Source organism: Helicoverpa zea, chromosome 14, assembly GCF_022581195.2.
Source record: "Helicoverpa zea isolate HzStark_Cry1AcR chromosome 14, ilHelZeax1.1, whole genome shotgun sequence".
NCBI classification, from domain to species: Eukaryota; Metazoa; Arthropoda; class Insecta; order Lepidoptera; family Noctuidae; genus Helicoverpa; species Helicoverpa zea.
In genome coordinates, this window is record NC_061465.1 from 648,560 (window position 1) to 936,917 (window position 288,358).

The window sequence follows — 288,358 nt, forward strand, 5'->3', positions numbered from 1 at the left end:
GTAATTAATCATAGTTTTATTAAATGGGTTTAGGGTACCTTTGATTTACAAAATACGAACAAATTACAAAGTATTCACAATTTTCTTTAAGATAAAAAAGTAATTGAACTTTTACCGAAGCTTTCAAGCGCTAAAGCAGCTTAAAGCTGTCTTACCGGAGGACCAGTTGTGCCGTTAGCTGGCGGGTCAGCGCCAGTCAGGTACTGGGTCGCGTCACCCACTTCATCACCTGTACTCAAGATATCTGCATACAGACGAGTGGATAGATGCATATTGCACTTCTTGATTCAAAGCAAAGTGTTCAATATTCTAAAGAGAGCTACAATTTAAATTGCCTTCGTCTTTGAAGAGTCAGTAATTGCAAACAAAATGCAGGTTATAACGTAAACGACACATTATAGAGAAAGAGAACTCAAAGATTTTCTCATTATGCATGACTAGCTTCTGCCCGCGACTTCGTACGCGGATCCTGTCCCTTATGCCAGCGACTACGGGGTCAGCAAAATCAAAGATCTGAATAGTCGCAATAGACGTGAACATAGGGATAAAAGTAGTGATTCTAATTAGTCCGCATTTAAGTTGTGTGTGGCAAAAATATTACGTAAAAAAACATTAAATAGATGACAAAGTCGTGGTGACTTAGTGGAATTCGTGGTGGTTTAGTGGGTAGAGAACCAATCTCTTAAGTATGAGCGTGCGTCTTTGATTCCAGGTCTGGCAAGTGCCTGCCAATGCAACTTTTCTAAGTTCGTATGTACTTTCTACGTATATTTTGGATACCAATGACCGTTATTTGGAGGGGATGTTAAACTGTAGGTTCCGACTGTCATTGAACATTCCATTCTTGGCAGTCGTTATGGGTAGTCAGAAGCCAGTAAGTCTTACCAAGGGGTGTTGGGTTGAGCGGGTAACCGGGTTGTGGAGGTCAGATAGGCAGTCGCTCCTTGTAAAACACTGGTACTCAGTTGCATCGTGACTGGAAGTCGACCCTAACATAATTGGGACAAAGGCTCTTGAGATAATAACGACAATAATAATGAGATATAGGCACCGCAGGACATCTGAGGCTGATGACGGGGAGTAGCGACCCCGCGGGGCTATATATACTGAGTTCTCCAGGGAGTGTATACTGTCCCCCATCTCCGGCCGGTGGGAGTGAACCATGACGGGGGTAGGTCTCACGCCTCTCGCTTGGCTTGGCCATCCAGAGTGGAGTCGCTAGAGCAGGATTAGGAGCCCTGCTCGGAGGGTAGGTGCCTCATGGTAAGCACAGGGAGCGCGTAATCTGCATTTAAAGTCCGCCGAGGTATCCTCACCCTTCAGCCGCTCATGTCCCTGTTGCCCTCTTGTTGCTATTCAGTGACTGGTTCCCGGGGGCCCAGTAAGTGAGGTGGCGAGTCTCCACCTGCCGTTTTTACATGTACCTAATACATTGTCATCCACTAACATCCCATCACAATAGCCCAAGTAGTTTTCCTCCATAGTTAGCAATAGTTTAGCACAGAACCGGGGATTGTCTTTTTTTTAACGACGTCCACCGGGGATTGTCCTTGGATTCATTTCTATAGTGTATAAAGGGATAATCGTCGGTTTTGTGTCACCATTTCATTAAAGTTGTCTCAAAAGGACTTCAGCGTGTTGGCTTCGGCCCCACGTTTGCCTCCCAAAAATTCGGAACTCTGTAGTCCCGAGGTCTGGAAGAGACATACAAAATAATAATGAGATATAACGCAACAAAGTTAGAGAGTGGGGGCTCGTGACGCCACGTCTAGGTATGTAAAATTTGTACTAAGCAGTGACTTAACACGAAATTCAAGCGTTGTTGTATCTTCGTTATTATTTGTTTGTGTGAGAGAGAAAAGAAAAATGCGTCAATAGAGAGTGCTTATCAGATTGAACCACTTTTGCTAAAACGTCATATCTTCATATGCTTCATATAGTCTAGCAGGGCTCCTGGAGTTCCACATCAGGTGTTTTACATCTTCAATTTTTATAAGTCAACTGAGAGTGCTTATCAGATTGAACAACTTTTGCTAAAACGTCATACCTCTATATGCTTTAGTCTAGCTGGGCCCCTGGAGTTCCACATCAGATGTTTTAGATCTTCAATTTGTATAAGTCAATAGAAAGTGCTTATCAAATTGAACAACTTTTGCTAAAACGTCATACCTGTATATGGTACAGAGAAGCTGGGCTCTTGGGGTTCCACATCAGGTGTTCCAGATCTTAAAATTTATTATCTCAGCTGAAAATGCTCATCAAATGAAACAATTTTTGCTATGGCACCATATTTGTATCTCTTATAGTTTTATTGGTCTGTTGGAGTTCTGCATCAGGTCTTCAAGTTTCGAAGATAAATTATAGCCTATATGTTGACCAGGCTTAATACTGATACAACAAAGAAAAAATCATTGAAATCCGTTCAGTAGTTCGGAAGATTAGCGTGTACAAACAAACAGACATACAGACAGAATTTTTTTTTGGATTTGTGCTCCATTACTGTTTCTAAACCCCACCCAATTATTATTTTTTTAATATATTCAATGTACAGACACAGTTTTTTTACAGATTTATTATATGTATAAATAAGCTTATTATACAATGTGAAGCTTGCCAAGTATTGCATTCATAATAGAGTTATAAGTGTGGTTTTGACAGTGTATCTGAAGAAAGAGTTTATTTAACCATCCCTGTGAGTACGCATAGTAATTATTCAGTCAAAAGTACAACACAGTAGTATACATAGGACTTCGTATTTACAACTTTCAAGTTAAGACAGCTCTTACTTCGCTCAAAGAACGGTACATCGAACTTGTCATTACACATACTTCCTACAAGCGAGAGATTATTGTAAATACTCCGCGTTAAACAGATTAACACTTGGCTAAACCATAACCATCCTCTGTAAGGTTATGTAAGCACTTTCTCTGAAAAACTTTCTTTCAGTCATTATCACTGTTATGCGGTACCTTTGAAAGGTGAGTTCACTTTAACTTTAATGTCATATGTTACTTAGTCATAATGTAAGCGTTTGTGGTAATGGTATTGCCTTTACGTATGTAACCGACCAGGCGGGATATTTTAAAAGAGTCACCAAGGAATATTAAAAACAAAAACTGGAGACGCAGTTTGATATTAAATTACTTCAGGGAGAGGTGTTTTTTCCATTCCTCAGTCAGACGTCGTACTAACATCCATTCCCTTCTTATTCGTGTCCTCTTGCAGATGATAATCATGGTATACCAATTTTAACACTCCAACAGGAGCAAAAATGAAACCCTTAACATGCCATGTAGCAAACTAATTTAATATAGTAAATAATACAACTAGGTGTAAACTTAACAATAAGGTGGTATAGGTAATGTAATGTTATGTGTTATGGTGTTTAGTAATGCGCTCTCCTGCTCTTGTTTCTCACGGTGTTCGCCAGGCACAACCCGAAGACTGCAGCCACCAGCTGAAACAGATGAACATACAGTTAGGATTTTGGAAGACGTGAGGTTTCATGCTCAGGTCTGCACTAGAAACAGCACAGCTGCTAATATACCTGCTGCGTGCACTAATAATATAATCTTACTAATACTTTAAATGCTAGCTACTACGCCAAAACGGGTTAGGGGGAAACTCGCCCCTGGATCGCATCCCAGATTACACGGTATAACAACAGTCGGGAAAACTGGTCCGACTGTGCGGGCCAGATTACTATGTGAAGAAAGTGACGTAGGTAAATCGACCCATTGGCTTAATTTCTTAATTTCATATAATCCGGTAGTTGTGTTTCCACAGCTCAAAATCGTCAAGATGCAAAAAAACTTATAACTTTTTCGTAACTTTCATCGAGAATATGAATGTCAACATATTATGTCATGTCTCCAATGTCAGTTGAAGTTGCACACAAATCTATTTAATGTAAATTGTTATCTACGGGAAAGAACAATAAGAAAACAGACTGAATTTAATTGCTAACATACCAAAATACGACAATATAAAAAAAAACTTTAACACATCACCATCTGGAGACTTCAAAAACACGTTCTTAAAAAAATTAAAGACAGTGATTGTACCTGGCAAGTTTACGCAGTTCTTATTAGCGGAATTCGCAGAAAAAGGATGTCGTATATTATTATTAGCATCACCTGAAGCCAAACAAACATTACAACTGGCTAAACATGTATTCTGTGACGGTACATTCAAGTGTGCAACACCACCGTTTCTTCTAGTTTATTGTATACATACAGGTTGACATAGGCAGTACAACCGAAAAAAAGTCCATTATCCCAGTGTGCTATGCTTTACTTCCTGACAAAAAACAATATAACATACACAATTCTATTTGAACTAATCAAAAGCCAAATTCCAGAATTTTTGCCTAAATCGTTTACTACAGATTATGAAATTAGTGATATGATGGTCATAAAACTGTATTTCCCAATGTTAAGTTACTGGGATCTTTCTTTCATTTTGTAAGAGCGTTGTGGAGGAAAGCAGATAACTTGGGTATAAAAATATCTAAGATCATGCGACCACGTAAAGCGGTGCATTGCGTTAGCTTTTCTATCTAAGGAATATGTACAGGACGGCTGGCTTTATGTCCGCGAAGAATGCGATAAGAAGAGTGCATACTCTTATTTAACGACTGTTTTTATAGTACATGGTTAGAAGAAACTTCTTTCTTTTCTGATAAATTGTGTTTTTTTAATGTTCATCACAGATCATATAACGCAAATGAATCCTAGAATGGACGATTCAGTCCAAGCCGAACTTGGTACTGTTATTAGAAAGGCTCTACAAGGACGCGAATTATTATTTTGGACTGTATAAAAATCAAGGATTTATTAGCCAAGCAAAAATGGACACTATAAGAATTCAAGAAAAAAGAACAAAGAGCGTTCGTGAAATGATGGAGAACAGAATATTACTCTTGGGCATTGCATTGAAAAATTGTTAAGTTGTTAACGTCGACTTATAATTTTTTGTTACTGATAATATTTTCGATAAAAGTTATGAAAAAGTTCTAAGTTTTTTTGCCTCTTGACGATTTTGAGCTGTGAAAAATTTCACAACTACCGGATTTTATGGAATTAAGTCCCAATGGGTAGATTTACCTACGTCACTTTTTTCATACAGTAATCTGGCCCGCACATTCGGACCAGTTTTCCCGACTGTTATTATACCGTGCCGTGGGCTGCGGCCCAGGGGCGAGTTTCCCCCTAACCGCAAAATACTGCATGCATAATATAAATAATAATGTCAAGCCAATAAAGTTATCGGCACGGATATTGAGCCCTGACCTTCACCTGCGCAGAAGCGATTTATTGGTTTATTGCCTTATGCGTACAGTGCGCAAAGCGATCCCCACTCTTCCGCCGAGAGCTCAATATCCGTGCCGATAACTATATCTAGTACAGGTAATAAGTAGGTTATCAAACAGATTACTTAATAAACAAAATTGATTGCAAGTACGTGTTGTACGAAAACTTGGCTACTCCGCTGTTTGGCATATTATGAAGAATCGGTAGACATTTATCAACTTCTGCGTGATATTTGTATCTAATAAACTAATATTTGAGAGGATACACATACTACAAACACACACAATACAAATAATACCGTATCACTGAGTAGTTATCTAAATTGACTTTGAAAAGTTCTAACGAGTTCTTACTATCGTCAATATCAGTTTGCTGCTTCATTGTCATTTTTTTTAATTTATTAAAAATATATAAAATGATTCCTATGTACAAGTAACAGTTGCATTGACAATATTTTTTTTGGAATTTTAGAATACACCCAATTTTTCACCAATCAAGCACTTCCAGTGCCTATTTGCACGTATTTTGTACACACAAAGATGCGCTCTTATAAAAACTTTTCACCACTCACCTCAATAGACACAATAACGATCATAATGGATCCGATAGCGACGCCGAAGGTCTGGAAGAACTCCTGGACGTTCTGGGTGCAGCTGGGGTAAGGGTTCACCGGGGTGCAGGGGGGAGTGGCGCAGCAGGTGTCGGGCAGGAGGGGGCTCATGTAGGAGAGCGCTCCGTCCGGACCACAGCACGTGAACTGGAAATTAAAAAGATGATTGTTAATACAGACATCATAGTCATAATAGACATGCAGGCAAAAAACGCTGGCCATTCAACATTTCGAAGAAGTGGCGTAATAGGTAAACTCCTTAATAACTGGGTTGGAAGGGGAGAGCTGAAGATTTTGCACAAGTTTATATATAAGACTGAAACAGGCAAAATATTAAGTGAAAAGGCCCTCCATATAAAAATCCAGTACAATAAAAGAAAGAACTCTCTCATTTGGAAATTGAAATAGTCTCATATAAGTAGCGTTATTTTCATGTATGTAGTTACAGAAGTATAACTTACCGTCCTTTCAATGGCCTGGAATTCAGTCCTATCCTTGTTGAAGGCCTCCTTGAGCCACTTGGGCACCTCGTTCACCACGTCGTCCAACTTCACGAAGATCAGGATGGCAAGTGTCAGCTTCACAATCATCAGCAACAGCATGAAGATCGAGTACTGGAAACATACATTTAGTTTCTTACTTTTTGATTTCTATAACGTAACTATCCGTTGTTTAACGATTAGAAAACGAAAACTGACTAATGTCAGTATTTATTCTCTACTTTAGCTTCTATGTTGTAGTTTTATTTATTATAATGTTTCATTTAGATTGATAAGAGGAGATAATAATGGTTGTTTAGTTCTTCTTTTGTCTTGTCATCCACTGCGTTCCACTTCACAAAAGGTTCATGGGCACCTTTCGCATTTTCAACAATTATAATAGCGGTTACGTTTGAAAAAAGTTATATTTGTCAGTAATAAGCAGTTTGATAAACCTATAGGCTACCTCACATGTTATTTATTATATAAGTATTTAGGAACTTTAATTTTTGAATCAGACTCGGTTTAGATTTTGAAACAACTCCCCACACTTCATTTACTATTAACTCGACAAAGACTCTCATTAAAAAATATCCCATTAAATAGGTAAGTACTTACAGTGACAAGCATGCAGTTGCTCTCGCGGATAGCCCCACAGCAGCCGAAGAATGCGATGAAGAAGACGATGCCTCCCACCACCATGGAGGTGATGGGAGCAACCTCGAAGTTGAAGTCAGCTATCTGCACGATGTCTGAGGACTGCAGCTGGACTGCCACGCCGAGACCTAGCAGCGTCAGACCGGCCAACTGAAACATACAGCATCGTTATTAGTACTTCACAATTTACTGGCTTACTCTTTCATCATCTTCCGTACCTTTTCCCATGTTGGGGTCGGCTTCCAATCTAACCGTATGCGGCTGAGTGCCCTTTAGCCATAACTATTTAGAAATAAGTGCTTTAGCACCTACTCGCCATTAGATTATTGTCTGATGGCTGTAGTTCCGATGTTATTTAGACTATTGGTTTGGCCATATTCAGACGAACAAATCATTCAGCTCTAATTGAAATTAGTCAAAAATAAGTAGGTACCTAAATGAAATGACCTAATGCTTCGAGTAATTTTATATGTTTTCCTCATGCGATATGTACTTAGATACCTATCAGTTTTATGATCGGAGTATTTTTTGAAACTTATCTTACTTAACCTTTCCATTATTTTATCTTTTTGTGCAGTTTAGTGAGATTATATTTATTCCTATTTTTCCTTTGTAAATATTTGAGGTGAGTCAAGGGGATTAATTTCCCTGACAAAATTGCTGGTTAATCATAATTATCAACCGTATTTTAGAGTTATGTGTACTTAATTTCATTCATAGATTTTCAAATAATTTGATAACAATATGCCAATCGTACCAATACAGCATTTAGGTGAAGGCAATAAAACTTAGTCTACATAGATTAGATTTCAATTGATGCAGGTAAAATATTGCAATTTGCTGAATGATCTTTACGAGAGAGGATTGTAGTTTATCAATGGATTTAAGCCCGAAATAAAATGTTATAGGTAAATGATAAAAGTAGGTAGTATTACATAGGAGTACGCCATTACCATGAGTTATGTATTTGTTATTGTGATGGTCATGCATGGTGACATCAGCCGAAATATACAGTTTAAACGATTTTTCAGACGCTGATGTACAATAGATAGTATATCAAATTCTTTATAGCGTTTTTAAATGACGATAACACGATGTTCAGAAAACTAAGTGCAAGAAAACTAACTAAGCGCCTATGGTCAGTGTGACTGTAAAACCCGCCCAGAGTAAGTGGAGCTCCCTTCAAATAATTTTGTAATTACTTCAGAGGAGCTAACTTACACATAGGCAAGACTTCGTTTTTACGTTAAGCCTTAAAATAAATTATTATTAATACTACGGCAATTAATAAACCATAAAAAAAAACTCTTCATAATATTTGTTTATATTGGCTATAGTTTTTTCCGTTTTTTCCTGTACCTAAACTTTATCACGAAGGATTTGGTTCAGAGAATTTAAGCAAAGCCTGTGTGCAATCAATATATCTGTAATTGTGGCGTTATCTCCACCCTATGGCTAACAGGCAACATTATCTTATCTGATAACCTATCGCTGCGTTTGCTACGCGACGCACCTAAATCGTTACAGACTTGTTTTTTTACACTCATGCGATATTAGTACAGCAGGACATCATTATAAAGTACTAGCCGTTTTCCCGCGGTTTCACCCGCGTCCCGTGGGAGCTACTGCCCGCACCGGGATAAAATACAGCCTATGTTACTCGCAGATAATATAGCTTTACTATGGTGAAAGAATATTTAAAATCGGTCCAGTAGTTTTTGAGTTTATCCATTACAACCAAACAAACAAACAAAGTTTTCCTCTTTATAATATTAGTATAGATGAATTATGTTATGCTTTTACTAAAATATCCTCCAACAAAGGATATTAATACTGCTGATATACATATCTAATGTTAAAAATAACAATTCCTATAGTGCATTAAGTGCATTAGGGATGCACTTTATCTTAGTATAAATTAGTCAAGTATAATTTGTCATCCTAATGACGCCTTTAGTTACTTTTACTAGAGATTAACTTACAGTTAAATATCTTTATCTGAATGTACAACTATGTGTCACATATAATATAATTCTACAGACAGAGGTGACATCATGCGAATAAAAAAGCGTAATTATAGAAAGTACTTTGTTTCAAGCACTAACATTGTACTGGCCAGCCCTGACCGACTTGCATTTATCGATCAAACAAAGCAAACAGGGCTTTCAGGCTATTTTCACTACATGAAATAATATATTCACGTTCTATAGCAATGCATTTGATTGATTTAAAATTTTACCAAGTGCCCCATCATAGCCTCTGGTAAGCAAAAGACTAAGATTTTTGAGCCCTAATATTTACTAAGTTAACTTTGGATGATTATTTATGCATGTATGTGGGTAAATCGAAACTTAGTTTCAACTCGTTGAATAACTTTAGCTATTCAGAAAAGCTAGTTCACTTCCTGTTTAACTACACACGTACTTAGCTAGTGAGTAATTAGGGTGTGTCTGAAAACAAAACCTACTTTACTACGTCACGAAAGTTTTCAAGTTCTCAGTAACACTAACGACTTAGAAGCGAACTACCCACGTATTTCTTAAAAGTAACATTTTATTCTAGGCAATTGCGCATTGTTCCTAATTTTATATCTATCAGCGGTTTGGGCCCAACATCATCTCGAAACAAACCGATTTGCTTCAAATTAAAAAATCAAACAAAATGATCTTCGTAGCGGGGTTGGAGAGGTGTGAGTAAAAAGTAAAAATCCCGCTTATTGTTTAAAGAGATTACGAAACCAAGTCATACTGACCTTTGTCCTTATCATATGTACTTAATCACAACAATAGACACAAAATAAAGCAGTTAAAAAACTCAAAACTGTAGCAAAAATATCACTTCCAACCTATCGCAAAAAGGCCGGCTTCTCAACACCATGTGGAAAGAATTTGATTTTTAAACACTTACCGCAAACACCAAATTGGCGAAGAACAGAATATATTTGACCAGAAATTCACCGCAGCCCATCTTGATTGTTTTCTATGTATTAATTATTATAAAAATAAAGTACAATTAAGTACGTGCGCGCGCCCACGACGTTGTCCCACAACTGTGCAGGATCGGTGCGGGTGCGATAGAAAAACTTATCGACTGATAACAAACTATACCGAGCATTGAAGTTTTATAATCTAAAGTAATGTAAGTACATTTCGGGATTTTTATAGAAGTATGATTCATTGATGAGTTTGTGTGAGGATTTCTTAGGAAAGTACTGGTCGTACCTACTGCAATTGACATTATTGATTCATCATAAATGAAGACAATACCAAAGTTGTGATGTCATTGCCCGAACGCTTCATGAAACATATTATACAACCAGTTTTCCGTAGTAGATAAATGGAAATAAAGAAAGTAGACTTCATTGGCTATCGTTTTAAACAAAGTTAGTCAAGGGAATAGTTTATTTTGGAAAAACATTTGTTAAAATTCATTCGTACAATTAGGTACCTTTGATATTGATTGAGGTTTATAAAAGCAAAGGCTTCATAAATGGGAAGTTTTCAACCGGCTGCCAAGAAGGGTTATATTTTCGCGCGTATTTGTACGAGGGTTGTTTGAAGGTTTTATATGTCGGAGACTGTCATTAGTACGGACACTAAACGTCAAGCAAGCGCGCCCTCTGGTGGCGTTTCCGGTGAAACAACATTTTGGCGCGCTTGGCATAGTCGTGGTGGTCGGCGTGGCGTCCGCGGAGCTCAGTCTTGGTCGAGGCTTCGTCGAGTCTTCGTGGAGTTGTCGCGTTACTGCCTTTCGTTACGTGTAGTGTACCTGGTGTTATTGCCTAGCGTTGTATTACCTAAACTAGTTGTAGTGTCTTATGATTTTTGTATTGTAATGGTTCTTCTAACCTAACAGACAGACATGTGTTGCTGGGGAGTTTGTTCCGCCACTTCTTCTCCCCAGCCAAAACACATAGGAAGTGGCGAAGGGCGGGCGTTTTGGCGGCTGTCTTTTGTTCTGACTAATTTGAATAAACGTTTGAGTTTTTAGTTTGTTTGAGTTTTGAGTTTCTTTGAGTTATCTCTTTGCTTGATTACCCTAACTGATGTCGGACGATAGTCCCATCCTGATGACGCCTCCGACATATATTTTTATTTTTTCTGCTTGTATTGTGTTAGACACGTCTGACGTAACTTAGTTATAAGTTATGGTTAGCTATTTGGGTGCGCGATTAAAATAGCGGTTTTCCGCTGGCAACTATTGGCTTTTCAACAGGTACTTAACAGTGACAGATTTTTTCAAATCGTTTCAGTAGTTTCGGAGCCTTAAGCCTTAAGCTTTCCACTTGAAAATCATTCGTTAATTTTACTCATTAGTACTTCCACATTACCGACAAAGTATCGACAGATAACATTTTTAGGAAGAACTCAGCTAAACCATTTCCTCTGACGTGAGTGGTGTTTCACTCGCTGAAACAAATGAATGTTCACTATCGTATGAAAGTGATGATGAGTAAGTATTATCAACACTCAACGTATCTTATCTCGTGAGGGCAAGTTGTTTGCGGTATTGTTGTCTATTGGCCAGTGTGTAAATAGATGTGTGTAAATGATAATTAACGTATTATAGGATAGAATTTCTGCTTCTTTTCGTTTGGTTGTTTTATTTAGTTAGCGGATGAGATCCTGACGTACGTGAGCGAGAGTCGCATCCATAATAGCATAAGTTGTAAGTTGTATGTTCTGTACATGTAATGTTGTTTTGAATAAATTAAATGAAAGAACAAACAAAAATGAATGAACACATAGGCCTTAGGTAAAGCTGTTAAGGTCTGAAGATGAGTCTTATCACCCAACTGCTAAAAAGGCTTATGTTTTATTCATGAAAGACTTCCTAAAAGATCTCGAGATCTACCAAAGGCGCGATAATCTCTGAAACAATGCATATTTCTGAAGTTTTCTAGAAAAGATGAGCACAACAAGATAACTATCTTAAGACATAGATAATAAGATGTTTGAAGGGTTATAAAAAAGTAAACTTATTGTAAAGTTAAGCTTTGATATGATCTTTATTTAAGATTAAGGTATTACATTTAAAGACACTTTGTTTGTTTTATTGCCTACAGAAAGTTACCTATTGATAGAGAATTTAGAATCGAACGATATCAGAAAGATAATAGGTATCTGTAGGTATATCTATCTATACTTATTTTAATATTATACAGCTGAAGAGTTTGTTTGTTTGTTTGCTTGAACGCGCTAATTTCAAGAACAACTGGTCCGGTTTGAAAAATTCTTTCAGATAGCCCATGTCGGGTCGTTTAGACCGGAAGCCGACCCCAACATAGTTGGGAAAATGGGCAATGTTGTATAGCCCATGTATCGAGGAAGGCTATTTATCCGCGTTCGTGCAGAGATTCGGGATGCGGATGAAACCGCTGACAATAACAGTGGTGATGTTCCCATAAAGCCTCCAGTGTAAATAGGTATCTTTTTTTCTCTTCTTTTCTTCAAAGCTCAGTAATGTCTGAAGACTGTGCGATAGTTGATACCGCTGAAGTAATTCCAGCCAATCATGTAGGTACCTGTGTGTGATTCTTTCTATATACTTTCCTAATTGCATCTTCGCCCAGCTACTTAGGTACTAAAAACGTAAACCACCTGGTGTTGCCTCCAATCACCATTGACCAATAATATCGCTAGATTTAGCGCCTATCTATATAATAACGTAGACACTAACTAGACATGAGGAGTTACATAGGAAGGTACTTTATTAATGGGAATCAAGGCACATATGTAGATAAATTCTTGTCTATCTATCCTCTCCTATGGGCTTAAAACGATGAATGACTTGTTCTATGAATAGCTGGTGACAGTAAATGTATTTTATAGGAAGAACGAAAGTACATTTTAAAGGAGAAGTTAATTAGGGAATAAATATTTCATTACATACAATGAAATATTTACATTATACATGATATATAATGCAATGCTACGGTACCTATTTTTGTACGTAAATTGTGGTTAATTTACAACTTAGGTATCAACTACACAGTTTTGTCACAACCGCAGCCTGCTATCACGATTCCGCCAGGCGTCACTAGGCGTACGGAGTTAGGTAGGTATCACCTATCGTATAAAAGTAGGTTAGACATATTCATATATACCTATTTTCGAAAAACGGTTAGTTAGAGAGACATTCAAAGTAAAAAATACGAAAAATCCATGCAAAACATTAAGGTGACTAGTATGTTATGCTGGACGATATTTCTATAGAAATAGGTAAATTATAAGTTATTTGTAACCTTTTAGTTACATTCGTACCTATATACACATATTCATATATACCTATTTTCGAAAAACGGTTAGTTAGAGAGACATTCAAAGTAAAAAATACGAAAAATCCATGCAAAACATTAAGGTGACTAGTATGTTATGCTGGACGATATTTCTATAGAAATAGGTAAATTATAAGTTATTTGTAACCTTTTAGTTACATTCGTACCTATATACATGTATTGTTATCATGTCACCCTATAGCCGTCCTCTGGTTGAACCTAAAATTAACAATAAATCTTTTAACAATGATAAAGGCAATGCCTTGTTTGGCGTAACTTAGTTACTGCTATGATTTTAAGTGTAGGCGCTTAAAAAAACTTATTAGTAACTCGTACTATAATAATCATAACGAGCTTCTTTTTGTTTAAGAGTTATTACAATACTATAATTAAAACTATTTTCTTAAGTCTGGCATGAATGGCTTGTTAAGTTATTATGTGCATGCATGAGCTAAAAGTTTCTTGAGTCTTGTTTCACTACAACGTTAGTTAATATTGCAAAGAATATTTGAAAGTATTTAAAATAATATTAGGTATTTTCTTTTAAGAAGTTATAAGGCTTGGTAGTAGGTACGTCCTTTCCCAATGATAAGAAGCTAGAGAATCTACTAATCCTATCAAAATACCTGATAAAAATGACTAGCTTTTAATTTATTGGATTTCAAAGAACCTGATATAAATTAACTTCATTGTTGCACAGGGTAAATACTTTGCGTACAAGATAAAATAAGGCGAAGCGCAATAATACAACTTTGGAGTTCACGAATACGGTCAACAGATGGCGTTAGCCATTGCATCTGTTTTAAGCTTTCAAATAAATATTAATATATGATGCTTACAGGTATGTATGTAACTGTCATATGTCAACTCACCAGTTGTTTAGCGGGTAAGCCAGAAGCCAGTTAGGCACTAGCTCCATGTAAGACACTGCCAGATATTTGCACTGGTATTCAGCTGCATCAGGTCAGACTGGAAGCCGACCTCAACATTGATGAGAAATGCATAGGCAGACGATGATTGTATGACAGATGTAGTTTTCACTAAGTAGGTACTTACGTACCCACACATATAAATGTTAACCATATACCTAAATGATTACTTGTCGAATAGAAACTAGTAAAACATATTAATATTTTAAATATGACAATTACCGGCCAATACATAGCCGACCATAAAAGGTAGACTTCACACCCAATCACAGGTGTCTCAGAAAGGGTGACTGATATTAAAACTAAATTGATTAGTCACCCTCAAATAACTAGAAGAAACTGATGAAAAATTGAACATTTTACTCCCACTTTCGAACCTTCTTAGGTTGCATTGCGGTTGACCTACCTACTTTCAGTAAGAAAAGGAAATACTTCCAATTAAGTAATCAATTAATCATATCAAATTAGTGTGTGCTAAATGATATCGTAAATTATGTCCCCAAAAGTAGTAGGTACTTACTTAATACTTAGAACTTTCGACAAATTTTTTTCTTCCACTTAATTGGTGTTGCGGGTGAATAAAGTTCTAGTCCTGATGTGAGGAAAGTTATGGGCATGAATGAAGATGGATATAGTGGAAGATGAGAGGTGTAGCTTGATATAGCTAGAAACAATAATACTTGTGAGATATAGGCTGATAAAAGAGTATGGAATGTAAAACATGCTGCGCTGACCACAAATAAAATTGGGATAAGTGGTGGTGAAGTGTAATAGTGTGGATAGATGCGGGCTTCCCAAGACCGGGATGGTTAGCGTTTATTGGGGGTGGCCTAAGGTCAGCAGCGAACGGCAATATGACGATAAATTTTCTTCACTACCTGAGCTTTTAAATGCGAAAGTTATGTAATGTTATACTATTCATAAATTGTTAAGATTCCGTGATGTCATCATAACACACTGATGATTTGATATTGCGTAATATCCTCGCGTTTCTTGCACGCCTCCCACATATATAAAATTAGGTCTAAGAAAGAAGGCTTGTTAGGTACTTAAGTTACTAGGTACTTAATTTAGTTTCAAAAACCAAAACAGATAAATAAGGGGATAATTGCCTGCGGATAGGATATAATATCTGAGGTAAAAATGAATGGGTATACAAGACTTACATCATAACTGGTGAATGCGTTCAGAAGAATTAAGTTCAATGACATGTCGAAGGTAAACAATAGTTCACAATTCTCTGCAATTCTAAAAAAAAAACTGGTCCAAAGATCACTCTGGTAACTTCGTTTATAGGGTGTAAAAATCTCGTAGGACTTAAATATCAACTAATAGTACCTACCTACCTAAATTAAGTCAATCTTAGCTTCCTCTTTCAAACATATTATACGAGTATTGCGTTACCAGGGTGTAGCTTCCAAATGGATTTTGCAAATCAGTTCATTAATTTTGGAGCCTTCAAAAAACCAAACAAACGTTTCCTTTTTGTAATACGCATTAGTATGATATCGATTACAATGAAAAGAGAGTACTTAGTTATATCGTCAACGGTTCATCAATTAAAATGACCGCAAACCCTATATGCACATAACTACGTTTATCAATGAAAACCATCAATACCGTCACAGTGACGGGTTTTTCATTTAAAATTCCTACGACAGCTGAATTGTTACTACCTACAGCAAAAAAGAGCTAGTATATAATCCTAACTTCAACAGCCAGACGTTCAGTTAAAATCAGTCGTGTAATAGTTTGTTATTTTTAGAGATCAAGTCATTAAGTCACACGTTTGAACAATCTTGCAGTCTGCGCCTGACCGCTGCGATCGACGACCGTGTTCGCGCGCTAATTTAAACAAACGTGCGAACAAACACAACTTTATCTAAGAAAACTTTTGTTAATAAACCTTTGTAGTGCAGTTTTTTCCATTGGTGTAAAAATGGCTAAAGATAACGTGAAATTGGACATTGTGAACGAGAAGAACGACGTACTTCTTAATGATATTATCGAAATTTTTGGCCGTCCAGTGGCGCCGGTCAAACCACCTGTTACGAACAATGTGCGCCCAATGGACCTCGAACGAGGACTCGATACACAATTTGTAAGTTTTAATTAAGATCTAAATAATTGTAGTAATAAACATTACTTACAGGTTAGATATTATACTATATTACTCTATATTTACTGGGATAAATATCCTGACCAAATAAGGAAGTTACAAATATTTAAATGAAACAGCGATAAATCAGCAATAGACCGATTCGAAACACATCTAGTAGAGGTCACTGACCTATCATTTAACGTGCCCAAAATTTCGAATCATGCTGACAGCCATGGGTTTTCCCAGAAGGTAATAACAGAAATAGACAAACCAAACTAAAACACGCCAAAAACTAAATGCTTGTCTTTTAAAATGTTTTACTTATTGTTGTTGTAGTCATATGGATAGATTGATATGAAACAAAAAATAAGTATTTTCAAGAGATTCAGCGAGGTCTTAGTTTAACCTAAGTCTGAGATCATTCGGGATCATATAATGGCTTGGTAACATAAGATTCAATATTTTATCTTTATCTATAAGGAATAATATGTCTGATTCTCTAATGCAGTTGTATTCGTGACCAGCGTTTATGTTTCCGGATGCCTTTACGCTGAATGCAGTTTAATTATCCCTTTATGGCAGTTCAAATAATGCAGCTATACTGCTGGTTGTCTGTGCATTGTGCACTTTAATGCATTATTATGTGACATCATGGACTGTTCATGTACTAGCCTTTAGATTTCCGAGATTATCATCACAAAGGAAGATTGTTAAAAGTGACCGAAAAGAATAAGAGACAGAATAATTTATTGATATTTCTTATTTTTTAATATCAAGTTCCAAAAATGTTTTGCTAAACCTGTTGATTAAATCTCTATCAATTTTCATCAGCTCCGAAACACCAACAGTTTTTCCACTCTTTGGTCCTCTATGACTTGCTTACCATTTGGCATTCCATACCGTACCTTTAATGTCCAAACTTCTTATTATTTTCCTTTTAATCATAAATCAAACCCAACACTTCTCTGTGATTCTGATTTATTTATTTTCTCTCTCATGAATCTATGCATCACACGCAGTTGACCTATGTAGCTGCTTTGGCAACCATTCACCATGATTCATTTAGGGCCTGAACTAAACTGCTATATACTATATACATGTCATTTACACTTTACTAATAGCATAAAGCTGATTTTTTAAAATAAATTTAATAAATTAATTCGCTTCAAATATGGTGTTACATGAGGTGTTAACATTATGTAAGTAGTGAACAGAACATAAATTTCACCCTTGTGTATGCAAGTTACGGTTATTTAAAATTTAAAACTAACAAGACGGCATTTGTGGGATTCAGGTTAAAAAATTATAATAATAATCTTAGAAATAGGACCAGGTTAAATCCGATTTGAAAAATCTTTTCAGCCTTAGATATATTTAATAGTTCATTCATAGAAAATATAATGCTAATCTTTATTGAGTGCGCAAAGTGGTTTTCATAAGACGTGAGTAAAACCACTGGAGGAAGCTAGTTTAATATATTAAAGAGTAAATGTGACAGGGAATGCCGAAGGGATTGTATGCAAAATGCTATAGGAGTCATAGCATTTGTTTTAAATGGTTAACAAAGCGTCTATTTATCCTGAATGGATCAGTATGGCCATAATTATGAGGTTTCCGTTCATCAGGGGTTTTCCTGTTGTGTTATGCAATACGTAACGAATTATTATAAAAAATAATGACTTCCTCTTCCTAATGAATTATTTATGTGTAGTATAAGTGAGTTTAGCACTCATTCTTGGTTTTTCGTAAGGACACTATCCGACGCCTTCTGCTGAAAACTCCTCTAATGAAATCAAGTCTTCTTCATGTTGCGACAAAAATAAAAAAAGTAAATAATGACTTCATCATTTACTTCTTTACACAGATTAGTAAACCTCTCACATACATGTGTGTATTGTATTGCACAGTTTTCAGAAAAGTTTACAAACATTAGTACAACTAACATCAGTCGGATGATTGCATCATTACGCAATAACGAGATAATAATAAGTTATTGTAATCTAGATAAGAAAAATAATCAGCGCAGTGCAAAAATGGTGAATCTTTTTCTGTTTCTGTTATTGTATAGCTGTTTTAAGATTTAACATTCAATATTTTAACATAGATGTTCATTTATTAAAAGTCCGCCTTTTAACAATTTCTTTTGGTTATATAAAAAGTAATTTATTCAAAGTAGGCTGAAAATTAGCACTTTTTGAAGGTCCAATTTACAAAAGACAGCTATTTGTTTTTGCTGCGAAGAAGTGGTGGAACAAACCCCCCGGACGATATCTTTGCCGATCATGGTTATCTACAAATGCTCATAAAGCTGGATAATTAAAGTCTTCATCTCACGCTAATCAGAGTATCGTTGATGAACTCAGCAGCCAGGAATGTTGTTTCTTCAATAATGAGGTCTTAATGACGAATATATACTGTCGTTAAATAATTCTTATATTATCCTCTTAATTTACGTAATATGCAAACTCTGTAAACGAGAAGCCGGCTGCAAGCTTTCCTTGTTTTTGTTATTGTACACGTTCATTTGTATCTAGCTACTGGTAATTCACGTCCAGCACCATGACGTCTGCTGCATGTTAGTCAGTCATTTAGAACTCAGCTTAAGTTTACAGTAACATGCACTGAAATCCTTTGTTCATTCACTTCATCAAGTTTGATTTATATTCTTGCCTTGAAAGCCTTTTAAATAGTTTTTCCCTTCACTTTATTGCTTTGTTCATCAGTTAAAAGTAATTTGCTACGGCTTCATAATTGTCAGATATACGAGTGTAGATAAAACATCTCTGTACTCCTTCTCATTTCTTATGATAGGTATTCATCTAACATGGTAGGTATCTCTTAAGTGTGACCCTGTGACCACAATAAACAATGATCTGAAAAACCCTTTCTAAGATTTAATTAACTACCTACGTCTAGCAACTAACCAACTACAGCATCATTTGTTATTAAGCCTTCAGTCGGACATTCACAGACGGAAAAACTCGTTGTTATTTAATGCTAATCTTTTTACACTGAATACGTCAAAGTTTTAATTTTCCTGCACTTAGAGTGCATAATTAACAGGAAGATTTGTTCGATATTTCCCTTAGGTATAAATATACATAATATCTGAAACTAGGCCTATTAAGAACTTGGCTACCAGTCCCTCCTGAGTTAAACCTCAGAATAGTATCTAACATGGTTTTATGTCCTCTGTTCTGTAATTAACAGTTAAAGTATAATGGTTTTCGTTTGTATCGAAACTCATAATAATGTTTAGACAAACATTTAATAATTTTCAAATATTGCTTCACAATTATAAAATATTACTTACATACGCAAAGCAAGTATTCATTGTGTCTAATGAGATATAAATAGCTCACCTATATTTGGGGGTCCAGTTGAATCACTCACACAATATTAAGACGTTACACAACATAGGCTCATAGAGTAAAATAATGATTGACTACAAATTCTAAGAAATTGCGCAATACAATCTGACTGAAAAAATATTGAAATGAGTGTCGAAAATTATGAAACCCTCATGTTTTTCGTAAGGTGAAAAATCAAACAAAAACTAGCAACAGAAAAAACTTAGCCACCGGGTACTTGCTTGACTACACTAAATATAATTTCCTCATTGAAAACGAGCTTTTGTCTATGGATATAATGAATGGTAGAAAAAAGGCGCTTGCGTTTGGAAAAAAAAACTTGTACCTATTAATTTCGTTCTCAATAGCTGTACTTAGAATCCTTAGGCAAAAAACACTTCTTCAATCAGGAAGCCCCAACGTATAGTTTGCTATGGAATACATACGTCACTATATTTCATATAACTCAGTCAGCTGGGAAGATGAGGATGTATGTAATCAGGCACACCACTGTCTATGCATTGTAAGGGGAATTCCAATACGGCGGCGGCGTCCGGTTTTTTTCATGTCGATGAAAGTTGTATTTTTTCTCCTTGTCGTTCTTGTCTTGTCGTCGAACGCGAATTGCCAATGACGTATGTTTTGTGAACGTGATCGACGAAATACGTTTTTGGTTTTCCGTTATCGTGTCATAGAGCTAATTGGTGACGTCGATGTTTAAAAAAACTGCTGCCGTAACGAAATTATATTACTTTTCCTAGCTGAATTACTAGGTAGGCACATAAAATTGTTACAGTCAAATATTATGATAGAATTTAATTTCCTAATTATGTAACGACGACAGAGGAAAATTAGTTTTCCTCTATTTTAATTCGTTGTCTTTAGTATTAAAACTATAAGCTCACATTAATCAATTTAGAAGCCATTTTGTTTATTTAATTAAGTTAGTCCTAGATGGCAGTTAGTTATTAAAAGCGAATTCTAATGTCAAATTAATTACTAATGTAAAATTATTGTCAATATAAAGTAATGCCCAAATTATGAATATTACAAAAATTATGTGTTCTTTATCTATCAAAATATTAATATACCCAATTAAAAAAGATTTTAGTTGTTAGTATCACTGTATCAGTCCCGTCGATAATTCTAGAGAGTAGTAGTTATTAGAATCCGTTATTTGAGGTATTTTATAGCCTTTTATCCTTTTCGCGAATATTTTAGCCATTCATCGCTTAGCAGTATTATCAGAAGCACAATATCTCTTATAGTCGAATAGTTCCGTAGCATTGAGAAGAGGTCAATGCCCCTTACCCACATACGTTGACTCATTATATTAACGCAGACTTCGTTTATTATTACAGCCTTCATGACGTACCTAAACACAAAAAAAATTATGAGTTCATTTTGTTACAAGTTTTCCTTGAAGATGATGACATATTTTCATATATCAATCTTGGTTCTAAGTACTGGGTAAGACTGGTTGTCAGAATTCCAGGCTTCTAAGCTACGACTGGTAGTTATACTTGGTAGTGGCAGGTAGCCTGACTGAAAATTCTACTTTAAAAGTGAATCAACTACCAATTCATGTTCTTTAGGCCTTTGATTTGATGAATCAGGTAATAAATAAAATTAACTAAATATTAATGACTTTATTATTTATTTTATCCAGTGACACATTATTGAAGGCTGGATAGCAAGAAACGCCACTCACGTCATAACAATTACTGCCTATCATTTGTACTTATTTTGTCCTATTTTATTTGAGTACTTACGCACTTGCTCTACTGATAGGTTACTGAAAACTACATATATTTGTCGCATTAAAGAATTCTGAGAGACACGAATGCTACAGGTGTTAAAAGTACTGTTTACATAGACAAAACATCTGTACTACGAATTTCAGACGAAGTAAATAAACGTCTAGTGAGTTATCGTAAGAGCTTTCACGTTTTCCTCATACGAAAAATTGCACGAAGATTTTCCATCTCGAAATTACGCGTGCGTAAATAAGATTTATTAGATGTAGTATTATTATTAAACAAGAATGTGACTTTCTTTGACACCGTTAAAAAATAAACAGATTTTGATGAGAGAGCAATATGAAAAACCCGGAGACGATCATTATCATCATATTTTTTTGGTTGGCGTGATAGGTATTTTTCCTTTACAACACAGAGGAAATACATATGAACTACATAGATTTATTAAGAAAACAGATGAAATGTCGTATTCCATACTTCATGCGACAAAATATCTATTTAACAAAACAGACGTTGATTATTTCGCACAATTAGTGAGGAGTCTTTGTATTTGAAACCTGCGTGGGCGCAGCGCTGCCAAAAGCGGCGTCTTGAGGTCATTGTCAAGGGCACGCCATTGCGTTAGCGTCGTATTTATGATGAACTGAATATTTTATGGGTTTAGAATGCGATAACACCTGCAGGCTTTGAAGGAAAATAATATGTACAGTATTTCAGTGGGTATTTACCTTTTATAGGTACTCTACAGACATGGGCGTTTGTCTCTCCGAGGCACCATGCGAGGCTAAACAGGTTAAAACAATTTGCTAATAATAATAATTTGTCGAGTATACCTACATTAAATTATGCATGGGCATCATCTAAGTATATTCTATAGCCTTGTCTATGTTTTGATACAATTAAAATTAAATGCACTGGCCACAATATTTTAAAATGCAATTATTTATCTTCACAATTGGGACGCACTCCGATGACCCGTTGGCCTCGTTTATCTGGGGCCCGATTCTCCTAATTTTACTTAAGCAACATACGATTCACGTTCGACTCGATTCGACTGCGATCCGATCCCGACTCGATTACGATTGAAGCGTATGTGGCATTCCGCTATTTTTTCTTTGAAATAAACGTTTTTATCCTTTTCTGTCATTCAATAATGAATCATTTTGTCTGCAAATGATTTACGATTGCAAAATGATTGTACAGCAAACTACCGTATAGACCAAAATTACCAAAATAGCAGACCAATCGCACACCAATCAAATGTCAATCGAATACGATTGGTCTTTTATTAGTAGCAGAATGTCCGATATGGTTAAAACTGCTATTGCGATCATATTGCGATTCGATTTCTATTCGATTTTGACATTATTAACTTAGGAGAATCGGGCCCCTGCTATACTATAAGATTTGCACCAATACGTCTCAAGAACAAACTGATAAATATTTATCATAAAGTTCACACGTTTGTTGGAGGTAATTAAAACTAAATTATTGATATTTCGTATACCTAGTTAGTAACAATAACAAATAACTAATTGACGTGTCCGATGTTTATTTATGGACTTTTGGGGACTCGGTCAAGTTTAAATGTCCAATTAGTGACCCAATGCAATTAACTGATGTCCTACATAGCTACATTGCATTAATGTCCCGTTTTGTGACAAAGCAAGAATGTTCCATGTGTGACTCCTATATGGAGCTTCAAGGACATGATAAATCTCTGACGGTATACAGGACAATTTCAATTTTAGAAGATGAAGATACGGAAAGCGGACCCCGTCACAAGACGGGATAAACGCTAAGAAGAAGAACAAGAAAAGGTATAGGTATATAGGACGATTTCCTTTCGTTACTATACAATTTCGTCGTCTGCTTGTTATTACCTGAAATAAATCCAGGGCTTTTAGGCCGCTGCCTCGAATTTTGCGGGCAGCGGGGCGGCAGCGGCGGCGGCGCGGGAGCGGCAGGATCTTACGCGTATAATCAAATGGACCGGCCCTCGAATACAGCGGCGCGGGAGCGGGCAACGAGCGGTGAGCTCCATTCAAAACGGTGACCGAACGCGCCGCCGCCGCTGCCGCCCCGCTGCCCGCAAAATTCGAGGCAGCGGCCTTACTCGTAGTATACAGTAAGGAATAGAGATACCTGCTATCCATCAAATGTGTTTTGTATACCAAATAGAATTAATGAAAGCCAATAATCGTCACGGGACAGTGGAATACCCGCTAGATAAAACGCGTTGATAAATTCACATCACGCTTGCCAAAAATTTATAGGTATAAATTGTAGTCAAGAAGTTGCATTTAGGTATATCAGAAAAATATTTTCTTTTACGACAGTTTATTTTTAACGTTTATTTTCATGTTTTCCTCAGAGATGTTATAAATATAGTCTCTTGTTTGTCTTCTGCACTTATTTTCACGTAGAGGTAACAGGAAAGTGAATGTTGATATTTCAAAGTGTCAAAGCATATGTATTGTTTATATTTCGTTGCCAATGGCTAGATTATTGACCTTTGCATATTTTTAATCAACTTCCTGATACGAAAGAGGTTGTTAATAAAGGGAACAATTTTAATTACTTCAAACTCATATCATTTCTGGGCATACGTAATTGAGGAAAACTTATTTTTAATTTAAATACGTTAGGCCTTATATAACTTCAGGAACAAATTACTAGCGATACAATCCATCAGAAAAATCGAACATTTGAAACGAAGTGTTTGTTTTAAGAGGTAGTTTTCTGTACTGATAAATTAGGAATTCCCTGATTTCAAGTCCCTTACAAGTACATATCCCCACAGGATGTGATGAGATGACAAAGAATTCTAGCTTGTCGATGCAGTTTGCAGAACTGTAATTGCAATGAATCATGAAAACCTTGGGGTTCCTTGTGGTACTTGGTTGGTTTTCCCCGCGTTATATCGATTAGTGGTCACTAAGTAAATAGCTTGGTCTCCCGAATTCTTGGTAGATGAATCCTATCCAAGGTTCAGGCTTGACGCAATTGATAGAACCTCGATGTAGGTCTTGTTTGTAGAGATCATATCGGAATTCTTTTTGTAATTGCAACGATTGCATAGTGAGCATAGATTTTTATTTAGTGGTAGAGCTTTTCGAGCATCTGTTGGTTTGACCTAAATGTGTTGAGATGAAGTGTGTGTATAATAGGCAGACTACAGTCTGTGTTTATTTGGAGTTTATAAAAACAGACTGACTCCCGCGTAGCGAAGTTTCGTAGTTTGTCTGTCTGCTTCTATTCTTAGGTGCATTTAGCTGTAAACTGTATTGTAATTAATCCAGAACAGTTATGAATACCTGCTTGGAATCTCTGAGCTGTTGATTCTAAATTATGAACACCAGTGTGTATAGGTAAAAGAAAGACGATACCTATTTGCTTTGTAATAGTTATTTTGTTTTTATTATTCAGCAGTTAGTTATAGTAACGTCACACAAGATCAACAAGTCAAAAGGAAAAAGGTTAATTATGATGCATTCTGTTACTTAGCAATATAAATTACATTTCAAGCATATAAAGCATTCCGCAGACTCCAAAACACTGATTCAATGTATATTAGTCTTTGTGGCACATAACTATAATTCGTCAAAATGCTGAAATTTCGCGATGCATGACTATAAAGGGGCCTCAAAGTAACACAGAACCGTTTACTGTAGTACAGAAACTTCGGTGAGATTACCGAAAATTGATGTAAATAAATATGTTTTTGTTATCTTCCACAGAGCAACAACAACTTGGGTGAGAGCGACTCGACTCCGACGCAGCCGCTGCTGGAGCCGCCCAGGGACCGACAGCTGCCTCCTTTAGCCGGTCAGTATACTATCATGTAACTGCAAAAATCAAACAAAGCCGTTGCTATGAAAAGTTTACACTATCATCATTCGGAAAAGGGGGGGAAAACAATTTTTTTTCAATGATCTTTGCAATGTGAGCATTAAATGCGTAGGTATGTAATTTATCATAGATAGGTACGAGGAACCTAGGTTCTTCAAGCTAGACTATTAGAGGAAGCATAAAGCTACTTGTACCTAGCATGCACGGTAAAAGCTCTAAAACTGTGTGACAACAGTATATTTTATGTGCCATGGAGCAAAGGACAGACTATACTGAAGTACCTAACTTAACTACGTCACTAACGTCACCACAACAAGAAGGCACCACTTATTTAGGTATTTGATTTATTAATTATATTATTAATTGTGGTTAAGAACTGCTAAGTCAATAACATTTACGCAAGCAGTTAATCAGTTTCCTCTCGCTGAAGTTTCAGATACATACGCATCCATTTGACACCACTTTTAAAATAATTCTGTAGTGATGGTAGTTTGGTATTTGGTGCTGTGGCAGCAGAAATTTATAGACAACTCTTAAGGATTTGAAGAGTTGTTGAAACTCCGTGTTGTTGTTGTGCGAAACTCCGGTTGACAGCTGGGTTAAATACTACCCTAAGCTTAACCGTAGCTCAAAAACCACACCATATTATTCCCCTAATAAAAGAACTGATTAATCTTCCAGGACCTGAGATCGACGACCTGGATGGCGACCCTCCGAAGGACGCGACTCCGTACCCTGGCATCGACGACGGACTGTTCGAGCCCATTGACAAGAACCCTGAGAATCACGACCATGACCACGGTATTAAATATTGAGAGTTATGTCAAAGTACCTAAATGTATGTTAGGTTAGGTTAGCCTCTGAAAGCACGGGAGTGCCCCAGCCAAGTTTCGATATGTTAGATATTTTTAGCACAGCTCGTTTATAGAAGTTGAGCAAGTTTGTTGCAAACTTGCTCGAGCTTAAAGTTAGCATATTACTTTGAAAGAGATAAAAGTCCAGCAAACTGACGGCCATTGTCACAGCCAAAAAGATAACAATTGTTCTTGTTAAGGCGACGAATTGGTCAACAATAATTCCATAACCGACACGCGCATCTAAGGCGCCAAAAGGGGTCGGAGCGTCTGAGCGGGGCGAGGATAACAATACGCGCGCTAGCTTATAACTAAAAGTCGTAAGCGCCAAATGGTTTTGTAATTTTATTATTTAGAAATGATAATTTAATAAAAATTCCTTCTACAATTTTAAAGAGTATGTATATACTCAACTACTAAAAAAGTTAAGAGGCTTAAATCGGTCCCGTTTGCCCATAATATGTGAATCTCTTTTTAAAAAGAGGTATGTTTGATATATTTTTCTCTGTTATAAAAGTTACCTAATCATGTTTTGACGTCTAACAAAATAAGGTTTATATCATGAACTTTCAGGTAACCAAGTTGTATTTTGATCCGTTTTGTATTTACTGAGAAAAATTGAGATCCTTGGCGCCAAAAATTCCAATTCGTCCTCTTAATTTATAAATACAATGTTATCAAACACCTCTTTGTATGTTCTCGAAAATAAGGCTAAAAGTATCCAATGTAACTCAATGCAATGATAAGAAATAATGAACCGCAGTATGTATAATATAATATAATTAGTGGGTCACTTATCATTGACCGCTGTTTCACAAAAGGATGTGGTCTTGCGATATCACATTCGTAAATATTGCTACATTGCACGCTGATAACGCGAAGATAGAAGGTATGCGTGTGAGCATATAAATAAAATGCAGTTACTAGCGAATGAATCCTTACTGAATTTGGTATTTCAGTCTATCTCGTAGCAAAGGACTACGCGCTACAAGCTACGTGTTGCGAACCTTTGTAGCGTGTGGTCCTAAGGGATTTTTATCTAAACCCGTAGTATAACTGTTTGAACTCTGATTTGTATCTTGTTTAGAAACAAATGAAAAGGTTTGATTGAAGTATTCATCATTGCAAACCAAAGTTAGTTGACTTGTGGCGTCAGGAATGATTACATTCTATTAGGTGTAAAAATGTACGAATACAGAAGAAAATAATAAGCAAAACTAATAAATCACTTAAACAAACCTTTAAAACACGTAGGTGTTACTAAAACGATTATTTTAATAAATGTTTTCCTTATTCGTTTGGTGGAATGTGCACCAGTGTTACCTACTTATAGAGGTATTAAAAGGTTTGAAGAACAACATAATTAATCTTATATTTAAACTAGACACAGCTGAAGGTCAAGAACGCGAGACAAAGCTATGCACATTATGTATATATACTGTACTATGTACTCAACATTTACGTCATTTATGCTAATTCACGGGTACAACGTTCCTAGACGGCCAACATTGCTATCTATCTAATATTTACTATGTTATTATTTTGTGCATAGGTATCTTGTTAATCGAGGACAAAGCAAAGATGTTAATACTTAAATATCGTTATGTCATAAATAAACCTGGGAGCCTATATTTTCAGTACCTACAGTTCGGTTCGGATTTGGCGACTGATACTTATAACGTCTGCTTTGTACCATTGTCCACTTAATATTTGTATTGCCAATCAATAACTTAAAACGATCTTCTATTATAATATTTATAATAATATAGTGCATGCGAGAACTCCATGTATAATACTGGTATAAAGACGCATTCTCCAACATAGTTCATCATGATTGGGAAAAGGCTAGGCAAATGATGATTGTGCAGGCTCGCTTTATATTTTTCATTCAGTGTTTAATCAACATTAGCCCTTTTTAATTCCCTATTATTCTGTGTATTAGATGGCAGCGAGCACCCAACGGAACTGGACCCAAGTGACAAACATTCAGAGCCTCACGACGGAGACGACGGTGGCGCCACTGACGGTAAATTGCCGTGGGAGCATGACGAACCAGACTACCCTTACGGTGATTGGAACACGACACATTTTATACAAAATTTCTCTTTTGAGAATTTTCATGTAAACTTGCGGGCAATGTAACTTGGCAAGAGTGGCCTTAGTCAATAGACTGCGTGGTACACAGTTTTTAAAGTGGCAGCCAAAAGGAACTTCAAATTAGCCAAATTACGTTGTGCGTGTACCTATTAAATAAACATTGGATATGCAAAAGCGGTTTAGACGTAACTTGGTATTTAAAAATATCCTGCAACAGTTTCGGAATACTTAGGCATTGGTATTCAAATACCACTTCTACGTTGTCCCGATCACATAACAGGGTTATGGTGTAAAACTAATGAGTAACACTCAAGTACACTAAGTTTTTGAGTTTTTAACAACGAAGCTTTTAAGTTAGACTTTGATTATAACCAGTAACAAAAAAAAATAACATATTAGGGACAGAGCCAGAGCTTCACAGAATACACAAACCCATAACATTTAACGAAGATATTAGAAAATGTGCTTAAAGCATGTCAGTCAGATTTGAGCTAACAAAGACTTTAATTACATAAAATAACTAGATACTAAAACAAAAACATTCGTCATTTAGCACATGGATCAGCTGAAGCTTCTATTTGTACGAGTTTTAAAATCGGTGTGGATAAAACATTCCTAGCGATGCTTTTACCTCCGTCTGCTGACAGATTCATGTTACTGTTTGTACCCCCACGAAACATCGATAGGTATCTTACCCTGGTATATTTAGGTAAAAGCCTAGTCCACATTTATACCAGGACGAAAACAGAAATTCGATGTTCATTGTTCAGGCTTAACACCATTAACGACAGCTTTTAACTGGTTTCAGTTAAACAAGTAATTTTTCCTGACGAACTGGACCCGTACACTTTACGTGAGTTTCAGTAAACAATCACTCAATTGGGCAACCATTCACTATTCGTGTGTTCATATGTGTTATAAGATGTTATGACGAGATTCCTCAAAATAAAAAAGTGTCACACCGATGGAATTTCGTCCATACAGCCAAAGTAATGTTGAATGTAACGTCCTTAATTTGTTAGTACACTTCAGTAATGAAAATCTTTGCACTTTTAGTTTACCTACCTACATTTGTTTTGTTTCATAGTAGTTCATAGTTTTAGTTTCTCCTGGGACCCCATCGCTCCATAGTTGCACAAATAGGACACGTAGATTCAGTCACCCCACAAACTCTGCACGATTTTACCGCATGTATTTTGGAAAGTCATTAATTATTTAAAGACTCTCTCGTAACATGTTCTTTTTAATTTTCAGATGTAAACGGCCTCGGGACGAGATTCGGTGACTCACGGCCTGGGTCTCCTATGCCTGGGGTAAGTTTTGTCATTTAGTTTACTTTCTGAGAACCATAGTGGTCAAATGTAAATGTATCGTGTATGGCTGTTTAGAACTGGTTTCCTTCAATTCGGTTTTTAAGGCATTCCGTTTTGCCGGGGACTTTTTGCCCATATAAGTTCTTTAGGGTATGAGTCATGGTGGAAGTTACTGATATTAACCGCTGAAATGATTCATTAACTAGCCTGAAGATAATTTCTTTCTTTAATTAGGTACTCAAGTTTAGTGAATAAAAGTTTCACGTAACTACGCACGTGCGTAGGTTCCTGTCTAAGTAAAAGTTACTGCATAGATAAATGTTTCCATGTTTCTATTTTGCTGAGGCGTAAACATATGAATTTGGCGAATGAAAATGAATATAAGCTCAATAAATGCGAATCAAACTAAATCCACTATCTGGAAACAGATGGAATCTTCTAGAGCCCTAAGCACTTCCTAACATAATACCAATTGCAGTCGATTCCCGACGTGAACACATACCAGCAGAAGAAGAACTTGGCACAGGGCATGATGGACCTCGCGCTCCTGTCCGCCAACGCCAACCAGCTGCGATACGTGCTGGAGTCCTCCACCGAGCACAGCTACTACTATCCTAGTCTCATCTTTATCTCACTCAGTATCATTTTTCAAGTAAGTCACACTACCTCTAGTATTCGTTAACCCTTTGAACGCTAAGCTAGTAAAAAACTCCAAATAATTTTGCAACAAGAACGAGACAGGACACGTAATAGGCAGTGTTTACATTCTTATTTGCCTGTGGTTTCTTGGGTCGATGATTAATTCGAATGAGCTAATTTAGCGATGTAAAGGTTCTAAGCAAAAGATTTATGATTTTAATCTCCCCGCACAAAACTACGTAATCAACCGTGTGAATATTTTTTTAAAATGTATATAGCGCTTACCTGACATAATTGTTTTCCCAGGTGATGGTTGGTATTGGTCTCATCATGAACAGCCGGTACGACGTGAACGACCACAAGGAGCGCTGCAAGGCCGACAAGATCAACAACCTGACAGTCCTGGGCATCTTCCTCATCACTATCGTCAACGTGTTCATCACCTCATTCAGTGTCAACACTCCCATGGTCACCAAGACGGTTGTCGCGACGCCTCCCTCCGTATAGCAGGCCTAGGGGCATAGGTCTGAACCATAGCATAAGTTCTCCGCCTACTCTAACGTTTCTTCCAAGAATTCTATTCGTTGAAAGAACTTTTCTCAAGCCAGCGTTAGATGGCCGCTGTGACGATTTTAATACAACCTCATCGGACACGGTTCGTCTCTTTCGGCCGTTTTTCCGACAAAGCGCTTTGCGTGATATTTTTGTCATAATCTTAAAGTTAATTGCATTTAAATAATAGACCAATAAGTGTAATTTAAATGCTCCAATGTTTAATTTTGAGCCTTTTACCTAGATATCTATGTATTTTTGCTCAAACTGACTCTGCTAGATTTGTATATACCTACCTAGTGTTAAGATAAAGATTTGTATAAAACTTAAATAGGTATTTAAGAAAAATATGCCGACATCTACATTTACATTGAAAAATAATAATCTGTGAAATGAAAATCTTTTAACTTCACATTTAGTTCGCTCATCAGTTTTTGTGTTCTTAGCAATAAAATAATTTGAATTCGAATGTCTATGTCATGTATGTGTATGTATGATCTTATTTCAAAAGACTGAGTATTTTTATCATACACTACACTTTTTTGTACTTAGTCGTAATGTATGTACATTAATTAATTCAAAACCAGCTAATCTCATAATATTTAATCTAATAATTTAGTTTTACATGGTTCGCTAGATACCAGCTTTCTCGCGATAGATAATTAGGTTTACTATTTATATTGCTTTTATTTTGTACATAAAATAAACATTTATATAAGTTACAAAAAACATTTATTTTATTCAATGTACAGTCATCCAACTTGAGCTACCTACTTTTGAATTTTCAGAATGTATACTGAACTCTGGCATCTATGGTGTCAAGCAATTTAGTGACTTCAGTTGTCTGTACCTTTCTTCGATGAAGATAGTATTTGTTTGGTATGGAGTGTAAACTGGCCTGCCAGGCCATGTGAGTGAGTATGTGGGTGTCACTTTCGTGGATCAATAAATAAAACCCAAAAAGTCAGAATCCAAAATGTATTGAATACAAAACAATCTAATAAAATTGTCAGATGGCAATTTCAAAATATTCTATTTTAATAATAGTTAATAGTAAGAGGAAACATTGCCCGTCTGTCGCAGCGGCGATCGGCCGATCGTATCCCTATATATTACATGAGAACTGCGCGCGTCTGTGGGCCTCATCACAAATAAACTAACCTAAATTACATACACATATAAAATACGCAGAGCCGAGCGACCCGCTCCATGCTGTGGCGTTGCCGCCGCTATTTCATCGCCGGAGGCTCAGCCCGAACGTTCGCCAATTTTATAATTGTAATACTAAAATCCATCAATTGCTATGACATGTTAAACCTCGTACAAACTCTAGTTGTCAGAGCTGCAGCACGGCGTGACATCTCCAGTTTGTGACAGTCGTACAGACATGAGGACTCGCTAGCACTAGCGACACTCTGTCTCCTCATTCTAATACCGCCTGATGTACACCAATGTATATAAAACTGCGTCCCAAAATATATATCGGAATAAATTGATTAAAAACAATAATAAAAAAATCAATATATAGGAACATAGTGTTGGAAATAAGAAAAAAAAATAGTTTCCTATAAACAGTCACCCTAGTATTAAGCTTTGAATATAGTGATTTGAGAAGCGCCGATCGTTCAGTCCGTACTACAAAGATTGTAAATGTTCGGTCAACGTTTTCCATCCACGATGCTATAATTAAAAGTCGCGCTATCCTTACGCTAAACAAACATCGATAGGTATATAATTGAATTAGACATGATTAGTTTAAAACATCTGTATCTGCACCGTGGCACGGCGCTATTTTAAGATGTATTTTCTAGATGACTTATACATAATCAGTAAATATTACATTAACGCGGGCAGGCGACCACGGTAACATCGCCACTCGTTGATCGACATAGCAGAAACTAAATGAACGACGCTTCAATATTATTCCGAAATAATTTGGATTACATCTAGTGGAGTAAAGAAACTTTACACCTCCCGTAAGGGACAAAGGGATTCATCTATACCTATTCTAATTACTTTGGAAGGGTACTTTAGATAGGGTGAACTACATATTAAATGTCTGCGTTATGTTACGGGGCCCGAGTTTGTTTCGCGACAAGATGACGATTTCTATGTAAATAATTCGAGACATAGTGTGACTACAAAAATCAAGGTAGTAAAGGCAGTAAAGTCCAATAAATGCATAGATTTATAACAGCGACTAAAAAAAACGTTGCATAACTATCCAAATGGAAAAGTAAGATAAAAGTTTAGCTATATGGTCAAATTAAAGTATGGCCTTGATGACGACAAATGTTAAAACATTGTGCACGAATTTAAAAGAATTTAGTATAAATTCAGTGTGAAATAAAAGGAATAGGAAGCTGGATCGTCATCTTGTGTGCGGAACATCTCACGAGGCGAGCAGCCGTCGCGCGGTGACGCGTGACGCGACGTGGCGGGGCGTGACGTGACGTGACGCGACGTGAGGGCGTGACGCGACGTCTAGATGGCGTCGATGTCGACGTCGACGTCGTCATCGTCCTGCGGCTTGGGCTTGGCGGGCGCGGCCGACACCGCCTTGATTGGTGTCGCCTTGGCGCGGTCGTCGTACTCGATCTGTAAGAATACACAAGTCGTTTATTTTGTTGTTTTTGCTAAGGAGTGAATGTATTGTCTACTGAGTATTATACACCAGATAACTATATTACCACTTAATTGTTGCTTTTTGATGCAAATGCAGCTATTTTATTTTAATGAAACTAGTACTAGTAGCATCGCAATCACAACAAAGACCACGTTTTATCCGGTTTCCCGCAGTTCCGTCGTACGTGCACGTACCTCGATGTCGTCGTGCTCGGAGTCTGTGCCGCTGGAGTCCTCCTCGGCGTGCTGCAGCCACTCGAGGAAGGGCGCAGCACGGCGCCGCACGTCGGCGATCACCTCCTTGCTGGCGTACTTGCGCGACGGCTTGGCAGACCACTCCAGGATCGCCTTCTCCTCCACGATGTCCTCGTCGTACAGCAGCTGCAAATTAAACAACATAGTTAAAAAAAAATCGTAATGTTTTTGTTTGTGAACAGAGTGCTGATTCCGAATTTTGTAAGTTTACGCGCTCGATACGTAATTATAACTTGGCTGAAGTAAAGAGTCGTATGCTACATGACATGATTAGAATATAGCACGTTCATTCGTTTTTCCGGATAATGATGTTTACTAGATCGCAAGTGAGCGCGTTTATAGTACGACCAAGTGCCGATGACAGCCTTTATGAAATAAACATGTCAAAAATGAATACTACGTAATTAAGTTGTATGATAATTTACGCATCGAGAAAGTTAACTTGTAAAACTCGCACTAGGCACTCTGTCGTAAACATGAATGACCGGAATGTTTATATTTTGATACTAGCCGTTTTCCTGCGGTTTTACCCGAGTCACGTGGTAACTACTGCCCGTAACGGGATAAAATATAGCCTATGTTACTCGTGGATAATGTAGCTTTCGAATGGAGAAAGAATTTTTAAAAACGGTCCAGTAGTTTTTGAGCCTATTCATTATAACCGAACAAACAAACAAACAAAGTTTTCCTCTTTATAATATTAGTATAGATTGAAAGTGTAGACAAGTTTGGTCTGGAAGGTGTCAGACCGCACAGTCACCTTGAGTATGGCGGGCACTTTGGGGCGCAGCGCGGCGTGGTGCTCGCACAGCGCGGTGAGCGCGTGCAGCACGGCGCGCTGGGCGCGCGGCTCGGCGCGCGTGCAGCGCAGCAGCAGCGCGCGGTGGCGCCGCACGTCGCCCGCCAGCGCGCCCGGCCGCACCAGCACCTCCAGCATCACCAGCGGCGCCTTCGACTTCACCTCCAAGCTACACACGCACATGCAATACGGCACACTAGCTCGATGGGCTCTCGAAAACTAATATCGAAATGACATGATACTTCCACAAAAACGTCAAAAAAAAAATGCGGGCAATGTGGCCCTATGCCTTTACTTGTGATTACAGACACACTTCGGTCTATTGACAAATCTACAAATTAATAATCCATCTACTCGTTAAATAAGGACAAATGAAAAGGAGAATGTGAAGACTATTCATGTTCATGTTGGACTCTTTCTCACTTATGTACTCTCACTCTCGATCTCACACTAGATCGAAAACTTGATTAAATTTTTAACTATATCAGATGGATGTGTCCGCTAGTCACTGGATCTTGCTCTATCAATTTAATTGAATTGAAACAATCAAATAATAAACTACAAAGTTTAGATAGCTAACGTTGACTGAACGGATAACAGAAAGCGAGAGTGAGTACCACATTTTCATGTAGAATATATATTCAGTAATGGCTACATACCGTTCAGCCTCGTGCAGTATCTCGGTGACGGCCTTTGGAGAGTCGACGTCGCCGGCGGCGGCTCGCTGCTTGAGGTAGGCGTAGAACAGGTCCATGCGCTGCTTCTCGTTCTTCTCGCTGTCCTCCGATACCGTCATACTCTTGGCGCCCTCCGTCAAGTCTGACATCCAAATATAAATTATAATTATTTATTTTTCTTTACAGCACTATAGAGCTAGAAATATAAGTAATATGACTCTCACATCTAACTTATCATCCCGAATAAACACAACAGCAACATGTTACATGCAACATGTTGCTTACATGTTACATGTAACATGCAACATGTTGCTTACATGTTACATGTAACATGCAACATGTTGCTTACATGTTACATGTAAGAATAGTGATATAGTTTATGTATTGTGTCCAACGTAATGGCGGCTCAGAACATAGCCCTAGTGACTGCGCAGAAACCCTTTTTTTCAATAACAGCTGCGTACGCGTAACTGCACGAGAGATAGTAAGATTAAGGCTGCCCCCGCCCATGTCCATGTTCCTATAATCGGTGACCGATTTTTTGTAGGAGAAAAATAAAACACACTGATAACTATAGTGTAACGCACACGACCTACAAAAAGTGGGTCAAATTATATCTGTTCTACAGAGTAGGTGGGCAATCCGTATCTGCGAGTATGTATAGTTATCGGCACGGATATTGAGCTCTCGGCGGAAAAATGGGGATCACTTTGCGCACTGTACACATAAGGCAATAAACCAATAAATCGCAGGTGAAGGTCAGGGCTCAATATCCGTGCCGAGAACTATAAATTGTGTGTAACATGTATGTAGTACCCTGCATGCGAGCTCGCACGGCGGCCTCGCTGACGTCGACGGTCCAGCAGTCATCGTCGTCATCATCCGCTGCCTTTTCCTTCTCCTTCTTGCTGCTCTTGGGATTGGGCGTCGTCGGCGTCACCGGGGCCTCGCCCTCCTGCATGGAACACAATTCAAAATTACATTATATGTTCAAAATTAAAATTTAAAGTAGGTTAGTTTTTATCGAATTTTCGACTAGATCACAAACTTTTTGACGGTTCTATGTATTTGTTACTCTATTAATTAATAATTCAATAAAAATACTACGAGTGGGGAAGTTGAGATATGGCGTCAATCGAAAATCACACAAGTCACTTTTTTTTTTATTTGCAAATAGGCTTCCAAGGTTTTTGCTTATACAGTATTTTTTTTTGTTATTATGACTATACTAATATTATAAAGTTGAAGAGTTTGTTTGTTTGAACGCGCTAATCTCAGGAACTACTGGTTCGATTTAAAAATTTATTTCAGTGTTAGATAGCCCATTTATCGAGGAAGGCTATATAGGCTACTTTTTATCCCGGGGTACGGGAAGTAGTTCCCACGGGATGCGGGTGAAACCGCTGGCAGAAGCTAGTTATGACTATAACGGTATAAAATAGAGTAATAATTATAAATTAAGTAGTGCGTACGTACATGCTTGGCGTCGTCCTGTCCGTCGTGGTTGCCGTTGGCGGCGCCGGGGCCGGAGCGCTTCGAGCGCTTGCCGCGGTTGCCCTCCGTCAGAGACGAGCCCTGCAACACATCACCGTTACACCGTTATCCACTGAATATATCTGTTTTTGATATACAAGCTGGTTCCAAATGAGATATATTTATTTATATCACTGCCGGGCGAATAGCTCTCCCCATAATAGAAGGCTTGAGTAATGATTACCACACTTCTAGAAGATGTATACCTTCAGTAACATAACATGGCAAATATTGGTGGTACACCGAGCATGTATGTGCGTTAGGCCTAGTGCATACAAATGAGCGCTTCAGAAAATCAACTTTAATCCAATTGATGTAAAGTACATATACATGTTCTAATGTTCAAGCGTCGTCGAGGGCACAGAAATCTCGCGTGGCCTTGTTTTCGTTATTTTATACTCGATTTTCTTCTTACAAAAAATCTTCTCTGCTGCGCTCTTCTCTGCCTACGCTGGACCTTGGTGCTGGACCTAAACTTTTGAAGCTTAGCATGCTATATGGAACATGATATATTGTAAGCATGCTATGTTAGTCGCGAGTATACCTGGTGGTATACCTGCATGCTGGGGTCGAGCGCGGGCGGGTTCTTGAGGATGAAGGTGTTGAGCTTGTGGTTGAAGTCCAGGGTGCCGTGGTAGCCGCAGGCCTTGCAGCCCTGCGAGATGGTGTTGCGCTTGGTGGACACGATCAGCTCCGTCTCCGGGTTGTCGCACTCCGGACACAACACGAACTTGCGGATGAACCTGTAACAGACAATGCAATGATCTGATGATTCCTAGTTTTCCTATAGCTAGGGGTATTGAAATTCCCTGCCAGAGTCAGTGTTTCTGGGTCAAGATTGAATAGGTTATTCCTAGGCAATCGCCTAAGATATAAAACGGTGTGTTATGGATAACTAACTAACAAAGGAAATCTGACCCAAAAACAAATTCTAACATTTTTTACTAGCAATAATTTCTTACAGGTAAATATGAAAATACCAGAAGTAAGATATAAAGTAGAGTCTTACCCGTCCAGCAGGTCCTGCAGCTTGGCGGAGTCATGGCTGCCGTTCACGATGAACCGCTCGTTCTTGAAGTCAAACTGCGTCTGCGCGCCTAACTCGCAACCGAAGTATTTCGTAGGATCTGAAAAACAACATTTTTTGATTAATTTTGGAAGAAAGCCTCTTGACTAGTGCATTCTTTCTGGACGCGATATAACTTTGAAATGATTGTGTTATGTATAAATGAGGATGGAAGGAAAATGCTAAGTAAACCAAAGATTGGAAGGATGGAATTCCTGAAATATGACAAGAAAGGGCTGAATGCTAGAAATGCAGCTTACAGAGAAGAGTGAGACTGTAAAACACATTGAGTCGCCACTATACAGGGTTATTGGTAACACACTAGCAACCTTGCAGGACTGTATTACTAACATCATAAACTACAACTTTTGTGCTATGACTTTTTATTAAACATTATCCGTCTTACCACAAAAACTTTTTAACGTCAGTTTAAGACTTGTCTAAAAAAATGTCAAATTATGACGTTGACATATGGTTCATTTTGGAGCCACATTTTTTTTAGACAAGTGTAAAACAGTTGTTAAAGTTTTTGTAGTAAGGCCAAATACATTTGCCAAAAACAAACCTACAAGATTTCATTGTTCTGTCTAACACATTTCAACTCTATTTTGCTGTAGTGATAAAATTTGCACGCCCCCACCATTTCTTCACCAACTAATGGCCCGATCGAAACCAGTCGAGCGATTAGTCGACCTTAGAGTGTGTGGACGAGTCGAGATTATCACATATTACAATGAATTCGTTTGGCGTAGAGGGTTTGTTTGCACTTTTAGAATGAATGCAAGATCTTTACCTACCCACGCCTCCCGCGCACTATTCTCGAACCTAGTCATACTTTATATAAAAAAAAATATCGTCTTCTTCACGTACTGTGTGCCTCGGTGGACGACCACTATCCCTGATGGCATGGCGGAATTGCCCGTAATCTCGTAACCGTTGTGTGGCGGCTAGCATTGTTACTCAGCGAGGTGTAGGGATGTTTGGGAATCGTATGGCGTATTGGCGACAGGCTTCCTAAACATTGTCATCACACCTAGCAAGCATTTGCACCATTTCTGTGTACTCGACATTTGAATATCGATACGCCATACTGTAAAGATAATTTACGTTCGCACAACCGAATTTCGCTACAAGAACACGTATGACGCGACGCGGGCGCATAAAAACGACTGACGGCCGCTCGTAAATAGGTCAAGTTCAAACGCTCTCCCGCCGCCGCCCGAGCCCCGCTCCACTCCGCTGTCTTTTGTACTACTGTTTACCTAACTAGCGCTTTCTTTTGCTTCCCATAGGCTAGCCGCACACACTCAATAATATTGTCAATGCAAGATTGTCAAAATCTTCATCAATAAAATGATCCCCGCACACTACACAATATTATTGTCAATTTTTCATGGTACAATCTGACTCAGTCGCTCCGCAGCTAGATTCATGTGCGCACGTTGAACATAATGGAAAGAAAGAAAAAAGTCGTTGCATTGAGTATTGCATTAATTTTACTAACTAAAAAAAGGCAATCAAGAAAGAAACGATGGATTAAGGACTGGATGAGAAAAAAGCTGAGTTAAATCACTTTAATTTAATAAATGAACTACGTTTTTCCGTAAGGGTACTATCATCAACAGTATCAATACTATTTTCGCTTTGGATACTGTTTTCGTCTTCCATTTTGAACAAGTAACACGAACGTCCACCTGCCTTGAAATCTTTTCCTCAACTAAAATATTGCCGCGCGGCCGCACACGTCAATATGATTGACAATACCCCTGCCTCCCCCCGATATTGACGTGAAAAAATCTGAATTTCTGGATAATCTACAATATTATTGAACAATACCGCAATACAGGCCGCACACACACAATATTATTGACAATACGTACTTTATTGACAATATTATTGAGTGTGTGCGGCTAGCCATAGACTTCGTAAATTTTAGAGCGTACACTTGAAACATTTTAATTTTTGTGTGAAAATTTTGACGAACTAAAATCTGAGGATTATTAAAAGTCGTAGAACAAAAGTTTTAGTTTATGATATTAGTGATACGGTCCCGAGAGGTTGCCAGTGTGTTACCTATAACCCTGTATAAATTGGGAACTGTTCAAGAAGACAAGAGAGTAACATATAAGGTTGTACTCACAAGTGGCAGGTCTGCCAAGCGCCTTGGCCACCTCAGGCATGTTGACGATGACGGTCTTGATGCCGTTGCCCTTGCCCTCGACCTTGGCACAGATGCGCGGCATCTTGTACCGGTAGAAGGCGTCCGCCACATTGCGGTTGACGTTCACCGACCCCATGGCGACGGCTGGCTATGCCTCGGGCTTGCTATGGACAAATGTTCTGCGTGGTATCTTCTGGAAAACAAAATCATGGTCAAATATAACAGCAGTTCATTTTTTTTCAGACCGATTTCGATGCAGGACGACATGTCCGTAAGCGAAAGTGAAAAAATGGTTACTGGTTTTTGTAATACACATAGGTAGTTGTTTCTTCCCCTGTGTCCTACTAAAGGATGTCTTTTATACAATAGGGGCAATGAGCAAATGAGTTGACGGGTCCCTGCTGGCATACGATCATCATCGCACATGGGTGTTCATGTACCAGGATCACCCTCTTCAGATAATATGGCATATAGAATGAGATGGGTCGTACTAAAGGTTAGACAGGCGTTCGTCATGTGTTTAAAATGAGAAAATTTTGTATGTAGAATTTTCTCAAACTTTTTTGTAGTAAGACCAGATATGTTTAAGTGGCAATATCTCACCGTATAATGTAAATAAGCGGTCCTGTATGCGATGTGCTAGGTCTAAGAGATGCGGTGCGGGCTCGACGATGTGTCAGCGGGGCGGCATGGGCCGGGCCGGCGCTCCCGCGCGGCGCGCCAGTCACGTCTGCCGCAGCGGCAGCAGCTTCCGGTGCCTGTTACTGCAAAATTTTGATGGTCTGCAACACAGAGCGGCAGTGATACGCTGACTTACTACTACACATTGCTACATTGCTACGTTATTATATCCATTGTGAATTAGGTAATAATGTGTTTCGGTCGATTGAAATAGGTCTCTCTTCTTGACGGCAGTCGTGGGCAACAGGGCTTGAACACAATAGAGTTCGCTGACAATTCTTCAGGAAACTGATACTATGATTCCGAGCATGATGCTGATCATTACAGGCATTATAAAAAAGGCTTATGAAAGGTTTTAAGGCTTATAGGCGATAAGTCTCTTTATATCGTATTCGGCTGTATCTTGTTCTTCGAATACTATTGTATATCGTGAGCAATGCATCCTCATCATCCTCCGAGCCTTTTTCCCAACTATGTTGGGGTCGGCTTCCAGTCTAACCGGATTCAGCTGAGTACCAGTGCTTTACAAGAAGCGACTGCCTATCTGACCTCCTCAACCCAGTTACCCGGGCAACCCTATCGTGAGCAATGCGTAAACATCTTATTGGCATCACGAAGTTTAGGTTTGAGGTTTTTATTAAATTTTCATGATAGAAGTCTTTATAAGGAGATGCCGAAATTACGCAAATTCATCTAAGAAAGACTACAAAAGTTTTCCAAAACTCAATCTTCTGGTATCGGGTTTAAAGGCAAACTTTGAATATCATTTATCTGATTTCTAAATAAAGATATTCTCGTGATTTTACGTAAGATCTGAACCTTAGCATTTGGGACGAAATTTATTTACCAGCATTATTTATCCGCATTACTCCCTCAATCAGATTTGATCATTGAGAGATGGTGAGGACTTTCATTCTTAGATTGGGATTTCTTATGGATCGTTTCCCAGCTAAAGTCTCTACAGTTTGTGCATTATGTGTTATGTGAGTTTTTCAGTTACCTGCGGGCAGTATATCTGGGTGTATGCGTCATGCACGCTCGACGGCTGCGGGCCGGCCTCTTGGTCGCGACACAACGACTACTCTCCTCGCACTGTACTGATGTCTCTGCAATGCAATATTACAATACGTTAATATTGATTGATGATAGACTTTGAGGAATGACTCGTTGACATAGCCCGATGACTGGCTTAAACTGCGCAGACTACTACGGCTGCTGCGGCAGGCTATACATAGTGGCAATGGTAAATTTAAAGTCATATAATTTGTGAAGAATATTCTATGTTTTAAATAACATACTTAGTGCGTACGACGCTGCTATCTCCAACAGAATAAAAGGTTGATCCATATAAAACCAATACGTGTACATTTACACACGCCTGCCAAACGTACTCGCAATTTTAGCCATCCTACGACGCGATTAAGAGCAAAAGGAAAAAAAATACAATTATTGCGTCACTTCAAAGCCATAAAATCCTTTTATGTTTAAGATACGCGAGGCGAATTTATTGGCGAACCGAGCCGTGAAGCGCACCGCGATAGAATGGGAATAAAATTACGAGCACTGAACGAATCGGCTACATTCAATAAGACATCTGTTACTTTCCTATTTATTGTAGGAAATTGTGTACCTACCGGAGACATTTTTACTTATTTTTCATAGGAATACAAAACCTTGAGTGGTTATTGGTTTATTGCTCAGGGAAACAAAGTGGCACTTAGTGGAGTTTTATGGAGACTTATAATCGTCGCTTGTTAAGTCAACGGGGAATATTATTTTCTAGAGTGGCACTTTTCCTAATGTACTGTACTGTAAATTATAGCATATTTAATAAAGATAAAATACTACAGCTCTAGATGCACATAGGTAGATAATAATATTTTCAAATGAAAAGTACTTGTTTACGTTGAATAGGCGTGGTTTATATTAATTCCCAAGTTTACATTTTTATTATGTTATTTCATCATGACATATGCCGATACGCAGTACTACAGTTCATAGTAGCAGATAGTATATTTTTCTGTAGGAGGCAAGTTGGACAAACAATACTACTACGATAACAATACATAAATACACCGCAAACGAATCAATTTATCACTTAATTATGTTTCATTAAGAATAATGCCAGTAAGTAGGCAAACGTTGACACATCCGATTAATGTACCAAGTGGCATAGATAAAAAATCCATTTTGACGTCAGGAGACAGATAAACAAACTCACTTTATCATGAGCTATCTCCATTCCCCGCCGTGGTCCGTGAAGCTAGAGGTACAAGGTGATCCTATTATAACTGCAATGTTGACACGTCGCGGATTCAAAACAATACGCACACGCTCGCATTCGCATGCAACTTGTGAACGTCCTTGAAACGGTGCATCGTGATTGGTGCAAGTGTTGGCGACACGCACACTGCCATCAAGCTAGGCAAAGGTTTTAGTAATATTTTCGGTGTCGCGTACATCGATGGTGAGGTTGGCCGCCATGTCGCGGCTCGTGGTGCAGGAGAGAAATGTACGCAGCTCAATGTTATTGAATACGATAGTGTGCGGTCACGGCAATCGCTCGCCAATCATTCTCGATTCGCCACGGTTGCTCGCTCTACCATCGTGTTGTGTGTTTAATGTGGTTTCGGATGTGGCCACTTTATTGCTACAATGTGATAAGCAATCTGATATTGAAAGTTTTACAGCGACGACATTGAATTCTTCGATATTTGTATGAAAGGCCGGAATACGACAAATTAATGACTGGGTGACTAATAGCTGAACCCTAGTCTTGTTTATCAGCCATTCATAGCAAAGCAAATAAACAACGTGCGCGATGCACATAAACCAATAAATGGCCAAGTTAGTTCGTAACAAAGTTAGATTGAAAACAAGCCAGACTTTCATTAAACGGAGAACTGGAGTAATTAAACTAGTGTACGTTCGATACTAGATGCAATTAATTAAAGAGTTCCGAAGACTGGAGGCAGCCACTTCAGTGGGGCGACTGAGACAACATATTTGCCGAGCATGAGCACACAGTCACGAAGCGAAACTTTGAGGAGAATGAACTACTTTTTAATGAATCTTTCACTTCTAGTATTGTCTTTTATTAGAATAGATTCGAATCGAATCAAATAGACGATGACTGTATAGTTTGAGGCACTCGAATGGCGAGCGAGAACTACTGAGTTCCCTAACTAACATAAAAAAAATATTTTATTTACCCTCAAATACTGGACATTCAACGTAATTTCATTTCTGACCGACTCAAACAGTTTGAAAAAAAAAACTCAACAAGCGTTTTCATTTGTCCCACTGCTGTAACTGGGCTGTGTACAAAGTCGCGGGCGTCCTCCAATTACACCGTAGGGGTCGGGCCGCAATGCGCCACGCTGGCCGCGCCTCACACCACACTAGACGGGCCATTCTTTAAATGGCAGTTCCAAATGGAGCTACAATGCTTTATAATGCGGTTTTATACAATGACGGCCAAATTGTGGGGTTGGGTTCCGCTAAAGTGACATTTGCCCTGTTCGTGTCGAAATTGCTTGGAGGCTTGATTCAAAGGCTACCCAGGAACTTTGATTATATATATGTCTAGATGTAGCGTCGAGTGCGCGCAAGCGTGGAAAAAAATGTCAATGAACTGCTCATCGACAGGAGCTTTCCTGTCAATCAGAACAGATCGTGCCGCTTAACTGTCAAAACGTATTACGCGCGCTAACTAAAATACAAATAACAGAGATAAAATGACGACATGTGCAATTAGTCTGCCGGAATTATAAAGGAAGGCTAAAAAGTTCCAATAACATCACCTATCATCGGTAACTGACCCAGAAAATAAATATTTGTTCTTTGTAATTATGTTTACTAAATCACGCCATATTGTATCAGTGTTGCCAGTTTCTGTTTTTCATTTTCCCAACTTCACGTGTTTATGTTATGTATAAAGGATATTTTTTTAAGCATTGCGCAAAAAAATAATAGATATAATTTCTATTTTTATTGCTCGCATAGACATTTTCTGATTCTCCAAAATATTATCTACTATTAATTGATTAGTAAATTATGGTCATCAACGTAACATCATTTTTTAATAGAATTCCAAGTAATCCTATTGTTAGGAGTCAGTGGATAGACTGCATTAAAAAAAGCCGCGGAGATGCGATGTGGACACCAACAAAAAATACCGTAGTGTGTTCCGATCACTTCCGCAGCAAGGACATGAGTACCGTCGACAAGATGAGGCGCCGAAGACTTACAAAAGGAGCAGTGCCAAGCAAGGTTCAATTTTCTATAAAGTTATAGTTAAACCGAATAACACTATGTATACAAACTTATTTAATTAGTCTATTTTTTTTTTATTATTTATGGGAGAATCGTAGAAGCTGGTATCATTATTTACGTCAACGCGCAGTGCAAAATGACATCTACACGCACACATGCATAACAATTTTGTTTCTGCTTCTTTGTTGGGATTGTATGGTGACACTCCATCTAGACATATATATAATCAAAGCCCAGGAAAAGGATTTCTAAAGATTTTTTTTTTTTTTTACCATTTATTTCATTTTATTTCATTATACCTAATTATAGTGTAATGGCGTTGCATAAAGGATCTAAAATGTTATTTATAACATAGCTAACTCTGATTGGTATTCCGACTACATATTTTACACAGAAATAACTAGGTATATTTTCGTATGCGACGCATACTTTCCATGCATTCTAGTCAGCGATATGGGTGAATTTCAACAGGTCCAATAAAATCTTCATTTCCGTGGATTTTTTATACTTCAACTTTAGAACAAGAAAAAATAGTGTTTACTAAAGTTTTTGATAAGATATGTATTCTTCCTTAATATCTAGTAGATAGCTTAAAAAACTAACGAGATATACAAGACTAAAATTTTCATGCCACGGCGGTGAAACATGCATGCACGGCAATGAAACATGCGTCCATGGCAATGAAAACTATTCCTGCAGCCATCGTTTTGACATATCTTTCTCTTTCTTTTCTTAAATACTCCTCTAGTAAAACAACCTAAGTGAACCTGAACCTGAAGTGGTGTGTGTAAGTTTATCATTTAGTGAGGTGAACGTGGAAATATCTTTTTGTAGTTGACTATATAGTACAAATTGTTTTTTTTTCTTAATGATGCCGTGGCGATGAAAACATAAGTCACGGTAATGAAACATGCGGCCACGGCAATGAAACGAAATTGTTTTACAAGGCATGGCAATGAAAATTTTTTCATTGCTGTGTATTTTTTTTCATTTCCATAGCAAATTTTGACCACGGAAACCACGGAAATGAGAGCACGGCAATGAATATCAAGGCAAAAACATCAAAAAACTAAAAATCTGTTAATAATTCACAGTAATTAACACGTCACAAATAAACATAAGATAGATGGCATTGTACCGAATGATCAATTAAGAGGACAAACTTATTCAAACAGAAGTAAGACCTATCCACGGCGATGATAGAAAAAATGTCCAGTGATAAAAAAATTGCATACTTGCATTTATGACGCGAAAACGCAGGCACGTGCACACGTCATTCCACGTCGAACACTTGATGTCCACTAATATGCAACATTTAGCGCACAGCGGGAGGGACGCAAACCGTTAGAAAAAGGAATATTCTTAAATATGTTTAGGACATGGCGATGAATGGTGGTTCTGGGACAAACTATTTTTTATTTACCATTTGTTGTATTGTTTAAATATTTCAACAAATGTAGTCCGTAATAATACTTTAACTAGATTCTCGCCACAGAGTGTCTTTGGTTAGCACGTGTGCCTAGAATTTTCAGCCGTTTTAAGTGTTTTGGTGATCTTTTGTGACTTAGTTTTGTGTTTGTGTGTTGTCCTTGTGTTTGTCTCCAGTGGTGTACTGTTATTTCGGTAACTTACTAGTTGTTTATAAGCATAATGGATCAAAATAAACCTCCCGATCCCGATCCTCCCGACATCTCTGCATATGCTCCTCTTTCCCCCAACTATCCGCTATCCCAACTCGCTGATGTTGCTTGCAGCATCGCGGACTCCCAGACCCCATCAACCTCGTATACCAGGAAACGCTCCGAAGATGATGCTAACATTAGCGTGTCAACCCCGCCATCCAAACAACAAAGGAACCTAGTTGGCCGCAGCAGGTACTCAGCTACTGATAAGGCACCTTTTATCGTTCATGTCTCTCGATTGGAGCCCCAGCCTAACGCCGGTACCTCTCTACACCCTGTTACTTTCGGAATATTCCTACAAAAACATAATATTACTAACGTTGTCCGTGATGGTGTTAAAAAAGTTGGTAGGAACCGTGTGTCTGTAGAGTTTAAATCCCCTCAGGATGCAAACTCATTTATTATCAACAGCATTTTACATAAGAACTGCTATGTTGCCTCAATCCCCACTTTTAATATAACTAGGATGGGAGTTGTGACTGGTGTTCCCACAGATTTAAATGAAGAGGAAGCCCAAAAATACTTACAGGTCCCTTCAGGTTGTGGTGAAATCCTGAAAGTTCGTCGCATAAGCAGGAAAGTAGTTATAGATGGAGTAACTGAATTCAAGGCAACAGAGACATGTGTACTTACCTTTGATGGCCAAGTATTGCCTCAAAGAGTTTTTTGCTGTTACACTTCCCTTCCAGTTCAGCAATATGTTTATCCCACCATCCAGTGCCGTAAGTGCTGCAGGTTTGGTCATGTGGAACTAGTGTGTCGGTCCAAGCCTCGCTGCAGCAAGTGCGGCCATGATCACCCTGGTGATGGTTGCAGCACTTCTGAGGCGGAGGCATTCTGTGTGCTCTGCTCAGGGAATCATTTTGCAAATAGCAAGTCATGCCCGGAGTTGGGTAGACAGAAGGCCATTAAGACGGTTATGGCTGAGAAGTCCCTTTCATATGCTGAAGCTAGCAAATCTGTCCCACTTGCTTCTCGCAATTATGCGAATGCTGCAAAAGCAGTTCCCGCCCCCACTCAGTCATACCGCAAAACTGTTTTCCTTAAGCCAAGGACCCATGCCCCTCTATCTCCCTCTTATGATAAAGCTGCCCATCAGCAGATTATTAACTCCCCTGCACCTTCACAGCCTGATGGCTGCGCTCTGAATAACCCATTCATTGATAGTAATGTTTCCTCAATAATAGATATACTTATTAAACTTCTATCTACAATCCTATCCACCAATAATACCCAATTACCGTCCAACGTTGCCTACCAATTAACTAACCTTTTATCAAATATTAGAAATGGCGCCTCGCCAAGTATTCCTTCAATGGAATGTGAGGAGCGTGTGGCATAAAAAGCACGACCTCATATTCCTCCTCAACAAATTCAAGCCTCTGGCTTGCTCTGTAGCTGAGACTTGGCTCACCCCGAGTCTCAGTTTTAATATACCACTATTTAATATTCTCAGATGTGACAGATCTGATGGCTATGGAGGGTCGGCTCTCCTTGTTAATAATCGTGTCCCCCTCTCCACCTTGTCCCTTCCGGTTCTGGATGGTGATATGAATATAGTTGCGTGTAGAATTGAGGGTATCACTGTTTTATCGGTGTATATTTCCCATCCTCAGCGTAGGTTTTTAACCACCATTAGGGACATTTTGAATAGCATAGTAGGACCTGTGCTCGTCATGGGTGACTTCAACTGTCACCACTTTAGATGGGGCTCCAATCGTTGTGATTCGTTTGGGGAAGGTTTAGTAGAAATCTTGGATGATTTAGACCTTTGCATCTTAAATGATGGTAGCCCTACTCGTAGATCCCTTCCAGGACAGCAAAAGAGTTGTGTAGACCTCACATTCTGTTCAGTTGAGTTGGCGGCATCAATTCATTGGGAATGTACTACTCTGACGCATGGTAGCGACCATTTCCCCATTGTTGTAACTTTAATTAATAAAACTTATTTAGAGAAAACTTCTCCTCCACTATTGAAGTACAACTTGTCCAAACCTGATTGGTCGAAGTTTGCATCTTTACTGGAGGGGAAAATTAGTACGCTTCCAAATTTAAATTCAAGTTTCCAAGATTCTTCTGGTCACTGCCATGCTAAGAGCTGCTACGATGGCTTTATCTCGGCCATTACCTCAAGCGCAGACTCTACCTTTCCGTTGCGCAACTGTGCCAGAAATAAAATCCCGTCACCCCCGTGGTGGGATCAAGAATGCACATCGGTTATTAAAGAAAGAAAAGAGGCCGAAAAACAGTACAATGATGCGATGAATAGCGTCAATCTTATACGGTACAGACGAGTGTTAGCTCAATCTCGACGGCTTCTTCGCAAGAAGAAACGTCGCGGTTGGGTTAAGTTTTGCACTTCTCTATCCCCTTCCACTCCTATTTCAGCAGTTTGGAAGAGCATTAATCGTTTCAGGCGAGGCTGCTCCCCATCTATCTCTTCTCCTATCTCGAGACAAACTGCTGAATCCTTTTTCGACAAAATTGCTCCAGCCTATGTTCCTTCTTCCTCAGAACTTCTGCTCCCGTCTGTAAATATTTTGGACGATCCTATGAATGAACCATTTTCGTTGGAGGAACTTGATGCGGTGTTACGTCATGTTAGGGATTCCGCCCCAGGCATAGACGGCATACCGTACTCATTTGCAGTTCATTTTGGTTTTGAAGCAAAAAAGTATTTTTTAGGAATATTAAATTATTGTTATCAATTTGGTTGGGTTCCCGAACAGTGGAAAGCTCAGATAGTAATTCCCCTTTTGAAGCCCGGCAAGACTGCTGATGATCCGAATGGCCTTAGACCAATTGCTTTGTCCTCAGTGTTGGCCAAGATATTGGAACATTTAATTAAAAATAGACTTGAGTGGTTGGTGGAGTCTAGGGATTTACTGCCGAGCCATCAGTTTGGCTTTAGAAAGGGGCTTAGCACCATGGACAGTGTGGCAATTTTGGTTACTGATATCCGTACAGCCTTTTCCAAAAATGAATCTGCTGTAGCCACTTTCCTTGACATCTCTTCCGCATACGACAGCGTCCTTCTTCCAGTTCTCAGGCAAAAATTGCAACAGCTGAGGATTCCGGGTAAGATGGTACAATGTATATGCGCACTCCTCATGTCTCGCTCTTTGATGCTCAGAGTGCAGGGGGAGGTATTTGAGGTGAGACAGACGTGGAAGGGCCTTCCCCAAGGCTCAGTTCTGAGCCCACTACTATACAACCTGTATACAGCAGACATTGGCTCCTGCCTTAATTGTGACTGCCACCTTCTACAATACGCGGACGACCTAGTGTTGTATGTAGTAAATTCATCTATTGCGGACGCTGCCTCATCTCTCTGTCTCTCCCTGGACTCTCTGCACACATGGCTTTTGAACCATGGTCTCACGTTATCCGCCCCAAAAAGCTCGGTAGTGATTTTTTCCCGAAAACTACTGATCCCTCAGGTCTCAGTTAACATTCAAGGACAAGATATTCCCATAAATAATAAAACAAAATTTTTAGGCGTTTTCTTAGATTCAAAATTATCCGGGATTCACCACTTTAACTATTTGATCCAAAGATGCGAAAGAGCAATCTCCATCTTAAAAGCTCTCGCTGGTGTCTGGTGGGGGGCCCATCCCTTCACTATGAAACTGGTCTACAATGCCTTAGTCCGCAGTATCCTGGACTATGGGTCACACTTGGTGATTCCAAGCAACAAAGGTGCCTTGGCCGGTTTAGATAGGATTCAATCTCAATGCCTTCGAATCATCTCAGGTTGCATGAAGTCGTCGCCTATTAACGCCTTGCAGGTCGAATGCGCGGAACCTCCTCTAGCCCTGAGACGTCAGTACCTTGCTTCCCGTTTCCTATCCAGGGTTATTCCCAAGTCGTCCCACCCCCTCATCCCAAAACTCAGAGAGCTTGACACTCTTTGTCACAGCTCCAAATATTGGGAACACAAAGAAATCCCCCTATTCCTAAAAGCATACCGGTTTTTTCAAAATTTAGAATCCCCCATTGCTCCATATCCCAGACTTCCTCTATTTAATTACCCCTATGAAGTACTTTGCTTCACCCCTAAAATATTCTATAACATTGGCATATCCAAAAACTCCCCATCGGCAAATTCGGCCTTTAATGCGGTTTTGGGTGAACGATGGATTGGGTTTCAAAAGTTCTTCACGGATGCTTCCAAATCAAATGGTGGCTGTACTGGAGCCGCGGTTTACTATCAGAACTCTAAAATAATTTTGAAATTCAAATGTCCGAAGGAGTCTTCTGTATTTACAGGCGAGTGTGTGGCACTATTGGAAGCTTGTCGTTTTATAGAGTCCCATGAGATTAGCTATGGAGTTATATTTACTGACTCCCTTAGCTGTCTCCAAGCCCTATCCCAGAATCCCTTTAGAACTAAACTCCACTGTCCTATTGTCCTGGATATTAAAAAGTCCCTTTTCTCCTGCACTAGGCAAGAGAAAGAAGTACACTTAGTCTGGATCCCTAGCCACTGCGGTATAGCGGGCAATGAATGTGCCGATGCATTGGCCAAAGATGCGTGTTCATCTGAGTCCGCTGACCTTGCACACTTCTCCCTTCAAGGGCATGACCTGCTAAACCTCCCCAAATTGAGTCTTGAGACCTCGTGGCAGGAATGGTGGAACATCTCAGGCAAAAAGAAGGGTAGCTCTTATTTCGCCATTCAACCGGTTGTAAAACCAAAACCGTGGTTTTCCAATTTCAAAAAATACCCTAAACGGGTAATCTCAGTCCTGTGCAGAATACGGTTAGGTCACTGCTGTACACCGGTCTTTCTGCGCAAAATTCGGGTGCAGGATTCATCCCTCTGCGAGTGTGGTCTGGATGAAGGTACCCTGGACCATATATTTTTTGACTGTCCTATCAACTCATCCTTTGATTTATATGGTCGTCTCCAAAAACTTAAAATCCCTCTCCCGACTAATTTCCGTTCCCTCCTATCCCACTCCTGTCCAGAACTGCTCCAGATGCTGTTGATGTTTATTAATCAAAACAATATTAAATTATAAACTGTGGCCTATATTTAGGCCACAGTTTGTATGGTTGTGGTATATATTTTATGTTATGTGTTACTAACATTTTGTTGTTGTTTTTATATATGTAAATGTATTTCTGTTTGTTTCAGTGTCGTCCTACTAACACATTAAGTTACACAAGATCGGCCACAGCACCATCTTAAATCAATATATATATATATTTTTTTATTTATTTTTTTAATTGTAAGCACTTCTTGCTTCTCATTTCACTTGTCATTGGCAGAATCGTCGAAGTTGACATCGACACGGATTGCCATATACAAAAATAGAATAGAATAGAATACTTTAACTATTCACGAATCAAATAAAAGTAGGTTTTAATATAAATAACTAATACATTTTTATCAATATGGTCTAGTACACATCAAGGTGACGTGTGGACAAACACGGCAATGAAAGATTTTGAGGTTTTTTTTTTTTTTTTGGAGAACCAATTAATCCTATTAACAAAATATTTAGTGCTACACATAGATTACTATTTCACCTACTTAGAAAAAAATATTAGAATATTATAACAATGATTTTTAGTACCGATTTCATCGATGCCACGCAATTTTTGGTCCCGGGAAATTCACCCATATCGGAATGCCAAATTCATGCTCGTTTCGCTTAAGCCGATTTCTCGTTAACTTATAATAATAAGAAGTAGGTAGCCGATATACTTCTCCACAGCAAAGCGTGCAACTCATACAGAAAACATCTTTAAACTACACTTTCCGGCAACTGTGCCCATAAAGAATGGTAATTTTCTCGAGGCTATTCGATAAACTTGGTGAAGAAAAAGAACGACATGACGAAATTAAAATCACCATTAGTTACTAGCTATATTTTGTACTTTGCTGATACGCCTAGCCCATAACCTTGATAAATTCTAAGACAATTGCATCAAAAGCATTACACTAACACTTCAGCTGCAACTGAAGCAATCTCTACACACGCAGAAGTACCTACATATATCAATTCCTTAGAAAGACCCTACTAATGCAAAAGAGCGATTATCATTGCGAAAGGCGTTGGTACGGCCATGTTTACACCCGTGGTTCTCGTGTTACGCGCATGTCAGTCAAACTGCGACAATAACAGGAAGCATAGCTTGCATCGCGCGGCGAGGGGAATTCGCACAGCGGCCGGACACCGCAGACGGATACCATAGTACACGAGGTATTCAAAACATCAGACAATGCTGTTTGTACGACCATCGACACACATTCATTGACGAGTCTAGATTACTTGCAGGCTAGTTGAGAGGCGATAGCGATTGATACAAGCAGATAAATATGAGCATAAGACACTAATCAGTGTGATTGCAACAAGGGATTATTGACATGCAGTTTTCATCAATTGTGGTAAATTACAAAAACAAAAATTGCAACTTTCTTTCGAGGAAATCATTCAATACCTTTTCATTATTAAAGCGTCATTTCCATGATATCAACTATTTTCAATGGGAAATTATAAGTGTAGCCACAAAATTATTTATTGGACACATGATTAAGCTTCTAATTTTATAACTTAGCAACGGGGAAATGACATAGCCTCTAATAAACTAATACTAACTCGGCCTCGTTTTTAGTATATTGCTATTTATAACCTTCAATTAAAACACATTGTATTAAAAATTGAAGTTAGTGACGAAAACGAATCGCTGCAAAACCGACTCCACGTAGTCTTGTCTGCCCTACCCCTAGAGTGCAATTCAAAACCGCGTAGGCGCGGAGGGGCGAGGCGGCCTGTGAGTTGAGGCGCAGGTAGTTTTAACGCTCGTCGACGCGGCTGAGGCTGGCCGGCCGAGCCGGCCAGCATACATTTTTGGGGGCGAATAATGATATTAAAAAGAAGCCTGTTTAATTAGCACCCATTTTCAATTAACATTATGAGAATTCTGGGCCATTCAAAGGTTAGGTACCATTTCACGATCGATAAACAACGTCATTCATGTTGTAATTAAAATGAACATAATGCAATATGCTGCAGACTATGACTTGCACCACAGCCAGTTGATATCAAATGAGGGCAGATCCGATGCTGTAAGGCGATACACGCGCGGACGCAACCCGATCGCTATTCAACTACTGACGTTAAGGCCTGCATTTACAACCAGCTACATGCATATCTACATATATTAAAACTATACGAATACCTGCTGTTAGGTGAAGATGATGGAAAGATGTAAGAACATGGTCATGTAACGTCACCTGAAAACTGGCTATTGCTAGACATAGACATTTCTAGACTCCGACGATAACACGTGGATTCGACGGGGGCATTAAGAGTAGATCGAACTATACATGTTCTAGTTGGAAAGTCAATGCTACAACATTGTTTACTATCAAAACTATTTGAAACGTCTGCAATGGTGATACATGTATGTAATCAAAATCACAATGCAGACGAAGCGTCCCCGGTCGCATCAATGTAGCAAGCACCGGGTGTCTGCGATGTATAGACAATGCTCACATTACGCGACATCCGGCGGTGCACGCCATAGATAGCTACATATCGATGAGGCGGCATGGCGGCTTCCGGCGAACCCCGTGGCTGCCACCCCAGCGCACACCAGACGTGCACATATATTTACATTCACATATTCTAAACACAACTATTAAACAGTCTGAAGAATATTGATTTAACACTAATAAGCTGTTAATCTGAAAACTTTACACAATTAGAAAGTAACCTAGTAACACGACATGTGGAATTCTTGGCAAAACACTGCAATTTGAGGAATTCATGATCGGTATTATGTAGACCACGTCATTTGCTGAAACAAGCCATTTAATTTAAATAAAGCTATTCATGATAATGATAACATTATTTATTGCATGTAGAGTGAATCGTTACTGAACATTAGAACAATGGTTTATAGTACATATTCAAATGGCATATTTGCACAAATTGCAAATCACGAAGATTGGTAGCTATCATAAATTGCAAAGTAGGAGTCCATTAGTGGACATTATTAAAGGCAGAATATGTACGAAGTTGAATAAGACAGTTGTACCGTTTTGAATGAGGCTATAAAGCCTGGGAGTTACAGCAAAGGCCCATAAATGAGGCGTCGTGACCGCAGCACGGACGGGAGGGCCGAGGGTTGGAGGGACGGGGGCGAGCGTGATAACGACCGGCGACGCTTCATGGGAGCATGCGAGGGACACATTTCACCCTTCCACGACCGACTGTAAATATTTTGATTGCCACTAGTTGGGTCTCGAGCGAAATATCACTAGTCTGCTGTCAAAGGTCTCTTTCCAAACAAGCGGGAACATGAAACGAATATCGATTGATATTTAATTGTTATGAAATTATGTAGGGCATATTTCTTACCTTGCATAAATCGATCAAAGATATATCAATAGATGACCTCCGAGTTCGATGAACCTATTGCTTCATTAATCGATTGCTAAAGAATGAATGAGAATAGCTAGAAAAACGACTGATGAAAAGAGAGGCAACTGAAGAAATAATTGCATAAGAAAATTAAGGCTGCTATCGGTAAAAGTCAGATCTCCTGATTTGCAGTTCAGTCATTGCTTTTGAGTGCACACGGACTTTACCACTTTACGACTAGTAAATTCAGTAGACTGGCACATGAGATATACCTACAATAATAGCGCTGAATCACGAGCCCGTGACGTCACCCAACTTGTTACAATTTAAATACAAATGTTCCAAGAGGGTGGAAAATAATTGTCGCGAAGGACACGTTCTAATAGGCGAAAAATCTCGAACGAGACACGAGACTCATTTCGAAATATGAAAACTTGAATTTATATTAGATTCGTTATCTTCGGAAATAAGTTTTCAAGTTTCGGAAACATCAATGACTAAGTTATTTTGACAAATCTGATTTATTCACACTTTATAGTGTAGCAGTTTCTTGTCTGCTTTACATTGGTTGCAAACAGCACATTCTGTAACTTGTACAAGGTGGTGAAATGAGTATAATTTGCAAAGTTTACACATTCATATCAACGGTATCAGGCGCTACCAGAATGTCTGGCACTTCGTAACGTATGTGACACAAAAGTCAAGGTTGAATTCATTCGTCAGGTGCGAACGACCAAGTCTGGTTGAGGTTGGCCGACCTGTTAAAATTTAACTGCCTGTTGAGCACAATGACAGACAGAATTTCATCATTTCATGTAATTCCATAAAGGATACAAGATTAAGAAACTATGACCGACATCTGGAGATAGACAGTGATGATTAATGACAGAGTGTTTTAGCACTTCAGTCGGTGACTTTTTATAAATTTTTAAGAGAAAATTTGAGATAGCCCATATAAAATGCAAGAAACAGTACATAAATGTTATTCTCCGGACTCATGTCCATAGATGGGTACATGCTGCATTATAGCAATTTCTATTTCAGCATAGCTACTTATAGAATCTGATTTCATCACTAATTCAGTGTAATCGATATTACAGTCACATTCGTCATCATTACACTACATACATTACGAGTCCTGAAATACTCGAGAGATGTAGCAGAAGGCCCATTTCTCTAGTACGAATCTGAAAGCACCCACACTGCAGTGTTATTTATTACATACGGGCAATATTCGTGCTGTTATCTCAATGTATGTAAAATGTAGTGTGGAACTTCTGTAGCTATTTACGATTTGCCCGCAGGCTTTGCAGGACGCAGCTAGGCCCGGGCGTTGGGCCGCGGAGAGGGGATGAAACGCATGCGCTGCGCCTCCCTATCGATTACGAACCCAGCCGCCTCCAGTTTCTAGTCTAAACTTGTTAAAAAAATTGCATCAATGTAATAACATTTGATTTAATCCATTTAGGACAGTTTTGTGTCGGACTTTTCCGATAAGCTGAGACTAGAGCAGAGAGAATAGCAAGGTGCAAGGGGCAAATCATTTTATTTGGATTTTATAAACTAAAGGTTTACAAAATTAGGTCAAGTCTCGAAAGTTCTGAATAACAAATCTATGTAGAACTTCTATGACACGTACGTTTTATTCCGTCGAACTAGACTAACAAAGTAAGGCTATGGGTGTCGACTTTTTGCGACACGTGTTTTTACCATCTGTAATATGGACATATTAACCCGATAGGCGTTTTGAGCACCTGGTTATTATATTGATAGACTTAACCTAAGTAGGTATATCGAGTTCTTTAGCTGTTGTTCTTCGCCCAGAGTTCAGCTACAAACTTCATGAAGCCGTCAAATATCTAATTACTTTATAGCCAGTTAGTGGGCGAAGTGGACCTGTCGACTTGTCGTAAATGAGCCAGAATAGAAAAGGTAATTTGCAGGCAAGTGCTAAAGTATTCTGAAACGAAGGCGGGTCAATGACCTCCGCCTGAAATATCGAGAAGCAAAGCGATGTTCGGCTAAGAGGTCTTAAATGTTTTGAAAGCTTTCAGTCCAAAGTTTTAAGCGTTTATATTAATTTTCCATTGTTCTGCAAAGTGTTTGGGCCCCTAATTTTGTTGCGAGGTCAAGGGAAACCGGTGTCGGCCCGCTGGGATCTTTTGCGTTTAGTGCACTCTATACATTTTCGGGCAAATGATTAACGAAACATGACGTGTGCGTGTTGGCATGGGTCCAAAATAGTTAACAAAGCCTTGTTATTTCACGGACTGCTTGTTCTAGAATGAATTGTGGTAAATAATTTTTACCTGGCAGATAAGCGAACGAAAAGGTTTTTGAACTCAAAAAGGGATCGTAATTTTTCGTGTACATTATTTTGCATTTAAACAATATCACAAATCGGAAAGAATTACTGCGTCAGCCGAAATATATTGAACATTAACTGGTTCTACTCACGATTCGAAGTTCCCATAAACTTTTCTGGTAGTAAGTAGGTCGTTTATCTCTATTTATTATAGAAACTGTCAATTTCTGTTTACGGCTGTATCGACACTGATTGCAAACGGCATCTGTTTTGTAATAACATCTAGTGCTCCAGTGCTTCAACACTGTTTTATCGACTATTCCCTCGGGAGAGACAAGGACATAGTTATTTAATATTCATGAATATTTCAGGCTTGCGAGAATGAGAAAGTGTTCAATATTTCGTTATTTAAATATGCCGTATTACGGGTCTCATGTAGTACTTATATATTTTTTTTTTGGAATGACATTTACGATAAAAAATAAAGGGATACTATGTTCTTCCTTTAATTTATTTATTTTTTCTACTCGACACAAATTGAAGAGGGTCTTCTTTCAACAATGTTTTTAGATAGTAAGCAATTTTTTACTGAGAAGCAATCTGATAACGAGAGGGAAATAAATGCTAATAGTATACAAAAAGAAAGTGGATTTTATTTTGTGATAATGAGGGCGAGGGAGGGTGTTTTTCTAATTATAGCCGAGAAAAGTGAGTACTGAAATATTGAGTGGGGCCAGTTTTTGGAGGATCTAAAAATTCAAATTTCGCTTTCTTCATCTTTTTATGAATTTATATAGGTACAGATGAATATGCCCAAGAGTGATACAGTTCTTATTTACATGTCTCACGCCGGCGAAAACTAGTTTCAGCAAAACCGAAGGTAAAATCCTCGAGTAAAAGGCATACATACAATAAATCTCGAATGAGGCGAGGCTGAGCAGGTCCTGTTATCTCAGCTGTCAGCATAGCCTACTGTGACGTAGATAAGGCCTAATGTAACGCCCACGCGTCATACATACTGAGAGCACGAGCGTCACTGCTTACCCAAATGTTTTGCAGACGTTACGTAAGCAGCGGTGTACTGAGAACAACGCTTAGATAATTTACCAACTGGAGCCGCCTTATGCTCTAACAAAGGAGCATGAACGCCGCTCATACTCGTATAAGTACAAAAAATCATGATGGGAGCCCATTCACATTCGCCAAAAGTCTAGAACGTGGTTAACAAGCTTTTTGAACTAGATATTTGTGGTCATGGCGGTTCCGGTAGGTTAAATGCTCTAAGACACAACGCGATGTGGACCGTTCAGATAAGATAAAAGAATCGTGCAGATTGTTGCCGGGCAACAACTGCTACTTGACAATTTTCCACGGCTATTCCATGTGATAGCACGGTAGTTCGCACCGGTTGAAATGGGTTCAGAACTACCGTATCTGGATCATGAAAATTTGAAGAACTTTTAGCACAATTTAAATAAACTTGAGAGAAATTTCGCCAGTCTGCAATGTAAGTTTAAGATATGTTCACTTCTGCATCAATATAAATGTTTGGTAGCACATCGTGAAACTTCTAAATTATTTTATATTTTTTGGAGTTCAAGTGTGGTCAGCTTTTCGTATTAAATTCAGGAATTTTTGTAGGACCTCATTAATAGTAGAAACATGATACGTGGAGAATTTCGGTGTTGATGAACGCTTAGGTTTTGTCGACCAGAGACAATGCTTACTATCTGGACCGTGAAGTCTGGATACAAAGGAGGAACAAAAATGTGATCTGCTTTGCTGACCACACGTTTTAGTTGAAACGTTGGCAAGTATTGCGGATTAACAATGGTGATAAAGAATATTAAATTCATTCGTACATACAGGCTATGGCCGAAATACATACTCTTATTGGCAGTCTGGTAAATACAACAATAAAACCAATCGATATTCTACTTTATACAATCAACTTAAAAAGTAATAAAATAGAAAGCTTCTCAAACAAACCGCATTACCAAAAGAAATGATGACTGAGGGACGAGGAGAATAAAATAAATTGGGAGATAAAATGATCCTCTTTATAGCTTTGTATTATTCATGTCAGCACATAAAAAGTCAAATGAACCATTGCAAACACAAAGAGAAGATTCCCCAACAAACAGCGAATATAATCCTGCAAGTGGACCTTTTTATAATTTGATAGGATTTACCTGCGCTGCAAAATTTTCCCACATCAGTCGAAGAAGCAATTGTCAAAGATCGCATCAAGTGGATTGTCGATAAGATCGATTGAATTATCGATGCAAAGACCGTCGCCTGCGCAGTAATAGTTGCAAGATCTTGGTGCGACGAACTGTGTGAAACGGTCTTAGCTTTGTGCGCATTTGTATCTTGTTTTGTTGCCTCTAATTTGGTGGGTCATTGGGTTTTGAGGTCACAAGTTTACGACAAAAGTCAACGTAACCAGAAGACGAAATTATATTTTGGACGTTAAACATAGATTCAGATACTAATTGGTATTGTTTAATATGTACCAGCTTGTTTGCGATGTCATGTCCGCACGTAAACTATTGTAACGCGAGCAAACAGCGAGCTGTGTCCACAACCCATATTGGCCAAACGAGTATATCACATTGTTTGTCATCAGATACCAATATGTTTACTGTATGTCTATACGTCTGCTATTCAAGATGGGTAAACTCCAGACTAAGGTACATTAGCTTGACAGTGACGACTTAATAAAGAAAGCAGGTACGTAATTTCAAAAATCATAATCTGATCGGAATGATGGTCACCCATTACAATAATTACTATGAAGAGGACCCTATAAAGGTGTTAATGGGTGTCATGTTCAAGGGCCGTATATCACGGAATGTTGATTAGTCTACCATCATGTAACACGCACCTTTAGGTCATCCGACTGGTGACAGGCGACATTAACGTCTGTGGGTAAACATGGAAACCTTGAATGCACTAATTGTTTTGATTGAATGCAGATAAACAGAGTGCCTGGGGAAGCTGGCGTGCCACTATTGTTTACAGTTTTCGAATCAATGCTCTTGATTTTAGATTACCTTCCAACTATAGAATGCTCGTATATATTCAATAGCTACTAGAATACCAAACGCCATATGCGAAAATATTCTTTTTTTCTATTTTCAGAAGGCTCGCTAACAAGAAAAAACATAATTCCTTTAAGCATATTTGGGTCTTCCATCAAAAGTGTTAAAGCAGAAATAGTCGTGTTGTACCAGCTGACGTGAATCGCTCTGGTACATGGCACTCGAGCTAAGAGGGAAGGTCACTTCCGTCCCGGTCGAGCACTGTCGATCATGTGTGTCAAGGGTTCCGGGTTACATATCGATGGACCGACACGCCGTTATGTCACATGCCTCTACCTATTGGCAGGGTTGGCTGAATCACTTGTCATTTCTCGCTTCAATTTCTTTTTAGAAGCAATGTAATGAAAAAGGTCGAAATATCCTTTTCACTTCACAACATCTATCGAATTAGGACTGGTGGTGATAACTACGTAGTGCAATATTATTATGGGAAATATGTTATCGTCACACAGTTTAGTAGGCAGTCAATTTATCATCAAAAACAGTTTACGAAAATGTAACAGTAGTGACCGATACTAAAAGACCATTGTCAAAGAACGTCAAACACAAAGACGCCGTATTTTATTGACCTAGTCCAATTATTTCACGTACTTATTAGTCACTCCAGCATCCTACCCGATTCAGTCATATCCTGAGCAATTTTATTCCGATACTAGTTCATATCAGTTTGGTTAAATTATTTCAGCGAGGCGCCCGCATCCAGAAGCTACCAGTTACTCGATTACAGATCAGAGTATTTCGCCATGAGACGGTATTTTTAAAATTGAGTGCAACTGGTTTAAATCTAGATTTCTAGCGCAAATTAAACGATCGGTTTAGCCGTGACTCAACATTTCGATCGGTCACGGAGTTTTACTATTTTTGGCGTGACGTCAGTATTTGATCTTGTATAATAAGATTTTATAATTACTCTCTTCAATTTGCCAATACAGCACAAGACGACAATACTTCTGACATTAATTACAAGAAGAAAGTTCAAGCAATTTTGCCAGACGACGAAAAGCGAACGGATAAAATGTGAATTCTCCGATTCAGTCTTCTTAGGAAACAATAACATCTTCAGCTCGCAGACAAAAGGATTGAAGCAGCAGCGAGAACAAACGCAGAAAAGCTGAGATAAGTCAATGAGATCGCGTCGAGCACACTGCATAGTTCGACGATCCTATTGGTGGATTACACTGCACTCCTTTGTTCAAACTTTGATGAAGACGTTGGTCGAAGCAGAATTCTCCAGAAAGAGAATTATGCAGAAAGAGAATTATGCTTTTCAAAGTAAATTGCATATTTTGTTGTTCTTATGTCATCAGAAAAATCGTCTTGATTTAGGAATTTCGAATTGGTAGAACAAATTACAAAAAAAGAATTTTAACCTGCTGGTGGATCTAGTTTTTGGAACTACTTATGTATTTACTTAACGTCGTCTTATATCTAAATAAAGAATCAGCTACTCCTAGCTGGTGTGCTAAATGAGCATCATGTACCAACACCATCCATCATAAAGACCTACTTCCAAACAAAGGTCACAGGCAGTATTTCGCGCAAAAGTACGAAAGTACAGCGGCCGTATCCCGCTAGACGCAGAGCCGACATCGCGTAACAAGCGTGAAAGGCGGCCGTTGACCCCGCGTGACATAACCACGTTTCGGCAACACTCGTAACATTCGCTAAGGGATCCGCTAGCGCACTAGTGCCATTAAAAGGAAAGTGCTCAACTGCTCATGCATCCCGCTCACGAGTTTACGATTATTCGGATATGTTTATTTGGACGTGCTTGAAATTTTACTGTAACCAATGAAATACATTCCATGTTACTGTAAGAAGGTATCCTTAATGATTATCACTGGTTCAAATAGAAGATTCCTTGTCCAATTTGTCTCTCGTTCTATATAATAATAGTATTAAAACTCTGGTAGATACGAATGTGGGAGAAAGGTGACTTATTAGCACGAAGACTAGAAAAAAAACCCATTATTTTTCAACCGTCATTGACTCAGGAAACAAGTTATACTATTATGTAATAGAAAAAACTACAGTAGGAACTACGCATATTTAGAGACCTTAATTATAAAGTCCGGTGCATATGTAACAAACGACATATTATTACCATAGCAGCAGTGTGATTTGAAACCGCATGAGGCTTTGTCTGTTCAAATCGTGACAAAAAATATTTTTTTCTCAGGAAATCCAGGACTTTGTCCACTAGAGGACAACAAATTCAGGGAATATTTAAAAGACCCTTTCACTTGGACTCACCCACTCAATTGCAATTATTGCCATTTAACTGATACAGAATGTTTGGAAGAATAAAGGACGTGGCACATTACAGCAGCACCGCAACAGCACGGCTCCACACCAGCATTTAAGTTGTCATTCAATTTAGAGCATTAAATCGTGTATATTATAATATATTTCGTAATGTCAATATGAAAAAGCCAACGGCGAGCAGTCAGCGTGCTTGCCGCTTCCACACAACTCGACTCGCCGCCCGCGTGCTGCAAGCGAGCGGTCCTCATGCGTACAGCGCGCCGACGGCGTGCTAATTGCCCGCCGACTCCGAGCCGGCAGCGAAACAACGTCATTACGTCGTGTTCAATCATAACATCAATCATAATCGTCTTAAAATAATATTGAGTTTGCGGTGACAGCAAGCTTACACCTCGCGGCCGGCGCGCGGACGGCGCGCCGACGGCGAGCGGACGGCGCGCCGACGGCGAGCGGACAGCGCGTGGTTGGCGCGCTGTCCGCTCGCCGTAGTCTTAATTCGAGGCGACGCCGTGCTGCAGCCGTGCTGTTGCCGTGCTGCTATAATGTGCCACAAGCTTAAGTCTCAAGGATATCACCACGAGTGTAGCAGAATATGCGAGGAATTAACATGTCTCCGAAAAACATGTGTACGTAGGTATATGACGGATACAGGAAGTAGAAAATATTATACGAAAACATAGTCGTAATGTTATTCATGAATGTGTACATAGGCTGCGTGTATGTGCGTAAAGGCGTCAAAAGGATTGTAAAGGAAATTTCATCCGGGGTAGGTACAATACGGTAGTAAGTGGGGATAGGGCTTGGTGATCCCGTATATGTCTTTAGGTCACAAGACTAAATAACACCGGTATTAATCCATATGTATACGGAATTAGTATGCATGCCACAAAAAGTGAATGTGGTCGTAAGAAGGAAATGAGGGCACACATCTAGCGTGGCCATAGATGACAGATAAGTAATTTGTCACTGGTTACGTAAACGAGATGTTTTAAATAACGCGCCACTGATACTTAGTTGCTTTACTCATTTCACGAGCCGGGGACGTAACTTTGAGAAGTAGATTTTTCAAGCTTAACATTACTGCAAGCCGACAAGAGGATTCTTCTATAGAGTTGAATAAACCCAAACCTACGCATGTTTAAGTAAAACCTTTGGAAATTATAATCAGAATTCGCCTTATCTATCACTTGTAGGTCGTGACTTGTGGCTTAGACAATCGCACTTGAAGACAACGGTTTTAATCGTGATTCACAGCAAAAAACCCTGATGTACAGGCCTCACTATGTTTAATAAAAATATTCTCTAGAAGCAGAGTGTCTTCAAAAACAGTAAACATGAAAACAATAAAAAAATATTTAGAACTTTCCAACGTGAAGGCTTTCAATGGCTTCTGGCCCTTTCCATTCCTCACATTCAAGGCTGGTGACGAACGATGTTTATTTAAACTGCGTTGTATAATTAAAACACTCCTTTTCATAAGTTCGCAGTTACGTCACGACACCATAGAAAAAATATATAAGCAAACATTTTCTTGTGCGAATTCAGAGGCCTAAGCAAGGTAAACACGAGGGTTCGCGACGTTTCGCCGACCTTGTCTTATTCGTATGAATTCGGACCTTGTCAACGGCTTCCCTATTCATGAGCCCATAAATAATGCGCAGGGCGACATATGATGAATGGTAGCATTTAGACCGTTGCTGAATTAACATATCTGGAGCCGAACATGCATGAATTTCCAGACTGTAGGGCTGGGATAAGAGGGTTCTCCACTGTCGCTCTGAGAATATTTGAATGTTAAGTGGAGTGGAGCCACTTTACTTAAATTGCGAAGCCCTGGTCTACACCTATAAACGGAACAGTCAGTATCTAGAACATGGAAGACTTATGATCCGAAAACTGGACATGCGCGTAGCTCAAACTGCAAACGCAATAAAAAAGGAATGCAAGAGCTACTTTCTCGCATGCACAAACTGTACATAATTGAAAACAGCGATAACGGTAGGCTTGATTGTTACACCAATTTGACGCAGGACTCTTACGAAAAAAGTAACAAATTAATCGTAGTATGAGCCTTAGGGAAAGTAGGCAGCATCGAAACCATCCTAGATCTGGCGTAGAAGCCGTACCAGAACGAATGCCTTGATGACATTATTATGAAAAAAGGCTCAATTGCTGCATAGGATACATGCAGAACAATTAACCTGAATCAGCCATATTATAACAGGCTTCAGTATAAGATCTTCAAAGAAAATGAAGAAATAAGTTGATCCTTCGATCTAAATGTCAACTTCTACACAGCTGTGATCGCAGCTAATCAGTATTCAAGCGATGACGCTGGTGTCAAATAGGGCATTTCTTTGAATTCTGCATTTTCAACTAGAATCTGAATACAGTAGTGCAGGCGTCCCATATTCTCAATACCTAGCTGCGAGTGAAAAGCCAGCCATGCGGGAAATCAAATGCAACTGTGCAACGCACATCTGCATTCAACTAACTTTAATATTTTACGTCTCGTTGCCTTCAGGATATGACAGATTTATATTCGTCAGCAGATCCAAATAGACAGGTTTTACGTTATGAGTGTTCTTTAATAATTTCGAGATTGACGAAAAAGGTGCATTAATAAGATTAAGGGCTAAGGGTAAATGTGCCTTATCTCAAGCACCACAGAAATTCAGGGCGACCATTTTATAATGGAGATTTATTATGAGTCGACGGATATTCCATCATATTTTCCAATCAAGCTTGAAGACTGAAAACCCACGCAGTCTATTATAGGACGTAATATCGAGTTTCCAGTAGATGAGGTACTCGCAGGCCGTAATAATGGTATATGTAACCCAATATAATTCTGTGCAAAATGTGTATCGATCGAGTGCGAGGCACAGGGCGGGAGGGGGTGCACCGTGTTGGCACGTGGTGCGCCACGCTTAGATTGGAGTTTTAAATTCTAGTCAATAAATCTTTGGTGCGTTACACATGAGCTAGTTTTAGTGCGCACTCAATTTACTTTTGTGGGTGGACTAATCTGTGGTTTATAGGTTTCCGACGCCGATTTTGAACAATTGGAATGGCCTTTATTTCGTAGGCTGGATTATTTTCAATAGATACATGGCTACTGAACTGTTTGATAGTCATTTTAGTCTAGACACAGAATGCGGGTACAATTTACATGTGTATAAGGCCCTGTCGTGCGGGACACACATGTAAATCGTTATTGGATCTCACTCAATCTCTCAGCATTTGCATGAAAATCACGCTGCTAGGATTTACATCAGAATGGCGTAGTATTCAGAATACACACTTTGACAAGTAAGGATTTGCTATAGATAGCGAGCAGGATTCTGAGTTGAGAATTTGTATTCTGATACCATACAACAAAGTATACAAATACATTTTAAGTTGTACTTTATGTATCTAAAAATCTCATGTAAAACTTTAAGGTAGTTAACACAATATAGATGTGTCAAAATGCAAAAATATTAGGTAATACCTATATTTCACCTTTAATGACAATTTAAGGCAATACCGCTTGTACTGTCGGGATTTAACAGCATGGGCTTAAGACGGATCTGCTTCATAGAGATACCGATCTAATGTCAGAGTTTATCGAAAGAGTCTATGAATAAATAAACAGGAAAATGACTGTGCATCTTTATAATAAACAAAATGGCACGTTGATGTTAATTTTCTGTGATTGCATCTGTTATCGAAAGAGCTTCAGAACAGATAATATACTGCAGAAATAAAGGAAATAAATCCAGCTTTGCTTTGAAAAAGATATACAGGAACGCCATGCTGGTGAAGTGGAACTTTTGAACCCTTCATTGGATCATGAAATCTCCACCGCTACATACCATATTATGCCATATACCATATACTCCTCCAACAGTAGCCAACGATAACAAAACTTGACAGTTTTGAAATTCCATCCAGTGTTAATGACAGTCCGATAATGGCGGCAATTAAAGCAGCCATGTTGATAACAAGTGACACGTTTGATGCGGCTATCGGGCCCAGAGCAACGGCGATCGATATTCACAAGACGTACATGCGGAAACTTTAGAAAGTACCGAAGGTTTCAAGTCACGTGCTAGATGATGATAAGGTGGAAGGTGCAAGTTGGTTCATCCGACACCAACATATTTTATGGCGAGCCGAGGATCTATGGATGAAGTAAAACCTATGCAGCAGTTTCATAAGTCTGGCTAGCTGGGGTTTGAACAGTTTCAAAATCCAACTGGATAGTCATCTATAGCTTGTCAACCAACCAATAATGGAGAGTTAGAAAATTAGTAGAAAGTCTTGTTACTTATATCAGTCATGGTAGTAGTATACCTAAAAGCATTTTAGATCCTTGTTAAAATCCAAAACTTCTTACAAATCAAATGCAATCGAACATATACTTAGTTCTATTTTATTTATTTTTTAAAGTTTGATGATATTATGTACATTTAAATTGTAAGAACTTTTGGAGTAAAACAAACACATTAAGGTATATTATCGCTCGGATTGATAAGATCACAAAGCATTCGTTAAGGTACTACAACTTAGGTATACAGTTAAAAAAAAACCTTTTATTTTGAATTTTCTGCTATGAGTTGAAGCATTCACCTATTCTATTTATATCCCATTGATTTTATACCAACCCTAGTTCAAGCTAATATTTAAAACTACTTAACCCAAATTGATGTTCAAAGCATGACTTAACAAAAGCCTCATCTAATCCATTTTTATCTCATGTGTAAAAAGAGTTTACAATGTTGCAATCAGGAGTAAAGGTGGATAACATAGATAAACAGTAATAAATAAAAAGTTGAAAGTAACAATAATTTTGCTAGAAATAATCAGTGTTCTCACAATGTTATTTGTAGCGTTTACGACAGGCAAAGTTAATTAACATTAAGATAAGGCACTATAAATAATTGACATCATCATTTATTTCACATTACCTCTTATTATTAATGACTATCTTAGAAATGGCTAGCTACTAGAAAGTTATAATATTTCTAATGCTCTCTTTCAACAAATGTTTTATTGTTTAGATTTTCTTCTTGTTCGATTATGAAGATAATGAATAGAGTAGAACATAAAATAAGCGTTTTCTTCTACACATGTGGCTTAAATTATTGAATATGTTTGAGTATAGATTGTACAAGTCATGATGAAAACCGGTGTTTTATTGCAATCTATTAAAGATAATACTGTGGTTAACCAATTTGTAACTTTTGTAATGCATTATATATTTTTGTTATATATGTATGTCTTTTTTGGAATAGAATAATCTTATGCATTTGGAGAAATTGTCTAATAACTTAGTTCTGTCAAAAAGATTGCTAGGAATTTAAATAATTATACATTTGGAATAAAAATTTCATTGGATTAATTAGTAATCTCCAGTACAATGGTACATAAAGTGTTTTAATATATTTGTACAAATTGGTGATTGTGGAATCTAATTTAATCCATATTCCCAATATTAAATGACAGCGCAGAATATTAATTTTTAATGCGGTCACTGAAATGCTTCAAACCAGTTGTACATTTTGTTTAGAATGACAGAAAGCGGTAAACCTACATAAACATTATCTCATTTGACTATGTGTGATGATTCTCTGTCATTAACCAATTCTTTTTATTTTTGCCACAAGTACATCCAGATTTTTTTGCATAAAATGACCATGCAAGCTAAGTATCCATTATCAGAATCAAAGTTTAATTGTTTCAGAGGATCCCAAAGGTTAGATGATGTATTTCAGCAAATCTGATAAGGGTTGATTCCACTTTGTGGTAAAAAGGTCCATACAGATTGAATGTCCACGCGGGCGCGTCGTGGTTATAGTAACTCGTTAAGAAATACAATATTACTCACCTTTATATCTTGCTAAAGTCATATAAAACGGTAACGCCCCAATGGACGAGAGCTGACGAACGGGATCAATTGTTGATACTGGCTTCCAGGAAGCTGACTTCAGATGAACTGCCTCGCACACGCCGGGCGTACTACCTGCCGCAATCAGTAACACCACAATCAGCTAAAAATACACACACACTATCCCAACGCAACATTTCCAACTATTCTAACCAATTTCTACTGCAGCAATGTACGCACCAGCTGGCGAAAACGTGGTAACCACGGTCCGCGATACCTACTATACTATACGTAAATATGGACTAAAGATATTCGATATTACGTCGCTAGCTACCTTCCACTGTCTATGACGAAGCACCTCGCTATTCCACCCTCGCCGTGCACTAGTAGTAACGCGTAATATAACAAGGATCACGATCGACTACTAACGAACATAAAATAAATGAGATTTCATCAAACGCAACACGTTTCCGTGTCTAAATATGACGACAGAAAATAAATGAAAATTGTACACTTTCTTATGTTTCTTGAACTGCCTTCACACCGGAAACGAGCATTTTTTTAAAACTTGAAACAACAACTATCTCATAATTTAGAATGTACGATTTAATGCTGGAAAAATATTTCATTTCTAGTTCTTTGGACGCTGAGTAGTAACAGAAAATTTTATAATTGATTAATTGCTTAAAACAAGCGAAAAATTCACTCCGAAATAAAATTGGCAACAGGAAACACAAAAACTTTTAAACTTTCTTGTGTCTATGCTCTAAGTATGACAAATTGTTTTCAGGTGCAGATTTTAATTATTTCAATTTCATAATTTTCTCTATTTAGGTAACTACTAAAATTACAATCAAAATACTTGATTTAATCAAGTCCTTAAAGTTAACCCAAATAAAAAGATATTTTTGGTTTTGAAAAGGATTTTGTTTGCTTTTTATTCCTTTAATTTTATTTGTTTATGGCCAAACGTAAATGGAAAAGTGTCGTTCTCTCTTACCTTGTTATTAAATGAATCGATTTGATTCGCTACTGATGGTTTACGTAGCTTGTTATTGGCTAGAAAACGTATTCATTTTTGTGAATAGACAAAATCCATATTTAAGTGTAGCGAAAACTAACTTTGAGTCCTTTTGACAGAAGTTTGCACGGATTATGAATAAGTTTTCGTCGAAGTCTTAAAATTCGACTCTTTTATTTTACATATCAGGATTTTGAATATATTAGTATAGTTGAAAAACAGTTATTCTGTAATCCCTGTGCGATTTCTTAGGGTATTTACAAAAATGGTGAGATGATGATGGATGCTTTTTAGGTTAGGTTATGATCAAGGTCTTTGGTTCATGCAACTATTTTCATTCTTTTTATTTTATTTTTTAGCATACATGTCGACAGTTATTAAATAGTCCGGCACGGTGGAAATCTGCACTACCTTTCAATTTCAAACAAACAATACTCTACAACAAATCAGATCAGGTAAGCTAAAATATACAATTTGCGTATTTAAATGACGAAATTGTGCTATAAATATTGAAACAATCAGATGTCATATAAAGCTTGACTTTGTCAAGTCTCAGGTTCCTGAGATACTTCAAAGTCAATGATGTTTCAGTCATAAAAACTGTAAAGATGAATAAATTGATATATAAACCAACTAGAACCTTGTCGGGAACCTAATCACCAACTAAAGGTGATAGTAATCTTAGTGGGTAGATAGATAAACAGTCTAATAAGTAATTTGAGGGCTATTTATTTCAGTACACCGTGCAAGAATGTCGTCAATACTCAGCACGGAAGGGGTTCTTCTCGTCCATCATCGAGAACATCAAGGAGGACATAGCAAAGAACAAGGAGATGAAGGACAACATCAAGAAGTTCCGCGAGGAGGCACAGAAGCTAGAGAACTCAGAAGCATTGCTGGTAACTATCTGTTTAGGCAAACATATAAAAAAATATATATGATGGGGCATACTTACAAATCTTGGAAAAAAGCACTAGTGTTGTTGGTAAGCAAATATAATATTTGAACAGAATATTTGGTTTGTATTTTGTGAGAGAAAGATTTTCTGTTTTGGGTCCCCACATAAACTGTAATTTGTGAGATAAATTATAAAAAACTGCTGGCACTACTAACCTCCATTTGTATACTACCTCTATATACTACTAACCTCCATTTGTATACTACCCACATATACTCCCTTATGTATTCCCTTGTAATCTTATGTATGTTGATGCTCAAGTACCTGAATTGAATAAATGTGAATGTATGTGAACATTTAGCCAAATTGAATAGATTGCTTAAATCTTTTTTATGTTCTGGATGCGCCAGTGTTTAAAAATGTACAGTTTGTTTCAAGAAATAAAATATTTAATCAAGCCCTTTCTTTATTCTTAACGCTTTTCTGATGTCACTTCCAGGCTGCGAGAAGAAAGTTCCATGCTGTTGAATCAGAAGCTTCCAAGAGCTCGGAAGTACTGAAGGAGACGCTAGAAGGCATCAAGGGCAAGATGGAGCATGTCATTGAAGAAGCTAGCAAAACTGAGATTGCCAAGAAAGCTGGTAAGAATTATTATTTGCTGTAAATATTGCAAATTTAATTACATATGAGATGAGCGGTCAGGGTCAGACTGAGGAAAACTTCAAATAATTAGCTAGTCACGTCACTGCTGGTTTTACTTATAATTTACAAAGCACTTAATGAATGAAACCACAGACATAGACACTATGTCATACTGGATTAAAATAATGCTGCTTGCTTTTCAAAGCACTTGGCTTTACAGACCAAGATATACTATTAATTTTAAAATTGGCAATAAAATTACTGCAGTGTATAATGTGTACATAATCTGTTATATTTCAGGACAAATAAAAGAAGACTTATCGAAGACTGCAAAGGGTGCAGCTGAGAGCATAGCAGACACGGGCTCCAAGCTGGGTCAGACTACTGCTTTCAGGACCATTTCACAAGTAAGATGAGACATAGTGTTTAAGCTCTACTTCCTTATTTTTTTAATTGCATTTTTACAACTTATTCAGACAACTCCATGGCAAAAAAAATACAATTAGGGGAGACCATATTGCTTTCTGCTGATTAATATTAAATTGAAATAGTTGTCTTCATAGCCTCCCTGCACTGTGGGGAATCTACCCATACTCACCATGCTAGGCATGCTTGTTGGTGAACAGTGTGGGATAGTTTTTAGCTCCAGAGATGTTCCTTCCCATCTCTAAATAAAACAATTAATATCCCTCTTGGTGCTCTGTGGTGATTATATACAAACAATGCTACCAGTCGGTCGCCAGAACTGTGCGTTTTCAGCAGGATGCACAGTGCACCACAGGCAGATAGGTTTGGCAATTGGGTTATAGTAGTAGTAGCTTTAATGAGATATTGTATTACGTTTGCAGGCGACGGCGGTAGTGAAGGACGAGATATCACCGCGCGGGCTGGAGGGCCGCGTGTACATGGCGCCCGCCGCGCTACGGAAACGTGTCGAGGTCTCTATCATTTACATGCTACTTTATTAATGCTTTGCCAGAGAAGGTAAGGCCTTCCTTTGTGTAAAATCTCATAAAAAGATATAAAAGTATGGTAGCAAATGTAACCATCTGATCTTGATACATTTTCATTTGTTCAAAAGACTTGAATATTATTATAAACACCTCGCTTTTGATATTTTATAATAATCCGTAGTATGAGCAAGCGTGAGCAGGCGTATTTACTTAAAAATTTGCATAATTTTACGTCATAGTAATATCTGGTATAAAGCAGTTTTCCTATACATAGGTTGCTTCGGACGAGCGAACATTCGCCCCGGACACAGAGACTGTAGGCGTGGAGCTACACAAGGACTCCAAGTTCTACCAGCAGTGGGAGAACTTCAAGAACAACAACCAGTATTTCAATAAGGTAAATATTATCAGCTTATTCTCTTTACCAGTCGCCTTTTGAATTAATCCTTTCCTCTCTAAATTGTATCCATGTAACACCATATTATTTTATTTGGTTACAGGTACTAGATTGGAAAATTAAATACGAAGAATCCGACAATCCTGTGGTAAAAGCGTCTCGGTTCGTCACGGAGAAGGTAGGCAGCTTGTTCGGCAACATATTCGAAAAGACGGAACTGTCCAAGACGCTCACCGAAATCTGCAAGATCGACCCCAACTTTACGGCACAGAAGTTCCTCGAGGACTGCGCGAACGATATCATACCGAATATTCTCGAAGCCATGGTACGTGGAGACTTAGATATACTTAAGGATTGGTGCTACGAGGGAGTGTTCAACATTCTGGCGACGCCCATCAAACAGTGCAAACACCTCGGCTATCACCTGGACTCAAAGATCCTGGACATCGAACAGATAGAGCTGGTCATGGGTAAGATGATGGACCAGGGACCAGTGCTCGTGATCACATTCCAGTCGCAGCAGATCATGTGCGTCAGGGACAGCAAGAACAAAGTGATAGAGGGCGACCCCGACAAGGTGATGCGCGTCAACTACGTGTGGGTGCTCTGCCGCGACCCGCAGGAGCTCAACCCCAAGGCGGCCTGGCGGCTGCTCGAGCTCTCCGCCAGCAGCGTCGAGCAGTTAATATAGGAGAACTATTGTAGACTTGAATTAAATCGTTGACATTTTATTATATGGTTTTTATAAACCTGTTCAAGATTTCCTGCGAGGCCCCGACATTAGACCAAACGTTCCGGACTTGTGCCGCGTAAATATCGTACCTGTGTTGCGGGCCTGCACTAGACTGTTATGTGAAACTATAGCGAGTTAATTAATTAGTTACGACTTAAATGATAATAGAAAGTCTATGAAATATTATATGTCTCTAATATTGTATATGTATCGCTTATGTAAACAGTCATGTGTAAAATATTGCCAAAGCGGTATCTACCAGCCAATGTAAATAATGTACCATGTTTAAGTTATCCCAGAAGTTACAAATAGTTTCGTTTGCAATCGGATTAGAGCTGTGTTCAATCGGGAATTTACTTTTAAGTTTTTTAATACTCTGAAACCTGGTCATACATGGGTACAAAGTTTGTACCTAACAATGTCATGTATTTTCTGTTTATCTTTAACTACTGAATATTGGTGAAATATGTTCCTATCCAATGAAATAGCGTAGTCCGTTGTTAGTAATGATGAAACAAACGTATCATAAGATGCAATAGTGGTACCAGCGCGTTGAACGTGTAAGGAAAGGTTTTAGAGTAACATTATGTTTTGAGTAATAATTTATGTTTATTTTGTATCACTATTAGTTCGTTTCGAACGATTTATTATTTATTTTAATAAATTGTTTTTATTTTTTTGGTGCTTTTTATTTTGTTTTTGCAACAAAAAAAAAAATATGTGTGGATAATAAACAAATCATGCTCTTCGCTGCATTTACCCCACAGTAGGCCGATATTTGGTGACCGATTTTTTGTAGGAGAAAAATAGAACACACATAGCAAAAGTGCAACGCACATTCGTCCTACAAAAATGTTTTGGTCAGAAATTCCTACAACAAACTGCTCAATTATCTCCCGGTGATCGGATTGGGAAAATGATACATGTCTGGACCCGGCGTAACCTAAGCCTTATCTTTGTCGACACGAACAGGACCCAATGTTCAAAGGGTGCAAAAACAATATGTGATCTTGGCTTGATTCTTAACAGGGTTTGTTAAGCTGTTACGACGAGAGGCGGGTAATATCGCTGGCAACAGCTAGTACAGGTCTAAAAGGAATAAAGAAAACACTAATATTTTAAATACTCAATTTATTTGGAGGCACAATGAAGACGGCGTACCGTCGTACAATATATTTACAAAATACAATAACATTAGTGCTACATTCGTGAGATATTACACCGATGCGGATGACGCAGTGACTAGGCTACTAAACCTTACGATCCTACTGAAATACTTAAATAAAACTATGTTAGGCTTGCTCCTGGAATGTTTTACTGGAATTATTTAATGTTTCGAATATTAGTGTCAAGAAATATTAGCTTACTGTATCAGAGCAAGAGTTAAGCTTTTCTTTGTACTGTAAGCTGCATTAACATAACGTTTGTATCGTTAAAACTAAACAAAAATAAAACCGTTTTCATTAAAACATAAAAAATAGCCGTCGATCACAAAATTGTCGCTCATTTATTAAAATATTCAAACAGCTTGATATTGATTAAAAAAAAACGCAGATCTTAAAATAAAAATAAATCTAATTAGTATTAATTTGCTTATCATAACTTAAAATTATGTAAAATATGTGTACATAATTATATTATGCCTAAAATATTAAAATTACGCGCCAAAAAGCTCAATCACATAATAATAAACTACACAGTGCTGCAAGTGTGTAAAACGTCATACACGCTACATTTACTGTTTTAAAATCGACGGATTCATAATATTTTATTTATGAGTAAACATTTATTCTCCTTGTTTATTTGAATAAATGTTTACAAATGAAATAACCTTTCTCTAATTAGCTCGTTTTGATCACAACCGTGCACCTATGCAACGCTAGTAAGTGTATAACATTCATTTAAAATAATTATAAATATTAGATTACAGCACAAATTGTATCTCAACTGAACATTATATTAATCAATAGGCGTATGATGTAGGCATCGCAGTTCACAAAGTGTTAAAACAGTGTAAAAATCTGTGACTTTTGCAATAAAATCGATTATAAAATGACAAGATTAATTATTTATTAACTGATTGATTTTACTAAACATTGGTTTTAGTAAAACCAATCTTTTACATTGTGATAATTAAAAACAAAGCAATGTGAATGATTTTTGATAAAATATTTAGTGCGAATACAATAATTTTTGTTTCAATCACAAAATTGGTCTTAAAATCTTCCTCGTGATTAAGCAGTAATTTATACACAGGAGGCGTTGAAGAAACTTACATTCATATACTTTACATACATATACCATTTACTTTGGAAATAGACATGTAATTATTTCCTAATTGTCATTATATTCCAAAGGTTCAAATTGTTGTGATGTAGGCTTTTCTAAAACCATGTCATTTAGGCCTACGAAAGATCTGTTTCAAAATTGCCTTTATTCCTTCCAGCTAAACCACCCATTTTCCTCAATTAATTCTTTTCTGTTGTTGAACATTATTTACTCATATTACGCCTCCCATGTATATAATATAAAGCAGTGGCGTTTAATCAACACACCACTGCAGTACAGCAGTGTCGAGTCCGCCAGTAGAGATGAGACGCGAGTCATCAGCCAGGAACCGAACGCACGTCACGTGGGACGAGTGACCGCCGTATTGGTGGCAGAGCGACTGTGGAGTAAGTAAAACATGTTAGGAATTTACGAGCTTCTCAAATAGATTTATTTTAGTATAATAAATTGGTAGGTGAAATGTCAGTAGTCTAAATTAGTGCTAAAATTTTAAAGAAAAAGTTACTATGCTTATATGGATATTCATATTGGATAGACTATAAACTCACCTTAGGCTGTGTGACGGGATATGCGTACAGCTTCACTTTACCGAAATCGTCACCGGTGGCCACCAGGCGACTGTCGTTAGACCTGCAAACATTAAATGACGATATAGAATAAAGTGGCAATTAAGATAAGCATCTACACTCATATAAAACTGAAGAAGAAGATCTCAGGACTACTAGACCAACTTGTAATAACCAGATTCTTTAAAGTTCAGTGTTAGCCCATATATCGAGGAAGACATTTAGACTATGGAGTATTTCCCACTGAAGTAGACGTAAAGGCCACTGGCAGAAGTAAGTTAGGGAATAAAGTTCCTGATTTCTATTGAAATTGGCCGCCATTTATACATTTGCGGGCCTCAACTAGATGATGGATGATGTGTACCTGGTGCAGGAGTTGATGTCAGTGCCGTCAGCAGTCTCGGGCCAGACGCCGACGGTGGTGAAGGTGATAGGGCAGGTGTTGGTGGACCACACCACGTCGCGCATCGACGTCGCCTGCGGGATCTGACGGCACGTTGTCGCGTTCCCTGGGAACAGGTGGTAAAGTTAATATTGTAGGCATATAACGCGACCTTAGAGTACGAAGTGGAAGAATGATGAAATAAGAGAGATACGTACATTAATTCTCATCCATCTCCATACCAAATAAAAAAAAAATCTGAGGAAAGGACAGTGGTATAATTTCTACTTTTTTCAGCATGATGGTTTCAACTTAACACGTTTTATATAGTTCATAATTTCTTTTTCACGGCATATACTTACAGTAAAGTAGTTCATAATCTCCCGAATTGCTCCTTATATACTGGCTGTCTTCAGACCAATCCAAGTGCGTTATATAGCTCGAGTGACCCTGAAAGTAGTGAAAGAATATGTTTATACCAAGCATGGTTAAACTTATTACACTTAGCAACAATGAATCCTGGTCGTACTTAATAAAGTTTAAAGAGCATATATACTAAACAAAAACCCCAATGGGTGGTTTTGTAATATCAATGATGAAACAACAAAAAACAATTTTTCATTAGTTTAGCATTATATAGGTACTTTTATGAATTGGTAGACTTAAACATGTTTTTTTTATTACTGACCAGATTTTATTGCTCTTCAGTGTACACAAGGATATTGCAATAGCACTACCTGCAATTGGCTACTTATATACAATCTAAATATTATTTTGTGTAGAGATTTGCCAGTGTTCGTATAAGTTACAGCAGGACTAAAAATAAATATTTAAATACAATATAATAGTCAACAGCGGCGGCCCTAGCCATTGCGAGGCTACGTGCGGCAGGTCTATGCGAGGCCCTTTGTCCTATGTGAAAAGTATGTATTGCGAGAGTAAGCTGGTGTTTTGATTTACCTAAACGTCATGTTTGAGTAGAAATGGTCAAGTTACACAAATTAATAAAATTTTATTTTTACTACAGTTTATATTTAAAGAATCACAAAATTAACAAATATTAAAATGATCTGATGCTTGCGACTTTTCTTAAGACTAAAATCTTTAATCAAAGCAGAATAATCGAATGAATGAGCAACGTCATTTTCAATCGAAAGATTAGCAAGGGCTGAAAGTCGATCTTGTGTCATCGAATTCCTTAAACATGTTTTAATAATTTTAAGCCTCGAAAAACTGCTTTTTCGATATTATTATTTTATTATTCGAATTCTCAAAACTATTTCGGTAGTGGGATAAATTTCAGTTAAATTATTTTCTAATATATATTTCAGCACCGAGATAATATTCAGCTCTTCGTATAACTGATTCAGGGCCGTCTCTAGCTCATGTAGCGCCCGGGTGCGATCACGACCGTGCAATCACATTCATACGGAAACTATGAGTTATTTTCTTGTAAATAAAAGGACTTAAAAGCGGCGCTACCTTCTAGGTTCGGCTAAAAAAGGATGAAAAAAATAAAACCAGTGGAAAGTAAAGCACCCGCGAGCATAGCGAGCCCAAAATTTTTTGGCGAAAATTTTTGAGTTTTGGGACATAAAATTTCTCTAATCAATTTATAAGGAAAGGTACTGTCAAGTGCACAGCCGCGAGCGTAGCGAGCGCGAATTTTTTAAAATTGTTTGTTTAAGGACTCTCAAATTAAACTCGGAATTAAGCAAAAATAAAAAAAACCGTGACTGGATTGAGAGCCAGTTGTGGGTTGTAGCGCGAGGCCCCCCCAAGCGCGAGGCCCTGTGCGAGGGCACAGTTCGCACACCCCTAGGGCCGCCACTGATAGTCAAGCTTTACAGTTTATAATATGGATACAATATTATTAGGTATATAGGCTGACAAACACATTTTCAGAGCACAGGTAGAATAGATTACATAGGTATATTTTCAAAGTTAGTTAAGGGTTATAAGTTTATAAGGGGGTCTACATAGGGTTACATTCCCGGCAAGCGATCTAGGGCTGCTTATAGTAAACATGCGATTTATATGAATGTAATGTTACCCTTCTACGTTTTTTCTCCGTGCACTAAGTCGCGTGAAATATTACAAGGGTAATTATGATTAATTCATGGTTATTATGGGGTAAAAGTCTAAGTACACCAAAATGTTTTCTTTTTGGTTGAATTGGAATCTAAAACATGGGCACAAGATAATTATAATTACCTATTCAATTAACTAAGAAGAGGGTATTTATGGATATTCTGATGCTCTAATACCAAAATGTTTTTTTTGTTGGTTTCAGTAACACTGATCAAAGGTAAATACTACGTTAACTTACATAAATTAAATCCTACCTATGGCACGTTCAGGACATACCTTCTTTTAGGGTCGAAAACTAGCTACACTTAGAATTTGTAATGAAATAAAATTATGAAAATTTATCTAATATAAGACAGATTTTGTACCATAAATCCCAAAGGATTACCATTATAGATGTAATATACTAAACAAGATTGCGCACGCTCAAAATATATATTTACGAAAATGAACTCTATTCCAACGCAATAAGGTACTAAATTGGTTGCATAATACACAGAGGCAAATCCGAGCCGAGAGGGATAGTTATAACGGAGGCCGTTTGTCTCTTTCTAACACCTTGCCAGCATAATAAATGTTGTGATCAACAGTTTTGTCTTCCCAAAAAAACAATTGAATCACTTATATTTTTATCTTATTTTAACAATTGTAAGTCAACAAATTAATAACAATCACATTAATTTATTCGTATTTATTCTTAAAACATAAACAACATAAATTTTTATTTTGCTTTTTTTATTTTCTTGCGGTAACCCTGAACATTCTTGGCGCGTAATCAGCATTAAAAATTGTGTTTATATTTTTTGTATTTAATCAATTTAAACTATTAAAATGGTGAAAAAGTGTTGCGTTTATACTTGTAAAAGTGAATCCTATGGTGGTTGCAATATTTCGTTCCACAGGTTAGCTAATAATAACATTTTCGTAAATCAAACAACTAGGGTACCCATGAATTCTTGTAATGAGTCAAAATATGGGTGGTGGATTTTAAAACTGTTGTACTATTGTTATAGCTTCCCAAAAAATGAAGAAAGGCGACATAAACGGCTCAGCAGTCTATATGTGAAGCAAAAATACAAGAAAAAAGCAGTCTTCACTTCGAATCTTCCTGCTTTTATACTGCTAATTCCCGCTAATTATTAAAAGCCTTTATTAGTATTTTAAGGTCACAAACTGCGTAAGTTAAAATTTCAATACCAATCTGTGTTTAATAATCTTAGCAAATTCGAATTTGTCTCACATAGCTTAATCTCATAGTCACCCTATTAGAAAGGGACAAACGGCCTCCGTACTAACTGTTTCACTCGGCTCGTTTTTTGGGTAAGAGTGCGCAGTCCTGTTTACTATATTATGTCTATGATTACCATATACCTACTGCTAGAAAATAATACTCTATTATCCACATCTCGAATAGTTACCAACTGAACAATAGTCTTTATAAAAAATCTCTAGTAAGTAAGTTGAATAAAGTAATTACAACTTACCAAGCACTTCCCTAGCCGGCTGTACCGGGCGCCGTTGTCCTCGACGCGGTACACGTAGATGAAGTTGTCCCGGGAGCCCAGCGCCAGCAGAGAGTTGTCCGGGGAGTACTGGATCGTTTGGATGGGCTCACATCTAAGGAGAAAGTAAAAAAAATATTTGAATAATAGGAGAAAGTAGTTTTAGTAAGTACAAGCTTGTGTTAGAAGTTTCTGAGGGAACTATTTAGGTACTGCACCTGGATAAAAAGTAGCCCATGTCTCATTTTGATGTGTAAACTACATAGTTGATTTTCTGCAGTTTCAGTCACGTCCATTCTACTTTTTCTTGTTTTTTGATGGGAAATCGCCAAATGGTATAGCTGTAGCGTGTAGGAATCACTCTTACTGATTAAAACTCAGTATGTTCCTTATAAGTCCGTAGCGTCTTCACGATTATTTTGCACCCTGGGCTTTTCTACTTCGCCTTACAAGTTCCTACAGTTTTGAAAGCAGAAGATGTAGTTACCCGTCCTGATGGTCGGCGAGCAGGTCGCGCGAGTGCGGCTCGTACACGCGCCAGCGCCCCGACAGGCAGCCCACGCACAGCACAGCGCCGTCGCGCGACCAGGCCACGCACTGCGCACGCTCCTGAGATACAGGTACTACTAGTTACAGATAGGTAATACTAGCGGCCCGACTGCAAGTATGAAATGCACCCGATAGCTGGCCGATTAGCTACGAGAGCTGACAGCTTCGAGTCATTCAAAAACGCTTCCTAGAAGTTCATATATCTCAGATAAAGATTGATGATAAAGTCGGCGTAACACTAAACCAACCTCAACTTACTTTTTTATGAGACTGTTATGCCTTTAGACATAAAACTGACGGTACTTTCAAAGGCATGTGTATATGTTATGACCACAAGGCGTCTTTATAGATGGCAGACATTGTTTCGATGCAGTAACGTACAGCCAACACCAGCGCAACACCTGCATATTATCCCCCACACTCAGAGTCATTTAATGGTTACGTAAGCCATTCCTTCGTGAAAGATTTCTTTGACAATCGGTCACTAAGGAGAGACTTAAGTTGAGGATCATTAAATGTCTTTGGGTGCAGGATAAGTAGTGGATATGAGTATGTACCTCGATGTCCTTGCTCCAGACGGTGCAGTGGGAGAGGCCGTCCCACAGCTGCAGCAGCTTGTCCCAGCCCGCCGTCGCGAACTGCGCCAGCGTCGGGTGTGCTGCCAGCCCCCACAGCTCGTCCACGTGGCCTAAGAGGACATAGGCGTTGGTCAGGAATATTCATCACCTCAGACGTAAGATGTGCATGGATTTCCAAAAAGACCGGTCCAAAAGTTACTCCAACTGTTTATAGCCCGAATTTTTCGTTCGAAGCTCTCTTTGTGACCAAGGATACAATAGAAGACCTCGTATCAATGCCATGAGTCATCGACATCACATAACTGTAGATCAAAAATTTTCCCTTATTCCTTTTTCTTTTTCAAGCAAAACTGACTTCTTCGGGATCGGGAGTAGTTAAATCAGTAAATCAATTATGCGTCTTACCAAGCACAGCAGGCGAAAAGCCAAGTTGCAGGTCTCCGTGCAGTATGCAGTTCCTGGTGGTGCCCACGAACAGCTGGTCTCCGCGACCCTCCGCCACCACTCGCACGCCGCCGTAGTGACCTTCAATCTGTAATTTACATCAGTATTTATTATTCTGAACACAAATACTAGGCGAAAAATTTACTACCTATATTTTTACCACGTGTTCTGGGGACTGTTCGTGTTCGTGAGTACAGGCTGTCGTTTAAACGTCTTTAACCATCGTTATGGGTAGTCACATCGTCTGATTAGTCTTACCATGAGGTATCGGGTTGCCCGGGTAAACTGGGTTGAGAATGTCAGGTTGGAAGTCGCTTCATGTAAGAAATTGTTTTGGTTGGGCATAGACCAGGCAGATATAATAGGGTTCATAAATTAATGAATCAAAATTAAAAAAAAAAAACATTTAAATAAGAATATTTATCCGACTGCGCTAAAAGGAGAGTCACATTTTTTTACATAAAATGCTACTTACAACATTCTCAACACCCGTAGCGTTCATATCAGGATCAAACAGTACGATTCTGCCATCTTTTCCTCCGGCAGTGACGACCTGTCCGTCCTTCCGCACACACAGCGAGAACACAGCGCCGTCGTGTACGCCGCGGACTAACTTCTGTACCGTGTTAGTGCCGCGACCCCATACTATTATGTTGCCGTTTGAATCGCCGGAGAGGACGTCGCCTGGGGGAAAGAGTAAGATGTGAGTATGCTTATAAATAATCTAGTTACCACGCAAACAAAGGCAAAAACTCGGAAGATGATGAGTTACCACGAATTCAAGTGAAGAATACCATTGAAGGGGAGGCAATATGTAGATCAAACATTCTAAAATACTTGAAGTTAAAGAATATATTTTTCGTCAGGGCAGTTTAGTGTTAGTTATGTTTAAAATTAACTTCTAAATTAGGGAACTTTTCCCTTTCTAATATGGAAACTTAGATCTTAAGAGAACAAAATATTTCTCAAAAGGATGGAACATGCGGGAAACAAGTTGATTCAGAACGATAATCGATCGATCAATCAATCATTTATTTATTCAAGTACACTTCAAAGTAAAATTTACTTAGTTTCAATACCACCAAAAAATTAATGTACTCACCATTATGATTGAACGCGAGGCAGGTGACGTACTTAGGCTTGTCCCGGGTCTCGAAGACGCCCATGCGCTTGTACAGCACGTTGGTCTGGTCTAGCGTCCAGAACGCGATGTGGTTCTTGCCGCACGTCACTATCTGGTTGCGCTCTAGGGGATGAAACTCCGCAGCTACCACTGTGTCTACTGAGCACTGGAAGAGGAGTGGTGGTTTGGAAAATAATTTCAAAGGAAATGTGGTCGATCTTAACTTAACATTGGGTGAAATAGTAGACAACATATAAAATATTTTTTAAAAAAGGATGAGGTATTGTTTTTTTCTTTACGTAGACATTATATAACCTCGATTCTAAATACATTATGTTCTTTAGATCTCAGTATCAGAGAAATGAAAAGTGGCACAGAAACCGATAAACTCCATGTTTGTCCGTCTAATTCTTCAAAATGTCTCCCGGATGAGCCCTGATCTATTCTTATATACATCTTTAGTTAAGATATATTTCAGGAATTTCTCTTCCTTGGGCCAGGGCTGATGTCACTATACACCCTTAGTTCAAAGTTACAATAGAAATCTCAATAATTCCTAACATACCTTAGTCTCAGCAAGACAATGTCCCTTATCAGGTCGCTGCCACTCCCACACAGAGATCGTGTGGTCTGGGCCATCGTCTACTGCGGCCAGTAGGGCTCCACCATCAGCCCGAGAGAAGGAGATGCAGGCCACTGCGCGCTCCATGTGACCGGCGCCCAGGACGGCCAGTGTGGCCAGGGATACGGAGTTCCAGACGCGGACGTGGGGCTGGGTATGGAGAATTATAATTTTAGGCATTTTTAATAATTTTTCAATAAAATATTTTTGAGCTGATGACCGAAAACAAGATGATGGAAAATCGAGAGACATTATTATCCAGTAACGGCTGCTTTTGAAAGGGTCTTTTTATGTAAGTCAACGGCACATCAGCGACTTCTATAGCGTTGTAAAAATGTTAGCAAATAAAGATATTTTTATCATATTCCTAAGTTTTTGGTATAAGTTCTTTCATAAAAAATTCAAGTATTTCTAGTTTTTATTACCTTTTGCGACGATTGCAGAAGTTGGTAATAATCACTGAATATTTAATTTAACGATCCTATTAAAGAATGTCCATCTGAAACATTTTCACCACGATCCCCAACTCACCCTGGCATCAAGTCGGTCGTGTCCAGCACACTGGCCGCTAGCTATCACCAGCTTGTTAGGATGTATAGCGATGCACTTGACGTCGTCCGTGTGCCCCGTGTAGTGGCGCTGGCACTGCTCCTCCACGTTGAAGAGTACCACTACAGCAGCCACGAAGTACACGATCTCACCGGTTGGTAGGAGGTAGAGGTTGCTGCGGCAGTCCTTGCCTCTGCAAGAGAATGTAGGTGTTGAGACTTATATGTATAGTATGATTGAAACAATACTCAGGTTTGTGGGTCAATTTATTAGGTAGGTCATGGCAGAGTATTTTCGTAAACTTTTGAGGATTCCGAATGTCCGCAGTAGAATAGACCACCATTTATTTGTAGGGCCTATAACATCATACATTTAGATCCATTTTTGGGTTATTCCATCTTCTCAATTTAAGTGCAAGGTATTTGTTGTATCTATGTTTTCAAACCACTTGCTGTTCCGAGTAGGTACATAGATACGAGATCGATATCAAGATTGCATCAAGTGCATTATTTACTTGTTATCTAACGAAATACAATGTCGTACCGATATGCCATACGATAAATTATGTTTAAGCCAATTGATATGACTGTTATAAGTATAAAATGAACACATTAAAGTTAAGAACTTAGTCATTATAATAGCTTTAGATGGGGTTACAGTCCAAAATTCCCAATTAGCTGTCAGCTCAGGGCCGTCTCGGTTGAGTGGTCAACAGTAACGGATGAGTCACAGACAATAACCCAATACCCGCAAGTAATGGTCACGGTTGAAAGTAAACGCGCCTTGATCAATCATTCAATAGTATTGACTGGTTTTCAAGGACTATCGATCGGTAAATGACGAAGACCTAGGTATATGGTTAAGAATGTCTAGAAATTCCTCATAAAATATTGATGTCTATGAGTAGGTATTAACATGAGTAGAACTTAGGCTATGTCTTTTCTAGCTAGAAAAAGATCGGGTGTCTACCATTCAGAAGAATTGTAGGAAAAAGAGGGTTTCCTCCTACCGTTCTCTGAGGGGATGTTACTTTGAGCACAACTTCATGATATTTAAACTGTAACTATATTTTAGGTTAGTCTGTCTGTAAGCCCGTCCGGTTATCACGGCAAAACTGTTAAGCTGATTTAAATTTTCGTAGGAATATATGTAGATAGTCTAGACCTGAGAAAGAAATCCGGCTGTGGAACAAACATAAACAATGAAAATAACAACTAAGTACAAGCAATAGCATTTGCTCCAAAAAAACTAATGACTCAGTAACTCTACACTGGTAATTAACAATAAACACTGTAATGTCTGTTTTTGTTGTTGCTGTGATTGTTGCGAGTTCAAGTCCTTGAGAACTGGCCTGCGGTCAGTGGCGGAACTGAACCAGTTGAGTAACACAATACCACAGGTTTGTAAACAAAACTGAGATGATTTCTATAGCGTCTTACGTGAAGTTCTTTATAACTGCTATTTAAAGAAATCTTGGTAAGGCATTTTCGCTTTTATTGTTTGTAGTTGAAGATTGAATGAAAATGGTCGATTGTGTGATTAATAACATAGTAAGAAGTGGGTAACTGCGTTAAGTGAATTTTTTTACACCTTCGTGTATATTTCTTGCTTTTGAAACAAGCGACAGCCTGGACTGTGTTTACCTACTTTTAAGTATTTTTGGTTAATTTGAGACTAAATAAAATACGTTTATTTTTAATGTAAGTAAGTAGTTTTCCTTGAATTAAATTGCGTATCTGATAATCTCATATTTTTCCGGCACGGTCCAGTTTCGAAAAAGGTTTTTGTTCCGATCCTACAGTACCGATTGCAGAGCCTTGTGCCCAATCTGGAACACGTTTAATGCCGTGTGTTAAGCCAGACTGTCCTACATTAAGTTGCGTGTTTCATAAGTAGTCTAATAGAGGTGCGTATTTCATATTTATAAAGATTTTTTTGATACGTGAGTGTTACTTGTAGTAAAGAGTGCAAAGTCCCTATTTTGAAATGTACCGGAAATGGCCTTTTTGTGTCGAAGTCTAGACGATAGTTAGACTAATACCGTCTTACCACAAAAACTTTTTAACGTCAGTTTAAGACCTGTCTAAAAAATGTCAAATTATGACGTTGACATAAGGTTCATTTTGGAGACACATTTTTTTTAGACAAGTGTAAAACAGTTGTTAAAGTTTTTGTAGTAAGACCAATAAAGTTGAAGGTTTTTTGGATCAAAGCAATTCTATGAATAATACTCTAAGTGTGGCATGCGGTCGACAGCAATTGGGAGACAGCTATCAATTGCAACGAACTCGTTAACTAATAAATTCGGATGACCAAATGAAAAGTAAAAATGACTAGACAAAGTCCAAGGTCAAAAGTTGTGGTGACTGGTGACACGGAAGACATTGCTTAATATCTTAAGCTTGGGTGACCAAGCGTTAGCCACTTTAAAGCGTAAAGTTCTTAAAGCCTGAAATGTTGCTAAGACAAAGGCTCAATTTTCTGCTGACCGAGCTCGGTAATCGTGGAACAAGTTACTTTAAATAGGAAGTGCATATAAAGGTCCTCAATTAAACATGGCGTTATACGATAAAAATGTTTAAACAACATAGCATCAAAAATTTTATCGCCTCAGTTGGAAAATAAAATGCTTTCTCTTTCCATTAACATTTTCTCATTTGCTTTTGTGTGAACATTATTGGAAAGCTTGAATTTTCCGATATGCGGGTATGTAACACTAACAAGGTTACCGTATTACTTATTATGGTGTCAAAGTATTCCTAATAGGACCCCTATTAAATCAAATTACATAAACGTAGTTACGTTCAAATTACGCGACACACAATAATTACTAACATTAAAAGGGATGATTACGGAACTGTGTCGTGTTTCGGAGTAATTCCACGTTTGGACTGTGTAGGCGCAAATTACTACTGGATAGATAACAATTGGTTAAGTGAGCAATGAATTTCAATCTGAATAGCTTATAATAGCTATTGGAATTCTATTAAAGCAGTGGCTGGTATTGTGCGCAGAAATCTATTAGCTATTCAGTTTTGAATTAACTTTGATATTGTTTTTTAGATCAACCAGCTCGGCTTTTTATAAAGGCACAATATCAAATAAATATATGGATAGAAAATGGTAATGGAAGATACCTATGTATTTAGATGTATTTGCCATTTACCATCCATATTTTTATGGCACAGCAAGAAGTTGGGACAGTCTTTACATGGAGAACCTTCAGATTATTAATTTTTTCAATACCGTACCATCTGGTACCCCATTTTTGCAAGCATTACCATTTTGGGAATGATTGCCAAATATGTATGTCTTCAAACTTAAACGAGTTCTGGTCATCCTATATGTTTATTATTGTTTATTTACATTTTATCCTGTACTTATATGTATTTTCGTTAAACATGGTATGGAATATTTCGAAAATACGAAATAGCAGGTACTCATAAGGATTTTCTTCCGTTTCTTTTTGTCAGCCGGACTCATTTCTCTAGGAACGAGAGGTTTCCGTTAACTACTTACAACCTATTTGAGTAACCTTCTGTATTAGTACATAATGAAAGTGGTAAAGTAAACATAATACGATTAAGTAATGAAGTGTCAAAAGAAAATAAATGACGACACTTTTCCATAGTACCGAAACAACAACAAAAAGCGATGACGGCATTAATTCCCCAAAGTAACCCTTTATTAAAGTGTTTGTGAATAAATTATGTAACATTATATCTACGTTATAACATTATATTATCATTGTTGTTTTTATGCGTAGTAGGATCCTATTTTTTAGTATTAAGTGATTAGGTTATTTTACTTTTTTTATAATTTAAAGAGAGCGATTACGAATAAGCGTTTAACCTATGTATATACCTAATTTAGGTTTTTTTTGTAATTAAATGATTACTATGTGAGCTATCAATATTAATTTTCTGTCAAAGTAAAAGTAAGAGAATTAATTAAGATGCTTCCTTTTACATACTCCCAACTCTTATAACAGCTTTCTTTTCTTCATACTGAGATCTACATAATTGTCTAGAGTTGCAAGTTGTCAGGCTTGGCTAACCATCCGTTGATATCAAGATTACATATTTCCGCTCAATTTGCGATTACTATCGTGATTTCTCCGATACAAACGAAGTCGAAGACTGCATACTTAAATTCAATGTCTATAACCCTCATTGAATAACAGACGTGACCGTAATTATGGAATCAAAGATTTTTATATCCGAAAATCTCAAAACTCAAAACTTATTAATAAATAATATGTGTTTAGAAAGTATTTACTTACAATACAAATAACATTAACAAAAATGAAAGCAACTGAACAAATACTTAAATGTCAATCCTGTTACCAACAGTCACAAAGGTACACATACATATGGAAATATGTATGTGACTCAGTTTATCTACAGAAATATTGACTTACCTATCGATAACATTGTAAAAACATCGATATTTCCCCAACCTTAACATTTATGTCAGACTATCTATATTCTTTCTAAATGACTCAATGTTTACATAATTTATTCAGTCTGGAACCTTGACTGAAGGGTGTGTCCCTATGTCCTGTCCATTACGTGTATAACTTAATTAGAATAAATAAATAAATGGTGGTCTTATCGTCATGTTTATCTGTGACCTTGGTTGTAGTTGATAACGTCTGGGTTCGTTTATTATTCAACAGGAAAGCGGTTTCAGGAATATTTTCCGTTTAATGCGTATGCGTGGATTGTAGATAACTGTTTAAAATGTTAGGATATCTCAACTATTCATTCTGGGATTAGAATTATTATGATGAAATGTATCGAATTAAAGGACAATTTCAGGCAAACAATTTTAAGGACTTTCTGTAAGTATTTCTTATTGGCTTGACTATAAATTAAGTTTTTTTTTTGTATTTGTACAGTTTAACAGTTTAGGTACCTACTCTTTTCTTTACCTAGAATATATTGACCTAAAAGAGTGTCAAACTTCGAGTAGGTACCTACTCGGTGGTAGGTATATTTTAACCGACTCTCCCAAAAGGAGGAAGTTCTCAATTCTGATGAATATATGAAAACTTATTCTAAAAACCAACCTGTATCCATAAGCCCACTCCAGTTTGAGTTTGCTCTGCGGCGGCGGGGCCACCTTCGCAGGGTCCAGACCCTCATGCTCGCTGGGCCCATACAGCACCACCGGTCTACCTCGCAGGTACATCCGCATGGACCCATCTTCCTCGTTGTATTGACATGTGTGGGTACTGAAATGGAGATTGAAAAGTGAGATGCGGAACCATGGCAGTTTTTTGGGAGTGATTGTTGAACCCGAATTTTGCTATTATAATTTTGTTGTTTCAATTCAAATTGGGAATGAATCTAAATAATTTGAGGCGGAAGGGACGGATAATGGGAAGGAAAAATAAAAGTCAAGTTTCACTTGTATTTCTTAGAATGAAGTAAGTAAAATGTATGACTGGGAATCTTGGAAACCAATTTATCTAATTTCCTCTTAAAAGTAAGACGTTAACTCGGATGATTAATTAGTTATGCAATTGTAGTTTGTCAACAAATAGCAACAGTTAGTACATGTTAGTATTAGTATGTATACGAGAACACATGCAGACCCACATTAGATTACCTTCTTACATGAAAAATTAGATACCATCACCAAAGTCAAAGTCAAAGTATTTATTATTTGCAAAAACATAGGTGTAAAATAAAATGAAGATCTTAAAGTTAAAATAGTGCGCTATGTTTTGTCTATGGTGAGACGTACAAATATGGTTTAAACTACTTACTAGAATTAAAATAATAAATTTTTACAATTAAAACTAGAATTAAATATCTAAATTAGTCGTTTAAGAACTCATCAACCGTATAAAAACATTTCTCAATTAGAATTTTTTGTAATGTTTTCTTAAACTTATGAAGAGGTAGTATTTTAACCTCCGGGTTTACCCTAGTATAATTGATTTGCAATATTCACCTAACTTTTTCTAAATGAGTATATTTTTCCTAGTATCCTTATTGCATGTATGTAATTAAGGTAAATGCGTAACTTTTAGTTGTGTAAGTACTAATTTTGTAATTTTTAATGAATTACCCTGAATGTTAACTAATTACCCTCAGGAAACCCGTTAATTTATTTAATCAAATTGATTGCATCAAACCAACCTAAAGTAAGTGTTTTGTACATTTTGAGAAAACCTATCACTCCCAAAATATAAGGAGGACTAAGTACAGAGGCATTACGTACTATAATAACAGATAAAAGGAGAATAGGCAAATTAAAGCAACAAAACAAAGCATTACGTAAGCGTATTAAAAAAGCATGACAATGACCAAGGCCATATTAATCCAAAAGCCGAGATTTTCAATTTATAAGTGTCAAGCGACTTACATCGGGGTGAATGACATTGTTACCGCCAAGATGCGTTTAGCATCTGCCCACTACGAAAAAAAATTATAGCGAACCGCGCAGTAAGCCACCAAATGTCCAGCTACGCGATAGAAATAAATCTAAAATAAAATATACAATGTGTTATGCTTTTATACAGAGTATAATGATCACTGATAAAATCTGAATATATATGTATGTAGATTCCTATTTTACACGCAGTGAATGTGCGGCATTTCAACAGTTAACAACAAACTTCTGTCACTTTTTCATAACACGTTATTTTATTGTTGATCATTAACAATAGCACGGCGATTTCATGTAAGATAATGCCTTGTCAAACAATTGTAATTGTAACTCATTTTACGATTGATAGAATTATTGTGGTTGGCTAAACGTACCGGTGATTCTAAGGCAACAAAACTTTCATAACGGCATCAACTGATAATAATCACGGAAAATATTATTTAAAAAACTTTACCCTTCTTCCATGGCGCCAAAAATTTAAATAAAGAACTTTCAATTCTTCCGAATAAGGCAAAGATTTTAAAACACTGACACGAACTTTTTTAAGAACCGGTATTTCGAGGCACGGGCGCGAATCGTATACAGCCGGCTACCGAGAATACTTTAGCCAGACTGCGTGCGTCGAGGACTAAACCGAACATGGAGTTTGTTTCAGGTATAAGACGCGAATCTTTTGAATTGGGACGATTCCATTACCGTTTTTGATTAGACTTTAATAGGGAACGCAGTGGAAAAACTGCAATGTAGTGTGTGTAACGATTATTAGTCTTAATGACTGCAGCATCGTTGTACGAGTTTTGCAAGCTAAGTGAGTCATCGGTATGATTTTAATGCGCTGCGGTGACGTTACGAGAGTTGAAGGAAATTATCATTTTACAGGTGTTCATTGTTGACTAGATAATGCAATTTACCGCGGTCAGATCAAGGACAAGTATCTTTACTTAGTAAGTATACATATGGATAGAATATATGCAATCTCCTTCATCTCCCAGTACATCGGCCTACGTAGTGGCTGAAAAAGAATTTCTTTCTGATATTGAATTCCATACACGTTAAAATACACGTTAAAATGTCCAGGTAAATATCACAATGTATAATGACATAACATTAAATAGAATGCAGAAAGTCACTAACCAGCCGAGTACCTGTCACAATAGTTTTACAATGCTACAGATTTTTTTTTATTAGATTTCAATTTTGGTTAATTGATTATTCTGTTTATGTTATATACAAATTCATAAAGGAATATAAATGTAATAGATAAACATTAATCTTAGGATCTAGAAGTACATAAGAAGTAGTTTCATATGACAAAAAGTTATTTTATTTTGTTCCACCTACGAGTAGCTATTATTCTATAAGATCTATTCAATAAATACTTATTTAAATTGACACTAGTATTGTGCATATTTTCTGAAACCAATACTTGATCGATGTTTTAGGCCGAAATTGAAATATTTTAGCTTGAGTAAATTGACCTTATTACTACTGACACTCTTGTTACAAATTTTAAAACAACGTTTATTATTATTTAGACGACGAAGAATCAAATCGGAGATTTAGTCTCAAGAAGTCAAAAAATAACTGAGCCCTAATAAACTATCAATAGATGACTTATTTTGTTGTAAGCTTAACTGTTAAGCTGTTCTTAGTTCAGTGCAAGACCTATATAATTTTATCTAATGCCGAATATTTCGCCGAAGCCGAAACCGATTTCCCACACTATCCGCCCGAGTGATGGCCGTTCGTCCGCTTCATGTAATTATAATCAGATGCGCCAGCGCGTGGGCAAGTTACACAATACACGGTTTTTGTCCTGTACGGCCATAAAAATTGCCATGCGAAACGGATGCCAATGGTTGCTATTAGGTGGAAGATGTAATTACTTTGATGTATTGGTGCTTTTAATCAATTTCACAATGGAAAATAAATAAATTACAGGTTTTAGAAATTTAGAACATGATAGTGGTAATATAATTAAGATTAATTATTTTTTAAATCAATAAAGGCTCCGAAACTACTGAACCGGTGTAAAAATTATAACTTGCGGACTTGCGGAACCGCGGGAAACCATTAAGTGTGGAATATTATTAATTGTTAATGTTGCATTTTATTAGTTAAGTTATTTATGTAAATGAAGTCCTTAGTGTTTCTATGCTCTTTACATAAGCTTTTGGAGTGTCATATGAGTGGATCTGCATTATGCTGGTGTAGATAAAATGTTAGATATATTTACAGTGAAGTACCTAATCATCTATTAATTTATATGTACCTGTTTCCGATTTTAGTTTTCGTCTACAAAAGCAAGATTACAGAACTGAAAATCTCGAAGGTTAAAAAGGACTTGACAATAGTATTCACGACACACTCCACATTGTCCATATTGAGCTAACCATATGTAGTTAAAGCCAATTGCAGTGAAGGTCAAACCAGATCATTTATCTCTTGAAGTGAATCTTCCGACTACTGACTTGCCGTGTTGCGTCAACTCTAAATAACAAATAATTACTGGTTTTTACGACCTAAATACACGAGGTTTTATGTATATTTGATTGGATGAAGTTTAGATAACCGTTGTTTTTTGCTAAATTTTGTGATGATGTTCCTAAATTGCTATACATATTTGATCGAGAGTCAAACAAACATTTTTATATACCAAACGTAATTGCTAATCGTTACCAATATTTTGTAGCCTTAAGCAGAAGTAGGAAGAAATTAGCTTGATGGTAATTTGGGTAGATTACCCACGCCATTTCTTGCTTGCTTACCCTTCTAACTATCATGATACTTAGGTATTTGCAATATTCAAATTATTATTAGATAAAGTTGCAAACTATTATATAGTACCATCACCTTACTACAAATTAAAACCCAAACTTCAATCCGCATTCAATATTAGTCCCCAAACTGTTAGGTCCCATATCCCTTCACCAACAAATGCCAACGTTTGTGCCAACTTACCCATGTTTCAAAATCGGTCCATTTTGTGACGGCTTAGAATATAAGTTTAGCAACGACTTTGTGGTTGTAAATCTAGAGGAAAGTACAAAAAACAATTAGACATTACAGGAAAATAAAAGAAATTGATGTTTTAGCAAAGAAATCACATAATGAAGCTGTGTTGCTATTGCAAAGTGCTTAATTTTTAGCGCATGTGTGTGCGAAGTGAAGGAAAGTGTAAATAATAGAAGCTAGTTAGCGGTGCTGATAATATGAATATTTTACCACTTTTCCCTTTTGCTATATTCATGTGTTAGTTGATTGATATCGTGATCAAAAAGTTTTACTAAACTCAGCACTAGTGTTACGTTTCTATAGTGAGTGTTTATTTAGAATATTAGATCATGTTTTGATAAAATAACTGTTAATCGATTACTGACAGTAAAATAAAGAGGAACATTATAAACATTGTTTAATCTGTCCAATTAATGCAATAAACATTTTGATTTCCAAAATAACAAATTCAGTTTATTCAGTGCTGCTATCTGTTGCAACAACACCAAAACAGTTTACACAACAGTTCTCACATCCACCAACAGATGTCGCTAGTTCCTTCACAAACTACTAGCCAATATAGCACCGCTAACGTTGTATGGTGTTCCACATACCTGGAGTTTGGCAGGAGGCCTTGCGCGTTGAAGTCGCCCGTGGAGTTCCACCGCTTGGTGAGGCTGTTGACCCCGGGCGAGACGCTCTGGTTGCTGGACGTAGAGTTGTTTCGTGATCTAGATGCCAACGATATCACTACGATACTGGCTGCTTAGCTAGCTAGTACTACAATGGCTTTGAAGCAAGCGGATAATCATAAATAATTGGTCGTAACTAGCAGGGAATTGGGATTCAGCCCTTATTTTGAATATGCTTTATAAAGATAACATAACATATAAAAATGACATCTAAGGACCTTCTTATGATAACTTGGAGGGAAATCTAATGGAATTCGTAATAGAGATGTTTTATACTCCCGGTTATCCTGTCACACATTCAGCGTTTATCACAGAACATAATAACTAGAATACCCACCACCATTTCAAAATCTGCTAATACTACTACATGTTCGATAAGACTACACTATGCTCTTTCTTATATTTATGAACAGTAAATTCCTACAAAGAATTCTTTCTTATATTTAACTGCATTAAACATCATTTCTTTATAGCGTTTGGGTAGGTACAGTTAAAATTGTAAATTCTTACAAAAATATATCGACCTTTGCTTTGCCCTGTAAAAACCCAAAACGCATTTATTCTCTTTTTTGTGGATACAGTTTGATGACTTTTTGCAACATTCATTGCAAAAAGTTGCAAAAGGAACTTAGTCACAAAGGCATATTGCACAAAGCTAAATTTTAAATATTCCTATTCTCTTTTCATTATCGTGCCGTGCAGATTTTTCATAAATAAAAATATTCTCCATGCGACTACAGGCACCTCTAATCCTTCTAGAAACTTTGCTATTCATTTTTTCTGCCATTTTTAAGTCAACATCAGTGGCATATCATGAACCTCTAGAAAAATTCGTAACGAAACGATTTTCGAATGGCATGCAGTAGGCAGTTACTACCGAAATAACTTGGAGACTGAAGCTAGGCCCGAGACACACCGGAATGGCAACAGCCGGCAGCGACGCGGCGATTATTTCAGTGAGCCGCTACCATTGCGGTTTGACTCGGGCCTTAGCACGTCATATGAACTCCTGCGTCATACGTAATACTCTTAAACAGACACGTATCATAAGCTATATTCACCATTCAAAAATCGATTCCATTACGAACGCTTCTAATTAATCATCCTTGGTACCATCCCCACAGGTCTACCTAACTTCATATAATACCTGTAAGGCTGTGGCGGGTGCGGCACATGGTGCGGGGCGGGCGTGGCGCGCGGGGAGGGCGACGGCGCCGGCGACAGCGACGACGATGATGCCGGCGAGTCCGACTGCAGCGACCCTGTGGACTGGTGCTGAGGACCGCGTCTGGAACGAAGGACAAACGGGTTAAAAAATTATTATAAAACTAGCGACCCGCCCTGACTTCGCACGGAACAACAGTATTTCAAGATTTGAAGATTTAAGAGTAACTATTATAGTAATCTGTGATTTAAGCGTACAAAGAGACATTGAGACCGAAAAAGCGACTTTGTTTTATACTATATAGTGAAGTGTGAACTTAATGTTATAAATGTTTCATTTCACGATAGTGTCAAGTCTTTGTGTGACATAGCGACTAGGGACACTCGTGAAATAAAACATCGATATAAAAGAACAAGACCTACTGTTAACAGCATGCAGAGCTCTCAGAATGAGAATGAGTACCTATAATTATTCTCTTTCAGGAAAATCCAAAAGAAGATCAATTAATTACTATTCCATTATTTTATGAATATATTAACATAAATAAATAATGACATACCTTTGTGGTAATGAGGATGTGCTGGAGCCGTAGCTGGACGTCCGTTTGGCAGTCTCTCTGTATGAAGGCTGCCTCAGTCGGAGCTCCCGAGTCGGCGTGCCTGTAGAACCTGAAGAAGAAGTATGTCTTATTAGTTTTATGTATTTTAGTAGGTACTATGTACTACGTATGTGAATTTCCTAGATGTAAAGGTAGGCAATTTCATTTATTGATCATCACCAATTTTATGTCAAGAAATCATGTTTTTTGTAGTTAAAGAGTGCGGTTTAGGGTTGGTAAAGATTCATATAAATAATCGAAAATCTATTAATGCAGTACAACTGTCAATAAAAAAATTGCTCTTAGATTTTCATAATTATAGGGCAATTACATCATACATAGTTTAATCTTTGGATGTAAAGCACGTTATGCATGGCTTACATTAGCTTTCGCGCATAAAGTAAATGACCTTTAATCTGCATTTAAGTAAAGGAAATTAACTTCATCATAATTTCCCATTCGTAATAAACATGAACAAATCATAGAAATGGATTGCTTCCGTGGGATAGAGAAGTGCATTGCTCATTAACAATTGATCTTCGATCGTCCGTAACCTGTTTGGACTCATTTCAATACGTTATCCAATCGCCTGCATGCATTGCAATATTAAAAACCCTATAAACCAATAAATTATTGAAACTTATCTGCTCTATGCACCTAATGAAAAATGAAAGGCCAATACGAACTGGGCCAGGTATGTTGTGCTAGGCTCATATTTATTACATTTATATAATAAAAACTGTACCAAACAGTGAAAGGATATAGTTTCGTAAATATTGATTTAGTTCGGTAATCAGCGGTGTATAAATATTTTTTTAGGTTTATTACTGCTTGATTGGCAATCGAAAAATCTTTTGATGGAACTAAAATCTATTAATGGCCAATTAATTTATTGCTTTATGGCGAAAGTTTTTAAATTTTGTTAGAACAATTATTTTAGGTCTATACAATCCGACGATATGGCTTTACTTTCTTTCTAGGCCCCAAGAAAAAACCCAAAATAGGGATTCTCATCTTCACTAAAATGAATCAAGGTTTCCTATTCTTTTGCTGCCCTGTAAGTAACAACCTGGCAAAATGTCTTCCCATCCAGATGCTTAAACTAGTTCCTTCAGGAATCAGCTAAAATACACACCAGTATAAGCACCATTCCTTTGCCCCGTGGTAGGCGCTGTGGGTGCTCTGCCCTCCAAGGCGTTGAGCCTCCGCAGCGCATCAGCCAGGGTCGACCGGAGACACAGCAACTCCTCGGCCTGGCGCGCGCATCGCACTTCCAGCTCAGCCACGCGCGCCGCCAGACCCGCGCCTTCACCTTCTAGCATTTCATCTGGAAATAAGATAAAAATCCTGGTTAATAAGGGCTTTAGAAATAATAAATAGTAGGGTACCTTATTACCTATGAAGACATAATAAAGAACTTTGAATTTGAATAACTTTAGTTGCGTAATCAAGATTCGCAGGAGTTTCTTTTGTATGAAGACAGATAGTTGACCAAGATTGATAAAGGTCAACGAAAATCCTCTTTTTAAAGAGTTAAAACTGTTCTTATGTATTGTAATGGTTTGTAGTCAAATAATAGCGTAGCAAAGGTTTGCGGACTTTGGATAATACGAAGCAGCAGGGAACCAGTTGTAAGACCAGCCCGGTCTGGACTGCGGGTTGTTCGAAAGAGACACCGCGGCCCCTGGTACATAAAAGGCCTACGACGGAACACGACGGTTTTTAGTCAGTAAGAGTCTGACACTCCCTCACCGCTGCTAACCCACAGCGGGAGGGGTCATTTGATGATTTTTAACGTCACTAAAAAAAAAAGACCAGCCCGGTCTTACCAAAGATCCAATCATTACCGATTAACAAATCACCGAGATTAATGACGCCTAATATTGCAATAATCATAAAAGCGTCGATGTTAAATTAATTAACGGACAGCCATTGGCAATTAACTTTTGCTTTCACGCATTGCCGTAACTCATATTATTCGTGATGTTTCCTAATGCTGATTACAGCGAAGCCACGGCTTATGAATGATCTTACATCAACTAGAAGTATTGGATAAGATATTTGCAAAGCATCGATGGGTTAACTTAAAATTAATGATAGCAATATAAGGAAATAAGACAGTCCTAAAGTTGTAAAAACAGGTTACGAAGTTGAAGTCCACAAGATGACCGTCGAAGATATAAAGGCCGTGGAAGACATTACGCAAATCACCGAACAGATAAGTGTTGATGACTTTATCATTACTCCTGATTGTTAAGCAAGCGGACCAATTACGACATGTCCTAATGCGACACTCGGACGACTTAGAACAGAATTGGTTTGCAAATTCAGCTCCTTCGTTGACAAACCATTGTGTCCCAAACAATAGTACAAACGAGTGAGCAAGCAAAAAAATTGCATAATCACGTGTAAAGGAATTTGGACTTTATGTTTTAGGTGGAAAGGTTAATTAGAGAAGAGTAAATAGTGTCGTGTGTGATTGTATGAATGCTACGGTAGAGAGCTATCGGTTTGTTGAAGGACATGTTTTGTTTACTTTATTTATTTATAGCTGGCTCGTTTTCAGTGTATTCAATTGTAATGCAAGTGTTATTTTCCATCCGTTATATAACATATACGAGCATAGTAAGAAATGTATGTAGGTCTAGGTCGTAATAGGACTTATAGAAGTCCAGGATCGTTAAATCATCAGAGTAGACCTGTTGGTTTAATTAATTTTTAATTCTTTGACATCCAAATTCTTCAATCATTCGTTAGTGCTAGTTAAAAATGTATAAGACATCCATTTGATTACAACTTGCAGTTTTAACTTTGGGGTTGTTGGAGAAAATAGGTAAACTACTACATTTTACACAAAACCAGGATATAAGCCAACAGAACACACGATAGCAAAACCAAAAATAAGACAGCATCCAAAATAGTGTGCTCAAACTAAAACATTATCTACGGTGCCATTAAAGAGTTTCAATCCATGGGACTCACGCCACGCTGCGTAGACATCATTCATGGTATCCCCTGGGGAGTCACTTGCCCTGGAGCTCCTCGAATCCCGGTCCCCGTGGCTGTCCATCTTCAGTGGCACTTAGTGGACGATTTGGCACATATTAGCTTACGATACAGTTCAATCAGTTCATAATTGGGGTTAGGAAACTTCTGTTTAATAGTGGAATTGATATTGTCTGCACTTGTTTTGCTGTTATTGAAACTATTTGGTAACTTTTTTAATACATTTCGGAACTAGTTTTGTTACAGTTAACAAATTTTGTGATTGGTTTATATTGTTTAGTTGCAGATAAAGAAATATGTGTTTTTTTGCTTCCAAGAGAATGATTCTGCAATTTTAGAGAGACTATCTAAAATTCTTATCTCGGCAGTATTTGAGTCATGTTCCAATTCCCACATACTACAAATTGGGTTACTTTTTATATTGAGATGTTTAGCATTGATAAACAAACTCGCTAGTTTGGACATTTCGCAGATAGATACATGCAAACTTACGACGGAATAATTGCAAAAATGCGTGTCAAAAGCTCACTTTCCCACAAATTGAGGAATTCGGATAACGGTGAATACACAGGTGTGGTCGTTTGCATAAACATGTGCATTCTATCGGTAACTGTACTGCTCATCTCTTGGCCATGTGCTGACCTTTTTGTTTTTATTGACACTACGTGAATAACGGAGGAAAACTACCATTTTTATTACTCGAGTGAACGATTCTCTGCAACCTTTGTAATGAAGTTATGACATTTGTAACCGCAGACAGAGTTACTATTGACAACTAGTCGTAATTGCGCTAAACTTTAAAACCACATCAAAATAAAATCTAAAAGTTTACGCTTTTGCAACAATTGCAACGTTTAATCCCCAAAACTTTAACCGTTGCGTAATAATCAGATAATCCCGTTAGGAAGTAGTGAATTCTTACAAACAAATGTGATTCCGATTACCTATAGTTTGTTTTGTATTAATTATAGGGCAATGCTCTGAGCACACAGTTTACATAATACACGATAGATCACGAAAGTAGGAAGTCACCGTTTATTGGACTACAATCACATTGAAATGTTAGAGCCTCTATACACGAGCTTGCATTATGTGCCGACTGCTGAGAAGTCCATAAGGAAATCAACATTATTATTGCATCGAGAATTGTAAAATGTTATTTTATTACAGATGCTTAGTTGCCTAAGATTGCTTATATTATTTGAGTTATTATTTTCGATTAACCCGAAGACATAATGTTTTTATTATAAAACACTAACTAACCCATTGTTTTCAGCTGTATAACTACGCAAGACATTTATTTGCAATAAATAACCTATCAATCTCGAATTCGCTAATGGGCAAGTTTCGCAAGCTAATATAGGAAGTGACTGCAGACTGCAGTAAATGTACCGTGTATGTGCACACTAACATTTTCACACAACAACAAACTGCTGATATTTCTCACGACTGAGAAAGTTACGTGAGAAGATCCGCAGAAGAAAAAAAAACAAAAGTGAACAATGTTTCACGGCTCATTACGATCTTAATTGCCTTGAAATAAGGTCGAATTTACAGCTATAGATTTAAATTGCTCTATCAAACATAAGTGGCACGTTAGAATTAATACTGTATCATTTCTAATGGTGTTTAGATTGAATGAACAATAGTAGTGATTCGTTTTTAGGGTTCCGTAGCCAAAATGGCAAAAACGGAACCCTTATAGTTTCGTCATGTCCGTCTGTCCGTCTGTCACAGCCGATTTACTCGGAAACTATAAGTACTACAGTGATGAAATTTGATGGGAATATGTGTTGTATGAACCGCTACAAAAATATGACACTAAATAGTAAAAAAAAGAATTGGGGGTGGGGCCCCCCATACATGTAACTGAGGGATGAAATTTTTTTTTTCGATGTACATACCCGTGTGGGGTATCAATGGAAAGGTCTTTTAAAATGATATAAAGTTTTCTAAAAAACATTTTTCTTAAAGTGAACGGTTTTTGAGATATCAGCTCTCAAAGTCGTAAAAAGTATGTCCCCCCCCCTCTATTTTTATAACTACGGGGTATAAAATTCTAAAAAAAAATAGAGGTGATGCATGCTAATTAACTCTTTCAACGATTTTTGGTTTGATCAAAGTATCTCTTATAGTTTTTGAGATAGGTTGATTTAACTGTAATTTACGGAACCCTTCGTGCACGAGTCCGACTCGCACTTGGCCGGTTTTTAATGTTCAGAGTAATCAAAAGGTTTCGTTTTGTTTTAATAGTAAGGTGTAGCTAATTGGGCTGTGGTTTCAATTTATGTCATCAATTGTGAAAATATGTATAGTAAAGTGCATATTTATCGGCTTTTAGTCATGAAGGTGGAAGATGATTATTTACTTATATGCAATACATTAAAGAAATAAAAGGAACTTAGTAATTCTAGTTTCCATTTCCAATTACTAGTTAATACGAGTCTATTCTCAACCTGCCTAACTACAATGATAGAATTTCTGCGGGGACCAATTTCCATCATGTAACTTGAATATAAATAAGCGAATTGTCGTCAAAGGTAACGGGATTATTCCCGTTGAGTACTAAACATTTATCTGATAGTTAAATGTTATCTTGAAGGCGTCTCCGAGTCTACGACTTATAGTACGCTTTATTGCTTGGCACGAATATCGTGGCGCCTTCCAACTGTGTACGGAAAGAATTGTGTTTACTACGTCTGGGGTAAGGAAACTTCGTTTTATGTGTATCGTAGGTTGAATGACCAGCAACGGCGTATAACCCTAAAAAAATGGTATTGACGAGGATAACAAGGTCAGAAGACGAACTGTAGAAAAACAAAAGAATTACTACGTTCTAAATTGTCATGATTAATGAGGATGGGATCTTGACAAAAATACACCCAAAATCTTGCAATGATATGTACTGTTTATGTTCATAATGGGAAAATTTATAAAATATCTAAAACAGTTGATCTACTTCTATACACTCCAGTCAAAACAACATCAAATTAAATACAACTTAATATTTCACATTTAAAGTTAGCAACTTTACGTTAAACCCAACACGAAATGCGCCACTACTAAAATCGCAGCTAATAAACTTAGCAGTTTGGCTTGTAAACTTAATACTTTACGACTGTAAGCGGCTTTTAATCATAATAAAGAACCGTTTGTTGTGTATTTTAGTATTCTCTTCAATTCAGAATGGAAAATCCAGTCTGAAAGTACTTAAGGTAATCGTACATCCGTAGAAGGTAGTAACTCAAGGGGTATGGTGACATTGCCAATCAAATCACGCCATGACAGTAATCCCATGGTTGACGATGAGCAACCGGATATGACGGTAACAGGCCATAGAGACCACTCATAGAGGTTAGGACACACCGGTGAACACACACAAACAAACACAAACCATGTTATTATCATGGATGAATTTCGAAAGATAGATACATTTGAGAGGATAGGAATAAGTTAATGACAGAAAGTACTAAAGCGTATTTGAAATAGCAAACTCGTTATAACAAGTATCATTAGAGGACGGAAACTTCATACCTGATTATTAAAAAACAAGATTCTATTACAGAGCAGTTTATTATAGGGAGTATCATCCGCAGGAAGTCTTAATAGTCCTTCTGTAGTTAGTTTTAATAACAAGATGATCAGATTAGATAGAGATTGAAAAACAAGCTAGAAAAACTTTCAAATGTCCCAAAGAGAAGGGAGTAAATATCGCTTAGTTAAATAAGAAGAGTGGAAAAGAAGAAAAATGTATGGGTAAAGTCCAGGAATGCGATTGAGGTTTAACCAGTTTTCGAATCCTAGGAGCAAGAAATGTTCCTATGACGTTTCGCAGATGAGACCCCGTCCTAACATCGTCTACTATCGGATATCTCATTGTAATGCTGCGCGTGCGACCGCTACATGCATGCTGAACGCGCCATGAATTTTAATACGGAACGAAATGATGTAAATGAACAGAATCGCTGTAATTCTGCCAGCCTGTCGTTTGTGACGACTTTATAATGTTTCGATTTGTTTTGGAACAATTGAGGTTTTTATCGAGGAACTGTATGGAACTGTAATGTAGGAACTGTAGGAAATGTAGGAACTGTAGGATTTTGTATGTCATTTTCAATACATGTTATTATTTCTGGCAGATTCCGATTAATAAACAAAATAACATCATCTCCAGTTTCTCTTAACAAACCCAGTTCTGTTGACAAGAATGCATTAACAGATACTACAAAACAAACGACATCTGAAAACAATTCTAACAACAACAATAAATCTACGTGAACAGACATGTAACTTGTAATACATGACAGTAAACCAGTGGATGATGAATGCAAGCTATTCACTATTCAGCCGAGTGAACCCAACACACCGTCTCGCTCCGCTGGTATTGAAACCGATGCTTGTCAATGAGATACGGACGCTTCTCGAACGTGACAGTTCAGAAATGTGGACTCCTGATCAAAGATAAATAATAGTTTGTAAACAGAGTCGTTTTTGCTAATAGTTTGCTTTGAGCTCGGTTGTGACCGTGATTTTGTTGGTTTGATTGATAGAGTGACATCATGTTGCCTTGAAAAAAGTTGTGGTTCTTAGGTAATCAGGCAAAAGCTTGTAAACCTCACGTGGACGTTCAATCAAGATGCATACAATCCAAAAGCAGTCAAAAACAATATCTGTTTTGCAAAAATTGCTTTTCAAATTGTTGTTTTCAATCCGCCTGCAGTGACGTACATAGAAATGTATTGGGATTAAGTAATAAGTTACTGTATATGGAGACTGGATCAATATTCCCCCATCGAGAACAACATCACTGACTGGAAATAACTTAGATTGCAATTCATTTCAATGTGAAAAACATCAATAATTTTATCGTCCGGAGGAAGGCTAAATGGTTTATCTCATGTAATCTCTTCACCATTTCCTACTTTTAATTACACTCACACATTTAAAACACTGTTTTAAAAATAAAACTTTGAATAAAAGATGTCCGCATTACGACAAAAAAGGAAGTGAAGATTTTTCTCAGACATCATATTATTTTAACGTAGCCTAAGTTATTTGTTAATCACGACTTGAGGATTGAAAATAGAAATGCAAATAAGTGTGATGCAATTACAGTAGACATCATTAACATATTTATATTATATTAACTGACTCAAATATTTAGCGAATGAAAATAAAGCATCAGAGTTTTTGCTTTAGATTTATAAATCTAGCTAGATTGAGACAATAAGGAAAAATAAAGTATTGAATGGCATTTTCTAGAAGTCAAACATAAACTGAAAATTATAAACATCAAAACAGTAGATATGGTTATATTTGCTCACTTAATGAAATGTCACGGATTACTTTTCTGGAAAAGAGAACCCAGTAACTTAAATTGACCGTATCCGAGTAAGGGGTACCAATTTCGTGAAGTGGAGAAATCCACGATATGGCTACGATATAAACTTGCACCGAGAAATAAGAAACATGAGGAAGAACCTAAAAAAACAAAAAGCAAAACGTGGACGGTGTAGAGCAATTTCAAGGACTAGGATGTTATCATCTTACCTCAGCCACTAAAACGTGAACTAGAGTCACGTACAAACATTATTCTAATCTAACACATCAGCCATCAGTGTTTACCCTTCCCTGACGTCACGCAGGCCGACTAGCCACAATATTTGATTTAAATATTTGCAAGTTTGTTAAACAACCTCACGATGTAGTAGAAATGGTTTACAATAGCTTAGGATTCTGCTACTGTTATAATAAACTATTCTTCATCATCGACAATATTGTCGTATGGAATTCCTGATGGATTATCTATTTTATTAAATAAAGGGGCATTGGCATCTCCATTACTACCTCTAATGTTAACAATTGTCTAGAATACGTTCGTAATGGTATAAACATTCCCACCGCTTTCCTTTTACTAGTCATATAAAATTGTTTTGGGTTTTACCAGTGCAGTATCGACATCATCTTTAGTACGAACTTCGTTAGCCGATTCCAATTTTAAGTTCGGTATTTTTATCACTTTTCCGGAATCCTAATTAAGCCGAAAACACATTTAAACCAAAGCTATTAGAAAAGTAATTGTTCCCATAAATAAGGGACCTTGACCAAAAAGAGGTGTATTGAGGTAACCCATAAATCTGTGAACCCAACACAAGTTGAGGTTGACATTAGTGAATATGGTCGAAACCAAGCCAAGCCTCGCATCACGTAAATTGAGGCCACATTATTATAATTACACAAGAATCGTGGAGCTGAATGACCAGTCGTTTAGCAGCTGTAATTATTTGAGATGTCTCTTTTGCACAGAATGGTTAACCAAACATATGGACAAGATTTACTGCGTTCTATGGTATTGTTTGGTATTATATATGTATATTGCTTGAATCTCAGAAAATGGTCTACTTTTCATCAAAATTGCCCTAATTCACTCGGTACATTGATTCGATGCTCAAATAAAAGCCGAAACCCTATTATCTTATCCATGTTCACCGGTCACGGAGCACACAAATTGGATTAGTGATTGGAACACGCAAAAAATGGCTTCCATTAGACAGTACCAATTTCCTATTTAATAATATATGAATCTAAAAATACATATATTCGAACATATCAATACGTTTAGCAAAACAAATGCAGGCAAAAAATGCACATTGCCAAATTATGGCGACGCGATTATAACCTATGTTTTTTCTTATAACCTCACAAATAGCAGTCCTGTTTAAAGCACAATCACAGACAATAGCACCAATTTCACACTGCACTTTTTAATTTTGTTTTTAAAAGAAAACCCTGGCCCAGGTTTTGAGCCGGCAGCTTCAGCACTAACTGAATTATCAATTGGGGACACACAGCTGATTAAACACAAGACGACACGGTTCTAAATGAAACGAGATCTGAAATAGAACCTTATCATCATAGAGGAAAAGTAGAAACTGGTGGAAATGGAAATACTGGGAACCCTGTCGTAGTAAGCGGGGTAGGTCGACGCGCATGCGTGTGGTATCACAATGAACCATCAAAATGTATGCAGGTTGTTTGGATTTGAGTCCTATCTCAGGGAGAGAAGGTTGATACTCGAGAAGATGTGAAGCCGCGCGTGCGTGGAGGTGTTGTAAAGAAGTAAATATTTGAAATATTTTGTTTGATGATTTACAAACAGTAACCAAGGAAATGTAAGGCAGTTGTGTACATAATACTTGTTTGATTTACTTAGACGTTATGTGTAAAGTGGAGAATCATGTAGGGACAGGTTAAAAGGTACAACATGACAACATTTCTCGAAGTTTAAGAATCCGGTTTCTTTTTTAATCCAAAACAGATTCTTAGAAGATCCTAGAGAGAAGAAGAATAGAAAGCTAACTAAATATTAGGGGTTCAAGAGCTGCGACTTGGATTAGTCCCAATTCATAACACTCGGAGGTTTATTTGTTTCCTCTGTTTATTCTCCAAGATGTTTTTCCGTTCAATATGTAATCTGTTTACTTCCATTCAGGACTTGTTCATTATTCTGATGTCTGCAGTATTCGTTATTTTTATCTTTTAATGGTGACCCACTGAACAGCTAAGCAAGTAAATAATACCCTAAACCAGTATTCTTCGGTCAACAAGGTTACTGATGATGTAATATTGACATCATTCAATTCAATGGATGGCAAATGTATAGTGTACGGGTCTAACATGACCTTCGATGTCGCATTCATTAGATGAACGACTGCTGATTTTATTGTCTGGCTTTGAACTAAAAATATCCTGGCTGAAGAATAGACTATAGGTATTGATGATCTCCCTTAAGTTATTGTTATGGTTTATTACGCTCCTGCTGATGTTACATCACATAAAGATTTTAAACTCCAAGCAAAGTTAACTTCTCTAGAAGATGACTTTGCCAAAACTTTAAAGTAAATAATTTTTTTTCTACAGTTGTCAAGATCACGTCGTGTATGAGGTTATGCATAATTATTGGGGAATTCCACAAGCCACAGAATTTAAATGATTTGCTTAATTACATACTAAGGACATTCCATTCAGAATCAAGCTGTGTGTGATTGACAAATATTGGAAATGGAATGTTTGTCTCTGCGAATAATCTAAATCTAAATCTCTTTCAATAACCACTGTTTCCAAAAAACCTTTACCATTATACAAGCATGTCGTGTTTTTGATCCTTAAACCAGTTTAAGACATAAGGGCCAGGATTTTTGTTATTTTCACTTTCAATATTATTTATAGCTGTCATTAAGGCTTTATGTTATGATTATCATACGAGTATAACGCACCCATGTTCCCAAATCATGAACCACAGCCAATCAAAATTCAATACCGTCCCAAACATTTCAATGCTGTCTTTACGACTACCATACTTGTCATACAAGCGTCAATCCATTGTCACAGGCCATTACATTTGACAATATTCCATTCTTTACAGTCCAACCATCTTTATGTTATCTCACCATCGGCTCACGACAATGAACTCTTATTACAACTTATCTATGTAGGCGAATATTTATGATGTTAATAACGTTATATCGTGTACCCACTTTCTAGATAATTATCAAGAATTCTGAGAATGATATAAAGAAACTTCTGTTTGTTGTAATGACGTCCTGTCGAGCCATCCATGTGGAATGCAAGAACATGTATCCCATAGTCAATGGTTCATAACTAAGAACAGTTATGGTTATGGCTAGCCATTATGCCTGGTTTATAATAGACACACTAATAGATGAATATATTATGTAAGTGATAGCTTCGGATGGCACGTTAAACTGTAGGTCCCGGCTGTCATTGAACATCCTTGGCAGTCGTTACGGGTAGTCAGAAGCCAGTAAGTCTGACACCAGTCTAACCAAGGGGTATCGGGTTGCCCGGGTAACTGGGTTGAGGAGGTCAGATAGGCAGTCGCTTCTTGTAAAGCACTGGTACTCAGCTGAATCCGATTAGACTGGAAGCCGACCCCAACATAGTTGGGAAAAGGCTCGGAGGATGAGGATGATTATGTAAGTGATTGCGATGTGAAAGGGCTATGCTGAATCCAATCATTAGTTTTAAACCAAAACTACTTGTCAGATGCAATTAGACTTACAAAATCATGTCTAGTAGTCGATCTATGTATGTATAGTATAGTTTGGTATAACTATAAACAGTACTATTGCTTCATCATTGGCTTGCATGCACTTGACAGCATATTAAAACGCTATTTACCGTATTAGCATGCAAATGAACCATGCATTTGTCTGTTTACTACCTTATGCATCGTATAAGAATCGAGGTATTTTCTGCATGCAAAGTGATGGGACATTACAGCTTTAAATGGTATCTTTGAAGAGTTGTGTTGCAATAGGTCTTACAATAACCATATTTCTTTCCTAAAGAATCTCTTGCGAAGTCAGATCACGAAGTTGGAGGCTCAAACATAACTCTAGAACGTGCAAGCATACAGCAGCTGATAAGAATTGTAAATGGCCTACTAAAGTATTGAATTGAGTTGTGTTACCCTTCTTTCTTTGGCCTCCTCACTAAAATCACTAATTCCTATCATTAGACTCGTCGACTTGAAAGTAACGACGACCAATCATTTGGCGAAGAAGAGGAAGAGAAATTTTGGGAATACTCGACTTTTCATACGGAGAAAGGTTCCGCAATGATCAAAATAAAACAGCATTACAAATCTTAACAGGATCACGAATTCCAGGGCAATCGTAACAACCTCTCTGCTGCATAATGCATGCCACTAATCAAGGTTTTTAGAACAGCGTCCGGCATTCTACACATTGTGTGTTCCTAGACTGGTTCTTAGGAAGGAAACTGCACTATGTAAGCAACGTTACGCTGAGATCGTGCTGCGCATTCTTAGCACATCCGTGAGTGATCGACATTGTAGACAACTTGCATAACGTTATTTCTTCTCTTGACATGGCTTTAGGAGTCATTGGCAAAATAAATACAGTCAACAGTTATCGACTTGTAGAGCCATGTGAAAAGTTTTTTTTTGTTCGTTTCAGTATTTTGCGAAGTCATTTCAATTTATTCATTTTTTGTGAAAAAGTTCATCACTTTGAATGTAAACATCTATTTACTCTCATTCTACCATATAATAGACTAAAATGTGCGCAAAATTAATCAGCGCTTTTTTCGCTGCAAGATTACAATTGAGGCACAATTACCCGCTTTTTGCAGCGATTGCAGTCATCAACTAATCGGATAGCGCTAATTGAAGTATAATCAGATCCACTCGGCCTTGACCGTACTGACGTCATTGAAATGTTGGTTTTACGCAGAGGTTTGTTTGTTCACAGCTTTTACTTTGTTGCAATTGTTATTACCTGCAAGGATTTCTTCATTGTCTTTGATGGTTATGTGTTGTCCAATGACAACAGTAGTAGGTAAGTTACCATCTATTTAAGCGTTATCAGCATCTGCATTTAATTCATTGTAGTATTCAAGGGAAATGCATAGTATCAACAATGCAACGCTATCGCATGATTAGCTATCATATGGATTATTTAATGCGATTACAGCTTTTCAAACAGTAGTTCTATCTTTAACAAGTTTCATATTGCTCTTTGATTTGCTGAAAGGTTGAAGAATTGCACCAAAGTTGTAATGTCTATCACCAACGTACGTACATGTACCATTATTATGTTTACATCCTCCAACTAATTACACAGATAACTTTAACTGGCACCTATCCATATAATCATTAAAATAACGATTAGTTTTATGCAAATTATAATTGCATTATTATCTTTAAATGATTCAACAAGTCAATGATCTACATGGTCATCCTACGCAAATATAAAAACATCTTTATAAATCTTAATAACTGCTATTGTTAAATGATCCTTATCCTCAATAGCGAAAGGTTAACAATTGAAGATCAGACGAAAGAATTCGGTGGTGCAATTAAAGTAAAGGTAGATAAAATGTGCGCAATAATTAAATTAGCATAGTAAACAATAGCATGGTGGGTTAACGCCGGCGCTGCCGCAGAGCATAGATCAGAGATGAATAAGTAATTACACGATCAGTCACGCACGCACGCTTTGTGCCGCTTCAATAAACACCTAGCTCGGTGTAGCTCGAGGAACCGCCGGCAGACGTCAAAAGATCTAACGAAGTGTTCTGACCTGGTCAGAATAATTTTCTGCATTTATCTTCACTGATTGAAGGGAACCGGTTTCGGAGCAACTGATGCAACCGCCTTTTCTTAGACGAAGTTCAATAACCGAGGATCAAATATCCTCACTTCTAAAGGTTTCTTGAATAAACAACGACATAAGTTTTATATAAAATTGCCCAGGTCTGTGCATTTGAAAGATTCTGGTTTCAAGATTCTTCAGCAACAACTGTTTGAATTCGCCTATCACATATAGTTCCCATAGCATTGTTTCAAAGCCTAACGGTATCCAATGTCTTGGAAATCAACACCCAGGTTACGCAAAGTTCAAAGTGGTAAAAAGGTGCAATTTTAGCAGTAGGTGCAATTACATCGTTATGTCATCGAGAAATCTGATAGGTGTTACCATGGTTACCTGTTGACATGTTCTCTACGTTTACAGATCATTATATCTTGCATAACCTGAGTGTCTGGTGTCTTCAGGAAATCATTATGGTTGATTGCGCGTTTATCTTCATTCACATGCGTTTTTGTGAGCGCTTCTTTCCGGATGGGATGGTGAACTTTATGATGTTCGGTAATGAACCTGGTAGACTTTCTACTACAATTACTTGTTAAGCCGGCTTTACTGACGATTAGGTTATCAATATCGAGCTTGCTTACCTAATATGATAAGTGCTATACTTATCTGTCTTTCAGTAAACAGTTTTAATGGATTAGTGATGTGCACATTGCACATGCAGGTAATATTCTTACATAATGTAAGAAACATGAATGAGGATTTATTATTTGAGAAGCAGCGTGTTTTAAGCATGCTTGTAGAGACAAAACAATTGAATTGCCGTATCTGATCTAGAATGTATGTGCGGATCAAAGGCACACGCGTCTCGTGGGCGGCCATATTGGCAACATGGCTACCGGGCCAGGGTCGCCAATCATAATTACACGACAGTATCCGATGACAACCAGTTGCTCAATCACAATGAGCTGTTAATTCAATTGTTGGAGCTTTCAAATTGTGCCACAGTTGCATTGTTGGGTGGTGTGGAACTGGGGCAAAAACCTGCGGTAACCTGCGCACGATTGGATGCAGTGGAAAGGTCAATGGTCACTGGATTAGATAGTTGTGATGGTAGTATTGAAAGGACTGGCTGGTCAACAACCAGATTGTCAAGCAAATTGTGACCTTTTTGGAGCAGTCTGCAATTACGGGTTGTTTGAATGTATTTCGTAAATTGCATACTCTGATTTGATTACCTATGTGGGAACTTCAGGATTTTGTTTTGCAATGTAAGGTCATAAGTCAGTTTGATATCGAGAAGAAAATACATATAAACTAATACTTTATCAACGCTTAATGGAAAATTGATTATGAGTCATCTAATTATTTACAAACATCTTGCTTGACTAGCTTCTAACATCACCCCTGACTAAAGGGGAAAGTTCCCCTTCAGAAAAATAGTAAAGATAAAATCGATGGTTCTCATTAGTAGAGTGGTTGAAGCCGACCACGCGGAACGTAACAGGTTCGCTTCCTGTGCACAAAACGCAGGAAACCGCCAGCCGGAAGCGAGGCGTGGCGTATGCAGGGTCATTGTCAGCCCTAACCCTAATTGTTTAAGTTAATCATGTTATTGCATTTACGTAGATAAATTAAACTTGTGTTTTGTGGGCGTGGATGTTATGAAGATATTGAATTTCGGTAGGAGTCTGGTACCGGTATAAAACCTAATAATCCAAGCAATAGGTTTTCAATTGACAAAACCATTATAGTTTTCGATTCAACTTTTACAAGCAGTTCTTGTCTTCGAGGAAAATAATTTTCATAAGAATAGTGAACGTGCCGACAGCCGTGGTTCACTCGATTGACTAGCGAACTCAACGAATGGTAATTATGTTTCTCTCACGTGTAAACAGCTACAACTATTTATAAAACATAATGCTTTGTTTCTTGAGGAAAACTTGTGAAAATCTCCATTCAAGCATAATAAAATGTCTATTGAAAGACGAGTAGCGTTAGCACATTATTATTACTGAATTATGTTTACGTTATAGTGGCTAATTGAACCGTAAACTGGGATAGATGGAGTATTATAAGAGAGTATAGAAAAGCAAGAAAATTACAACAATAACAAACTTTTTACATGGTGAATTCCTAACATCTCATTTTTCTTTGCCTACACATAAAACAATTCCAGTATTTGCATGAAGTATCACAATTCTTCTCATATTCAAATTTCGCACAAGCATCAGATAGTCACATTGTTCCCACGTACAAGCGTTTGCCGCTGGTTCCCTCGCCCTAAGATATTGTGTTAACTTTATGTACAGTCTCCAATAACGGCAATAACATGTTAGGAGTTATAATAGAAAATAAATTATAAGAAGTTATTATCATAGAATTGAATAATGGATCTTGAACTCAAGCAAGGTAAAGCAGGTAATTAATTATACTTGAGAATTAATATCCATACTACACAAACACCATTAAATACTGGGTAAGTAATGAATTTAAAAATCGTAAAATAAAACACAATAAAAATAAAGTCGAATGAGTTAAGTCTGAAATCAAGATGCAAAATTAGAGTCAAGTGTAAATTCTAAAGTGCAAGGCCGAAAAAACCTCATGCACTTTATAAAAACGTTTTATGTCACAAATATAAAGTGTTCTACTTAAGTTCACTGAATAATTGCGGTATTATCGTATTACGTTTATAATAAAAATAATTTTAACATATAAATATATGTAATGAGGTGCAATTAACTTTTGATAAAAACAAAAAGATAATAATTGCTGAATATCAAGTTCATGTTTACTCTGGTTTTTTGGCCAATTATAACAGTTCTTTTAATGGATAATAAATAAAAACTACTAAGTAGCTACTGCCTATGCGGCATCGTTCATATTTTATGCAAAATAGCACTCAATGATTATGTATGTGCTTTCAATAGTATCTTTTGTCCTCTTATGTGTGGTAAGGAACCAAAGATTTATTATCAGAAAATAAATATTCGTAGAAAAATAAACAACTAACTGTAGTTGCCGACAGTACATAGTAGCATGCAAAGCTAATTACTCGAGCAGCCATGGGAAAAGAGAACAATTAAATATGATTTTTATATCTTCATGACAATACGAGACCTTTGCGTTTTGCCTGATAAGCTGTAACGGGTAACTAGTGGTTGGAATAACAAAGGTTATGAGATTGTCAACGCTATGTAATTTATATCATGAGTGCTTTTTGTGGAGTAAATAGAGTGGAAGTGCAATTATGTCTAAGAGGAACTTGAAGAAATAAGCATCTGGGATTGTAAAGAGAAGTAAGGTACGATAGAAAAAGAGTACACTATCCAAAGTATTTATTTTGGATACACGCAAAAATTTTTACACAGTTTTGGGTCTTATCAAAATATGATAAAATCGACTAAGTACATATTTAAGCTTTGCAGTTTTAGTTCTCTTAATACAGATAATAATATATTTGAGAGGTGTGAATTTCATATGAAGTACTGTTATTTGACACTGAAATGAGATTTCACTTTTGGACGAGAAAAACAAAAGGAACGTAACACTTTTGCAGTGGTTCGTGCGAAAATTCATACGTGTTTACACTATACGAATAAATTATGTTTTGAAAACAACTGGAACCAAAACATCGTACTTAATCATCATCGGTGGAAACCTGGTATGTATAGAGTTTAGTCAATAGTCACTGGTGCACTCAGATGCTCATGCTTTCTCTGTGTGACAAGTGGTTTTTGTTCAGCAGTTGAGACAATACATAGAGCTCCGAAGAATGCATAAATAAAAGGTGTCATGGCATGGAATATATGGAGGTAATGGCGTGCCAAACTGGACTTCTACCTGAAGGAATAGGTCCAAGTGACAATAGACAGAAAAAAATCGAAGGAAGAAGGCCGCGTCAAATTGCACTGACCTGAAGGAACTTTTTTGATTCCTACAGAGAAAAGTTTGAAGGAAGGAAGACTTTTTGCATTTTTGTGAGATCTTACAATACAGTAGGAAACTTTAAGCTACAAGAACAATAAATCATAAGGGTATTGTGGTTGGTACTTACTGGCATGGTCGTCGTGCAACAGATTGTGGTATCTGTGCTGCTTCTCGGGCGCGTCGAGCCTCATCATCACGCCGTTGTCACCACGACATAGTCATTATACTGGAACAAACGAGATTTTTTATTAGATAAGGAAGAAGATTAGATTTAGGATTTGTGCCTTATTTGTAGAGCACCTATCTTTGTGATTTGTAATCATAAGGTCCAGAGCTCAAAGTTCAAGAATGCAGATTGATGACATGACTAGCTTCCATGGGAAAATCGAGTTTTAGATTAAAGTTGTTGTAGGATTTTTCTGAAGGAACTAAACATTAGGGCCGACTCAAGAAAACAAAACTGTTAGTTTTATTAGGTAAACTCTCCGAATTATCAGGTAACAAACTCTACGGACACATTGTCCATTTTTATTGCAGGTACATTCTGTATGTCAAGGCTACTCAAACACTCATATGAAACAGTAAACACTAATTTCGCATCGTCATACAAAACCCAAACATGGCAATGTTGTCTCAACTATCGTAATATCACAGCAATAAATGTCAGCAGCTACTTAAACCACTAGAAACAAAATAAATAAAACCAAGGAGATTGAATTTTCAAGTTTATTAATTGAATTAGGTACACGCCTACAATGATAAGGATTTGTAAATAATTTCATAACGATAAGTTTGTAAGAGATTGCGAAAAAAACAGTTGCCTAACGTTCTGTAGGGTTGTTGACCGCATGTAATTGGGCAATTCAATTGATGTCATTGTTGATTGTGATTTTATTGTCTGCTTTTAGTATCGTAACGACACTGTGGTTTATGACTTTTGGTCTTACTCATGCAGATTTGCGTACAGTCTCCTTATAGTGTTTACTGTTGAGTAAGAAAGACACGACTCACAGACTCTATCCTAAAAGAGCTTGTTTGTATGTTTTGTTTACTTGGACGCGATTATCTCAAGTTACAGGCCTGATCTTATGTATCGAGGAAGATTCTAATTCTCACGGGACTAGGGAAGCTAGCATCTATGTGAACAGAGTAAGAAATCATAATTACTTAGCATAAATTAATTATATTGCTTGTTTTGTGGGTAATCTTCGAGTTAATGAGACCTACATTTAGCTTCATAAAAAGGTAAAGTAGGCAAAAACGTGAGTAAAATAAACATATTTAGATCATTATTCTAGCTTAGCATCGCTTCTCGCGTGATGCTTTTAATTAATAACGAAAGTGTTACATTCGCAAAAAATATGATTAATTAATTATGTATAAAAATAATATTTAGAAAGTAGCACAACATAAAAAAAAACTAGGTAAGTACTGGCAGATTGACAAATTAATAGAAATTAAGCCTAAATTATTTAAGAACTTTAACTTTCAATTTAAGGTTAATATCCCAGATAATATTTTTGAATGCAAAAGTCCAAAAAAAAGTCCGACCTAAATTATGCTACATTCATCAAAAAAAAAAAAGTTTAATCTAATTTTAGGTTCGCAATCAGAGTCAACCCAGATTCCGTAATGAAATTGGTAAAAACAATACTGTTTTGATAGCCACAATGAATTCAAATGACCATTACTACGGTAGGTGGTCTCATAACCGTAATTGGAGCATTGTACCGAGATGAAACCAACCTCGTTTTTATGCGCGTACGCCACAATGTAGGTACCTATTTTGTGAAATTTATGAGAAAAGTGTTTTTATTGTTTTCGGATGTGGTGGTGTATTGTTGGCATGTACGCAGTGATCTATCAGAGTAATAAAAAGTGTTACTGGCTGTGGTTTGCGAGTTCTCACACGTCTTGTGGGAACTCTTTCATAATGATGTCTCGTTCGCATAATTTTATTCAAATTGATGTTAAAGCATATACTGATTGACAAACACCCTACATAACTTAATCAAATTGCACCACAACCCAGCATTCTTTAGGTAACACGTAGGTATTTCGCAAAATTGCCTGTAGCCTACAATCAAGCTAGATTGTTACCTCATACGTGCGTAACCTTGACAGTGAGGAACATAATGAATTGGATGTAATTGGCTAAATTCACCAATCAAAGGATCTGTTACTCTACTAATTGAAAAATTGGACTTGGCCTTCCATCGTAGAAATTATGGAAGCAGAATTCTCACAATGGAGTATTACTTATGTAGAGTTATGTTGGTTTGTTTGTCTATACTCCTGTCAATATTAAAGTACTAATAAATTACCACTATAAATGCAGAGTAACTCGTGATGTTGTAGTCAAACGTCATCAACTAGCAAAGGTTACATAAGACATAGCATATCATACTTTTGCGTTAGTTACTTCAAAAAATCTACGAAGACAACCACGGAAGACAACTGACTATTCGTAAGGAGGTAAAGGAAATGTCTTGGTGTATCAGCTTATGGATTCTGATTTCCTTACATGATTTTAGAACAAGTAGCCATACCTACATCACAGAATGACTTCCTAATTTCCAAAACAATTTGAAATACCGCAAATTATAAGATGTAATTAATATAAGTTTTTGCGCGTACAAATTAGGCTTGCAACAAAAACCATGGCGCCATCATTGTTTGCTTTTTTCTAATTCCTGGCTCAATGCACTGCGCCAACGCACGCCTACGTCTACCTGTGCTGGAACAGGGTTGTCACCAATGCAAAATAAAATAATATTTACTTGAAAGGGAGCTACAAATGGTACTTTGCATTATTTAAGGTTACACTGAGAACATACAGGAATACCTGAAAATTTCCGGCACGAACCGAACGATTTTAAAGTAACAAATATAATTTTGAAATAAGAGTTCTCGGTTCTGTAAATAATATTAAAAACAATATTCTAGAAGAAACAATCATTCGGAACAAAGCAGAAAATCTAAAATAAGTCGTATGACATAACACGCGCAGTAAATCGTGCAAGATTGATAAAACAAATCGTGTTCAATGTCAATGCGTTGATAAGCCGCCATTTTGCAGTTCCTGATATCACACGTCCCTGTAAATGAACGAAATCAATGAAAACTGTTCAATTATGGAATTACATCCTGGTTTATTTCTATAACAAAATGAAAGTAAATTTTCTAAACCTTGATAGAAACCTAACTTCGAGACTTTGACTCATTTGAATCATCAAATTTTTGAAAAAAAAAGAGTTGTATGGCGCAAGTGGAAAAACCCCTGTTAATTTCTTTATAGCTTTGGAGTGTCGACGTCGGTGCCAGGAAGCAGTCAGTAACACAAAACGAGAACTACAAAACCTCGAACATTCGAATAAAACAGGAACTGAACGATTATTGTAGGGCAATATTACAGTGTGATAAAGATAAATATTATAATTTATCAATCGATAACACGAAAAATCAATATTCAAAATAGACTTTAATAATGGTATTGTACGCTCTTATCAATAATTTTAACTTTAGCGGGGAATCATTCGCATTATCAGCATTTTATCAGCGTAACTTTTTATCTACTAATAACAGGTCTATAAACAATATTAATATTATACGTGAAAACCTAAAAACAAGACACGTCACCACAACAACTGAGCATCATTTCAAGAGTTTTTCCGACGTTAACGTTAATATACCAACTCCGACATTAATGAAGGGAAAAAAGGTAGATGGACCTGGAAATCCATACATTACTTTAAGTTGATACCTATACCTATGTAAACAAATAAAATTGATTTGATTTGAAAAATCCGTGACGTAAATCGTAGCAGCCCTAAGCTTCGCGTGTCGTCACCGCGTCACCGGTCGCAGGCGCACGCTTTCGGGGGCGGTCGTGACGCAACCGTGTTTAGTGTTCCGTTCCTAGCTCCCAGTTCATAAGCACTAGGAACTTACTAGTAAAACAGGAAGCCTTAGAGAACATTGAACTGGGACTTAGTAAATATTTTGTTAAGGAAGCCGGGGAATGGAAATGGATGTTTGTCAAGATGCTAGTGTAATTTTAGAACGTATGTACGTGATAGAATGTTTTGTAAATTTTCCATCTACCTAATATAATAGGATGACATCAACTAGTTAATAGTAAGTGCAGTTCTTACGTGGTTAGGTAGGTAATTAAATACGTACATCGTCGTGTGTATGTGTGGATGTATGTACCTGCGTCGATGTGATCAAAGTGTGCTTAAATATGATAAAAATAAAAGTTACCTGTATGTGGTCATTTTCATCATTACTTTTGTTTGAGATTATTTGTATTTAATGAAGCTGAATAAAGCAGCATAAACAACTGAGGGCAAGAAATATCTTCTGACACAAATATCGCTTTCTAGAATTCAGACATAAATAAAGACGTGACGTCTACAGGATAATATTAATATTCTAAAGGTCGATTAGTATCTAAAGGACGATAAGATGATAACGGAATCGATAGTAAATAATAATATATGGAACTCCATCCAAGGAAGATAAGTACAAGTAACTAGATACTGTTTATGAGCAAATACAGGATTAAGTATGGGGTAGGTATAAGGATAATTAGGAATCTAGATTTTATCAAAATGAAGCTCCTTTCATATAATTACTTTATCCAAAGGCTAATTGTGTGTAAACTCAAATGATACCTGTGGAACTGTCTTTCGTTCTCCCCAACGTTTACTGATAACTGAGTAGATAACTATGGTCATCGTCCGGTAGGCAGTAATATGTGGGTACTTCTGAAATTGCCCTGTGTAATGGGCTAACATTTTATGGTTGCTAAATGCCACTATTGTCATTGAAATCCCACACACTTGAATGAAGTTGGAGTAAATGCCATAGAACGATGGTTTTAGGAAGAGTGTTATTTTGCCTTTTTTATTGCTTTTCAAAGTTTATTTCGACGATTCAAAGCTAAATTGGTATCTTTAGCATCTTCAGCAGCTTTAGCATCAATAATAATTTAGAAAATAAATGAATCATAAATCGTTTAGGAATTAGATAATGCTATTGCGGTGTAAGGAACAAGATTCGGCTTCAGAAAGCCTATACAATAGCGAACATTATCATCAAATGATCCTAATCAAAGAATTGAAATAATTCATTATTGGCAAAGCCTATAAAACTTCAAGCTAGTAGTACAGAAACCTTAACCAACAAGATCAATTGGCCAATCTAATCGTCACAAATCGAAGGTCCGTCCATCAGACTATCAGATGGCTCCAATTGGCCACAATTAATCAATCGGCTGATCTCCATTCACAACCTGCTGTGAATGGAAGTTACATCTATCGATGGCACAGTTTCTCTGCTATGTGAAACGTTATGAGGTTGTGTGCCAACTAAATCAGAGGGAGCGGAATCTTAAAGTACAATAATAGGACCTTTTTTTTAAGGGTAATTGTATCATCGATCATCTGACAACAACATTTAGAATGCTGAAAGTCTGTATCATTATAATAAGCTTAGTAACAGCCTTCTCAGTCTTCCAAATAACTCGTAACAAAATAATCATATCATAAATTATGTAGTACACTAAACAGCTGTAATTTCCAGTCACGGTTTGATAAAAAATAACAACAAACGATGAACTTGTTACCACTTCAAGTGACTATAATTGTGCGCCCATTATTGTCGTATTTCTAGTGCAATTAACATGAAGCAATAGAAACAAACAATAGTCAAATGGACACTTAACGAAATAATAGGCACCTTCGTAGTGCTATTACAGTTACTAGCAATTGTTATATTAGGAAAACACTCAAACAATTTAACAATAAGAACCTAAACCAATTGATTTTTATGTAATTTCTGTTCGGTTGGAACTTTATATAGAAGTAGTTACAAGTCTTCAAGGCTGTTCGAATCGCGGTTTTCATGGCTCGACCGAAATATAGTCGCTCATTGTATGCAGATGTGACAGATGGCGAAAGTAGATCCCCTCGGCGTGCCGACGCGGACGCGGGAATCGAACCGGCAAGCCTTTCATTTCGGTACCGTGTGGCAACTAACGACCCTACTTGCATACGAAAACGTTTTACATAAAGCAAGTGACGGTTTGCGAATTTTGATCACATTCTCGTGTGAAACTTGTACGTTATGTATTTTGTTTCGTAAGAACATTTCTTCGAAAATTATGAGGAACAGGTGGAGTTTTGCAAAATGCTGTGATATTGCGTCAATTGCATACCAATATACAGTTTAATGGACCGCTTATTGCGCAGTTCTGGGATAATTTTGAACGGATTACCCATTGCGAAGCATAGAAGAGTGTCTGCTTCGCACTGAAAACCTTGGTTCACGTTTCATCAGGTTGATGAAAGACGACTTTTGTTAATGGAATGTACTTATTCTTTTACCAATGGAGCAAGGTGCAAGCAATAAATAAAGTTATTTAGTAACGTGAAAGGGCTTTAGATTATGACAGAGATTAATTTCCAAACAAGTCCACTTAGTCACGCGTGACATATCTACAGTCAACTTGCGTTACATAATAGTAACTTAAGTTCTATAGGTCACTTAAACTAAGTGATTGTTACACATAACTTCTAACCGCTTTACCCACAAACAAAGCGATCAATCTTTATATAATTAATGATGTTGAAAGTGAAATGAAAGTGAGTTGACATACGAAACGTAACTGTTTTGTTTATGTAACTGTTAATGTAATAACATATTGTAAACCGTTACATATGTTACATGAATAATTTTCAGCATTACACTTTGTCGTGAAATTAGAAATAGCCAAGCCTTAATACAGAAAGGTATAGTCAAACCGAACGTATGTATTGATAATAACCCACACAGAACTACATATGTATTTGTCCTTTATGGGAATCTAACCCATGACAAGCAGGACTGCAATCATCGTGGCTTCTTCCGTAGATTGCTGCTCCCTAAGCAACTTCAAGTCGTTTTGCCAAAAGAGCTCAAGTTCTAAGACCTTGAGTTTCATACCTAGACCCTGGCCTACAAATCCCAGACACAGTCAAAATAATATCCTGTAGCAGCTCCATCTAGATTTGTAATTTCCTTGGTTTGTGCCCAATTCGTTCTTCTCTATTTAAGGCAATTTAGGAAATACGCCAAAGATAAGGTTACCACAGCTATGGTGCAAATTTCCTTCCTCTATTCCATTTTAAGGTTTGCTAATCACTTATTGTAATCTATTGCGGTGTACGGCCTTCTTGGACTTACCAAAAGACTGGACGATTAAGCCTACGCTGTCGCCTATTCTGTCCTTTGTTACAATGAAGATGAGGCTAATTCTTTGCGTAAACCTACGCAATGTGTGTTTTAGGTTGTAAATATGTCGTTAATTAAGTTTGCTTTTGTAGTTGAAGCGAATATTGCGCTTGATTTGATTTTGCGCGTATAGTGAATCTGATGAAAATTCTGGGTTAAGCCCGCCGTTGTACATAAACTGTCTTGATTCTTTGTATAAAGGTATTTATGTTAAGTGTGCAAAAATAATAAACAAATAAATAAAATAAAATCCAACTACGGACGAACTGATACGATTCGATGGAAGGTTTGCAATTCTTACGTCTGATGTTATACAATAGGACGTTCCTCATTTTTTGGAAAATAAGGCTCATAAGTAAATAGGGAGTCGTTTACATAAACGACTCCCTATTGAGCAGGTGGTGTCTCTTTAACTTAATTGCATACTAGACGAGACCGGGCCTTTTGCCCTTTTCACTGCCTGACAACAACATTTCGTGCCATAAATTCCCGTCACCTAACTACATGGTATACACCGTCGTCTAACTACACAGTATGCAGCAGACAGGTTTAATTTTGTTAATTAACACGTGCTCTTTACCGTTCACATCTAACCTCGTTTGACCGACAGCACGGCACTTTCATTACGCTGACATAATGTAGATATTTAAACCGGAGCAATGAAACAAAAACAAGACCAATAGTATAAAGTTCTTCCTTTTTCAAATCAATCTTGATTAGTTCTTCTGAATTAAAAACCATAAAAAATAATGGATGATAGTTATAAATGTAGCAGCAATAAATGTAGAAAGATATCCCTGTAATGTTTCCACATCCTGCAATTAATGATATTTCATCCCGGGAACTGGTCGTTCTTGCAGCTGAACTGGCATTAAACCTAGCTTGCACCGAGTTAAAGGATATTATAAGCCGACGGTGACTGACCGGTTTTTTCGCCGACAAACGCAGTCAGATGCATTGCGTGGCGACCTTGTGAGTGAACGGCTCTTACTTAACTGCCGAACGTATCAATATTGCCATCTAGATTTGCCTAGATAGCTTAGGAATTTCATACAATTTTGGTTTAATTTTATTTGGCATAAAAAATGAGGCATTGTTTGTGAAAATGTGACCAACTCTTTTTATTAATCGGATTATTTCCCTTGGGATGAAAGCACTGAAAAGGTGTAAAAGGATGCAATGTAACATGACCTAAGTGCATACTCCATTAAATACTGACAGCACTTAAAATAATTGTCACAGCTTTGCAGTCGGTCCATATAACCTTGAGGTGCAACTTGTTGATATCGAGTATTGAAACAAGTTTTTGATCAATTCAGGAAATGACATCCAAACAGTTTGGGCTCATTGAACAAAAAACCTGTGTAAGAATACCTTAGTTGGCTGAAATTAAGTAAAGTAGGTGACCTGTCGCCTTAGCACTTAACTAAAAAAAATCGCAAAATGAATACGATTTTGCCCATTCAATTGCCGAAAGTCGATTGAAATTGAAAATGTAACAAGAAGTTTTTGTGTGGCATAGTATATGTTTTATTGAATATCTTTAGTTTAGGCCAAGTCACACCATAACCGTTACCTGGAGAGGTCAAAAAACAGTACTTACACACTCACAAAGGCATCATGGACTCATAAAAGACCTGATTTACTCAGCCATATTAGTAGCACATGTCCTATTATCATTAAGGATATTTCTGCAGAGTCGAGGAAGCCAAACACGGCTTGGTGTCTGCCTACGCCAGCTGCAGATTGAGCTCGGCATTACCCATTAAGTCTACCTGTTAAACAGGCAGTCCTTAATCGTCTACCTGTACGGGAGGATCTTGTTTTTGCGAAGACCAGTCTTAACAAAAGAATTTTAAGTAGCAAAGTAAGCTTGCGACATTTTGGCGTGACCCTGCTATGGTTAAAGCGCACGATTTAAAACGATGAGATGCACGAGTATTAAGATGCATTTAACTGGGTCGTCAATAGGTACTAGAATAGTCGTACATGAATAGTATGTACTAAGATGTTCTTACAATACAAGCCCTACTTTTAGTGAATTTGAACTTACAGCAAAGATACAGATCGTATCGAATCTAATGCAATAATACTTTGTAGGGTTAGGCAATGCTGAAAAGGAGAAGTAGAAGTATTAAGATTTTTATAGCTTAAGATCTAGACACACGGCAGTGTGTCCGCCAAGTTCGAGCAAAAAAAAAGAGACACACCGGCCGCCGCCTTGGCAAGTTTTAATAGAAAATTAAATACTTGATTCATTGCGTTTAGTAGGTTTATAACAAGGTATGTGAAAACTTGCCAGGTAACATCATTAAAAAGTAACTATTTTTAACTGAGGTATGTGTATGGAACTTGGTACTTATTCAGATCTCACTTCTTTTATAGGCGAAGCATTCCCATATTATCGAACTTGGCAGTCTTTCACATTTTTGTTTTGGGTGGGATTAAATACTCTACCATCCATCATAATAATGTCAATGGCTATTGCAGCCTCCGCGACCTTTAATAAACCAGGTTTTTGCAATAAGTCTATTTTTAGCCTTAAGTACGCCATTGCTAACGTAATATGTCTTGATGCAGGATATAATACTGAGAGAGTTGATAAATTAGAAACGGAATAAATTAAATGTTTTACATCTTAGGTCTTCACATGTTGCCTGTGCAGAATGAAAGTGTGCAATGCAACCTACCGCCGAATTTCTGTATCCTCAAAATAATTATTTCTACGAAATGTTTGCACTTGTTTCAACGATACATTTTGGTTTCCTCCGTTTATATTTGATCAATAAAGTACCTATACTTCAGCTGTTATGATTTACCCAAGCTGAGTACTTGTATCGACAAGATAAGATCACTTGGCAAAGATAACACCGTATGTTTATGTGCGTCACTTCCTAGTTAAAAATAAACGCTTTTATCAGCTTGATAAGGATGTGAATTAAAAATTAAGTCATCGAAGAATTTTAATAGCTTCCATAATTTTTATAGATATTTTTAAGGCCAAAGTACACTAAGCAATAAATAAACCAGGTACCTAAGAGGTACCATGAAGGTACTCATGCATTAATTATATTATTTCACTTATTTATTTTTATTCTTCATTAGAACTTACGATCTTTGGTATCTCTCAAATGTAACTTTAATTTTCTAGTTTGGTACCACATTTTAGACAGATTGCAACTGTTTATAGTCAAGAAAAACAAATGTCGTAGTACTCATCCTATGGTTTACTGCTCGATTTATCTTAAATATTATTTTAACCCAATAGGCATCGGACATTTCACAAAGTTCTCACGATACATAGCACTATGAACAATACATGGTACAATATGGAATTCTGAACATTGGCGTAAATCAGGTTGTCCTTTCAATACTTTCAGGTTACGCTAACCATGCGAAGGAGAGCGGTCAGCAACCTCGGTCCTATTCGCGCGTCTGCGTTTGCGCATGCAAACTTACTAGCGTGAGAATTTGTGATCGCTCGATTTGCTATCACTAGAGAATGTGGACAGACTTTGGCAATAGGTGGGTGAGATCGATTTACGTATTTACTTTGCTTTAGATCTTTGAGGAGAATTAAGTCATAAAATTGCGAAAAAAGAGTTACTCCTTAGAGAAAAAATATATCGTCCACTATTTCTTACCTACATTACTTGATTGTCATGTCAAATAAACTACATTATTTAAGTTCCTAAAGATGTATTGAAACAAGCTTTATGGTATGAGTTCAAAGAATGTCACTACGGAATAAATAAAGTGAAAACCTTAACGGCAACAGGTTTTCATGGCGATCGCAGATTTCCTAGTCCGACGAACATTCCTGCAGCTAGCCGACTAGCTCAGCTATTAAACAGAGCATAGATAAAGGTTTAGTAATTCAAACTGGATCTATCACTTTCTTATGTGTTAGCACGAAGGCAGTGTAAAAAGAGGTTTGAGCAACTATATGCAAATTGGCTAGGAAGAAAAAGTATGATTTACTTATGCATAGTCCAGGAAACTATGTTACAGGCTGAACTTGTGAAAACTCTTCGATTTGCAATGAGGAATACATCAGTGTTCTTTTTACTAACTTATATTTGTTTGTAGTTTTGGTGAATCAAATTCAAAGAATGACACAAAAATATTTTCAAATCAGGAACTAGTTTTTATATTGTCCATGTGTAATAAATAGTAACACGTATCTTCTGTTGTTTGTTACCCACAAACAGGTGAAACAAAAATACCAGTAGTAGTTTACAATTATTTTGTCTCGCCTGCTTTCTCAGGAATTTCGTTGTTTATTCATCATCATCTGGACTTTTCCCAACTGTGTTGGCGTTGGCTTCCAGTTTGCCAGGCAACATGATACCCCTTGGGATTGGTCGTAATTTTTTAGCTCCTGACTACCCGAGACAAAGAAGTTCAGACAATGACAGTCCACCAACTTATCGTGCCTGATCTTTATTCATCAATACGTTTTATCCGTACCGGACTGTAAAAAACATGATCAAAATCTGTTTATTTAAACTTGGTTGCAAAACAGGACTTTTCGAACGTCAGAAGTTTACAAGATCGACTTCGTTTATTTACGTTTTAATTAAGGTTCAGTTGCCTCATAGTTGAGATATTGCAACACAATGATTAATTATCCTAGTTTTATAAGATAACGGGGTAGCTAAACATTGTTATCTTCATTTACTTAATTTAAAGTTTTTATCTGGGCTCGGCCGGTAACCTCCGCCAAACAGGTATGGTTAGTGATACCGATAATACTCGATTCATAGTACATAATACAGGTTTTTTATTGTTATTTAAATAGATAAAAATAACTTTATAGCTTAATATTATTAAATTGTAGAATTTGCCATTTTTTTCCTCTTGCCATAAGCCATTATACTCGACGTCAATACTCTGCGATGACTTTGTGACTTTTTTATTATGTTATCTTTGTACACTAATTTTCCTTATTTTGGCAAGAACTAGGTTTGTGATTAGGTTAAATGATTAGGCATTATTAGATAGGACAAACATCGATAGAAAACTGTAAAGAGGGACATAAAGAGGCACGTTTTGAGTATAAAGAACACAGTTTACTTTTTCAATTTAAGTTAGTTTTTGTCCAAATTACACTGAAGCACGTGGGTGATCCATTTAGCTTGACTTTTGTGTAATAATGAGGCGTAACGTCACAATTCGGATCTATTAGTCGATAAGTAAGTAGGTAAGTACCTATGCATTCAATTTCTTTCACAGGTAGGTAAGTAGATCTCATTCACTGACTAACCAACAATTATTTGCATGTGATGCGATGCCAGATAGCCAGCATTCTGATAAACTTACATTACTTTACACCTGTCTAACTTATAGTTATTTACAGACAAGCTACAATTTATTATCTTCAAAAAACGGTAAAAGGTGAAGGTACAATCTAATTATATAATTAGTAGGTAATTAATACTGAGAATAGATTGCTTTCAAATCGGCACGACAACCTTTCTTATCGATGTCGTCATAGACTATGAATGAATCATTCGAGTACTTTCGTGAGGTCCCATCACTAGACGACCTACTTGGTTAGGTATACTACGTACTTACCTAATACGTGAGCATTTCATACAAAACAATATATTTTAATTATTGTTTACGTAGGCAGATGTCAATTTGTGTCAGTTAGAATTGATTGATGATGCAGAAAGTCTGAATGAAGATAATAATTTGAAGGTAGGTACATAGCCAAGCTATTCTATTGTTTTGCGTATTATGTTACAAACCTAGTAGGAAATAAGATGATATTATGAACTAGGTACCTACGTAGAGTTTAGCCAGTGTTAAATAGCTAGGAGTGTAAAGGTATTTCTCGGATAAACGAAAGCTAATCTACAATAGTGCATACTTACTAAAATAATAAAAAATACTGATTCATAGGTTTGAGTATCTCACAGCATAAAGAACAATTTTATTCAAAGGACCTAAAGCCTAAACCCCGCCACGGAATAAAAAAAAATGACGTCAATGACCAATATGGATACAAAACCGGATTTTTCTGATTCTGAACGTAAGGGCGCACTCCCCCTCCTGCCGGGGCTGCGGGTCCTGCCGGGGCTGCGGGTCCTGCCGGGGCTGCGGGTTGTTCCTGCCGGGGCTGCGGGTTGTTCGAAAGAGATACCGCGGCCCTGGTACATAAAAGGCCTATGACGGAACACGACGATTTTAGTCAGTAAGAGTCTGACACTCCCTCACCGCTGCTAACCCACAGCGGGAGGGGTCATTTGATGATTTTACGTCGATAAAAAAAAAAAAAAAAAAGGGCGCACTCCCCGCGCATCTAGTTTACCTTGGAACTTTCCACAGCCTTTTGACCTTCACTTGCTTAGAAAGATCCTAGCCTGTTTCATATTGTGAGTAAAATGAATAATGGAATGGAACCGCTTATCCTAGACCTCTTTGCATTTAAATGTTTAGGTCGAATACCTTCTTGTCTATGGTTTGTGCTTGTTGTTATCGGATGCTGGCTGTTATCAGAGTCTGACAAATTATTAGGTAAGTAGGTATTCCAAATGAAAAAGTACCTGAGTATGTATTTATTATCCTAGAGAAACTTTAACAAGTAATTTTAATAAACTAATGAAAAACATTACTTACCTACCTAGGACAATGTAAACATCTGCCTGATAAACGTTTGTCGGCAAACTAGATAATTTATCGATGTATGGAATGTCACCTGCCCGCCTAGGTTAATGTTTAACGCAATCAATATTATCATTAAATGTACATAATTATAGTAAAGTAGATACCGGTTATTCTCATGAGCAAAGTAATTTGTACTTGACTTTATACTTATATTATTTTAAATTTTCTAATAAGTATTGCTAATTAACCAGCATCAAGGCCAGATAAAACGAATTCGTAATTCAAAACTTTATTGTCATCTGCCATAGACAAAACTTTAACGGCGCCCAATCAGAGTTTATTTAAAACAAAACCTACTATTCTGCTGAGTGCCTACGGATTTAAAACCGTAGGATTACCGTTATTTCACCATGAAACATTAAACACCATAACAAAACGCTACTCACCGAATACTATCAGCAGAAAAATCCGACACGATTCAGTTCCGTTAATACAAAGTTTTGCCCGCGATTTTCTTTTAAAAATCACGAGAAAACTAAACAATTCGCACTGTTAATTGTTGATACACTATTTTGTTGCACTTGTACACAGTTTGCACTATCACGGATTACGTGTGGGGCGTATTTTAGTCAAAAACATCGATACTTTTACGTAAAGAGTTTTGAACTGATAAGGCACGCGACGCGTCTTTCCACGGCGGTGACACTGTTACTACTAGCGCTAGGCGAGCGCGGGAGGCAGGCGGCGGTGTTGGGAACTACGCTCTCGACAACTTGACGCTACGCGACGTCGACAGGTGAGGTAGCGAAGCGATAGCTAGCTGGGAGATTTTCAAATTGTTGCTAGATAAAGTTTATGGTGGTACAGTTCGTGACTAGCAATGGGCAAGGGACTCCAAATATTTATACTTTTAAATGTTACCTTCGGTTAGAACTAGGAGTAGGTAGCCTGTATCATAGTCATAGCAGCTTCAACTAGGGTTACACTTTGGGTTTCGATTCACAATTAATACGATTCAAATCTTACCTTCTCTCCCGTTCTCTCTGGGTTGATATTGAAAAAAAAATGAAACACAAGAATATCGAATGGGTATTGTTTTTACTCAATCAAAGCTAAATGTTTACCTACCTTACAATAACTGTTATGTTATTAGTGAAAATTGCAAGCTCTAATGGAAGTGTTTGACCTAAAATCGCGAATAGCAATTTCTGTAATGGTCAGGCCTTGATCTAATATTGGTCACTCATTGTTGCATGCCATTTCTATGTATCTACTGACTATGTATTTTGAGCCCTATGGGCTAACACATAAAGGGTAAGTGATGTTGATGAAAAAAGCAAGGTGAGGTCAGATGTCAGTCTAACATCAATTTTAATAGAAGAGTTTCCTCCGCTAATCTATAGCGAAACTGCTTTAGGTAAACCTATCACGCTAAGCTTTTACCAAAATTATGACTGCTATCGTGTCTGCTGATTTGGCTTCCTAGATAAATAGGCCATCTATCGTTGAAATATTTTTGCAAATAAGCCTAATTGATCCTGGGAAACAAACTCTTCTTCTTTAAAATAGGTAATACAACTTCTAAAAATATGTATCTACCTAACCGGTTTGGATCCCAAAAAACATCGATAAAAATGTACAGTCTATATAGCACCATAAACAAAAATACTGTGGACATCAGGTGCATTTTGATCCCTCAAAAAAAACTCGCAGCTGTTATTCCATTACCTTGATAATAATAAAAACAGCAGACTAACAGCTGATAGACATATGGCGAATACAACAAAAACCACCAATCGACTTATCCTTCTCTCCCATTTTCCATCGCTGGGTTAACATTTTACATTTCGTTGTGTACAGGTGATTTAAACCAGCAATGTATACCGTAAGGATTCTTATATTCGTGCAGTGAAATGCAGGTAAAACATCCGTAGGGCAGGTGTTGTTACCTGCTTTCGACAAAAACGCAATCTTCATTAACGATCTATCTTGGGTGGCAAATGGATGGCAAGGTGTTTTATGGTACTTAAAAACTATAAATAGGGTTTAGATTAATATTATGCGCCTACAAGAATAATTTTAAATATAACCATTTTCGGAAATTTGAGATTATCGTAACGTCCCTTTCAACCTTATTTCTGATGGAAAATAAGTCATCCATTATAAATTGCCTCATAGACACTCATTTGCCAAAGTTTTCTCTCCAATGCGATACCCTTCAGAGAATGCGTTTGCCTTTCAATATTATGTTATCTCATAATTAAATAAGACTGGGACTATTGAGTATATAAGACATAAATAAGACTGGGACATTGTGTAGCAGGCTCAAGATTATACCTATTCAGCAACCAAAATCTTTGAAGACCATGACGAAAATTGCACTATAAGCATTTTCTCCAAGCAATCCAGCCATAGTCATTTCAAAAGACAAGACACAAGCTTATAAAACAATAATAAAGCCATCATCACGTTGCAAAAGTGAAACGAATGGCCAGCAATGACGATCACGACACGAGTGATGGCCAAGCGTGCACGATCGTTCGTGACCGGGTTGCGTATGCGCCTTGTGCCTTGCAGATATGGATAAGGTATTGTTCGCACTTGACACTGTATGCTGAGGTGGCCAGGTTGAGGGGTTTAATGGAGGATTAGTTTTTGACGATTAAAGGCGGTGTTAATGAGTGCAGGATACAAAAATTGAAGGTACAAAGCCCATGTTTTGTAGACACAGTTGTAATTAATTGACTATATGCATGAAAAAAAAAACACATTGACAGTGGATCAAAGGATTTTTTCTTTAATATTTCTCTTTTGACCCATGCATTTTGTTTGCCATTACCTAAGTTGGGAAACGCTTCAGCAATTTGGAAGCAATTCCAAGTCTTGATTATGTATGAACATCAACAGGTAACCTAAATAATAAAGTAATTTCCTTTATTGTTATCTTGTAGCTCCTACATATGAGTTATTGTTAAGGTGTACTTATGTAAAAATTTTAGCTTTGTTTAAGTCGGATGTTCATTTATCTTTTTCACGCTATTTAAAGGCTGGAAGGTTGTTTTTTTAGTAATTTTTGGAGGCATCGAACAGTGACATACGGTCTTAAATATAAATACGTAGTAAACCCATACAAGGAACCATATTGTAATATTATAAAGATTTTTTTGAATTCATCTTTATTCATCTTTGTTTTGATTTGGTTTTGTTATCCAAAATTTTGTCATGCTAAAATGGAAGTAGGTTCTAGCCTATGAAATCTGGACTTTGTCAATCAAATTATACCGCCAATGATTCCAATAATTCTATAGCAACAATAAACTGCAATATAACATAGTTTTTCATACCGGATGAAAATAATTACGATAGAAATCAGCCTATAACAACATTTCACAGAATGTTCAGCGTTGAACCGCAACTATGTTACATGTCATATCCCATTGTGTCCATACATTGTGGTAGCATCACCATTATACTTTCTATGACTCAAAGGAAAGCCGAACACCTGATTTGTTCTGTAGAAAACAGACGTGACAGTATAGCTATAGTTTTTCTAATGATCCATTGGCATTGCTGCCAAAATTTCACCACTTCAAAGGCGTGGTTGGTGTACAAATTCGGATAAGTATGATGTCATTGATTTCTATTCAGTATTGAATGTTGAAGTTGAAGTTATTGAAACGTGTGCAAAAATTCAATTTTACCTTTACATACTAATAAAATTTTCTTTGAATCTATTTGGAATCAATACACGAAACGAAGGCGTAATAAGTATTTGTAGTTACGATAGTATATTTATTTAGATGAGTTTGCGTTTTGGTCCGACAATAGGAATAAGCTTGTGGCACATTATAGCAGCACGGCAACAGCACGGCTGCAGCACGGCGTCGCCTCGAATTAAGACTACGGCGAGCGGACAGCGCGCCAACCACGCGCTGTCCGCTCGCCGTCGGCGCGCCGTCCGCTCGCCGTCGGCGCGCCGTCCGCGCGCCGGCCGCGAGGTGTAAGCTTGCTGTCACCGCAAACTCAATATTATTTTAAGACGATTATGATTGATGTTATGATTGAACACGACGTAATGACGTTGTTTCGCTGCCGGCTCGGAGTCGGCGGGCAATTAGCACGCCGTCGGCGCGCTGTACGCATGAGGACCGCTCGCTTGCAGCACGCGGGCGGCGAGTCGAGTTGTGTGGAAGCGGCAAGCACGCTGACTGCTCGCCGTTGGCTTTTTCATATTGACATTACGAAATATATTATAATATACACGATTTAATGCTCTAAATTGAATGACAACTTAAATGCTGGTGTGGAGCCGTGCTGTTGCGGTGCTGCTGTAATGTGCCACGTCCTTAAGTATGGCCGCAGGGCTAAGAAAGCTGTCGTTTAGTGAACGTAACAACATAACGTAGAGATTTTGATAAAGTTTGTAATTATATAACTTGTAGAGGAATTAGTTCTCTAAAATAAGCAAATGCGCTGAAACAATTGATAAACAAGAAAAACAAGAAACAGGTAAGTTAGTTTTATGTATCGAAAATACATTTTCGGTAAGAATACCAACGGAAAGGTGAATGAATTTAAGAGGATATAAATATCGGTCTAACATTGTCTCGGCCAGGCTTCACAGAAGTAAGGACCAGTTTTTGGTTACCTAAACACAATATGGAATGACATCACAAGCAAAGTATTTAAGTCGATGACCATAAACCTCAGGTCAATCTTGCACAAATGTTTATAAAATAAAAGATAATGGCATCGGTCGTTGCCTCTTGCTCCTCACCGATATTTACTGAGGTGCCTGCGCCATCTTACTTTCCAAATGATTACCACAATTACTGTTTCTTCAATCTTTGAAGAGTATTCATATTTGCGTCAAGAGATCGTGTTTTATTTCCCTGCCGACTGAGGATAATGGTCGATCAGGTGATGAGGTTTCTTTGAATGTTTCGAATAAAAACGAGAAGATACTAAACTTACTACTTACTAATAAAGCTAATCTTGAACGAGGGATACGCTGAAATGACATTTCTTAGATTTAAATGTGACATAAACATTAAATAATAAAACGCACAGATAAAATATAAGATGCAAAGGTTAAGAAACCACTGGCTACATATTTTATGACAGACATTAATTTAGAATGAAAGTTTTAAGTTTGAAGTAAAGAAATGAGTAATAACATCAGAAATATTTTTTTAATCTCCCTAGCCCCGCTTTTAATAATTTAGAAAAAGGAAAGTATTAGACCGTAATTGATAGATGGTAATTGATGACAAATTAAAAGTATCAATCAAAGCAAGTATTAAAAAAAGTATGTTGTGAATAAGCTTAAGATGAAAGCAGGAAACAGGTCGAAATTGGTGCTTGTAGGCTGTATGGTAAGAACCTGTTGCAAGCCATCGTGATCTTTGACCATTCATTATCATTTACTCTTTAAAGTTAAACGTCTCGTTTAAGTAGCTGACCTTTTCGTTAGGGATGGTACAGATGAGAGTAATTTTGCTTGCAAAAAAGTTTATTGTGCCAAGATGTTTATGACTTGTGTAATTTTAGGCTTCTTCCAACTCACTTTCACCATCAGCTTATTTATTAGGTGTGAAGCTGGATCATCTCATTCTTTGACTAGACCATAGAATAAAAAACTTAAGGAATAGAAACATTCCAGATTGGTGCCCCTGATTCATCGAATCGACATAGGTTCTATTTATTTGTTTTGCCATCTTGCTCTTAACATGATTATGAAACATATTTAGGTAACTGATTAGTTGACTTTTGACTTTCAGAAAGTCTTTATAGTTCAGGCATTATCTTATGCAGTATTACTTATCGTGTGGAAAGTTGTTCCGTGCAAATCCATAACATTACATGCATACTTCGACTGTTCTGTTATCTTGAACCGAAATAGAGTTATTGCATATCTTCAACTTTATGCCTTAGGAATGCTTGCAAATGACTTCGTGCCACATTTGTAGCTTTCTAACATGCATAGTTATTATTAGTTATTTTCTTAAATCCTAGATTTCGCAGAATTATTTAAATTCCGTACAGAAATAATCGTTGAACAAGCTACAGCTGTGATCTTCTACATAAAATTGCTTTTAATTCAATTATTTCAACGTTCGTATTCTATCGTATCGTACCTATCGTAGATAGGCAATCGGTATCTATATTTCCCTGGTTTTATAACAAACATTTGGATGTCATGAAAACATTTCTTTATTTTACTTAATCACAACTATTTTAGTCAAAACATTGCCACTATCACGAAAGCTCACCGTCATCCAACCATGACTTCAAACAGTCTCCTTACTGGATGTACATCGTTACACCACCAGGTCGCAGAGGGTAACATACAATGGTCATGTGCGCCATATGGCGCGGCGTGGCGACCCTGGCGGCTAGGTCGTGACACCAAAACTGGATCGGCTGGCGTGATGCCGGTGAAATTCATGTTTCATATCGTATGTGTTGTGTGGTTGTATGTTATGTGACATGGTATTGTGTAGATATTGGTCATGTGTGTCGCAGGCAAGTAAATATGTAAAACTACTAATAAAAATACCCACCTGCTGCTTTATGTAAAAGTACTATGTACTTTGGCTAACAGGTCTAACTAAGTTTTGAGGAAAAGATTCTGAGATTTTTGTAAGTTTTCTCAGGGTGAAAAGGATTATCACGAAAATGGTTTGTACTTTCTAAATATTATTTTTAGTCAGAGGATCCATTCAGCGTTCGATTTCAACGCTTGTCTAGGCTCAAATCCTCAGGACCTTTAAAGTCATAATCAATTTTAAAAGTCGTCATTTAGCTTAATATACTGCAACAAGTTTCTTTATTTGTACATTCGCTAAGATATCGCAGAACCACTTCATTAAAACATCCACAAAACACATTATGATTGGCACCAATCATTTAATCCATTACAATCCAGTTTGACAAAGTGAATGAAAAATGCCATCTAAGTTTACTAGACGGCCTTTGTGAGCCGAGTATAGAGAATTTAATGCACCCACTAACCTAAAGAGGAATGCTGGGGCTGACTCATTGTAACCGCTTTTGTTTCATAAGAACATGTTTCTATCTGAACTAGTCAGACAAACGGATACTGATCGATTTAGATCTACAGCTAATGTGGTTGAGATGACTCGGCGGTAAATGAATTTTGCAAACTTGATGCATATCTGGAAAGTAACGTCGACAGTTTAGCTGTTGGAGGTAGCATTGTTTGTGAATAAATCTTAGGAAATGTCAATCAAATGTTATTACGATTGTGGGAACTAAAAAACTGTGTTAGAGTTTATAATTTTTTTTTCATTAAAGTTGACATACAAAAGGTAAAAAAAAAACGAAAGCAATGACACAACGGAAGTACAGGTTAAAAATGAATGGGAGCTGTGATTCAAACAGGAAATCCAATAAACCGTCATTCGACCAATCATATCCTGACACATTCAGGAATTCCTATAAACAGCAATGATGCATCATCAAAACTTGCACAACATCAACAGTTCATTGATAAAAAAAATAATTGAATTAAACTCAGACGATTTTAATAGACGTAGAACAGCAAACAATTCACATCGCTCATACAAACACCTGTTAGAAAGTTCAATCATCAGTTAATCGGATACTCATTCGAGCAATCGTCGGATCGATGGGCCATTACGAATTGTATCGATTGACGCCCGTAATGGTCCTAATTGGGAGTATTGGCGCACGATCGGACGATCATCGAGGCGAAGAAAGATCGTCATTTGTTTGAGAGGCTCAGCGATCTCGTTTTGTGGCGTTTGTTTTTTGAAATGCACGAGAGAATTGATCGGTGTTTGGTTGTAATAGGTGCTCTGGTAATCATATAAGCTTTTATGTACCTAGATTTGCTCCCCAGGAAATAGTTTCCGAATCGTTTATAGAATTGTTTTAGCGGGTGATGAAAGACGCCTCGAATCCTGTACACCTAAGAATGAATTGCATTCTCTCTCTAACAATACTCATAAATTATTTAGGTACTTCATGCCAGTTTCAAAAGAATGCTGTCCAAAGTAAAAGTCGATCCTATTAAATTTAAAGTCTAGAATTAATTTTAGCTAAACATTTAAAACTTAACGCAAAAAGAAAGTGATTTACCGTCACCAACCCAAGATCCTCTCACAAAATAATTTTCAAATTATGATCACATAATAAATTATTCAAAGTATGAAATTGTTCAAAATTTAGAAATGTCTGCCTCCCACGATACGGTCAGTGTAACACGATATGTAATTTGAATCAGCGAGAGTGAGAAGAATTGTCTAACAAACAGACGGCCATGTGGGAAAGTGATATGGTTCATGTAACTGTCTGCAAACAGCTCGAATTAGATACGATATCTAGTGGCAATTGTTTACTTGTTTGTGCGGAACTAAAACTAAAATGCTTTGGAAATGCTGTGCGGTTATTGAGCTATTTTGATTTCACTAAGATTGATCTACGCGTGACGGATTCTTAAATCCCGGATCTGGAGCAGGGTAGATGTGCAATGACTCTCAGAATGCGTTGAGATTAACTAAAAGAACAAAGCACTAAAGCTAGACTAATACCATTCTTTCCCTACATCCTGAGCGATGATAGTTTGGTTTAAAAGGTATCTTTGTAGATTTAAGACTAAAGAGACTGCTTATTCTCTAAATGATGTTGCACATTCAGAGAAACACGGTGACAGTAGCAAACATTTTAAAAGTTTAATTCTAAACGAATCTAATTAATGTGGGAAAGCATAAGCCAGAAATCCGTTGTATAACCAACAGTCAAGCAAATAAACACATTCTCTACAATAGAATCCAAAAAACCGTGGTCACCGAGCATGAACAAAAAACAGTGTAAAGTCAATTAATAGAAAAGAAAGTTCCGCTACGTATAATAATGTCCGTCTGTCTGTGGGAGATCGCTGGAGGGCAACTTTTAGAAATAAATAATAATAACTTAGAGGTACTTGAACTCTTTACAAGTGGGCAGTCAGCACTTGCGATTTCATCTTGAGATCATTACGCTCCCAAAATTGTATTTAGAGAATGATTTATTTGTTGTAGTACGTAGGTCGCTTCGGGCTATATATTTAGTAGAATCTTTCTTAACAATTTAAATTCCAGTGCCATCTAGATATGGAGCTACTTGTCCTAAACGACCACTATCTATTGTGTGGTGGATCCAATCTTCTATCACTGCTATAGCTGGATTGTCCATTGTACCCGACTATTTTCCATAATGCCTCAATAGGGTTATAGTACTTACCTTCTAGGGTAGGTCATCACTTACATCAGAATCCATAAAGTCAGTCACTTTATTGAAAATACTGGAAGCCGACCACCAATATACTTACTTAATTGAGAACAGGCTAGGTAGATCACGTTTAAGAACCAATGTTTATTTTTTTCCTGATCATGTAACCTAATGTCCCTTTTCCTTTAATTCCGCAAAGAAAAGGGATGTCTCACATTACAGATACGTGTTACGCCAATAAATGTTTGATTAAACATGAGCAATGGAAGGAAGTACTTATGGTATAACAGAATCTAGATAATCGGCTGCCATTAGATATTTCCTTTGCACCTGAACCGGTAGTAACTCAAGTTAGATTAAAAAGCGTGTCTTGTATTTTTAAGCACCCGGTAATTGATATCCGCTTGTTAGCATTTGTATGGAATTTGAAAACCTGATAGGATGCCTTCCTCCAAAAGCTTAAATTAATTAGATCTTTAAATATTAGCAGCTGTTATCATGGGCGTAGCCAGCTTTGGGCTCAGGGTGGGGCAGCAGTCAACCTATCAACCGGGGGAGGGCGGGGGCCCTCCGATTTTTTGTATCTTGAGCCGTTAATCTCAAACTTGTTAATCTCTTAATTTGAGAGGTTTATATTTTCAGGTACAGAAAAAAAAAACGATGACACACAGGACAAAAGCCAAAAGCAAGGGCATATAGTTTCTGAATACGCGAGCGAAGCGAGCCCGAAATTTTTATCGGACTTAAACGAAATATTACGTAAAATTTTGCCCAAACGTACTTAACTTTTTGTTTGCTGACAAATGCCAAAATAAGGGTATACAAACAGTTTCTGAATACGCGAGCGAAGCGAGCGTGAAATTTTTATCGGACTTAAACAAAATATTACGTATAATTTAGCCCAAACGTACTTAACTTTTTGTTTGTTGACAAATGCAAAAATAAGGGCATACAGTTTCTGAATACGCGAGCGAAGCGAGCGCGAAATTTTTATCGGACTTAAACCAAATATTACGTAAAATTTTGCCCAAACGTACTTAACTTTTTGTTTGCTGACAAATGCAAAAATAGGGGCATATAGTTTCCGAATACGCGAGCGAAGCGAGCGTGAAATTTTTATCGGCCTTAACCAAATATTACGTACAATTTAGCCCAAACGTACTTAACTTTTTGTTTCTTGACAAATACAAACATACAATAGTTCCTGAATACGCGAGCGAAGCGAGCGCGAAATTTTTATTATTTTTTAAGACTCAAACCAAAAACTATGTAAAATGTCGCCCAAATATAAATTTTCATGAATGAGGGGACTAGGTACGACACACCCGATTTACGTCCCTACGAAAACCCTCGCTTGCATAGATAAGTTGATAAAAATAAAGTTAGATAACGTATAGCAACGTCGCGCAGCTAAGCTTCGCGGACCACTCGGAATGCCTCCAGGGACCAACAGTGGTCCGCGGACCACCGGTTAAGAACCACTGTGCTAAACGATCGTTCTATTGTACAGGTCGTACATGGCTGGGCAAGCAAAATAGCGAGCGCGGTTTTTACACTAGGATAAAATTGCATTTCCGAAATTTTGATCACATCTACCAGTTCCGTCTCCTTCAATGCATTATTTTTTGGATTAGATGGACGGCTCGGCTCGCTACGCCACATAGCAACTATTCTTTTAGGGAATACGGCTCGCTTTCAAATGACGCGCGCACCGCGCACGTTCGGGAACTCGAGCGTGCATTTTGTTTTGATCGCGCTCTTTTCAAAGTCGACAATTTTTTTGTGCAATAACTTACGTATAGTACCTACATATGTTGTTGATGTTGTTAGTTAGAGTTAGTAAAAAAAACATTGTTTAATCAGACACCTTATAGGTCAGAGCCAGGGCCCAGGGTGGGGCAAGTGCCCCAGCTTGCCCCAGTGTGGCTACGCCCATGGCTGTTATGGTTCTTTATAGGTAAATGGATAAAGGGGAAACAAATAAACGGTAGATGGATTATGTGAAAGACGATATGGCTGGAAATAATATTACTAGTGCGATGATGTCAGAGAGAGAAGTATGAAGGAAGAAGATAAATCAAAATAGGGATTAGTACAGACGGGCAATGTTGGTCTACTGGTCTACATAGTACATTTTTGAAGTCATTGGGACTTAAATGAGAATTATTTAAAATACCCCTTTACTAGTGTTCGGTTAAGTACTGCAATAACGGTATTTAGTAATAGACTCAGACCACAAGGTTTAAGGGCAAACGTGACCACACATACTTACGGGTCTGATGGCATGTCTTGACTAACATTATGTTTGTTCACATAGGCTAATGATTCTAGGTGAAGGTAATTGAGGTTCTAGTTCTAACCAAGTGCTATGAAAATAAAATGAAAATAATGCTGGATAAACTCTACTATAGTCAATCACCTCGATAATAGTTGCAAGCAAAGTTATTATTGTGTTTTATTATGGCAAGATTTTTTTAATAGCTAGAGCCTTTGACTTATCTTTCTGGATTCTTTTGTGGATTTAGTAGAAGACAATTATGCAAAACAATAGTTTCACATAGAAAACATACAAACGTGCTTTAGATAAGTAATTTGAGCATGTTCCAGCCAAATAATTGCTGAAGATTAGTCTTAATTCCAATTGAATCGACAGAACTGTTTATACCTCATTATTCTGTGTCCTTGACAATCAAAACAAGACTTTTATACAAACAAATAAAGCCCATAATTACATAAATTAAACCATTTACATACAAAATTACATATTTAGGTACACCTTCATGAGTCACGAAGATTTATGCTAAAACTTGTAAAATATGCTATTTGTGAGACAGGCAAATATTCCTTAAACACGCGAATACAGTTGCACGGTCAATTAAACAAACTACAAGATATCAAAATGTAGTTAACTCAGTAAAACACTTAATTGCATGTTGTTTGTGACAGATGTTTGTAGTAAACATGTGTTGTCACCTGACTTTGTTTGCTGTTATTTTTTTATCATTATTCGAGTGAGGAAAATTGACTAATAAAGTGTTGAGGTATCAATAAGAGGTTTAGTATTTGTTAGTTTTATGTCCTGGCGTCCAAAGACAACTAAGTAACTTAATAAAAGCTACTTTATCATCCAATGGTCTATAGAATGGTTTGACAGGCAGACATTTATCCCTGAAAACTATAAAACTACAGTGAACACAAACTAATGTGAAATCCATCCTATCTATTGAATCTGACAACCCATCATTCTAAGTTCAAATTCTTCAAACTCAATCACTGACATCTTGGTTTGCACCAGTAATTCAAAAAACATAGCATACAATTCTCAAACGTACCCCATCTTTTCAATACCTACCAAGCTAACTGGAACCCGCTAACCATACTACCTGTGCTAAGCTAAGAGTGGACCAGACCGGCCCAAGATATCCCCGGAATGCGGCGACTCAGGCTAACGACCGCGGCTGCCCTGCGACCACTAGGGCTTTCACATTTCTCTCGCCAAATATTCAAGAACAACCTTCAAAGGTTTGCTAATAAGTCAGGATTTTACCAAAGCCTCCATAGGCACATGGGTCTTTTAATATTAGCGGTACAAAATTGGAAGCTTGCGGCATTTTTGCAGTTTTAAATCGGTCTCGATTTCGACAGGCTTTTGTTTTCGTTTGGGTTCCAAAACTGGTTGCACATAAATAACCTGAAGGTATGATGATACTTCATTAGTGTTCGTACTCTGTAGCATATAAAGGCACTCAGAAAATCGCTGATAATTTAACAATGCGGAATCTTAGTGCGTCTATCCCAACTGACTACTTTTATATCGTAAATTCTCAATTAACAAAAACTTTAGGAGAATTTGCACACATCTCTCTACAATCAACAAGGAAGTCCTTAATGGATTCATAAAATATCGATAAACACACATTAAGATAAAGAAACCTAATCGATTATTTAATGAGAATGCAATAAGGAAGCGAGAGGCGATGCCACAAGCAATCAATTACAAGTAACAACGGTAAGAGACATTGATTAAGCTTTAAATACATATCTTTTAAAGATGTTGGTCTGTGTGTGGTCCTAGGCTAGAGTCAACCGGTTCATCCTAATTATACTTGTCCCTGGAGCGATTAAACTGGCCAGACAGGATAGCAATTACTTCTCTGCAATAAAAATGGTCCTTGATGGAAACTGCTGATGAGAAAACTTTACGAGCAAGACACGGACAAAATAGATTCTAATGTGTGTAAAAGAAATGAGCAATGGGAGACCAGTGGATTAACTTAAAGTTATAGCTAAGCCCAGTTGCTTATCGCTGGTACCATATCTGTAAAATAATTTGTTCTCAATACTTAAACCGTTTATAAGCGTTACCTATAAATAAGCCAACCTTGCTTAGAAAATGTATCTAAGTTTAACAGTAATTTTCACTCCGATATAATAATAAAGATAACGGTTAATAAAAACGCCAATTTCCAAAGAAAAACGATTATATTTCTCAGTAAAGCCATGTAGAGGTGTAACGTTTTAGTTGATAAGGGCCTGGCAATGTTTGCCGACGCAAAAACTGCAGCCTGTAACCGCATCCGGAGATACCGTAGGATGCCAATGTATTACGACAAAAGCTTTTAATAACTGTTTATTTACTTGGACTGTGAATGGGAAATTAATTCTAAGTAGGTATGTATGCCTGCTGCTAATCGTTCTCTCGATAATCTCTCTTACATCATCAGATATTTTTTTAGGAAGGATTGATACTTTGAAGAGAGGGGGGCTTATGATATGTTTGAGCATGTTTCCTCAATTTGGGTTGAGAAGATAATATGCAAGGGTTGCCAAGGTAACTGTGTAGCTAGGCAGTCGCTCCGTGTAAAACACTAGAACTCAGCTGCATCCAGTGAGACTGAAAGTCAAACCCAACATAGATGGATAAAGGCAGATGATGAAACTTTTGCAGATCGCCACTCCTTGTCAGAGATCGCCAACACGTTAACTTCACCAGGGTTTTGATATCTCATTTCATCAAGGACCTTTTTCCCCATGTCATTAGTCAATGGGAACAGTACCCCTGTGGTCAAGAGCTCTGCTGTTTGCAGTCGGCAGTCAACGGCCGCCGCGCCCCACACCTGTCGCATACAGCTTGAACTTACAAGTTATTAATAATATGTAGCTGTCTAGAAAGTTAAAACTATTACTTATATACTTACTCATATTAATTTCAGATAAATAAATACCTAAGTAAATGTTTTTTTATCGTATTGATATTTTCTTATCGAGTGAACTTCACTCAACAAGCCTCTGCGGTTTTTCAAAAACAGCATAGATTTTGGTTCATCTGTTTAAGAGCTACGGTGCACTGATGGACATAGACACATACATATTTATGAAGATTTGCGAATACACACATTTCAAATTGAATCTACACCATCACATCCAATGTCTACAGGCTAAAACACAGACAGAAAAAAGGAATTATGACAACAACTTTGCTGCAAACAATACTTGAATCAGACTGATGAAATATTAAAGATATACAACTAGACTCACCCTTCAAGAAATGCAGTCACTATCAAGTTTATGTTATTAAGACCTTTCACACTCCATGTTACTGCGACAGTGTGTTCTCACCTTGTCGACATTACAAACAGTTGATAAGCGATAGTCTATTGAACATGAACACCGCATTGTTACAGATCTAACAGAAATGAAAGTTCAACAATAATATCTGATTCTCATAAAAAACTATTAGATTTCCTATCTCTATGATATTTGAATGAAGAGCCGCTTTCTCTGTTGTTTGATTTGAAAGGTGATCAGAATTTGATGGAAATCGTGGTAAGTATAAGGCTCAGGCATAATAGTGGCTAATGTACTACATGATATAAAGGCTTCTTAACACTTACTAGTTTTTAAAAGAAAAGAACATTACGAAAAGTCCTTTAATGGTAAATAGTCAGTTATCGTCAAGCAGAGGACAACATCAAAAGAAACTTTATCATCTGCGCACACTAGACGGTTGCTCTCAATTGTAGGTAACATGATCCGCTCTGTAAAGGCTAGTTCGCATTAGGCTAGTAGTTTAGTCGAGTGCCGAGTAATTTAGTAGCTAAACTACTCGCTACTGCACAGAAATCGTTCGCATTATGGTCCAGTACAGTACACAAGTGTGTGGTGTTTTGCAAGATGAACGCGCTGCAACGTAATGAAGTTAATAAAGTAATTAAGCTAATCGCAATGGCTATTGTAGAAGAGGTGGAAGAGGAAATTTTAGAGACAAAGAAAAAAAAAATATGGGTGCGAAAATGGATTGATAGAAGAGACAAACTAGGTGCTACTAATTGTCTTCTGAAGGAATTAGCATTGGAAGATCCCAAAGAATACTTCAATACTTTGAGAATGTCCGAAAGTTGTGTAAATTTTCTGTTAACGAAAATACACTCTCAAATTCAGCGTAAAGATTCAGCGAAATGTCATTTTCGCGCCCACTCACTAATGAACTCGACTAAACCAACAGGTTCAGATTTGTTTAGCCGATAAGCCAGTGAGCACGGAGGAGTAGTGGGGGACGCTACTCGCCCGATAGAAATAGAACAAAATGGATTGGCTCGACTAAATGACTTACCATCCTACTTGACTAAATTTTTGGTGTTCAGACACATTTAGCTACTAAATTATTCGGCACTCGACTAAACTACTAGCCTAATGCGAACTAGCCTTTATACAAAGACAAAGATATCACCTGTCAAGCTTTCGTAACTCAGTCGACACCTTACGTTACAAAGCTTACTTAAAAGAACTTCAACGGTTCTAATCTCTAAACTTTTAAATATTGACGCTTCTTGAGGCATTTGTTTTGCTAACGGCCAGTTTCTTCATCAAAAGTTAAAGTTAAATTGAATTTGACCGTTACTTTTACTTTAGACATTACTTTGACTTTTACTTTTGCTTTAACTTTTGATGAAGAAACTGGCTGTAAGTATATATGAATAGTAAGAATATATGAAGTATTCAATCGGAAGATTCTATAATTTCTGAAAATTTTCTAGAAAATTTAGTAAATAACGTTCGACACGAGAGGATCTCACGGTCCCCGGCAGCTGGCATATCTAATAAGAATGAACCTTATTGTGTGGGTGCGTTCACCTCGATACCGTGACCCCTGAGAAAGTAAAAAGGTAAATCTGTGACCACCTCCCTGTTACCTTTGACTTGTAAGCATTCGAAAGTACAGCTATTTTTACAAAAAATGATGTAAAATATTTAGGAAGTTTTAGCGGTCTTTGGAAAGTACTGCTATTCTAATTCAAAGTCATATTAGAAATTGTAGATCCAGCAACCAGCACAGTAAATGAGGGTTTCGCTTTGAAACATTTTATCTTCACCAATATCGTAAGACTAGAAAAATAGATACAAAGTTCATCCGAGTACCTTGCCTTTTACAGTCCAAAAAAGTACTCAGAAACAGGCCACATGTATGTTCACTTTTCGATAGCCATTGGTCCATAATTTCTTTGACGCTCTCTGGGACTATTGATAAATCAGGACCTATTTTGCATAAACATCCGTTAGTGGTAGATAATAATCAATTACGTAATAAGATGCTTAACTACAATACAAAAGCCAAAGACCAGAAAGTAGGATCGTGAGAGAGTGCAGGCCATCATCAAGATCAAATCTTTAGTAATTTGATCAATATCTGCGGGAAAGCATGGACATTTCCGTCACCCTGAGTAAGTACGGAAGTTACGTGAGACATTTCTTTAATGGCCTGTAGTCTCGTGATCAGATGCGAATGATAACGCCAGGTCATCATTATTCCAAAGGAAGTATAGCATTTAGCAATGGACGCCTGATAAAATGTATAAAGCAACACAACTCTGAGACACTGTTTTTCAATTTTGCAATACACTGAGAAGGAAAAAAAAACTGATACAATTTTGTCTTATTTATTATGAAATGGAGACAGATCAAGTGTTCAAACATCATCTTATGTACGTGTATAAATCTATTTAACTTTAACATTGAAAGTGACGCAGCAAGCCTGGGAGGAGTTCTCTTCGTTCCACAACTTTATCTTCACTGGGAATTTTCCCTGAAAGAAACATAAACGTTTGCCAATTCATAAACACGTAACTTAATATATGAATTAGTGGCCGTCACCTGATGACAAAAGAATAACGGCTCGTGTAAAATTGAGTGTACTTTATACAGTCGGAGTGCAGTTCGTCGCAAGTTCACAACACTTAAAGAAAGCACTCTTTACGATCTCATCTCTACGTATAGATGCTATTTTTTACCCAACTATCAAACAGGTTACGTCTTCCCAATAACTTACCGAAGCCCTTTTATCCATCACTAGGTCTACATCGAAGATCCTTCTCTGTTCAGCTTCGAGGGGACAAGACAGAAGTCTGCACGCGTCGCCAGGGGACTTGATCACCGTCGAGAAGTCGCCACTGCCATCTACGTCGCTCGTGATGGACAGCCTCAGACTTTCCGCTGAGAAATCTGGAAAATATTTGAATTTAGTTTGATTGTCTTACTGTGGAAAGATATGGGACTACTAAGGGCAATAATGGGGCTAAGATAGTATGTTTATGGGATCTGTAGAAGTTTAAATAAAGAACATTACACAAAAGAACCTAAAGTTAAGGTTGATTGAACTTTGTCCAGAAAGCGAATCTTCTTGAGAACTCATGTATATAATTTATGTCTTCAAATATTTTCTTAAGATAATTCTCGAGGTTTAGGAAGGTTCTGCATCAAATTATGTTGATTTCATTTAACTTACGTGGTGTCATATCGAGTGTGATGCCATAGGTCTTGTCTCTCTTCATGGTGCAGAACGCTGGACCCTGGGGACACGGGTCCACCACCACACTTTGTACGCTGCACTGAGTCACGTCCACTAGAAATAGACAATGGTTTTATATCGATGTACACTTTAATGTTAACTTGGACACTAATATCTGAGTAAAGGTGAAGGAAAACATGATGACGAGACTTGTACCTTAAAGCCTAAAATCACCAATCCACTTTTTCTCTGTATAAGAAGAGGTCTGTGCCCGGCAGTGGGAGAACGAAAAGGTTGATGATGGATGACGATGACGATATTACATTGGTCGTCGCAGAAGACAGACTAGTGGTTGTTGTGAACCGATATTTTATAGAAAAAGGTATCTTGCGAAAACCAATGAGTATTACAAACAAAGAACGAAATGTCCTTTACCGCCGTCTAACAGCTAAATACACAAGTGCAGTAATTTATACTTTAGGAATTTCCACACCTTAACTACCCATTTAATTCTAGATCATTGAGGTTCTAAATTCCTTAAAGCCACAACACTAAATTTAGGTATTTAATGTTCAAAATACTTACCATCCTTACAAAGTTTTCTAGTCACAAAATCAGATTCTGCAGCTACGAAGCCCAAATATGCAGCTAAAATCACAAAAGCCCGCATGTTCGTAACTTGTCTTCGCTATCACTCGCGGTACACTAAGTTATTATTGTGATAATATAATGGTCCTATTGACCGCAAAATAGATTGGAGTAGAAGGACAACTTCATACAATACAATGAACTAAACAAGTTGACGATCTCAGGCGGGGTACGACGCTTTCTGGGTCGAGAGCCGAGATAATTCCGAGAGGTCGACTTCTCTACATTTGATTACAGGTTTTATTGTATAAGTGTTTTATTTTAGACTTGTGCTTTTTATTTTAGATGGTTTATCAATTATAGAATGTGTGGTTTGGAAACCTTACTGTTTAAAGACATCGCTATTGCAATACTGTAACTGTTTAGATCTGTTTAGAATTATCAAAATGTCTTTATTTTTTCGCGGTTAGGAAAATTACACAAGGATAGACCTTACTGATCTTCCTTACACCTGGGAAGTTAGAAACAATTTTGGATTACATAGGAGGAGCTCGTGAGATAACGTTAACGGCATAACGTCCGTGGATTGGTGATCATCTTCTCATGAAGATAGACCTAACTGCATCCGGAGAGATGGAAGCAGATCCGAACATTTTTAATTAGGTTTATATCAGGTTTTAATTAGATCTCTATATAGTTGTAATACTGCTGTTTCTTCTAATATCCGTAACTAGATAACAAATGAGAATGGTCTTTTGTGCTTAATGGTCTGTTTGTTCATTACAGCGCGTGTTTGTAAGTACAAGTGTTTCAAATAAATGCTAATACGCCTTGATTAAATATGTGCGATGTTTGTACGTAAAAGAAAAGTATTATAATAGGCTACATAAAAGAAGAGACATCCAGGGCGATTGTCGGTCACGCTAACTGGGGCCCGATTCTCCTTAGTTAATAATGTCAAAATCGAATAGAAATCGAATCGCAATATGATCGCAATAGCAGTTTTAACCATATCGGGCATTCTGCTACTAATATAAGACCAATCGTATTCCAACGACATTCGATTGGTTTGCGATTGGTCTGCTATTTTGGTGATTTTGGTCCATACGGTAGTTTGCTCTACAATTATATTCCAATCGTAAATCATTTGCAGACAAAATGATTCATTATTGAATGACAGAAAAGGATAAAAACGTTTATTTCAAAGAAAAAATAGCGGAATGCCACATACGCTTCAATCGTAATCGAGTCAGGATTGGATCGCAGTCGAATGTGAATCGTATGTTGCCTAAGTAAAATTAGGAGAATCGGGCCCCTGTTCTTTCTATGGAGACAATGCTTTCTGCTCAGGACACACAAGCATTTACACTGACACAAATGTGCATTCTCTGTTTACGCACATTACGCAGACAAACAAACAAACATATCGACTCCTGGTCGAATCTCATCTCTTCTTTCATTCATTCTTCATTCTCTTCTCAGATATAATGTTTTTTATCATCTACTTCATAAGCACGTATGCCAAGTTACTCTCATTAGTTTAGTATGATTATATACATAGATACAAAAGGTAAAGAGAAACAAAATATAGATTAAAAGTGCTTTATTTAATAAGGTTTACGCGAGACCGATGGTTGTCTTGAAACAGCAGAGGTGACCGGTTTCGTTGTCCTCATCCCACACCTTCCACTTCAGGTTGTATGTACCCTGGAAATTGAGAAAATAAGTTCCATTAATATTCGTATTAGAATAAAGTTTTTATTTTAAGCAGACCTCTGGGCAATAGTGGTGAAGCTGTGAAGTATTCCAGATGGAGATGAGAAGACTAAATAATGTGATCATAAACTGTACAATATTAATACCCATGGCTAGACCCCGGTGACAGATTTTCACAGATAGCAATTATAATTTCAGCCTTGGTATGTAATTGATGTGTAAGTACTTTATTTCGTCTCAGACCATAGAAATCTAAAAGTGCCTTCCTTCTAACATGTGTATGAACGAGCAAGACCAGAGACAAGGTCTGGGAAATTAGGCAGTCCTATCACAGATACAAACCTTAGGCAGCTTCTTGCTGATATGCAAGTTGTAGTTGAGGGTCTGCGCCTGTCCGGGTTGGGCTGGGCAGGATGTGTAGGTGCACGCATCATTGGTACCGAAGCCCATGAAGGGCAGGTCCACGGCACCGTTGGCCCAGTACACCATGGTCTTCAGTTTGCTGGTGCTGAAGTCTGGAGAGAATAAACATTGGTGTAAGAGATAATAGAATTTGAGTTGCAATCAATAAGTTTGTATTAAAGAATTAATTTCTTTTGTATTATAAAAGGATGTTGCGATTTCGCAGTCATTTTAGAAGTGTTCGTACGCAACTGTTGAGTAGAAGAAACACTTATAAATCTCGCCTTTACACAGGGTCCAAAGCTCTGAACAACTTCTGATACTTACTGGGTGTGAAGTCGAAGGAGATAGCAGCATCAGAACCCTTGCGGAACAAGCATTTGTTCGTCTGCGTGCAAGGAGTGATGCGCACCTCGCTCACTTTGCATACTTCTTCATTAGCTGGAATATAAAGCGTAGAAATAAGTATATGAAGGTTACAAAGGTGATGGGTAAAATATGACATAGTAAGTACGGACTGGTAAGGACTAGACTAGATTTATTAACGGTGAACGCAAATCTCTCATGATTGGCGATGTTTGGCAATGTTTGTCTTCTGACGAAGCTGTGTAGATAATTCTCTAACTCTGATTAAATTCTCGTGTGTATGTATTCCTTAATGGTGAGGCATCTATGTTTTGTTTATTACGGGTTATTATCCTAATTTTCAAAGTCCTTCTATAAAACGGTTACTTTATGCTGTAAAATCTTGTCAGTGAAAACAGGAATATTATCTTCTTACTGTAAAAGCAACAACCGATGCCTGAGTTATCAGAAGCATGTAGGTAACTTCATAACAACAATACTGATTGGACAATTGCTTGATTTACAAGAATATATTACATTTAACTTGACATATGACCTTGTTAAAGAGATTAAAACTCTTGACGTGAATTCAGATAAATTCTTCTTAGTAACATTATTAGATAACTTTTTTCATATAACTCCACAATTTGTTTAAACTAATTAATTATGTACAGTACAATAGCCATGTGTATAGATAAGAATGTAGTAGCTACTGTAGTAAATCGATACATTTGCGAAATTACTAGATGATTGTGTCATATCAATGTTGATAAACCTCATCACAGTTCCGTGAAGTTAATTCCCGTCATTTAAATTACAAGAAAGTGCACAAAGATTAGAGAATATTATTGAGATAGTTATTACGTAGGCCACACGTAGCACCAAACATCCTTTTTATAACATATAATAAGTTACATATAATATGTAACGCAGCAACTGATTTTGGATTCAAACAGATTATATCTACAGAATTCTTTATACTCTTGAGAGAAAACATCATCAAATTATTATGTTTAACTCAAGAAGTAAAATTAAGGAAAATCACGAGGATAATCTGTTAGATTTGAGAAAAAATTAGAATGGGTACTTTGTTATACTTACTTTATCTTGCAAAAAAAATAATGGAGTAAATAATATATTTTTTTCATTATATAAAAATGTTTTTTTGTGTGCAGTAAAGAATGAATAAATAAATAAAAGTTAAATATTAAGTAATTATGATCAGAGATTTAATAATATGTCACATTAGCTTAATTTTCATTGTACAGACTCCAAGAAAACTATTATGAATGTTTGTTTTTTTTTTTAAATTAGTGTCTATGGAGTTCCTTGCCAGTTCTCCATGAGACCCTCTCCATGGAACAGTGCAACTAGTTTGACGATTCGAAAGAGCTTTTATAGGCCTACTTGAAATAAAAAAAAAACAACAAACTTCCATTCATATCTTCCTCTTAAAATATATTATTCAAATTACCTAATAATTTTAAGTAATAAATAAATTTGATAAATAAAATGTAAAAAACTATTTAAAAAGTAATATCTTCTTACTTTCATCGCAAGGCGTGATGTTCACCACTTTGGCGAACCCACACGTGAACAGAAAAGCCAGCAACACAATATTTACCAAACCCATCTTGAATGAAACTGACACTTCACTGTTAAACTCTGCAGTTATATTAACTTATTTATAATAACTATTATCACTGACATTTGAACTTAAACGTGTCACCGATAAACGATAAATAACGACATTGTTTATTTAGTCTGGGCATAAATGTTTGTAGGTAGTGAAAATTATCCATACCTAATTGTTGGTAATTAGGTAATTACTATTACAGAATATTAGGGTAATGTTCATTAATAGATTAGTGAGGTTTTGTATTAGGATTGAGGCTACTAATCCTAGTAAATACGTATTTAATTGTTAATGTGATCGTTTGTTTGTGTATGTTTACGATTCTTAAATTATTTAGCAAAATTGGATGAAAATAGGCAAATACATACATAGTTTTATCGTGGAAAAGTTTTGATAATATTGTTAATTAGTGTCTGTCATCAATTACACGATAGCACGTAGAATGCAGATTGGACTGAGCAATAAATAACATGTTATAGTAAAAAAATATTTATTTACATAAACATCCCTTAAAATATGTAAAGGGAATAAAAAATACAATAATTGATTACGTTGTTCAATTTCGTTGTCTACGTAAGCTTACACGTTAAATCATTATTTAAACCTTAATTTATTTCTATTTACAAGCTAATATTTACAAGTTTATACTATTTATACATACGCCGAGTAAACTCTTTGGCATATAATTTCTGAGTGCATGATTATTTAACGTAATTAAAGGTACAAATCTCAGTAAAATGTAATATAATTAAATTACTTATGACTGTTCCCAATATTAATTTGTTTACTAGAAACATAGGGTATTGGGAATGGCCGTTGATAAAGTCCCTTACAGGAAAGAAGTCCGGCAGACGCAGCGCTTAGTGTCTATGCGATAGCTCAGTAACTACGTACTAAAATATATATCTAGTTCCACAATTTTCCGCGGGACTTCTTTCGTGGAATGGACTTTAGACACAAATATACAATGTCAGTTGAGTCGTTTTCATAGCTTTGGAGTTAAATGTCATGAAATTAAAGGCAGACTGTGAATTTATAAAATAGAAGCCGGTATCAGACCGACTCATAACTAAGATTGGAATGTAGATCTTAAAAAAAAATTGCCCACGATTGGATCAACTGGCCCGACTGTAAAGTCGGCAGTGTACGGTACTCTAAGACATTATCTACTTGACGACAAAGTTTATTTTGATTCCCTGTTACATAATTTTTGTTTTTATTTATCCAACTTGTGAAATGCGATACTTAGATAGATGACATTTTAAAAAAACATGACGAAATTTTGGATCCAGTGTTTCCTTCTGAAGCAATCATTTTTGTAACAGAAAAATACCAGAGATATGATTTACCTACATCCTATTTTGATTAGCAATTGCTTAGTTTTTAGTTGAGGTTGAGGAATGTGTGGTGTTACTCGAATGGACAGAGTAAGGAATGAGTATATAAGAGGAAGTTTGAAAGTGGTACCGGTAACAGAAAAGCTGAGTGGAGGAAGGTTTTAGACATGCACGGATATAGTGGAAGAGGTGACCAAAGCAACGATGGATGGATTGTAAAAGTCGAAAGGGTTAGAAAGAATGTGAACCTGTGAGATGACGATAGATAGAAGAGTATGGAATTAAAAAACATGCTGCTTTGACCCCAAATAAAATTGGGATAAGGGCAGAACGATGATGATAGGACAGAAACTTCCTTCGATGATAGGTAATGAGCATTGCTGAATATAGGTATTTGTTATAATTTCTGAGCATTAAAGCCCTTATTTTAAAGCTAAACCAAAGATCCATTTCAGCATTCGTTGCCTTGAGTATTTTACATATTTTATTATAACATTTATAAAAGAAATTACCCGTAAATAATAAGTCTAAAAGTTTGAAATGTCATGATGTTTATCTCCTGCTAAAGACTAATGTGTAAATTCCATTAGGCATAATACATTACCATTTCGCAAAACAGTTTTAGTTAGGTATAGGTAATTATTGTTTATCAAGACATATAGAAAGAAACCAGCTTCATTATAAACAGTATTCCTAAATATATTACTTCTGAAATAATACTTGAACTAAACAAACATGCCTTATTGAGCTACTCCTTATATTCAGTCTTCACGCAAAAATAGTTCTTAAAACGATGACATAAAGTTTTATGTTAAACGATAGCTAGAGTGGTGGTTGTGTTATGTTGGTCGTCTCGGGACATATGGTGGAGTTCCTGATGAATGCCTGCTTCCTTCAGTATCCTCATCCTGGGGCCTAGGGGAACTCCCAGGGCTCGAAGCTTATCTTCTCCAACGTAAGGCAGTTCTGCAGCACCAACTTTCTCTTTTTCTAGTAGTGCTGCATATTTCTATAGAAAAAAAAATAATGTAAGAATGGAGAACAGGGTTTTGATTGATGTGTTAAAGTGAATGATTCATTATGTTATTGGAATTGGGGAATTTTACGGGCAGTCCGATTGCTTGATATCTAGGCACTTTTTGACATGTAGGTAGTCATTTCATGCCATTTTGTAGATTGGAAGCCTAATGCCTACCAAAAAGGGGATAAATAAGGATGCTCAATTAAATAATATTAAATTAAAATATAGGACAAAGTACCTCATGTATGTTCGAATTTAAAAGAGTCCTTGAGTTTATTTCGGTGTTTCGTCTCAAGGTAGTTAGATAGGAAATATCGACTTCATCTCAAATTCAAAGACGATTTGATGTTAATTATTATCAACATATTTGCCAAAATAAATATCATTTATCATTTACCTCATATCCAAGTTTCTTGAGGAACAGCCTCATGAGGGGCGGCTCGTCTCCGAAGAACTTGGTGAGTCGCTTGACGCGGTCGGGGTTGCTGAACGAGTACGGGTCCAAGTGCCGGCCGTGGCTGCCCGAGCGAATGTATTGCTGCGATCTAGATGTTAAAGGGGTTTTTGTTACAGTCAGGTTATTGGGGAAAGATAAAACTTATAGGAACATTCTATTGATGAAAGCTGCCCGTATCCAGTTTTTTTTCCTTATTATTTACTGCTATCTACATGTCCCATGACGGATCGGAATAGTCACAGCGTCCGGCCAAATAGATTGTATAATACGAATTGCCTAGATTGTATGATGTTCACAGGTTCCATTTTCCCATGTATATGAAATTACAACAGCACTCACTTGTACATATGCCTGAGCGCGGCTATCTCCGCCCTGATGTTGTCCATCTCCTGCATGACGAGGTGCTGCGTCCTCATCTCGCTGGAGAGGTGCGCCACCGACCTTGCAAGTGTCACCACGTGCGACTCCAGACGTTGGAACCGCTTGTTTATACCCTTAAAATAATGAATGACATCTTATAAATATCATTTCGCTTTCACTAGCCATTTTTAAGTCGTTGTTTTAAAAATATGTATTTTAAGCTTAATTTGTAGTAATTAATAAATTCTGCTTTAGAAAATTGTAGGTAGGTGACTCCGAAATCAAACTTAGGATCTCAAGAGTTGTAGTTGCTTCCATCAGTTTTTCGATGCCGCCAAATATTTATTTCAATTTAGGCCACTTGACTGTTTTATACAATTAGGTACTCGAACCAAGCTAAGTTACCTTCAGGTCATGTTTCTTCCGATGCTCGTTGGAACTTCGTCTCTTGTCTCTGACGGGGCGACTGCTGACGGAGCTGGACGGCAGCGAGGACATGCTGCCGTAACGACGCTTTGATGATAGCCTGGAAAAATAATCAGATTATGCATTAAGAATGATTATTGTGTCTGGTAAGCAAATAGTTGAGAAGCTGTTTTTACAAAACTACTTCTGTAAGGACTTATTCTCTTTTAATTAGAAGCTCCCATTGACAAGATGCTGTTATGAGGTGAGTAAAAACCGTTCGACCGCACGAAACATACTCCGTGGGAAATGAAACATTGCAAATATTTAAAAGCAGAAAGTTCCTGAATTCAGCAAGATCATTAGATCGGACTCACCTAGACTCCCAAGTGGGCTGTTTAGCCAAGCTAGCAGGCTTCCTGACTCCCAACAGCTGCAGCACTTCAGCATACATATTCTCCAATCCTCGAAGCTGCCGGCGGATGGCGCGTGCGTCTCCTGACGATGAGCTGTCCGACCTGCCTTCCAGCAGTGAGGAGAGGTCTAAGCTTCTGGTCGTTGTGGATGTCATGTCGGTTGTGTCCAGTCCGAATACTGGAATTAGAATAGGAGGTGACTTTAGATTATGTAAAATAGTTAATATCACTTCATCAGAAGGGTGGTAAGGCAGTACTAGGTTTGCTTATCAAGAATTTGGTATAGGTACCAGCCAGAGTCTGCCAGGGTGATTAATCTATTATCAATTAAGTTGTTTGGTTACTTACAATGTTTCTTATAATGATGATCTCGTTTGGATGAGTGCTTCTTATGTGAATGCCATCTCGGAGACTCGCGACCTCGCCGACGTTCTTCCGGGTACTCTGCCGACCGACCCGGTAAACTGGAATTACACAACAGGAGAATTATAACAACTTCCACAGGCACTTAAAGACGGAATAAAAGAGGTATGAAAAGAATGTGGTCCGAAACGATCTCTCTCTCTCTTTCCAGCTATTTATCCCATATGGTGGTGGGGTCAGCTTTCCTAATTAGTTTTTCCTAATTTCCTAATAGTAGTCCGAAACGATCACATTACACTGACATAACAATTCATATTCAGTCAGATACTTTTGCTCTAGAAAAAATAGCAAATGCTCTCTCTCTCTCTCTCTGTTAGTATTGTATGTCTCTGTTAGTATTGTAGCTAATCTTCTTGGAGCAATAAAATGATTTCCAATTTACCTATTCCTCTTGTGCATATCTGAGGACGGTGAAAGCGGCGGTAGCGGCGGAGTGACGGATGTGTCAGACGTGGCTGACGAGTCCAGGCGCATGCTGGCCAGCTTCGGCTCCAAGATGTGGCGTAGCTCGCACTCCACCCAGTCGTTTTCTGCACCTGGAATCATTGGAGAAGGGTTTTTTAGTAAGGTATAGTTAGAGATGGTCATGCTGGTGTACCTGCTGGTTGTTAAGAAGAAATTGCTAATAAGGATTCACGGCTACTGCTTTCTTTTGCTGTACAATCTGTGTGTTTGGCTTTCACAAAAAATACAATAGGTTTTTGTGTAAAGATAGAAATGTCATTCATAAGTGACTATCAGTTGTCTACAGGACCTGCCAATTATAGTATAACCTCCATCCCAATACAAGAAGTCGCCACTTTTTATATCCCTTATGAAGTCGCTTAGCATAACTTAACTGAACTGTTCTGTACTAGGTACAAATCTATCAAAAAGGGAGGTTCATACTTTGTCCCTGCGGCTGCTGGCTAGTCCCAGGCTGTGGCTGCCTAGTACCAAGCGCATCGGAGTCAGCTGAAGTGTCATGCAGGGGCTCCGGTCGCCGGCCACTCGAGTACGCCACGCTGCCCCGCCCAGAGTCCACGTTCGAAGACTGACCACCGTTCTTGTCGTAGTCTGAAATCATTATCAGCATTGTGTTTATTATTTTTTATCAATATCGAGGATATTGTTTTATGAGCGTCCTATGTAATGAAAAAAGATGATGAAAGCATGGAAGTACTTTGTCAGCAAATTCATAGGCTACACATTCTTTTTGGGCGTTTGCGATATCGTAGTGGACCGACGACCGACGGAAGATTTGAAAGGCATGGCAGAATTCTCAGACGTAACTCAGTCATATACAGCTTTACCTTATAATTGAAGCCTTAAAATAAAAGAAAAGGCACGCGTTATCGAGGTCAGATGTAACCTTTTAATGCTGATTTATATAATAATTGTCGGTTAACCTAAAATAATGATTTAAGATAGTGAATGCGGAAGGCTTACCTCTATTGGAACTTAAGTTATAATGTCAATAGATCCATTTATGGTTCGATTTATGGCAAAAACGTGATCTCAATTAAAGAGACAAACGTGTTTTAAACAACTGTATCATTTGTTTTTGTCAGATCAGTGATTACTTTAAAAGATTTATGATTATATTCAGACAATAAAGCTTTTATGGCGCCAAGGTTTTTAGATTATTCAATAAGATATGCGATAATATGATCTACTTTTAGAATATTTATTGTATGTTGTGTTTTTGGTACAATTGTGAAAGATTTCTCACCTGAACTAGCTCCCGACCCGGCTCCTTTCTTTCCGTGTGCCTTGAGATCTTCTATTCTATTCGGAGTCTGTCTAGAAGAAGAAGGCTGTGGATTATAAGCTTCAGTCTTCCCGCTTGAATTATAAACACTATCAGCTGACTTCTGACTAGCACTCTCATCATTCCTCTCTTGTGACGTCGAGGGCTCTTCTTTCTTATGTCCTATTGAATCTGGAGTTCTGCGCTCCTTGTGTATGTCTGGTGTTCTTCGTTCTTTATGGCTATCTGGGGTTCTACGTTCTTTGTGACTGTCTGGAGTTCTGCGCTCTTTGTGGCTGTCCGGTGTTCTTCTGTACACGTTTTCCTGCATTCTCTCCTGTCGCTGAGATTCTACCGAGCGGCCACTTGTTCGGATACGCTCCTCGTAGCTAGACCTGCCTTGTGCTGCAAGTCTTGCTCTGAACCCACCATCATCAGATTCACGTTCCTCACAATTCCTCGGATGCTCATTTGGTGTATGATCAAGAAGATTGCCATGTGAGTTCCGTCTCCCAGGATCGTGTATCTGTGGTGTTGTTACTTCAGGTCTGTGTTGTGGTTCGTCAAGAAGGTGAGGATGTGATGTTGCACGTCTGCCTTCCACAAAGCCTCTTTGGCGCACTATTTCTCTTTCTAACTGTTGCGGGCTTCTAAGGTCTGGTCTTGAGTGAGAGTTGTCGAACTGAAAATTAAATATTTCATATTTTTGAATAGGTTGGAAAGTATTTAATAAATCTTTAAATAAACAGATAGAAATGTAAAATATCCAAGAATTTGCCGAGACTTAATGAGTTTTTTTGCGTATTCAGTTCAAAGGAAACGGTAATAAAAGCAGAAGATATTCTCGATGCTGAGTTATAAAACTTGTTATTTTATAATCGCTAAAGGAAGTGCGAAGTTGTTCGGTTTCCTCGACGCTAGCGATGTCCATAAAATGTTATGACTAGATAATGAAGAAATAGACCAGTGATTTTATAATATTCTAGTACTGGAAACTGTTGATTATGTAGCTGTCGTGTGGGTTAACGACCTGTAAATGTGCAATGTTTTTGACGATATTTTTAGAAAAGACTTAGATTGATATCGTAAAAACTTTGCGCATATAAATGCGATGCTAAGTATAGATACATATAACAATTGACAATGTAAATAAAGAAACATTGGTCGATTCCAATTTCCACTATGAATAAGAGAACAATGCTCCAATAAGCGAGTTTCTTGTAAAATCTATGCTGTGGCGGCAGGCGCCTACAGAGGTTATAATTGCTTTACTCGTGGGAACAAGCTATTAATTGTTGGGAACCATTGTTTCAGGTGGGAAAAGAACATGGGGCTGTGTAGCAAGTGTTACAACAGTTGGACTTACTGTTCGAGAAATGTATCCAATTCAAAGCAGATAATTGGGAATTTTGAAAAGTGAAGTGATTGATCTTGTTAGTGGGTTAGGATTTTGAAACTATTTAGAAATACTCAAAGGCCATATGAACTACAGCCATTTAAAAGATATTGTGTTATGATTCTGACTCAAGAGTTTGCAAAAGTTCAAGAGTTTCAAATAAATTATCTGTTATATCGGTTTCCACTTCAACCTTGCTTAATGAATCATTCATATCAGCTTTCCTTATATTCATTATGTCAAAAGAACCGCCGCCGATGTTTTTATTGTTTCAAAGACCTATTGTTGCAGCAAACGAGTTTATTGTACTCCTGTATACAAACACTTTCTTATCTACTGGTTAATCTATTACCAGTTTCTTAATTGTAGGTTTCTTATTTATTATGATTGATGGCAAACGTCTGTGACTTGCACAGGACCTATTATTTTTACTTTAAGCACTATTGTTACTCATGACATAGATTTTGATTGCTTGCTTTGTTTTCTTCTATTTTGCTTTTAACTACTATTTATTTGTTTTTTTTTTTGGATGCCTAGTGTCATCAGTTACAATTATCACTATTCTAAAATGTAATCACTATACTTATTACAAAGATTGACTCACCTGAGACTGTGGCCCAGTCTTCAAGGAAGTGAAATTCGCCATCGACCTGACATCTATATCCCTTTGATAGAGGGCGCTTCTTCGTCCGGGTGGCCCATATTGCTGGTACAAGGCATCAGCTCCAAGGGCCTGTGGCTGCCGGTGCGGTGTGCTGGCCAGCATCTCCTGGGATCTCGCTTGTGGACTCATCATCATGTGGGATTGCACCATCTGCTGCTGCATCAGTTGCCTGAAGAGATGAATTATCGCAAAGTTCAAATCTAGGTCGGTCATTAATACCAAACTGTCATTTGTTGAAGGCTCATTATTGAAATACGGTATCTGTACTTGAGATGGAATTGATAAATGGTTTTTCACTTGCTTTTAATTGGTTCCTTATCAGATTGAAAATGGTAAATGTTAGGTTCTCATACAGACAACGGAATACCACCTTAATTGTGGTGTTTAACAAGTACCGCGTACAAATTGTCGCTATTCTTTTATGTAAGAGTGATTTTACTTTACCCAACTAAAATGAGCTTAAGATTACCTAGATGGCGCCCAAAATAAACTTTGGTGGTCTGATCTGTATTCAACACCAGTTGCAACACGATTATATCTGCATTTAAAATGCAGTCAGCGGAAATGTTAACATAAATTAAATATTATGTCATAAGCTAACGGGATATCGTTACATATTAAAGGAAAGGAGCGTATTTAACATAAATTTTAATTGCTTTCCATCGGCCCTTACCTGTGCGGCGACGGGCTAGGATAGGCCATGTTATTTGCTATGCCATGGCTGTACTGCATTTCCGGTCTCGACTGCGTCATTGGCCTCCCGTAGATACCTTGCTCCACCTTCCTCTGTCCATTCTCTCTTGGCGTCACCTGTTCTGGTTCAGGTCTTTCAGGTCTCTTCCTCTCTTCACTGTTATTCAAACTAGCTTCTTGCTCATTATTTTTCTCGCCATCATTAGCGTCTTTACTCTTAAACCTGCTTGAGATCATGTCTTTGAGCGTGTGGTAAGTCTTACTAACAGACTTCGCACTTTTGGGTGCATCTCTTGTGTTATCTTTCCCTGTTTCAACCGTCACTGTTATAAGCTGCGAGTTGTTTGGGGTGTCAACTTTGCCGTATGTTTTAGCCGGTATGGGAGGTTTCGGTGAGTCGTAGTTCTGCATATTCCTGGCCACAGCTCCTTGGTTTTGGTTCATGTACCCGTACTGCTCGTGGTACTGCCTGAAGCCGTCAGATGTGCCAGCTTGCTGGTTCTGCGTGAGAAACGGTTTGTTTTAAGTATCGTGTGTTATTGTTGGTCGTGCCATGGGAAGCGCACACAATGGGCTGTTAGGGAGCTCGGATTGTTAGGAGTTCTTTGCCGTAGCTGTAAATGTGGTAACTTTGGTGAAAGGCGTTATTAAAGATGGAAATTAAGTAAAAATGTGGCTTTAATGCTATCGAAAGTTTTTGTTAGTTTCTAAACAATATTGAATTATTAATGTAAATTATAGAATTCATCAGATAGTTACCGACCTACGGTTAAATACGTTTTAGAAAATTTGATTCATTTTAGAATATTTTATTCAAACTATCAAATGCTATGAAAGTAGTTTTATAAATATTGGATGAAGGTTTATCAAAACAATCTATCTAACCTAAGCCTTTGTATACTCCTTATTCAAACAAACGAAGAATATACTCAAACACAGAAAAACTCAACCCAACACTACTACACACCCTCGAAGACGACCGGATACAGCTGACTAAACAAACTTTTAATGAAGACCTTTCAAACCATCTAAAATCATTTCTGCAACTTTAGGCACAAGAAAATCTATACACAAAAATACTAACATTTTCCAGCGCGAATTCAACCATTTTGAAAACACAAACACTTCACATGACAACACAACTTTGGTTCTTAAAGCTCTAAATAATACTGATGTCTGTTCAAGCTCAGGCGCAGCACCGGATGCGCGTGCGATCGGATCCAGCCGTGCTGCCGGTGGCAAGTGCGGCTTACCTATGACGAATTGTTTGAGCTGTACCGTGCTACCCGTGAGAATGTTTGATGAATGCCTTTTGTTTTTTCGTGTTGTAAGGACGTAAGGAGTGTTGATGTGGTTGAGTTTACTTTTATTGGTTTTATGGGATTAAATGTTATTTAAAATAAACGACACAGAACACAATAAAGCAAAAAATATAATACTTATCTCGTGTGAAAATATAAAAATATATAATATCTATCTCGGATGAAGTCAGGTAGATATATATCAATTAATAATAACATCAGTCGGAGACCGTAAAACGAACATGTCAAAATATTTTATGTAATTTTAAGCAGTATATTGCTCTTTGACACCCAACACTACGTTACATTCTCGATCAATTGCTTTTAATAGTTCCCGACTTTCACAAAGTATCCCATAATGATGGTCTATGGGTTATAATTCATGTGCCGTGACGTGTGCATCGTTTATTATCATCGACGCGATGGCCCGATGCATTTATGGTGCTTCCTTGAGTAAGCCCATTTTCTATTAGCTGACGTTTTGCAAGGGTTTTAAAATTATTGTCCGTATGCAGAGATGTAGAGAAAAAATTTTGGAATTATGTTTGACGTCGGATCTTTGTAAAGTCTGTACTGTAATATTTTAATTCCTCGATATGCAGACTATCTAGGTCAGAAATGTTTTTTCAAAGTGGTCCTGCAGTTCATGACCTTAGTATGACATTGATGACATAGCTAACAAACAAACTTTTGAGCTTAATTTATTATGTATAATATAGACATAGTATAGAGTAAGATGATAGCTTCGACATTTGTCTGGTCTTTTCCTCAGAGAAGTAGATTACAGCTAGATCATTTGACGCACTTTATGTATGTCGTTTTTTTGCAATTCAAGCCGTGGTAAAGAGCCATATAATCTATGTAAGTTCGTCATAGCAAACCGGGGCGTACCGTGTACTGCTTGGCGCACAACCGTTGTTTCTTCGTACGCACCTCTACGGCGGCGCGCGCGCACTTTGAATTTTTATGGGTTATTTTGTACCACCGCCTCCTATTGGGTTTCATAACATTTACTAATACTATTTAGTGTATTTTAGAACTGTTTTCATATGGAGTAGGCTTAAGTTTCCTGTTGTAGTAGATGATTTTGGAGAATTATTTGGTCAGTAAAAAGTAGTTGATCAAATTCATGTTTTCACTGCCAAAAATGAAGGTGATAGAATCTCCAATCAATAAAGGAATTAATTAGACTATTTCAATAAAAGTAAATGAATACCGTTTCAAAGCTTTCCATCATTCCCCAAGTTTACAACATAATGTTGAAAGATAACAATAAACCTTTATTACGAGGTGATGCGAAGCAACTTATGTACCCTACATTGCTACTAACGTTCCAATCATCGTGATCAAAGCTTCTTCGATCTCCGTATCTACATAGTAGGTAGACGTAAGTCTGATAGACGGCTGCAAATCTTTGCATTTTTTTACAAAATACCCTTTTTAATGAGTCCAATTTCACAAAATCAGAACTCCAACTAAATACCAAGATCCACATATTTTTCTAATAACTACGTGGCTAGCCCAGTCAGTCAGTAATTGGAATTCCAGACAGGATTCTAGTCACGTTTGTGCCATTTCTGCTAATTTACGAGGACCTGTTTGAAGGCTGACCCATTGGTTATTTACAAAGTTTGCTAACTTTTTAATGACTATGATTTAGGAGTTTCTACGTCAGTAAAATACTTTGTCAAACATACTGTTTCCTCTCCTTCTCATAATGATCTAAAGGAATGGACTTATTATAATGTGGACGATATCTGTGTAGATCGGAAAAAAAATTGATTCGGCAGTCTTCAGAACGTCGCTGTTGTACAATACATTCATAAGTTTGCAAAGAAAAAGAAAACTGAAATTAGCAAAAGACTGACTCGTGAAGGATTTGAACCTCCGCCCTCCGATGGTCAAGTTCATTTTATATATCGGCGCTCTAACCTACTGAGCTAACGAGTCTTGCTATAGCTAGTCGAAAACGACGATTAGTATCGTGAAGATGACGTCATGATTAGTCATCCTGACTCGCCCACTGAACAGATAGACAAGGAGGTGGCAGAGGTACCATGTGTATAGACTGCTTCAATCTTAAATAGTACTCGAAACAAGCATTAAAGTTCATTGCTTACATCACAACAGGGTTCAACAACTAAACAGATTGGGTGCAACGTTAAACGCTTAAGGAGTTGGGCATATGGAGACCGTAATAGACTATTCTTGTGAGGTAAATGTTGAGTCTCGGGTAAATCTATGAGAAACAGTCAATATTATAAATCATAACAGTGGCGTTAATTTACAAAAGTAAGGGTAGGTCGCAAGAAAAAGATACCTATGTTTATTAGTATTTTGAATTCCTCAGCACCTCCATGTCTTATTATAAATTTAAACTGTGATTTTATTTATTCTACTTTAGCATTAACTATAGCATGTTTAGCAATATCAAAATAATTTTCCCTGGTACAAGATAGTGACTGAGCATTTCGAACTTAAAATTTGGCAAATATTCAGAATTTTTTTATCATGAGGATTCATTGCGTTGGCTTGTGAATCATCCGCATTGTTTTGATTGTGGTTGCCAAGTGATAAGTGGTTATTGATATTTTCACTAAACTGTTGTTTTTCTGTTACAATGAAAAATACATGTTCACATGACGGGCTTGTCCCAGAAGTATTAGCAAAGCAAAAAACCTTTAACTTTTAGGGCATAATATGCTGTTTATTTCATTATTATGGTGAAAGTAGTCATCCACTCCGAAATTTTTTATAAAGGCTTTCCCTTGCTTTTATTTATTTATATTCAGTTTAAAGAATTCGTGACACAAACATATACACTATCACATTATGCAAATCTTATCTTGTTCCGAGTGCTACACAAACATATACACTATCACATTATGCAAATCTTATCTTGTTCCGAGTGCTGACTCATTATTTGGGGGAAAGCAACAATTTTGCTATGAGGAAAATGTTTGATATCAAGTCATCAATGTAGTTTGCACCTACATTTATAGCGAACATTAGTTGGAACTTCTGATATCAGTTCGCTTTGACGCTGAACTATGGCGGACTCACAATGACGTCACAAGGACGAGTGTAGTCGAAGTTTTGGGCCACGAATAGCGAGACTCGTTAGCTCAGTGGGTAAGAGTGCCGATGTAAGCAAGTAAGTAACCACATTTTGGGTAAACATATTGTAGCCCGACAATGAGAAGAAGATGGCGGGTAGTTACGGTCTGCACAAACGGATGGTGGGAGCTATGAGTGATATTGAATATTGACTAAGTATAAGATTGGAATTTATATGCCCTAAATTGCTTCGGAAACCAATGCAATAAGATGGATGTAACTTAAAATATGTGTGATGAAAGTGAGTTTTTCTATTTCATGGTTTATTTAGGCTGAAGTTTTTAGTGTGTTTAAGTCAACTGGAACTTCTGATATTCGTGTGTATTGTTAGTGTAGGATGGCTGACTCATCGTGACGTCACGCGGACGATAGTAGCCGTAATTTTGGACTGCGAATAGCAAGACTCGTTAGCTCAGTAGGTTAGAGCACCGATATACAAATGATTCTTGACCATCGGAGGGCGGAGGTTCAAATCCTTCACGAGTCAACCTTTTTATTATTTTATTACTATTTTTTTTTGTAATATTTCATAGTTTAACACCGGAATTATATGCCACCGATACAGTACAGTGTCATGGAGGTTTCTCTTTTGGTAACTTAGGTCCTGATTGGAGAACAGCTTATATTATCACATTTTTGACACCTAAGTACAGTAGGTAAGATTGTTATTTTATTTATCTACGATAAAAGTTGAGAGTTATAGTGCCGATCCCATCTATTGCATATATCGACATTGACAATCCTCTTGATTAATTCATTATGATCTAGCAATTAGCTACATCTTTGTTTGGTTCTAATATTGTATGATAAGACAATGTATTATCACTATCATTTGCAATAATATCATAATGTGTCACTAATAGATACTGACTTTCTTTATTTGTATGTCTATCAACATTATCAATATCATTTTCATAATTCATCAGCTGATAATGTATGCAGATGTTATTTTACCAAAGAGACAGATCGACTTATTTGTGTATTATTGTGAATATTTTGTCCGTTAAATCCGTTAATATTTAAATGTTCTTATCATAGTCGAATCTCTTAATCGTCCAAATATCTATTACCTAGCCTTCTTCAGTATCAATTCAAATCTGACTATTGGTAGCCTGACCACGTTTGATGACGTCATCGTACTCCCGACCTTGGCTGGTCAACTGCATGACGCATATCAGTTTACTTAAACGTGACTTTATATCTATTGGATTAAGGTTGAATTTAGATTGGCAGGTAGATATTATTGTTGTGCTTATAGTGGCAGTGACCGATCAGGCATTTTCGCATAGTGATGAGGAAAAAATATTTTGTGAGCCTAGAACATTATTGTATCGATATTATAGTAGAAAATTAAGGGCTTTTTAGAGTTTGTCTTGTGTCGTCTCGTATTTTTAAAATTCAAAATGAATATTGTGTGTATCAGACAAACAAAAAAAAGTGTGTATTTTGGCATGCTTTAGTTACGAAATTATTTCTCATTTGTTTTATGTATCCCCATAGAAGTTTCAACCATTGAAGCTAGATTTTCTCAAATAAGCTTTTACTCTGAGAAATCCAGTTACGTCAAATTATCTCTTGTAGCTAAGGAAGAAATCTTTTGTACGTAGATCACACAGAGTGTTAATTGCATCACAAGTACTTAAGATTACACCTTAGATAGCAGATTACGATTACATGAAGCTTAGGGGCAAAGAACTGCATGGAAAGTCATGCTTGTGAACAGGAAAACAAAACCTGTGAAGGTTTACTGCATTTTGACGAATGTATCGTTCGTATTCATGGGGTAATTCATACGTAGTAACGTCCCATTCAATTCAGGAAAACTTTTTAGTACTCGACGAAAAGCCATTTATTTTCCATTCAGAAAGATCAGTTACGTACCGCTTGCCATTAAAGGTTTTTACGGTCACTAGCAACATTTCCAAAGAATCACTTAACATCCACGAGACTAGTCTTTTATTAAAATAAAACCAAACTATATCTGGCCCAATTCCTTAGTATTCGAGGCCGAAGCGAACAGCGTTTATCTGAGTCCATCATATTGATTAATAATGTACAGTTCGACCTATTATTCGGCTCAATAGTGAGGTGCAATTTATCGATAAATCCGTTAGGCGGTCGATGTTTATGGATATTGTTATAGGCCATCATTACGTTAGTAGATTTCTTTAGGGATGCTGCTGGTTGAGAGAAATTATAAATTGTTTTAGTAACTGATAATGAAAATGCTTTAGTCTTCAGGGTACTTAAGACGATAGATGATCAATTATGTCTCGCGTTGATCCGCAATTGTGGCATAAACGTGAATGAGCATAACTTTAACGTGAAACGTCCAAGGATTTAAGTGCTTTGTATTATTAATAACACATGAGCACATTTCCCTTGAAAGAATTAAAATGGATATAATTCTTTTACTTAATGCCTGCAATGCCTTTGTCTTAATGCCTACAAATTATAACTGTATTAATTTGATCTAAATGACTCCAAATTCCAACTTTTTAGCAAAAGATCTCGTTCACTTTCAAATTATCCTATTTGAACCTCATCATCATCCTCCGAGCCTTTTCCCAACTATGTTGGGGTCGGCTTCCAGTCTAACCGGATTCAGCTGAGTACCAGTGCTTTACAAGAAGCGACTGCCTATCTGACCTCCTCAACCCTGTTACCCGGGCAACCCGATACCCCTTGGTTAGACTGGTGTCAGACTTACTGGCTTCTGACTACCCGTAACAACTGCCAAGGATGTTCAATGACAGCCGGGACCTACAGTTTAACGTGCCATCCGAAACACAGAACCTAGTTAGAAACACAGAAATAGTTCCTATTTGAACCTAACACAGAATATTTTAAGGTTTTCCAAATTGACGACCCTATAGAATCTGCAGTGTACCATAGCCTGCACCGTACTTTAGACAGCTTAGCTAAATGACCTGCGATATCTAGACCCCGAGACTAGACTCTGTAATCAGCCAAACGAGGTAATGTCAACGGAATATCAAATCAGATTATGGAGTATTGAAAACGTACGGAACTACGGTAGAAAGTATGTTGAAGAAAACAAAAGATTTGCGCGATCTATTAAACAATGGGGGTTAAGTAAAGATTTCAATATTCATATACTACCAATAAACCAAAAGACAAAGCAAGACACAATTCTGCACATTTAGAACCTAACTCAAAAAGAAATAAGTTAAGGAGTCTTTCGATTTTTTAACGTTCTGGAGAAACAATGGCTCTCTCTTGAACTATACTAAACATACAATAAGCTTTGCTCAGTCTTCCCTTTTAGAGACTGACTGATTAATCAACGCTACCCTAGGATTCCTAACAATTTCGCCAAGTGTAAGTTTAAAGATAGTAGGTCTTACCTCAGCATGAGTCCAAGCCGACAAGGCTTTAGGTGGGGTATCAGGGGCGACAGCACCGAGTCTACCTCTCTTCCTCGCCTCCTGCAGGATAGGCACCTTCGAATTCTTGTCGCCAGAAGACAGGATCACTTCGCGCTCTATCTGTTGGATAAACAGTCATTAGTAACATGGTACAGAACGACATTATTTACCTAGCTGGCTATTTACGCAAAATATGTAGGTAGATAGACATACATAGTAAGAAGACGTAATATTTCTTTTTTTAATACATTTACCTATTGGTTAAGTATAGAACTTGGTGTAGGGCTCAAATTGGGCTCTATTTTTATATTTATAAACAATTTTACTAATCTAGTTCTAATTACTCAATCAGGAAATGAAGTGACTAGCCTACTTCCAACTACGTGAGATTTTTTAAACATTTAAACATTTCTCTAAATACTGTAGTTTAAACTTATACCTACACAAACGGACGAAACGAACAGAAATTAGTGGGATCACGAATTCTCATTAATCTTCTTTCATACCATTATATCCTGACATGTTATCTGTACATGTAATCTAGCAAATTACTTAACATACGCGGTAGCACTATATGAAAGGTAAAACGTGGACTTGCTAATGACCTCACGACTATTTCCTTTAAACAAGGACCTGGCAATCTGCCCAGAATGCACACAGTACTTTAAGTGTTTAACTTAGTATTGTCAAATGTACAAGTACGTAAAGTAAACAGTACAAAACATTTGGGAAAACAGAAATTAAGATACAACCTTACCACTATCCAAAATTGGTCATTTATATCCAAGAGAGAAACACAACACTTAAGTATAAGTACTCCATTATCCAGTCAGGACATTGCATCAACAATAAGCACACCACCACTTAAATCAGAATCTAATCAATATTTAGCTTTTCTATAAAATAACACACGTCTCCTCAGAAGATCAGCTGTGTAACAATGAGGCAAGGCACTTTCACTCAGACTCCACGAGGCAAAAACTACAAATTCACATGTATCGGAGAAATCGCGGATATGGTGGAGATCCAATCACAATTTGTTTATTGCATGTAATAAATGGAGCGAAGACGTTACTCAAATTTTATGGCTACCATGTAAAAGAAAAAGTGGTTTGCTTGTGAATGATGTTAAATGTATGAGTAGGTTACGATTATGACGTGAAGCTGATAATATGTAAGGCATTTATATTAACTTTGAGGAGAAATAAAGTGTAAAGACAGTTATTATTACAAACTTAAAACAGTTTCTTATAATAAGAGAATTATGTTTGATTCATAAAATATTCCTAGGTACAGATGATTTTGGTGACAAACTAGTCTCCTGTTACCTGTAACCTAACATAAAAACATTGTCGCCATTACGATACACAATCTATCGTACACAGGAGCAATCTAAATATACGACACATAGCTTGCATGTGTCAGTAACCTGACTCGACTCGACTCGGGCCAGTCCAGCCACTTAACTAGCCCACTTGACAGCCGTGAATGACGGAACGATGGACGGGGATAAATCGCCTATATGCGGGGTAGATGTCGATTTTAAAGATCTTTAACGTATAGATTTATTTGATGATCTGTTATTTGTTGCTCAATTTTTTTCTAAAGGTAAATAAACTTAATCTGCAGATGGCATTCGATACTATCAAGAGCTTTGATGTTATTATTATTTGATAAATAAGAATGTTGTGAATTGATGATGCTATGAATGAATAAGTCTTTAAAATTCCAAGCATTTGCTTTATCAAGATCGTCATCAATGGTGTGCTCATCAATAATGGGATTCCTCTTCATCAGGCAATACTTACAGGAAACTTGTTGGAGTGTGTGTGCAGTGCAGCCGGTAGGGAGGGTGCGGGGGCGCCAGGCAGCGCTGCCTCGGGCGCCGGCGGCATCCTGTATGGTGGCCCACCTTCAACTGTACCTGAAATAATTGAAAAGGGAACAATTAGTGAAGCTGGTAGAAGTATTTTGACTAAGATGGACGCACATCCTATTATAGTTATAGAAAATGCACAAATAAATGGAGCACTCACTTTAAATCGCAAATAGTACCTATATGTAACTGTGTATTTTATGAAGATAATCGCACACATCATTTACAATATGAAAGAGTAAGTGGACATAATAATGAGAAAATATAGCTGTTGTTGTCAGCTGAGTGCTTTTGCAAAGGAAACCATAAAAAATTGCGAAGATTGGACTCATTAAGTTAATGCATTATGTGACGACAATAATATCTGTGATATTAAGCGAATCTTTCACATGATGCGGTATGGCCCAAGTGGGAAGAATAATAGAGAGAGAATTTTAGTACAACTACGACAATATTTTTATTTTTTTACGAAAGAAGGTACTTTCTACTTTAGCAAAATAACTTTGGTATTGAAGCTAGTTATTAAAAAAATCATCTTGTGAGAAAGTGTCATAAAATATTTAACTGATTTTATACTAGATACTTATTTTTTAAAATGATATTTTTATTCGCTATAATATCAAAAACATATTTATATTTTTAGGAGCAAATCATTACATTAACCTAGGAAACTTTTTCCATAAGCTTGCAACTCATCCCAAAGCCTGCGCGTCGGGGTGATAGCAAACTTCCTGTGAGGCTCGATAGCATGCGCGCTGACAATTGAATGGGCCTGATTGCATCAGATTGAGCTGCACCGTTAGCTCAATTGTTATTATTAACATCTAAGTAATGTTGGGGGAAGTATTGAGTAATAAGTAAGTTATAAACTTAATCTATTCCATCCATTTCACAGAGCAAAAAACCTTATATTACTTTAAATATTAATGAACGAAAATAATCTTACATGAATTATAATAAAAGGTACCCAAGTCGTAGATGGAATAAAACATCTCCCAACAAAAAGATACATTAATCACAGTGCCACAGCTATTAAAACTGTACTCAACATAAGATCTATCCATGTACAGGATGTCATTGATGACTGTTAAGTGCTTTCTCAGCTAATTTAATGTTCAAGTGGTCTGCGGTGAACAAGATCGAGGGTAAACCGCAAAGATATATCGATTCATGCGGCTGTCTGTGTGTCGAACGATAGGGGCGACTTGATCTAGATAAATGGCTCTCTTGAATCCAACTACACTACAAGCTTCAAGTTCGCAGCTAAACTGGAAAATCTTACAGCTAATATTTTAACCTAAGTAGATAGTGCACATTCAAATTGAAGTACTTGATGCTAGAAATCAGCTGTCTAACACTTCCTCATATTATGTTGTCAATTTGAATTAAGTTAATTCTCTAGAAAAATTGCATAACGCATATTATTCAGAAAGTGTTAAATAGGACTGAATATAATTAATGTGTTAGTTACATAAATATGGCTAAACATTATGTTCCAGTTATGGCCATAGCGATAAATAATCCTATTAACGTCAAATAAACTAATAAGATTAAGAGTTCACAAAACTATCATAACAAGTTAAATCTTTGTAAATTATAAGTTATATTATTTGGAATCGCTACCATCTTGCCAAAAAGCTTTTTATTACACTTACTTCAAGTCCATTAAATTATACTTATGTATAAAAAGAAGACTATCTCTCCGATAGTGGACATGGTTATTACCAGATTCCTATAGATTTGCAACTAATGAAACATGTTCGGTATTTTTTGCTAGAGCCATTAAATTAAGATGAGACACTATAAAAACGTGGTGGTAGAGGCAACGACCGCGGTTTCGGAGTCAGCTGTGAACCGGTCCGAACGGTACCATTTGTATTGACTTACATTGATGACATTGTGTTTTGTGCACCCAATTGCATGACCATTGTAAAATTGGGCGACATTTTATTAATTACTTTGTAATCTTGATTTGTATGTAGCTGTTTATATAAAAAGACCGTATGAATCAAGGCGATTAACAGCTTTCTGATCTCAAAAGCCATAAAATCGATTTCTCCAAAACTGTGTTTAACTCAAAATACAAATTAAGGCCTACTTTTGGAGAAGACTTCCCTTAATTTCTCTTTCAATTTGGAAACTAGAGTAGTGTTTATGTAAACGAATTAATAACTTGACGAGTTAGTTTTTAACGAATACATCACTTCTTATTAGATTATGAAACACCTATTGGCACACCAGATTATAACTGAGAGTCAATTAATAATATTCAAATTAATCTTTTCATCTAAGTATAAGTAATTTATTATGGACATTATGTTATAATTCCTCATATCGTTGCACAACTGAAAGATAATATTAAAATAATGGACTAACAATGGTTTGTAAAAGTTTATAAAAAATCAACATGGGGTCGAATTGCCGCCAAAACATGTGGCCGAAGTATAAACAGATGCATTTTTTTGCAAAATATGTTTTTACCTGCATCCGGTTTTGTTAAAAATATTAATGTTGGTAGTAACTTTGTGTTTAAGATTCTTGTTATATAAAATCTTAATACTTACTTCTTAGTATAATTTATTATTGGATTGACTGTAAAATAAGTTGAATATTCAAATTTTTTATTTAGAATTAGATATCCTTAACATATAAATTGCTTTTATTACCAAAATCATAAAACGGGACTTGCATTTTGCCTAATTTGATTACAGATTTTTCAGAATAAATCTTCGTTTATTTCCTCCCCAAGCTTACTTTTAAAATCAAACGTTGGTTTAACGGCTCTGACGAATTGACTATGATTCAAGCTAATCTTGACTTTGTGACGATGTACATAAGGACTTGAGGATCTTTCTGTCCAGGCAGGTGCTTCAAGTTGCTTTTAAGTTGCACATCTGTTTTCTTTCATCGTTAGGTTATTGCTAACATGCTTCAAGCTAATGACTCCAACGGTTTTCAAGAAATGTAAAAACGTTGAAGTACCGTAGAAAATGTTAAACATTCTTAGAAAAACATACAAAAAATCTAAAGACCGCTTGACTTCAATGCAACTGCCGAATCTCCGTTTTAGCCACGTATATGATAGATCATCTCGCATAACTTGTACGAGAATAGATGTGCACTGGCCTTATGATAACTGAAGCAAGTAGACTTTTCCCTGTGGATGCCTAGAATGTATTTAAGGCCTCCAGCCAGGGCGTTGATGATAGTGATAATGACAGCAAATTTAAGAGCACAGGTCTATGAGCGGAGGTTTGGAGTGCTTTATCCAGCAGTAGAAGACTATCGACGTAAACTAAGACCATAATACGCACTATTTCTGGTGCATATCATTATAATGTTAAAGGTGGAGAACATGATTCGGCATCGTCAAAAGTTTTTTACAATACAAACGGATCTATTGGAAATGGTAATTAATGGAGCAGATGTTCAATCGGCTTGGTTTAGGTATAGTAATTTATGACAATTTGAGATTTTGAATAATGGTGCTTCTTCTAAAATTGAAAAGGATATCTAACACCTGTGTTATATTGAGACAGATATAGTGTTCGTCTTGTTATAGATAGTATTCGTGTATATGTATCCTGACATTTACTCTTTAATTCGTAGAAACGTGCATAAATTATAGAGCTTAAGTATTTAGCATTAAATCACCGATTTTACTAGGTATTTTGCATGTTTTAAATATTTGTTTATTTGAATCAAAATTTATAGCTTCATATTTTTCATTTCCAATGCTTACTTCGATAAAATTAATTACATTATTCATGTTCATGTAATCGTCATTAGCAAATGATGTAAAAACTTAGAAACATGATCCTTTCCTTCATATCTACATATAGACACGTGTATTTGTAAATGAGAAATTAAATTTTTCATTATGTCTGTCTATATCCCTTTTACTTTTACAGTGAGAATGCTGTTTCGATAAAGAATACTGAAGAAGAATACTGGGTAACTCAAGGAATGCAAGATTTACAGTATTCATCCTGGTGTAGTAAGTAGTTTTTTAATTACTTGACTATTATCATAAATGGTCATTATTAAATATACATCTAAGGATATAGTTCTTCTAACCGCTCACTAACAATATTTTATTACCAAACGCATTACATTTTCGCAACATATTGCCATTTCGGACATTTGAATGGCACAGTGGGCGTGCACCGAACATGTGAGACCTGAATTAATTTCATAGTCAAATACTACAGGCTCGTTTACCCTACCATGTTTGGTATTAAATGGCTGTTAACTCATGTAAATGTTTCAAATATATCACTAACTGCTTTGTATGTTGCATTCCAGTTTAATTGGATAAATCTACACATTTATTAACGAAGCTAGATAGGTAATATGATTTTGACAGTAGCAGCAATAACACTAGTACCTATGTATATTTAGAATGATAGAAGTTAAGGATATGAAAGATTTTAAAATGGAATAGTTTCGTGTAAAGTGAACCTTAATATGTGTCTATGTGTTGCTATTATGCCAGCTCGCAGCGTATTGGTAGATTAGACTTCATTCAAGTTTTTATCAAGATAGTTTAAAAAGGCAAAGTTATATAGTACTTTTACTTTAGCTTCTTTCCTTAAGCTTCTTTTAAAAACATTTTCAAATTCTCCTTCTACAAGACAAAGGCATAACGAAGTTGCTTAATAATTTCTGTAGGAACTAATTCCTTTGTCAGGTGTTCTGTCAACCGTCAAATATAGGCTCCATTGTTACAAGAGCCTTGGCTAGAAAGACTTGACAGGTTGACGAGTGACCTCGGCTTAACAGGTCGGTATCAATAATTGGCTAATTATTATTAATTGTTTTATCTTTTACTTCTATAGCTGCATTGTTTGGTGATGTGGGTGGCTTAATACTTTTAGCTACTGAGTTTTGTTTAATTTTGATGGCATTTGTGTCCATTAAAATCATGTGAAGATTAACTTGTATGTGAATTGGTAGTAAGTCAGTAATACTGTAAACATATTCATTAGCATTAAACAAACGACAGAGATAAGCGAGATAGGTACCGTAATTAATAAGCTATTTGAAAGTTTCTAACATGATGTAAAATTAAAGTTATGCAGAAACTTATGTACATGTTTTTTGTCTATTTCAGATTAATTATCATGGACAAAATTTATTTCCATGACTTCTCGTTTATTCCTTTAAACATCCTTATGTAATAAATCATTCAGTATTTTAGATATTTCTATCCAACAAGCATTAGTCTTACCGGACACTCCTTATCGGGTTACATTATTAGTATGTTTGATTCAAAAGACTTTAATGTACAGTTTGCTAATGCAACAAGTTTATATGTCATTCCAATTAGCACCAAACATAAAATTGTTAATGGAAACATAAATTCTATCAAATCAATACCTGGCTGGTTATTTTAGTCCAACATTCTTAGACTAGGTTCCAACCGGCAAGCATATAATCTTGATTCTCTAATGGCACTTTAGTGTACTCACGATTTTGAAATGATTAAGATTAATACTCCTCTATTATGCATGATATGATTAAAACACATGATAGATTTAAAGCAATATATAACATAGATAATAATCTAGTTTAAAATAAAAACATAAAAGGCAAATATGAGGTTATCAATAAGAAATTCGAAGTTGATAAAAATGTTGAAGCTATAAATTCACCAACCAGTTTTGATGTAATTAGCAATCTTTGTGATGTAAGAGTTCCGGTCGATAGATAAATTAGTGTCACGACTGTATCTTTAGTCAAACATAATCAAGTAAATTAGCTACAAATGTTTTTATGGATTTTTAAACTGGACCATGTCTTTTCGATTCTTCATGACATCTTAATAATTAAAAAAAAGGGTTGTAAAAAATATAAATGTTGGTCCATTATTCTCTGTAGAATACTAGGATAATATAAAATTAAACTATCTAATAAAAGTAGCGCTACACAATCTTTATAGCTACGGAGGGATGTAAAATAATATTTTCAAAGAAAATCAGATAATTTTAATCATAATTCAGCAACCAATATCAAAGAGATAACTTCTTGTATCGTAGCAAAAGTTGTTTATGTAATGTAATCGTTTGAATTTATGGAAGTTGTTACGTACTATGGAAATAGCTGCAGGTTATCAACCTACATGCAGAATTGCAATAATAATCATTGGCACTTGACTTGAGCTTAAACATTTACAATCCATAAAATCCTGTTTGGATTTCTAGATAGCTTTCCATCAATTGTAAAGATTGCTTGTATCTGTTGGAATATCTTTATCTATTAGTTTATTAAGCAATATATTGTGTTGAATTTTATGATGGAATAAGTTCCTATAATGTGTATATGAGGCTCGTTTCCCGTGACTTCACTAGCGTGCCGTTTCGCTTGGTGATCTTTGAATGGCTTTGACGATATAATCATCTTTACGGCTTTAATCCTTTCATGGGTTAGGTAAAGGTTGCTAATTGGTAATGGTAAAGGTTGTGGAATTAGGTTTGATAAGGAATTAAGATGGTTAAAGTATCAGATAGTAGATTCGTCATGTTCACTTCTAATAAAAGTTACGTTAGCTTTAACTGAGATCTAAAAATTTTCTAAGAGAGGATGTATCTAAGAACAGGTTTAAAAGCAGTATAAAAATAATGTAATAGGATGTTCTTGCAGGAGCTGACATAGATTTGTTGGTATACCGAGCGTGACGTGAATTTTAATTGTTAAACTGGCTGTTAATGCCACATTACTTAACCGAAACTATCTGATACTGAAGATTATTTTTATAGCTTAAACTGAATTACGTAAGAATGAATTAGCAGTTTCAGGGTTAGTTTTCAAGAGTAGAAAGGTGATCTTACAAATGTAGAAATATAAATCGTATGCAGTGATGGTCCTATATTTCATAAACTGCTAAAATAAAAAAGAAATGAAAATAGTTTAATATATGTAAATTTGTACGCCTGACATGGCAAAACATATTGAAACCATAAATACTATTGTAACACCTTTGTAACATATGTTTTAAACAAATAAATTTATCTTTATCTTTATCTTTATCTTTAAAATAGGTAATTGGATAGAAGGCTGTTTTAGAAAATAGATAAAGCCAATGTAAAAAAGAGGTTACTAGAAAGATAAAAAGCTAATGGTATTAATATATACGTTCAGCTTAAGTAAAACATTCATGGGAACCAAGATCTAGAGGTCACGACAGCAATTCATAATGCCTTTGCTGTTGCAGGATTTAGTCATGCAGAAGATTAATGTAAAGCCCGCGGGTACGTTAATTTTCCGTTAAGACTTGTTAGTAGTGTTGTGCTAAATTAATGATTAACAAACGAAAGTTTTTGCAAGAATCTCGCTGAAATTTTTCGTGCATGAAGGCTTGAAAGAGAAATGTGTAAACAAAACGTTTCAACAATTTTTTTTTACTAAATTGTGATGATTTAGTCTTAAGTATACCTTGTATAAGAGGCCTTTTTTGGACATCTTATGCTTGTGAAAGAGATATATCTAAATATTAGGGTGTATTCCTGTGGTAGTGTTGAAATATCGATCTTATTCCAAAACAAAATTGTACTTCCATAACCTGTTTCCCAGCTCCAGCAAGCGAGCTTTTTTACCTCATACCTTTTCAGGTAGAACTATGCTCTATGAGACAAAGCACCACAGTTATGTGAACTTTGTGAACTGTGTCTGAGAGATTTCTTTCATTTCAAAAAGTATTTTGAGTTAACACGAGTAAAAGTTTAGCGTCAGTTAAGTTTTGAATAGAAAAAATATACAGACTAAGTTCACCATTAAGCTCCCCACTTACGTCTATATGTACTGAATAAAGCAAGGACACATACCGGACCGTCCGAAGTGCACAATGAACCACTTGATGAAATATAACGGTTACACACAATACTTCAAGTCAACGGCATCGATTCAACCGCGAACCATTCACACGACAACACAATAACAAATGTTAGGAGATACAAAACAAAAGATTCATTCGGAATTTAAACTTGGAAGTACATATAAGTAAGTTTTTGCTTAAAATTGAATACAGAATGTAAGAACAAGACATTCACCTGTCAGAGGCGCGCGCGCACTGGCGGCCAAGCGCGGCAGGCGGCCGGCTACAGAACCCGTTTCGTAGAAAAAAGCACTCCTTCCCGCCTCCGCCGCCATCATAGCGACCCTTTGCATATTCCCGTGTTCACTATTCATCAGTGCATCGGCAGTATCCCCGGGAATGTCTCGCAACCTCTCCGGGACGAGCTGCGCGTCTTGCGGCTCGATGCCACGCTCATTGTCGGCCGCCACGCTCGTGTTCACCCGCGATTCCTTCAGATCCACTTGATTAGTAACGCCGTTTACTACTGCGTTAGGATTTCTCGGTATCGTGATCGGTATTCTGCCATAAACAGGTTTGTTTGTGTACATTTGAGACTTATCTATGCTGGGGGGATTAGCGAAGGCGTTTACTTTCAATATTTCGTTCGCCTGCTGCAGTAGTCGCCTCTGTATCGTTTCTATCTCGGTTCTCGACGCTTTCGAGTTCTCCGACAGCTCCGCTATCAGTTGATTGACGTTGAATTCAGCCATTTTGTTGGTCATTACTTGCGAGGTCGAGGCTTCAGCGGTTTCTCTAACATTATCTTTAGCGTTATCTGATCTCTTAGCTTTGACTTTCATGTCTCGATTATCTGGTGGAGTGACCACTATCGTTGGTATGTGTTCTTTTGAATTGGATTCCCTTTTGCCGCGTTTCACTTTCTTTACAATTCTGCTTGCCATCACATTTTTAAACACTTTTGTATAATGACTTTGATATTTTTCTCGAACATTTTGTTCTGATCATAATCTTAATAGAATTTAAGTTGTCCTTTAATAGAAAACCGTTAGGATGATTGCTTTGAAGCTTCCAACTGAAATATCGTTATGTCGGTTATTTAATTTGTCAGTTATACTCGTTTCATGCTAAATGATAAAGTAATTGAATACGCTACGCTCTAGAATAGAATTAAATTACTTGGATAGTTTTTCTTACTCAAAAAAATAAAATTATAAAAAGGCGAGAAACGTTAACAAGTTTTGATATTATTTCTTGAACGAGTTTTAGTTGAAGTTATAATAGGACGTCATTTTACAAACAACATAAAATACGATATGGTTCCTAAATTCAATTTGCAGGAGATAATTTGATCTACTATGGTAACATGACTCCATATTGTCGATAAATTCTGCGAGATCTTTGACTAAACAGCGGTTCTCAAATAGTGGACGTATTGACAAGCCTACAAACCGGATTTTTAAGAAGTTTTTAGTATAGCTTTCACTTTTCAACCAAATAATAAAGACTATGGGATATGGAAATGTGCCAAATTACTTTTTCTTTATAAATTCGGGCAAAAATTAGAAACGAACAAAATGAACACGAATTAACAATTTGGTAAAACTACATGATAGCATGATGCTGTTATTTGATTGCAATACTTGTAACACAAGTTGGCAACAAAACTTTGGGTAACGCTGCCCACTTCCAAAACGGTTACACCTAATGAAATTTACGACTGAGACAAGAAAATAAACCGCCTGATATTGTCTTGCGTAGGACCCGGGTTCGCCAAATGCGTTTGCATGTACCACGTTGGCATACTTTCGCGTTTCATAACCTTTTGTTATAGATACCGATGGGAAATATTCCACTATACTTCCCAGGAATCTATAGAGTTGCTGCGTATTGTTCGCACCTCTATTTTATGTGATTGTATGGGAACGTTAATGGTGTCAACTATGCCAATAAGTTGTGTCAGATGTGGGAAGCAAATGTAGATTGTAAGAGCGATTTTGTATTGCGTAGTTTCAATTATTTTTGTTTGTAGAAGATTGAATTTGTTTCATTGTTTGTTTCAGACAATGTTTCTTCTAACTTTGTTTAGGTTGCATAAAACTCATTAATTTTGTCAAAGGCTTCAATAGGTTTTAATATAGATTTATTACTACCAAAAGTTTAGAGCTATTCACTCAAACTAACAGATAGGTTATTATTCTAAAGTCACATTGAAGTAAAGCTCCAACTGGTATGTAAAATGAATAATCATTTTCATTTCTCACAGAGCAGCCATTTGCATTTGCAAGCAGGAACGTCGACACTCGACATGTTCATGTTTTAATATTTCAATAGGCGGAGTGATATTAGATTTGCATATAGTGTCAACCATATGCTAGTCTGCACTTATGGTATTGAACTTTATAACAATGGTTTGCAAACCAAGATTGACACCATGTCTAGCGAGAGATAGAAGTAATGTAACAATGTATGTTACTGTTCTATCACATACAAGATCTTATATCTTGAAATACTTATCGATATTTAGATCTTTGTTTGTTCGTCTGTTTTGTCACAACAATGTATATGGATTTCGCATCGTTTTATCATTTTGTAACTATGTAGTCGATTAAGAATATTTTTAAACAATTGTAGTTCGCGATGGATCTATTTAGTTCAATCCTCAAAATTTTCAGTTATCAAATTAAGGTGGGGTGTTTTCTTTTGCATTGTTAAAGCTTTAACTTATAAGGTAATCTAACCATGACCTAACTGAAGTTATATTTTTAAAACAAAAACTTTCGTATCATCATTTTGGCATCCCAAGGCACATGGCGCAAGAATTCCCAAATATGTAGTTTTTGTAAAGGCAAGGCATAAGATATGAGTCATTTCGATTGTAATCATACAGTCAGGCTGTCTGGTATTAAAGATACATATGTATCTGTATATACAGTGGGTACAATGTCCGTTTGTGAGTCACTAATAAGCTCAGCAGCTTTCTCTGGATGAGGTAAACTTGTCGATGTATGTTTCAAGAAAAGTTTTTTAGTATCAGCACTTCTTGTGGGTACGAATATTTCCTTGAAGAGTCGATGGACATGACATGCATTTTGAAATAAGTACATTAATTTGAAACAGTAACAATGTGGAGTTTAAAACTTTTAATCCTTTACGTCCACGAGCTTTATTATTAGTGGCAATCCTAAGAATTATTAAACGTTTGCGTGCCTCCTAAATCCTCATTGGCCTCAATATTTAAGGACCTAATACAAGCCAGATATCAAAGATTAATAAGCTTTACACTTATTCTAGACAGTTTTATTGGATCATCTACGCCTACAGTAAACTTGGAGCTTATATAAGGTGCGTCTAGATTCCTCAGCATACTTAGAGCTATATAACGGATAATGTCTCAGCTCCATGGATCTACCGGATTTACATGTATGGATGTCCAAGTTCCAACGTTTCTACGGATGCAGGATGTCCCGATTTGTAGGGCTTAACAGATTGGCAGGCCTGTGTACTGTGAGACTGGTTATGTAATTCTTGGCTTGTGTAGATGATAAGATATACATTGTAGATGGGGCTGTTACTTCGGAATGATTTAACTTTGGAAGAAATGAGGAGAATAAAATTATATGGATTAAGACGTCTTTCGTGATTGAGGGTGTTATGTGGCTAATTACATTTTAAAAGGCCAAACACGTGGATCCAAGTTGAGACTCAATTTGCAGTAGTAACATAGTGATCACTAGACCAACAAGACAGTCTATTGAAAACTATCCTTCAGCTAAATATGAAAATTGCTTTACTAAGCTCTCAAGTGTATACTGTACCTAAGTGCAATCATTTAACTAGTTAAGCTAAGCAGTTGTTAATTTCAACGCGGCATTGTAATCCAGCAAGTTATGTTTCAGTGATTCACAGTATTAGCAATTTAGATTCAACACCTACAACGAAGGAGGATTCATTTCACAGCTCAGCTGGTTTTATATATTATTAGGATTTACTGAAGTATTACGTAGGTGTACTAATGCACTCGTGATTATTTACTTTAGTTTATGAGCTTTATTCAGTTTTGATGCTAGTATTTGCACATCTCTATTGGGAATTAGGATTGTACTGTTAAAGCTTGCTAGGTAGTTATATATCACTTTGAGCGTTACAGGTGCAATCAATATCAAAATAAAACTTCTCTAAGTTCTTGATTGAGAAGGCATAAGTTACTAAATAAATCATGTTGGACCATAGTATGCAAAACAAGCCAATTTATTACGTACTAGGGGGAAACATTGTACTTGTACCTTACATAGATCATTTGAATGTTGCATTGATGAAGTTCTATACAATGTCTTAACATGTTCAAAAACAGGATATATATAATTTCTATCAGCAAACTATTATCTTGCAAGGTTTCTTTGATACATTGGCCAAGATTATCACCTTCACGCCACTTACTCCGTACGGTACTAGCCTCGTCTATTGTAAGGTGACTAATTATCTTGTCTAACTGGTCTATTGTCAGTGGCCAACCAAGTGTGTTTCCTTTGCGGTCCTATTGTGTGGTCACTGACTTTAGAAATGTTACCGAAAATTTATAGTTGAGCCTTTTTTTAAGAAACCTTTTCTATGGTGTTTGGTTTAGAGAGGGCTGATTACTTCAAGCGGGTTTGTTTTTAATAAGTGTTAATTTAAATAAAATAAAGAGCTTATGGGTCAATTGCGTGCGGATCATTTTAGAAAATTGGGTACATACACATCTAGGGCATACAACTTATTTGTGTATTAAGGTAGTTAAGGTTTGGTTCCTTAGTTCCGATTTTATATTGCTGCAATCAATATGCTCTATGTAATCTGATAAATAATATACATCATGTGTAATGTTTTAGAAATACTGTTATTACAACAAAAATGCGGCAAAAATACTCGCAAGAAAGATAGTAGGTTAAGAAACAGGTCTTTCAATAAATCACAAGCATTAAACACCCGATGAAACACTATTAATGACTGTTAATTGATTGTAATTAACCACTTAATCAAATAAATACAACTTAATTGAGCAATCCAATAAAAGTAAATGGCTTTACATTAAACAAATTGTCGGTGTTATAAGAAGCTGGAATCATTATGTTCTGAAAGATGTAATTTTTCTATTATGTCTATAATAAATTTTTCTATTATGTATATAAGAAGATAGTCTAGAGTCTAGACAAAAAGTTAGTTCTTGACTGCGTTTTTGTGTGTGTTTTTGTTAGGTATAATCAGTTAAGTATTGGCGCGGATATATTAATGGTTCTAGATCTGTATTCACTTAGATAAATGTTTGGAAAAACCCTGTAAATTTTTCAAAGTTTTGTGCTTACTTTTGGGTTGTACTTGCATAACAAAATTATATTAGTACCTATAATAAAGAGTATATAATATTAAAAATTACAGATTATTTATATTCGGATTTAGATGATATTCGGGGAAACCAGTTACAATTAGTTTACTTCAAATCTGAGCGTCTACAAATAGTTTTATCTTAAGCTCAATAAATTACCATTTAACTACTCTAACTTGACGTATCCGGGGTCTTAAACCTACACAGAAAAATCTATTAAAACTACAATTCTTTGAGTCATCATTTCCCGAGCCTTTTCCCAACTATGTTGGGGTCGGCTTCCAGTCTAACCGGACGTAGCTGAGTATCAGTGTTTTACAAGGAGCGACGGCCTATCTGACATCCTCAACCCAGTTACCCGGACAACGAAATACCCCTTGGTTAGACTGGTATTTTAATATAATTCTTTGAGTAAACGTAACAATTCACATGTTTGGTTAAAATATTCAATTGGAGGCTTCATGCAATTAACTTCGCAACGGTTTGGCCAAACAAAACGCAATGTTTGTTTGCTCTACTGACTAGCACTGCGCGAGAACGGTATCTAGTACATGTGTAGGAACTTAATTATTCGTTTGAACGTCTTTTGTTTGTTTTAAGGTAATAAAATTGATGGAAATTGTAGGCCGAATCGGTTTTATATTTTGCAGATTCTTATTCGATATTGATAGAAACCGTTCTATGTTTAAAATGAGACAGTTATGAAATTGACAGCTGCACTGTTTTTTACTTTAAAAATATATTTTATCACATTTTATAGGTTCTAACATAAAATGAAATTTAATTATTTTTCTGAAGTTAGGAGATGTAAAAAAATATTTTATATTCAGCACTGACTCAAAACGAGTTCGTATTTTTTCACAACCTTTGGTCTCACTTCACATCACACGTGCACTTTACAAAAAAATCGGACAAATACTAAAATATTCGGAATCAGTTCGCGGGTACGGTAGAGCACAGAGGTGCGCGGGCGCACGAATTACACTGAACGCCTTGCGGTTGCCACTTGCGTACATTGGGGGATCGAGATTCGCTTTCGTAGCCTCAAGTAATATAGACTTAAGAAGAAATAGACTCGGACGAACAACCCCATAACGACTGAAACGGACATATTTTATAGTTCTCTGAAAGAATTCACTAGGAATGCATTGTTTATTATTATGTGCAGATAGTACAGTAAGTATTCTTTAATATCTTAACATATCAGTTATTAGTATGAGTTATGTGATAATAATAATAGTGGCGCATTTGTCGCATTCAGTTAAACTGTAATGGTAATGCATGGTAGAGAAAATAAAAAAAATAAATTATATGAGGTTAGTTTTGATGCCTAGAGGCAGTTCCTCCCAATCATTTGTTTTGTTTTCGTGAAGCAAGTGGATATTGTAGCTTCAATATCTGGACTGATGTTCAGTCTACACGGATGCAGCTGAGTGTTTTAAATGACTTTCAATCTGCCTTATTATACACCTTGATAAGGCTTCTAGCTATCATCCGTACATACAAATCGTCCGTATCCATCCACATACGGATCTTTGTATGTTTATATATTATGACAGAAGTTATTTAATCAAAACGCTCATAATAATTTAACACCTTTTACATATAAATCCTTTCAAAAAAACACATTCAACCATTTGAAAGCTAAATGAGAGTGCAATTTCTTTCACTTCACATCTTACGAGTTACAACAAACATGATTTGAGAAAATCTCGCGCAATGTCAAGCGGCCATCTTGGAAAATGAATTGAAAGCGACGCGACGCCTGCGTAAACCCGTTTGACGTAAGATGTATAAGTCTAGTTGCTGGAAAGATATCCCGTTGAGTGTTATTAATTTGAACTGAATAGTTATTGCAGTTATGGTTATTTATTGGTCAATTTCTGGAGGCAGTTAGTCTTCTTATCGAGTGCTGCAGGTTTAATTTCCTAACAAGTCCTAGTGCCAGAGTTTTTTTTTCAAAATTCACTTGACGGCCTCTGATGTGGAGTGATAAGGTGGTAATATGATTCAGCTTGATTTGACAGTCATTTTAATCTAATGAAATGATCTTGTTATAGATTAGGATCAAAAGTGGTGTGGTGATTGATTGACGCCCGCATAAATAAGTTATAAATAAGCTTTCTATTTTGTACGATAATTGTTTTGAAGAAGAAAGCTTGAATATTTATCTCTTATGATTGCGCGCAGATTTTTACATCATGAGTATCTGTAGGATTACTGGTTCATTACAAGTTAAGGACGAACATAATTTATTTAGGTAGTGGATGACTATCAGAGGACACACAAATCGCTAGAACTTAATAACTTTAATCAATAGTAGCCACAAGTAACTAAAGTTTCTTATGCAAATGGACCCCTACAATCTTGTTGAAGTGGACACTAACCCTCTCGTGCAGACAGGGTTTATTTTAATTAAACACTTACAAGCCGTTATCTCTTAACTCCTGTTACTGATATAGATAACACGCCATTAGATTAAATATATCCGCCGCACGTCACTTTAACAGGCTCAGAGATAATCTATGCAGACTGCTTTTCTATAAGATCGAAGTTAGTACGTTAATTTGCCGATAAATCATTGCTTTTGCAGCTTTTATGAATAATAATATGGTAAATGCATTGACGAGACCCTGCTTTGCTTTAAGTTTATTTTTTTATTTGATCTTTTGAAAACAACTGTCAGTTCATTTAGGTACCGTTTCCTGACGGTCTTGGTTAGATAAATACAGTTAATTATTTATGGATATTAGCTTGATGTTACTAAATCGTCTCCTAAATAGCTTTTCACGCTTGAAATTGGTATCTTATAACAGTAATAATAAGAAGAATTATTAAGGGAAAGCGTTTAATAGCTACGAATATTTTTTATTAAGAAATATTTTACTTCAAAATTGTCCAACATTCTATTATTTCTGTCACTATTATGTAAGTATCATCATTCAATAAGTTTGTAGTATTTTTAAATCCTATTGTATAACATTCCATGCCCTGTCTAAACCTTCCTAAGTCTACATACAATGGTGGTATACTGGGAGTCACAGATGGCTGCTTCAACTAATGTGCTATGGTCTACCGCCGGCCATGGTCCAAGACGCCAGGGGAAAAAACTTAGGCTGATGAACCTGTGGTATATGGGAAAGCATAGGATGCTACCTGATCTGCTAATCATGGTGTAGTTGCTATGGTAATTGTAGGTGCAGTGGGTAGGAAGCAATCGGGTAGTTAGTGGTGCAGTTGATGTTAGATAGTGGTTCAATTATCTATGGTTTGATTAAAATAGGAATTGATGGTAAGAAAGTTGAATACATTTGGAAATATTAATTGACGGTTGAAATGAATAGCCAATAGAAAGATATATAATATCTAATACTTATATGGGCATGAAGCATGTCATCGATAAGTAGGTATTAGTCTGTCTTCTGTATAACTTTGACCGGTAATGTTTGTTGAGCAAAGATAGGCAGAAAGAAATCTTTGGAAGAATTTGGATTACCGCGATCTTGTAACGACAGGGGAACCAATAGGTTCTAACTTGGCGATGAATGACAATATGGGCATTATCTGACCAAATTAACTACTATTTCAGACGATAAAACTAACCTGCATCTTTCACCATTGAATAGTAACGACATTAATTTGAAACGAAACTACTGAAACGTTAAAACAGCAAGTTAGAGCAGTAAACTTGATGGAGATAAGTGGTGACTTATGTCCCACTGTTCTTAGTTAGCAAATAGGTTTGTTAGACATTTGTAATTGCACCATATTGTACTCCATTGTATTGTGACACGAAGTTTTAGAGAGTCATAGTAGCTATTTCTATAGATACAAACTCATAATATTTTAAAGGAAATCTTGCCTGAATGTCTGTCTATTCTCTCTTTTAATCTCCCGCCAAAATTTGAATGGAATTTTATATGACCCGAAATTTAAAAAGAGCATAGGTGTTTTTCATTTAATTATTTATTTTTATTTATTTAAATCAGGCATCTAAGGCCCATAGAAAAAACAATACATAAATATACATTTAATCACACACTAATATAAATAACTTAAAACTAATGCACACGAAGTATGATTTACTTATATTTTTTTAAATTGTCATGTCATCAAAACAGTGTGACATGCACACACACTCTTTTACCAATTTAAATCTTAGTCACACCATCACCATTCAAACATGCTTAACATCATTTAATTTCGTTTAGATCGCAATGAAAGGCATGACAAACACAAAATATTCACTAACAAGGAAACGGCGACTGGCCATCATCAGGCATTGTGTAAACAGCACCAGATTACTCAACCATCGTAATCTCTATAATCAAGTGAACGTTAAGTTTTTCTGTAATTATTCACGTCACTGGGATGTGGAGGAAGCTTGGAGTATTCAACCTACTGGAGACGAAACCACCTTGCCTTTGCTCTATGGTAACTGCTCTTTAGGGCTACGAGATAGCCGAACATATATGTGCGTCAAGTTTATAATTCTGTTTATCAATTTTGTCGTGTGCATGCATAGCAATTTGATCGAGAACGCATGACTGAACTGTCACTATTTCTGCGTAGTCCCCGCGATTAAAGCAGACTTTGTCACATGAGATTTACGAACTTGGCGGGTCTGGTTGGTTAAATGATCTAAGGTAGGAAGCATTTCTTCATTATTCTAGTTTATTCACCGTTCGCTGAACATTACGTACATAATATACATTAAGTATATTGTCAACGAGTATATACTCGTACATCTGCGTAAAAACTGTCTTGTTAATAGCTGGAACTTGATAATGTGACCAGTATTGTTAGCTTTTTCAGTGTTGTGTAATTCAAACCTGTGATTTATGCTTCAGGTTTTAGCAAACAAGGACATAAAAGAAGAAAAGCAACAAAAATACAAATTACGTGTTGCGTACGTGTTTAAATAATCCTGAAAATGTTAACCCTGTTATTTAAAAAGTATTCAACTGTAAACCCACGTGTAAACCTGTCAAAATTCACTTATTTCAATAAGTTATGGGACAAAAAGCCTTAAGGGATCTGTTCATCTAACAGCCTAAAATTACACACCAAGCTGATGATTAAATGAAAATAAGCACAGATCATCTGATAACCACTGACCTTCAAAATAATCAAATTATCTTCCACAACCACAAACAATCTCGCATGCAAGCGATTACTTCACCCCCACGTTACGCCACGCCACGCCACGCCACGCTCGACGGCGCGCGTCGCTCCGCTTACAAGCATCGGTTGTAAGAATGTGAGACAAAAACTCTTCCTAGGGTAATCTTACTGTTCTTGGAAATATTGTTAATGTTTTATAAGGATGGATTTATGGAATTGTGTGTGTTTATTACCTGATTGAAGAAGTAAGGGGTATCTAGCAGTAAATATGATGGTGTTAGGAGTAATTAAGTTCATACACACCATGGAAATTGGAGCAAGCGTGGTGATTAACGCTCAATCCTTCTCTCTGTGAGAGGAGACCTGTGCCCAGCAGTGGGTCGATAAAAAGACCGATGATGGTGAACTCATGGAATTGTGTATATGAATCTTGAAGAAATTATTTATTGGGCTGTAATAATAAAGTTACAGATCTGTAGATAAGTGTGAAGTAGGGTCGTGTCATTGAGTTTTTCTATATGAGATTTCAGAGAACGTAGTTTGAATATGTGTGAGGTTGATAATTTTTGTAGACAACAGCTATCTCACGAGACTAAAACCAATTGTATTGTTTATTCTGAAGATAGTATCATTACTAAACTTCAACAAGTAAGACGTTCAAGCATCATTACCATAATTTAGCTCTTAATCCAATTTTCCACAATTGGCATCCAATTTTTTTGCAAACTGCTATGCTTCATTCAATTTAAGCTCTATCAATATAATATGGTTGTTTATCAAACGCAGTAGTTCTGACCTGGTCTGATGAACCAGGACAGTCTAGCAAAGAGTCTCACTCGTGGCAACTGTACTCGGGCCGCAAGAAATCACCGTATCTACACTGTATCTGGAACGTGCGAGTTTGTTAACTAGCCTCTACCGGTCTTGGCGTATGGTACTCAAAGTTTTGCAAATTATTTTGAAATTAAGAATTTGATAAGAAATATCTGAGGGTCAGAATAAGTAAATTGTTTTAATTATTGTGAAGACAGTGTTGGTTTCTGTGTTATTAATATAATTTGCAAGTCTAGTCAATTGTTGTTATAATGACTAAATAGGTACAAAGTGAAATAGGGTAATTTGAGAGAAGCACCGAAAAGTACAAGATCCTTTTTGCCAGAACTTAAAATATCCTTATTTATGTGGACCAGTACTATCACCTACCTCATCATCAGTAACTACGTAAACAGGCTTCCAATTTTTTAGAGGTGAAAAGCTTTCACAGTTTGACAACCACTGTCCAAATAAATAGAGACATAACACTTTATGATCACCCTGTACAGCGTAGTGTGTGTTTGTATCGTTTTTTATACGAAACGAAACTAGATCGAGTAAAGAAATGATTTGTGTAAAATTGCTGTGACTCTGTGAAGAAATGAATGGACCAGTTCTTCTTATGGTGTCGCTTTAAAAGCCAGATTTATGGTTTTATGATAATGTTATGGTGGCAAAGACACCATGCATGGGATGTATTTGCACTTTTGAGCATCACATCATGTTTATAGTGAGTGGCTTTCGATGATATACATTATACATTGTTGCAATGGTTTTGTGAAAGTTTTAGACACTACATGTTATATTTTGTTTTGTTTGTTTTTTATCTTGTTAATGCATTAGAAAAGCTTCTCTGAGCTTCTTTTCTGTGCTAGCAAAGTCTCTCATGATTTTAATACATTTACACGCTTTCTCAAAGATTTTGTATTGCTATTTAAAAAGTTGACCAAAAATTAATTCAGACTTCGTTTGCAAGAGTTACCCAGAGTCCTGGTACACAAAGAAGGCAAGAAGGTGAGCTTTCACACACAAACTGAGCATTCTAAAATCACCATGACGGCCTCTAACATCATGTACATACCTGATATTTATTAAACACACATTTAAATCTACCTGCCCCCTATTACAAAACTCTCACGCAAAGCTTACCATAATAACATGTGCGATTATCGCTCATTTGCGCAAGAGTTCCAATTGAAACGTTATTCCGAACGCAATTACAATAATTGTTATTAGTAGATATTAATTTAGCACTAGTTGTCGCCTCTGGCTTCGGTTGCGTGAAGTATGGAATTGTGGCCTTGAGGTTTTAGGCTGTGTGTAGACTGAAGAATGTGAAAAAGGCCTTTAACCAAAGACGATGTAGCTGGCTTTGATTATAGAACTATTTGGCTACATACATATTTTATGCCTGGAACTGAGAATTTTGAAGAGGAAGAGTTCTAAAGGTAGTATGAGTATTTTTGGTGACTTGTTAACGTTCTGCCAGATTCAGTTAGTTTAAGAGTCAGATAGGTTATTTAGTCGTTTATTGTTTTAGTTTGGTTTTTTATATGTAGCTAGTTCGAATTGTCACTAATATATTCCATCGGTACCTTACTTTTCCTACAGAGAAATGTATCGCTAACCTTAAAACCAAATAGCATTAAACTAATCTTAATAACGTTAATAACTGATAACAATTTTGATAATTATCTCGGAATTCTTCCGACTTCCCATAAAAAACGACCTCTATGACAACGATAAACTATGCTCACCCACGGAGACTCAACAGATTTACCTCACAGAACGATTCAATAAAATTTTATAATTAACTCATTATATCTAATGACTAGTTCCTGCCTGTGGCGCCACATTGCCGATTAAGCAATGACTTGATATTTGTAGTGTTAAATATGTTATTTAACAATAATCTCTTTAAACTATTTGTTCGCAAACTTTCTAAGAGTAAATTGGTTTATAGTTGTTATGGTGACTTATGTAATGTTTATGTGATGATGACTATGCGTTTTTTTATGGAGATTACCTATCAAAGTCTGTTTTGTTGCTGTAGCATAAGAATTAAGGGAAAATTCTGTGATATTCGAGTCTTTCAAAAGCAATTTATTAATTGAACTTGCTAATTGAGTAACAGTGTCCGATTTTTTATGATATCTAAATACTAATCTTTGCTAAAAGACGAAAGATTTGATTGACATAAACGTGTTCCGGAAATAATGAACCGAATTTAATAATTATTTCACTGTAAGTAAGCTACACGATCTGCGCTAAGGATGGGCTGTGTTTTATCTGGGTACGGGAAGAAGTTTCTTCACCAGGTGAAACCACCTAGAATAGCTAGAACCTTTTTACTAAACCCAATACAATTTCGAATGTAAACCATTTTACCACCACACTCTTTCACTCGAATTATCTTTAACCACTAATACTGCAGTCCACAACGATACACCTGCCAGTGCCAGTGGGGCCCGCAAGGGAAGAAGGCGAGGGGCCAGGGATGCGCAGGGGTGCAAAATATCAAGGACTGAGAACGGAAGCCGAGCACCTGTTTATACACCCCACGCTCGGGGCTAGGAAGTCAGCGGGCACGATCGTATTTTGTTTTTATGAAGCTTTGTATTTGTTTGTAATTAATGGCCGTAGGTATAAGTAGTTTGAGTAAGCAACATTGTGGTTTTACAATTTTATGTCATCTAAGTACACTTAGGACCAAATTAGCTAAAAACGAAAATAAGTTATCGGTAAACAATATCTATGTAACAATTTCTCCGATTGATTGATTGATACTGAGAAATTCTCTGTAATCCGTAATAAAATTAATAAATATTGGGAAAATCTTTTAATTATTTAAATGAATTTTGAGAAAACCTTTTCAATACATAGTGTGAAATAATTCGTCAGTTACTTTTAACCTTTTTTCTAAAATTCTTGACCACCTACTTTAAATTAAAATTGTAATTTAAAGTAGGTGGTCAAGAATTGTAGCTGCTCGTTTCATGGTATGTATTCCCCGCTTATGTAGTGGCCCTATTATTAGAAAGTTCATTATAGAGCGACGGTTAGGTTGAATGAACATAAAATGTCTGGACTAGGTTTTTACTAGAAATTCCCAGCAAACAGCACATTGTCATGGATGTTGCTATATAATTTAAATAGAAACATCTATTAGGTTGAAATGTCACATAATTGTCTGTTTTGTATTCAATAAAAATTCGCTTCTTACTGTAATTTACAAAATGCGCATGTTTCTACATATGAATCATCTTATCTGCCTAGCCTTTTCTCAACTATGTTGGGTTCGGCTTCTAGGCCAACCGGATCCAGCTGAGTACCAGTTTTTTATAAGGAACGACTGCCTATCTGACCTCCTCATCTCAGTTATCCGGGCAATCCTAATACCTTAACTTGTACTTGCCTGACCTGGAATCGAACCCTCACTCGTACATGAGAGGTTGGTTCTTTACCTACTCGGCTGCCATGACGTTTTTCAGTTTTTGTTTAAGCATATACAATCTGAAATCTTTTGTCTAAAGCTTGCAATATACAAAAAATAGGTAATTGTTATGTGACCTAATTGTTTAAGTGTTAGTTATACTTTATAGCAGAAAATTATGTGTTAAGGCAAATTATTTTGGCCATGGTTCAATGATTATTATCATTAATTTTAGGTTGGTAAACATAAACACCAGATTGGTGTGTGGTGATCGTGAAAGTCAAGATATGTTTAGTAGATTACGCCCCTGAGACTCATAACTGATGGAGTGGTGACCTTCTGCACCTTTGAAATATTATAGGGGTATGGTAACTATCAAATTGAAAGTATAAAACAAACGCATTGAGAATACCTACCTACCTACCTATGTTCTCCACGTTGTCTTGTATGTAGGGACAAAATAATAACTATTCTGGTCAAAGCGAAATCTGTATAAGTTTACTTGCTTCCGCCAGCGGTTTCACCCGCGTTATGTGGTAACAACTCTGTGCATCCGTATAAATCCCGTAATATTTCAGATTAACGTTTTCAGGAAAACAAATCAATCCACTCTTCAGCTTGTTATATTAGTAAGAAAGAAAAGAAAGAAAGAAAAATAATTTATTCTTGTGCACACGTAGGTAGGTAGTGTAGGTTAAAACCAATGAAATAGTACGTCTTGTAAATGTAGTTATATGTATTTAAAACAAACAGTTTAAAATATAACTACATTTACAGAATCAGCAACACCATGAAACTGGCCACCCCAGCATGCTAACTAGTTCACATAAGAATAAAAACAAAAGTTTATTTTATATCGAATATCAGAGATTACAATCTAAAGACCTGTCACACTTAGCACGAACATTACTTAATACTACGCGTGTGGGAGGACGTTTACAGTCATGTTACTTAAACGCACCACTTACTTCATAAGAGCATTTAACTTAGCTGGAACCGCTATGAGCAAAAATCTCTATGCGGAAAAGTCAGCCAATTTTTGGCTCTCTCGTTGGCGTATTGGTCATCATGCCAGACTGCCATGAGCATGTTTGTTCGCTGTGGTTTGGGTGTAATGATGTTAGTATTATATGTAATTTTATGTAGTTTATTTGTTGTGTGAGAAAGATGTTTAAAAAAACACAAAATGCGCACAGAGGTCCAGTCAACAGTGATAGCTCATTCATGCACTGTTACTGTAACTGTTACAGCCTTTTTATCGTCCCACTGCTGGGCACAGGCCTCCTCTCACACGGAGAAGCTTATCGCTTGGTCAATGCGGGTTGGTGATTTCAGACTATATAGTCCAGGTTTCCTCAAGATATTTCCTTCACCTTTTTATCAGCCATTGGTATCCAAGATATACTTATTTACATTAATGCACGCACCTAACAAAATTGAATGCGTCAAGCATTTTATCTATGGTATGAGTGGCGTATCCATTTAGTTAAATGCTTTAAGCCTACTTATATAAATTCAGTTTAAAAATAACTCTTCCTACATAGCGGTGCGTTTAATCTGTAAACGAGTTAATCTGGACACACCCACACTATTATTTGAGATTATTTTTATGGTATACATTAATTAATTACTTAATGTTTATTTGACAAATTGAACAAGATTTAAAATTGAATAATTTTTGGGCAATTATAAAACGTCAGGAAGTATTGGGCTGGTTTTAATAAATTGTTTTTCCTTTAGTGTTGTGTTCCGTCTATCGCATTAGGTTAAGATAAACCTGTAATGGTAGCTTAGTGGTGTAAAGAAAAAAACAAATAATAATCTTTCAGTCGACATGCCATTTAAGGTGTTTTTTGACTACATAAAAACCATAATAGATATGTAACATGTATGCCATGTTACTCGAAAAATTCCTGTACTTAACAAAAATAATTGTTTTAAGAAAAACGCACGTTTATAAATATTCTCGGAGCTAGGGCCTCAGTTGACCTGAAAAGCGCAGTCAGAACTTTACAATTTTAAAGACCTAGTTAACCATTATATAGTAATTTTATTACACCTTGAGCACAAAATTAATCAATAACTGGTCTTTTTAATTATTTAATTCGCAGTTTATCTTGTGTTTAGTGTTAACTGTTAAAATGTCAGACGAAATAATCGTGGCATTAACTCAAGGTGTCCTAACACATACCAATAATTATTTTAACTAGCAGTTATAGATCGCAGTTAAGAGTAAAATATCACCTATACTATATACTCAATGTTTCATTGTACTGCACTGTAATTAAATAGTTATGATAGTTCAGCGGTATGATAATGTGGAATTTGTTTTCGTAAGAACTGTTAAAAATGTGTACCTACAAACAATTTATGATGAGGTGTTTGTAACATTTGCAAGCACATTTCTAACTAATATCAATTGGTATGCAGATTATCTTTCCTACTATTACATAGCGGTTTGTTTAATTTTACGTACGTACTAATCTCAATAATGAACTTGTATGTATAGTCTTATAAGTTGCGTTTCTCATAAAAGGGCAAGCTCAGAAAAAAAATGTAAAAAAAACATCGTTGAGAAGAAAAAACAAGGAAGTGATATTTATTAAGGAAATCTTACAACCGATTACCTAACCATATATGGGTCAATTAAATATGGTCTAAAGTACAACGTTCTTGTACTTACCAGTGGGTGTTAAAAACCTTTTCGTTACTGAGAATTGTACCTACTGACTTAGAGTAATTAACAAAATGGAGGCGGCATGAGCATTTGTGTTTATGCGTAAAAATCTCTGCCAATTTACGCTCGAAACAATAGTGATAAATAAGCTATTTCACTATTTAGAAAATAGTGAAATAGCTCACTCATAGCTTACTCGTATGTGTATTTTCGATCATATCTTTCCGTATTCAGATGACAAAATTGACAAACACAAGCATTATAAATATCATGTACCACGTTAATGGCATATCAGGTTGGTTAAATGCTCCAAGTGTACTGGTCACTTTTGGGCACAAGACCATTTAGGTGGCCACATGTTTCTTAATAAGGTTGAGGAGTCAAAACTGGGTTTTTATTGAATGAAATCGAATTTGGATTTGTATTGAAAGAATCCATTCATTTTGCAAGTTGATTTATATTAGATATTTTAAAATGAAATTCTATAAACTTAAGTGGGCGTTACCTAGTGTGAGAGAATAAATTATTTAATAATTATAATTATATTTTGTAGGAATCATTTATTAATAATAGCTTTTATGATAAAAACAGGATGAATAATTATGCTCTATGAAATACTTCTCTATGAAATCTTAATTGGACTAAACATTATTATTCTATTGTTTTCATTCTAGTTAATTCGCCTACACGATGTTAATCCAAAGTTATGAGCAATTTTTCTTCAACGAATTAGTTAGAAAAAATAAGTTAGTAGATGCGCCTTTGTTTCATTCTGTAAGAATACCACACTGCAAACTTACAGTCGGCCGACAATTGACCCGATGATTCGCATTTATTTTTCTTGTTTCTAATCAACGTTTTAGTCGGTCTGGTACCAGCCAAAATACCTGATCGTTGTTATGTGCTTACTAAGTGCCATTCATTTCATTTTAATTTATGAGCCCGGACGAACTATTAGCCGACTAAAAGTTTGCAGTGTGCTGGTGGTGCTCTTAATCTAACAAAACACAACTTATTGTTCAAAGGATGACATTACTTAGAAATTTAACATTTTTATATTTCACACGCTTACTTCAAACAGCTAGGTACTTATTATCAAATTATCTTTTACAGTCCTTAATTTATATGCAAGTTATGTAAATCTGAGCTAAAACCTATCATCATCATCATCATCATCAGGTATCCTACTATTGTTGTGTTGTCCATATGTATGTAATAATGATGGAACAAATATAAAAGTTTCATGTTACAGACGAGCTTAATGGGAGTTATTTCGAAATAAATACTTTATTTGGGGTGTGGTTTAAGTTATAAGTGTTGGGAGTTTGTGTCGTATGTAAGTTAATTCAGTTTTCTTAACACTCATATTACTGTTTTCATAAGATAGGTAAATAATATTAAAAATAATATATTAGGTACCTTTTGATTAGTTAAAAACCAACCCTTATGTTGGAAACGCTTAAGTATTTTTTTAGCAATTTAAAACGCACGCATGAGATACTTGTTATTTACTAATTTCATTCATAACCTATTAACTTATTTACACATGAACTGAAACCAATTGTACGAGCTTCTAAATGAAGCTCGTACAATTGGTTTGGCAGAGTCTACTTTTTAATTGATCAGCAATAGCTCTTGAAAGTTTACTAGCTACTCAGCCGATCTGTTCCTCAATTCTCTAATCGTACGGTACTCTATTCTTTCAAAAGAACTCTTCAGCATATAACTTAGCCACACAAGTTACCTGCAGTCTACTTAAGCACAACAAAGGATCGCATGCGTCATGCGGAGGCGTGCTTCACCTCACTTAAGCACACGCGAGCTCACTTAATTCCAACTTAATTTACTTACTCGGAACTTTGGTTAACCACGGAGGAAAGAGGATAAAAAGCTAAGTTTTTACCAAAGAAAAATAATGTACGGTAATTTACACGAAGTCAGTCATTTTAAATGGTTATTGATTGCTTTGTTTTCAGAAATAATTAAGTAGTCAACTGATTACGTATACACTCTCAAGAAAAATTTTCTATTTCTTTTTGTCCACAATTATAAATGTGTCTAGCTTAAAAAAATATTATATTAAATTGAAATTCCAATGCTTAATAGTGGCTCAGGCATAATTATGTTTCGTGAATATTAGGATTTTGAATGTTATAAAATACGAAGAATGTCCTGAAATGTTCTAAAAGTGACTGTTGGTGATTGTATGTCAATAAATCAAATACCAATTTATTAAGTTATCCAACACCAATAATTTTAATGAAACAGATTTTATCTAGTGATCAATCTTAGTGCAGCAATACAAAGAAACATTATTTAAACCATTTAAACCATTTAAACCATTTATTTAGCCACACATACAGTCATTGAAAAAAAACAAAAAGTATACAAGAAAAAAAAAAGAACCAGTGTGGCAAGGGGTATATCTCAGTATAAGCTGTGCTGGGCACAGCCCTGATTTTCAGATATCCCCTGACCATCATTGAAATTAAATCGGTACAATTTACACGCACACGAAATTATATAACAATAAAAAAATAACTTAAAAAAAAAAAAAAAACAGTTTGTAAGAGAGCTTAGGTAGGCAGAAAAAAAAAAAAAAAAACTTAACACATCCAAACCAAGTTACACTACACACACAAGAACAATGAACGCTGTAAGAGGTAGGTAGTATGACTGACATTACATTAGGTGGTTGCTACTCTAACTTTTGTTTATTAAGAAATAATATTGTCAAATGTTTTTTTAATGTTACCTGGGACATGCTACTACGTAAAGGAGGGGGTAGGTCGTTCCATATTTTCGTAGCAGAGTATTTAAACCCCCCCTTATACTGAGCCGTTCTGTGAACAGGTATCACTAGCTTATTCGCCTCTCTCCTGCGTGTATATCTCTGCTGCACGTCTCTAACCCAGTCCAGCTTGTCGTACAAGTATGTTGGCTTCTTTTTAAAGATTACTTTGTGTACCAGACACGCGAGATGTATTTTTCGACGAGCTTCCATTTTTAAGGTGTCTGAACTGTTAAGAAATGGCGTAACGTGACCGCGCTTGGGGACCGGATAACAGAATCGGACGCAAGCATTTTGTACTCTCTGTACGGCTTTTTTAGTTTTTTCGTACAATCTTGGTCCATATACCGTGTCACAATAGTTAAACTGAGACAGAACTAAGGATTCGACAAGCGTTTTTCTTATGGGCTGCGAAAGGTATTTTCTAATATTGTACAATGTTTTTAGTCGATAAAAGGCGTTTCTGATTTTACAATTTATATGTTCTATGAACCGAAGTTCATTATCCATAACTAAGCCTAAATTAACTGCACTGTCTACTCTTTGCAATATCTGTCCGTGAACTTTAATATGAACCGATTGCGATATAACTTTGTTACGCTGTGCTTTGTTACCTAATAATATATATTTCGTTTTACTCGCATTTAATAGTAATGTATTTTTATCTGCCCAATTTGAGATAGTATTCAGATCTTCATTAATGAAATCAATAGAGGCTATTGCGTGTTCGGGTTTAAAAGAGTAGTATATCTGTGTATCATCCGCGTACAGATGTGTTTTGCAATGTTTTATGTGTGCAGGGAGATCTGCTGTAAACAGAATGAAGAGAACGGGACTTAAAATTGAGCCCTGAGGAGTGCCTTTAGTGACATTTTTAACTTCCGATTGTAACGATTCGCCTTGTTCAGTCGTAATTTCCACATATTGCCTTCGGTTAGTCAAGTAGGAACGGAACCAGCCACAAGCCTCGTCTGAAATCCCATAGTATGAGAGCTTTGCTAAAAGTAGGTCAATATTTAAACAATCAAATGCTCTTGAAAAGTCCAGCAAAACAAGTGCGCTACACAAACCCGAATCCGTTGCAGCCACGATATCGTCACAAACGTGTGCAAGAGCTGTCGCCGTACCAAAACCACTACGGAACCCTGACTGTATTTCAGGTAGGATACCTGTGGCTTCTAAGTATTTGGTGAACTGATTACAAACCAGTTTTTCTACGATCTTGGATAAAACTGGCAGAATACTTATCGGCCTCAGATCCTTAAAATCATCAACCTTTGAGCCCTTAGGAATAGGTTTTATTTTAGCTATTTTCCAGCTATCCGGAAACTTGGATTTGAGACAATTATTTACTATCACCGTTATAGCCTGTAATGTAACAGGCAAAGTCAACTTTATCATATCTATCGTAATAGAATCATGTCCACTAGCCTTAGTTTTAATGTCGCAAATTATTTTTGAGATTTCTTCCTGTGAAGAACAAACAATATCAAAAGTATGTTTAGAAAACCTATTTTGTTCAAAATATTGCATCGTTTGACTATCAACACAATTTACACCCGGCACATCTAAAAAGAAATTATTAATTTTATCTGGATCACAGAGGTGATGTGGAATTGTAGTAACTGTATTGTTGCCAAGTGGACAAGTGCGTTTTAATTGCTCCCACATCTGTTTGGGTTTATTTTTATTATTATTTATGTAAAAGGTAAAATAAGCTTTCTTTTCTCTTTCAATGGCTCCAATTACATAATTTTTTAACGATCTATAATAGTCCAAATGAGCATAATTTTTTGAGGAAAGGGCTTTGTTGTGTGCTTTGTCCCGTAATGTCATCATTAGTTTTACATTTTCCGTTATCCAGGGTGTAAATTTTGTAGATATTTTAGTACGTTTTATTGGTGCATGTTTATCAAAGATTTTTAGAATCATTTCATTAAAATAATTCACCTGATCATCAACATTGGACATAAGTAGAATGTTACCCCAAGAAATACTTTTTAGGTCTGTATTAAATTCTTCCAGGTCAATTCTATCCAGTAACCGTTTGTAAGCATACTTAGGGACTTCCTTAGGTTTTTTGATATTAAATACAGCTAAGACCATGGCATGGTCACTAAGTTCCGGGTTATGATGGATATTAACACTCTTGCATAGACTGGGTGAGTCAGTAATTATAAGATCTAACAAAGATGCTGAGTTACCATTCACCCGAGTCGGACCCTTAACAACTACTTCCATACCATGTTGGGAAAGAAATGTAAGAACTTCGCGAGTTGCGGGCTTGTTAAGTTGCAAAAAGTCAACATTAAAGTCTGTAAGTAAAACTAAATGTTTATAGCCTGAAAGACCACTCACGGAATCGCTTAAACTTTCAATCGCAACATCTACTGACACAGACTCTGGCCTGTACGCTGTACCAATCATCAAACGTCCCCTGCCGGGCAATACTAACTCCATCCATAGTTGCACGAGAGGTGACTCCGGATGATGCCTGATTCGTACTCGCAAACCTTTTTTTACATAAAATCCCACACCACCACCACGCGCGCCGGTACTTCGTGCCTTATGTTTAAATATATAACCTGGTATCAGCGGCGCGAACTTGTCACCACCCTCTTTAATCCAGGTTTCGTTTATAGCTAATATATCTGGTTTATATCTGTCAACACTAGCCAAAAGCTCATCTTGACCTGTGTTTAATGATCGAGCATTTAGCAGTCCCAAAGTCAAATTGTAAGCTTTATTAGAAATCATAATAAAAACTAATAATAATTCTCTCAGAATCGTGCAAGCTCTGTGTAATATAAGCGTCAGTCATACACCACAGCTGTGAACAACAACAGGTTTTCAGAGATACACAAACTATTTTAAATATTAGTTCAAAAAACGAGCAAACAATCATGATTGAAATTAAAACATTTACAAACACTAAAAAGACTATAATAATGTAAAGTTTAATATATAATAACGTTATGACAAAATAAGTTATATTTAGGAAAAATAACACATCAATTCTTCTGATGAGAAGATGCTTCTGAGCTAACGATTGCGTTACCAAAAACCCCGTCAAGGTCTGCCTCAGTGCGAATACGATGACGTGTTGATCCGTTTTCCTTTTTGACAAATATTTTGCCATCACGCGTCCATACAAATCGCCATTTGACGCGGCCAGCGATCTCGCGAGCCCGTTGGAACAGCTGACGATTCAGTTTTGTAAGCCTCTCGTTTACGTAAAACTTACACGGCGGTCCAGCAATCCCCATGTCCGCGGTAGTAGCTCCGCGCCTGACCCGGGAGCATTTCAGCAGCGCATCGCGGCTCGACCGTCGTGCCAGTCGCACAACAATAGGCCGCGGGCGCGGTGCAGGTCCTCCCTCCACTAAGGCGCGCGGTGCACCTGCCCGTCCCGCATCCACTATATCCCTTTCTTCTAGCGGCATGCCAAGTTTGTTCGCTACTGTGAGGACTATGTGAGTAATGCCTTCCCCAGGTACTTCTGGAATACCAGCAATCTCAATATCATTGGATAATAAATCCTGTTCCCGCTCTTGCAGCTCCTGTTTAAGCCGATATACTTGTCCTTCCAAGTCACTCGAAGGGACCGTCACGTTGACCTTTTCTTCCAATTTATCCAATCTGGCTTCTAGTGCATACATGCGTTCATTGCTGTTTACTATCGTAGCCTTTAAATCAGTTAGTGATGTCGTAAAGTTACTCATTTCTATACGAGCGGCTCGCAGTTCTTTCCAAAATAAACTTAGTTCCTCCCTTGAGATAATATCTGACGGGTCAAGCTCTGTACCTCGGTCCGTAGCTGGTTGTGTCCAGGACAATGGTTTGTCCAGTTTGAGTGACTTCCCTGGTTTATGGCGATGTGTTACGAAGAACGAAACATCTTGCTCAGATGATTCCATAATAAGTTCATCGCGTAGTCCTGTGGTTGTAGACGCACCACGTACGGGAGTGTTTGTATTATCTCCTTTCGGTTGCCTACTACGACATTCTGGGCAGCGCCAAGCCCGTCTATGTTCACTGCTCATTAGTTGAAAATGCTCAAGCGATGTATTTGCGCATAATAAATCATAGGTTGATTTGCACTGTAGACATACTAAATATCCGTCTTCCGTGATTTCATTCTTACAACCCACGCATTCTTGGGTACAGTTATGTGCAGGTAACGACATCATATTGATTTAATTTAGTTAGAAGCACAAAATTCAAACAAGTGCAAATAATTGGTAAACAAATCAACCGTCAAGGAGCTCGAGACTACGTTCACGGCAAAAACGTCGTAAGCGCCGTGCTATCCGTGTCGCTTACGCGTCAAGTCAAGCGAGTACTATTGTCACTGATTGTGGGTGGACTGTTAAATATGGTTTTTGTTCACTTTAGTTTTTTAGTTTATAATTCACTATTTAATCACGAATTATCACTTCACAATATGTTTAGTAGTTCACTGAATAGTTATATTAGTTTTTACAACAGTTCACAGGGATTAACAGTGAAAAAATATTTTTTTAAGTTATCGAGATGCACAGTACGTGTTGTCTTTTCGAGTGCGCGCGTTAACTCCTACTATTTCATTACATAAGTAACTTAATGCATCAAATATTTATCATCAAACCTGTGCTTACTTATGCTTACTTTCATCAAAATAAAATAAGTAAAAGCTAACTGTGTTCAAAAGTTTTGAACAGCGCCATCTATGAAATAGATCAGGCACCTCACAACTTAAGTTATCAACGAGCACGTACAGAGATCCAAGTGTTTACTAAGTTGTTCTTGACACCAATGTACTGTAGTTAACTTCGTTTTTAGGTTAGAAAACTGCAAGTTGTTGTGTTTGTACGGTCATGCTTATCTCGGAAACTGGTAGCCGGATTTTATATGACTTACTTTGAAGAACGGTTCATTGTCCTAATGATTTATTTTGGTAGAAATTATTTATTTTCTTGACGGAAGTTGGGAAGTTTTTCCATTTAATACAGAGTTGTGTAATGTAATCCAATGTAAAGCTATTGTTTCTTAGTCTCACTAAAACTTACTTTCATAGTACTCGTACTGAGAGGGAGAGCCCAAAATCCCTCTTCTTCGAGGATCCAGCTTGACAAATTTTCGACACACAAAAACACAGAAAACAACACCGAAAAAAATCAACACACACTTTGTATTCACTGAAACATTTTTTCCACACACGAAACTCAAAACTACCACTGTGCACTGTAGAAAAATAAAACTAAAAGAATTAAATTGGGATATTTTTGACGTAAGGTTGTAAGAATGTATTCCCGTGTCGAACACACGTATGTCGATTGAGGCTGTGATTTCGATCTGAGATAAGTTTTCTGATCACGCACGGTACGTCTGCCGGTGTCGGCTGTTCAATGTCGACTCCTGCGCATACACTGTGTTGCACTGTGCTCGATACAGCCTTACGGAAGAAGTATTTATTCTATGTACGAAGTTAAAATTCGTGATGTAATTTATAACTTTAATGTTGTTTTAATTAACTTTATTTAATTGATGTTTGAAAAAAGAAATCAGATTGTACCTATATCATATCAACACTTAGTAGTCGCTTTGTCACCTTTAGTGTATGCCATGAAAATGATAGCTAAATACTTTTTACTAGAGAAAATGATACGTAAAAACTAGGCTCTAATTTCCTATTTAGTGACATAGTCTAACTAGTAGTTAATGTCACTAGTTTAATTGAACAATATTACCGAATATCTGACAAAGAATCCTTATAAGTTGTTCCAAAAGTTTACCGCCACTACACAGCTGGAAAACGTGACAGAACTACAATATAGCTGTCTCTCTTACACCTATAGAAATTCAACCTGTTGCATTTTACGTCTCGCTCACACATTTTTTGTTATAGGATGCATGAATTAGTAAAAAAATAGACGGTTTCAAATGATAGAATGTGGTGGAAGTTCGTGTTCTTTGTTAAAAAAAATGGTTGACCTAAGGGTTGGTTGTTCTACAAGCAATATTGCACAGTGTAGCTGAGAACATAAAGTTCATTTTTGATTGTAATTCATGAAGGCTGCTAGATTCTTCACATTGGATTGGGTTTTGTGTGCTCTGTTTTATTAGAAAGTATTAAATAAATATTGTTATCACAATATTATGAAAGACATCGTTGGAATTAATAAGACAAGAATGTTTCCAAGGGTTTAATTTGGTTTACTTTAAGAATTAAGTTTTCTTAAGAATTGATCTCAGGATTGGGGTCCTTTGGGGACGTTCCCATAGTTACCTAAACGATAACGCAGTTTTGTGTCCAATAATACATACCTACACCACAATTTAGCAATAATAAAATAATGTTTCATATTGTAGAAATAGGAAACATTTATTTATATCGTTTAAATAATAATTGATAAGTACGCTATTATCAGAAGTCATAGAATTAAATAACAGTACCTATATCATGCAAATTACACAAAACAAACTCCACTCCCATCACCCATCAAACAGAAATTAATGTAAACCAATCCTTCTAATAAAAACGATTCAAAGAACCGCTCGCCGTGTGAAGTGTGCTTTGCTATTTAATTTTCATATTGCATACTGACCGAAATACGTGGAACCGATGGCCGGAGCCGTGACTTGGTTCAGGTATGTCGCCTGATCGTCCACTGACCCTTCAATTGACAGCCCCTGAGGATCCTGACGGCCCATTTTCTGTTGGAACGGACAAACAGCTATGTTATTGAACATACATGAAGAGACATAATTGAGTACAGCGCCATCTAGGTGTACTAGTGTGTACTAATAGAAAAGGTGGTTGTGTTAATGAGTGTATTAGTATGGTAATGTATTCGTAGATGTCGCCACGTGTTTTATGGACATTTTGACTAAAATATAATTTGAATTCCTGTAACATTTTGCTAATACACGTATGTAATTAAAAAATAAATGGATTTAACTCCAAGTAGTTACAGCCTGTCTTTGAAGGAGAAAGAATAAAATATTTACCTGTGTTTCACTATTGTCTTTGTTTCTTTGTTCTTGGCTTAGGTTAATGTTTTTTGTTTGCATTTTCCACCATCCGGAGCTAAGCGCCCCACCTGTGAAAGAAAAACTTTCTAATTAAACTAGCTTTTTATCACCAAGTTATACACAAACCACTATGTGAAATATGTATTTTTGTTAAAAAGTTCAAAATGTCTCTTAGGACAAAAAATATGAAAAAATTACAAATTCCCTCGTCTATAGCGAGTTCACAAGCAACTGTAAATTTTTCCCATTAATATTTAAGCGAAGTAAGTTTGTCAAACTTGACGGTGAGATTTGCAATATGAAATTATAATTGCAAAAACTGAATAGGTGCGAGTTAACTTATTTATTTTACAAGTAAAATATGTTTTGATGAATACATAGATAAGTACTAAAGTACACACACACACACACACACACTAAAGTACATATTTAGAAAGTGTTTTGTTTTTTGTATAATAAAGTTTTAATATGCATCTTGACTATAAGCTTGATATTATATTGACTTGATATTATAAGCGTGTCAAACGATATAGTCTCGCCAATAACTGACCAACACGGTCCGGGCCATTAAAATATTGGGATGTTTAAAAATGTAGATTGTAGATTGCCGTTTTCACATTTGCCAACGGTACCCTAAAATTCGGGCCAGTTTGTTATAGGAAACCAACTGGATACCGTTCAATATAAAGTTTGTATTTCTTATAAAGTGAGGGAAGATGAGCAAATAAGGATTACTTAAGCTAAGACTTTTTGTGACCATCCAACCAGCACCGATTTTCAGAAGGTTAACTTTAAAAAAGAAAATTTCTACTTTCCACATTCAGTTTTCCGCATACGAGTATTCGATTAGCTTTGCTGATCTGAAGTTGGTTATTGGCACTGCAAAACTTACGTAGGTAAGCATTATTTTGATGCCCCAATGGTTCCGAAACTCCTGAACCGATTTCAAAAATTCTTTCACTTTTGGGAAGCTTATCCGCGTCAGCCCCGGATCTTCAATTTTTTTTAGGCGGGGCAAAAACTGAAAAATGCCGCCCCGCCTACCTACGTACTTATGTTTATTTTCACCAACGAAAGTCACTTTTTTGGTAGGTAAAGGATTTAAAAAAATGTGTCCAAATCATTGTAGGCTCAAACTGTTCGCCAGGTTTAAGTTATGAAGTCGAGATAGACAGTGCCGGCTTTAACTCTACTAGCGCCCTGGGCGAGATTTCTACGGCGCCCCCAACTGCAATTCAAACCCATACGAAAAACAGAGACATATGTAGTTACCGATTGCGCGAGCGAAGCGAGCGCGATTTTTTTTTTATAGTAACAAGTCAAAGCAAAAATTACCAAAAATATAGCCCAATCGTACATAAGTTATTGCTGGTTGGTGAATGCAAAAACACGGGAACACAGGTTGTGATTGCGCGAGCGAAGCGAGCGCGAAATTTTTTGTTATATTTTAGAACTCAAAACAAAAATGACTTAAAATGTAGCGAAAACGTAGATAACTCTTTGTTGGTGTTGGCGCCTATGAATTAAAATTTTGGGACTTAAAGTAGTACCATAAATAAAAACTAGAAGTTACTTTCTTATTAATAAAAGGACTTAAAAACGACGCTACCTTTTTGCTAGGGTAGACAAAAAAAATTTCAAAAATAAAAACAACTATAAAGTGAAGCAAGCCCGAAAAAGCTTTTTTGAGATTTGGATCACTAAAAGTCCTTAAAAAAAATAAAAGGCGACTGTGAAGTGAAGAAGCCGCGAGCGAAGGGAGCGCGAATTTTTTTGAGTATTGGGACATTAAATTAAAAAGTAGCTATATGTGAAAAAAAATTTAAGTGTAAAGTAAAGAAACCGCGAGCGAAGTGAGCGCGAAAATTTGAGTTTTGGGACATAAAAGTAGTGTATCTAACGCGCGCGGCATTGTATGACAATACATTAATTTAATTGAAATTTCTTGGTCCAGGAGCGTACCGCGGCGCCCCTGAGCTCGCGGCGCCCGGGTTATTCGAACACCCTGCACCATAGGTTAAGGCGGCCCTGATGCTATCCATACATTTGGATACAGTTGTAAGCTGCGATCTTTGATGAAATTTAAAACAAAAATAGGAGTAAAATTCTGATCAAGGATAGGTTGGGGGCGCCTGCGGCGCCCCTTATGTCCGGCGCCCTGGGCCGTCGCCCTACCGCGCCCTACCCTAAAGCCGCTACTCTAGACAGATTAATGTACACAAAAAGTTAATAAGTAGGTAAAAAGCGCTGTAGTAGTAGCAAGCAGTCGGAAGCGCAAACTTTTTTGTTTTTGAGGACTCCATAAATATATTTTTTGCTACATTTGACTTATAAAAGGTAAGATAGCGCGGATTAGGCTAATGAAGCCAATAAGGCAATGCCTGTGTAACATTGCGCGAGCGAAGCGAGCGCGAAATTTTTTGAGTACACAAAAGTACCTACATTGTCAAGCAACAAGTAGCCGCGAGCGCTACATTTTTTGAGTCTACGACACAAAAGTACCTACATTGTCAAGCAACAAGTAGCCGCGAGCGCTACATTTTTTGAGTCTACGACACAAAAGTACCTACATTGTCTAGCAACAAGTAGCCGCGAGCGCAGCGAGCGCGAACTTCTTTAAGTTATTTGTTTGAAACTCACAAATTAAACTGGGAATCATGTACAATTAAAAAGAAACCGTGATTAGAGCGAGTGCTATTTGTGTTCGTTGATTGGGTGCGTAAAAATAATAAACCATCAGAAAAACAGTACAGAAATGGTAATTTAACCGCGAGCGTAGCGAGCGAGAATTTTTTCACTTATTTGGAGGATGTTATGAAAAATAATCAAAATGATCAATTAAACATAGCGAAGGCGACTTTTTTTGAAACTTTGCTTGTCAGTATCATGATACAATGGAACTTCCTTATCAAACGGGTGTAATTTCATCGAAATTTTCTGGTGGTGGGGCGTCCCGTGGCGCCCCCTGAGACCGAGGCGCCCGGGTTATTCGCACACCCTGCACCATAGGTTAAGACGGTCCTGTAGGTAACTATTATGGTAATCTGTGATGTAGGATTTAAAATCAGGCAGCCGCCTGATTTTGCCGCCCCCTGAATTTGCCGCCCGGGGCATGGGCCCCGGCTTGCCCCCCCCTAGATCCGGGGCTGATCCGCGTAGGTAGATACGAAAAAGGTTTCCCTGGAAAATGAGTGATACCACGAGTAACTCACCAATAAGTCTTGTATTATGGAGTCCCCATAAAAGCGTTATATGAACCTTCTGAATGATTCTTATTTGTGTCTCAGTAGTAATATTTGAGGAGTTTTGAATAACTTTTGTGTTTTACGAGAACAGTCGAAGACATTTTAACCTTGGTCCATGATTAAAAAGGAAAGTTTTGGTTTTGCACCGAGTTTTTTCAGAAAAATCCATTTATATAGGTCAGTGGCTTTTATTTGGTTCTTTTAAGGCGGTTTTTTGAAAGACCATTTTGTCAGCTTTTAGTAATTTCGCAGAAAAATATTGGGATGGTACCTATCGACAATCGTTCTTTTTAAATAGCTTTCAGACGCTCATTCAAGTTTATTATCTTTCATAGATCACTGACTTATGTAATTACGTTTCCTCCATATGAGATCATACGCTAACATCCCTGTTTTGTAGCAATCAGCAAAAATTCAAGAATAGTAATAAATTAAAGAAAAAATATTACAGGAGGTAGATTAGAATGAGCAAAAAAATAATAAATGTATAATATCAAGCTCAAGGCTGATTTATATATTCCCAGTGCGCCATTTTAATATCTTTAATGTAGGAATATTTTATCTTTTAATGTAAAGACTCTCAGACGAAATAGAAATTTTCAGTTCGGTTGGCAAAGTAAAAAGTGATGTAATAACGTTTTTGGACCTGTCCCCTTGCGGTGATAAATTACGACTAAAAAACGTATTTCTACAGGTCGAATGGCGGTTTAAATAGGACTACCTTTTGATTTTTAACGGTCTATAAATCTATAATACTAACCAATAATACTAACTAATAATATGTTTATAAGTATTATAGATTAACTTCTTACAATGGTTTTATCCCTATCCCGTAGGAGCCTTACGTAGGCTTCTTTGGTAAGAGTGCTATGTAAAAGAAAGAAAGAGACTTTGTGCGATTGTAAAGCTAAAAGCCTATATGACCTATATGGCCTGGGTATGGCACGCGCGTGAATGTTTTAAAACCTGGTTTCCAAATCAGATTAAATCCGGATGAAATAGCTTTTCCCCAGTTTTTCAGCTCAGTTGCGGGTTCAGATTAAATCATATTTTATTTTAGTGAAAATAAATATGTCGGAGGCGTCATCAGGATGGCACTATCGTCCGACATCAGTTAGGGTAATCAAGCAAAGAGATAATTCAAAGAAACTCAAAACTCAAACAAACTCAAAAACTCAAACGTTTATTCAAATTAGTCAGAACAAAAGACAACCCCCAAAACGCCCGCCCTTCGCCACTTCCTATGTGTTTTGGCTGGGGAGAAGAAGTGGCGGAACAAACTCCCCAGCAACACATGTCTGTCTGTTAGGTTAGAAAAACCATTACAATAACCTTTACAATATGGATCTACAACGGTACTACAACGCTAGGCAATAACACTAGGTACACTATACGTAACGAAAGGCAGTAACGCGACAACTCCACGAAGACTCGACGAAGCCTCGACCAAGACTCGATTAAGACTGAGCTCTGCGGACGCCACGCTGACCGCCACTACTCTGCCAAGCGCGCCAAAATGTTGTTTCACCGGAAACGCCACCAGAGGGCGCGCTTGCGTGACGTTTAGTGTCCGTACTATTGACAGTCTCTGACAAATATTTCATTTAAATTGAAACAAGCAACGATCGTCCGTGCCTACTTTTGACGCTATTATATCTCAAGAGAAACAAAACAAAGTGATTCCCAGCATTAACAATGGTTGATATCGATGGTTTCTATAAACCTCACGCCACAACATCCTGTGAAATATTCCCGACACTTTCATACAATCACATTGTGGTTGTTTGCTTTTTTATAAGTAAAGTACCAAGGTATAGGGTTCCAGATCAATATACATAGCTTTGTTTGAATTACGTAGTATTCTTTTTCTCTCAAATACAATAAATCGATAGCCTAGATTGGGAGTATATAGTTGATATGTAGTTTATAGATATGCTATGCACGCTTAACCATAGGGTATTTAGATATAAAGGGTTAATTTTGGATAAAAAGACATTAGCAATGGTCTTCACGATTGGCTGTATTTTTGCAAGTTTTGTATCTACAAAACAGTGACCTTTTCCCAAGGACTCTATCTCATAATACATCAACTCTTCAGAAATACCTTTTGCATCATACCTTCATGACCGATTTCCGACACATTCCATTTCCCACCCCATTCATTCCGAGCCGATAAGTAGTACTAACTATTAACCAATTAGCATCTGCTTAGCTCAGTGAAACCGTTTCCCAGATGAGATTAATGCACATAGGTACATTATATGCGTTCTGTTGCACATTGTTGTAAGGGTTTGTTCAGACGACGCGTTCTAATGTGCGCTTAGTCGGCTACGCTTATACCTACGTATTTTAAACCGTGGATTGGGTCCGTCCTGTGTACGCGTATCTGACTACGAGCAGGTAAATTGGAACTACCAGTCTATTTAAAAAAATCTTTTGGTTGCACATACCAACCATAACTTTTGAAAGATACAGCGTGACTTAACATTTTAATTTTTGTCAGCAATTACTATCAAACCTGTACGATATCTATACTTATAATAAATCTGTAGAGAGGTCAATTCTGTACATTGAATATATTTCCAAAAAAACTATCAGGGGGTGATTAGTGATCGATACTGATGCCAAAAATGCAATCAGTAAAATTTTTGTCTGTCTGTCTGTCTGTCTGTCTGTATGTTCGTTATAGAAACAAAAACTACTTGACGGATTTAAACGAAACTTGATACAATTATTCTTCATACTCCTGGGCAGGTTATAGGATACTTTTCATCACGCTACGATCAATAGGAGCAGAGCAGTGAAGGGAAATGTTGGGAAAATGGGAGAAGTTACTCCATTTTTTAAGCTTCCGTCGCGTGTGCAGCCTTAATGGTTAAAGCTACCTCAAAACCATGTATGACGGAAATGTTCTTCTTAAAATTATGTAAAAACATCCCTTGACAGCATATGTCTACCTTTTATGGTTGACTCACAATAACACGTGTAAGTCTCGATAGCTTAGTAGTTCAGAACTTTCTGATTATATTTGTCTACTATTACGTTTCTTAGACTCTGACTCATACTAAATAATAAAGGTTAACGTTATTACCTATTCAATAAAAAAAAATCATATAAATCGGTAAAGAAAAACCAAAGTTATACATGAAATACGGTAATAAGCCATCGCGCGTGAATATCATGCTATAAGGACAAAAATTTAAATGTTAAGACACGCTGTATCTTTCAAAAGTTATGGTTGGTATGTGCAACCAAAAGATTTTTTTAAATAGACTGGTAGTTCCAATTTACCTGCTCGTAGTCAGATACGCGTACACAGGACGGACCCAATCCACGGTATAAATACGTAGGTATAAGCGTAGCCGACTAAGCGCACATTAGAACGCGTCGTCTGAACAAACCCTTACAACAATGTGCAACAGAGTGCTTAGTGCGAGTTTTCGTGAATTTTTTTACGGACTCACATGAGAGCGCGTATACTAAGATTTGTATGGAACAAAAACAGCTCCACCTAGTGTCAAAAATTGGAACCTGTTTTTGTTCCATACAAACAGTGTTGCCAACAGTTGTAGAAGCTTACCACCAGAGTCAACTTTTAAAACCACCAGAAAACCACTAACAAAAATTTATCCCACACTTAAAATCACCAAATTCACCACTAAAAAAATATTGTTTATATTTTATTGTAACCTAAAACAATTTAATCATCCAAAGATGTAACTCGGCAACGATAGAAAATTAAAACAGACAAAGCATTACATCTGTTTAGCAATTCATCCGACCCGATCCGAATCCTTCACAAATTATAATCGGCGTAGTAGTTTCACAAATTGTTTAGTTACGCATTTGACCAATGAATGAGTACTTAATATAATTATATAGTAGTCGTTCACCTTTTTGTTTTGTAGATGCTTTTTTGACATTCCGTGAGACTTCAAATCTCCATAGTAACTCCTTAAAGTTGTACCACAAAACTTACATTTCGCTACTTGACCCGCAGTACTTTCAACATTTCGCCACTAAATAGGGGACTTAAACCACCAGTATTAGTGGAAAATCCACTAAGTTGGCAACACTGCATACAAATCTTAGTATACGCGCTCTCATGTGAGTCCGTAAAAAAATTCACGAAAACTCGCACTAAGCACTCTGAACATCAACATCAACATCATTTTTGTGTAACGGTCGCCGTGCTCGACGCGGCTCACGGCGCGGTGGCTGCGCGAGCTTCATACATTATTTGGCTGTTGATGCGATTGGTGCGAATAGACGTTCAGAGTGTTCAAGTTCAACCTTATTGACTGACAATAATTGATATTAACAAACCTTATAATTTATTTTAAACTTGCTTTTGTTGTTATTTTATAAAATAGGTAGGAATTCGTTATTTTGGTAGTGTTTAAATATTCGTTTTATTACAATAATACCATAGTTTACATTTTATTTCTTTTTACGTGAAGTAGTGGTAGGTACGCATAGATTTAGAATTGGATTGGCTGGTGTGTAGTACCTATTTCTTCCTCTCTTTACACAAAATCCGAATTTAATGCGGACGAAGTCGCTGGCAGAAGCTAGTTATAAAATAAATCTGAAGACACAAAAAAAATGTAACGTGCGACAAAAAATCGCGCGTCAAGTGCTGGTGTATAAAGACCTTTAGTACGACTCAGTGCCCTGTATACGGAAGAATCGTGACCGAGAGGTCCGAGTGTAAATGTTAATCCCAAGGAATTTAACGCTTCAGTTACTATTACCTGATTTCACTTGAACTATTCCAAAAGCAAAAGTACTAAGTAAATCTGTTTCTATTATTTTAACGAGATTTTATTGGCACTGTGGATTTAGACCACAATATTATTACAAGGTATTTGAGACTCTCTTTCGCAAAAACGACTGGACGGATTTTGATGAAATAGTTTACAGCTTGTACATCGAAATAATAGCTACATCAGCCAGTTTTATTCCGGAAGAACTGCATTTAATTATTTTATATAGAACTATGAACTTAATGTCAATTTTATGAGTCAATAAAAATAATGTTTTGTAATAAAAATAATGTTTTTTAATAAAAACACCGACACCTAAACGTCTCTGTAATCAATAATTAATATTAATTACTCCATAATAGACAGGTAATTAAATACGAAGTTATTGATGTGATAATTTTATAATTTCTATTCCGTTATTATTTACGACTTATAACAATAAAACGTGTCTCAGATGAAATGTATGTGTGAATCAATGATTCCTTTCAAAGCTGATACTGATAGCGAAAAAATAACTCTGCAGTTGTGAAGTTAGCCGTTTGACGCCTCACACATGTGCAGAAACTGTTCATGCTAAAAATAATAAGATTAAGGCGATTATCACACTGCCCCGCATGATGCAGCGTAGTGCGTGGGTGCGTTTTTTTCCGTTGCTTGTAAATATCTCCGTTTGTATGGAAAACACGCATAGTCCAACACACTGAAAATGCATCCACGCGCGTTCATGCGGATCACGCACATACATGCGGAGAAACACGCACCCCCGCGCGTAGGTGCGGGGCGAGACGCAAGGTATGGCACACTGAATCCCGCATTGCCGCCCGCATTGCGCGTGATTTTGAATGGGCGTGACGTGTATATTTGAAAATGGAAGCCGCCGTGCGTGAATCTACTAAACGCACCTACGCGCGTGAGTGCGTAAAAAACCCGCACGATGATGCAGATCTGCACTCCCGCAGGAACGCGCGTAGGTGCGCCGACACGCAAGATGCAGCGTGATGCGGGGCAGTGTGAAGATCACCTAAAGGTGAATTGCACCATTTAACTGTAAAGACAGCTGAATCATTATCATTCTGAATCGCCTACCTACTGGATAAATACCAATTTTTTGTTACGGGTGTACTTTACTGTACCATTCATCTTCATACTGATTTATGAGCCCAAACTAACTATCGGCGGACTAAAAGTTTGTAGTGTGCGTACTCCAACAGTGCAGAAAAATAGAATAACATTTCTAGGCCAAGCAGCGACAAAAATAATGATACCACCACTCTCAAAGGAAATCCTAACGACAAAACATACCAATAAGGTTTTAATAAAAACGTTGGCACGGAAGTGTACTGGTACCAGTTGCTCCAAGCTGTTCCCACGCACTTTCCAGCAAGTGTAATGTTGACTTTATATAATTAATTGGTTACTGGATATGGGTGATAATGCGCTACTGTGCTGTTGGTGTGTTTGAAATAATTAGGTGGCATTTCGTAGAGAGGGGAAAAGGGAGGAGGAGGCGTTTGTTTTCTCTTTACTTAATGACTGTTGATATGCTTTGAGAGAGTTTTGTACCATTCTATTAGGGACATCTTTTCACAGACGGTCGGTAATCCCCATGGTAAGTTGTTGATTACCTTGTGTTATGGGTGTTAAAACAGTGATAAACTACAAAGGTATTTTATGTACATATGGTAACACTCAGGTCACCAACAAGCATGTACATCACACAAATGTCGTCCGAACCGGGAATCGAACTTGGGACCTCAAGTTGGGACCTCAGGCTGTCTTTAGCTTCAAGTCCGGAAGTAGTTGGTGTTACATCACCGCGCCTGGGAGGGCACGTAAAGTCTACGTCCCCGAATGCTACTCAGTAGCAGTCATTGTTACAATTCTACGTCAGAGCGGATTTGAGACAAACACCGTGATATTTATAAACCGTCTTTTTTGTCGGATAAATGCCATGATTGATTACAACAAACGGTACATAATTGAGTCCACGCTTAGGAAGTATGAGTAGATAACATACGTGACTACATAGGTAACGTACATAGATACCTAATTATATTTATTTGGGTGGTAACGGTGTTACTGACACCGGAAGATCATAACGCGAGTGAACCACACAGGATGGATAACTGTATTGATATTAAATGCACTGTTGCTGCTGTTCAATTAGTCGAATTTCTATTGCTTTTTGTTATCTGTGAATTAAAACATTTTTAACCGACTTCCCAAAAAGGAGGAGGTTCTCGATTCGGCCGGTATGTTTTTTTTTTTTTCTATGTATCTACATCGATTACTCCGAGGGTTATAGTCCGATTTACGTGATTCTTATTTTGTTCGACTCGGAATAGCTGCCAGTTGGTCCCATAGTCATCAGGTCAGGATCTGATGATGGAAACCCTGAGAAATCGAGGGCAACCTTCGGAAGTTGTAGGCATACATAGGGTAAAAACTTGACACTAAAGTGTATGCTTGAAAGCACTATTCAACAGTGAAGGTTTGGAGCTGACCTGATGACGGAGACCAGAGAGGGTCGAGGGAACTCGACAACTGAATATGTAAACTACCTCGTGTTTGGGCTTATATTCTTTGTATTGATAAGAACTTTCCACTTATATGGATAGTGACAACTATTCGTATCTCTGAAAAGCTGTAAATAAAAATCTTTTTTACAAAAAAATAAAACCGACTTCCAAAAACAATAAAAAGCAAAAAAAAACTAATTTTAGGTGCATCGGCCTAGAAGTCGGTGGCAAAATTAACTTAGTAACATCCATTAGACACCGACTTCTAGGCCGATGCACCTAAAATTAGTTTTTTTTTTGCTGTATTTGTGTTTGTAAGAGTTTGTTACGCTTCCAAATTGAAACTGCTGAGCCAGCTGACATGAAGTTTGGCCAAAGGATAGGTAGGTTGTTTCCCAAGGGGTTCAGCCGAGGGTGCAATCTAGACAAGAATCGATTGTCATTTGTATTTTGTTTTAACAACATTGTTGTTTTTATTTAATCCGTTCATATTTGTAATTATATTTTATTAATGTAATTAAAAATGTAAGTATAAAATACACATAATCCTTTTCTTAACAAAAACAGATTAGGTATTAAGAAAAATGATCTTTCAGAAACTTCAAAAGTAATGTGAAAATTCTTATTCGATTTGCATAAGTTATGGAGCTAAGCCGTTATTCTTTGACGCTAATGTTTTTGATAGTTTATGATTTATCGTACATTGTAATGAACTTACTTTTATATTTATAAATGTTTATCTCTAAACTAATATTATAAAGAGGATATTTTGAAGCCCTTCAGGTATTCTAAACGGCTTCGAAAGGTCCGAACCGACTGAAAAATTATTTTACTGCTTCTTGCACTATTTTCGGGTGAGATAGGCCATATTTTATCCGGGTATTGAAAGAAGGTTCTACGGGACACGGGTAAAACGACGAGGAAACAGCTAGTCTTATAGTAATTGCTTGAAATTCCTGCATGCAGACAATGTGATATTCATTTTAAAATCTTACAACTAAGTGAAGCATATATATCTACTTATATATTTCTATTATTAAAAATATATATATGAAACATAATAACACGCCTGCCTATCAGACACGGCTATCGCACGCTTCAAAAATAACTTATTTTACGCTTATAACAGTTTTTACTAGCACTTAAACGGGTACATTTGTACCCATCGATATTTCATGGTATACCCATCAACCGATTTATAAGCAGCGTTTAAAGGGTTATCTACCTTTAAAGTAATAGCCGGAGGGCCAATTAGGGGCTATTTCATTCACAAAACTACCTCAGCCACGCTACGGGTTAAGATTAGTTTAATTCGTCTTTAAGAGGTAGTGTATACTGGTTGTGTTGTCGACCGTTTTTTAAAAGCAGTCAGAGATATTTAAAATATTTTTCCTACAATTTAAGGTGACTTGAAAGTTAGTTTCTTTATAAGCTTTCACGCTTAAACGGCTGAACCGATTAAGATAAAATTTAGCATGGAGGTACACGGTAACCTGGATACGGAAATAGGCTCATTTCCCTTAGGATACGGACGAAGTCACTGGCCAATTCTTGAAAAATAAAGAAAAAGTGCAACGAAGGAAATATTTGAATAACTATCGGGTCGCCTTGCATCATATCCATAGCATTATGCTATCATTGTATTAGATTAACGAAAGGTCGTGAGAAAATTGTTCATTAAACGCTAATAACTAGCTATAATGCTAAGACAAGTGGTAATTGCGAAGCTTTGTATGATATTATTCTCCATGGATAAATTACATCAAGAGAATTCCAATGAATTAATTTTCATGACATAGTTTTTGATATGGGCCATATTTTAGTAATTTTTTGTTTATAATAATCCTAATGTATCTAACCTAAGCACCTGATTTTTTTTTATGCATTTAATTGAACACAAAACAAAATAGAACCGTTGTATCGTGGCGCACCTATCAAAATTATTCAACCATTTCCACAAGCCACAAAAAATATATTTTCCATACCAGGAAATATAAAAGCCTATTGAATATAAAATCCAGTCCACAATCTAGCCGAAGCAATCCATCAGTGGGAAGCCCACACAAAACCAAACAGAATTCAGATTGCCAACGCATTTCAATCAACGTCGAGACGTCACACCGCTTGCCGTGGACGCTGTGACAATATACCCGTACTTTAGGGTGAAAATAGGTTCCGTCAGCGGTTTCGGACTGGATAAAAAATTGTCTAGACACATGTTCTGATGTGTAAACTAATGCTTCATACTTCACCTAAGTTTCATCAAAAAACGTCCGGTCGTTTGCGCGTTGAGTAGGTAGTAACAAAAATACAGACTGACAAACTTTCGCCTTTATAATATTATTGCGATTCCCATTCATGCATATATTGCTCAACCGTAGATTAACGGCTATAATGTTATTTGTTTGTCGCTTTATAAAAATTGACCCTTCAGTCGTGACAGCGTGGCCTGCAAATTGAACAACCGCGCGTACAGATCTCTCGTGTGTAAGCTCCCTCATAATGGGGCGAACAAACCCGTTTGCTCCGTATTTTTAATTTAATAGCTGCTCTGAGATAATTGTATCATCGTGTCTGGATTTGGTACTACTTGTAGATGGTTCTTCATTTGTACTCGTATAATAAGGCTGGTTATTGAAGAATGTGTAAGTCGTAAGATGTGGCAATGCAAATTGAATATGAACTGTGGTCTATTTTGATGAAGAAAGGGGGTAATTTGGTTAGATAGAAACATTTAATTTGACCCTAACTTCTGCGGTTTAAGAGTCCTGGGTGAGCTAGTAGTCATCACGAGGGTAAAAAGTAACCTTTGTCTTGGGAAAGCCTTTTATTCCGATTGGTTCAGTCATTTAAGCGTGATTACACGAAAGGTAGACTTATAGTATAAGTAAGGATTTGCAGAATGAATTAGAAGAGAGCAATATACCATTTGTTTTATAATTATATTACTCTAATAATTTCACACCAAACAAAATGGTTCAAAAATCCTACAAAGTAAAAAGAAAATACAACAAGTAAAATCTTCAATGTAGTCTTAAACACAGTTTAACTGGTGTGAAAAAAATATAATTGCTATGTTAAAGCAACTGCGAATTAGCATGACAAACGACTTGATTCACTGCCCCACTGGACTTTACACTGCAGATTTTTAACAAGGATTTAGTAACGGTAGCGGGGACAAAGAGCCGAAGTTCAGACTTAATTAAGTAAGTGTTGTTTGAAAATTGGATCTTTTTGAGTGTGAGATGTCTTGATGCTGTGTTGGAAGTTCGATTTTGGGAGTAAGTATAAGTAGCTTGTCGGTGATAGATTGCATATTTAAACTTTAGTCAAAAGTCTTTAGTCTTTATTAAAAAAAAAATTCATTCAATTCACATCAAAAATACTACTACTGGGTTACTGTACCTACACAATGTATTTATTGCTATAAAGATTTCATAATTTTATTTTCATGTAAATGTAAAATGCCTTTTGTTTAAACTTTAGACTTAAGTTATAAATTCGTACATATGTGAAAAGTAAATTTCATTAAAAGCGGTGATTTAGCGTTGTCACTTTTTGTAAATACCTTTACAATGCTCTTTAGACACATTATTTTCTAACTGTAGCAACCTCATGTAAAAGCTTTAATGTTATTGTCACATGTCGGCGCTAGACTGAAATCCAGTAACAAAGTTAGACCTGCAACTTTGGCTTCATTAGAGGACCTAAATTTTACTCTGTGAGTTTGTTTGAATAGATAGAATAGGTCCTTTTTTGATCATTTATGCACAGGCTTATATCAAATATACAATTATTCTTGAAATATAATATAGGTACCTACTTATCTGCCTTGCCTTTTTTCGGCTATGTTGTGATCGGCTTCCAGTTCAATCGGATGCAGCTGAGTACCAGCGTTTTACAAGGAGCGACTGCTTATCTGACCTCCGCAACCCAATACCACTAGGCAAGACTGGTTGTCAGACTTACTATACTACCCGTAATGACTGCCAAAGATGTTCAATGATAGCTGGGACCTACAGTTTATCGTGCCCTCTGAAACACTACAGTAAACTATGTAAGAATAATGTACCAAGGTGTATCTTTCTTACTTAGTTGGAACAAAAAGTGAAGCATTTATCAATAGGCGTTGAGAATGCGTCGACATGGGCTTAAGGCTAGATTGTTCCACTTCTTGTTTCTTGTGATATTAATCTATGTTTCTGTTGTTTATGTTGCTTAGTAACCGGGATCTATCATTGTAGGTATTTAGATTTTTCAAGATCTAAAGATATTAACGCGTTTTGAGGTTATTTTTGATAGTATAATGGTATAAAAGGTATGTTCATACTTCAGCTTTATACATAGCAAGTAAGTGAGTATTATAAATCAATGTTATTAATATTTTGTGTGTTCCTACTATTTTTATCTAGGTTCCATCAGCAGGTTCACCTACCTCCTATGGAAACGACTCCGCATTTCCGCAATCCCGAATAAAAAGTAGCTTGAAACCTTTCTCTTTAACGAATAGACATGTAAATTAATGTTTTAAGTAATTATTTTATTTATCTATGCCATTCTTCTTAAAAACTCTATTAAAATTCGACTTTAAAATTTTAAAATACATAACATATTCTTAAAAACTGTCTGTCCTTCCCACAACTCTGCTCAGCAAAGCTAAGGAAGTTTTCACATATTTTTGAGTAAATGTCCCAATTTACGAGTTTTAAATGCGGGTAATGTCCTGTGAGTGACTGAGTAGTGAGTAATAAGTACCGGGAACCGTTATCTATTACTTAATCATGAACCTGTGGCGCCTTTCATCTATACTTAAGTAAAAGTAAAGAGTTCGTCTGTTTGTTTGTGCAGTGCGAGAAGAGTGGCGACGGATTGTGAAGCTTGCCACCATGATATGACGACCACGACCACTCTGCCAAGTGTGTGACGACACAGAAGAAGATGGGCTCAAGTATTTAGAAGAGAAGAAGGCATAATATGTAGATAATATTTCCAATTGCGTTTGAAATAGGTACCCATTTTTTCTATTTAGGCTAACCTCAAGAAGTTTATATCCTGAGAGAACAAATTCGTTCCCTGAAATAAGGTGGAATATAACAGCATCGAAGTCGAATATAACATCCATGTACCAAATATCTCAATCAGTTCAACCGTTTTAGTGTGAAAACGTAACCAACAAACATTAATATTTGTGCGTTTAAAATACCTACAAATTAATGAGGCTTTTACTCAATGAATTTCAGGCAAATTAAGAAGAAAAGTAAAGTCCCTTGACATAACATAAGCGGGTGAAACCGCTTGACCAAGCTAGTGCATTATACGTATTCATTAAGGATGTTCAATTGTCTATCAATGAACGGTTTGTGGTCGGTTTCCATTTTGAAGTACGAGCGTCTGTGCTTACTATAATAATGGTGACATAATTATAGTATTGCGTCGAAGCCTGTTGAAAGATCATTAAAATAATTAAAGAAGTGTATAACTTTTTAGCATAGTTTAGCAGAGATATAAAGAGCTGTGGCTACCTATTTACATTTAATAAAAAAATATCGTTTCGTGTATCTTTTTATGGGAGACTAGAATAAGAGTGAAAATGTAGTAGCAACTTGAAACTAGGTACATGAAAGAAAATACATACAACCACAGTCACTCACACAAGCAACGGTCACATAAAAATAATAAATCAACACAACACAACGAAAGCGCCCAGTGTTCGAACAACTACTCATTATGGACAAAATTTTTATGCAATTTTTAATTCTTTCTCAGACATGCGTGAGTTATTAGGGCGGGGAATATCCATTATAATCCGGTTCAATGCGGTTTGAACCTGAATTTAGTTTTTTTATTTGGACCTATGGTGCACTTTTTAAATGTTGAAGCTGGTATTAACGGTACAGTAGACACCAACAATGTTTCTGGAATAAGCTTGGTACCAATTATTTCACAAATAAACTGAACTTAATATGCATATTCGACATAAAGTTAGTAGTGCATGGTCAATGAACTTAAGGAACTTAACTTATTTGCAAATACCTAATTTTCAAAACTGTGTGTGAAGCATCAGATTTAAAACACACAACGTGTGACTAAAACAAAAGAAAGTAGCTACAACAAAAAGATTGGAGTTCCTGCTTTACATTTCCTTCAAAGCTTGGTAATACAGATGCATACGTGCACACGTTTGAAAACAAACATAATTATGCACTGCATAATATGCCGTCGTGTTTACATTAGGCTACAATAACTTGCATCTGCATACATTATACATATTTGAACTATGAAATTAATACTGGTCTTAAGATACGAAAGTTGCTTCTAATTGTCTTCTACCTAAGTATCCTGTTTCCAAGTTATTTCGGTTCTCTTCTTTCATTCTTCTCAGTCAGTCCTCATACTAACATCCACTGCCTTTTTGTTCATGTCATCTGTCAGGCAATCGATCCATCTTTTCCTCGGTCTCCTTCCGCTTCTCAAGCAAGCCATCCTCATTCATATCTATAGCATTTGTCCTTTGTACTCTAGGCTATATGTGTGTCAAAGTTTAAATGAAATTGGTTCAGTAGTTTTGGCGCGGAAGCCGGGCAGACAGATAGAGTTACTTTCGCACTTACAATATTAGTAAGTAAGGCCAGCCCCATACATAAAGTATAATCGTTATCGGAAGAGAGAATGTCATATTTATAAAGGAGATTATTATCGCCATAAAGGATGTGGTGAACAACCGATTAAAGATTGTAATCGGAGGGGAAAGGCGATCAAGACTCCATAAAATTGACGACCCGTAGCGCGGTGAAAGAACCTGCCCACTGAGAAATGAGTTTTTTTAATAAACACTAGAAGTTGCTTTGTAAAACAAATCTTTACGTTACTTTGTTTCGTAAAGGCTGACTAGAATTTTATATTGAGAAAAGCTGAGTACCAGTGTTTTAGATGGAGCGACTGCGTATCTGACTTCCTCAACATTAGAAATCTGGGCATCAATTGATAAGTCGTTTTTGGCTTGTTGACTATCCGTTATGACTGCCAATATTCACTCATATCGATCACACCAAGCGTTGCTTAACCTTACGATCGATCCACCCGTGCGGCTGTATCTTACTTGGGCACGAGCTAAACAAATATTAGAACAAATGAAACCCAGTTAAAACTCAAATTTGAATAATCAATTTCCTAACAGAATTTCCTAATGGTATATGTACCTACTTAACTAACGGGTTTAAACGGAAGTTTATGAATTATTATGCCGATGGTCACAAACACTTGACTCTACGCTTTTGGAGAAAACAAATATTTTAATGAAAACTACCTTCATTTGCTGTTAGGTAAACATGTTTAATTTGTTTGCTCAATGTTTGTAAATAAAAAGCAAAACTACAAAAGCAGTAAAACTAGTAGCAGGATATAATTTATTATTACGAACGGCAACTATCTAGTTAACGAAAACTTCTTAAATCAACAGTCAAATTAGAACCAATGCAAAGCATTGTAAGAACATTATATTGCTTACAATTTATACACTGTGTTTCCTAGTAGAATAATAATCTGTAAGAACAGGGGCTAATCCCAAGGCCACGCCTTCGAAGACCGAATATAAATTACAATAGATCCCCGGGGCGTGTCAAATGTCAGTTTCATAGGCATGCTTTTGAACACGTCTATTTCTTGGGAAAATAAACAATTGAGACAAAGGTTAATTTCTTTCATAAACGCATTATGGGTAATCATTTATGAATTAGACATTTAGCTAGAAGATGCACTAATCTTAAGGTGACTTTAAAAAGTTACCAAAAAATTAAATGAAAAAGAAAAACTTACTGCACCAAAGGGAAAGGATCATCCAAAAATCCTAAATAGAACATAAACTCACCCAAAAAATAAATATCTACACGCACTTGAACATAAATCACAAACACATACACAGCACAACCGGCGCGTACGCAACGAATCAGTTTTCAGATCACGGCAATGCGCGCGCACTTCGGGGAAGGCGTGCGTGTGACGCGCGCGCTCGCTCCCTACTGTTCAAAGTTGGCGTCGATAGACCGATTCTAGAAATTGGACTGATTGGTTCTTCGATTTTCAAATTTCGAAGTGGGAACTTCTTTTTTTGGTGTTTGAAATCAGAACAGTTTGGTGATTATTCTATTTTAAAAAATTTTATGTTAAGGTTTTATTATAACCATACAATGACATAGCAACATTTTGGCATTACATCGACATTTTAGATTAATTATTTAGTCATTAAATTATTGTCGAATAACGTAGATTAATATGTGTGTAGTTCCTAATGTGCACCGTAACTATTTTTCGATTTCGCCTTAATGCCTCTACAAACAGTAACAAACAGTTTCTCGCATTTCAAATAAAGGCAACTTTACTTTTTGTCTACAGATTTATAAAAGCGCGACACAAAAAAAAAACTTTACAGACACATAACATGTGTGTCTAAACAAAAACAAAACACAAGTTATTCTGCCAAACATACCGCTTATGATGCTTCTAGTAAGTTTTTTCTACATTTTTATTATTCCGGACGGACGTTACACTGTGTGAATATCCTGAGTGCACATTGAACGGTAACGCTGCGTAGCGTGGATAAAAAACTCTTTTAAGTTTTTTTTTTTTTTTAACTTTTTTTGTTTTTCGGACATTGATTTTTTTTCGTGCGGAAATATGGCCAGTGGGGTGGTGACAGGACTTTGTAGACGATGGAACTTTTTGTTTCTTTTTAGGTTTCCCTAGTAAATGTGTTTTAGATCTTTTATATGGTCTGCCTGTCACAGGGTTGTATTTTTTAACCAGAGTAGCTTGAGTCGAATCTTTGTTTCGACTGAAGCAGGTATTATTAGGAAAAGCAAAATGTTTTGAAAACAAATGGGTAGGTATTCTGTATCTCTACAGGTAGAAGAATACATTGAAGTAATGTAAAATTAAAGGCAGTTTGCTAAAGTTTTTATTTTCGACAGAAAGTAAACCTTCCCATAGTTATATTTAAAGCCACAGACATAAAGTACAGACTCAACAAATATAACAAAAATAGAATCCATTTGTAGATTGTTTAAAAGGAAATGGTTCTCGCCTCTGACTAGCGGTTACAAGTGACAATGAAGAAATGTATGAGAGATAGTTTTTCCTATAGCATTCTTTCAAGTGTTATTGCAGTTTCTATAACACAGCTTTTATTGAGAAATCGTCATACACAGTTTATGGAACTGTTAACGTTTGTGTTAAACGTTTAATTGAATGTGGAATAGTAAGTAGTACTATAGAAATGGTTACGGTGATAAAACACCGATAGGGATAGTTTTATATTGAGTTTCTTAGATAGAATGATCTCATGTAATGAACTATTTTAAAAACTCTTTCTGTGATAGGTAACTCATTTGTCAAGGAAGGATATAGGTATTTTTCCGGGCAAGTAGCCCCGAGAAAATATCAATAACTGCGAGGCTTCAAAAAGAATTGACCATCAAACCCTAGTATGCCCTGGTCACATGGTACTTAAAATTATGGCCCTACTTTAAAGATTTCTAGTTGCAAAGATAAGCCTACTTTTAAGATGTTTTTTTTTTGTTTTTGAATCATCTCTTTACAATTTGCACCGACTGTGTCCCTAGTTGTCGATACAAAAAAAGCTAATGAACTGATTTGTATGTGCAATGCAAGTGCTCGGCGCTAGCGCAGCACTGACTCATTTAGCATATTACGTCACTTTTTACGCGTTTCAAAAGGATTTTATGCACTATCAGACCACTGGTAAACCATCCAAAATCTTTGGTAACTTTTGTATACCTATTTGAATCCGTGATTCGCTTATTTGTGAAGCTTTTTTATTTTGTAAATGGTTTTTCGGGTATTTTCCTAATAGTAGGTTGGTTGGTTGGTTCCAAAGTCCTTCGGTATTCAAAGAAAGTTGTTTAGAGACAGTAGGAGAACACAAAATGAATTTCGATTACTCTATTAACAGAATAGTGAATCGAACAGAACCACTCAAAAATTTAAATTTGAATTTCAGACTTTCCAAATTATTTAACAATATTAATAAATGTATTTTTAGTTTTGTATAAAGATAAGTAGTTTAAGTTTGTATATACAAGGTGTTGATTTGCATTTGTGCCATACTTCAGGAGGAGGTCATAAAATACATAAATAATCGATTGGAATTACAGTGGACGGGAAATAGCTAATATGTACTGCTTTTTTTGTTATTGTAATGTCGTAGTATTTCAGAAGTAATCCAATTTTATGAATGAAAATTATGAATAATCGTTGCGTATGCTTTGTGTTTGCGTTTGTGTGAGGGCGCAGCACGGTTTTAAGGCCAGTAAGTAACACACGCGTCAAGTTCAAATACGGCTACGACATTGACGGAATTCCGAAAAAAAAAATTACGTACCAATTTTTTATTACGTCTTTGACTATGACACGGATGCAAATCAACAGCTTGTATGTATAGTGTGTACATTGTATAAAATAAAGTCTTCAATATAAACAAATAAATGTCAACTTTCCATTTGAAGTTCAATAAAAGAAAATCCTTGTTATTCGCTCCTCCCACCGAATAATATCGTAATGTGACATAACGATGCTTTTCGTTTTATTGCATATTCGTCATGTACATACTCTTTTACACCTTGTAATTTTTTTTCACATTTTTCTTATAAGTATATTACAAACTAGAATTTTTATAATAACCATAGCATTATTATTCTGTTACAGATTGATTGTGCTTATTTACGTGAATACCATCACTAGTAGTGATTACGGGTAGCGCTGCAAATAAGATTTTCAATTTGTCACAATAACGATATTATTCTAGAAAGAACAGGAAACTCATTTTATAGTAAAATATTCTAACAATACTATTCCTGTAGACATTTTATTTTTAAATTATGGTAATGCTAGTTACTATTAAATTATATTTAAAAAAAAACTAACAGTTACTTTTGCAATAGTTTACCGAGGCGATGTTTACACTCAACATACGATTACTGTATTATCTATTACCGCGAGCTACATGCAATACGCATCGCTTTCTTTTTTTCTAGTGATAACGAAAGGGATAGAATAATACTGAGTACGCGGCACGTGCTGCCTAGTCGCCGTGTTTGTTTACTTTAAATCAGTACCGGACAATAATTTCGTGGTGAAGTGTTGCGCTCTGTTTTAATTGCAATAAATACGAGTTTACTTAAATATAAAGCGATTTTCTGTTTTAAATTAATATCTATAGAGTTAATTGTATAGATTAAGAATAAAGTGTCATCAAAATACTGCAAAAATGAAAAAGTTTGTTTTGAAAAATCCCCGAGCTAGACGAATGTTGGATTTGTTGAATTATTCTGGTCCTCATCATCAGCCTATCGCAGTCCACTGCTAGACATAGGCCTCTCCAAGTGCACGCCACTGAGATCGATTTTCGGCTTCTCGCATCCAGCTCCTGCCAGCCGTCTCGCGCAAGTCATCACTCCACCGTGCCTGAGGACGTCCTACACTACGTTTGCCGAGGCGTGGTCTCCACTCTAGAACTCGTTTACCCCAAAGGTTATCGGTTCTTCGGCTAATATGGCCAGCCCACTGCCACTTCTGCTTGCTGATTCGGTGGGCTATGTCGATGACCTTGTTTCTCTGACGGATTACCTCATTTTTGATGCGATCCCTCAGAGAAATGCCGAGCATAGCCCTTTCCATAGCCCGCTGAGCGACTTTAAACTTGTGAACCAGCCGTACCGACAGTGTCCACGTTTCGGCTCCGTAAGTCATGACAGGTAGGACGCACTGATTGAAGACTTTTGTCTTTAGGCACTGTGGGATCGACGATGTTAGGACTCGACGTAGCTTCCCAAATGCAGCCCAACCCAACTGAATTCTCCTATTCACCTCGTCCTCAAAGTTGTTTCTATCTAACTGCAATGTCTGCCCGAGGTATACATATTTCCGAGCAACTTCGAGAACGGCGCCGTGTATCGCAATCGGTCCCGGTAGAACATGTTCATTGAACATGACCTTGGTTTTGTCCAAGTTCATCCGTAGGCCGATGCGTAGAGAAGATTCAGCCAGGTCGTTCAGCATCTGTTGTAGGTCCTGCAGCGTTTCCGCCATGATGACGATATCGTCAGCAAATTGCAAGTGAGAGATGTGTTCGCCATTGATTTTGATGCCGCGTCCTTTCCAGTTCAGCGTCTTGAACATATCCTCCATTGCATTAGTGAACAGTTTCGGGGAAATAACATCCCCTTGTCTCACTCATCGATGCAACGGTATGGGCCTTGTTTGCTGATTCTGTACTTGGACGGACATTGTAGCGGCTTCGTAGAGACATCTCATCACTTGGATGTATCGCCAATCTACTTGACAACGCTGCAGGGACTCCAGAACAGACCAGATTTTAACTGAGACAAAGGCCTTCTTATAGTCCACAAATGCTAGACACAGGGGCTGATTATATTCTTCGGTTTTCTGTATAATCTGCCGCACTGTGTGGATGTGGTCTATGGTGCCGTATCCGCTCCGAAACCCAGCCTGCTCCGGTGGTTGGAATTCGTCGAGTCTTCGCGCAAGTCGGTTCGTGATCACTCTTGAGAACAGCTTATAGACATGGCTTAGGAGGGAAATGGGTCGATAGTTCTTCAGCTGGGTTTTGTCTCCCTTTTTGAAGAACAGGACGACAACACTCCTACTCCACCCTCCGCCTCTGGAGTTCTCCCTTCAAACAGGACGGCATTAAAAAGCTTCTGGAGCTCCCCCAGTAAGGGGTTTCCTCCTGCTTTTAATAGCTCTGTTGTAATGCCATCCTCGCCAGGGGCTTTTCCATTTTTGAGCTGTCTCAGAGCGATCTCGATTTCGCCACTGCTGACTTCTGGCAGGTCTTCGGTGAAATGGCGTGTTAATGTGGCTCTAGAATCCTCATTTCCGAGATCAGGTCGAGATGCATGCGATGCGTATAACCGGACATATAAATTTTCCACTTCCGAAAAGACTGCCGGCACCGAAGCAACGACTTCTCCACTTGTTGTGGTCAGCTTCGTCAAGTGGCTTCTTCCAAGAGATTGTACGAACACCTTTGACCCCCGATTCAGCTCAATTGCTCTTTCAATGACAAGAGTATTGGAGCACCGGAGGTCGCGTCGTACGTGCTTGTTGATCTCTTGGTTTAGAGCCCGCTTAGCTGACGAAGTGACAGGCGGGTTTTCACGTCGTTTCTTCATAAGCCCTAATGTCTCTTCCGAAAGCTTTGATTTCTTGCCCTTACGCTGCATGTTACAGAATCTCGAACCTTCCTCCCTGAGGATCCGAACCACATATTCATGGTTCTGGTTAACGTCTGTTGTGGTTTCCAAAGCGGCAAATCGGTCCTCCAGATTTGACTGGAACGTTTCAGATCCTGTCATGGTTTGGAGCAGTGTTGGTCGGAGCCTGGCCTTCATCAGACGGAAACGTTCGGCCTTGAAGTTGATATTCAAAGAGAGTCAATACGAATCAATATTTAATACTCAATATAACTACTCATTTTTTAAACCAAAGAAAGATTTATGTGTGGCACCTTTCTACAGCTTAAAGAGGCTCTATTGAAATAGGGAGCTGTTTACTAAAGTTCATAATTATGGAAGAACAACGAGGAATCAAATACATATCATTTTATTCGGATGGTTGCGCGGGCCAAAATAAAAACCGGTATGTGTTTGCACTTTATCTATATGCCTTAAAAAAAGGCTATATAGAAAATATTACCCACCGTTTTTTTGAAACTGGTCACAGTCAAAACGAGGGTGACAGCATGCATTCGTTGATTGAACGAACAATGAAAAACAAAGTTTTATATACACCTGACTAAGTGTATGGTGTAATATAATGAATGCCAAAATTACTGGAGAGAAATATAATTTAATAGAAATGGGACAAAGTGACTTTTACAACATTAAAGACCTTGTCATTGGGAAAAACTGGACTACAGACACTCAAGGCTCTAAAATCGCATGGACTAAAATTGTAGAAGTAAAGGTCTCAAATTCCAATCCCAATATAGTACAATTTAAATATAATTATGATGATCAATTCTTTGACTTAAACACAGAAAGTGTATCAATAGGTCCAGAAGAGGCAAACAGAATAGATCAGGTAATATTGAAGTGACCAGTCTAAAACCAGCATACTCTGAACCAATTGCGGACAGCAAAGCTCTGCTAGAAGATTTACTCAGCTTATGCAGAACTGAAGCCCACTATCATTCGTTTTATAATTCGTTTCGTTCCGAAGCTATAATGACAACCAGCTTCGGATTCTGATAGTGACGATGACAATGACAGAGACTAAATTATTGTACTAAGGTGTTTATGAAAGATCGGACAGATCTAATCATAGTTTGGATTGTAATTTTTTTTTAACAAATGATTATGTTTTTTCATTTTATTAATAAACAGTTTTCTTTTATCACAAAGTCATAGTTTTATTGAGATTTATATTTCTAATAAATTGATATTACTTGATAGTTAATTGAAAAATAAAATAGTAATAAAACAATAATTTAATATATAATATGCATTATATAGGCAAAAAATCCAGGTACAATCTATTACTGTTTATGTTTGGTTGTCTTTATTTAATGAATACCATTGTAGTATACTATTATTGTGCACGCTGTCTGTTTGTTCTTACGCAAATAATATCGTAATGTTGTTTTCCGAAATAATATTTTTCTAGCGTTTCCAGTAAAAATTATTTTCTTAAATAACTTCGTTCTAATAAAATAAACAGTAAATAAATTTGTTTAGAATGATTCTATAAATAAATAGCTTTTATTTGATATATAAATCATTCTCTTAGGTTGCACAGTTTTTCCAATAATCGTAAAAAAACACTCTTTTATTTTTCCTGTAAAATTTGAATTTATTGATAACGATATTATTCGGTGGGAGGAGCGATTTATTCTCCTATGACTAAATAAAATTCTAAAACGAATTCGATTTAGTTCTACAAAAAGTTATGATTGAATTTTTAATTTTTTTCATTTAACTTTTGAGCTTTCTGTGTGAGCTCTTGAAGTGAAAAAAAATGTAATTTGAACTAATTTGTAGCAATAATATTTAATTCTGTAACTTATTCCATAATGCTTTAAGTATTTTATTAGCTTACAAAATAAGAAAAAATAATGAATGCAAAATGTCCCATATTATTATTAATTTTGTTAGATCATTAATTTTCAAAATTATAAGTAACTCAATTGAAGGGTGGTTCAACAATAAATCCCTTACCTCTTCTCTTCTCGGAACTTCTTATGAAGGGGTGTTGTCACTATTTTTAGCTAAAACACATGGCTAAAGATTTTACCGACTGAAAAACCGTGGGAATGGGACATAAATGTTTGGTTTTTAAAAGGGACAGCGTTCTTAACTAGGATACCTACGCTGTACCTTATGTTAAGCCTTTCTTTAAAAGGTTTTTGATATCCCCAAGGTCAGTACAAGATTAATGACGTATATACTTGGAAGAGAATATCCTTCGATCTACCCCAAGTTACTCATTATGTATTAAGAGCAAAAGGTTTTCGTAACTGATATAGTGCGGGTCTTGTATGATACGACGGAAAGATATAGGTAGGTATTATGTAAAGGGATTATACCTACTTAGTTAATTTGATTTATACATTAATGTAAGTACCTACTTCATCCCTAATATTTTCTTATCGACTATGTTGGGGTTAGCTTCCAGTCTAAGCCGACCCGACTGCCTATGTAACCCAGATACAGTTCCCCAGTTATATAGTTCGTGCTAAATAACTTTGTGTAAAGTTAGCCTTTTGACGCCTCTCGTATAAGCAGAGGAGTGTTTTGTTTATATTTTTTTCATCATTTATGGAGTCCAAAGCCAGTTTTGGCTATTCAAGCTTCTTACATATGTATGTAACAGTAGCACAGGTATCTGTGTGCTTTCATGTACGTCTGTTTCTTTGTACTTATATACAGCAAATGCACGAATAGATAAATGGCAAACAGAATTGTAAAATTATCTGGCGCGGTCTACACCTGGGCAGCGTTTTACTGTCATTAAGGCTTAGTCCTCAAATAAATAAAATAGTGATACAGATACATATTTTCTAGGAGTGTCCTTGTACGCTAAGATTAACTGTTCCAACGTGTCTTAACCCACTGCCAAGAATGTTTCACATTGACTGACATCAAAGCGAACAAATCCTTTCTCACAGCAATAAACCATTCACGTTTTTATTCAAATTAAGAGCAAGAAAACAACCATTTTTATTACATATTCTATGAAACTATCGAAAACTCGATTGCTTATTGAATACCAAATATGACAAGTTATCTAAATAAACGTCCGCTGACAAAGGATACTGAACCTTATGTGGCAAGTTATAAGGTACAGAATTGTAGTTTAGTTAGTTTTTAATATCGAACTTGTTGATACAGAGAAGTACAGAATGGAAGGTTTAATCAATAGGCAGCGCTTATGAAGATAATGCAATATTACAAGATAATTCAGTTGTTTATCGGTACCTACATGAATGAACATGGGAAGTAGTTTTCCAATAAATTGACTTTGGGGTACAGTGGACATTTCCGTCAGATCTAATATGGCTAAGATTCACTTATTTTGAACCATAAGGGCAAATGAAATGAGTCTCGTCAATGGTGGTGATGGGTGGTGGCAGAGTAGGTACATTTTTCAGTACCAGTTCAAATCCTAGACCTATCAGTAAATATTTTCAGAAACTTTTCTTTTATGCCCTTGAAAGGAAGGACTATATTAGAATACATTAACTTTGAATCTTGACAGCTAGAAACTTCAGCAAACATCAATTCTTTTTTCTCGAGGGTAGGTGAAAGTAAAGACGTGTTTTTGTTGTGCTCTGTAAATTAATTATTAATTTAATAGATAAAACTTTATTTCTTTGTGTTGGGAGTAATATATTGGTACTCTCTACTACAGACTGACATTAGAGTGTTATGTAAATAATAGCACTTGCTGAACACCACCTACCAGCTGTTCACTTGCACTACATTTTGGCACTATCACTGCAAACACTAAAATGTCACAAGTACAACTTGCCGATGTTCAAGCTACGCAGAAGAACTTGGAGGAGCTCATCTTGAACAAGTTGTCAGAGATGGAAACACAGATCCAGTCTGCTAGCCTCCCGAAGTCAAACACTGTTGCCAAGCTTGCTGAGGAATTCCGCTGTTTCCGTGAGTTGGTCTTCTCTATGTTGGGCCTTTTAAGGACCCAGATTCTAGAGTGCTCCAAAGTAGTGGATGCATTGGAGATGAGGAGTCGTCGCAAAGCGCTTATCTTCACTGGGCTCCCCGAAGATGATAAGGACAGCAAAGCCCATGTTCTTGAGGTCCTTCAGAATAAATTAGTGATCAGGGATATAACTGCAGACAATATCACCACGTGTCATCGCCTTGGAACGTCAAACAAGGACCGTCCCCGACCCATATTGGTAAAGTTTGGTGATGTGAGTCAGAAGTCCACAGTTTGGAGGGCTAAAACGGCCTTGAAGGGTTCTTCAATTGCTATCAAAGAGTTCTTGACTCGGACAAGGCAGCTTGTATTCAACAGGGCGCGTCTGCATTTTGGTATGCGGTTTTGTTGGACCCAAGAAGGGACTATAGTAATTAAATCTTCTGATGGCAGTCGGCATAAAATATCTTCCCTGGCTGAACTTGAGCCGTTGCTGGTGAAATACCCCAAAGGTTCTGCGGATGCGACAGCGGCTGCTCGGGGCAAGCCATAAAATATCATATATGCTTGGAGTTTTTGGTAACTGCTTACGATTTGCTTAATGTTTACATTCTTACACCTACTTGTAGCAATGTCGCTTTTTCTAGCCAATATCATTATATCCGCTTTGGCTTTTGTAACGCAACTTACGTAAATTTATGCGCTTTTGCTTTTTACAAACTTATCAAAGTAGTGTACCCTCTTGTTTAATTTTTATTCATGTTTTTAGTTTTTATGTTCACCTCCTAGTTCTAACAATAATAAGTTTTGTTACGGCATGTCACTGACATAGTTAACTTTGACAAGTTTGACATTTCACTAAATCCTGTTTGATTGATACGTTCCGTTACACTTTTGCTTTTGTTATCTAATTGTTCCTATATATATTTTGTTCTCTATTTTCATACTTATCTATTTTTTTTTTATTGTCATCGGTTTGTGTATTCTTTTTTATGTTTTACTTTTAAGTGGTTAATTTTAGTTATACAGTGTAAAATTGGTTTTATTAAGTTACAGCTGGTGGGTGGTGCAGAGATATATTGTGCCATCTGATTGAATTGGGTAGTTTTTTTTTTTTTGTTTGTTTGTTGTTTTTTCTTCAGTATCTTTTTTATATATTTTATTAGTATATAGTATATTTATTTTAACCAATGACATCCAATGATGATTCTTTTCTTTCTGCCAATAGTTCTGATTTATCTGAAACAAGCTTTTGTTCATGTACGGAAACACTAGGTGACTACATGCATCGGACCTTTTATAATAATAATCGTCATTTACTTAATATTTGTCATGTGAATGCTCAGAGTGTGCCTAGTCATTTCAATGATTTATATGAAGCTTTTTCTGGTGCTAACGTTCATGCTGTCCTGGTTTCTGAGAGTTGGCTCAAACCTCATCTCCCCTCCACCAGCTATTCTCTTCCGGGGTTTGTGCTCATCAGAAATGATAGAATCGGAAAGGGTGGTGGTGGTGTCGCTATTTATCTTAAAAGTAACTTTCCCTACATAATACGTGCCACCTCACCCTCTGATTTCCGTTCATCTGCTGAGTACATTTTCCTTGAGGTAAGTGTTAAAGGGGTCAAGGTCCTGATCGGAGTTGTCTATTGTCCTCCCTCGGTGGACTACTTTTCTGACCTTGAGACGGCTTTTGAATCCATAGGGTCTGAGTATGAACATCACGTCATCATGGGAGATTTCAACACTAACCTTTTGCACTCTTCCCATCGTTCCCGTAAACTTCTCCACATCATTGAGTCTGCCAGTCTTCATGTCCTACCACTCCAACCTACTCACTGCAATATTGCAGGTGATGATACTTGGCTAGACTTGATGATTACCTCCGACCCCTCCTTCGTTTCCTCTCATGCTCAATATCCTGCTCCTTGTTTTTCCCATCATGACCTGATTCATCTGTCCTACCTCCTTAAGCCTCCTAAACCTACTCCTAAGGTACTGCGCATGCGCTGTTTTGCTAAATTGGACATGGATAGGTTACGTGATGACGCTTCGAAGCTTGAGTGGGAAGCTGAAGTAGCCAATGCCTCCTCTGTCGATGATAAAGTCGCCACGTTGAACCGGTTATTGACTAGTCTCTACGACATTCATGCACCAATTAAGTCTGTGAGAGTTAAGCGTCCGCCAGCTCCATGGATGTCGAGAGGTGTACGTATGGCGATGAGGCGGAGAAATCGTGCCTTTGGCAAGTTCAAAAAGGATCGTTCAGAGGAGAATTGGGTTCTTTATAAAACAGCAAGAAATCGTTGTAACCAGATGATACGTAATGCTAAACGCCGCCACATTCTCGATAACATCACGTCTAGCTCTGCAGCCGATATTTGGAAGTTTCTTGGTTCACTTGGCATCGGTAAGTCTCGTCATATCGAGTTGCCTAACACGATTGGTTTAGATGACATCAACTGCCATTTCGCCACCACTTTTAGTCTGGATCGTCAAACCACTCGTGAGACGGTTAACTTTATTGCCAGTCTTCCACATCCCTGCGCTGACACCTTTGAATTTTCTCCAGTGTCTGCGGGTGATATCAAAAAGATCATCCTTTCCATAAAGTCTAAGGCCATGGGCTATGACGATATCAGCCGTAGTATGGTCATCCCGATCCTTGAGTATATTCTCCCATCCATCTGTAACATAATTAACTTCTCTTTATACTCGGGTCATTTCCCATCCTTGTGGCGTTTTGCATACGTCCGTCCTCTTCCGAAAATTACCAATCCCTACCTCCCCACCCATTTCAGACCTATTTCAATCCTACCTTTCCTTTCCAAAGTGCTGGAGGCCTGTGTCCATAAGCAACTTTCGAGTTTTATCCACCGCCACAACCTCATTAGCCCGTTGCAATCGGGGTTCAGGCCAGGACACAGTACTGCTACGGCACTCCTCAAGGTGACTGGTGACATTAGGGAGGGGATTCAGGACACCAAAGTTACAGCTTTGGTCCTTATTGATTTCTCTAATGCCTTTAATGCCGTCAGTCATGAAATCCTAGAATCCATCCTTTCCCATCTTATGATTTCACCCAAGGCTCTGGAATGGTTCTCGTCTTATCTTCGTGGTCGCCAGCAAGCTGTTCGTGTTGATGAGACATTGTCTAATTGGCGTGATCTAGTGGCTGGTGTTCCACAAGGCGGTATTCTTTCTCCTTTATTATTTTCTATCTTTATTAATTTTATAACTCATAACCTTCAGTGTGCGTATCATCTGTATGCTGATGATCTTCAGCTTTACACTCAGGCTCGGCCTGAGGATTTGCATATAGCCATTGATAAACTCAATGGGGATTTATCGATCATAAATCAATGGTCTAACCAATTTGGAGTTTCTGTTAATCCTACAAAGTGTCAGGCTATAGTTGTGGGTAGTTCTCGGATGCTGGGTAGGGTGGATATAGCTAACACTCCTCCAATTGTTCTGGACGGTGCTGTTATTCCACTTAGCCCCAATGTCAAGAACCTCGGTCTAAATTTGGACACTACGCTTGGTTGGCAAACTCAGGTAGCTAGTGTGAGTATGCGTGTAACTGGAACCTTACGTCATCTAAATCGTTTAAGGAACTTTTTGCCGCCGAAGACCAAAGCAATGCTTGTGCAGTCCCTAATATTTCCTATAATTGACTATGGTGACGTGTGTTACTACGATCTCAATGCGGACTTGCTCAATAAACTTGATCGACTTATCAACAATTGCATAAGATTTGTCTTCAACCTGCGGAAGTACGATCATGTTTCTGAGTACAGGATGCAATTGAAATGGATGCCCATTCGCCAGAGAAGATCCCTGCGTGCCTTGACGACCCTTTACACGTTACTTAACTCTCCCACTCCCCCTTCATATCTAACTCCTCATTTTCAATACCGCTGCTCTGGTCATTCTAAAAATCTCCGCTCTTCTCACAACCTTCTTCTTCACTGTCCTTCCCATACTTCTGACGCTATCCACTCTTCTTTTCATATTCAGTCTATCCTTTTGTGGAATGAGCTGCCCTTGGAAATCAGGAAGTCCACCAGCAAGCAGTCATTTAAAAGTGCCGTACGGAAGTTTTTATTTAAAAAATTGCTAGAAGAATCTTCATCATGATAATCATTGGTATATTATATATGTATATATACCTATATATATATATATATATATATATATGTATGTATATATAATATAATTATATTTTTTTTATTATTTGTATGTTAAATATGTATAAGTATGTGTATTTAGTATCCAATTTTGTTATTCTTTATTTGTCCTAGACCATGTCTTTTTAAGTAATTAATGCACCTGCCATGTTATCTCTGCATCACCCTAAGGTTGACTAGTGAGAATGCCTATGGCATTAAGTCCGCCTTTGTAATTTTAGGATTGCATAAAGTTAAATAAATAAATTCAATTAAATAGCCTAGTATCTCAAGTTGTCTTACAGTACGACCATTAATACTATTACATATTGTTCAGAATGAAACTTCTGTACAAACCTGGCCCATAGGTCCGCATATGGCACAGTGACATGAAAGGGATTCACGCCCGCAAGGTCAAAACATCCACACTTCCCGACATATAAAAGTTTTTTTTATTTTTTTCTATACCATGCATGCATGCATGTGCCAAATGATTGAAACCTGCCTTTTGTTCTTTATTTCGGGTTTTAGCCGGATTTGTACAGGCCAGTTTGGAAAAAGTTTCTGTACAAAAGTTCGAAATAGAAACACATAAGAGGTACTTTTTTCGGTGGTTTGATTGTGTTATGTAATAAGCAATAATAACACTAGGTAAAAAGAACATGAGAGGGGTGTTATAAGCTTTACCACAATGTAGGTATGTGTGCCTGTCTGGTAGTCAGATTGTCTTTGTGCTTGTCCGAGGCACCTGAGCTCTTAAACTTAACTATTGTGTGGTGGTGCACACTTTGCAACGATTTAACATCGGACGACTTAAAAGTTTGATGTGATTCACGACCACCATTTGAAACTGTCAAAACTGTGTAAACTGTCGGCCAAAAGACCGTAAGATAGTCGCCCTAAAGACATGCTAAAGCCTGCAGTCTATTAGTGCTCAAAAAATATACTGCCCTAAAACCTACACAATCTTTGATAAACCTCATAAGAACAGCACATGTCACACTTCATGTTCACTCAGTACACTCGCGTGCATTTTCGCGGGCACCTCGAGCTTCGTCGAAGTTAATTAGTTACTAGCGCCACACAATGGACTTATGACGTCACGTGTAATGGCTGTAGACTGACTGTGGAGTATGTTACCGGATTACACTGCACGGCTGGTTGGGGGATGTGTTAACAGATTTATCACGGATGTAAGATAATTTAATGTTGGCTGATGTGTCTGTTTGGGGATTTTAGCCAATGGTTTTAGCTGTGCGTTGGCTAATAGTGTGATGTAAAATGTTTATTATTACAAACACACAATCACACAAACATGAAAGTCAGATTTTTTGATGCAAAAAGTTTTGGACGCAGGTAAAACAATGGGCAATCATTATTTTGCTATTAATATACCACAGTTATATAAGCTAACATGCAAAAGACTCAACCTAATACATAAAGGCCATATCATGAGGACCAAATTAACCTATTCATCAATCACAAACCATTAGACAAATAGGCTATAGAATAAAAATAAAAGTCTTGATAGCGTGAGTGGGGCAACTTAAAAGAACTATAGAACACCATGGGGCTATAAAAATAATTTTATGAGCTCTATAAATGAGGCTCACTTCTAGAACGATGTGGAACTGTGATGAAGTGGAAATATATGCCTTTTTAGGAATAAAGTACTGCGTAATATTGTGGTTTGATAGAGCCAAACATTGTTTATTTACTGCAATGAGTTTGGAGTATGGAGATGAACCTCCATATACATTTGTGAAAGTATTTTTTTAAATAGTTTACATTGAAATAATAATTCCTGAGAATTCAGAATTCAATTGAGGCTACTATGTTAAGAATACCTTTTTGTGGTTGTCAATTTCGTTTGCCTAAAATACACGTATGACTTATTTTTTGCAATCAAGTGTATTAGATAAATTATTTTGCTACTATAACAAAGTCTTGTTACATTCTAGTGTATAAGAAACCTAACTTTGACTCGTATCCGCGGAGTCGAATATCATTGGTTTCGGTCAAGGGCGAATCGTAACAGTATATTATGACGTTTTACTGGAGCACCGTAATAAAATATCTCCCGACGGATATTACCATATTGAGCTGGAATTTGACGGAGTTTCGAGTTTCCATATAGAACTATATTATATGGATGTATAAGATATTATTGCAGCTATGGTAGCTATAAATAATCTTAGAGGTCATAAATTTATAACAAGATAGTATTACTTGTGTCTGAATTGAATTTGAGTTCCTTGTTTTAAGTGAAAGCAATATGGGTCACTATGCGGTCCATCCGAGGATGGTTGACAATAACGAGCTCCTCGAATGTTTCGGAAGGCACGGTAAATTGGTGGGTACCGACTATCATTTGAACAAGTTTGGCAGTTGTGTTACGGGTAGATAGAAAGTCTGACAACCAGTATTGCCAAGGGATCTGGTTGTCTGGGTAACTGGGTTGAGGAGCTCAGATAGGCAGGCGCTCTATGTAAAACGCTGGTACTCAGATGCATCTGGTTAAACTGAAAGTCGACTTCGACATAGTTGGGAAAAGGCAAAGTTATCTGACGTGCGCTGTATTAACAGTGGAAATGGCTGAATAATCTCTAAATATGGGCTTTAAGAATACTTTAGGGTGATTGTTAGTAGAAATCGTTGATTGAACATCAATATTATATCTACAGCATCTAATAAAGCTAGGAGCTGACCCATTCCTTCTAAGGTACGAACAAGGCGGATCCTACTCACCATTTGACAGTTCAATGGTATTCTGGTAGACTTTCACTTCACCCATATAAGCGAAAGCAAAAGCACTATAAACTTCTCGTTTTGCAGAATGCTAAATACGTTGAATGTAAATTCATACGATTAGCTTTCTTTGGGTAATTTCGTAATCAGGACAAAGACTTATTTTTACATAGAGACGACCCAATCCAGCTGGGTTTTCCAGACTCTGTACAAAATATCAAGTCGGTTCAGTGACTTAGACATGATAACTTAACAGACAGGCAAAGTAGGGTCCATTATAATAAAATGCGAAGTTATATCACTATGGCTTTCAATAAGCACAAGACATTTTACGCAAATAACTTTAAGGGATGACGATCACTTAAAACCCCTGTCGATAAACCCTTTCGACAGGGTAAGGGTACTAAACTACCCAAATCAGGCATAGCTGCAAAATCAATTCCCTTAGCAAGTCCCTAAGTTCCCCCATCCCCTATGGGGTTACAGGGAAGGGACCTATGTCGTAAACAGTCACTAAATCTTGACCAAACTTAATTATTTTGTCCCAGTTGCCGTCAGCCATTGTTTGTCAAACCCTAAAGTGTACGTTTTAGTTTGTTAATTAACACGCAGTGCCTAAGTTGTTTTAGTGAGTTGTTAGTTAATGTTGTGTGCCTAGTATTGATCCATTAACCATCACCAGCCTTTTGTCGTTCCACTGCTGGGCAAAGGCCTCCTATCACACAAAGAGAAATTGAGCGTTAATCACCATGCCTGCCCGCTTAAAAAGTATTGATATTACCGTAGGTCTAAAATTTAGGTTTATCCTGGTTCTGTTAAGTGGCCTACTAAACATCTACCTTGCATATTCCCAAGTAGGTATTTCGGGTTTATTCTTTCAGTCTAATTGGAAGCAGCTGTTTTACATGAAGCGACTGCTTCTCATCAAAATGTATATTTCGAAAAAACTCGTCATGATAAGATGGTCGCATCCATGTACTAACCGCTCCAAGCGTTGCTTAACCTCGAATCATGCGGCTGTAACTTAACCACGTTAAATTCCAATACAGTCCATCCAAAATTGCCTTAATTCAAATTCCTTCCCATTACAACAATATTCATTTAAATTAATTACCAACAAACATAGCTCGGACCCGTACCCAACGGCTCAGTGGATATCGTTAATCGCCCAGTCCAATATTCACGTCACGGCTGTGTCACATAACCGCCTGATTTAATGGCCGACAGCGTGGGTAAGTAGCATGGGTAGTTATCTTTAAATTGGTTTATACTTGTGTTTTTACAGTGGAAATGTGACTATATTGGATGGCGGAACTTAAGACCAGAAAGTTAAGGTACTGAGAAATTACTTCACTTTTTATCGTCTAGTGAAAATATCTTATAAAAAATGCATGACATAATTATTATCATTACCAGCCTTTTTGTCGTCCTACTGCTGGCTACAGGCCTCATCTCATATAGAAAAGGAGCGTTAATCACGCATTATACTCACCAAAAAATACACCTAATAAGAAACGAAAAACAAATGAATTTAGTAGAAGGATAAAACTGTTTTAATTTTCACATTATTTAATTAATTTCTGGTATAATCTAGGTAAGCTAGGTCCTTACGTTATTAATTAATTGTACTTAAACGTTTTTAGTGTTAAGAGCAAAGTCCCGGCTTAGCAGTAATTTTCTTTTTTAGTTTATTTAATTAGCTCTTCATATAAATTATTATGATTAATTAATTTCTTTTCTTTCTAATTCAGTTAGGAAGACAAAAGAAAATTATAATTCAATTCGATGTATTACATTATTGTTCACGAAATAGGCTACATAATATTCATTCACCTCTATAGATAGGTACTCTATAAGTACATACCATTGAGCGAGGTCATTGACCTGGCCAGGTGTTTTCCAGTTGGTCGGTCACAAATGATTGATGACGGAGCCCTCAGGAATCCAGCCGATTGGAGCTTTCATATTTGAATTTCCACTATTGATTTACTCTTGATATTGTGGAACCTCTAGCTTTGGTAGCTGATCAAAATGGCAGCTGGATTTCGTCAATTAAGATCTGCAGTATGGTTGGTGACTTTCGGTATTTTTAGTACAAAAATGCCCGAATATGTTTGTAGTGAAAATGACTTTCGCTAGGTTAGGTTTTGTTACGTTTCGCTAGGCTTTTTACACACTAGGTTTTTAGGCTATATGGTGGCTTGCACACATTAAACGCGCATGTATACAAGGTCTAGACCCTTAACTATCTTTATCACCCCGTGCGATTATCAGGGTGCTGGAAGTTGATAGAGTCCTGGTGGGCAGAGCAAGATAGGTCCTGAAGTATTCATTTATATGCTGAAAAAAAAAAAAATAACGTACCTAGGTACCTACTTGGTTGTTCAACCTTTATAATAAAGATGTGTATGCGAAGTTTTTAACTTAATAAAGGAATATGAACTTACGAAGCAGAGTTCGCTCATAATGTACTTATCATATTTTGTTTGCTTTCATGTAGATAATAAACTGTGGGGGCGAAGTTTTCAATCTCAATTTATGATTATGACTTTGCGGGATAGATGACTTTATCAAATCGGCTTGGTTTCAGCGCTGTTGAGTATGTTGCCTAAAGGTTTAGAAAGCTAGATAATAACGTATGTTTAAAAATATTATCTAGAATATTGTTTTTATGTAGTATTACTCGCAGTTTCACCAGCGTCCCAAGGAAGCTTCTTAATGTACCCAGATAATATATCCTATATTACTCGGGGATAGTGTAGGTTCTCAACAATGGATTTTCTGAAATCGGTTCAGTAGTTTCGAAGCCTTTGGGGTACAAACTAACGAATTATTTTTATATTTTTTACAGTGATTCAGAAAATATATTTTATGTTTAAACGTTTATCTACCAATAGAAGTCTACATTATCTCTGTGCAAGAAAATTACACTTGATATTCATACAAGACAAGCGAAGCCGAACTTAAAAGCTATGTACCAACCTTAATGAGCAATACAAAATGAAATTTTATGTCTTGTACTGTATTTCAGTAATAAGATTTATTCATGAATATCATAATTTACGTTGCTAGTATGTTACTTTGACGTTAGTATAATTGAGACGCTCGTCCAAGTTTGTATCATGCATAAATTGTCTATGGTAATGTGGAAGGGGAGGGGAGGTCGAATTATTATAATATTATATTGATAGGCCAAAATATCTATCACATGATTTACTTACAATATTGATGGTTAACGTATTTTTTTTTTAAATAATAGTGAGTAAGTTTATTAAAATATTTACTTACATTAATTTAAAAAAGTTAAAATAAACTTATATATATATACACACCTTAAAACTAATATATTGCATCAAAATATTGCTCCTCGTCGCTGTCACTGGGTAATGTACCCAAAAGGCTGGCAGCATTGTCATATGATTAAGCTTCAATTTTTTTCTTCTAACTTCCTCAGTTCCTTTATATCCAAAACTAAAAAAAACACTGAAGAACTCTTGTTCTGTTGTGTTGTGTATAATTATCGAGTTCAAAGACACAAACAAACTCTTCTCTTGTAAAGCAAAGCGTAGATATACGGAGGATTAACGTACGAGGGTTTAAAAAGCCAAGCTTACACATAAGTAACTTTACCAAACAAAAAAAAAAACGTAAAGAAAAATACTAAATAATGTTCCCAAATAAAAATGCCAGCAAATCGTGACAAAGTGAGGTGGCCGCAATAACCATCCGACCCAAATAATAAAATCCCGTGTATATTGCTCCTAAGCCACGGAGTGAGAAAAGATGAGCGGATATGCCATTGTGCAGGAAGGTCAGGCACCTTCTTAGTCAAATTCGGCGGGCATGACCAAAACGATCACTTATGAGTGTACTAACGAGGCGTTTGGGTTCTTTGGGACAACTGTCAACGATTTTTGGTGTTACAAAAAATGGTCGTGTCCAGAGAAGTTTAAGGGCGAAAACAGAAACCTTCCTCGTCCTACGCTTACCCAAATTCTTCCTTAAGCGCTTTTCTTCTTTTGTACTTTCTTAGGCGAGTTTTTATTATGGCACCTCCGTTAGTCATTTTGTTCTCCATAGTCCTAAGCTGACAGCAAAATCACTTTATAAACACAAGATTAGCGGGAAAGGCCATTTATTTGCTAATCGTCCGTAATGATGTGAATGTTTGTTGAAATTATTAGATTTTTACGTGCCTGTGTTGTTTAATGTCTGTGTTAGTCATCCACGGTTGCTGTTTAGACTGTATGGGTTTTTTTGGCCTTTAAAGGCGTAATAAGACATACGCCTGTCAAGGGGTCATTGAACTTACTGTTTTGTGCTGTCATATTTATGGTGCTTTGAAGACTCTGAAGTGTAGAGGTATAATAATAACTATTACGAGTTTACGCAGAAAGTTCTAAGATTTGTCTATTAGGTACTAGAACACACAGCAAATATAGCTATGTCATCATTAACTAATTGTATGTACTTTACTTACATATTGTACATCAGAGAGAAAGAACTGAAAATATTTTTATTTGATTTCGGTATTTGTAAATTCATGCAAACTTTCAGATACAGGCAAAGGAATGTTTTTAAAAGAATATATATTTTTTATGACGTAACGTAATGTTAAGTAATTAATACTATCTACCATTAAAATAACAAATTGTATTTACAGATTTTGGTTCATTTAACGTCATTAAAAACGAACCAATTGACTAAAGGAACCATGGATGGATTGTATGAAAGTACTTTTGGGACGATAGCAGACAGAAGAGTATGGAAGATAGAAGAAGACAGATAGATAAAACGTTTATTCAGACAAACAAAAAGACACCACAAAGATACACCATAAGAAATACAACAAAACAAGAAGTGGGTAGAAAGACAGACATAAAATATAAACAGAAATTAACGGGGCGGTGTAGTGTCCTAAGTTTGCACCGAATGGGAGTCCAGCTCAGCATGTGTCAGGTAGAATACCTAACGCTGGTATGCTGCTGGATCCCTAAAACATGCAAAAGAAGAAAACATGCTGTGCCGACCCCAAATGAAAACCAAATGGCACAAGGCCAGGAGGATGATGACGATAACTTCTTTTAATGTCATGACAGGATGACAGATGGCAAACCTGGGCTTAACTTAACGAATTGCCCAGTAACTTTCACCTGTCTTACCGAATCAATCACTTTGTTCATCCCTGCTCTTATTGCTTGCTGATTACTTTCCGGCTCGAAGGAATAAAAAAAGGCTGTGCCATTTATTTTTTGGTTAATAAATTAAATACAGAGAATCTGTTATTTAAATATGATTCTAGCGTAATAGAATCATATTTAAATAACAGAGTGCAATGCGTAGATGTCAATGGCGTCAAATCATCAGGTTTATCTGTCCAATTAGGTGTGCCACAGGGCTCAATATTAGGTCCGTTCTTATTCCTGGTATATATTAATGATCTACCATTCCATCTGAAGAATATCTGTGACGTTGTACTGTTTGCAGATGACACTTCACTTATTTTTAAAGTCGACAGAAATAGGGATCAATTTAACGACGTAAACAGTGCACTTTCGTTGGTTACACACTGGTTTAGTACTAATAACTTGGTCTTAAATGCGAAGAAAACAAAATGCCTTAAATTTACTCTACCGAACGTGAAAAACCTAGGCCCGAATATTATATTAAGTAACGAGGTTCTAGAAACTGTCGAATCCACAGTATTTCTTGGTATATCAGTCGATAGCAGACTTCAGTGGGGCTCGCACATAGCTAGCCTCGCGGGAAGGCTTAGCTCAGCTGCGTACGCCGTCAGAAAAGTAAGACAATTCACTGACGTAGAAACAGCTCGAGTAGTCTATTTTAGCTACTTTCACAGCGTTATGTCCTACGGTATTCTTCTGTGGGGCAAAGCTGCTGATATTCAAAACATATTTGTTTTACAAAAACGAGCTGTTCGTGCGATATACCGGTTAGGTAGTAGACATTCGCTAAGAGAGCTCTTTAAAGAAATAGGCATTCTTACTGTGGCATCACAATTTATCTATGCCAATATACTTTACATTAGGCAAAATATTCATTTGTACACCAAAAAAAGCGATGTTCACAGTATTAACACTAGAAACAAGCACAAACTGTGTGTACCCACTCACAGACTTCATAAGGTTCATGGATCATTTTTGGGGCTCGGTATCCGCTTTTACAATAAACTACCTCTAACTTTACTACAATTACCGTTTCATGCATTTAAATTACAAATAAAGTCAATTCTTTCAAAGAAGGCTTATTATAGCATTAATGATTATTTAAATGATAGGAATAGTTGGTCGCTAAGTTGAACGCAAGGCAGCTCATTCTTGTTATCGCTATAACTAAATTTTAAACTTATTATGATTATTTTTTACATTGATTGACATTACTTCAGACATTAATTCTGATTTTTTCTTTTTTTAATTACTTTGGGAACTTCTGTTAAATTTTACTTAGCGTTGTTGCTTTATGGCTTGCTAGTACTGCAGTACTTCTTACATGTTCTACTTTTGTTGAATAGCTGCAAGCACGTCATGCTCCCTTAGACGGTATGGCCAGCGGTAGCGTTGGGGGTCGGGTTGTCCCCTTCCCTCAAAAATGTGCGAAGGGGGCGATGGCTGATCCTCGCGTTATACTCGTGAACGGGTGCTGCTGGCGGTACCAGGTCGTGTTGGTAGCTGTTGACACTATTAATAATAGTATGATTTTCTATTAGCTTTTTTGGAGAAAATAATAATACTGTAGTCCTAGCAGGTACACCTTGTTTGTGTTGTACAGCTACAACATAACCATCTGCGCATGTGGGTGGGCACGCCGATTTTATGCTTATGTTAAAAATACATTTTTATTTCAGTAACAGGAGGCTTTAGATACAGTTAATAGACTATAAGTAATGCTTGAGTGCTTAGTATTTATGGGTGTAAATCTGTGTGCTAGCCTACTTGTGTTAAGTTTGTATTGTTTTTTCTTTCCTAATTTTATATAATGGTTATCATGTGATAATGATATTTTTATTTGACTTGTTTTGTATACATTCTGGTTCTTCAAACCTTACAGACAGACATGTGTTGCTGGGGAGTTTGTTGCGCCACTTCTTCTTCCCAGCAAAAACACATAGGAAGTGGTGAAGGGCGGGCGTTTTGGGGGCTGTCTTTTGTTTTTGACGTTCGAAAAGTGCTGATTTATCAGCCTAATTTGAATAAACGATTTTGAGTTTGAGTTTGAGTTTGAGAGAATCTTATGATTCTTCTTACATTAGCAGAATTGTCGATATCGATGTCGATGACATAATCAAAAATAGAATATAATAGAACATTATGGTGATCTGGAGTTTTCTAGAAAGATTCATACCTAATTCTACATTATAAACTGTAAAAGTTATGATAATAGGTAAAGTTATCGGCACGGATAATGAGCTCTCGGCGGAAGAGTGGGGATCGCTTTGCGCACTGTACACTGAACGCAATAAACCAATAAATCACTTCCTTGCGCAGGTGAAGGTCAGGGCTCAATATCCTTGCCGATGATTACCTATACTTATGTTTGTCAATTTTGATTACAATTGCGAGCTCTTAAAACAAACACTACTTGAAAAATAAAAAAATATATAACATCAAGAGGAAAATAATATACCTACGTAAGTTTTACTTACTGTACCGCGTAGGTTAGTAATAATAATATTATTGTTATCCTCAAACACAGAGAGGTTTAAGAAGAACCTTCAAGCGACCTTCGAAGAGACGTAGGCGGATAGGAAAAATCTATAAGGGTGTGTTTAAACGAGCAGATGCTCATTCTATCAAAAAAAAAAATATAATTATCCTAAGTAATATTATACATGTGAAAGTAACTCTGTCTGTCTGTCTGTTTGTCTTTTCTTCACCACGCCTAAACTACTGAACCGATTTGTGTGAAATTTGGTACAGACATTGGTTGGAACTTGAGAAAGGACATAGGAGTTTTTATTACAAAAAAATATAAAAATAGAAAATAAAATTTATTCCGGACATATAGCGCCATCTATTGGTCAAACCAAAAATCTGCCGGAAGTCACCTTTCCACGCGAACGAAGTTGCGGGCAAAAGCTAGACATAAAATAATTTGATAGGGAAAGCTAAAATGCGCGTATCTCTAGTTATTTATTCGTTTTGTCTAAACGCTCTCCCTTTATCATCAGCCTATTTATTATCCCACTGCTGGGCAAATACCTCTTCTCATACATAGAAGATTTACGGGGCAATCACCACGCTTGCTAATAGATAAATAGATAGTTTTTTTTGTTAAAACTATCCATGTTTTAGTAGTGTTTAAGTTGCTCAGGGTGGATTGGCGATTTCAGAATTTGAATTACACGTTTCATCAAGATGTTTTCCCCCACCTTTACTCAGTCATTGGTGTCCAAGATATACTTACTTATTGTAAGTGTAGTGTTGTCAATGTTATCACTACTTAATTTATTTATTTATTTTAATTCATAATTTATTGTATTTATTTTAATAATATTATTGTTTTATTTTTAATATATATTATTTAAATTGCCGGCGGACGTTAACACGTCAGCTTTCGGCTTTTGCTGAAAACCAGCGCTGAGACTCTGTCCAACAGAGTGACAGCAACATGCTGAGCAAGGGCCTTTTCGCGTGGATGTGACGCATATTTCCCCCACTATTGTGTATTGCCTTCTGTACTTCTATTTTATTATTAATTCGTTTTTGTTTGTATTATTGTTTGTATTTGTCTATGCGTTATGTCCATGTGAATAAATGTATTTTCTTTCTTTCTTTCTTTAAGTTATAAAAGTTGCATCACATTCGTGCTTGAGAGCTGGCTTGAGTGTACTATGTCCGGGATTGTTCGAAAGAGTTAACGCGGCCCTGGTACATAAAAGACCTACGACGGAACACGACGGTCAGTAAGAGTCTAACACTCCCTCACTGCTGCTAACTCACAGCGGGAGGGGTTATTTGATGATTTTTGACGTCGTTAAAAAAGGGGCTGGTACTATGATGTAATCTTTACAAAATAACTACCGAGTTAAACGCACCCTTACGAACAGTATATTTTTCTTCTCTCCCACATAGTAGCCTATCATACAATGTTCGAACGTGCCTAGTTATCGAGTTATTAGTATGATGACGTCACACCTTTATTGTTTGATTCTAGTCTAGACATACGTGACCTGAAGTTTTGTTCATGACATCATAATTTTTGGAAAATAACGGCGATGTTATTGTATGATGATATTTCGTATTATAAAGCAGACTTTGTTTGAACAGTTGATCGGATTGAAAAAAAATAATTCAGTGTTACTTAATCCGTATGTATCGACGATGGCTCTATAAGCTTTTTCCAGATACAGGAAATGGTACTCACGGGATGCCGTGCTGCCGTAAGATAGGCTTAGATAATTTTGATCGTAATTAGACCACCGTATGGTTTACAATAAAAAAAGGATTTAAGTATAGCCAGGCCTCTAGAGGTATATAAGAAGAGAATGATTCTCAGAATTATGGACATGGAAAATGTGCCTATATTTTTATACGAAAAAAGTAAGATATTTCAGACTCAACTTTAAGCTACAACATGTAACAACAACAACCAATAATAAAAAGAATCACACAGACAATCAACACACTGACGGTTACAACACGTTGATAACACGTGTTTGTGTTATCTGTATGCGAGGTGCGCGCGCGCATTAAATCAGAAGCTATCAAACATTTAGCTCTTGTTGTTTGACTGTTGAATATTTAGGAGTGTAGACATAATGTTGTTTGTAGCATAACTTCACGACTTTTATTTGTTATTCTTAAAAATCAAGGCTTTTGGAGAGTTGGGAAAGGATATTTCAAATCCCAAGTTAGCTGGTAACACGCCCTAGCATAATTTACTATCACTTTCACAGCCACCAAATGTTTGTACCTTTTAACCGCCTTGTCTGCCAAAAATAAAAAGATTCCCAATTCATTCCGTGTAACAGTTGCCAACAGCTAACATGCTGTAAGAGAAGAAGAGTAAAAAATGTGTAGGTAAGAAAGGAAAATAGACTTAAAAAAAATAGACGTTAACATATAGGTAGGTAAATCCCAAGTCCCACAAAATATCAATGGCAAAAGGTACTCAATACAACATCTTAATATTTTGCTGACAACAAAACTTGATATTTTTACCTCTAATACCGTGATCTGAATAATCTATGAACCGATATGGCATTCGCATGTTAGCGAACCTTATTTATCTATAACTAAATCGTAAAACATTTTTAACACACGTACGAATATTCGATACGCTCGAGTCATGTATCAATCGGTACTGTAGGGATGGGCGGTGGTTATCGATGTTAGTATCAACATATCGATAGAATCGCTTTGGAGGAATTAAATGAAGGAGATTTTTTTAAGGAGCACATTGAGCAGTTAAGAATATGTCACATTTTAGGTTTACTAAGGTGGTTGGTTGATTTTAATCTCAACCTGAAAATATTTCCTTAAACATATTCTTTTTTTTTCTTCTTAATGTTTATTGTTATCAATGTGATAGTGACTTTTTTCCAGGTATGGTCCACAGATAATAAAAATCTATGAGATAGGATAGAGAGCGACGCTGTGGACCATAGATTAAAACTGTTTAGTATTAAGTTTTTTTAGTGTTATTTCTGTTTTTGTTATAATAATTTTCCTTGTCTTGTTTTTGTGTGTATTAGTGTGCGTCTGCGCAAAAATAAATTATTTTTCTTTCTTTCTTTCTTTCTTTCTTTCTTTCTATTCGGTGTATTTTACATTTTTTCTAAAGACATCCTAAATACATGTGAATACGTGTACAAATATTCAGTTTAGTGAGCTAATTACCTATGTGGGCTAATGTCGACATCGATAATTTTATCAACGTTCCTACCTTCCCTACGTGCTTATGAATCGGCGTGCGCGTATCGAGCGCTTGTGTGCTCTGCTCACAAATATAAACTCTTTTGCAAAAAAAGCGGGCACCTACGCGAAATCTTGGTTTAAAGGACTTTACATGTATTTGAAAGGGTTTTAATAACTGTAGGATGTTACTAGCATCAATAGAGTTATCCAGGCATGCGTGAGAGTGTATTCTAAATTTAAATTTTGGAGAAATGCTAAGAAACTGGTTAGACCTTGCTTGGTACTAAATCCTGGTAGAAAGTTCGTCGGCGTTTTAAAAAGTTTTTGACGTGATTTTCAGAAAACTGATAATGCAGTTTTAATTAATGATTAATGGACCTTTCTTTTACATCAAAACATTTTTAAGAACTATTCGTCTTTGATAAAATTGTCACCTGCTTTAAATGGTCTACAATGATGGTTAATGGCAATGTTAAGAGTTTCGGTATTTTTGTGTAAAGCGTTGTATTGTTTAGATTTGGTTCCAACGCGGTTTAAAATATTCCTTTCTCATAAATAAACACAATTTAGAGGAGTCTCAGTACTTTGGGCTGCGACAAAACCAATTTAAAGTTAGCAGTGCCGATCACAACAAAGACGAATTCGGATTTGTAGACAGTAGTACAAATCCGAATTCGTCTACGTGGCCGATATAGACACTATACAGTGTAATAAGTATTTAAGTATGTGTAAGAATGAGAATGTGGTATTTCTATAGTACATTCGAGCGTTATATAATACTTGAATGCTTTGCCAGTGTATTCTAAACCCAGAAAAACAAAAGCGGTTTACCCGAATGGCCAATCAGGCCCATGATTTGCCACAACACTCTCAACGGAAAATTTTGCCCAAAACACTAAAAGCCGGCAAACTCGGCCAAAAACATGCGACATCTAGTTTAACATAGATTGATTGACGGAAGCTGTTCGTGATTGAGATGGATTCGTTGCTACATAATTGAATTTTGTGCTCTGATCCATTTTGTCCGGGATTTTCCGACTTTACCCAATTCGTTGACCATTAATTGTGTGCCTTTTGTTCGATCCTTATCTGTTGGATTGCAGTTCCTTGAAGGTCGATTACGGAGGTACTATTTTTGAATCTGATTTCTGCTTGGTTGTAGGTACCTACGGAATTTTAGTTTGGGAATATGGTTCCAAGTTCAATTATGTATATGGTCTTATTAAATACCCACAGACATCATTTCTAACACGCAATTTTAGAAATGAAGTCTCTAATAAGCAGCTATGTACACTTCCCGAAATCTTCAAATCTTCAAACAACCTAAGAATTCATGTTTTCTGATGATCATTATAAAATAACAATAAAAAATGTTAAAAGATCTAAATTCAAGACATTCCAAACTGCTACAAAATAAATTAAGTAACCAGTATCCATTTTCGTCGTCAGCCTCTTAAGTGATTAATTGTGAAAGCTACAGTTAAACACAAAACGTTACAATGGTTAATTTTGAAACTTTCCTGTTGACAAAAGATAACTTTTGCATTGGAGTTAATAGACGTCTTGTTGCGTCTTAATGGTTTGGTGAAGGGTATGAAGACAGAAACAATATTTACAAAGTTATTCTGAGCTTGGTTTTATGGAAAAAACTGAAACTTTTTTCAGATTTCAGAAAGTTAATGTTAGTATATTTTTGAATTCTTTTTGTTTAATGTTATTATAATTAAACCACGACATTACTATTAGTAATGATGAATATTTTATTTCAATACAAGCTACTCATGTCATTTAGTTCCTAATTTCTGTTTATACCTCGCATTTAAATGAAGTCTCCAAACGTAAAACGACAGTCGTATTTCTTTTTACCTTTTTTGGGGATCTAAACGTTCGAGGAATGACGGCGCACCGAGCGATTCACGATTCAGTAAATTTTACAACGAAAAACAAACCACGAACCCTCATTAAAATATACCTGGGACCCGCAATATCAGGTGACTTTTCATATTTCACATAATCACATTTTTAGGGTTCCAAAACGAAATGGTAAATAAAAAGCTTGTTGTGGAATTTTTGCATACGGGGCACCGCGTTGGCAGAAGACGAGAATAAAAAGCATTTCCATGTTTGATGTTAACTTTCAAAGAGGTAAAGAGAAATTAGTGATTTGCAATACGACTACGTAGAGACAGGATACAATAATTTTAAAGCAAACAGGTAACTATTTAAAATTACAGTGCAGTCTAGAGTCTAGAAGAACAACAACAGTTGTTCAAAAAAAAATATCGCACTATGATAGTAACTATCATAGTGCGATATTTTTTTAGTAGGCACCAAAAGAAGAAAATAATATCTTATCCAAAATTCAAAATACTTATGTTCGGAACCCTGAACAGAAACTGTCTGACTCACATACAGACAGTTTTTAAAAAACAGAGTTTCAAAAGTTAGAAAAAAGGCCGTGTCACTTTTCAAAGTTCGTCATCTTTTGTTTAAAACTTCAATGAAACTGTAGTAGGTGCGACACTCGTTATAAGTTTCAAATAGCTTGCTCGAAGTGTGCTAGACTTTGTTATGACGAGTTTACTTTATATACCTGGTTTTATAACAATGTTATTTTGTTTTGTTGACGGTGTTTGTATTCGTTGGATGTATAATTTTTATTTATCTATTTTTAAACATATGTACAGCTATCGTCGCACGCTTAGTAAAAATTTTGATTGTAAAAGTCCAATAATATGCAATAAAATGGCTGGAATCATTTTCTGGGATTTCTTACCTACAATCTTTTTTTAGTGGGAAATTCCCGCTGTGGGTGCTGCGTACGGAAGAGTCGGACTTACTGACCCAAACCAGTTTTTTATATGTTCTAAAAACCCACCATGATCCTTCTACAGACCTTTAGGCTCCATGGTTGCAATAACTCTTTTAAACAATCCTGCAGCCACGGCAGGCTATAGATACTACAGGATTCTAACTAATTGTAAGCTTAGTTTGAGAACGGATATCTCGTAAACCCTTTTTAAAAAGTCTGCCATTTTTGAACGTAGGTAAGCTAAGTAAGAAGCTCAAAAGTTAAACAGGTCTCGTGTACTTCAGGCAAATAATGTAATGAATTGGCCTGTAGCCTGTATAAAGTAAGATTGCGCAATAATTCTGTTTGAGGGTATCGTGCAGTCACAAGACATGATTACGTTACTAAACGGATCAGTCATCGTGGTGCTGTAAACTTCGGCCCGACTGTACTTCTAACCCTTTATGGTGGGGCTATGAAACTAACGATCATACAAATCTATACTAAGATTATAAAGCTGAAGAGGTTGTTAGAACTGCTGAACCGATTATTACAATAATTCTTTTACAATTATTACAATACAATAATTCTATTACAATAATTCTTTCAGTATTACATAACCCCCATATATAGCAAGAAAGGATATACGTTAATAAATGGCCTAACTAACACACAGGCACAGTATAAATATGTATCTATTATTTAAACTGTGGCTATAGACTTATTCTCAGGGTGCGCGGAGTTTGAGTCGTAATTTTTCATATCAATAAAATTTTACATAATTATTCCATACTAGCTGTTGCCCGCAACTTCGTCTGCGTGGGCAATATAGAATAGTCAAAATACTACTTATCCCGTAGGTGCATTCTTTCACGTGACAGTATAATTAGGATTAGCACTTAGCAGTCGCATAGATTCATTGATCAAGGTTGTGTTGTGGATGTGACCATTTATCTAAACAAAAGAAGTAAACTTTATGACGTTGTGAATATCTCTGGATCTAGTCAGCCAATTTGGGAAATTATTACGTATGGTGCGTAAGTAATTTTCACAGGAAACAGCTATAATCTATGTCTATATGCTTTGAGTCTGACAAAGCTGTCATTTGTACATTTTCTGCAGCTGCTGCGACTAATCAGAAGCCAGAAAATCTGTCAGTCTTACCATGGATATCGTCTTGTGTAGTTGACTGGATTGAAGATAGGTAGATAGGTAGTCGCTCCAAGCAAAATATTGGTACTCAAACAGATTCGGTGACTGGAAGCCAACACCAACATAGTTGGGGAATAGCTGGATGGATGATAAAATGAGTCATCATCATCAGCAGGCGCATAGGGTAGGATAGTTTCACTACTGGGGAGAAACACTTGTATGACGGGGATTTTCTGTGCACTTACTCACTATGGTAAGGCTGACCCCACATTAGGCGTGCGTGATCCTCGGGCGTGTGAGTAGCGCGGGCGTCGCGAGCGCGCTGCGTGAACGTCGCGTTTTGCTGCCCTGCGGCATGCGTGAAGAGTGCAAGCGACGCGCTCGCGGCGAGCACGCGGCGCTCGAGTTGCGTTCTTACCCCTTCGCCCGCTATCCCCGCCGCCCGCTAAACGCCTTAGCAGTTAAACGTCAAGGAGAGCGGCGCGTGCGCGCTGCGAGCGCGCTGCAAATGCCGCAGGGGAGCAAAACGCGACGCTCACGCAGCGCGCTCGCGACGCACGCGCGGCGCCCGCGCTACTCATACGCCCGAGGATCGCGCACGCCTAATGTGGTGGCCTAAGCCGGGACTCCACCGAAATGTTTGCATTAGTTCACGAATAGGCAAAATGTACGTATTTGTGCGAGTCCACTTCATGTGTTCGTACTTGAAACCTGCAGTTTTGCCAAGATTTTCAAAATGTACGCTCGCAATTTGCCATTTCTTGGTGGAGCCAGCAAATCAAAAGAAACATAAGTGTTATATACTGTGCATCACTACCGCACACCGGGAAAATTTCGCTATTGCGGAGGACGTTTATATACCATATTTTGTGTCACACGTAAATAGGACGACAGTAAGTATCCACCGAAACACTTTCAAAGATCTGATGAACAAACAAATCAGACCTGACTTGGTCACCTGGGGCCAATCAGAGCTCTATGAAGCGATCATACGCTTTGGCTCCTACTGTTATTGTGGTTTCTGAAAATTTAATCACCTCATTCAACGATGAATGTAATTCTGATGGTACTATTAAGAACACTTGCTTAGCGCAGAAGCTGACGTTAGCAGGTCAACTCTTTTGACTTCTCGAATAGGATACCATTGGTTTTTGTGCAATGCACACCTGCAATGCATTCTGGATTAGGATAGGATATAGGTGGATAGGATTTGCAACAGAGAACAATTCTGTCTTTGTGATTAAATGACATCAAACGTAGTTTTATATAAAAGGTATAACACAGGGTTTGTTACAAGTCCAAACACGTTGTTAGAAATATAGTTCGTGTAATAAACAAAACACAAGTTTACAACAATAGGTATAACCAAAAGTAACTTAATCAGAATTTACAATAAAAACTCAACGCGGAGCACCGCGGAGGAAAAATCAAATCTCGCGTCCGAATCACACGGCGGTCGGGTGGCTCTCTTGCGCGTCACGGGCTGCGCCGCTGCGCGGGGACCGGCGGGGTGAGGGTCGCGGGTGTCGCGGTAGTAGCGGGCGCGGGGATGCGGCCGCGTTCCGTTAGCTGCGCGGCGCGAGACGTATGGCTTTCAAAAACCCCGCGCTACAGTCTCCCCCTCTAGTCCAGCTAGTGTGCCCCCACAGCTGGACTAGCCTAGGTACCTGCGCGGCCTACCACGCTTACGTTTTTCGCGGACCGGCGGTTCTACTTCACCATTATAAGGCGTCAGGTTCGAGACGTGGAACCTCCCAACGCTCCCCCCGGTCTGGATATGCTCTAAGCTGTACGTAGTGGGGCTTACGATCGTCCCGATCCTATATGGGCCGTCACGGCGCGGGATGAACTTTGCGGACTGTCCGCGGCCCGCATCGTTCGGCCCTTGTGTCTTTGGCAAGACGAGGTCACCTACCTTATAGTCCGGCGGTGGCCTCCGCTTCTTGTCGGCATACTCCTTCTGCGCGGCTTGAGCCTCCTCGTGAGTGTCCCTGGCCTGATCCAGGGTGGCCGCCATCTGTTTTAGGTAAGGAGTAATGCTGGGTACAAAATTATCACTCTCCACGACAGCCCTCATGCCCGGCCAATAGTACCTGGCCCGGACACGGCTCAACGTGCGCTCTACTCCGAAGTGACCGGCTGTAGGCGCATCGTGAAGGTCAACCAATACTTGCCTGCGGTCCTGCTCTGGAACAACCAAACAGCAGTCTTCTCCGTCGTCTGGTTCCAAACTGTACCTATAAAGGATTCCATCAGACATCACGTAACCCCGATCTGACCATGGTCTCCCCCTAGAGGGTTCGTCGGACTCCATGTCCTCGATGATTTTACGAACCTCTGGATCCAGGAGCTGATTGCTGCGGACATCAGCGCCGCTTCTCTTCGGCATGTCCACAATCGTCGTGCGTAGTTCACATTCATCCGGGTCGTCCGGACAAACGGGTCGCGATAGTGTGTCCGCCACCACGTTCGAACGACCGGGAGTGTATTCGATAACAAGATCGAACTCTTGTAATGTAAGGGCCCACCTTGCCAGTCGGCCGCTGGGTGACCTTTGACTCATAAGCCACCGTAGGGGTTGGTGGTCTGTCCTAACTACAATCTTCGCGGTCTCAACGTAACCGCGGAACTTACCAAGTGCCCATACGACAGCGAGGGCCTCGCGCTCGGTCGTTGAGTAATTTCTCTCGGCGCTGGTGAGAAGTCGGCTCGCATATTCAATCGGCCTCTCGTCTTGGCCCTCCCCCTGCATAAGAACTGCTCCAAGGCAATACGCACTACTATCAGTGCAGAGTACGTACGGCTTCGATTCATCAGCCTGACGCAGTATGGGAGCGGTCACAAGAAGAGACTTGATGCGCTCGAAGGCCTCCTGTTGCTCAGCGTCCCATTGCCAGACACTGGACTTCTTCAACAGGTTCGTGAGAGGTCTCGCGACTTCTGCATAATTGTTAACAAAACGTCGGTACCAACTCGACGTCTGCAAGAAACATTTCAACTGCTTAACGTTCCTAGGGGCAGCCATGTTATCGATAGCTGCCGTTTTATCCGGATCTACCTGGATACCACTTGGCACGATGATGTGCCCCAGAAACTGAACAGATTCCTTGGCAAAGAAACTCTTGTCTCTATTTACCCTTAACTTAAACATTGCTAGACGATCGAAGACGACCTCCAGGTCTGCCAGGTGCCTCTCGAAAGGTCCAGGAGACAGCACGATCAGATCGTCTAAATAACAAAACAGCTCAACCCCCTTTAGGTTGGAGCGGAAACGGTCCATCAACCTTTGAAAAGTTGCCCCGGAATTCCGTAGGCCCATTGGCATTCGTTTGAATCTGAATTTTCCAAGCGGCGTCGTGAAGGCCGTTTTGTCCTGGTCTTCTGCGCAGACGCTCACCTGGTGATATCCGGACCGAAGGTCTAGCGTGGTCATGTACTCACTGGTCTTAGCAGCATGCAAGACATCCTCAATGCGTGGGAGCGGGTATCGGTCTGGCTCTGTTACTGCATTGAGCTTACGGTAATCAATGCACAACCTCAGACTCCCGTCCTTCTTACCTACCAGTACAACGTTGGATGCCCAGGGCGACTCGCACTCTTCGATGACGTCGTCTTGCAGCAGTTTATCCAACTCCTTCTGCAAGGCCTCTCTTTTGGTCTGGGACATACTATACGGTGGACACGCAATAGGTTCTTGGTGTGGACTCACCTTTATCCGATGCGTAGCAAATTCCGTGGGCGGTCCGTTGCGCGCGAACTGCGGCGCACGACTATCAATAAACGAGTCGAGCGAACGTCGCTGCTCGGGGGTTAACTTACAACCTTCATCCGGGCGCAGCGTCAACTCCGACGGCGCGGCGTACATCAGCCCCGTGTCAGACGAGGCGGGCCGCTGCGTATTCGCATCGCTTGCACTAAGAACATACGAGTAAACAAAATTATAAACGACATCGGGATCATCCGCGAATGTCCAGACGCGGCGGGCGACGTCAATTATTATTCCCGCCCGGGTCAAAAAATCGACCCCTAGTAATGTCTTGGTGTTTGCCCCTGGCAACACTAACATTGGGCAAACAATTTCACGACCTTCAATGACAATACTTACCTCGGCCGACAACAAGTGCCTCCACCCTTGTGTTCCGTCAGCAAGGTGAACGTACCTTTTCGTGTCGCTGAAACTTACTCCGGAGTCAACTAAAAGACTATGTGTTGCACCCGTATCCACCACGGCCACGCCGTGACGGCCCATAACATTTATATCTACCATCGGGTATAATTCCCGCGATGTGACGTTATTGATGCGTACGTAACTCGAATCGTTATCACTAAAATTATTAAACGACGCTTCGACCGGTTTTGTACTTTTATTATTACATACGTCACATCGGGACTTCACGACGTCCGGCTTACCACATCCGTAACACCGCAACCTACTCGCGAAGGGCGGCCCGATGCTTGGCCCCGCACCTGACGCCTTATCACCAGTCATCTTATCGCGGTGACGACAATCATCACTAAGATGCCCGAAAGAACGACAATGCCTACAACGCGATTTCGACTTATTATGGTTGCGCGTCGCGGTCTCGGACTCGGTCCCCGTGTTATCGGTAGGTATCTTAGATAACGAATGTTTGTTTTGATTTTTCTTCAATTTAAAATAACTTTCCTCCGCGATTCTGGCGCAATACAATAACTTATCTAAGCTTACTATACTATCGCGGGCTACACGCTTAATTACACGTCTATGTAGTAAACCGTAACACATATCTATTTGTAATTGTTCATCTAGCTTATATGGTAGCTTTGCGATTAATGCACGCACTTTGCATATGAAAGAATCAACACGCTCGTCGTCACGTTGCTCGGCGGCGTAGATCTCGCGAAGTACCTGATGCGCGGGCTGCGCCACGCCGTAGGTATCGCGCAGGCGCGCGAGCGCGTCGGACCATGTGCTCACCGACGCCTTCACGCCGCGCCACCACACCGCTGCCTCGCCCTCCAACAACATAGGAAGACCTCGAAGGGCGTGAGCGTCGCTGATGGCCGTGCATTCTTTATATATCTGCACGGAATCCAGGAACGCCTCCAGGACCTCGGCGTCCTTGGAGGCTCCGGTAAACCTCGCCGTGCACTTGGCGAAGTTGATGCCGGCGGCGGAGGCTCCGCTCGTGCCGGCGTCGGCGCGGCTCGCGCTCGTGTCGGCGCGGCCCGCGCGCGCTGCGGCGTGTCCCGCATGCGCATCGGCGCGGCTCGCGCCTGCGTCGCCGCTGCTCGCGGCCGCGGCACCCCCGTTGCTCGCGCCGGTGTCGCCGCTGCACGCGTTCGGTTGAAGAGAGGCCCCGATGGGAGTGGATGTCCTAAACTCGCCGGTGGACGTCAATGCTGTGATGAGGCTTTTGTTCGCCTCCATCTGCGCACGCGTAATCGCCTCGATTAGCGTGGATAAAAATTGATCCGTGGGCTGCATTGTGGGGTGCGGCGCTGTCGGTGCCGTGCTGCTGGATCTCGCGGCGTCCCCGCGACCAAGCTCCACGACGCTGTCCTCGTCTTCCGTGAGCGTGGCGTCGTCATCACGTCTTCGCTGCCGGAGTGCTTCCTGCCTCGTTAACGGCATTTTGGATAGGATAACGCGTGGTTGCACACTTCAACAGTTCGCACAAATCACACAATGTTCACAGCTTGCACGTGTTACTCACTCAGTCAGTAGGTAAGTTCGTGCCACGAGTAGGGCGCCATTATAACACAGGGTTTGTTACAAGTCCAAACACGTTGTTAGAAATATAGTTCGTGTAATAAACAAAACACAAGTTTACAACAATAGGTATAACCAAAAGTAACTTAATCAGAATTTACAATAAAAACTCAAAGCGGAGCACCGCGGAGGAAAAATCAAATCTCGCGTCCGAATCACACGGCGGTCGGGTGGCTCTCTTGCGCGTCACGGGCTGCGCCGCTGCGCGGGGACCGGCGGGGTGAGGGTCGCGGGTGTCGCGGTAGTAGCGGGCGCGGGGATGCGGCCGCGTTCCGTTAGCTGCGCGGCGCGAGACGTATGGCTTTCAAAAACCCCGCGCTACAAAGGTGTTTTTTTAGACTTGGCTCGGGTCTTACTGAGACTGTTCGTAATCGTGAACAGTGTATTTGCGATCAGAAGTTGAAAGTTAATGTTAACAATTACGCGCCGCATACCAGAGACATGTGTCTCTGGTATGCGGCGCGTAATTTGTACGTTTTCAGACGCATAAAGCATTTTACGTGTGTATGGTATTAAATCGAGAAAGCTCCCATTTCTTATCTGCACTTTGTATCTGGGCTTGTTTTTAAAGCTACAGAATCCTACATTACCTACCTCACGCTTAGCAGCGCTTGCGAGAGATAGATCCTCATTTCTTCTAGGATTAAGTTTACATATTTTGCATCAGAAAAAATAATTAAAGTCTACTTAATACTACTCCCTCAAAGTAATTTGTTTTAAGGCCACCACATTAGTGGAAGATAAGCTAAACTATGTTTATGAAAAAATCCTGATATGAACTCCATCTGTAACTTTAAATGATAATTAATTGTTCCACTAAAGTCATCATTTTTGACATAATGTTCAAAAAATAATTTAGATGGCACCGTTTTAAATTTGGCCGAGAACTATTAATTTTCCTTTCATCTAGGTAATAATTATAGTTGGATTTTGATGTGGCACGGCAAACTAACAAACACTATTGAAATGTCTATCGAAAAATTACACTTCGTGTTAAAATATGGTGAATTACGGAAAATACACAACTCCATCTGTTGAAATAATAATCCTCTATAAAGAATGTATGGTAATATTGTCATTCCACCTCGCTCCTTTGACAAATTGATGATGTATTTTATTTACCACAGATGGAGCTACTTTAACCTTGGCTAAACAAAATTTTCATATTTTTTTTTTCTTCCGAAGTTACTTATAAAGGTGTGATTTTCTGTGTAAAGATTAATAATAGGCCGATCAACTAATATAAGTACAACATTCAAATGTACAGTTTTGACAAATAGATTGCGTGTCGTAATATTTTACATCTTGAATTCACAAAATTAATCATATCTTTTGATAGAGTGAATCGATTTCGATGAAACAAAAACTAAGTAATACCCCAAGTTACGTAGAGTTTTTGTATATAAGCATTGTCTGCATTTAATTCGTAGATTTTACGTGAATCGCGAACAAACAAACAGATAAACAGACAAACAGACAAATAGACAAACAGACAAACAGACAAAAATGACAAAAATGATGGAAATGGGTTCTGTTAGTTATCCTTTAACATGCTGGCTATTCTTTTTGTCAGTTTCTTCAATGTACAAAAATTACTTTTCTACAGATTTATTATATGTATAGAGTATAGATTTTGCATTATCTCGAAGCCACGCCGGTTAATATTGTATGCACCTATGTAATGTATATATTTCTCGCTTGTTTCATAGCCCAACACGAAACAAACAGTAAAAAGAAATAAGGGTATGACAATCTAATGTAAGCTCTTAAAGTCAGCCCTCAGGCGATGTTCCGTTTTATATACTTACAATTACATTATAACATTAAACAATTTCTTATATTTCAGTTCCTTTGATGGGCTTGCTGGAAATTGGCTGACGTTCTTAGATGTATTTGATGGAAGTTGGAAGAGACCTCATTGGGAAAGAAAAATAAGTACCTCATATTGAAGTGAGTCTGACACTTTATGTAACTGGTATATATATAAAGTGTCAGATGTCAGTGTCTATCTGGTACACACGTCAATGTGTGTAGTATATCCGTTACGTTTCGAGAAAATATATAGAAAAGGACTTCTGTGTTCGTCTTTGTTTAAGCTTGTACATTTTGTTTACTGGTCGCCCAAATGACGGACCTTTTGAGAATAAACTTTTTGGGTTTAATTATAACTGACGTGGAATTGGTGAACAATTTCGCCAAAGGTGTCCCGGCATTAAATGGAAATTTCCCAACGAGGGCTTCATCAAAGATTCCACACAAATTGGAAGGATATTAAATATTTGAAAATCAAATTCTAATTTATCAACGTCCACCAACGTCCAACATAAATAAATAAAAGTAGTAGAATTTTCCCCAATTCTGGTTATATGCCTGGAACCACACCTAGCCAACTCACTTTGATTTCCGTTGCGTGATGGTCAGTTTTGCAAAATTTTTCCATGGAACAAATCCAACATATTTTACTGCAGCGAGATTATAATTTAAATTATCTTCTCCATCGGAAATATTATAAGCACAATCGGACTCGAAACATGTAAAAGTATTTAACTTTTATGGAAGTAAAGATTTAAGGCGTTAACTAATTCTTATTATGCTACGCCTATCCATTTCTTCAGTAATTTTACAATTTGAATCCTAGCTGCCGTTATATTTTTGTTTTCTGTGTTGTATGGGTAGCTCTGGTCAGCGCAGTGTGAAGCGCCTTCGATGTATATACTTGGAGCATCTGGCGAAAGATCGTGCAGGACGCTGATCCTATGCCATGGGTCCATGTCGCCATTGGTAAACACCACATTCGTCACATTAGGAGTCAGACCTCCATAAATCTTGTTCGTTTTAATGACCCCTTGCTTTACTCTCTCCTCGTCGAATTCTACTCCATACAAATCCTTGCAATTTTTATAATAATAGTCAACTGGCAGAATATTACCAAACATTGTTTTGTTCGATTCCACGGTCTGGAAATACCCAAATTCTGTACATGTTTGATAGTACCAGGAACGATGCTTAGGGTGCACTGCTTTTATATGTTCGTTATAATCAAAATCAAAGCAATCATTACTTTTCCCCATGTTGAAACGATTGTGTTTAATGTCGGCGAAACTAAGATTCATCTTACAGGCTGCACTTGGTTCATCTGGCTTTCCATACTGAGCTTCAATGGCGTAAATATTCAACGCCACCTCAAAGAACAATTGCTGATTTTCTAGAATTGTCATATCTGTGTTTTCACAAATATTTTGTTGCTTTTTAAGGTTTTTGATTCCCTCTGGAGTTTTTAGTAATTCACGGAAGGTATTAAATTTTTCAATAGTCCTATTGATACAATCATGTGGTCTGTATTTTTTGAAAGTATCCGTGACTTGTTCGTAATATTCATTAAAATTTGCTTTGGCGAGTACAGGAGCGCTGCTGGCTAGCGCTGCGTCAACTAGCGTTGGGTACAGCAGTTTCATCCAAGCCGCTAAATTTCCAGCATATGATCCACCGATGACGATCACTTTGGAATCCTTAAAATCCGGAGATTCTTTAATTGTAACAAGCAGATGAGCGGCATCTGCAAGTGCTTGTCTAGAACTAAGGTAAGCAAGATTTTCTGTGCTTAGATCATTATTAGGTGTACTATCTCCATAATATCTATGTTCTAGCTTGAACAATGCTGCACCTGTATCTTCAACTATTTGGTCAATAACTGGTCGAAATTCCGGTCGCTGATTTGATGAGTTAATCATTGCTGCCCTTGAGCAGTCTAGTCTATCTTCTCCATTCATGTAGAAAACGATTGGTCCTCCTGGCTTCCAGAAGTCAAGTATTTTATGATACTTCATCTTGAAGGTGCGCTGATCAGTTTCGTTGAAGTGGTCGAGGGGTTGCTCTATCCAGAATGTAGGCGAATCTCCACACAAACATGGTAAATTTTCATGTCTCAAGTGTATGAAACCATAGACTTGGTTAATTACATAGAGCAGTATTAGTATTTTCACTCTTGAAAAGTACATTATCATAGCACTGCTTGTCTTACTGATTGGAGTTTATGTGAATACCTTTTTATACTACAATTTGTACTTATGAGTTATTTTATCAGGGTTAAATATTTTTGTCGATACTGATGTTTTAAACATTCAAGTTATGGTGCGACGATATTTTGTAATGCTTTTAAATAAGAGATTGTTTTACACTATTATTCTAAAGTATTGGTAGCCAGAATGATGGATGGTGATTTATCCTTGGCAATTATTTAAATGTATAAACTTCAGTGATATATCATCATCATCAATATAAATTCAGATGTTTGATGTCCGCTGCTGAACAAAGACTCCCCTTATTGATTATAAAAGATAAATAAAACAACAAAGATGTATAAAACAGATATTAATACTATGCATTGAAAAACTCATCCTCATCGCTGTCAGCGAGTATCTCGCCCTCAAGGCTGCCACTTTGGATGGCCAGCCCTTTGGTCTAGTGTAATTTAATTGGAATTAACACCCCTTTATGATAAAGTTGGTAACCCCTGGCATATAAAAAATAGTGAAAATTCGAAACATTTCGTGTAGTGGAAAAGTATGCGAGTTCGCAGTAAATACAAATATTTAAAGAATTTATAATTCCAATCATGGAACATACCTATAAGGACTATAGTTCGGCCATTCAGAGAATGCGTTCCTGACACGTCGCGATTGAACTGACGACGTAACTTTGCAATGGCGTTGCAGTTACGATAAAAATATTTTTGCTGGTTGTTTACCGTTTTAACAATTGAGGAGCATTAAAACAACATTATTATATCAATAATCAATGAATGTAGTTACGTCGTCAGTTCAATCGCGACGTGTCAGGAACGCATTCTCTGAATGGCCGAACTATAGTATTGAAATTGTATTGATAAGACAGCATACATGTGCACGGGTCTGGGTTCGATTTCGGTTCGCAATCGTAACAAGGATTTTTCTAGAAATTCACGAGGTTCTTTTTTTTTATTTTGTGATGCACTTACTATCTGTTGATTTATTCCTAAAGATGTTAACTACTTACTAAAGATTTAGAGAGAATTTTGACGTTAGCCCAATACAAGAAATGTAAAATTTCTATCTATATATTAGGAGGTGTGTGTTCCGTACCGCATGACGCAGGTCCTCACCGGACACGGTTGTTTCGGGAGGTACCTGCACCGAATCGGTCGTGAGGAGGCGCCCGGGTGTCACCATTGTGCGGACAGCCCCGAGGACACGGTGGACCACACAGTCCATGTGTGCCCCGCATGGGAGGGGCACCGCCGGGTCCTCGTCGAGGCTTTGGGCGGCGGCGACCTCTCGCGTCCGGCCCTGGTTCAGGCCATGGTCCGGGGCGAGAGGGAATGGGATGCCGTCGCCTCCTTCTGCGAAGCGGTCATGCTCGAGAAGGAGGAGGCGGAACGCCAGAGAGTTCGCACCTCTCATCCCGGCCGCCGCGCTGGACCAGGTGGACACCATGGGCGCCGGGTGTCGCGAGATGACTCCCGGCCACCGTAGGCGTGGGTCTGTGGGCGGTGAGTTCGGGAGGCTCATCGTCCCTCTGTCTACTTAGACGACAGACCCGTGTCGACGGCGCGCGTTGTTCCACGCGCTCCTCAAAGAGATGTCAGCCACCCCAGAGGGGCCCAGCAGGGCCAAGGCCTGCCGGGGCTGCGGGTTGTTCGAAAGAGATACCGCGGCCCTGGTACATAAAAGGCCTATGACGGAACACGACGGTTTTTAGTCAGTAAGAGTCTGACACTCCCTCTCCGCTGCTAAACCACAGCGGAAGGGGTCATTTGATGATTTTTGACGTCGTTAAAAAAAAGAGGTGTGTGTTTGTTTTGGTTGGATGTATAATTTTTATTTATTTATTTATTTTAACCTATGTACAGATATTGTCACAGGCTTAGCCTTATATAATAATTTTTGATTACAAAAGTCCAATAATATGGAATAAAATGGCTGGAATCAGCAGGGGTAAGGGGTTTAACTATCATCTTTTTTCTGGTCATCATCAAATGACCCTTCCCACTTTGGGTGCTGCGTGAGAAAATGTCAGACTCGTACTGCCTTATAAACCGTTAGATTTTTTCAATCTGTGCTAAAACCCACTATGTTTTTATGGATGAAGCCCTTTGGCTCCAGAAAAAAACATAGCGTTTGTACCAGGGGCGCGGTAAATCGTTTAACAATCCTGCAGCCCCGGCAGGCTATAAACCTTCAGTGTCCTAACAGACTAAAAGCATAGTTTGGCAAAGCATGTCCCTAAACCCTTTGCAACTTTTCTGCCGTTTTCTTAGAAGCTCAAAATTAAACAGGTCTCGTGTATTTCAGGCAAACATTGTAATGAATTTGTCTGTAGCCTGCATAAAGTAAGGTTGCGCAATAATTCTGTTTGAGGGTATCGTGCAGTCACAAGATATGATTACGTTGACTGAATGGATGAGCCAATGTGGTGCTGTAAACTTCGGCCCGACTGTACTACTAACCCTTTATGGTGGATCCATAAAACTGGCGATCAACAGAAATCAATACTACTATGTTGAGGAAGAAGTTGTTAGAACTACTGAATCTATGCCAAAAATTCAGTATTAGGTGTAGCAGATATACCATAGTAAATATATATTATTTTAGCTGTCCATATAGGCTTATTCTCCAGGTGCGCGGAGTAGTTCCTTTTAACAACACAAATCTAGAGCTTTTTATATTATTAACCTTAATAAGATGTACAGCGTCATGCCTTCTTTCGTGTCGTAATTTTAAATTCAATATTCAGAATATAATCGCGAAGCCACGCCGGTAAATGTACCTATGTATCTCTCGCTCGTTTCATAGCCCAACACGAAACAAACAGTAAGAAGAAATAAGGGTATGACAATCTAAGTAAGCTCTTAAAGTCAGCCCTCAGGCGATGTTCTGTTTTACATACTTACAATAACATTATAACATTAAACAATTTCTTATATTTCAGTTTCTTTGATAATTATACTTGCTGGAAATTGGCTGACGTACTTTGATATATATTTGATGGAAGTTGGAAGATACCTCATAGTTAAACAGTGGGAAAGAAAAATAAGTAGGTATCTTATATTAAAGTGAGTCTGTAGTGAGTAATTGGTATACTATCTGTTACACACGTCAACGTTTATAGTACATCCGTTACGTTTCGAGAGAATATATAGAAAAGGACTTCTGTGTTTGTCTATGTTTAAGCTTGTACATTTATTTACTGGTCGCCCAAATGACGGACCTTTTGAGAATAAACTTTTTGGGTTTCATTATAATTGACGTGGAATTGGTGAACAATTTCGCCAAAGGTGTCCCGGCATTAAATGGAAATTTCCCAACGAGGGCTTCATCAAAGATTCCACACAAATTGGAAGGATATTAAATATTTGAAAATAAAATTCTAATTTATCAACGTCCACCAACGCAATAAAAGTAGTAGAATTTTCCTCAATTCTTGTTATATGCGTGGAACCACACCTAGCCAACTCATTTTGGTTTCCGTTGCGTGATGATCAGTTATGCGAAATTTTTCCATGGAACAAATCCAACATATTTTATTGCAGCGAGATTATAATTTAAATTATCTTCTCCATCGGAAATATTATAAGCACAATCGGACTCGAAACATGTAAAAGTATTTAACTTTTTTGGAAGTAAAGATTTAAGGCGTTAACTAATTCTTATTATGCTACTCCTATCCATTTCTTCAGTAATTTTACAATTTGAATCCTAGCTGCCGTTATATTTTTGTTTTCTGTGTTGTATGGGTAGCTCTGGTCAGCGCAGTGTGAAGCGCCTTCGATGTATATACTTGGAGCATCTGGCGAAAGATCGTGCAGGACGCTGATCCTATGCCATGGGTCCATGTCGCCATTGGTAAACACCACATTCGTCACATTAGGAGTCAGACCTCCATAAATCTTGTTCGTTTTAATGACCCCTTGCTTTACTCTCTCCTCGTCGAATTCTACTCCAAACAAATCCTTGCAATTTTTATAATAATAGTCAACTGGCAGAATATTACCAAACATTGTTTTGTTCGATTCCACGGTCTGGAAATACCCAAATTCTGTACATGATTGGTAGTACCAGGAACGATACGTAGGATGCATTGTTTTTATATGTTCGTTATAATCAAAATCAGAGCAATCTTTACTTTTCCCCAGGTTGAAACGATTGTGTTTAATGTCGGCGAAACTGAGATTCATCTCACAGGCTGCACTTGGTTCATCTGGTTTTCCATACTGAGCTTCAGTGGCGTAAATCTCCAACGCCACCTCAAAGAACAATTGCTGATTTTCTAGAACTGTCATATCTGTGTTTTCACAAATATTTTGTTGCTTTTTAAGGTTGTTGATTCCCTCTGGAGTTTTTAGTAATTCACGGAAGGTATTAAATTTTTCAATAGTCCTATTGATACAATCATGTGGTCTGTATTTTTTGAAAGTATCCGTGACTTGTTCGTAATATTCATTAAAATTTGCTTTGGCGAGTACAGGAGCGCTGCTGGCTAGCGCTGCGTCAACTAGCGTTGGGTACAGCAGTTTCATCCAAGCCGCTAAATTTCCAGCATATGATCCACCGATGACGATCACTTTGGAATCCTTAAAATCCGGAGATTCTTTGATCGTAACAAGCAGATGAGCGGCATCTGCAAGTGCTTGTCTAGAACTAAGGTAAGCAAGATTTTCTGTGCTTAGATCATTATTAGGTGTACTATCTCCATAATATCTATGTTCTAGCTTGAACAATGCTGCACCTGTATCTTCAACTATTTGGTCAATAACTGGTCGCCATTCCGGTCGCTGATTTGATGAGTTGATCATTGCTGCCCTTGAGCAGTCTAGGGCATCTTCTCCATTCATGTAGAAGACGATTGGTCCTCCTGGCTTCCAGAAGTCAAGTATTTTATAATACTTCATCTTGAAGGTACGCTGATCAGTTTCGTTGAAGTGGTCGAGGGGTTGCTCTATCCAGAATGTAGGCGTACACACACATGGTAAATTCTCATGTCTCAAGTGTATGAAGCCATAGACTTGGTTAACTACATAGAGCAGTATTAGTATTTTCACTCTTGAAAAGTACATTATCATAGCTCTGCTTGTCTTACTGATTGGAGTTTATGTGAATACCTTTTTATACTACAATTTGTACTTATGAGTTATTTTATCAGGGTTAAATATTTTTGTCGATACTGATGTTTTAAACATTCAAGTTATGGTGCGACGATATTTTGTAATGCTTTTAAATAAGAGATTGTTTTACACTATTATTCTAAAGTATTGGTAGCCAGAATGATGGATGGTGATTTATCCTTGGCAATTATTTAAATGTACAAACTTCAATGTCATTAATATCATCATTCATTCATCATTAATATCAATTTAGCTGTATGATGATCGCTGCTGAACAAACACTTCCCCTATTAATTATGAAAAGATATGTATAAAACTACTATGCATCGAAAAACTCATCTTCATCACTGTCAGAGGGCCATCTTGCTCTCAAGGCTATCACTTCGGATGGTCAGCCCTTTAGTTAAGTGTGATTTGATTGGAATTAACACCACTTTATAACAAAGTTGGTAACCCCTGGCATATAAAAGATTGTGAAAATTCGAAACATTTCGTGTAGTGGAAAAGTATGCGAGTTCGCAGTGAATACAAATATTTAAAGAATTTATAATTCCAATCATGGAACATACCTATAAGGACTAGTATTGAAATTGTATTGATAAGACAGCATACACGTGTAGGCACGGATCTGGGTTCGATTTCGGTCCGCAATCGTAACAAGGATTTTCAGAAACTCACAAGGCAGCCCGGGGTCTGGATTTTTTTTGTGATGCACTTACTATCTGTTGATTTATTCCTAAAGATGTTACTACTTACTAGAGATTTGGAGAGAATGTTGATGTAAGCCCAATACAAGAAATGTCAAATTTCTATTTATATATTAGGTGTGTGTTTGTTTGGCTTGGATGTATAATTTTTATTTATCTATTTATTTTAACCTTTGTACAGATATTGTCACAGGCTTAGCCATATATAATAATTTTTGATAACAAAAGTCCAATAATATGGAATAAAATGGCTGGAATCAGGAGAGGAAAAGGGTTTAACTATCATCTTTTTTCTGGTCATCATGAAATGACCCTTCCCACTTTGGGTGCTGCGTGAGAAAATGTCAGACTCGTACTGCCTTATAAACCGTTAGAATTTTTCAATCTGTGCTAAAACCTATGTTTTTATGGATGAAGCCCTTTGGCTCCAGAAAAAACATAGCGGGTGTACCAGGGGCGCGGTAAATCGTTTAACAATCCTGCAGCCCCGGCAGGCTATAGACCTTCAGTGTCCTAACAGACTAAAAGCGTAGTTTGGCAAAGCATATCCCTAAACCTTTTGCAACTTTTCTGCCGTTTTTTTAGACGCTCAAAATTAAACAGGTCTCGTGTATTTCAGGCAAACATTGTAATGAATTTGTCTGTAGCCTGCATAAAGTAAGGTTGCACAATAATTCTGTTTGAGGGTATCGTGCAGTCACAAGATATGATTACGTTACTAAACGGATCAGTCATCGTGGTGCTGTAAACTTCGGCCCGACTGTACTTCTAACCCTTTATGGTGGGGCTATGCAACTAACGATGATACAAATCTATACTAAGATTATAAAGCTGAAGAGTTAACCTACTAAACCAATTAAAATAATTCTTTCAGTATTAGATAACCCCCATATATAGCAAGAAAGGATATACATTAATAAATGGCCTAACTAACACACAGGCACAGTTTAAATATGTATTATTTAAACTGTGGCTATAGACTTATTCTCAGGGTGCGAGGAGTTCGTGTCGTAATTTTTAATATCATTAAAATTTAAAATTTTCGTAATTATTCGATATGTTGCATTATCTCGAAGCCACGCCCGCCGGTTAATATTGTATGCGCCTATATATCTCTCGCTCGTTTCATAACCCAACACGAAACAAACAGTAAGAAGAAATAAGGGTATGACAATCTAATGTAAGCTCTTAAAGTCAGCCCTCAGGCGATGTTCCGTTTTACATACTTACAATTACATTATAACATTGAACAATTTCTTATATTTCAGTTTCTTTTATGTCCTTACTGGAAATTGGCTGACGTACATTGATATATATTTGATGGAAGTTGGAAGATACCATACCTCATAGTTAAACAGTGGGGAAGAAAAATAAGTACCTACCATATTAAAGTGAGTCTGTAGTGAGTAATTGGTATACTATCTGTTACACAAGTTAACGCTTCTAGTACATCCGTTACGCTTCGAGAGAATATATCGGGTGTGTCGTTCATAATCACATTAAATGAAATGCGTTAATATACTGGTTAATATATGTCCATTAACACAAAGATAAAAGATAAATACGTAAAAATAAAAAAATGTTTTTTTCAAACAAAGTAAATGGAATAAAAATGTGCAAAAATTAGAACACTATATAAAAGTCAGTCATTACAAACAACTGAAATTCTCCCTTGAAAATATACAGTTGTCAACTGATCAAAACATACGATACTCCTAACTTTATCTCTGCTTTACACATGATGTTGTAAATTATAAAAACGAAAAATGACTCCTGTGGTTAAACCACTGAATGGATTAGGTTATTTTTTTTACAATTCGCCATAGAATATCTTAAAGTATATGCGATATGATTTAATGTGATTGTGAACGACACACCCGATATAGAAAAGGACTTCTGTGTTTGTCTATGTTTGCTTGTACATTTATTTACTGGTCGCCCAAATGACGGACCTTTTGAGAATTAACTTTTTGGGTTTAATTATAACTGACGTGGAATTGGTGAACAATTTCGCCAAAGGTGTCCCGGCATTAAATGGAAATTTCCCAACGAGGGCTTCATCAAAGATTCCACACAAATTGGAAGGATATTAAATATTTGAAAATCAAATTCTAATTTATCAACGTCCACCAACGTCCAACATAAATAAATAAAAGTAGTAGAATTTTCCCCAATTCTTGTTATATGCCTGGAACCACACCTAGCCAACTCATTTTGGTTTCCGTTGCGTGATGATCAGTTATGCGAAATTTTTCCATGGAACAAATCCAACATATTTTATTACAGCAAGATTATAATTTCAATTATCTTCTCCATCGGAAACTGGTTTTTGGTACGAACGTTAAAATTTAAGCACAACCACCGTGATTTAAATATTATAAGCACAAATCGGACTCGAAACATGTAAAAGTATTTAACTTTTTTGGAAGTAAAGATTTAAGGCGTTAACTAATTCTTATTATGCTACTCCTATCCATTTCTTCAGTAATTTTACAATTTGAATCCTAGCTGCCTTTATATTTTTGTTTTCTGTGTTGTATGGGTATCTCTGGTCAGCGCAGTGTGAAGCGCCTTCGATGTATATACTTGGAGCATCTGGCGAAAGATCGTGCAGGACGCTGATCCTATGCCATGGGTCCATGTCGCCATTGGTAAACACCACATTCGTCACATTAGGAGTCAGACCTCCATAAATCTTGTTCGTTTTAATGACCCCTTGCTTTACTCTCTCCTCGTCGAATTCTACTCCAAACAAATCCTTGCAATTTTTATAATAATAGTCAACTGGCAGAATATTACCAAACATTGTTTTATTCGATTCCACGGTCTGGAAATATCCAAATTCTGTACATGTTTGGTAGTACCAGGAACGATACGTAGGATGCATTGTTTTTATATGTTCGTTATAATCAAAATCAGAGCAATCTTTACTTTTCCCCAGGTTGAAACGATTGTGTTTAATGTCGGCGAAACTAAGATTCATCTCACAGGCTGCACTTGGTTCATCTGGTTTTCCATACTGAGCTTCAGTGGCGTAAATCTCCAACGCCACCTCAAAGAACAATTGCTGATTTTCTAGAACTGTCATATCTGTATTTTCACAAATATTTTGTTGCTTTTTAAGGTTGTTGATTCCCTCTGGAGTTTTTAGTAATTCACGGAAGGTATAATTAAATTTTTCAATAGTCCTATTGATACAATCATGTGGTCTGTATTTTTTGAAAGTATCCGTGACTTGCTCGTAATATTCATTAAAATTTGCTTTGGCGAGTACAGGAGCGCTGCTGGCTAGCGCTGCGTCAACTAGCGTTGGGTACAGCAGTTTCATCCAAGCCGCTAAATTTCCAGCATATGATCCACCGATGACGATCACTTTGGAATCCTTAAAATCCGGAGATTCTTTGATCGTAACAAGCAGATGAGCGGCATCTGCAAGTGCTTGTCTAGAACTTAGGTAAGCAAGATTTTCTGTGCTTAGATCATTATTAGGTGTACTATCTCCATAATATCTATGTTCTAGCTTGAACAATGCTGCACCTGTATCTTCAACTATTTGGTCAATAACTGGTCGCCATTTCGGTCGCTGATTTGATGAGTTAATCATTGCTGCCCTTGAGCAGTCTAGGGCATCTTCTCCATTCATGTAGAAGACGATTGGTCCTCCTGGCTTCCAGAAGTCCAATATTTTATGATACTTCATCTTGAAGGTACGCTGATCAGTTTCGTTGAAGTGGTCGAGGGGTTGCTCTATCCAGAATGTAGGCGTACACACACATGGTAAATTTTCATGTCTCAAGTGTATGAAGCCATAGACTTGGTTAATTACATAGAGCAGTATTAGTATTTTCACTATTGAAAAGTCCATTATCATAGCTCTGCTTGTGTTGCTGAATATAGTTTATGTGAATACCTTTTTATACAAAAATGTTTACTTATGAGTTATTTTATCGGGGTAAATATTTCTGTCGATACTGATGTCTTAAACCTTCAAGTTATGAAGCGACAATGTTTTATATGTTTGTAAATAAGAGATTGTTTTACACTATAATTCTAAGGTATTGGAAGCCAAAATGGCGATGGCGATTTGTCCTTGGCAATTATGTAAATGTACAAACTTCAATGTCATTAATATATATATTCATTCATCATTAATATCAATTTAGCTATATGATGACTGCTGCTGAACAAACACTTCCCCTATTAATTATGAAAAGATATGTATAAAACAGATATTAATACATGTATCGAAAAACTCATCCTCATCGCTGTCAGCGGGTATCTTGCCCTCAAGGCTGTCACTTTGGATGACCTGCTCTTTGGTCTCGTGTAATTTAATTGGAATTAATACCCCATTATGATTAAGTTGAATTATCAGCCTAGACGATAATTAAATATATAATTTAAAGAATTGTTATATTTAACTTGATATACATGTCAAGGATAATGTTCAGTATGCTAAACAAGTCCAGCCCCGGGTTTTGCCCGCGCCATTTAGTTGGGCAATGTTAGGATACGGTATTTTGGGTACTGTTAGTTGTATCTGCTTTTTGAGTCCTTGCCAGGTCTTGCATTCATGGTTTGAGATTTATGAATGGTGTAAATGTCTTGAGGTGAAAGTTATTTATGTTACCAGATGGGTCGAGAAAGGCTTATTTCTTCTTCTTATAGTGTCGAGATGAAGAGTAGTGAAATAGTATTTAGTTAGATTTGATGGGGTCATTTGATAAATCACTCATAGAAAATAATCCACTCGGCCCCCGCAGCGTCACTGCGTGATACACGACCAATATCCGATTCGGCCGTCCGAGCCGGACCGTCCGGCGTCCGACAGCTATCGGAAGAAACGAAATTAAATGTCGTAATAATAAAATCGACAACTGGCGCTCTTACCTTAATTGACAGTATTGAGTGCTTGCGATTCTATATTTAATGGAGAGTGATTCTTTTATTGTATTTGTTCATCTTTTCATGGTAAATGGAATATTCAATTTTTTTGTCCCTGAGTGGTCGTTAAGCAAATTAAGAAAAGAAAATGCAGCAATTTTTGATATCTGTCAATTTTTGTGAAAATTATTTCAACGGCTATTACTTCATAATAGAGAAGGAGGTTGAGGAGGTCAGATACATAGATAGTCAATCCTTGGAAAACACTGTTACTCAGCTGCATCCAGACTGGAAGCCGACCCCAACATAACTGGGAAAAAGCTAAACAGATAATTTCATATTAGAAAACTCTCTTATTTCTACTGTACTCAGATCACTTCATACCGATACATTGTTTATTCTAACAATCCAAAGACTAACACTATACCAGCTAATCGTGGCACTTTATTGACCTATTTCACTCAGTGCGCTCTCAAGGAGACAAACCAAACAACCTCTCTGTTCTCTTTTATTTCCCGATCAGCTTCTATTTATAGGGGTTTAGGGTGGGAATTAAGCTGTTCTGTGGATTGTAGTTTTCTTGTATCAGATAGTGGAGAACTTAATTTTGTATTTTCTTCGTAGTACTCTGTGTTATAATTTAGGAAATAGAGAATTGAATGTCGTGTTTTCTTTGTACTAGTTTGTGTTGTGATTCTTATATGTGTTACAAACGTTTTTATTTATTTAAATAATACATACACACTATCATTACAGCTTAACCAATACGATAGTGGTGTCTACAGTTATTACCCAATAGCTAATGAGAGTAACTCTGTATTTCTGGCTCACTCCGAAACTACTGAATTGATTGAAATGAAATTTGGTACACATAAAGTCTAAAGCCCAAGAAATTACCTACTTTATACCCTTGTGCCGGAAGTTGTTCCTTCAGGACGCAGTGAAACGGTGAGAAACAGCACATAGATAAGAAAAAATATTGTATGTGAACACTGCATCTTAAACACAGGTAGTTATAAAAATGTAATAAGCAAATATAATTCTTTGTTATTACAATCGTTAACAAGGCCGATTGCGAAGATAAAAATAAACGATTATACGATTGCCCTCAGTAAGTTTCAATTGAAATGGAATGAATACAGAAGGTTCAGTTTCCATACCTTCAAGAAATTACATACCAACCAGAGGCTTCTGATAAACAAGACTTGGTATTAGACTGGAAGCTGACCCAAACGTAGCTAAGAAAAGGCTAGGCAGATGATGTTTCAACTAGCAGAAATAACAGCCTCTTTATTGTCCCACTGCTGGGCACAGGCCTCCTCTCACAAGGAGAAATATTCATATTGTGGTAATTTCGAAAGACTTGTAGCTATGGAAATTAGAAAAAACCGGCCAATTGCGAGTCGGAATCGCGCACGAAGGGGTCCGTACCACTATTTAGAAAATTAGCAAAAACATTTTTTTATATGGGAGCCGCCCAAAATATTAATTTAATTTTTGTTTTCAGTATTTGTTGAGCGGCAACAAAAATACATCATCTGTGAAAATTTCAGCTCTCTAACTATCATGGTTCATGAGATACAGCTTAGTGACAGACGGACGGACGGACGGACGGACATAAGAGCAAAACAATAGGGTTCCCGTTTTACCCTTTGGGTACAGAACCCTAAAAAGCATAGCTATTTATCTTCGTTGGACCTTCTGCATAAATTTTAGCTGTGGCTTATCAGAACTGTGGGAACAACACCTGCTCCAGCTACTTTTACATTTTTATTCAGATTCGATTTCTCTTATAATTCGAAATTAATCCTAGTTGTGTTATAACCATCTTGTACAAGACTTTAGCTTCATTCAGGGTTCCTACGTTATTCTTGTCATATATTCTTTTACCCTTAGAGGTTTCTACGCTGGTTTGACAAAGAATTTACAATTGTGATGCTCAGAATAAAAATAAAGAAGTTAAAATGATCGCCGTATTTAAAGTAGTAGTAAACGGAAGCCTTCTTAGCTTGCACTACTTAGAAAAGAGCTTCATAGTTAAGTACGCAATAGAAAGATTGTCGAACTATTGCCAAAACTAACATTACAAAAAACTCAAAATTTTTTGATCATCCAATTAAATAAGTAGAAAAAAGTGAGGTCATCTTCAAACCAAATATAATTCATTCCCACTACAAGAGTGTATAAAATTATGATAATGTGAACTCATACCACAGGAGGTAGCTTAAATTAAGCAGTGTACAGCACCTTTGTACGCAAATAAAATCACTCCCTCGAGAACGGAAGCCGACCGGTTCTGACGGAAGCCACGCCGGGGTATTGTCCTACCTTTTAAACATTCACGCCGTGATTAGATAGGGGTAGATAGTGAAGGAGGATAACGTGAAGGTGACCTTGGAAAACACAAAGGAATTTGGGACCTTGATGGGGTTTTTGGGTTATATTAGGGAAAGGCAGTTAATCTTTGAACGGCGATTGTAGTGGATTCGGGGATTTATAGTGTGCTTACGAAGTGGATAAAAAGAAAGTTCATGGGAATTTGACCATTGGTTTAGAAGCTGTTTTCGACCAAATTGGTGTATTTCTGGTGGACTAAAATAATAGAAAAAGAAATTAGGTATAGGTATGTATTTAAGTACATAAAAGAGAAAAATAATTTGTGTAGGTAAATTCAATCGTGGCCTGATCAAGTCAAACTTTTAATACATTTCGGGGCTCATTGAAGTAGGAATTAGGACCTGTCACGCTACGTCTCATGTTCATACTTTGACAAAAATACTATATTCTGTTAGGTCTAGGCCTATATTGATGTTAGGTCTGCAACACAACAAATTATCAATTGTTATTCACAAAAGTGTTACCTTCACAAACGCATTCAGTGTATAAAGATAAGCCGCCTTAGCTAGCCCAAAGCCAAGTTTAATCTGATATCCGTGGCCAAGTTTTATTGGGAAAAACCCGGATAAAAGTACAGCTTTGTGCCCGGGGGCTGGTGTGAGTGGGTTAGCCCGGACAACCGGCAAAAAATTGCCAAAAAGAGAGGATTTTGTAAATATTTCGGCGGCAAAGGTTGATTTTTTGGTTTTGTTATAATTTTGGATAGAGGAATAGCCTTTGTCTGGCTTCAGGCCGTATATTAATGTTGTACGTATTTTATTGTTTATTTTGCGCGGTTCTTTGATGCACTGTTGGTTTTGTAAAAAGCCTGTAAAAAGTAATAAAAAAAAACTGTACAAAAGACTGAGTAACCTAAAAATGATAGCTTTTGGTCTATGACCAAAACTTACTACATTCTTGTTCGAAGCTATCGATATAATTTGCTGTTTGGTCATACAAAACAAAAGACTAACAGTAAAATTGTTTATCCCGAACACACCCATTTAATTACACTTGCAAGCATATAATTAGGGTACCTCCAATATTCTCGACTCCCCGTCCCCAGTAAGGTACAGTTAACGCCTGATGAAATAACTTTAGCAATAAGTCACTGGAACGAATGTGTTAGCTGTGACAACTTCCCCAGTTTAATGGCACGTGAGTGTATTTAAATTAGATTATGTATGTACTAGAGGTGTGACCTGTAATAGATTAGATATAGGAACACCTACCTACATACCTTTTATTTCATCCACATACCCTAGTTACATGACGTGGCTTCAATAGAATAACACTCGTGCACTCGTAATACCTACAGCTCAAAATCTAAGAAGGATTACTTTAATAAAGAGGTCCTTAAAACTAATGAATGAATTTTAGTTTTGGTCTCTAAAAACATATCATTTTGTTTTATTGTTACAGCTTAGTACCTAATTACTGAAAAGTTTTCAAAGTTTTCTTATGAAAGTAAAATAATATTTGCGTTTATAATAAATTAGGTTTGAAGTAGGTACCTAATACAGTATCAAATTGTAATTTAGTAAATTTGTTTTACAAACGAATGCTGAACTCTCGAATATTATATAGGTACCGTGGTTTCCAATTTCAAATACCTTGGATTAACAACCAAATTCGACGAATAGGTAGTAATATTTATGTTTCATTAAACAATATGGTAACGGTAAATACCCAATCAGAAACATAAATACACAATAACAAATAAGCAAGCTAGGCTTATCAATACGTCAACAGAACCCACCACAAAATAGGGACGGCATTCAAAATGTCTGCCTTCTGAGCAAACTTCCAAACGAGAAGGATTTAAAGTTAATTAAAACTCCTCAAATTGTAGAGTATTTTGTACAGAACTAAATTCCCTACAACACAATGAAAATACATCTCTATTTTTATCCCTCTAAGGTTCGTTTTGCCTTGGTAATTAAAGTGAAGGTATTATGAATCAAAGTAAAATGAGTCCTGAAAGGGATCGCGTTAAATAAATAATTTGTAGACCCTTATTATGTCTCTTTTTCGTGGAAATAGGTTAACTATGAAAGATTATCTAATTATGTTAATGTTTAAAGAAAAGGAAGGTAAGTAAATTAATTTGGTAATTAAAGCTTTTAATTATGTTTTAGTTATATATCGAAATTTTAGTATTTTTACCGTAATTAGGTTAATAAAGACATACAATATTTTTTCTTATCTATGTGCTGTTTCTCACCGTTTCACTGCGTCCTGAAGGAACAACTTCCGGCACAAGGGTATAAAGTAGGTAATTTCTTGGGCTTTAGACTTTATGTGTACCAAATTTCATTTCAATCAATTCAGTAGTTTCGGAGTGAGCCAGAAATACAGAGTTACTCTCATTAGCTATTGGGTAATAACTGTAGACACCACTATCGTATTGGTTAAGCTGTAATGATAGTGTGTATGTATTATTTAAATAAATAAAAACGTTTGTAACACATATAAGAATCACAACACAAACTAGTACAAAGAAAACACGACATTCAATTCTCTATTTCCTAAATTATAACACAGAGTACTACGAAGAAAATACAAAATTAAGTTCTCCACTATCTGATACAAGAAAACTACAATCCACAGAACAGCTTAATTCCCACCCTAAACCCCTATAAATAGAAGCTGATCGGGAAATAAAAGAGAACAGAGAGGTTGTTTGGTTTGTCTCCTTGAGAGCGCACTGAGTGAAATAGGTCAATAAAGTGCCACGATTAGCTGGTATAGTGTTAGTCTTTGGATTGTTAGAATAAACAATGTATCGGTATGAAGTGATCTGAGTACAGTAGAAATAAGAGAGTTTTCTAATATGAAATTATCTGTTTAGCTTTTTCCCAGTTATGTTGGGGTCGGCTTCCAGTCTGGATGCAGCTGAGTAACAGTGTTTTCCAAGGATTGACTATCTATGTATCTGACCTCCTCAACCTCCTTCTCTATTATGAAGTAATAGCCGTTGAAATAATTTTCACAAAAATTGACAGATATCAAAAATTGCTGCATTTTCTTTTCTTAATTTGCTTAACGACCACTCAGGGACAAAAAAATTGAATATTCCATTTACCATGAAAAGATGAACAAATACAATAAAAGAATCACTCTCCATTAAATATAGAATCGCAAGCACTCAATACTGTCAATTAAGGTAAGAGCGCCAGTTGTCGATTTTATTATTACGACATTTAATTTCGTTTCTTCCGATAGCTGTCGGACGCCGGACGGTCCGGCTCGGACGGCCGAATCGGATATTGGTCGTGTATCACGCAGTGACGCTGCGGGGGCCGAGTGGATTATTTTCTATTGTAGTTTATGACTTAATATTGTCAGAAACTGTTTTTTTTTTTTTTTTGGGAGGTTGTTTTCATGGGGTTTTGGAGGTAAAAATCATGTGATTGGCTGTCAAAAGCCTGTTAAAATGGACAGTTAGTTTGGGTGTGGAATATCATGAAACTACTTAGATGCAGATTTAAAAAAGAGTAGGTGGGCAATTATGGATAGGATGATGGATAAAATTCGAAAATAATATAAAACCAACATATTTAGTTGGCTATAAGTATAAGTACTAATCCTTGAATGGTGAGATGATCCGCCGCCCTGAAGAGATAGTCGAGCACTATCACTCCTTTACCCATATTATATCGTGACCCTACTTATCATCTAAAACGAGTGACCCTCAAACCTATCCATTACCAAATGAGGCCCTTAATAAATAACTACCTGGGCATACACCGCCATTCAAGACAAACCCTTAAGATCTGTAAATAGTGGTCCATTTACTGATCAATATCACTTTTGTATTCAACGCTATAGAAAATTAGACCTTTAAACTGAAGTGTAAAGTTGATAATTTTTTGAAGCCGTATTTTGATATGGGTCACTGAATTTAATGTAGTCGGTGAGGTAAGAATTGGAGATACTAATGGGCTTGGGTTGGAATGACCTTTATTTTTTAAGACGTGGCCGACAATTAAGCCCTTTACCTCACTTAGTGCGATTGTTTCGTGTTTTATTTCGTGAATTTTTCACCATATTATTTTTTATACTTTAGATTTGTTTAGTTTCTTGTATCTTTGGTTCTATTGTAAATTAATTTTAAGCTTTTGGGGTACTTTTTCAAAAGTCATTGTAAATATTGTTGTTTTAGCAAATTTTGCACTGGTGACGCAAAGGTAATAAAAACGTTTATTAATAAGTGTTGTTTACCAAATCTCTTTCTAACTCCATTTTCCCTAAATACATCCACAAAAGCTTACTCAACGACCAACAAGCTATGCTTAAAACGTAACTCACCTATATAATACATATAATCATTGTCCATGGAAGCTGAATAAAACCTCCATTGTAAAGTTTAGAGGTAAAACTTGGAACAATGAACTCGAGAGGTTCCAGGAGTGGTCCTCACCTTGGCTTAGGAGACTGGAAGCTAAGGATCATCAGCTACCAGATTGTGTTTGAATGGTTGAAGGTATTTTTAGAAAGCGTAGGTGTGTGCACCTGATTTTTGGTTTTAATGTTTTGGAAATTGATTTAAGTGATGTAAGAGTTTTGATGAAATTATATTTAAGATACAGTAAGAGTCGTAGTTTTATGTTACACACACCGTAACCGCTTTTTCTATTGAAAATTGAATCTTCCTAACAGCACGATGGTGAACAAAATATTTTATTTTTACTACAGATGCAGCCGACCAAAAAATGTGCCCTATGGTATTACGTGTGTATAAACGTCATTAAACCGCTAAGTCGATTTTCTCTTACGCTTTTCATTCCCAAGACTATTGCCAAATTTTCACAATTTTCTTAACCGACTCAGGCCAAAACTACACCATTTTCTTGGCCGACTTTTTAGTATCATCATACAAAAAAAGCAATTGTTTGTCTCCCATAAACTATGTACAAAAATATTGACATAACCACGTGTCTTCAGACGATAAGATATTCGTTCAATATTTCAGAGGCGTTCAATCGAATGAAGGTGCGATGCTTTGTCATTGTCGACGGCAGCCTTTTGTGTTAAAATATAAGCGTTTTTGTTCTTATAGCAAGGAAAACTCGAAGAAAAATATTTTGTCTTGAAATTATGGATCTTTTGGAAAATAGATGATGCGAATGCCTGCGTTTTTTGCATAAGTTCTTCGTTCTTTTATTGTGAAATGCAACTGACAGGAGATTTAATGAGATTCTCTTCAGAAAAATCTATAAATCCAGTGTTCAATATTAACTGTAGCTTTGTAAGTCTAGTATTTTTGCTTAGTCCTGCCTTGTGCGTAATTTTCGAAGATCCTCCTACCGTTTGTATGATAAATTAAGAAGATGTAAAAAAAACGTTCATCAAACTAATCATTTCGTAGAATTCATTACTCAAATAGCTAAAAAGGATAAATACAGAATCTAATTACAGCCTTGAAAGAGAAACTTTTCCAGCTTCTCCTGTGTAAAAATAACAAGTCTAGTAGAAGCTTCGAAACAGCCTAAAATGTCAGTACAGTAGCTAAAGGTTTATGTGATTTAGACAAGGCACTTTGGCAAACTAATTCCGAGCGCTATAAAACTGAACATCGGGTTAGCACCATGCTTCCGACCAATAAACTGAGGATAAATTTGAGGATTTTTTCAATTAAGGAAACTTTATGAACGCTTTTAATTATGTCGTTTGTCCTGCAGCCATATACCCAGCGTGAAAGTATAGGAAATACACTCTCAACCGCATTGACAGTTGGTATTATTACAACGAATATACCAAAATCTAGACACACGGCAGTGTGTCCGCCAAGTTCGAGCAAAAAAAGCGACACACCGGCCGTGGGTTATATTACACGAACCATTTCGGGCCAAATTCGACCCCCCTGTAACTCAAAATCTATTTTATTTACGCATATCAAATTTCTAGTATTTGTTGAGACCCCCTCACTTATCTAAAATACAAAATTTCATTAATATACCTATTGTAGGTCTTGAGATATTGACGTCAGAAAATCGCTATTTTTACTATACACTCACTGACTGACTCACTGATTCACTGACTCACTCATCAAAAACCTAGACCACTTCCAATGGTCGTATTGACTTGATATTTGGCATGGAGGTAGGTCTTTATGTCAAGGTAAAGGGAAAAATCTGAAAATGGCCAAGTGTGAGTCGGTTTCAAAATAATGAAGGTGTTTTATACCCGGTGTAAATGTATACCCCTAAGGAACTAAAACGAACTAAATTTATCTATATTTATATACATAATATATCTTCGAATGGTCGTACCGATCTGCAATTCGTTACAAAGGTTTGTATTTAGTCAAAGTAAAGTAAAAATCTGAAAACGGCCAAGTGTGAATCACTTTCGAAAATAACGAATGTGTAACTTTGATCCACGAACATAATATATGATAACATGTCATGTCAGTCAGTTGGTAGATCTAGTCCATTTAGTTAATCTAGTTCATTTCTTTGTAAGAAACATAGTGCATATGTTACTTGGCAAGTTTTAATAGAAAATTAAATACTTGATTCATGCGTTTAGTAGGTTTATAACAAGGTGTGTGAAAACTTGCCAAGTAACATCATTAAAAAGTAACTATTTTTAACTGAGGTATGTGTATGGAACTTGGTACTTATTCAGATCTCACTTCTTTTATAGGCGAAGCATTCCCATATTATCGAACTTGGCAGTCTTTCACATTTTTGTTTTGGGTGGGATAATATTATTTAGGTCATTCTTCTGAATAAAATTGACCATTTTATAGCTATCCTGCGAGAAGTATATATGTATAGTACCTACTTACCAATATAGATTGCACAAAGACCCATAATTGGTCTGTAGAAGATGGAATTGAAAATAGGTTACAAGTCGGTACGATTCCCGAAATAAATTAATTAGGTACGTTTCTTTAAATAAACGTGAACTTAAACCTTTTTTTCTTGACTAATACGCAGCAATATATTTAAGTTGATAAGAATATCTAACAATATAAAATACTGGTCCCCCTACCGAAGGTGGAACGCCCACGCTACAAATAAACTGACGCCTCTCAGCTGTAGCTAAATAATTACTGGCTGAAGGAAAAGCTTTACAGAGACACTATGTATGATGTCCGTATTTTACTGGCTTAGTTATGAAGGTTTACGATGTTCCAAATTATTTTTAACAACTTAATAATAATAAAAAGTCTGGGCATTGTTCGAAAGAGTTACCGCGGCGCTGGTTTTAGTCAGTAAGAGTCTTATACTCCCTCATGTTGCTAACAGACAGCGGGAGGGGTAATTTGATGATTTCCCATAAAAAAGGTTTCTATACTGCTATCCCTACGGGATTGAAACCTTAAAACTAAAATTCATTTTAAATCAATTTAGGTTTTCCTGGTGAACATTACGAAGAGAACTGTTACTGAATTTCATCCCAACGTACGTTGCCTTCATAACAAACAAGTACCCATACCATCTAAACAGAATTTCTTTTACAAAGTATAGATACCTTTAATTCAGTACGTGACTATCGAACCTGCGTACGGATTTTATTTTCAATGTGTGCAATGAATGAGAGACCGAATGAAAACGTGAGGCTAACCGATAATGGTTCATTCGGTCCTTCGCGCCTTTTTATTGTTTTGTTGGTTTAAGATAACATAAAATGGCACTCGGATAATCTAGATTTAAAGTCACGGTTGCGGATTAGGGCACTTTATACTTTTGTTTGCCCTTAAGTCCTGTACTAAGTAGGTTATTTGAAAAAATCCTGTAAAAGCTGAATGTTATTGTAGGTTCTATTTGTATTAGGAGCACCTCAAAAGCTCCCACACACTTCAACTGTTTCAATAGTTCCAATCAAACATCCTAGACTAATAGTAAACCCTGAATTATATTAGCAGGCTTATTCAACATCCTTCTTGGTTTAGATGGCAACTAAACATAGTCAATATCTCAGTTTGTCATAACAATACTCTTAGAACAAGTTCCAATACAAAACCTCCATAAAAACTAAAATACTATGTTACAACATAACCGGTGTATCAACCGACCCCACACTCCTCAATACCAATTGATTTCACGAAGGTGTTAACTAAAAGCTTCACAGTATAAAATAGCGCGGTACAACACAATACATTGCAGGTTCTAAATAACGACCATGGAAGATATTGCTCCCTGATTATATCTTGTAACTAATGGCCTTTGTATTTTTCAAAATGCTATCTAAGATGCACTGAAAATGGTGCGAACAGAAGGTCAGTTTTGTACAAATTGGTCCAACCTCGCTGGTTATCAATATTGCACAAGTAGTATGTCTAGTGGTCACTAGCCTCTTATTAAGTCATGCGGTTTCAGAGCTCATTTCCAGATCAGGCAAGTACCAATGTAACTTTTCTAAGTTATAGCTTACGAGTACATGTACTTTATAAGTATATCTTGATCACTTATGACTAAACGTAAAGAAAAAAAGGGGACTCTGCCCTTTAAAGCTTGAAATATTTAATCAAGCTAGCATCTGACGGTCTCTGCTTCGTGGTAACAGTTAAAAAACAATTTAAAAGTTTGAACTGAATCAGCAACCAGAATATTTACGAAATACGTTCTACCCGACCTTTTTAAATGTCTGAATCTTCTGCAATGCTTACGATGGCACTATCCTAACTCCTAGCATTGTCAGCCAGCACGCAAGCTCAGATCTAGAATTATACCACCCTGTGTAATGGACAGTCGGTAGCACCCACTATCATTTGTGGCGATAATAAAAGGAAAACATCAACATTGTGATAAATAATAATGTGGTAAATCGCCTCTGATTTGTGTAACAGGAAATATTAGGACTTACCATTTCATGTAATTACTGTTTTGGTATAGAATATGGAAATATTGACGAAAATAATATTCCATCGTGTCTATTATCTATTTATCTCTGTGCTAAATTTTATGCCAATCGGACGTTTTGTCATGATTGGGTAACAACGTATAGTCTTACTTTTGGTACCAAGGATGGTCTTCCTTATTCATGAATCCATTTCACATATGAACATCTTTCAACATAAAATATCCGAAATCCAATCTAGGTAGGTTTTCTCAAAGAAAATAAAGGATGAATAGAATAGATTGTAGCTAAGTACACAATGTCGTAGGATCATAGATAAATAGACGGCTTATGAGGGATTCGGCTGAAGAAAAACTGAATTTCATGATTTATTCGTCGGTCTTTTTATGTTATCTTTTACGTGGGTGGGGTTCCAAATGTTTTATGGCGACTATGTCATTGGATTCTCTTTATATTTCTACCATTTTTGGTGGAGATAAATTAATTGAATGTCATTTGAATGGTCATCTTAAGATGAATTAAGGGACTTTTTACTTTAATACATTCAATTTAAGTAAAAGTCCCGTAAAAAGTAGAAAGTTTTCTTGTCTGATTCAATTGTTTTTTTAATTGAATTTAAATCTATTTCTAATTGAAAATCTATTGTTTTCAATAGTTTTCTACGTCTTATCTTAGACAAGACTTCGACAAGCTTAGTATAGTAAGTTCAACTCAGTCGTGCGCGCGGCCCTATGTGTGGGTAACCCTTGTACATATACAGTGACTTTGTGTGCGTGACAAGAGGTACAGTCGGGTACAAATACAGTTATTTAGGGGTTGTATACGGCTGTTTAAAGTACAGTTATTACGTAATTTAGTTTATTTATTTATAATGATTCTGTATCGCTACTTGAAAAATCAAATGATGAATTTTCGGATTCGCTACTTTCACCAATGTTAATTATAAATTCTGACTCCATGTCAAAATGTCTATAGTATTCTTCTTTTTTCTTTTGTACATATCGACAAGTATTACCCAACATCCCTTCATCAATTTGACTTAAACGTTCATTTATGAGTTTCATTATTTCCGTCTTATTTTGGTCGACATTATGCGAAGCAATATAATTTTTTAAAATTCCCCACACATTTTGTTTCCATTATTATACTAAATTATAGGTCTTTTACATTCTTAGTCCACACATTTATTTATTGTCCGCGTACCCCGAGCTAGAAAATATGTAAGGAGTATTTAATTCATCTTAGATATTTCACTTCATTTATTTCTTAGATACTGTCAATGTCAATTTGAAAAGCCGTATGAGAAAATAATGATAAACTGTAAAATGTAATAATAAAAAGCTTTGAATGTTGTTTCATTTTTTTGAAACGCTACCTGACTCCTTAAAACATTTTCTCTGTGAAGAACTAGACATTTTCGTAAACGACTGTACCCATAACAAAAAGCGATGAGAACACGTCATGCTCGGACGACGTCACTGTCACACGAATGAAAGTTGTATATTTACAAGCCGACGCACACATAGGGCCGCGCGCAAATCTGAGTTGAACTATCTATAACAATTGTTTGTTCTTTATGACTCGTAGGTACCTAAAAAGATTTGTGTGAAATGTCAATTTCGAATATGTAGCTAGTTAGTGAAAAAACTGATATCGTCAAATGTATCGTCAAGACTTTGTTGATAAACATCTTTATTTCTGTTCGCAGATGAGTTCTGTCGAAGTAAATGGTTCTCGATTTTCTAGGTAATATCCGTTGAAGTTGTATCGAAAAAACTAGGTGTACCCTGAACTACCTGTATAGATATATTAGCGACCCGCTCCGGCTTCGCACGATAACAGTATTTCCTCACTATTTGATGTTTCTTATTATACATATCAACATTCTTCTTTAATCACGCTATCTATAAAAAAAAATCACATGAATATCGGTGTTTTAGTTTTGAAGATTTAAGCGTACAAAGGGACATAGGGACAGAAAATGCGACTTTGTTTTATACTATGTAGTGATCAGTAAATAGTCTTTGCAGTCATCAACAGCGGTTTTCTTATGAATATTGTCAAAAACAGATAATTAATTTAGTATTGTTTAGCAACAATTTTCAAATCGTTTCAGTACTTTCAGCAAGTTTTCCTCATTACATTAGATTGCTATGAGCAAGCATTAATGTGTTGTGTTCTTACAACATTGTTTAACTAAGCTTCGTACATGCCGTATGGTATGAATCTAGATAAGCTTGAAATAATACTAACTCAAAGCGGGGATTTCTTTGAAAATATTCCTTTGTGTCTAGAAAAATATATGCAGCGTTTAATATAAACATTAATACTATTAATGTCTTACATATTAGTTTGTGTAAACTTTGATATCTAAATGAAAAGGTTTTTGATCTCGTTTTCTACGCCACTTTGAAACATAATACCTATACCTTTCTCAAAAATGTTTGCTTATATCATCGACATTGTATGAAAGAGTCCTTCACCTAACTTCTTGTTACATTCAAAACCACGTAGGCGTAATCCTGAAGACACAAATCCTAGTGGACACGATGATAAAGGACAGCCGTGAGACATGTGCTGACGGTCCATCAAGTCCATTCAGAGGAGCTGTCGACTGAGACACTACTCCGCGCAATCAGGTAACTAATGTGTGGAGACGGAGAGGAGATGGTGCGAGGTTTATGTAGAAAGCGGGATAAGTTTATGTAATTCCAAACAAAAGACAGTTGGCTAACTATTTATGTATTAGTGTGACTTTTGCCATGAATTACAGGAGACGCAACATCTTCAAGAAACTTGGAGATCAAAAACAGAAGAGAAATCAGCAAACCGCCGTGAGCTAGCCAAGTGATTCAAGCTGAACGCTTCTCTATATTAAAACCACTATTCAATAAAAGAAGTTGTGAAGAAGAAGAAATGTTATGATTTAAACCTAATAAAATATAATAATTACCTACAATTAACTTTATGTATTGAAAATATGTATATAGAATGTCTTCGCAATCCAAATCGCGTCTGCTCACACCTTAGACCTTAGAATCTCAAGCACCTCTGACAGTGAAGGATAAAGCCCGACTGTATGTCAAGAGCTGGATCCAGCTCACAACTTTCCGAGGTTAAAGCCCCTATGTCTAGGACTTTTTTCAAGGAATCTTGTGTCTAGTAAATGTGAGAAAAAATATAGAAAGTATGAGGTCTGTAACAGCTACCAATTTTTTTTGGGTTCTGCTGACATCCTCACGGACTCAACACTTTTTGAAGCCATTTTTGAATCG

General features: G+C 37.1%; 11 protein-coding genes and 1 long non-coding RNA gene across 25 annotated transcripts; 2 read left to right on the forward strand and 10 right to left on the reverse strand.

The window, feature by feature from the left end:
- Positions 1 to 3,286: 3,286 nt before the first annotated feature.
- On the reverse strand, positions 3,287 to 10,138 carry LOC124636354 (23 kDa integral membrane protein-like). The gene is made up of 5 exons (XM_047172420.1): positions 9,966 to 10,138; positions 7,020 to 7,208; positions 6,384 to 6,536; positions 5,884 to 6,069; positions 3,287 to 3,457 (listed from the first exon to the last, which is right to left on the reverse strand). Exons 1-5 carry the CDS (start codon positions 10,023 to 10,025, stop codon positions 3,386 to 3,388), a joined length of 660 nt encoding a protein of 219 aa, XP_047028376.1. The 5' UTR covers positions 10,026 to 10,138; the 3' UTR covers positions 3,287 to 3,385.
- Positions 10,139 to 16,017: 5,879 nt separating this feature from the next.
- Positions 16,018 to 31,511, forward strand: LOC124636220 (ninjurin-A). 3 transcript variants are annotated; one of them, XM_047172187.1, is made up of 8 exons: positions 16,018 to 16,365; positions 25,216 to 25,303; positions 26,009 to 26,128; positions 28,124 to 28,249; positions 29,087 to 29,131; positions 29,533 to 29,591; positions 30,070 to 30,243; positions 30,537 to 31,511. In XM_047172187.1, exons 1-8 carry the CDS (start codon positions 16,204 to 16,206, stop codon positions 30,735 to 30,737), a joined length of 975 nt encoding a protein of 324 aa, XP_047028143.1. In that variant the 5' UTR covers positions 16,018 to 16,203; the 3' UTR covers positions 30,738 to 31,511. The 3 variants fall into 3 exon arrangements, with proteins under 3 accessions (XP_047028143.1, XP_047028144.1, XP_047028145.1); XM_047172188.1 differs by lacking the exon at positions 29,087 to 29,131; XM_047172189.1 differs by lacking the exon at positions 29,087 to 29,131 and having other exon boundaries at positions 28,124 to 28,207.
- A 235-nt stretch (positions 31,512 to 31,746) lies between these two features.
- LOC124636218 (eukaryotic translation initiation factor 5) lies at positions 31,747 to 69,156 on the reverse strand. 8 transcript variants are annotated; one of them, XM_047172180.1, is made up of 13 exons: positions 68,795 to 69,156; positions 68,461 to 68,595; positions 41,580 to 41,685; positions 40,502 to 40,680; positions 39,878 to 40,088; positions 37,681 to 37,798; positions 37,216 to 37,414; positions 36,615 to 36,713; positions 35,955 to 36,093; positions 35,121 to 35,280; positions 34,423 to 34,630; positions 33,603 to 33,788; positions 31,747 to 33,380 (listed from the first exon to the last, which is right to left on the reverse strand). In XM_047172180.1, the coding sequence occupies exons 5-13, from the start codon at positions 40,032 to 40,034 to the stop codon at positions 33,267 to 33,269; spliced, it is 1,380 nt and encodes a 459-aa protein (XP_047028136.1). In that variant the 5' UTR covers positions 40,035 to 40,088; positions 40,502 to 40,680; positions 41,580 to 41,685; positions 68,461 to 68,595; positions 68,795 to 69,156; the 3' UTR covers positions 31,747 to 33,266. The 8 variants fall into 8 exon arrangements, with proteins under 8 accessions (XP_047028136.1, XP_047028139.1, XP_047028132.1 ...); XM_047172183.1 differs by having other exon boundaries at positions 37,228 to 37,414; positions 39,878 to 40,091; positions 40,502 to 40,662; positions 68,795 to 69,155; XM_047172176.1 differs by having other exon boundaries at positions 39,878 to 40,091; positions 40,502 to 40,662; positions 68,795 to 69,155.
- A 409-nt stretch (positions 69,157 to 69,565) lies between these two features.
- Positions 69,566 to 73,782, forward strand: LOC124636219 (mitochondrial import inner membrane translocase subunit TIM44). 3 transcript variants are annotated; one of them, XR_006985108.1, is made up of 9 exons: positions 69,566 to 69,749; positions 69,841 to 69,936; positions 70,204 to 70,380; positions 70,879 to 71,020; positions 71,322 to 71,428; positions 71,870 to 71,959; positions 72,249 to 72,371; positions 72,475 to 73,134; positions 73,206 to 73,782. XR_006985108.1 is itself a non-coding variant. In XM_047172184.1 (8 exons), the coding sequence occupies exons 1-8, from the start codon at positions 69,747 to 69,749 to the stop codon at positions 73,060 to 73,062; spliced, it is 1,326 nt and encodes a 441-aa protein (XP_047028140.1). In that variant the 5' UTR covers positions 69,567 to 69,746; the 3' UTR covers positions 73,063 to 73,782. The 3 variants fall into 3 exon arrangements, 2 of the variants coding, with proteins under 2 accessions (XP_047028140.1, XP_047028141.1); XM_047172184.1 differs by having other exon boundaries at positions 69,567 to 69,749; positions 72,475 to 73,782; XM_047172185.1 differs by having other exon boundaries at positions 69,568 to 69,749; positions 70,219 to 70,380; positions 72,475 to 73,782.
- A 438-nt stretch (positions 73,783 to 74,220) lies between these two features.
- On the reverse strand, positions 74,221 to 128,327 carry LOC124636217 (echinoderm microtubule-associated protein-like 2). 2 transcript variants are annotated; one of them, XM_047172174.1, is made up of 21 exons: positions 128,048 to 128,327; positions 125,464 to 125,467; positions 113,846 to 113,944; positions 96,780 to 96,971; positions 95,606 to 95,714; positions 95,029 to 95,169; positions 93,804 to 93,920; positions 93,157 to 93,228; positions 88,868 to 89,032; positions 83,779 to 83,989; positions 83,191 to 83,397; positions 82,605 to 82,791; positions 81,978 to 82,186; positions 81,464 to 81,590; positions 81,038 to 81,168; positions 80,419 to 80,540; positions 79,914 to 80,046; positions 76,704 to 76,791; positions 76,324 to 76,468; positions 75,942 to 76,023; positions 74,221 to 75,772 (listed from the first exon to the last, which is right to left on the reverse strand). In XM_047172174.1, exons 3-21 carry the CDS (start codon positions 113,910 to 113,912, stop codon positions 75,647 to 75,649), a joined length of 2,631 nt encoding a protein of 876 aa, XP_047028130.1. In that variant the 5' UTR covers positions 113,913 to 113,944; positions 125,464 to 125,467; positions 128,048 to 128,327; the 3' UTR covers positions 74,221 to 75,646. The 2 variants fall into 2 exon arrangements, with proteins under 2 accessions (XP_047028130.1, XP_047028129.1); XM_047172173.1 differs by lacking the exons at positions 96,780 to 96,971; positions 113,846 to 113,944; positions 125,464 to 125,467; positions 128,048 to 128,327 and having other exon boundaries at positions 93,804 to 93,896; positions 95,606 to 95,700.
- A 16,454-nt stretch (positions 128,328 to 144,781) lies between these two features.
- LOC124636366 (MD-2-related lipid-recognition protein-like) lies at positions 144,782 to 146,451 on the reverse strand. The gene is made up of 4 exons (XM_047172435.1): positions 146,231 to 146,451; positions 145,643 to 145,759; positions 145,187 to 145,359; positions 144,782 to 144,943 (listed from the first exon to the last, which is right to left on the reverse strand). Exons 1-4 carry the CDS (start codon positions 146,313 to 146,315, stop codon positions 144,857 to 144,859), a joined length of 462 nt encoding a protein of 153 aa, XP_047028391.1. The 5' UTR covers positions 146,316 to 146,451; the 3' UTR covers positions 144,782 to 144,856.
- A 1,370-nt stretch (positions 146,452 to 147,821) lies between these two features.
- On the reverse strand, positions 147,822 to 150,381 carry LOC124636365 (MD-2-related lipid-recognition protein-like). The gene is made up of 4 exons (XM_047172434.1): positions 150,245 to 150,381; positions 148,679 to 148,792; positions 148,292 to 148,464; positions 147,822 to 147,940 (listed from the first exon to the last, which is right to left on the reverse strand). Exons 1-4 carry the CDS (start codon positions 150,327 to 150,329, stop codon positions 147,851 to 147,853), a joined length of 462 nt encoding a protein of 153 aa, XP_047028390.1. The 5' UTR covers positions 150,330 to 150,381; the 3' UTR covers positions 147,822 to 147,850.
- A 424-nt stretch (positions 150,382 to 150,805) lies between these two features.
- LOC124636364 (PHD finger protein rhinoceros-like) lies at positions 150,806 to 176,925 on the reverse strand. Of its 2 annotated transcripts, XM_047172432.1 has the most exons (14): positions 176,740 to 176,925; positions 168,849 to 168,964; positions 167,020 to 167,160; positions 159,214 to 159,734; positions 158,481 to 158,709; positions 156,463 to 157,162; positions 155,640 to 155,807; positions 155,134 to 155,287; positions 154,677 to 154,792; positions 154,290 to 154,506; positions 153,913 to 154,033; positions 153,487 to 153,641; positions 153,088 to 153,235; positions 150,806 to 152,678 (listed from the first exon to the last, which is right to left on the reverse strand). In XM_047172432.1, the coding sequence occupies exons 2-14, from the start codon at positions 168,933 to 168,935 to the stop codon at positions 152,481 to 152,483; spliced, it is 2,955 nt and encodes a 984-aa protein (XP_047028388.1). In that variant the 5' UTR covers positions 168,936 to 168,964; positions 176,740 to 176,925; the 3' UTR covers positions 150,806 to 152,480. The 2 variants fall into 2 exon arrangements, with proteins under 2 accessions (XP_047028388.1, XP_047028389.1); XM_047172433.1 differs by lacking the exons at positions 167,020 to 167,160; positions 168,849 to 168,964; positions 176,740 to 176,925 and adding an exon at positions 160,318 to 160,417.
- Positions 176,926 to 203,353: 26,428 nt separating this feature from the next.
- Positions 203,354 to 222,487, reverse strand: LOC124636511. The gene is made up of 3 exons (XR_006985135.1): positions 222,344 to 222,487; positions 203,923 to 204,014; positions 203,354 to 203,628 (listed from the first exon to the last, which is right to left on the reverse strand). It is a non-coding gene; the product is annotated as an uncharacterized LOC124636511 (long non-coding RNA).
- A 38,649-nt stretch (positions 222,488 to 261,136) lies between these two features.
- LOC124636614 (putative serine protease K12H4.7) lies at positions 261,137 to 263,167 on the reverse strand. The gene has a single exon (XM_047172779.1). The coding sequence runs from the start codon at positions 263,165 to 263,167 to the stop codon at positions 261,752 to 261,754; it is 1,416 nt and encodes a 471-aa protein (XP_047028735.1). The 3' UTR covers positions 261,137 to 261,751.
- Positions 263,168 to 266,693: 3,526 nt separating this feature from the next.
- LOC124636616 (putative serine protease K12H4.7) lies at positions 266,694 to 268,266 on the reverse strand. Its single transcript, XM_047172782.1, has one exon. It carries the CDS (start codon positions 268,258 to 268,260, stop codon positions 266,851 to 266,853), a length of 1,410 nt encoding a protein of 469 aa, XP_047028738.1. The 5' UTR covers positions 268,261 to 268,266; the 3' UTR covers positions 266,694 to 266,850.
- On the reverse strand, positions 266,694 to 272,880 carry LOC124636615 (putative serine protease K12H4.7). The gene is made up of 2 exons (XM_047172780.1): positions 271,413 to 272,880; positions 266,694 to 266,795 (listed from the first exon to the last, which is right to left on the reverse strand). The coding sequence occupies exon 1, from the start codon at positions 272,878 to 272,880 to the stop codon at positions 271,468 to 271,470; it is 1,413 nt and encodes a 470-aa protein (XP_047028736.1). The 3' UTR covers positions 266,694 to 266,795; positions 271,413 to 271,467.
- Positions 272,881 to 288,358: the final 15,478 nt, after the last annotated feature.

What these genes read in the sequence shown, in the direction of transcription:
- LOC124636354 (XM_047172420.1), bottom strand. Translation starts at nt 10,025, where the DNA reads ATGGGCTGCGGTGAATTTCTGGTCAAATATATTCTGTTCTTCGCCAAT. An exon ending in GCAACTGCATGCTTGTCACT is followed by an intron (nt 6,537 to 7,019) that starts GTAAGTACTTAC and finishes GTATGTTTCCAG; the next exon opens with TACTCGATCTTCATGCTGTT. An exon ending in TCCAGGCCATTGAAAGGACG is followed by an intron (nt 6,070 to 6,383) that starts GTAAGTTATACT and finishes TTTAATTTCCAG; the next exon opens with TTCACGTGCTGTGGTCCGGA.
- LOC124636220 (XM_047172187.1), top strand. Translation starts at nt 16,204, where the DNA reads ATGGCTAAAGATAACGTGAAATTGGACATTGTGAACGAGAAGAACGAC. An exon ending in GAGGACTCGATACACAATTT is followed by an intron (nt 16,366 to 25,215) that starts GTAAGTTTTAAT and finishes TATCTTCCACAG; the next exon opens with AGCAACAACAACTTGGGTGA. An exon ending in CGAACCAGACTACCCTTACG is followed by an intron (nt 28,250 to 29,086) that starts GTGATTGGAACA and finishes AACTGGTTTCAG; the next exon opens with TTAAACAAGTAATTTTTCCT.
- LOC124636218 (XM_047172180.1), bottom strand. Translation starts at nt 40,034, where the DNA reads ATGGGGTCGGTGAACGTCAACCGCAATGTGGCGGACGCCTTCTACCGG. An exon ending in CTGCAGGACCTGCTGGACGG is followed by an intron (nt 37,415 to 37,680) that starts GTAAGACTCTAC and finishes TGTCTGTTACAG; the next exon opens with GTTCATCCGCAAGTTCGTGT. An exon ending in GCATGCAGGTATACCACCAG is followed by an intron (nt 36,714 to 37,215) that starts GTATACTCGCGA and finishes GATGTGTTGCAG; the next exon opens with GGCTCGTCTCTGACGGAGGG.
- LOC124636219 (XM_047172184.1), top strand. An exon ending in AGAACTCAGAAGCATTGCTG is followed by an intron (nt 70,381 to 70,878) that starts GTAACTATCTGT and finishes TGTCACTTCCAG; the next exon opens with GCTGCGAGAAGAAAGTTCCA. An exon ending in TGAGATTGCCAAGAAAGCTG is followed by an intron (nt 71,021 to 71,321) that starts GTAAGAATTATT and finishes GTTATATTTCAG; the next exon opens with GACAAATAAAAGAAGACTTA.
- LOC124636217 (XM_047172174.1), bottom strand. Translation starts at nt 113,912, where the DNA reads ATGATGAGGCTCGACGCGCCCGAGAAGCAGCACAGATACCACAATCTG. An exon ending in GTTGCACGACGACCATGCCA is followed by an intron (nt 96,972 to 113,845) that starts GTAAGTACCAAC and finishes TCTTATTTCCAG; the next exon opens with ATGAAATGCTAGAAGGTGAA. An exon ending in ACGACCGACTTGATGCCAGG is followed by an intron (nt 83,398 to 83,778) that starts GTGAGTTGGGGA and finishes CTCCATACCCAG; the next exon opens with CCCCACGTCCGCGTCTGGAA.
- LOC124636366 (XM_047172435.1), bottom strand. Translation starts at nt 146,315, where the DNA reads ATGCGGGCTTTTGTGATTTTAGCTGCATATTTGGGCTTCGTAGCTGCA. An exon ending in TAGAAAACTTTGTAAGGATG is followed by an intron (nt 145,760 to 146,230) that starts GTAAGTATTTTG and finishes GTCTATTTCTAG; the next exon opens with TGGACGTGACTCAGTGCAGC. An exon ending in CACACTCGATATGACACCAC is followed by an intron (nt 145,360 to 145,642) that starts GTAAGTTAAATG and finishes AATATTTTCCAG; the next exon opens with ATTTCTCAGCGGAAAGTCTG.
- LOC124636365 (XM_047172434.1), bottom strand. Translation starts at nt 150,329, where the DNA reads ATGGGTTTGGTAAATATTGTGTTGCTGGCTTTTCTGTTCACGTGTGGG. An exon ending in CATCACGCCTTGCGATGAAA is followed by an intron (nt 148,793 to 150,244) that starts GTAAGAAGATAT and finishes TTTATATTCCAG; the next exon opens with CTAATGAAGAAGTATGCAAA. An exon ending in TCAGCAAGAAGCTGCCTAAG is followed by an intron (nt 147,941 to 148,291) that starts GTTTGTATCTGT and finishes CTCAATTTCCAG; the next exon opens with GGTACATACAACCTGAAGTG.
- LOC124636364 (XM_047172432.1), bottom strand. Translation starts at nt 168,935, where the DNA reads ATGCCGCCGGCGCCCGAGGCAGCGCTGCCTGGCGCCCCCGCACCCTCC. An exon ending in GATATGCACAAGAGGAATAG is followed by an intron (nt 154,793 to 155,133) that starts GTAAATTGGAAA and finishes GTGTAATTCCAG; the next exon opens with TTTACCGGGTCGGTCGGCAG. An exon ending in GGAAGAAACATGACCTGAAG is followed by an intron (nt 153,642 to 153,912) that starts GTAACTTAGCTT and finishes CATTATTTTAAG; the next exon opens with GGTATAAACAAGCGGTTCCA.
- LOC124636614 (XM_047172779.1), bottom strand. Translation starts at nt 263,167, where the DNA reads ATGATAATGTACTTTTCAAGAGTGAAAATACTAATACTGCTCTATGTA.
- LOC124636616 (XM_047172782.1), bottom strand. Translation starts at nt 268,260, where the DNA reads ATGATAATGTACTTTTCAAGAGTGAAAATACTAATACTGCTCTATGTA.
- LOC124636615 (XM_047172780.1), bottom strand. Translation starts at nt 272,880, where the DNA reads ATGATAATGGACTTTTCAATAGTGAAAATACTAATACTGCTCTATGTA.